General features: G+C 34.0%; 6 protein-coding genes, 2 long non-coding RNA genes and 3 pseudogenes across 14 annotated transcripts; 7 read left to right on the forward strand and 4 right to left on the reverse strand.

Moving 5' to 3' along the window:
• The first annotated feature begins 31207 nt into the window (after positions 1-31207).
• Positions 31208-37950, forward strand: LOC107624870 ((+)-neomenthol dehydrogenase-like). The gene is made up of 7 exons (XM_088504801.1): positions 31208-31659; positions 32183-32257; positions 32393-32589; positions 33115-33464; positions 33716-34458; positions 34610-36898; positions 37072-37950. Exons 1-4 carry the CDS (start codon positions 31282-31284, stop codon positions 33452-33454), a joined length of 990 nt encoding a protein of 329 aa, XP_088360927.1. The 5' UTR covers positions 31208-31281; the 3' UTR covers positions 33455-33464; positions 33716-34458; positions 34610-36898; positions 37072-37950.
• Positions 36041-38814, reverse strand: LOC107628171 (zinc finger CCCH domain-containing protein 48-like). The gene is made up of 7 exons (XM_016330963.3): positions 38132-38814; positions 37242-37427; positions 37057-37158; positions 36790-36936; positions 36520-36699; positions 36294-36391; positions 36041-36197 (listed from the first exon to the last, which is right to left on the reverse strand). Exons 1-7 carry the CDS (start codon positions 38717-38719, stop codon positions 36071-36073), a joined length of 1428 nt encoding a protein of 475 aa, XP_016186449.1. The 5' UTR covers positions 38720-38814; the 3' UTR covers positions 36041-36070.
• Positions 38815-55896: 17082 nt separating this feature from the next.
• Positions 55897-57131, forward strand: LOC148573022 (uncharacterized). The gene is made up of 3 exons (XR_015905059.1): positions 55897-56245; positions 56789-56898; positions 57011-57131. It is a non-coding gene; the product is annotated as an uncharacterized LOC148573022 (long non-coding RNA).
• A 3158-nt stretch (positions 57132-60289) lies between these two features.
• On the reverse strand, positions 60290-61874 carry LOC107624871 (protein EMBRYO DEFECTIVE 514). The gene is made up of 2 exons (XM_016327344.3): positions 61399-61874; positions 60290-60788 (listed from the first exon to the last, which is right to left on the reverse strand). The coding sequence occupies exons 1-2, from the start codon at positions 61741-61743 to the stop codon at positions 60468-60470; spliced, it is 666 nt and encodes a 221-aa protein (XP_016182830.1). The 5' UTR covers positions 61744-61874; the 3' UTR covers positions 60290-60467.
• A 1266-nt stretch (positions 61875-63140) lies between these two features.
• LOC107626809 (sugar carrier protein C pseudogene) lies at positions 63141-64734 on the forward strand (annotated as a pseudogene).
• Positions 64735-66026: 1292 nt separating this feature from the next.
• LOC148573023 (uncharacterized) lies at positions 66027-69512 on the reverse strand. Of its 5 annotated transcripts, none has more exons than XR_015904913.1 (5): positions 68939-69512; positions 68227-68344; positions 67126-67237; positions 66573-66616; positions 66027-66332 (listed from the first exon to the last, which is right to left on the reverse strand). It is a non-coding gene; the product is annotated as an uncharacterized LOC148573023 (long non-coding RNA). The 5 variants fall into 5 exon arrangements; XR_015904917.1 differs by having other exon boundaries at positions 66573-66668; positions 67126-67302; positions 68939-69508; XR_015904915.1 differs by having other exon boundaries at positions 66027-66335; positions 66573-66668; positions 67126-68344; positions 68939-69511.
• Positions 69513-70806: 1294 nt separating this feature from the next.
• Positions 70807-75858, forward strand: LOC107624874 (plant UBX domain-containing protein 9). The gene is made up of 11 exons (XM_016327345.3): positions 70807-71056; positions 71692-71768; positions 72291-72714; positions 72808-72891; positions 72997-73086; positions 73672-73794; positions 73897-74106; positions 74195-74314; positions 74758-74901; positions 75160-75216; positions 75592-75858. Exons 1-11 carry the CDS (start codon positions 70973-70975, stop codon positions 75697-75699), a joined length of 1521 nt encoding a protein of 506 aa, XP_016182831.1. The 5' UTR covers positions 70807-70972; the 3' UTR covers positions 75700-75858.
• Positions 75859-78025: 2167 nt separating this feature from the next.
• On the forward strand, positions 78026-79943 carry LOC107628172 (uncharacterized). 2 transcript variants are annotated; one of them, XM_021115404.2, is made up of 2 exons: positions 78027-78131; positions 78232-79943. In XM_021115404.2, the coding sequence occupies exon 2, from the start codon at positions 78271-78273 to the stop codon at positions 79771-79773; it is 1503 nt and encodes a 500-aa protein (XP_020971063.1). In that variant the 5' UTR covers positions 78027-78131; positions 78232-78270; the 3' UTR covers positions 79774-79943. The 2 variants fall into 2 exon arrangements, with proteins under 2 accessions (XP_016186450.2, XP_020971063.1); XM_016330964.3 differs by having other exon boundaries at positions 78026-79943.
• Positions 79944-81531: 1588 nt separating this feature from the next.
• Positions 81532-103038, reverse strand: LOC107624875 (uncharacterized). Of its 2 annotated transcripts, none has more exons than XM_016327348.2 (11): positions 102807-103038; positions 94554-97562; positions 93881-94120; positions 91171-91896; positions 89768-90595; positions 88871-89575; positions 87958-88776; positions 86667-87434; positions 84197-85056; positions 82565-82626; positions 81532-81908 (listed from the first exon to the last, which is right to left on the reverse strand). In XM_016327348.2, exons 2-10 carry the CDS (start codon positions 97521-97523, stop codon positions 82608-82610), a joined length of 7935 nt encoding a protein of 2644 aa, XP_016182834.1. In that variant the 5' UTR covers positions 97524-97562; positions 102807-103038; the 3' UTR covers positions 81532-81908; positions 82565-82607. The 2 variants fall into 2 exon arrangements, with proteins under 2 accessions (XP_016182834.1, XP_020971065.1); XM_021115406.2 differs by having other exon boundaries at positions 94554-97586; positions 102807-103036.
• Positions 103039-112516: 9478 nt separating this feature from the next.
• Positions 112517-148142, forward strand: LOC110268700 (putative pectinesterase 55; annotated as a pseudogene).
• A 25390-nt stretch (positions 148143-173532) lies between these two features.
• LOC107626810 (putative pectinesterase 29) lies at positions 173533-181343 on the forward strand (annotated as a pseudogene).
• The last annotated feature ends 28331 nt before the right edge of the window (positions 181344-209674 follow it).

The raw sequence follows: 209674 nt of genomic DNA on the forward strand, positions 1-209674 counted from the left end.
TTAATATGATATAAGAAATTAATAATTATGTTAAATCAATTTCATCAACTATAGTAATATATTATGAAAAATTATTAATTATATAGAGTATTAATTACAGTAAGATACTATAAAAGCTAGTATAGATAGAGAGTATACCGTGAGAACAAGGAGTACACACAAAAAAATTCAAGAAGATAACATGAAGAAGAAGAAGAAGTCTCATATTACACAAATAAAAATCTCATAAATCTTGAATCCTAAACTCTAAATTAATAATTTTTAGATTAATTTGATTAATATATATATATATATATATATATATATATATATAAAAAATTAGTAATTTTGTTATATTAATTTTACTAACTATAGTTAAATGATATGAAGAATAATTTTATTAATTATAGTAAGATGTCATGCGAAATTAGTACTTTTTTTAGATGATTTAGGAAATTAGTTATTTTTATAGTAATTTTATTAATTATAGTAATATAATCTTAGAAATTAAAATTTTTTTTAAAATAATCTTATTAATTATACTAGTATAATATGAAAAATTAATTATTATGTTAAATTAATTTTATTAATTACAGTAATATGTCATGAAAATTTATTAATTATATAGAATATGAATTAAAATAACGATATAAAATTTTAAAAAAATAACAATATAAAATTTTTAAATTAAAAAAATAATAATTTAAAATTTGAAATGCACGTGCAAAACCAATACAAATAACCATATTCATATTATTCCATGTATGAACTTTGTCTATTTTTAATAAGAGAATATTTGTATTTTATTTAGTTTATAAAAATAAAAAAGTAAAAAAAAAAGTGACCAATAAGTTATGACTCAAATGACATAATTTTTTCGTACTCAATTAAGAGACTGCAAAAAAAATTTTGATAAAAATTTTAACGCCAAACTCCAATTCCAAAACCCCAAAACCCCAAAACCCAAATCACAAGCTCCCAATTCGAAACTTCCAAATATATTTTGTTATAGTCAAACTAATATTTAAAAATTTTTATAAATATCCATATAATATTTTAATTTTATCAATTAAAATATTTTTAATATTTTCTAAAAATTGTTTGGTTTTTTTTAGAAAATCTAATAAAAGAAAGACAAAAAATAAAAATAAAATAAGAGTGATATTTGTATATATAAGATAAGAGTAATATTTAAATATATAAAATATATCTTTTTTTAAGGTAAGATATTATGAGAAATTAATAATATTTTGAGTAACTTAATTAATTATAGTAATATATATGTTGAAAATTAGTGATTTTGTTACGTTAATTTTATTAATTATAGTTAAATAATACCGAGAATAATTTTATTAGTTATAGTAAGATTTCATGTATAATTAGTAATTTTTTAGAATAACTTTATGTATTATAGTAATATAATTTAGGAAATTACTTATTTTTTAGTAATTTTATTAATTAAAGTAATATGATTCGAGAAACTAGTAAATTTTTAAAATAATTTTATTAATTATATTAATATGATATGAAAAATTAACAATTTTGTTAAATTAGTTTTATTAACTATAGTAATATGTTACGAAAAATTATTAATTATATAGAGTATTAATTATAGTAAGATACTGTAAAAGTTAGTATAGATAGAGAGTATATAAAGAGTACAGAGAGTACACATAAAAGAATTCAAGAAGATAATACGAAGAAGAAGAAGTCTTATATTACACAAATAAATATTTCATAAACCCTTAATCTTAAACTCTAAGTTAGTAATTTTTAGAGTAATTTGATTAATAATTTTGTTATATTAATTTTATTAACTATAGTTAAATGATATCGAGAATAATTTTATTAATCTTAATAAGATAGTTATATAAAATTAATAATTTTTTAGAATAATTTTATAGGTTTCAGTAATATGATTTAGGAAATTAGTTATTTTTTTAGTAATTTTATTAATTATAATAATATAATCTAAGAAATTAAAAAATTTTAAAAATAATCTTATTAATTCTGTTAATATGATATGAGAAATTAATTATTATGTTAAATTAATTTTATTAATTATAGTAATATGTCATGAAAAATTATTAATTATATAGAGTATGAAATTAGTATTTTTCAAATTAATTTTGTTAAATAATTGATAGGTGAAGGTTGTGGTAGGCTTAGAGAAGGGGGTTGAATCTATGCCTTCCTTTTAAGTTGCTGTTATGACCCTTTTAAACAAACTTTTAATTCTGATTCTGTTTATACTCAGTAGCGAAAATTTATGAGACAATTTATTTTTGTCTCATGAATATCAGAATACAGAACACAGCAGAGAAGAGAAAAGCTAACACCAGCATATATCCTGGTTCGGTTGCCTTGTGCTATGCAACTTACATCCAGTCTCCTCCACAACAGTGAAAGAATTTTTACTATAGTTAATAGTATTACATACACCAATTTCACAGGATTGACCCAATCCTTTCACACTCAAGTTCTAACCTAACTTGACATTGGCTATGCTAATACCTAACTATTCACTCTTAGTGCTAACCCAACTAAGAAAGGGATACCTCACAGGTACAAGATACAAGACATAGACATACCTAAAGAAATCTGAAAATAACTCTAGGCTTTTCTCTCAAGTGTTTCACTCAGCCTTTTTTCACTCATGGCTTTTACTTGAGCTTTCTCACAATGCATTTTCTCACAAGAAATTACAGAAAGATAAACATAGAAAAGTACATTACAACCTGTAAAACATGAAGGAGATTGACTTCATCAACAGCCTCTGTGCTATGCGAAAAACCATATTAGCAAGCATCTGATTTAGTTCTTCATACTGGAAGAATGCACCTTTGATTAGGTTACATTGTCCAGTTAGTTGAACTTCTTCAAATAGCTCTCTCAGAACAAAACCTCTATTCACTGGTTTTCTCTCCTTACTTCTGAATGAGCAGCAAACCTCTTTTATCTCCTTGCATGTTGCTGGGTTCTTTTTTCAAGGTGCACCTTGAGCCTTGAGCTTCACCAACCCACAGAGTTACTTTTTCTCCTTAAACCTTAGAGTAGTAACTTTGCTTCTGACTTCTTCAACTAGACCGAAAGCCATATAGCAGCAACCATAGAAATCTTCCAATGGTCAACTTGATTTGAGCCCTTGAAAACCAAGTTGGTCCCCAAGTCATGTTTAAGACCGTGGATACACAGCAGAGAAGAACAGAAATCATCTTTACTTTGTATCCTATTTTGGATAGAGCAGAGAGTTAGGAAGAAGAGACGAAGACCTGATGCATGCAAGAGGAAATGGGTTACCTTTAACCTAAGTTTGATTTGGTTTGGAGTTTCTGATTTGATTTCTGTGTTTCAAGCTTAATCCTTCTCTCTCTTGCTTCTTTGGTGATTTGCTTAGGAAAGAAGCTCTCTCTCTCTTTCTCTTTCTTACTTTTCTGAAGCTCTGATTTGACTAAGACAAAAGAGAGGAACGTTGCTTTGGTAACAGCAAGATGGAGGTAATTGAACTCAACTTGGGCTTGGATTGGATAGTGATATGATTGGCCCGTTTTTTATTTCTTTGGCTTCTTACTTTGCTTTTTCTTGGGCTCTTAATTTTGCTTTCAGCCCACCATCCTTGCTGATTGTTTTTCATTCCATTTAGGCTATGGAATTTTGGCCTGCAACAATAAACAATTAGTAATAAGTAACTAAAATTAATCAACACCAATTATTTATTTTACCTAAAAATAATGTTTGTCATCACTAATTAATTTTGTTAATTTCTTAACTCAACAATCTCTCCCTTGATGATAAACATATTTAAGCTAAAAAACCAAAAGTATTTAAAGCTTTAGTAAGGTTAGAGAGACTCCCTTTGAGTGATGTTACTTGCTATTGTGTTGCTCCCCCTTTCCTTTTCAAGAGTAGCTCCCCCTGAATTTATGCTCTTTTCTTTTTGTTCCTGTTTACATTAAGTTTACAAAAAGAGCTATACATAATGTAACTTGACTAAGGGATACTATATAACTAGCAACACAGATTCAGCCCAATATTTTCTTATCATGACAGCAGCAAAAGCATTTTGCAAAGCAAAAGCAATTTGCAAAACCGAGTTCAGTTCTATGCTAAACATTAATATCCTTAGCAGTCAAAAATACACAATCAGATCACAGAAAATTCAGCAGTAGTATAAGTCAATCAATCAATCAACTCAATAGCTATTACTCCCCCTTTTGTCATCAAGGACGAATAATATACAAGATCAACAAAAAATAAAGTCTTATATCCTGCAGAAAAGAGTTAGAGCACAGTCCAAAGTACTAACTAAACTATCAAAAGTGCAGCAGTATTTAGAGTTATTACAGTCATCCAAAATAAAACAGTTCAACAGTAGTAAAAGAAACAGAATTCATGAGACAAAAAGAGAGCAGCAACAGTTTTCATGAGACAATTTCTAGGCATCAGAACCATTCCCCTCCGAATTAGCTTCCTCTTCAACATCAGTGGCAGGGTCTTCATCCTCTTGAAGGTTATCGATGAAGGACATGAACACAGCCACTCTATCTCTTGATTTCTTTAGGAAGTTCTCATGCTTGCTAGCCAGCTTCCTTTGCTCTTTGCTCATAGCAATCAAGTGATTTGATTGAGAAACGAACTCCTGAACAACATCTTTGACTACATTCAGCAAGACAAATTTCTTCCCAATAGAGATGGATGTACCCTCAGTGGAAGGAGTAGGAGAATCCTCAGGGACAAAGTCATGATCTTCATCATCTAGGACAACCCTTTCAGATCTAGTGGGTCCTTTTTGCTGTTTCACTGAACCACCCCCTTTTAGGTATGAATGTCTATTTTGATATTCCTCATTGGTCAAGTCAACACCAAAATACTCAAATATGCAAGTTAGAAACATGCCATAAGGAAGTGCTTTGTCTTTTTCACTCCTAACAGAGTCAAACATATATCTAACCATCAAGTATGCAAATAAAATTTCAGTTTTGGTGAGAAGGGCATATAAAACAAGAGTATCAGTATAGGAAACTCTTTGATATGAGCCACTTTGAGGAAGAATAATGTGGTTGACCATTCAGTGCAACTGAGCACGCTCATACCCTAGGACTTTGTGAGTGGGTGTAATGCCATCAATTAAAGAAACATGTTCACAAATGTGAGCCAATGCATCATGATAAGAAATTTCAACACCTTCATCCCACTTAACAGAAGTGTAAGCACAAGGCCCAACATCAGTATACTTCAAAACATCACTGATAGTTTCATTATTCAAAACTATGTCTCGGCCCTTTACATATGAGTGAGCAGTGCCTTCATGATAAGTCATGTTTGCATAAAATTCTTTGACCAACAAGGGATAAACAGGCTTTTTGATGTCAAAAAGATGATTCCAGTCCAGAAAAATAAAGTTATCAACAAATGGAAAACCTTTTCGTTTCAAAGATGGCAGATCAGCAAGAAAAGAGGGACACAGGGTACGATACTTGATAACCCCATCATAAAAATCATTATTCATAGCAGATTTGAATCTATAGGGATTATAGTTTGAGTGAGAGGCCAAAAAATAGGCTTTGTGATCAAAATGTCCAATGTCTGGTTCTTTAACATTTTTGAGAGGGAATCGAGTGTTACCTCGTTGAGAGCGCACAGGAACCGACTTGGATTTGGGTTGAGTTGGTTCAGAAATAGGTTCCTCAGCCGCCAGACGTTTGCCTTTGGAAGAGCTTGGCTTTGCAGAACCAGGTTTGAGGAGCCTGGTTTGGAGGGCGTCGTCTTTGGTGGTGGCGTTGGCTTGGCAGAGACAGGGTATCTTGGAGTGTTTTTGGTCCGAGCCATGGGGTCACAACGAAGAGGAGAGGTAGGAGGAGAAGGAGATGGGGTAAAGGTCCGGTCTTGGGAGCGAGTGGAAGGCTTTGTGGGAAGCTTATACACTTTTTCACGAGGAGGCCTTTTAGCAATGGTTTTCTTCCTCATTTGGTTAGTTTCAGGCTTTTGAGGGAAGAGAAACAGTAAAGATAGTGGAGGAAACCGAGGAGAAGTTAATAGAGGGAAGAGAGGAAGTGTTGGTAACCGTACCCAAGGAAGTTTTTCACAAAACATGCAACTGCATCACCATTTGAAAAGACTTGAAAAGACATGACCTCATAAAAGAAATATTTGATTTGATTTAAAAAAATTAATTTTAATTTTTTGAAATCCTTAAAAAATTAAATCAAACTGAAAATCTTTTTAGACCAGAAAACATTAAAAAGAAAACTTTTTATAAAAAGGATTAAGCACACAAGCCAAAAAAAATTGTAATATTCATATTTGGGCCCAGAGAAGGTCGGGCTTAAGGAAACACATTTGGACCACTCATGATCTGAATTTTGATGTTGGCCCAGATTGAGTTTCACTTGAAGCGAGCCCAGAACACGCTGATTTGAAGGAAATGTTCATCACCTGCCCAGAATTGTCTCATACCTGTTTATGAGACAAAAAGCTCTAGCAAATACATAAGCATTTTTCAAATAAAGAATCATAACTCAAAATTCCTAGACAAGTCCTAAGCATGCAGAATCTGTCTTCAGCTAATGGTTTTGTAAAAATATCTGCTAATTATTCTTCTGATTTAACAAATTGAATACTAATATCCCCTTTTTGGACATGTTCTCTTATTGAGTGAAATTTCACTTCAATATGCTTAGTCCTAGAGTGCAAAACTGAATTTTTAGAAATATTAATGGCACTCATATTATCACACATCAAGGGAATATTTTCAGCATTTAGTTTGTAATCAGCAAGCTGTGTTTTTAACCATAAAAGTTGAGAACAACAAGAAGAAGCAGCTATATACTCAGCCTCTGCAGTGGATAAGGCCACTGTTGGTTGCTTCTTACTTGACCAAATATTTAGGGACTTTCCAAGGAAGCAATATAAACCTGAAGTGCTCCTTCTATCAACTCTATCACCAGCAAAATCTGCATCACAATAACCAACTGCAAAAAATCATCAATCTTAGGGTACCATAGATCAAAATTGGATGTGCCATAAACATATCTAATGATTCTCTTAACTGCAGAAAGATGTGACTCATTAGGTTTGGATTGGAACCTTGAACACAATCCAATACTTTGCACAATATCGGGTCTAGAGGAAGTTAAGTACATGAGAGAACCAATCATGCCTCTATACCTAGTCTCATCTACATCTTTCTCAGTTTCTCCCTTATCTAATTTGAATTAGGGTGCATGGGAGTTCCCATGGGTTTAGCATTTTCCATACCAAATTTCTTAACTAATTCCTTGGCATACTTCTCTTGATGAATGAAAATACCATTTTCAGTTTATTTAATTTGTAGCCCCAGAAAAAAATCAAGTTCACCCATCATACTCATGTCAAATTCACTTGTCATGAGCTTTCCAAATTCAGAACAAAGGGATTCATTAGCTGATCCAAAAATAATGTCATCAACATATATTTGGACTAGAATAAAAGAATCATTAGAATTTTTGATAAATAGAGTTGTGTCAGTGGTGCCTCTTTGAAAACCATTTTTCAAAAGAAAAGAGCTAAGTCTCTCATACCAAGCTCTCGGAGCTTGTCTTAAACTATAGAGAGCTTTAGATAATTTGAAAACATGATTAGGATGCTCTTTATTTTCAAAACCAGGAGGCTGCTCCACATACACTTCTCTATCTATCACACCATTCAAAAATGCACATTTCACATCCATTTGATATAATTTAAAACCACAAAATGCAGCATAAGCTAAGAGAAGTCTTATGGGTTCTATTCGGGCAACAGGGGCAAAGGATTCATCAAAGTCTATTCCTTCTTCTTGGTCATATCCTTGTGCCACTAGCCTTGCCTTGTTTCTTGCAATGATACCATCTTCTCCCAACTTGTTCTGAAATATCCACTTGGTGCCGATCACTTTCTTTCCACTTGACCTAGGAACTAAAGTCCATACTTGGTTCTTTTCAAACTCAAGAAGCTCATCCTCCATAGCTTTAACCCAAGAGGGGTCACTAAGCGCTTCCTTAACGTTTTGAGGCTCTATTTGTAAAATAAGGGCAATGTTAGATCCTTCATTTACCTTTCTAGTGGAAGACCGAGTTTGCACTCCATGAGAGACATCCCCAATGACAAATTCCTCAGGATAATTCTTCAAGAATCTCCATTCACAAGGTCTGTTGAATTTGGAGGCAGATTCAGATACCAAGAGATTCTGGATGCTACTAGCTTCAGAATTTCCTTCAGATTAATGAGACAAAATGGAATTGTCTCTTGAATTTTCAGCATTTGCAGTTTCTGGTTCAGTTTGACCAGAATTTCCTTTTTCATTATTTTGAGCAGTTTCATTTTCCTTTTGAGCTTGATTTTCTGCATCACAATCTTCCAAAATGCTTTGGACCAAATTAGTATCACAAAATGTAACATGTATGGATTCCTCAATAATCCTAGCATCTTGATGATAAACCCTATATGCTTTACTAGTTGTGGAATATCCTACAAACAGACACTCATATGCCTTTGGATCAAATTTTTCCAAATTATCCTTGTTATTTAAAACAAAATATTTGCATCAAAGATGTGTAAGTAATCTAAGTTTAGTGGGTAGCCTTTCCAAAGTTCATAAGGGATTTTCTTCAAAAATTTTCTTATGATTGTTCTATTCAAAATGTGGCAAGCCGTGTTAACTGCTTTAACCCAAGGGAATTTTGGAACATTACTCTCACATAGCATAGCTCTTGTCATCTCTTGTATGCTTCTATTTCTTCTTTCCACAACACCATTTTGTTGTGGTGTTCTTGGACAAGAGAAGTTGTGAGATATTCCAAATTCCTCACAAAAGGATTCAAATAAATTATTTTCAAATTCAGTTCCATGATCACTTCTTATAGAAGAGATTTTTAAATCCTTTTCATTTTGAATTTTCTTGCAAAAAGGTTCAAAGGCCGAAAAGGCTTCATTTTTGTGTGCAAGAAACAAAACCCAACCAAACCTAGTATAGTCATCCACAATTACTAACCTATAATATTTACCACCTAGGCTTTGAGTTCTTGTTGGACCAAATAAATCAATGTGTAGCAATTCAAGTGGTCTTTTAGTAGAGATGTCTTCTTTTGATTTAAAAGAACTTTTGGTTTGTTTTCCCATTTGGCAAGCATCATAAGTGATGTCTTTGTCAAACTTTATCAAAGGAAGACCTCTTACTAATTCTTTCTTTACAAGTTTGTTTATTTGAAACATACTTGCATGGCCCAATCTCTTGTGCCATAACCACTTTTCAGATTCTTTAGAGTGAAGACAAGCTACATTTTGATCCTTTAGTTTATCAAGAGTAAGTCCATACATATTATTAAAACGCTTGGCAACAAACATCACTTCATTTGTTCTTTCATTAACAACACATCATTCAAGTCTTTTGAAAATTACTGAATATCCTAAGTCACACAGCTGACTTATACTCAAAAGATTGTGCTTCAAACCACATACCAAAAGTACATCATCAATGAAAGTAGATTTTTCATTACCTACTTTTCCAACAACAATGATTTTACCTTTACCATCATCTCCAAAGGTCACAAAACCTCCATTATTTAGTTTGATGAAGTAAGTTGACCTTCCAGTCATGTGCCTTGAACATCCACTATCCATGTACCACATGTCCTTTTTGTTCTTGGATACTAGGCAAATCTGCATGAAGAGTTTCAAGTAGCATTAGGTATCCAAATTAATTTGGATCCTTTGAAGTTAATCCATCTTGGTTGCCCAAGTGCATTGAAATCACAAACAACATTATAAACTTTGTTTCCTACGACTCTCTTTTCAATGAAACATTGTGCATATGAGTGACCAAATTTCTTGCAATTAACACAATGATTTTCTGATGTGTGTCGCTGAAATTGAGGTGAGTTATCTTGCTTGAAATGATTAAAGTGTTGAAATTTTCTAGTTTTTGGAGGAGATGCATTTCTTTTGACAAACTGATTTTTATTAAAGTTATTCTTCTTTACAAAAGCATTTTCACCAGAATTTCTTTGAACATTTTTACCTTTCGAAAATGAGGTTTTGTTGTAAAATGGTGGTTTCTTGAAAGCAACCTCATTTTTTGAAATGTAACCCAAACCTAGCCGGTTTGAACTCGGATTAGTTCTTGGTGAAGGCTCAGTTTCACTTGTGTACACTTCATCAAATTTTTCTTCAAAAGTTGAAACATATCCAATACTCGATTTGTTTGGTATGGATTTGGTATTTGATGAAGAAGCCACAAATTTTATAGAGGAAGTGTTGAAAACTGCATCTTCCTTGGCTATGTAGCCTAAACCAGATTTTTCAAACAATGGTCTTTGACTTGCAAGTAATTTGTCCAAGTTACTAGAACCTTGAGCAAATTTTGCTAAGTCACCATTCAGTCTTTTAATCATATCATTTAATCTTTCATTTTCAGCAATTAACTCATGAGAAGGATCCACAATGTGCTTTCCTTTTAATTTTTCAAGTTCAGATTTTAGAAATCTGTTTTCTTCAATGATGTCCAAAGCACATTCAGTTTCCTTCACTTTTTCTTTTAAAAAATCATTTTCAGCTCTTAGCACATCTCTTTCAGATCTGCATTCATTGTACTTGTCAAGCAGTTTTGAGGTGTTTAAAGTGAGATCATCAATAATAGCATGTAAGTCCTCAATGGTCAAATCATAGTGATTTACCTCATCAAGATTGTTGTTTCCAGCCATGAAGCAGTCTTTGTCATCTCCTTCAGATTCTTCTTCTTCATTTGAGTCGTTCTCAAGATCCTCCCAAGCTGCCATGAGTACTCTCTTCCTTTCCTTCTTTCCTTTGTCCTCCTTTTTGAGCTTTGGACAGTTTAGCTTGAAGTGTCCAGCCTCCTTGCAGTGATGGCACGTCACTTTGCTCAAGTCGATCTTGTGCTCCTTTGAACTTGAACCCTTGTATTTGCCCTTGTTCTTCATCATCCTTCTAAATCTCCTAGCAAAAAATAAAAGCTCGTCATCTAAAATACCATCACTAGACTCACTCTCTTTCGGTTCTATTTGTGACTTGAGGACTATTCCCTTTTTCTTTGAGTCTGTGTTTGTGTGTGTGGCTTTATAGGCAAGGAGTTTTCCTCTCAGCTCATCATAGGTTATGGGACTTATGTTGTTACTCTCAGTTAGGACAGTGGCAGTGTTTTCCCATTCTTTTGTGAGGCTTCTAAGGAGTTTTCTCACCAAGGTTTGTTCTGCATAGTTTGTACCCATAGCATCAAGGTTGTTGATTATGATTGAGAATCTCTCAAACGCTTCATCAATGCTTTCTCCATCCTTCATACTAAACATCTCGTACTCTTTTCGCAGCATATCAATCCTCGTTTCTTTGACTTGTTTAGTTCCTTCGTGTGTAACCTGGAGTTTTTCCCAGATTTCTTTGGCTGTCTTGCATCTAAAAACCTTCCGGTACTCTTCAAAGCTGATAGCACAGTGAAGAAGGTTGATTGCTTTAGCATTCAGCTCTATCTTCTTCTTATCATCTTCATTCCATTCAGCTTCTTCTTTTGGAGTCACCACTCCATCAGCACTTGTTTTTATTGGGATCTTGGGACCGCTCACAACAATATTTCATATGTTGTAGTCAATAGATTGGATGAAAATACTTATCCTTTCTTTCCAGTAGGAGTAGTTCTTCCCGTTGAAGAAAGGTGGCCGGTTGTTTGATTGGCCTTCAGTGAGGGTGTAGGCAACTGTGGTTATGCCCAATTTGTTCGCCATTGGATCTTTGCTCCAAGCGGTTAAGCTTGATTCTTGAGACTTTAGCTCCTGATACCAATTGAAGGTTGTGGTAGGCTTAGAGAAGGGGTGTTGAATCTATGCCTTCCTTTTAAGTTGCTGTTATGACCCTTTTAAACAAACTTTTAATTCTGATTCTGTTTGTACTCAGCAGCAGAAATTTATGAGATAATTTATTTTTGTCTCATGAATATCAGAATACAGAACACAGCAGAGAAGAGAAAAGCTAGCACCAGCATATATCCTGGTTCGGTTGCTTTGTGCTATGCAACCTACATCCAGTCTCCTCCACAACAGTGGAAGAATTTTCACTATAGTTAATAGTATTACATACACCAATTTCATAGGATTGACCCAATCCTTTCACACTTAAGTTCTAACCTAGCTTGACATTGGCTATGCTAATACCTAACTATTCACTCTTAGTGCTAACCCAACTAAGAAAGGGATACTTCACAAGTACAAGATACAAGACATAGACATATATACCTAAAGAAATCTGAAAATAACTCTAGGCTTTTCTCTCAAGTGTTTCACTCAGCCTTTTTTCACTCATGGCTTTTACTTGAGCTTTCTCACAAGAAATTACAGAAAGATAAACATAGAAAAGTACATTAAAATCTGTAAAATATGAAGGAGATTGACTTCATCAACAGCCTCTGTGCTATGCAAAAAACCATATTAGCAAGCCTCTGATTTAGTTCTTCATACTGGCGGAATGCATCTTTGATTAGGTTACACTGTCCAGTTAGTTGAACTTCTTCAAAGAGCTCTCTCAGAACAAAACCTCTATTCACTGGTTTTCTCTCCTTGCTTTTGAATGAGAAGCAAACCTCTTTTATCTCCTTGCATGTTGCTGGGTTCTTCTTCCAAGGTCAACACCTTGAGCCTTGAGCTTCACCAACCCACAGAGTCACTTTTTCTCCTTAAACCTTAGAGTAGTAACTTTGTTTCTGACTTCTTCAACTAGACCGAAAGCCATATAGCAGCAACCATAGAAATCTTCCAATGGTTAACTTGATCTGAGCCCTTGAAAACCAACTTGGTCCCCAAGTCATGTTTAAGACCGTGGATACACAGCAGAGAAGAACAGAAACCATCTTTCCTTTGTATCCTATTTCGGATAGAGCAGAGAGTTGGGAAGAAGAGACGAAGATCTTATGCATGCAAGAGGAAATGGGTTACCTTTAACCTAAGCTTGATTTGGTTTGGAGTTTCTGATTTGATTTCTGTGTTTCAAGCTTAATCCTTCTCTCTCTTGCTTCTTTGGTGATTTGCTTAGGGAAGAAGCTCTCTCTCTTTCTCTTTCTTACTTTTCTGAAGCTCTGATTTGACTAAGACAAAAGAGAGGAACGTTGCTTTGGTAACAGTAAGATGGAGGGAATTGAACTCAACTTGGGCTTGGATTGGATAGTGATATGCTTGGCCCATTTTTAATTTCTTTGGCTTCTTAATTTGCTTTTCCTTGGGCTCTTAATTTTGCTTTCAGCCCACCATCCTTACTGATTGTTTTTCATTTCATTTGGGCTATGGAATTTTGGCCTGCAACAATAAACAATTAGTAATAAGTAACTAAAATTAATCAACACTAATTATTTATTTTGCCCAAAAATAATGTTTGTCATCACTAATTAATTTTGTTAATTTTTTAACTCAACAATAGTTATTATCATTGAGTTGTGAAATAAATCGAAAATAAAAAAAAATGTATATAGAAAGTTCTAAGGTTCAAATAATAAGATGGAATATATCGAGGATAAGAAGAAGAAAAGAAAACCCTAAACCCTAAATTTCAAACTCTAAACTCTAAATTAGTAATTTATAAAGTAACTTGATTTATTATAGTAATATATATATTGAACATTAGTGATTTGTTACATTAATTTTATTAAATATAGTTAAATGATATGGAGAATAATTTTATTCATTATATAATAAGATGTTATGTGAAATTAGTATTTTTTTAGAATAACTTTATAGGTTATAGTAATATGATTTAGGAAATTAGTTATTTTTTTAGTGGTTTTATTAACTATAGAAATATAATATGAGAAATTACTATAATTTTAAAGTAATTTTATTAATCATAATAATATGATATGAGAAATTAATAATTGTTAGATTAATTTTATTAATTATAGTAATATGTCATAAAAATTTATTAATTATTTATTAATTATTTAGAATATAGTAATATGCTATAAAAAAATAGTATTTTTTAGATTAATTTTATTAAATTAATTACTTATATTTCTGGTAATTTTATTAATTATAGTAATACAATCTGATAAATTAGTAAATTTTTAAAGTAATTTTATTAATTATAATAATATGTTATGAAAAATTAGTAATTGCTAAATTAATTTTATTAATTATAGTTGTCATAAAAATTAATTAATTGTTCAAAAACACCTAATCTTGTTTTAGGCTTTGACAGAATATTAGAAAACGCAGTTGAAAGAGAAACAGAAGCAGTGGCCATGGCGGATCAGCAGAATTTGTTAGAAGGAACCGTGCATAATATTCTAGAATAAAAAATTTTTAAATGGGTCTTCGTTGTTGGTAAAGGTGGCGTTGGCTAAACCACATGCAGCTCAATACTCTCGATTCTTTTCGCCACTGTTCATAATTTCCACCGACCCAGCTCACAATTTCCTTTTCAACGGCGATTCACAAAGACTCCAACTTTAGTCAATGGCTTCACCAATCTCTATACTATAGAAGTGGATCCAACTGTTGAGCATGAGGATGTGGGCACTTTTGAAGGGATGGACGGTATGAGTCACTATAATTTTCGACGGAGTGTGGGCAGTGGACTGCGTGCCAGAGAAGACAGTGCCGAAGCCACCATGACTAAGTGGGGAAGAGAAGGAGTTGGTAGCGTAAAAAATCGTAGGAGAGGCGGTGTAGAGGATTGAGTGGTTGTTGCGGTGGAGATAATGGAAGGAGGATGTGCTTGCGACGGCAAAGGAAGAAGAGGAAGAGAATTTGCAGGAAATTAGCGGCTTTTAACAACTGAGTGAAATACTAAAATGTATTCATTTAAAAAAATTAAAAAAGTTACCCCTCTATTTTATGTGTAATTGGAAAAAAGACCCCACAAAAATAAATATTTTAATTTTGATACTTTCTAGCTGACTGGTACGCCAAAAAGTATTTTGGCGTTTTGGTGTGCAAACTTCTCCCGCACACTGAATCCGTGCCCTACTTCTATATACTAACTAACTAGCAAGAGACCCCATGCGTGGGTGTGTGATTGAGTTTGTGAAATTAATAATAAAAATATAAAAGGAACACATAGAAATTGGATAATGATATGTTTCTTATATATATTTATTGAGTTTAGAAATATGATCACAATGATATAACTAATAATTCTAAATCGTGTATTGATTAAATATGCTTAACTCAACAATTATATGAATTGAGTCATCAAAATTTGTAATTGAGAGTTCAGGTAGTATAAGTACTACATTATATTCATTTTTTAAATGTGCAAGCTTTCTATCTCCCAAATCAAGAATCCATTATACACATTTTTTTGTTCTACGACGCTTTCATCTTCTATTGAAGACCTTAATCTCATATTATGAATTAACGTTAATAACTTATATTCATACCATAGATAAAAGGAATCAATTGATGCATTAATAATCTCTTGTCTAGATCCATTTGTTATCACGGGAAGAATTTGAATATATGATAATGTAACGTAATACTTATTTTAATAACTTTATTTTGTATTTGTGAAATTTTTGAAGATATAATTTTGAACGGACTTAGGCTTAGTTTGATAAAACTTTTCGAAGAGATGCTTCTGCTTTTCAAAAGTATATGCACCTCATTTTACTTTTGATAAATCGAAAATTCATGTAACTTTTAAAAGTTAGAAATACTTTTAAAAGATAACTTTTTAAAATTTGTAACATCTATAATTTTTTTAATATAGTAATTATTGAATATATAAGCATTAGTTTTGTATAAATTTTAGAGACAATACAATAATATAACTATCATCAATATAAAATTTTAGATCTTCAAATGTATCAACTAAATCTTTTAAATAATTAACATTCTCTTCAACTTAGCTTTAAGGGTAATATTATAGTTTACAAAGTAAGCAAACTATTAAAATAGATATTATTTGCAAAAAATTATCATAATTTATACTAAGAGTTTAAGATCACAAATAAATACTCCGAAGTTTAAATTGTACAAACATTGATAAATAAAATCCTAAAATTAAAATAATAAAATATATAGTATAATGGTCTAAAAATCTTATAAAATATCTTTATATTTGATTGTGCTTTTATATTATTTTTTATTTTTATAGAAAATAGTATATCTGATGTATTTATCCGAATCCGATCTGAAAATTGTAGATATAGATTTGATCCACAAGGCTATCAGACCGAATTCGCACACTAATAGGATTGGATTGCGGATTTTATGTAGGTATCTGCATATCCGCTTATCCGTAAAAATAAATAAATAAATAAGTAAATATTCTTTTATGTTTTATTTCAACTAATAGTTATTATATATGTCACATTATTTTATTTTAATATTTAAGAAAAATATGTTTAATATTATTTTAAAAGTAAATATGTTTAAAAGAGTAAAAAAAGATATTTTATTGATTTTTTAAAATAAAATAAGATTTTAAAAAGTATTTTTATGTTTTGCAAATATATCCAATATCCATTCCAAACTGCAAATGTGCAAATCGGATCGGATCCAAGCTAAAAAACTCGAATATTAAATCCGATCCGATAATTTTAGTGCGGATCGAATCAAGATTTTAGTCATATCCGATCCAATTCGATCCGCCTCCACCCCTAAAAAATAATAATAAACACCCTCTTGATTTTTAAGTTTACCACTGCAATCTACTACTACACCTATCTTTTAGTGCTAAACTAAATTATATGTTGGGAATAAGAAGTATGACCACAATCCAATCAATCATGTGTCAAATAATTTGTTGTTGTTATTATATTAAAATGTTAATATAATAAGGTCCTTGATTAAATTTAGAGATTTATCATTATGATAGTGATCATAATATTGAGAGATAAATTTTTTATAATTTAATCTAAATTGTTCTTGGTCATAGGATTATTAAAAAGGACATTAATAATCCGGAAAGATCAATATATATATAATGATCTTCATTGGATGAAGATTAATAGATCTCATTTATTAAATTATATATATAGATGGTGCATATAGAGATATGACCATTGAACTGACTCACTTTGAGATTTCCTAATGGTTATAATTACCGTATATTTGTCAATAGGATAGTCTCAAGATGAACATGGTAATTGAGTTTCCTTTGACCTGCGACTGTCATAGTAATTAACAATGTATTTATTATACTTTGATTCCGGACACCTAATACCCTAGGGTGCTAGTTGAATGGATATTGGGTATGATTTAAATACTTGTAGAATTAATGATTAGTCAATAAGGAATCCATCAACTCTCGGTAAAGAGTTTGAGCTCTATGATTATAATGATTGAGATGAATAAAACCTTGGCCAAGGGGATTGAACGAATGAAGAAATGAGTTTCTTAAGTCATTCACAGTTCATTATAATAATGGTAACAAGTTAGAGTTTGACAATTAAAACCATACTCTAAGGTTAACCAAGAGCTGGAAAGATGAAAGGAATTATACTTTGTTCTTCTGAGGTTCTTAGTAAAAATATATTACTTCATACTATCGGGTCATTGAGGAGTGTTGTTAGACGCCAACCTTGATTAGTAAATTTAGTATGACTAATTTACTACCCGCTTAGTATTGAACCTATGGGGTCACACACTAACGAGTGTTCTAATCTTTGCTATAGAATTATTTAATTATTATTTTGATTTGATCAAATAAATAATTATATTAATGGAATATTATTATATTCTTTGCTAGCACCAAGAATATAATAATAGTATGATAATTGAGAATATTAAATGAGATTTGAGAATAATTAGTTATTCTATTTCTGAATTTCTATTTCTAAATTTGGATGAGATCCTAACTGATTCTGTTTCAAATTGAGTTATGATATGATTCATAAATTTGAAGGATTCAGATTTGAAATTTCAAGATATGATTTAAATTTGAATTGAGATTCAAATTTAAAATCAGAAACAAATCTCATACTATATATATGTATGCCAAGAGTAGAGGAAAAGATGAGAAACAGAAGAGAATAACAAGAGTTTTATTCCTTTACCTCTACACACATAAACGTATGTGAGTCTAATTCTTAGAGAAGAATTTTATAGCATGCAAAGAGTTGCAAGAGGTTTCTCAATTTAGATCAGATATCCATTGGTCAAAGAGTTGACAGCAAAGGTTGGTCTCGGTGTGGATACACATAGCGCCTTCGTACCATCGAAGGAGAAAGTGATTTTTACTATAGCGCATTCAGGTATTTAGATCTGATTTATATATTATATTATTGGAATAAAGTTTAAGCACAAAATAGATCTTTAAGGATTACTTTCTTTTCTTCCGCTGCATGTTATGAACACATGGTAATCCGTCATTATATATATAATATTACAAAATAAAAAAAAATTAATTTCAATTTTTGAATATGATTCGTATCATAAATAAATACCAAATAAAAAATTTTATAATCACTAATATATCTACATAAAGAATAATATATTTGAAAATATAAAAGTAATTAAATTTCTTTTTTGTTATACTTTTATTTCTAATCAAAACAGGCAACAAAAGTTTATAAATCCAAATTGAAGGTTAGCAATAGAAGAATAATAAAATTTAAATTCGTATTTAAAACATTACATCATACTCAAAAAATGAATCATCTCCTACAATTCAATACTCTATACAACTTAAATAAATTAGTTTTTGGATGGTCTTTTCATGCTAAAAGCAAAATTTCTTGGGACTTAGCACCATACAATCATTTTTATATTATAATCCCTCTTTTAGTACTTAATTCCCACCCACATCATATGTTAAAAGATTAGTATATCACACATTATCTTAACATACTTCTTAAATGAGATCTATTTATTTATTTTTACAAAAATAAAAAATAAAATCTTCGTAAAAAGTAAAAGACAATAAATTATAAAAAATAAAACTATTTTAAGATATAAAATTTGAATTTGCTTGTGAAATAAAAGAACTACTCATCCGATATTATGCCCATCACCACCGCACAATATGAAAAAAATAAAAAAATTATTGTCTATCTAAACAATTATTAAAAACTAAGTACACTTATTGATTATAAAAAGTTGTAACTATTATAAGGATTTAAAGTGAAAGATATATGTGTAAAAATTAAAATTATTTTAAGTAGTTTTAGAAAGATATAAGTTGAAATTTGAATATATTTGACTATATAATGTAATTTTTATTTTGATGTTCTCTAATAGGATACCATTCTATTAAATCAATTATTTCGCATATTAACTTTCAATAAGAAATATAATGATTTTCTTAAATGAAAATCATACATAACTACTAAAGAAATGGCATACTAAATATTATCTACTTGCAATTGGTGATGATAATAATGGGCTATTCACTTTTGCTCTTTTTTTTTCTCAAAATTCCATCTATAGTAATAAGTGATATTGTATTAATTTTTTCAATCCACTAACCTTGTGCTTGTATTCGGCTTGAAGACAGAACAAATAAAATAATAAGAATAAAGTATTATTTTTATTTTTAACGTTTGGAATAAATTTTATTTTTTTTCTTGTTCTAATATTAATTAGTAACCTATTACTTAAATTATAGTTATGCAATAGTTATTTTTAAATAATAAAGCTAAATCTTTTTTCTACTTTTGTAATTGAAGAAATGAAAATAAAAATTATCAAATAAATTATTAGAATTAAGAATTCTATAATACTTATGTAAGCTATTTTTGTTAGGGTTTAAATAAAAGAACTATTCAGTTACAAACTCTTTTAATGTTTGCTTTCAAATTGTGAATTAATTAGGATAAAGAATGCCACTTTTATCAATTAAATAGGAATTGATTTTAGGAGAAAATAGTGAAATTAAATTTCATTTAAACTAATTTATTATTATTATTTATTTCAAATGATGGAATTCAATACTTGTGGGAATTGAATTCCAAGAATTTTCAAACAGCCTCTAAATATCTACTCTTTATGAAAGTTCTCCTCCCACCCGTGCCTATTACAATCTACTACTTCATAAAAAATTATATCTTATAAATGAGTAGAAAAAAAAGGCTTAGTTTTTGAGCTTCAAACTTAGTCCAATGCTCAAATATAGCTTTTTCTAACTTTAGTGTTCATCTAGTCGTCTATAGTAATTGGTTAAAAAACATTGCAATAGCGTAGCAACTCATGCTTTAGGAAATATTGCAGCAGCAACAACTTATGCTCTCTCTTATTCTCTTGAACTGAACAACTTTTCACAACACAGAAATTGGACGAGAAAGAGCTCGGTGGAGAAATAAAGAAGAAATGACATCATTTAATCAATTTTTCAATTTGGTTTGACTGATCAATTTTCGGGTTCTCTATCAGCTTTAAACCTCATTAATTTTACATGTAATTCTTGTAATCTGAATGAGATCAAGGTTGTGAGTATAAACTAATCTAATTAATAAATTGATAGAGTGACTGGTTTAATAGTTCAACCAGAATTCAACGGTACACTTAAATATAAAATAAAATTATTAAAAATTTAATATATAATTTAAAATATTTAAATTTAATATTTTTAAGCAAATAAAATTTAAAATTTTACAATTTTGCATAATAAATTATCTATAATCTATCATTAAAAGTTCACAGACAACTTCAACCATCAAAATTTATAACTAAATTATCCATCTTTAATCACTTTGTGGTTGTTCTATCTTCAATATACAGCCCAAAAAAATTATCCATAAAAAATTAACTCAGACAAATTAACTCAGAAAAAATTCAAGAATCATTCAAATTAAACACCAACTATTATTTTAGAAAATCAGCAACATTATTTCAAAAGGAGGTAAATTACCAAAAATGTACTCGAATAATTTTGTCACCGACAAAAATACACCCGAATTTTGCTATCGACAAAAATGCTTTCAAATAATTTAAAAACACGACAAAAATATCCAACATTAAATATGTATTCTCAAAAAAACACTTTACAGATTGAATTTTGATGCAATTTTTTGCAAGTATGATTAGAAAAATGAGATATTTTTATTTTTAAAATTTGGTAATTTTTTGTTAAGTATATATTTTTTGTGATTTTTTAAAAGTATTATTGGTTGTTGAAAAAAATCACAAAAAATTTTAAGGATAAAAATATCTCATTTTTCTAATCATGCTTGCAAAAAATTGCATCGAAATAATTCAATCTCTAAGATATTTTTTGAAAATACATATTTAATGTTGGATTTTTTTTATCACATTTTAAAGTTATTTGAGAGTATCTTTGTCCAGGGACGGATCCAGAAATATTATTCTGGAGGGCCAATAACATATATAATAGGGTTAAGTACTGAAATCGTCCCTAATGTCTTGGGTCAAAATCAAAATCGTCCCCGACCTTTTTTCGTTATTAAAATCATCCTCAACGTTCAAAAACGCTTTAAAATCATCATTTTTATCAATTTTATTTTTTTATTACCAAACTACCCCTCATTAAAAAATTATAAAATAAAATAAATATAATTATAAAATAAAATAAATATAAATTAAAAAAAGGGAAAGAGGGAAAGAAAGGGATACATAGAGAAACGGGGGGAGAGAAAGAAGGGGGTGGGGCGCGAGAAGGGGGGTGGGGGGGAGGGGGAGGGAAGGGAAGCCGGGGGATGGCGGCTGCCAGGCACGGCGCCTCCTCCGCCTCGACCTTGGCTCGCATCTTCTTCTCCCGCTCCTGCTCGCGACTCCAACGGTGACGGCAAGGACGGGTTCGACGGCCAGATCCGGCGAAGCTGGCGGCAAGGATGCGACGACGGTGGCAGTGCGGCTTCTCTGCAGCGATAGTGGCCACCCCTCCGCCTCGGCCTTGGCTCGCATCTTCTTCTCCCGCTCCTGCTCGCGACTCCAACGGCGGCGGCAAGGACGGGTTCGACGGCCAGATCCGGCGAAGCTGGCGGCGAGGATGCGACGGTGGCAGTGCGGCTTCTCTGCAGCGACGGTGGCCACTGCTGCGCCTGACGCGACGGCGTCTAGGGACGACGACCAAGCCGCCTGTGATCTGCCACTGTTCTTCTTCTTCTTCTTCTGCCACTGTTCTTTTTGTTGTAGAATTTCTGAATTTTTTGTGAATTGTTGCTGAGTTTTGATTATTGCTGAGTTTTGCTGAGTTTTGATTATTGTTGTTGCTGAATTTGTTGATTATTGTTGCTGAGTTTTGATTATTCTGATTTTTTGAGTTATGATTTTCTGAGGTGGGGGTGGTGGTGGGTTCTGGGGGAAGGGGTTACAGGAGTGGGGTGAGGGGGTTACGGGATAGTGAGGGGAGTGGGCTGAAGGGAGTGGGCTGAGGGGGTGAGGGAGTGAAGGGAGTCGGGAGTGGGGTGATGGGTGAGGGATGTTACGGGAGAGGGGAGGGGTGAGGGTTGAGGGGTGGGGGTCGGGAGGGTGAGTGAGAGGGAGTTACGGGAGGGGGGAGGGGTGAGAGTTGAGGGGTGGGGGGGGGGGTGAGGGAGTGGGCAGAAGGGGGGGCGGGAGTGAGTGAGGGAGGGGGGAGGGTTGAGGGGTGGGAAGGGAGGGGGTGTTTTGGGGGAGGGGGGTTGTTTTAATTTTTTAATATTATTTTTAATTATTTTTATTAATAATGAAGGGTAATATGGGAAAAAAAATAAAATTGAAGTAGAAAAGGACGATTTTATAACGTTTTGTAACGTTGAGGATGATTTTAATAACAAAAAAAGGTTGGGGACGATTTTGATTTTCACCCCAGACCTTAGGGACGATTTCAGTACTTAACCCTATATAATATTAAAAAATTATACAAAAAATTATATAATGTAAAATGTATTAAAAAAATATATCGATAGAGAATATATTTTAAAGTACAAAAAATATGTATGTACTTCTTATTAACGAAGTGGTCGATTTTTCGTATCATAAAATTTATCGATAATAGAATTTGAGTCAAATTTTTCAACAATTTTCTTTTCAATATAATTAAAAGACAATTAGCAAGAAATTAATCTTTCATTTTGTTTATGAGTTATTCTTCACAATATTTATCGCTGAAAAAGATCTCTCAGTTGTAATAGTTGAAACAAAGAAAATTAATACCAAATGAATCAAGAAGGATGCTCACAAGAAGAAAAAAAATCCACTTTATAGGATTTAAAAAAATTTTATTTAATTAAAAAATATTAGTAATAATATTTTTTCAGATTTTTTTAATATTGTTACTTATTTTTTTAGATATTAGAAATCATTAATATTTAGGTTAGACTGAACTTTTATTTATATTAGACTAAATACTAAATAAATTTTAGAAAAAATTAAATAATACTTAATAACTTATTATTATTAATCTTTTTTTTAAAAAGTTGGGGAGTCGAGGCCTCCACTTGCTCCCGTATGTCCATCCCTGTCTTTATCAATAACAAAATTCGAGTACATTTGATCTACTCGTAGCCAAAATTCTATTCTAAAAACAATAATTGAAAATAAAACAACTAAGACTTTTTCTTTCCTTTTCAATCTTGATAAGAATTTTTTGTTTTATATATTTTTTTTATTATAGTCCTATTTAATTATTTAAATTTCATGCAAAATTACAATTACTCAATATTCTATGATACAAATATAAAAAACAAGGTATTGTATGTTTTTTATTTTAGAATAAAAATTTTTAGTAACAACATAACATATTATTCTTAAATTAGCTACTTTTATTACTTTATTATTATTGATATCTTCTTTAAATATGTTGCTTTTTTCTATCCAATCTAACAATTTATTCGTACGTCTACATAGGTAAAATAAATAGAGTATAAGATGAATGTAGACTATATTTAAATGATTAATTGGTGTAAAAAATAAAGAAATACCATTAGTGTTTAAAAAAATAATGTAATGTATGTAATTTAATATAAAATAAAATATTATTATTTTAATTTTTAACAATCGAGTTAAATAACAAGAATTTAGTGCATTATTTATATTTATATTTTTACAACATCATTTATGAATAATAATATAATATAATATTTTTATAACATTTTTTTAATAGCAATTTTTTTTATTTACTTAAATTTTTTCATATATTTTTAAACAATATCAATATGACTTTATTTTTTATCCAAATAATATTTTAAATATGCTTTATATTTACGCTATTGTAGTCTTCATTTGCCTTGTCGGGCAATATTACGATGTAGACATCAAAAAGTTTCTACACACGAAAAATTTGCGTGGCTTGTATTTAGAGACAACAATAATGTTCTCTTTTACTGTTTTGGCCATTCAAACAAAATATATAGGACTTAATACTTTTTTAGAATTTTTGCAGTGTATTAAAAAAATGAATTAAAATTAAGTTGGTTTGTTATTTTTTTATTGGGCCAACTACTTTAGTAATTTTTTTTAACCTTGAATCCAAAATTTTGAGCAACAGGGATTGAAAGAACAACATAACTGAAATTGAAAGGAATTGAAAGGAGCAACCATTTCTGATTAAAACAAAAAAAATGGAGCAACGATCACAAAATCCGCTAAAATACTATTACCTACCATAAAAAGCTCATCTATTAATGAATGTAACATGATAATATATATAATTACTACTAATTAATCAAACCAAAATCAAACTAACCCCACCATATTTTTACAGTGTTTTATTAATGTTTTCATGAAAAAAAAATATACTATAGCAAATATTGGAATAATTTTGAGGAAACAAAAAATTGGTATTTTTTTTAATTGAAAGTAAATATAAATTTGAAAAAAAATCTTATTTTAGTGAATATATATTATTTTAAATGCTATTAAATATAAATTCTTTTATATACTTTATAGTTTACTATATTTATGATAATTTTCTTCTCAAATATTTTAGGATTATAATTTAAAATTTAGAATAAAAAATTTATTATTTAAAGTATGAAATTTGAGATAAATAAAATAAATTAAAAAAATAACTAATGTTGACTGTTTGGTTATCTAACATTACTATTGACAAATTTGTTTTTTATCAACTATAATAAAAGCATCTTTTCAAAAACAAATATAATGAAAGCATGTTAATCAATAACACTATGAAATAGGGGATAAGGTTTGTAAAAAAATTTTATACTCCTTACTTAAATTTAATAGGTATTTTCCAACTAATTTTCTCTTAATTAATACGTTGATTTATTTGTTTATTTTAAATATTTCACATTTTTTTCAATATATTAAAAACATTAAAAACTTAACTTTAATTTCCTAACTAACCATACTATACGAATAATAATTAGATCCTTCGTTCTTATTTAGTTTATATCTATTTATTTTGGGTTAATAAAATTCATAATATTAAAAAATATATTTGATTATAGTATAAAAATGACTGAAAGTTAATGATTTATTATTAATTCCTGTTATATTGTTCTTTCAATTCTTGTTGCTCAAAATTTTGGATCCAAGGTAAAAAAATTATTCAGAGCAGTTGACCCAATAAAAGAAAATTAACAAACTAACTTAATTTTAATTCATTCTTTTAAGTTTTAATACACTGCAAAAATCCTGAAAAATGTGAAATGTGTTAAGTCCAGTATACCTTTTTTGAATGGCTAAAAAAATAAAAGAGGCACTTATTATTGTTACCATGGTACAAAGAGTTTAGGAAAAAAAAATATTTTGTTATTCATATTTCTCATTTTTGATTACAAAGTTCTTACCAATATATAGATCAAGAGTACGCTAAGAGTATACTCGTTATGGAATAATATCCTAATAAATTACATTGATTTTTTCCTAATCCTCTTTGATATTTTTCTGATTTTGTTCTCTAATTATGATATTCTAATACTCCCCCTCAAGGTGAGTAGTGGGATCACCAATACTCAGCTTGGTTAGAACTTTAGCAAGGGCTTGTCTTGAAACTGCTTTAGTAAGAATATCAGCCAACTGGTCTTCTGATCTCACAAATGGAAGCTCAATAATTTCATTCTCAATTTTTTCTTTGATAAAGTGTCGATCCACCTCAACATGTTTTGTTCTATCATGTTGTACAGGATTCTCTGAAATGCTGATTGCAGCTTTGTTGTCACATTTCAACTGGCTTGGCGATTGTGGTGGAAACCCAACCTCAGTCATCAATTGTCTTATCCACAATACTTCAGTTATGCCTTTAACGATCCCTCAAAATTCTGCCTCAGCACTTGAAAGAGCTACAACTTTCTGCTTCTTGCTTTTCCAAGTTACCAAGTTGCCTCCAACAAGTGTAAAGTAACCAGCTGTTGATCTTCTATCATTTGGGTTGCCCGCCCAATCTGCGTCAGTGTATGCCTCAACCTTCAAATGGTCATTCCTTTTGAAAATGATTCCACTTCCTGGAGCTCCCTTCAAATATCGAACTATCCGCATAGCAGCTTCCATATGATCTTCTTGTGGCTTATGCATAAACTGACTGACTATTCCCACAGCATAAGCTATGTCAGGCCGAGTATATGATAAGTAAATTAGTTTTCCAACCAGTCGCTGGTATCTTTCCTTATCTGCTAGGGTGGCACCTTCTACCATCTTCAACTTGTGATTAACTTGCATGGGCGTATCTATTGGTTTGCAATCCACCATTCCTGTTTCTGCCAGAAGGTCCAAAATGTACTTTCTTTGGGAGATAAAGATTCCTTTACTGGATCGTAGAACCTCTATTCCTAAGAAATATTTTAGTCCTCCCAAATCCTTCATTTCGAAGTCTGTAAATAGGTTCCTTCTCAATTTTGCAATTTCTTCAACATCACTTCCCGTTATGATCATATCATCCACATAGATTATTAGGCAAGTGATTAAATCTCCCCGTTTTTTCAAAAAAAGGGTATGATCAGAGTTGCTTTGCTTGTACCCATACCTTTTCATGGCAACTGTAAATCTTCCAAACCAAGCACGTGGAGATTGTTTAAGCCCATAAAGAGCCTTCTTTAATCGGCAAACTTCATGTTTCCCAAATCCCGTTGAGAAACCTGGAGGAGCTTCCATGTACACTTCTTCTTTCAACTCTCCATGCAAGAAAGCATTCTTGACGTCAAATTGATGGAGTGGCCAGTCTTCATTTGCTGCTATTGAAAACAACACCCTGATAGTATTAATCTTTGCAACCGGTGAAAAAGTATCAGTGTAGTCGATACCATAGGTCTGTGTATAACCTTTGGCCACCAACCTTGCCTTGTACCGTTCAATAGTGCCATCTGCCTTGTGTTTAATGGTGAAAACCCATTTGCATCCGACTGGCTTTTTTCCTGTCGGTAGGATACACTTTTCCCAAGTTCCATTCTTCTCTAGAGCTTCCATTTCTGTATTCATGGCTTTTCGCCATTCAGCTTTCGCATTGGCTTCTCGGACAGTTCTTGGAATATCTTCTGTTAAGAGTCTGGCGGAAAAAGCCTTTGCAACATCTGTCATTCCTTCTCTAGCCGCTCTTATTGGGTATCTTGAGTTACGGGAAACATGTTCTGGTGAGTACCGATCAGGAGGAATCCCTCTGTTTCTTCTTGGAGGAAGACTAAAGGTATTGGGCTCTGGTTCTTCATGTTCCAGTGCTATACTGTTATTGTTAGTGGCCTCATTAAAAATAGGGAGTAAATTATCAGATTGACAATTACTTACCTCTTGTCTGACATTCTCAAAAGGACTCTCACTGGTTGTATGTACCGAGTTGTTTGCTACGTTGAGTGAAGTATGCTCGGTGGCTCCATCTACTTGCTCTGTTTGAACAGTTTCTGGACAACAAAGGTTATTTAGCCAACTTGGTGGTTCTTTATTGTTCTCCCCCTGAATGCCATGTTGGCGGCTAAAATAAAATTCGGATTCTAAAAAATCACAATCCATGGTCACATGAATACGACGAGTGATTGGATTGTAGCACCTATACCCCTTTTGGTGTGTAGCATACCCAACGAAAACACATTTTTCTGCACAAGGATCAAGTTTGGTTCTATTGGCTTTGGGAATATGGACAAAGACGGAACATCCAAATACTCGAGGTGGTAAGGTTAGAATAGGCGGGATTGCAGTTTGAGTAGCCAAGACTTGTAAGGGTGTTTTGTGGTGAAGAATTTGGGTAGGTAGGCGATTTAGTAAGTAGGCAGAGGTCGCTATAGCTTCAGGCCAAAAAATTTTTGGAACTTGTGCATCAAAAAGCATGGCTCGGGTCATCTCAAGTAACTTACGATTTCGCCGCTCAGCCACACCATTTTGTTGGGGTGTATTTGGGCAGGAAGTTTGATGAATAAGACCATTTTTCATAAAAAAATCGCGCATTGACTGGTTTATAAATTCCCCACCATTATCTGAGCGAAGTACTTGGATTTTCTTGTTGAATTGAGTTTGAATCATTTGGTAGAAAGCAAAGAACTTATCAGGTACTTCAGATTTGTGTTTTAAAAAATATACCCAAGTCATGCGAGAGAAATCATCCACAAATAACACAAAATATTGAAAATTATTATGGGAAATAGGAGCTGGACCCCACACATCTGAGTGTATTAGAGAAAAAATAGAATTGACTCTAGTGTTGGTTGGAGGAAAAGAAACTCTGTGATTTTTTGCACGAATACAAGTTTCACATTTAAAGGGTTCAGTACTACTTGTAAAAAGACTAGGAAATAGTAACTTGAGGTACCCAAATGAAGGATGTCCGAGACGCCTGTGCCATAACCAAAGTTGCCTAGTAACCGTTCCGTGAGCAAGCATGGCATGACCCTGGTGTGCTACTTCATCAACGTAGTAAAGGCCTTCTCGCTCAGTACCACGCCCAATGATCTCCTTCGTAAGAATGTCCTGTAAAAGACAAAAGGTAGAGTACATGAGTACCACACAATTTAGTTCCTTTGTTACTTGGCTAACAGACAATAATTTTGATGATAGTTCAGGGACATAGAGGCAATTTTTTAATTTCAATTTTTTTGAAAAAGTAATGGAGCCTCCTCCTTTAACATCAATTAATTCTCCACTAGCTGTTTCAATATGAGCTTTTGAGGGTATAGTCAAGCTATTAAAATCATGGAGGTCATGAGTCATAGTATCGGTAGCCCCACAATCGAAAATCCAATCATTTATCTTTTTAATTGGATTTTGATTTTGGGTATCCCCTTTATATTGAGTCGCGGTCTGGGCTGAGCAGCCAAGGAGTTCAGTAGTCCTTGCCCTTATTACCGCCGCAGCTGCCTTACCATCGTGACTTGTTTTCTCTCTTCTGGCCTTGCCACCGCTACTGGTGACTTCTGAGATGCTTACGGCTCCCTTATTCTGATTTCTTGATGACTTGGGATTATTTTTCCACCAATCTGAGTAACCCACAATATTAAAGCAGTTTTCTTTGGTGTGTTTCTTCTTTCTTCTTCCACCAATTGCTTTTTTCATCAGAGTTGTCCATAATGGATAATCATATCCTTTTAGTTTGAAACCAATTGACAAATTGTCAGAATTGGTTTGTAATGATCGCATTCCAAAACTATTGCGCAGCATATTTGCAATTTGTAAAGAAATGGTTGATTTTGAGTCCCTAGAACCTAACTCTGCTCTGATACCATGTTACCATGGTACAAAGAGTTTAGGAAAAAAAATATTTTGTTATTCATATTTCTCATTTTTGATTACAAAGTTCTTACCAATATATAGATCAAGAGTACGCTAAGAGTATACTCGTTATGGAATAATATCCTAATAAATTACATTGATTTTTTCCTAATCCTCTTTGATATTTTTCTGATTTTGTTCTCTAATTATGATATTCTAATAATTATTTCTAAACACAAGCCACGTAAATTCTTTATGTGTAGAAGCTTTTTAACTTCTACACCATAGCATTGCCTCTGTCTTTATCTTGCTAGTAGACAAGAATAGCTATGAAAAGAGAAATTTTTCCAAAAAAAAAGTGAGTAAAAGAAGTAGAGACGGAAGATAAAGTGTGTATATAGTTAGATCTTTATAGAACAAATTTTCACTTCATGACTAATAAGCACACAATTTTTTTCACAAGGTTTCAATTTAGTGGTAAATTTGACAAATGAATAAAACTTTGTCACTGTTATTTAATACATAGAAGGATGACAAGTGTGTCGAATGACATATGCTTAGCAGTATTTATTTAGTATGATTTTTTAAATGTGGATCGAGACTTTTGAGTCGGATGAAAATAATACTTATAAGAGATTTTAACGATCAAATTAGTCTAGATTTAAGAAATATAAAAATTATAATTAAATAATATATTTTAAAGTTATATTTATTTATAAATATGAGACACTAAAATAAAAATATAGAGATATAAAATTATATTTGATAGATAAAAAATAGATAAAAATATTATATAAAAAAATATTGAATTAGTATATTTTATGTTTATTTTGACAAAAAAATATATTTACAGTTTTACACTAATAACAAAAGACACAATTTATTTTTTATTTTTTATTATTTTTATTAATATTTTATAATTATATTTTTTCTCAAATTTTTAAATTAAAAAATAGAATAAATTAAATTTTTATAATTATTCTAGTTTATTACCAAATAAAATATAAGAATACTAATTTTTATATCTTTATTTTTTGTGTCTTGTTTTCAGTATCTTATTTTGTTCTTTTCTCAGAACTAAACGAAATCTAAAGATACGTTTGGTCTGTGTTTTCATTTTCTATTTTTATTTTTAATGTATTTTATTTTTTGAATTTTGTGAAGAAAAAATGAAAATAGTAAAAATAATAAAATTCTATTTTTAATTTTTATTTTTTATTTTCACATTTTTTTATAAATTTTAAAAAATAAAAAATATTAAAAACAAAAATAAAAAATGAAAATACAAACTAAACACTTTCTAAGTGTGTGATTAGCCTTTTATTGATAGTGTTTAACGAAAATAAATTATGAGGACCCAAGAGCGGCGTACATAGCCTTGGTACCCTCTGAAAAATGCGCAATAACAACATATTAAGGAACCATTTATATGTATCATTATCAAACAAAATTAGCATCCCAAGTAGCATTAACTATTCACAATAATCTCTAGTCAGCATCCTATTAGTAGTAATTCATGCTAAGAAATAATTTACGTAAAAGGCTAACTTCTTAATTAACGGTTATAAAACTGAAACAAATTAATCAATTTAAAAACTCAAAACAAACTATACTCAAATTGATTATTGTTATCTCAGCAAACTTGTAAGAGGGAAATCATGGCAAGTGGCATACATGCATGGAAATAGTGCTCATGATATCTTCTTCTCTGATTTCTCCGTTAGAAACGAACAAAGCCTCAAATTAAAGATGGAATAAGCACAACAAAAGTAAAGTACAACTCCATTTTCTTGTAGTATTCTTGCTGGAGACACTACCATTTTCAATGCTCTTTTTTTTATATACTTCATCCCACTTCAAACCCTATTTTGATGTTAAACAGGATCTGTTTGATTTTAGTTTTTATTTTCAGTATTTTTTTTCTAAGAAAAATAGAGTTACATTATTTTCCAAATTAATCAGATATGCAGTTGTGAGTGGAGCAAACAAAGGAATTGGAATAGAAATAGTAAGGCAATTAGCTTCAAATGGAGTGAAGGTTGTGTTGACTTCAAGAGATGTGAAGAGAGGCCTTCATGCTTTGGAAACTCTCAAACATCTCTCTCATCTTGTCCTCTTTCACCACCTTGATGTTGGTGATCCTGCTAGTGTGGATTCTCTTGCAAATTTCATCAAATCCGAATTTGGAAAACTCCACATTTTGGTAACTTGACAAATTAAATTCCATATATATATATATATCACTTTCTTTTTCTTTTTTTGTTTGCATGGAAGGGGATACAGGATGAATTATGTGAAAATAAAATTTCCATGTTTGCATTTTTCTACTCAGAAATAAGTTTCATTGATTTAGTCAACTATATATATATAAATTTTCTATTGTATGATTTGGGATTTTCTCATTTATTTTCATGTTTGTTAGTTGCATGTTAAGGATTTTTTTTTCTTACAATTCTACTAAAAAAATGAAATTGACTAATTTGTTCAGAATGTAATAAATTAAACTTCTCGTATGAAGCTCTGCATGCTAAGACTTAAGAGGTTTACTATCAAGTCATGTTTAGGGTTTATGTTATTCATTTTGGATACCAACCAGGAATGAGTTCATTGCCTTAATTAATAACCTTGACTTGGTAGCTTTCAATTGAAATGGATTCTATCTTTTTCCTTGTCATATATATTGATATTTGAATATTATTCTTGAAGAAAAGAATTGCATTTTGTAGATCAACAATGCAGGGATTGGTGGACTTGTGATTAAGGACAATGATTTGGTCCCTCAAGTGTTATTGAAAAGCAGGGTAAGAATTTTACACCCAGTTTGATTCATTATTTTTTTTTATTTTTCAACATTTTCTATTTTAGAATTTAAAAAATATATACCAAACACAAGCTAAGATGTTTTCTTAGTATATTGAATTGGGTGAAATTTTTAGGAATTATTAGATGATGTAATAGAGAAAGCCGGAATCGTTCAAACATTCGAAGTAGCTGAAGAATGCTTGCAAATAAATTATTATGGTGCTAAAAGAACATCTGAAGCTCTTCTTCCTTTTCTCCAATTATCTGAATCACCAAGAATTGTGAATGTATTATCCTCCCTTGGAAAGTTAAAGGTAGCTAGGATACTCTCTTTGTTTGTGTGTTTTTTTAAGTTTAATTATTCTAATAATCTCCATAGTTTTACTAATTATGTGATTAGATTTTTATAGTTTAAAAATTTGTAATTAGATCTTTATATTAGGTAAAAATTTGTAATTAAATCTTTATTATTGATTATTTTTCAGAATAAAACACGCTAATGCTAAAATATTTGCTTTTAGAATATTCCATATTCATTCTACATCAAACACAAAATCAAATATTTAAAATAAAATTGATTTTTCAACAAAAAATAGTTAAAAAAGACCCAATAGAATAGCAAGTTTTTATTTAATTTAGAGAATCAATAACAAACTTTTAGACGAAAAGAATCTAATTAAAATTTTGATGAAATTATGAAGACCAACAGAATAATTAATTTTTTTTAAAAACTAAGTAGATCTTAGATTTCTTCGCTAAATTTGGTTGTTGCTCTACTAATAGGCTTATTTTATTATTTTTTATTCCCCATTACTATTTTATGATTCTGTTTTGTCACTGTTATTATTATTGCTTTCCATGCTGAAAACCTTACAGAAGAGAGAGTTGATGAAGTGTTGAATGAATTTCTGAAAGATATCAAAGAAGGGTTTTTAGAAAGAAAAGGATGGCCTAAGGTTCTTGGTGCCTATATTCTCTCAAAAGCTGCAATGAATGCATATACAAGAATTGTTGCTAAAAAGTACCCTACTATATGCATCAATAGTGTGTGCCCTGGCTATGTTAAAACTGATATAACTGCCAATACTGGATTTTTAACGGCAGAAGAAGGTGCTGCTAGTGCTGTCAAAATAGCATTGCTTTCAAATGCCTCTTCTGGCCTTTTCTATTCTCAGAATGAAGTTTCTTCATTCTAATCCAATTGAGGTTGGTTATGTATATTCATTTCTTCTGTTTTTGGTTATGTATATTCAATTAGAAGAAACATTCCAATTTCAAATTTAACAAAAAATAATCTTTAGTGTGCTTTATGTTGGTCTTATTTAGTAATCTGCTATAATATTAGCCGAAATTGGTTGTCATAGTATTTTATATTGTCTGGTACCTTGATTCAATGATTATGTTAACTCGATTACTGTCTCTAACAACTCACAGTTTGATATGGACATCTTTTTCAGTTGAGCAAAACTGTTAGCAGTTGAGGATGTAAACAAATCACTAAGACATACAGTAGATGGTGCCAAGTTCATCAAACAATTACATGCCAAAATTTTCAAGTGTTCAAGATTTTCAAGAAATGGGGCCATCCAGGTTTGCTCAGAACCTATGGATTTAAGCTGTGAAAGAATTTTGGTATAATTTTGGGTGTCAAGCAAAGGCCTTTGTGAGTTGAATATCTGTTTGAAGCCACTATCGACCACTGGGAATGTCAATCATGTTTGGATCTTGTGTTGGTGAAGAATATTTTACATCAAATATTGGCTCAATAGAATCACATTTCGATTTTATCACCACCAACTCTTTCAAATCATTCAGGGAAGAAAGTAAATGAAATGGTAGTAATGCATTTGATGAAATTTCACACCCTTCTGGAATATGCATCATAGAACTAACAACACACACATATGTGGTTAAATTAAGTTGTTATTATCCATAAAGTAATCTGTTAATAAGAATCAGATCAATCAGCTTAAAAGATTAAATGATTTCTGTTCCATTCTGTTGCTTAAATTTGAAATCACTGAAAATAAATTGTTCATCACTTCAGTTGATATAACCAAGTGTAGAAATTATTTCAAACTTGGACATAATAAAATTTTATTTGAAGAATCTTTATTTATTTATTTATTACCTGACTTAGAAACTGTCATACTGCAGCAGCATTAAGATCATGGTGGAAGACCGAATCATCACTCGAGTTGTAAGAAACTTGAATCCTTCTAGAAACTTGATTTGCAATACTCAACTTGCAACTCCTCAGGGCGTATTAATATTTTCGCTGTTGAAGGTGTAAATAGACGTAGCAATGCCTCTGCCTCTGCCTCACATGATTCTATGTTCAATTCTTTCAGATTGGAGGAAGGCTATAGTACTAGTGTTATCAATTTTGGACATTCGACACAGCGGCTTTGACAAGTATACTATTCTAACCCATTGATGGATTGCAACACACATAATTTGAAGAGGTACAATTCTTTTTTAAGTTTCCAATAATCTCCTTATTACTAGCTTCATCTATTTTTGAGGGTTTCATCATAGTAATAGCTTACTTCCATTGTTTCCAAGTTGGGTGTCTTCTCAAATAATTCAATTGGCACATTAGACTTATTATGCTCATCATCATTAAAACGGTAAAGTTTATTCAAACTCTCAAGATTTTCATCCTTACATTTTTTCAACCATGAACTTAAAGCTCGAGTGCATTTCCAATTAAGAGTCAAATTTTCCATCTTGGAAAGGGTTTATACTTATAAATAACTTTTTGAAGCTTGTAATTAAAAAAAGTAAGGGTGTACTGCTTTCAGGTTCTGCGAAGAGACCTAAATGCTGCAGAAAAGTTCTAACAGTCCAAAATTATGTTGCCTATTATTATGTAGTTTTTCAATTGGTCACTTTTTTCTTTCTTTCTCCTTAAAAAAAATCAAAACCGATATTATAATTTCAGAAGTTAAATGAAGAATTTAAAACAACACGCATCCTTTTCAAAATTGATGGTCTTATTGAGGATTGTATAATACATAGAATGTTACATTATACATTGGAAGTTAGAGTTGTCAGATGAAGCTAGGTCTAATTACTGAATGGGGCTACTCACTCTCTATTTCTAAATAGCTTTGGCATCTCTCTTTCCTTTGAAGTTCAGCAATATTGGTATCCCTTAGAATTAGAATCCGGATCATATTATTGACTCTCTTCTTTTAAGTTTTTCTTGATTCTTGAACACAGCTTTTATTTCTTTTGGTGCTTTGCACCTTTGAGCCTAGCCGTGACTCTAAGTGTTTTGTTTTCAAGTATTACCACCTGATACATAAACACCACAAGCACTTAACTGGGGGAACCCTTTAGATTCGAATTTAGCTTTGCTTAAATTCCCAGACAGTGGTGCTCAGAGCCTTAAGCGTACTCTTTAATAGCTTTAGGTCACGACTTTAAATGTTCAGTCTCAAGGATTACTTAACACTTTCACACCACAAGCATATAGTTAGGGAGAACAACTCTTTTGAGCTTTTTAGGCCAATTTTCGACCCTCTTAACCATTGATGCTTTTAACCATTGATGCTCAAAGTCTCGGACCTTTTTCTTTTTTTATTTTCTTATTTTTTTGCTGTTTCTTTTGCTTCAAGAATCAATCTTTTTTATATTTCAGAGAATCAATAATACTTCTCTAAATTCTTGTACCTCAAGAACCAATATGCCCAACCCCAACATCAAGTATGCTCAGTTAATTCATACATTCAGAGAATAAAGATAAGGTCACCACATCAAAGTAATTAGAATAACTCATCATGTAACTCAAAATCTTATGTATTTTACTACTCTTCTAACCATTTCCACACATTCAGCAAACCAGTCCCATCTCCAGTAAAGAAGAGTCCGCCAGGGCCTATCTGAAAGGATCGAACTTCTTGTCTCGTAAATAGTCTACCTCTCTCTAGAAACCTGTAGAAGTAGGCACAGTAAGTAGCTACAACAGTAAAAAAAACAAGCCCAGTGAAAGTAGCAAGACAAGTAGATGAAAGATTTATCATCACTCACGTAGGCAATTCATACATACGAACTGAATTATCTTTGCACGAGCAGAACAATATTGGCTTGGCCTCTGCATCAGTCATCCCATACAGTCCAAGAACAGCCTATAATAACAAATAAAATAAAAATAAAAAAATGAATTGGACAAACCAATCATCTCCTTCTTAAACAAAATCAAAATATCAGCTTAAAGACGTATTTGTGAACAAAGGTTAGTGGTTGAACAACTTACAATTTGGTGAGTGTGAGTGTATGTCACTTCTAGAGTTCCCTCCTCGGTGCACACCCAAACATTGACTGTGCAATCAGATGAACCCGATAACAAGTAATTGTCCCAGCAAATAAGTGATGTGACAACGTTGGTATGCCCGTTAAGTGTCATTGTGCACTGGAATGTATCAAGGTCCCAAACCTGTAGATAGCAGGGTAAGAAATTGCTTAGCTAAAGGGGAATAGTGTGCAAATTACATGAAGCATATAAATAAATAAACAAAAACACTACCTTAATGCTATGGTCCATGGATCCAGAATAAAGCATCCTGTGACATCCAATAGCAAGACAAACCACTGGTTTACTATGACCACTTAGTGTTGCAACCAGTTTGAAAGGAGTCTCAAAGCTGCATCTCCAAGCATAAATAACACCATCCTGCAATTTAAATAGATTATTTAAAAACTATTGGACAGCAAAAGTAGCTGAAATGTCATAGTTATAATCAGTAACCAAGGTTGAATTACAACAATCTTAAATCACTGCAAGGTAATTTACCTCTGCTCCAGCAAGGAGGATATCATTGCCAACATTCAAGGAAAGGACTTGCCCTTTAGGTCCATCAAGAGTAACATCTGCACCCGTCTGAATATTCCATGCCTTAACAAAACAACCACAATCAAATTATAAGTTTACAGTTAAAGCTCCTGTACATAAGATATCATTATTACAATAAAACATACCTTCACAGCATTTTTCACACCGGCAAAAATCCATGGGCCCTCAGATATGAGTGAGGTAACTTGAGAATTAAGATGGATCATGTTAACACAACGGCCAGTGTTGCAGTCCCATGCCCGAACTGTGCCGTCAGTGCTACCAGAAATAAGTTTGTTTGAACCAGCCGGCAGTGCAATGCCAGTGATTGCCTATTAACAAAATTTGAATATTAGCATAAACGAATCCAACTCAATGGCACTTTTAAATATTAGTAGAATGTTGCTCTTATGTAAGAGCGTGTCCTAATTAGATTTGATACTCTTCGGCAAGGTGGGTAAGATTTCTAATATACATTTTCTAATATGCGTGTTGATGGCAATAAAATAAATGCTGTCTTGCTGTCTTGCTTAATACTTGAATGACAATAAAATAAATGCAGTGTATGTAAAATGTATTAGATTCCATTTCCATATCAATTTTAAACTAAGGATCTTCTATTCTAATTTATTCTGAGCTAGGCAAACACGGTTATTTTTATGTGAAGCAGGTGCTAAGCACTGGCCTAAAAAATTACGGCTCAATTTTCCATAGTTCTTAATGTCTCTTATCATGGTTGCTTCTATAGATGCTTCTATAGAATGGATTCTTTAGATTTTAGAAACAAATATTGGGATTATAAGTTTATAACTAATACAATATAGACACCTATGCTTCGTGTTGAATTTTTTTTAATTTATTGCAACTCAGTTATGGCATCTCTGCTGTTTTTTACTTTTTGCTTATATTCAAATTTCCTAGCCCTCAAACTTATTTCAATTGCAATATTCACTTAACTTTCAAATTAAACCAAGACAAAATACACTTTCGTGTGTTCATATCAAATAATAAAAGGTGGAATCGGACATGTATATACCTCCTTGTGTTCATGAAGCTTTGCAAGTGTAGAAAACCCATCACCATAAAACCATGAATGCAAATTCTGACACAAGTCACCGTCCACACAATTGTCAGTCATCCAATATTTGCAAATACTACGTGATTTATCCACACAAGCCTTAGCAACAGTGGCCACATCTTCCACGTCTGCAGTCTTTTCAATCAATACAGCCTTTTGTTCACACTTGCTTGGCTTCTCAACGGAAGATATAGCTTCTGCCTTTTGTTCACACTTGCTTGGCTTCTCAACAGATATAGCTTCTGCTTCTGGTCTGCACTCAACAGCCTTTAGTGCACAATTTTCTGGCTTCTTGAAGGCCTTGGGTGCGCAATTTATTGCCTTCTTAGCAGAGGAACTGGCCATCTTCTCAACGGACGAATCGGGCTTTTTCGAATGCTTATATGTCGTATTGGCATTATAGTATACATTGGATGGCGAGGTTGGTAAGCTATGTGAAAATTGACAAGGATTTCTGTTGCATCTCCCAGCTAGCCAATACTTGCATGTTGGTGGTGTTGTTCGACGGAACCGTTCAGTTCTCTTTGTTGTTGTTATAATAGCCATGATACTACTAAATAAAACACAGTATTCCCATCAATAACACCCTTCATTGCTCATTAATCTCTTCCAAAACTTAAACAACAACCCAATTAGAAGAAGCTGCAGAATCCATTCCCTCATCAAAACCCAAATTCTGTTACCCCAGTTCTCCATCAACCTAACTTAACACCACTCAAGTAAAATACAATATGAACACTAAGGAAGAAAATAAAGAAATTCCAAAGAAGGTAACGTGCTAAGAAGCAAACCTGAATTAAGAGTAGAATTGAGTTTGGAAAGTGCAATAAAACTAATAAGGATTAGAATCACTGAATCAGAGTAGGAGAGATTCAGCGAAGAAGAGTGTAAGAGAGTGTTTGTATAATAGTGTAAAGGAAAATTGAATCACGTCCTTTATTTATAGGTTTCGTTAACTATCAGAAAAAGATTTCATAACATCAGAAATTAAATTAAACCGACAAAAATCAATAATCAATAAATATTAAATAGGATCATTATGAAACTCATTTATAGTTCGAAAGTGATTCTGTTACATTTTTTTTCTAACTGGTTTTTCATAGGGCTGTCAAACGGGCTAGCCCGGCCCATTTAGGCCCGGTCCGTTAAGCCCGCGGGTTAAACGGGCTGGCCCGTTTAAGCCCACTTTATTCGTGGGCCAGAATTTTTTAGCCCGGACCGTTTATGGTCAGCCCGATGGGTTAAACGGGCCAGCCCGTTTATCATTTTATTTTATTTTTTGAAAAATATTTTGACAAAAAGTACCCCTTTTAGGTCAAAAACCATTAAAAAAAATATTTTTTTAGTTGATGGGTCGGATTTTCGGGTCGAATCGGGAAAATATTGGCTAAAAATGCAACTTTTTTTAAAAAAAAATGTAAAAAAAAATTAAACGGGCCACCCGTTTAGCCCGCGGGCTAGCCCATTTAACCCGTTATTTTTTTCGGGTTAATCGGGCTCAGCCCGTTTAGCCCGAAATTTAAATGGGCTTAATTTTAGAGAAAAAGCCCGCCCATTTAAACGGGTAAACGGGCTGGCCCGATGGGTTTAGCCCATTTTGACGGCCCTAGTTTTTCAATACATAGTTACTGCGACATATACAATTAATTATATAAATTTAATAAAAATATCTTGTTTCAAATCATTCACCGTATAATTTTTTTATAATACTTTAATTTTAGCATTTTTTTTTATGTTTTTGTCATTTTTACACCGATAAAATTTAGTTTATATTAAAAAAGATTTTAAATTTAAAATAAACATTCTCTTTTTCGAATCTACATTATCCAATCCTAACAAAATTCAAGTGCACTTAATTTATTGGTGATTAAAATCCTATTCTAAAAACAATAACGGCCAATTTGATTATGAAACAACAAAGTTTTTTTTTTTTTCAATCTAATAAAAAAAATTATTTTATATATTTTCTCTATTATAGTCCTATTTAATTATTTAAATTTCATACAAGTTAACAATTATTCAATATTCCATGATACAAATATAAAAGATAAAGTATACTTTTTATTTTAGAGTAAAAGTTTTTAATAACATACGTATTACTCTTAAATTAACCACTTTTATTATTTTCAGGATTTTTTACTTAAATAAATTTTATAGAATTCAAATTTATTGGATTCCCCTGAAATGAGATCTGCAACGTGATTACCCTCTTCCTATTATTATATAAATCGTCTTAGGCTGTGTAGGATTAAATAAAACGTAAACCATTTCAGCCTGGAACGATTAATGTATGATCTGGTAAGGAAAACAAAGGGTAAATCATGCCAGGGTCCCTAGAGTTAAAAGAAAAACGTAAATTGTCCTATACTGGTAGGTTTAACATGTTGTTGGACTAAACCTCATTGGACTGCCACGATTTACACACAAAAGAGACCCTAGTCACTCTGGCACGATTTATGTATAATAGGGTACTTTTATTTATAATATTTTAATTTAAATTATTTCTATTTAAATTTTAACTTAAAAAATAAAAATATAATTTTTATAATTTTAATTATTAATTTCATTAATAAGATTAAATTAAATTAAAAAAAGGAATACTAACAAATTATAATAAAAAGAGTACTAAATTTTAATATATAAATTTAAGCTTTTTTCTTTAAAAAAATATCAAAAGGTGTTAAAAATATAATTTTAAATGATATAAATTCATATTGTTTTGAATAACATAAATTTAAGTTTTTATGAAATTTCTAGTATTCATTGTTCATATGATTTTTTTAATCATTTTTATTGATACATATTTTTTATAAAATTTTATTTGTCATTTTATAAAAATTTAAATTTATGTTATTCAAAATCACATAAATTTATATTATGCAAAATTATATTTTTTAAAACCTTTTGACATTTTTTTAAAAAAACTTAAATTTATGTATTAAAATGTAGTACTCTTTTTATTATAATTTGTTAGTATTTTTTATTTAGTTTGGTTTTTTTTAATAGAATTAATAATTAAAATTTATATGAAGTCAAATAAAAAATGACAAAAAAAATTCTATAAAAAATATGCATTAATAAAAATGATTTAAAAAAATTATATAAACAACGAATACTAAAAATTTCATAAAAACTTAAATTTATGTTACTTAAAACAACATAAATTTATATTATGCAAATAATATTTTTTAACACCTTTTGACATTTTTTTAAAGAAAAAACTAAAATTTATATATTAAAATTTAGTACTCTTTTATTATAATTTGTTAGTATTTTTTTTAATTTAATTTAATCTTCTCAATGAAATCAATAATTGAAATTATAAAAAGTATATTTTTATTTTTTAAGTTAAAATTTAAATAGATATAATTTAAATTAAAATATTATAAATAAAAGTACCTTATTATGCAACCATCACTCTGAGTGTTAACTAAGCTATTAAGAAGCCTAATATCTAACGTCTTATGCTAAACTACATACACCCTAAATCATTAAACCCACCATCGCACAACGTCTTCATTCAAAATTATTCTAAATTGCACATTAATCATATACTATATGATCCAACACATATGATCCAACATATTAACGTAGTTAGTTTTGCCAAGCAATCAACTCAACAACATTGCAAGCATAAATCGTCCCAGTCCAGTTTGTGTTACTCGCGCTAGGGTGAGTAGAGTCTCCTTTGTATGTAAATCGTGGCAGCCTAATGAGGTTTAACCCAACAACATGTTAAACTTACCAGCCTGGAACGTTACGTTATCCTTTTAACTCGAGGGACCTTGACACGATTTCCCCTTTGTTTTCCTTACCAGATTATGCATTAATCGTTCCAGGTTGAAATGATTTACGTTTTATTTAATCCTACACAGCCTATGACGATTTATATAATAATAGGAAGAGGATAATCACGTTGCAAATCTCATTTCAGAGGAATCCAATAAATTTGGGTTCTATAAAATTTATTTAAGTAAAAACCCTTATTTTTATTATTATTGATATTTTGTTTAAACGTGATACTCTTTTTTTATTCACCCAATTAGAAGAAGCTGCAGAAACCATTCCCTCATCCCATCAACCCAACTTAACACCACTTAAGTAAAATACAATATGAACACTAAGGAAGAAAAAAAAGAAATTCCAAAGAAGGTAACGTGCTAAGAAGCAAACCTGAATTAAGAGTAGAATTGAATTCGGAAAGTGCAATAAAACTGATCAGAATTAGAATCACTGAATCAGCAAAGAAGAGAGTGTAAGTGAGTGTTTGTATAATAGTGTAAAAGAAAATTGGATCACGTCCTTTATTTATAGGTTTCGTTGACGGTGGGCATTAATCAGAAAAAGATTTCATAACATCCAAAATTAAATTAAACCGACAAAAATCAATCATCAATAAATATTAAATAGTATCATTATGAAATTCATTTATAGCTCAAAACTGATTCTGTTACATATTTTGTTTTCTAACTGATTTTTCGATACACAATTACTGTAAAATTTAATTATGTAAATATAATAAAAATATCTTGGTTCAATCATTCACCGTATAATTTTCTTATAATACTTTAATTTTAGCATTTTTTTTCTTTATTTGTGTCATTTTTACATTGATAAAAATGAGTTTGTATTAAAAAAAATTTAAATCTAAACTAAACATTCTCTTTTTTAAATCTAAACTATCCAATCCTAACCATATATATGAGATATATGAGGTATAAATAATATAGTTTGAATTTGTTAGATTTCATATCCAAAACTAAATCAAAACACAAAAATTGCAACTGATAGTAGTCTAATACGCTATCATTATTATGAATTTATGATCATTCATATGATGTTTTCAGTACGGTTTAAAAGACATTTGTTCCAATCAAAATTATGTTTTATTATATCAGTTCTGCCACACATCCAAGACTTTTTAGCAGTCAAATTTAATCAAGTTGGTCCAAATCTAACAAAAATTAGTTTCATTACCCAGCGCGTGTGAACACACTCTCACTCTTTTCAACACACACGTTTCAATGCGCACTTTTTGACACGAAAAATTGTTTCAAATCCTCAATTTAACATTGAACCTGATACAACTCTCTATGCAGAGAAGAACAAAGAACCTGAGAATGTAGGCCAACATATCAAGTCTTTATTATTAGTTAGTTATAAAACATAATTAAAATTAAATTCATAGCTCAAATAATGAATTTTTGGGAGGGAATGTAGGCCAACATAAAAATAAAAAAGATTAATCTAGCTCAGTTTCTAGGGAGTTTAGGTTTGAACATAACCAATTTGTCTAGCTTAAATATAATATACAAACTCCATATCAATATGACAATATGGGAATTACAGGTTGTTTGCAACAGAATATAATATACCCAGCGGGGCGTGCAACTTTTGGAATGGCTCATGTCTCAGTGTGAACACTGAAGTGAACAAAGAGGTCACTTGCTGAAGCTGAAAGTCTTCATTTGTTTGCAGCATGGCACTCTTTCATCCTATACAAGGTCCAACAGAGGGGCATCTGAAAACTATATGCAGACCAGTAAAACCAGTTGGTAGCTGCAACAACCCTGCATGAGAAAATAAACAAAGCAAAGTACTTGTAAGACTAAAAGTGAATGAATACTTGTAAGAAGAGAAGAGATGTTGGCCCTGTAAGTAGGTTGAATATACAAAATGCTTTTGTCTATAATTCTGAACTTCTGAGGATCATTTCTTGCAATACAAAGTTTCCTCAATCCTCCTAATTACTATACTCAGACTGGCACCAATTTCCAACACTTTAATGGCAGCTCGGTGCGCAGCTCTGTGCCACTGGAGCAAATTATAAGATTGTAAAACCGACCATCATGCTTGATTAGGCATCTTCTCAAGGCAAGAACGTTAAGGCTGAAATTTCAGTATCAAGTATGAATATATACCATCAGAACAGGGGAGTCGATTGTGCACTGTGGAGATACCTCAGCTAAAGATAATGGGGGCTCCAAAAGAAGCCAGATGTTTCTGAATAGATTTTCATCATTTTCTCCCCCCTCTGCCTCACCATAAACAAGAGCTTCAGCTGCAATGCCTGCAAAAAGCACCATGCAGTACCTAAAGCACGAGTAACATACTACATTAGTAACACATGAATGCTCAGTGAAAAAGAGAAACTCTAGAAAATAGAAAATGTGCATAACGGGAAAGAATTAGCTCAAAAGGTTCTAGACAATCAAACTTTTCTGCTTAGTATCTTGTCAAAGCAGAGCCAGTTCTAGTGAAGGGAAATTTGTACTTCGACACACAGAAATTGACCAGAACTGGAATCATAAGAGTGAACATTTTAGCAACTGTGTGTACGCCTATAACATATATAACAGGTTGATAACTAAATCCAGAGTTACCAACAAAATCAACTTAACTTTCTTAAAACAGTTTGAGGACCAAAAATTCTCTTTGAACTCCAAAAATCAGTCACTATATATTTGTGTATATTTTTACATGCGTTACTTCGCCGGTTTTGTCGATGGGTATTACATGTTCACTGGTTTTGTATTTCAATAGGATTCAATGCCATGTGTCACACAATGAACCTGTAATTAAAAGATTTTATTACATGTTTACTGGTTTTATATATTGATTAGCTTCATATTCTTGTTAATAATACAATATTATGTATTTATTACCTTAATTTGTATTCCCAAATTCATTAAGCAAGCAAGAAATTGCAAAATCAGCAACAGTACGAAGTTGATATAAGCAAACATGATTATATGAAACAAGAGGCGGTGGTAATTAATCCAATTTCTCACCTTGCGGAAGCACTAGTGGTTTGTTTGGATGTTGAAAAGAAAATGAGAGGAAAGAAAATAAGAGGAAAGAAAATGGAAAGAAAAGTTAAGTTATTTGTGTGTTGTTTGGATGAATAGAAAATAGATGGAAAGAAAATAGAGAGAAAATTTTCTTTTGTTTGGATGGAAAAAAAAGTGAGAAGAAAGAAAATCATAATAGTATAAAATTACATTAATACCCTTATCATAAAATAAAGTATAAATATTTTTATTTATTCATGTTTTATTATATTTTATAAATATTATAAAATATTATAATTTTATATATTTGATTTAAATTATTTATCTAATACATATAATATTTAAATATAAATTTTTATTATAATAATATATTAAAACTAAATTTATATTAATATTTGCTAATAGTAATATAACTAAGGGTAGTATTGGAAATACAAAAATATAGCACTTTTCTTTTTGTTTTCTTGCTTGTGATGGAAAGAAAATTTTTTTAGTGGGACCATATAAAAATTTTCTTTCCTTCCTATTTTCTTTCATAACCAAACAAAAGAAAATATCATTTTCCATCCATTTTCTTTCCATCCATTTTCTTTCCACCCATTTTCTATCAAACCAAATAATGTGTAGATGCAGAAAAGAGAACCAAAAATTAATAATGATATGTTTCTTATAAAAATTGAGTTTGTGAAATTAATAATAAAAATATAAAAGGAACACATAGAAATTGGATAATGATATGTTTCTTATATATATTTATTGAGCTTAGAAATATGATCACAATGATATAATCAGTGGCGAAACTTGAAACAAAATTTGGGGGGAGGGAGTCAGATAGAGGATAATTGTCAAGATGTTTTTGATATGAACTTCATTTAAGATAAGCTCGTCTAATCTCATCTCTTTAGTTTGGGTGATATTGCCAAATTTAAAGCCGTTTTCTACGGTCTCGTTCTAAAAAATTAAGGTCAAATTCATCAGATGTAACTTTTTGAGCTTTTAAAGGTTGTATCTCACTTTTTTCGTGATTCATTAAAGTAGAAGAACTATCTACAAGTGTTAATATTGTAAAAGTTATATATTCTCCTTTTTAAATATTAGCCTTCCTCTTAAAAAATACATCAATTCTTTGATTTTTCATTATTATTTTATATAAAATTTGAATATATATCCTATCAAATATGTAAAGAAAAAGTTAGAAGGACAAATATTAAAATTTATAATATTTATTGAATTTTTTTTATCAATTTATATAAATATAATATTATTAATACTTATTGAATATTCTATTATTTTTTATCATATAAAAAATTAAATTAAATAAACAATAATATATAAAATAATATTAAATTAAATAAATAAAAAATATCTAATTTTTTATATTTGAACTTAAAGATAGAGAGAGTGTTGTTTATTGAATTTATTGGGTACTTTAAGTCATAGTAAAATATTTAAGTCAATTAAACTACTTTTTATCTTTTGAAAAAGTACTACTAATTTTTTTATAAAAAATTTGGGGGGTCATGGCCTCCCTTGTCTGAACTAAGCTCCGCCCCTAGATATAACTAATAATTCTAAATCGTGTATTGATTAAACATGCTTAATTCAACAATTAAATGAATTGAGTCATCAAAATTTGTAATTGAGACTTTGAGAGTTCAGATAGTATAGGTACTACATTGTATTTATTTTTTAAATGTGCAAACTTTTTATCTCCCAAATCAAGGATCCATTATACACATTTTTTATTTTATGACGCTTTCATCTTCTATTGAAGACCTTAATCTCATATTTTGAATTAAAGTTAATAACTTATATTCATACCATAGATAAAAGGAATCAGCATTAACAATCTCTTGTCAAGATCCATTTGTTATCACGGGAAGAATTTGAACATATAATAATGTAACATAATACTTATTTTAATAACTTGATTTTGTATTTGTGAAATTTTTGAAGATATAATTTTGAATGGACTTAGGCTTAGTTTGGTAAAATTTTTCGAAGAGATACTCGTATTTTTCAAAAGTATAAATACCTCGTTTTGTGTTTGATAAATCAAAAGCTCATGTACTTATACTTGTGACTTTTAAAAGTTAGAGATACTTTTAAAAGATAATTTTTTAAAATTTGTAACATCTAAAAATTCTTTTAATATAGTAATTATTGAATATATAAACATTAGTTTTGTATAAATTTTAGAGACAATACAATAATATAACTATCATTAATATAAAATTTTAGATCTTCAAATGTATCAAATAAACCTTTTAAATAATTAACATTCTCTTCAATTTAGCTGTAAGGGTAATATTATAGTTTACAAAGTAAGCAAACTATTAAAATAGATATTATTTGCAAAAAGTGATCATAATTTATATCAAGAGTCTAAGATCACAAATAAATACTCCGGAGTTTAAATTGTAAAAACATTAATAAATAAAATTCTAAAATTAAAATAATAGAATATATAGTATAATGGTCTAAAAATCTTATGAAATATCTTTATATTTGATTGTGCTTTTATATTATTTTTTATTTTCATAGAAAATATTAGGGGTGTTCATGGATTAGATCCGATTCGTATATCTGCGGTATTTATCCAAATCCGATCTGAAAATTGCGGATATGGATCTGATCCGCAAGGCTATCGGATCGAATCCGCACACTAGTAGGATCGGATTGTAAATTTTATGTAGGTATCCGCATATCCGCTTATCCGCAAAAATAAATAAGTAAATATTTTTTTATGTTTTATTTCAACTAATAGTTATCATATATGTCACATTATTTTATTTTTATTATTTAAAAAAATATGTTTAATATTATTTTAAAATTAAATATGTTTAAAAGAGTAAAAAAAGATTTTATTGATTTTTTAAAATAAAATAAGATTATAAAAGATATTTTTATGTTTTGCGGATATATCCGATATCCGATCCGAACTGCAAATGTACAAATTGGATCGAATTCAAGCAAAAAACTGCGGATATTAGATCCGATCTGATCCAATAATATTAGTGCGGATCGAATCAATATTTTGGCCATATCCGATCCAATTTGATCCACGTTCACCCCTAGAAAATAATAATAAAGACCCTCTTAATTTTTTATTTTACCACTCCAATCTACTACTACACTTATCTTTCAGTAATCAGTACTAAACTAAATTGCCTTTAAAAATGAAAATATGATATATATATATATATATATATATATATATATATATATATATACAAAATTGAAAAAGAAAAATTTAATTTCAATTTTTGAATATGATTGGTATCATAAATAAATATCATATAAAAAATTTTATAATCACTAATATATCTATATAAAAAATAATATATTTAAAAATATAAAAGTAATTAAATTCTTTTTTTGCTATACTTTTATTTCTAATCAAAACAGGCAACAAAAGTTCATAAATCCAAATTGAAGGTTAGCAATAGAAGAATAATAAAATTTAAATTCGTATTTAAAACATTACATCATACTCAAAAAATAAATCATCTCCTACAATTCAATACTCTATACAACTTAAATAAATTATTTATTGGATGGTCCTTTCATACTAAAAGCAAAATTTCTTGGTACTTAGCATCATACAATCATTTTTATATTATAATTCCTCTTTTAGTACTTAATTCCCACCCACATCATATGTTAAAAGATTAGTATATCACATACACATTATCTTAACATACTTCCTAAATGAAATCTATTTGATTTATTGTTACAAAAATAAAAAATAAAATCTTCGTAAAAAGTAAAAGACAATAAATCATAAAAAATAAAATTATTTCAAGATATAAAATTTGGATTTGATTGTGAAATAAAAGAACTACTCATCCAATACTATGTTCATCACCACCGCACAATATGAAAAAAATAAAAAAATTATTGTCTATCTAAACAATTATTAAAAACTAAGTACACTTATTGATTGTAAAAAGTTGTAACTATTATAAGGATTTAAAGTGAAAGATATATGTGTAAAAATTGAAATTATTTTAAGTAGTTTTAGAAAGATATAAGTTGAAATTTGAATATATTTGACTATATAATGTAATTTTTATTTTGCTTTCTGTAATAGGATACCATTCTATTAAATCAATTATTTCGCATATTAATTTTCAATAAGAAATATAATGATTTTCTTAAATGAAAAACCTAGCAACACAATATATGTCTTTGTTTGAAAAAAGATCTTCTAATCCAAAATAATACATAACTATTAAAAAAATGGCATACTAAATATTATCTACTTACAATTGGTGATGATAATAATGGGCTATAGAAAAAGTTCACTTCCACTCTTCTTTTTTTTCTCAAAATTCCATCTAGTAATAAGCGATATTGTATTATTAATTTTTTCAATCCACTAACTTTGTGCTTGTATTCGGCTTGAATACAGAACAAATATAATAATAAGAAAAAAGTATTATTTTTATTTTTAACATTTGGAATAAATCTTTTTTTCTGTTCTAATATTAATTAGCAATCTATCACTTGAATTATAGTCATCCAATAATTATTTTCAAATGAAAAAGGTAAAATCTTTCTTCTGCTTTTGTAATTGAAGAAATGAAAATAAAAATTATCAAATGAATTATTAGAATTAAGAATTCTATAATACTTATGGAAGCTATTTCTGTTAGGGTTTAAATAAAGGAACCATTTAGTTACAAACTCTTTTAACGTTTGCCTTCAAATTGTGAATTAATTAGGATAAAGAACGTCACTTTTATTAATATAAGAATGTTGAACCTTTTACAAATAACAGTTTAGATTCTTCTCTTTTAAACTCAATTTCACCTCACTTATCTTATGTAGCATAGAGTAAGATATAAAATTTCTTTCATGCATCAAACAAACATTATATAACAACATAGCTTATCATGTTCATCCACTTTAATACTAAAAAAAAATAAAAATAAAACACTAAGCAAAAAGAAAGAAAAGAAAAATACTAAGCTATTGTGAGAAGAACTAATAAAAATTTTGGATGCAATTAATTTAATTACTCTCACAAAGTCTTGGGTTACTCTATTGAGGGCGAAGTATCTGAGGAATGAGAGAGTTTTAGATGGCCCTGTCCCTTGCAACCCTTCTCATGTTTGGAAGAGTATCTCAAAGGCTTTTGGTGCTCTTAAGGATGCCTTCTTTTGGTGCGTTAGGTCACTTGATCAATCTTTTTTGTTTGACAATTGGAGTATTGAGGGCCTAATTGCTCAAGATATCCCTTTTGTACATATATTTGACTCTGATTTAACTATTAGAGACATTTGAAAAGATGGTTAATGGAATCTCCATGATGTTTTCTCTAACATTCCAGAAGATGTCAAACAACGTTTGAATGCTTATAATCCAGATTTGAATGCTGGAGAGAGTTCGGGTTGGTCGTGGAGTGTGGCATCTTTTAGACTCTACTCAGCTAGGAGTGGGTACAGTTGGCTAGCCAAAAGAAAGTTTGACTGGAATGAGCATGATAATTGGTTGTGGGTATAGCGACTGCATATTCCTAAGAAGTACAAGTTCTTGATTTGGCTCAGCCTTCATAATGTTATTCCTACGGTAGAGTTTCGTTTGGATCGTGGCATAGCTTTATCTAACACCTGTCATCGGTGTCAGAATAGTTCTGAATCTATTCTTCATTGTCTTCGGGAGTGCCCTAGTGCCAAGGAGATCTGGAACCTTTTAGACCTGTATTCAGATAACTCAGATTTACGTGATTGGCTCAACAGAGGTGCAAGAAGTGGAGATGTTTTTTTTTTCTTTTCGACCATCTAGTGGATTTGGAGAAGCAAGAATCATGACTTATTTAATATAGATGACTCTTGAAGTGCTAGTAAAGTGGTGAGTTTGATTTGTAGTTCAGTAAGGGGTTCCACACTATTTTTGCTATACATCAATCTTTGTCTCCTCCTTCGCTTTGTTTACATTGGGTTCCACCTCCAGTTCATTCTGTTAAATTGAATTGTGATGCTAGTTGTTTTGCTCCTTTTGGCTATGCTGATTTTGGTTGTATCATTCGCAATTCTGATGGATGTTCGTTGAAAGGTTGCACTGGGAAAGTCGAAGTGTGCAGTGTTCTTTTTGCTGAATTGTATGCAATTTGGAGAGGTTTACTTCTTGCTTGGGATAGTGGATTTCGTGAGGTTATTTTTGAAACAGACTGTTTAAAAGCTCATTTCTTGGTAAATCAAAGAATGCTTGGTAAGGATATTCCGGAATGGGATTTGGCAAAATATATATAGGAGGTTATGAATTGGAATTGGAGAGTCTCTATTCTTTTAATTCAGAGGAATATAATGCAAATAGTGTTGCAGATTGTATGGCTAAAGCAGTTGTTTGTGGCACGGACATTCACTCGAATTGGAGTCAGCCATGTAGTGAGTTTCAACATCTAATAGATTTAGATATGAATCTAGTCAATTATTTTGGTTTTGTCTCTATTTTTTTCTTTTTTTTTTTCTGTTTAGTCACAAAAAAAAAAATACACAAAACTATCCCTTACTGTGATCCCGCGGACCGCTGGTGCACCGTGGAGGCATGCGGGTTACATTGACCCGGTCGGGACAATAGGACCGGTTCAATCCAAGTTTGAATGGTTCAATGCGGGTCAAACCAATTCTTCACGGGTCAATAGCAAAAATAGTCAGACACTTAACCCAGACCGATTAAGAATCCGGTTCACTAGTTTTTTGGTCGAACCGATCGATCCGGTCCAAGTTTGATAACTATACAATTAAGCCCAAAGCATCAACAAAGCACATCATAATATTCCAGCAGCACAACACAACTACGTGACGGTGACCAGACGACGGCGACCAGATGACAACCACACGAGGATCACAACGAGCAGAGGGGTTGGAAACTCGAAGCACGAGCACCAGACGAGGACGAAAGCTCCTGAGCGTGACGGACGCCGAGCTGACCTCGAGGAAGAAGCTGCGATCGGTGAGAGCAAACAAGAGTCGGAGGTGGCAGTGTCCCACTCCTTGCAGCGAACAAGAGTGAATTTTCAATTCTGAAGGAAAGAAAGAAGGAGAAATGGAATGACATAAAACGGTGTCGTTTGATGTAAACTGGCGGGTTCCAGTTCGGTCCAACCAATCAGTTTTCAGCCGCTTCAGTAGTTCTCACACGGTTTTTGAAATGGTGGTTTTTTTAATAGACCAAATTGCAAAAGCTTTCAGTTCTTGGTCGAACCAATTTGACTGACCGATATGATCCGATTTTCAGAACCATGGTAATGAACTGCTGTCAACAAAGGAGTCTACTCAAATATAAAGGGCGTTTGGCAAAGCTTGCTTCTCATTTAGGCTTCGATAAATAGTTCGTAAAATTACATTTATGTCCTCTCAAATTATGCCATATTACACACTTATAACCTAACCTTTTCATGAGACTTAAAATTATAATTGGCATTTAACTAGATCTTGGAGTATTTTATTTATCCCCATTTGATTTGATAAATTATTTTTCATCACATTCATGACACCTATATTATTAGGAAAGTGAGTTTATGGCTTAAAAAATTATATTGTGACCTAACATAACCCCTTCGTTGAGTCATGTATGTTTTTTAAATTATCCAAAACTCGAAAAATTTAGAATGAACACAAAGATCTAAGTTGCACCCATTTTTATAGCTTTTAAACACATCCCGGATACTGTGCCTGGTATTTGGTTATGAGCATATCTCAGGTACACAATACTCAATTTGCGCATTTTTTTACTTATCCGATTGCAACTGAGATGTACCTTAACGTAATTTTAGACACTGTACCGGAAAAATGACATATTGTGCACATGGGTCAATACTCTGTAGATTACACAATTTTATAAATATTATATTTAAATTATTTGAATAAAAAAAATCTCCAATGATGAACATACACTTTTTCCCTATCACTTGTCTGTGCAACTAACAAATTCATAAAAGTGGTAGGAATTTCATCATGATTGGTGAGAAATCCTGAGCCATGTTATGTTGTCTGGGAAGTGGGAGAAAAAAATAAATTAAAAATTGAAGAGAATCATATCCACAAGTTCCACCAGTGAAGTCAATGGTGTTTTATTCCTAGTCTTTAGTCGTCTTCTTCTCTAGTTCTCTTATCTATAACATTACTCTAGTCTCAAACATCCTAGTACAAATCAGAATCAATATTCATCATTACAATGATGTCTAAAGACATTACTAGTTTTGATCCAAAACAAGCATCAGTGCCCATATCATACCCACTCAAGACATTGAAGGAGCTTGAGTCTCGCTCCTACTTAGACTCCTTTCCCTATCCTTTCAACAAAGCCTCTGTTCCCCTTATTCAAACTCCAACTTCTTCTTCTAACGTGGCAAAATTCTAGTGTGCCATGACATGGCTGGTGGGTATTTGGATGATAAGTATGTCCAAGGAGGGACCAATTCTGATGCCTACTCCTTGTGGCATTGGTATCTAATTGATTCCTTTGTCTACTTTTCTCATAATCTTGTCACTCTTCCTCCTGTTACTTATACTAACACTGTTCATCGCCACGCTGTTAAGGTATGCATACAAATTTTTATTTTTATATGGTTATTTAGGTGCATCTATCTGACGGTTTAAATTTTAAGATAAATAATTTTATAATATAATATTAGAATTTTTTATAATTAAAAAATTTAGAGTTCGATTTTTATTATTTTTAAGTACTATTTACATGTCCGTAAGTAACCATTTAAAAAAAAGATTTTCTAAAATAAAATAATTATAAAGTCATAAAATAAGAGGATTTAATTTTTATTAAATTTATAATAATTTATTATTTTAATTTAAAGGTAATTAGACTTTTTTTTTTACTAACTTTCTATTTTAGAAGGACTTGATCCGATCATTTAAATTTTTGAGATGAGTGGTTTCAAGAAGCTAATTAATTTTTATTATATATTTGACTCATTTGCTTAAACAAATTTCATTGTTTAGTTAATTAGTACTACTCAATTTGTTTACTTATGAGTTATGACATAATATTAGTGGCCACATTGCCCACATAACAATTAGCTTATAAGGTAAATTGGTTTTAGAATTTAGCTTGATTGATCAGAGATTAAGGGCTTGTTTGGATGAGTTTTTAAAAAAAGATTTTTTTTGAGTTATCTTTTTTTAAAAGATCTTATAGAGAAGTAAAAGTAATTTTATGTTTGGATATCTCATGTAAAAAGGTCTTTTTATCTATCAATTATGTTTGGGTATAACAATATAAAAGTACTTTTTTGTTTATTTATTACATGAAAAACATCTTTTTTTTAAAGAAAAAAGATCTTTTAAAAAAAGATGTAAATTACAGCTTCTCAAAAAAAATCTTTTTTTGATTTTACTAGTGCTTTTACTTTTATTACTAGAAATTTGCCAAATACGTTAAAAAATAAAAAAAAAATCTTTTTTCATTAAAAAAAGATTTTTTTTTAACAAAATAATGACGTCCAAACATGCACTAAATAGTGTAGTGTACGTGTGAATTCTTCAGAGACTTATAAGTTGGGCTTTGATGATTTTGATTATAACTAAAAATGCGTTGTAGGTTTTGGGAACTTTCCTTACCGAAGAGGAAGGAGGAAGGGATGTTTGTAATGAAATGCTTTCAACGAGTTAAACTTCAAAATGGTTTCTGAAATTGGCGTCGTGCACTAAAATCGTTCCTGAAATTTCAATTACACTAATTACGTCCCTGAAATTGAAAAAAGTGCATCATATTAGTCCTTGACCTATTTTCCATTAACGACGTGATGACATGGCATGATGACGTGGATTGTAAGTGACACATATCACTTTATGATTTGGCCACGTATAATGGTATGATGATGTGGTGACCAATGACACGTGGCATGCTGACATGGATAATTGTGCCATGTCACAATGTTATTTAGCCACGTGTTCGTTTGTGCCACGTGTCGCAACAGTATTCGTCCACGTGTCATCCATTATGTCATCGTTGCACCAAATTAGTCCTTCAATTTTCATTAAGTGACTCATTTTAGTCTTTGAAATTGAATGTCGTGCACCAAACTAGTCTCTTCACCAGTTTTTTCTCATTTTTTTTCTATAAATTCAAAATTCTCAATATTTTTTAATGCATTAATTTCAATTCTATTTTTTCACATGTTCTTCAAATAAAAGTGTTTTTATAAAATATTTTTTCTCTTGCGAATACCCTAACCGCCGACTTAGAGTTGACGTGAAGACTTTTCGAGCACCCTCACTACCATCTCCGACCTTTTTCAGCACTTTTATAAAATATTTTTTTTCTTGCGAATACCCCTAATAACCTCCGTCTTGGAGTTGACGTGAAGGCATTTCAAGCTTCCCTCATTACCATCTCCGACCTCTTTCGTCTAGACTGCAGAGGTCAAAGATGGTAGTGAGGGTGCTTGAAGGGCCTTCAATCTAACTCATTTACACATAACGAAAACGTGTATTTTATAAGAAAAAAAATGTTTATTTTAATTATTAATTTATTGTTAAAAACGCATATTTTTTTATTAAAAAAAATGTGTCTAATCAATTATATAATTATTTTTTTATAATAACATACTTATATATTACAAAATTTAACAATGTTAAATTATTAAAAAAAATTATATAATTAAAACTAAAAAGTAAAATCTTAAAAATTTTTATGAAAGCACTTATATTTAAACGATATATGAAAAAATAGAATTGAAATTAGTGTATCCAAGATATTAAAATTTTAAATTTAAAAAAAAGGAGAAAAAATTGGTGAAGGGATTAGTTTGGTACACGACATTCAATTTTAGGGACTAAAACGAGTCACTTAATGCAAAGTGATAGACTAATTTGGTGCATATACAACGATGACATAATGGATGACACATAGACGAATACTGTTGCAACACGTGGCACAAACGGACACGTGGTCAAATAACATTGTGACACGTGGCACAACCATTCACGTCAGCATGTCACGTGTCACTGGTCGCCACATCATCATACCATTACACGTGGCCAAATCATGAAGTGACACGTGTCACTTACAGTCCACGTCATTATACCATGTCATCACGTCGTTAATAAAAAATAGGTCAGGGACTAATATAGTGCATTTTTTTAATCTCAGGATACAATTGGTGCAATTGAAATCTCAGGAACGATTTTAGTGCATGACGCCAATCTCAGAGATGATTTTGAGTTTAACTCTACTTTCAACAAAGGAGTCTGCTCAAATCTATGCAGAGCGTTTGACAGAGCTTGCTGCTCATTTAGGCTTCGATGGATGGCTGGTAAAATTACATTTTTGTCCTCTCAAATTATGCCATATTATATACCTATGACTTAACTTTTTCAAGATATACTTGGCATTTAACCTTTTCAGTTTGGAGTAATTTATCCCTATCTAATTTGATAAGTTATTTTTCTTCTCATTCATGATACCTATTTTATTAGGAAAATGAGTTTAGGGCTTAAAAAACACTATATTGTGATGTTGTGTCAACATTTTTTTTAGGCTAATTTGTCAATGTGATACATTTTTTTTGAAGTACATTGTGATATTATTATTTTTAAATTATTTATTCATGTATCATTCTATTAATTATTTTATTTATTTTATGAATTATATACTAATTTTTATATTAAATTATTCATTTATTTACAAATAATTTAAAAATGATAGTATTTTCGTAATAAATACACAGAGTCCTTCATCATGCATATTTTTGCTAGGAAACTGAAACATAATTGTTTTTTGAAAACCTTTGACTGGAGTATAACATTTTTTGGTAATCGATTCAATAATTTATATAGTAGTATTCAAATTATTGCAGCTAAATATGGAGGTAGACTTGGACAGTGTTCAGATTCCTAATCTGAAAGAGTTTGTCAACCATTTAACATTAACCATGCATTCTTCGGAGCCTGGATCACTAGTAATTTGGTGAGTATTAATTTTAAGGTGAAAAGATCACCATTTCTATTTATTTTCTTTACATTGATTAATGATGCTGCCTAAAATTGATGCTCATACTTTAGTTTTCATATTCATGTAGGTACGACAGCTGATGGTAGCTTAAATTATCAGAATCAACTAAAGGGTTTTTTACTTAAATAAATTGTATGGGAAGCAAAATTACTTGATTCTCCTGAAACGGATTTTGCAACGTGATTACTCTCTTGGTATTATTATATAAATCGTCCTAGGCTGCATAGGGTTATATAAAACGTGAATCATCTCAGCCTAGGACGATTAATGCATGATCCGGTATGGGAAACAAAGAGTAAATCGTGGCAGGTCTCTAGGGTTAGAAGGAAAGTGTAAATCGTCCCATGCTGGTAGGTTTAACATGTTGCTGGGTTAAACCTCATTGGGCTGCCACGATTTACACATAAAGGAGACCCCTCTCACCCTGGCGCGATTAATGCTTGTTTCAGCAACACTCACTAAGTTGAAACGATTTATGCTCAAGTTAGTAACCCAAAGGTGGTAAGGACGATTTACGTAGGCATAAACTTTATAAATAAACGAGTTTAAAACAGATGAACCACACTTGACATTTGTTGAGCGGTTTTACCGGTCAGTCAGATCGTCGGATCAGACCGGCTCAGGATCTGGTTGTCCGATTATCCGTCGAACCCGTCGGTCCGGTCCGGTTCTACTAACAATGGTAAGAACAATAAATTTTTGGGACTTCTGCCATCAGAACCATCGCTCTATCATGAGCGAATTCCCTAATTTATTAAGAACCCTGATTTCTAACGTCTTATACTAAACTAAAAACAAACTAAATCACTAAACATGGTATCGCACAACGTCTTAATCAAAAATTATTTTAAGATGCATATTCAGCCTATACAATCATCCGACATACTATATGATCCAACATATTAACGTACTTAATATTCCCATGGCATCAACTCAACAATATTACAAAATTCGAAAACTTACCTCTTGATTAATAAATCCGGCAACATGCGCAATGCCGTTCAGGCGGTACATATCTCCTTGGTTGGCGGCCATTATCACCGCCGGACGGATTACTTCCTCCACCAGCCGGCCACCGGCGGCTCGCTCCCACCACCACCGGAGCCACTCAGACGCCTCTGCCCACTACCAGTTGCACCTCCGCCGTGGGCTGGGATCCACCCCAACCACTTCTCCCCCAAAGCTTCCTCTCCGATCAAAATGGTGGCTCCCAAACCTCCTCTCACCTTTACGCCGCAGCAACTTCACCTTGCACTACTAACACAACTCGTGCCAACCTCCTTAGGGTTACTAACTTGGCATAAATCGTCCCAGCCCAGTTTGGGTTATGAACTAATACGTAAATCGCGCCAGGTTGGAGAGGGTCTCAATAAGTCGCAAATCGTGGCAGCCCAATGAGTTTTAGCCCATGAACACGTGAAATCTACTAGTCTGGGACGATTTACACTTTTTTTCTAACCCTAGAGACCCTGGCACAATTTACGCTTACTTTGCCTTACCAGATCATGCATCAATCGTTCTAAGCTGAGATGATTTACGTTTTATATAACCCTATGCAGCCTAGGACGATTTATATAATAATACTAAGAGGGTAATCACATTGCAGAATCTGTTTCAGGGGAATCAAATAATTTTGCTTCCCATACAATTTATTTAAGTGAAAAACCCTAAACTAAATAAATACAATAAGCCTTTCTTTGATATATGTGTGGAATATTTGCCAATTATTCCTGGGAGGTAATGCTTATGCTCATACAATACATTATGATGTTTAAGTTGTTTTTTGGTATTTGCTCCCGTATGACGATAAATTTATACATACCGATATAATAAAAATATGGACAAATTAGAACACGCCATGTGGATTATATTTTTCACGTCAATAATTAATTTTTTTTAAATACATATCATATCAATACTTTACTAAATCACCTTTATACTTTAATAAAAAAAATAAATAAATTTTATTTAATTTTAATAAAAAGACTCAAATATTCTTTTCTTTTATATGGGACAAAAACAACCCTAATCCTTTTAATTTAATCAAAATTCAATAACTTTAGTTTTATAATTTTATATCTGAATCAATTTAAAAGTCAAAACCAAAATACATTTCATTATTCATATACACTACAAAATTACTTTATTTCTAATGAACCTTAATCCAATTTCTCCTACCCCATTCATACCCAAAAAGAAAACATATCTAAAAAATTGTTATCCATGTAAACTTTTAAGTAATGTTTGTTTTTAGAGATTGGGAAATTGAAACTCAGTATTTTGTTAGTTGGCCAAAGATGATAACTAAATTTTCAATCCCAAGACATAAAATTTCAGGACACGAGACAAAAATTTTTGAAGACGGAGATTGAAACTTTGATAACATTTCTTCTCAAAAACACTTTTATTTAACTTTTCAAATTCCAAATCTACCCGTCAATTTTCATATTTATCTTACACAGAACATAATATTGAGACATAACACTGTTCAATACATTTTCCACCAACGTAATACAGAGACTTAATTTAGTCTTTGTCTCTCAGCCTTTGTCTTCCAGTCTTATTCTCTCAATTTTAGTCCCCCTGCCAAACACAGCCTTCTCTCAATTTTAGTCCCCCTGCCAAACACAGCCTTATCGCTCTTGTCTTCATTCATGTTGTATTCACCAAGTTGTTGGATGTCGTCTTCAGGAACCAGAGCTATTTAATTTATTTTGAGTTTATTCTTTTAATTTTTGTTTCGTTTAACCTTCTAATGTCTTATGTTGCTGTGTATACTCGATCTCGGGATATCTTCTAAATTAGTTCCTGCGTATGCAAATCACCTATGGAATTGTAGGTAACAAAGTGGATGTTAAGCAAAGGTCAAGGTAGGACTATGGGAAGCTATTTCACATTATTGAATGCATTAGCAGAAGATGATCGAATCGATGAAGCTGAAGAGCTTTGCCTCGTAAATTCTTTGATAAAATGATATCTATCTACTACAAGAGAGGCATGTATGACAAGATGTTTGAGGTATTATTCTTATTTGTGATTTTATGTCTATATAAATAATTTGCACCTTTATAATCTGCTTACTAGTAATGAAATTCCTAAATTCTAGGATATTACTTGTTCAACCGGTGAAAATCAGTGAAATGTATTGAGGAGAAAATTTATCACAGACAAAAGAGAAATGATAATTACAAGAATAGAAGATAAATAAAATTCAAGAGTTAGAGGAAGTTGATGAATAATTCAACCAGGACGCCAATGCAAGAACCATGGAATCTAAACAAATATCAGATGATTCATTTGAGACTAAGAAACCAGTTTTGGATGTATAATAGTTGGGGAAAGATGATTTTGTTTAGAACATTTCTTTTAAGAGTTTAATACGATATTAAAGCAAAAATAATACAATAATTAACTGAAAACGTTAAATAAATAAATATAGAATAGGCTGGTCAAGCATACATAAAATTATCTTAGATTTCAACAAAACAGAGATCCACACCCCTACCAGAGAACTATTTTATGCTCTACTGTCTCCACTTTCCTCCTCTTCCACTCCTCCCTCTGCCACCTTTTTTCCCATGAGGACGCCTTCCTCCACCCCTGCCGTCTAATGCCTTGTTCTGATCAGATTTTATTTGCATCTCTTCTGGCAATGGAAGAATATGATCAACACACTTCCGAAAGCTGAAATCTTCACTAGTGTTGTCCTCCCTGATGAGGAAGAAGCACCTGCTCTTGTAGATCGGATGATTGCGGACTTGGAAGGCAGAGATCCCTACACCAATCTTCTTGTGGGACTCAACATGCCCTTTCTTAAGCAACTCCAACAGCACAAGATGTTCATACTGATACATAAAAGAAAGTCATTAATGATTCAGTAACATGTACACCTTCAGAACTCAGAATCTGGATACATTTCAAACACCAATTTAAACATTCAATAATTCAATAACTTCATGCAAATATGCAGTGAAACTCTGTTGCCAAAACTACCGCACTGAATATCAAATCAAGAATGCATGCATTGAAACAACTGGTTCTTCTAATGCATAGGTAAGGCTGCTCGGCCCTCCTAAATCTTTAATGTCTTAATAGAAAGATTCGAAAATCCAAGTGAAAATGAAAGAGTTCAGGAATGTCCACAAAGTATAAACATAAATTGGATATAATATAGGTAATCAATCAGTGAATGAAGGTATATAAAACACTTTGAAAGAAAGTTAACAGGCCTAGACAGAACCAAATTTGGGCCAAGTTCTTTCAATGCTCAGAGTGACATGTATAATATTTTTTAACCTCTGGACCCTTCCTTGAGAAAACTATAATCTGCAACAACCTGCGAAACTTTACCTAAGTTTTGCTCCAAATATTAGCAGAACTCAATCGATATCATTCACAGATTCAACTAATCATAAATAAAATGAATCGCGATATTCCATTTTGTTTTGGGTATACCTTGTTGATGTTGAGATGGTGAGGCCAAAGATGAAGGAAGTTGTAGAAGTAATTGAACATGTCAGAGGAAGACTGGAAGCTCTTGGGCCCCAACTTCACGGCTTCTTCTGATCCTTTGGGTTCGTCAATCTTCTCCAAGCGTTGTTCCTCTACGGACTTCTCCTCAGTCTCCACCTTCTGCTTCTTCGGAGCGACAACGTCGTCCTCCTTCGCTGCTTCTTCTTGTTGGGCATCCTCTCTGAGTCGCTTCTGGTTCGGGTCGGCGACGTTGTCGTCCTTCTCGAGCTCCATGTCGACAGCTGCGGCGCTGGGATCGACGGGTTCCGGTGAGGTGCCTTCTGCCATTTGCGTTACGGTTTTGAGAGAAAATTAAAACCCTAAATCGATTCAAAATTGTGACAGTGAGGACTCAAATGTGGTAACTGCAAGAGAGAGTGGGAAGCACCACTCCCATTTTATATTAGGCTCCGTCATGACTTGGTACTCCCTAGTCAGAACTTCAGAAGAGATGTAAAAAATAATATTAGTTAATTAAAAATTAAAAATTATTTCTCTAATATTGGTCAATTTCTTCATGGTATATTTTGATCTAACTTCTAACCGCCTTGTTTGATAGTTTAAAGTTAGGCCTTATTGTTTAAAATTTAAGATAAAAAATAATTTAAAAATTAATTAATTTTAATTAAAAAATTACGATTCTTATACTAATTATTTTAAATATCTGTATAACAGACAATTAATAGTGGATTTTCTTTTTATTATTTTAGCAGTAAAGTGTTCGTGGGGCGGTTTGAATTAGATTTTTTTTTTTTAAATTCCATCTGATTTATCCAATTTCAAACGGTTTGGATTGGATTGGATTTGCGGTTTTGTAAATTAAAAAAATTAAATACATATAACAACTCTCATTATCAAATTTTAAATAATCAACAATGATATAATAAGTGTCAACAATATCTTAAAAAGCTAACGATAACATAACAATAAAAATAAAATTATAGATTAGTTAAAATAAATAAATAAATCATATTTTGAATATAAAAGATTTATTAAATAATAATAATACATGGATAATATAAAAATATATAACAAATTGAACATGTTATAAGTATAATTATAAATATAATAATAAAATAATAATATTATAGCATATTATGCAGTTTGGATTGGATTGGATTGATTATGAAAAGTAGATCCGAAATCCGATCCGATCCAGTGGTTTGCAAAAAATAAAATCCAATCAAATTCGAATTAGTGCAGTTTTAATCGGTTTTCGGATTGGATTGGATTGGATAAGCGATTTAATTTGGATTGAATTTGAATACCTCTAATATATAGTAATAGTAGTGTTAGAAAATTTTTAATAAGATAAAATACATTTAACAATATTTTATCTTATTTTTAAAATTAAATTTTAATTTATTAGATAACTTGAATTTTGTTTTCTTATGTTATTTAAAATTAATTTAATATTATCTATTTGTATTAGATATAGATAAATATCATTCAAATATTATTTTAAAATGCTAAAAGATAGATTTATTTTGAACTGCTTATTAATTTAATATTTGAATTCCTTTCAGAATCCCCTATATATACAAGTATCATAGTCTTTGCATTCTTTCTCCGTTGTGATCTCAACTCAACTACAAACTTAACACTAGTCCTTTCCTTTCACTTCTCTTAGTCATATTTCTCCCTCATCACCAGTGATTCCTTTTTTGTTCTCCCTTGTTAGCAATTCAAAGGGTTCTGTTCCATTCCATTCAGCGATCGAATATAACAATGGCCGGTGGACTCATTGGAAAGGGCTCTGCCAATGGGAAGCAATATCCGGGAAAACTGACTTTCCGGGTTTTTGTGACGTGCATGGTTGCTGCATTTGGAGGACTAATTTTTGGATATGATCTTGGCATCTCGGGTGGAGTTACATCGATGGATCCTTTTCTGAAGAAATTTTTCCCAGACGTGTATGCAAAGGAGATGAACATGAAGCCATCTGACAATCAGTATTGCAGGTTTGACAGCCAGGTTTTGACACTCTTTACATCCTCCCTGTATTTGGCTGCTCTCGTGGCATCACTCTGTGCGTCTTCCATCACTCGAATCTTTGGAAGGCGTCTTACCATGTTGTCCGGCGGTATTCTGTTTCTCGCTGGTGCTGGTTTCAATGCCTTTGCTCAGAAAGTGTGGATGCTCATTGTTGGTCGCATGTTGCTTGGCTTCGGAATTGGATGTGCCAATCAGTCTGTTCCAATCTATGTGTCGGAGGTTGCTCCTTACAAATACAGAGGAGCCCTTAACATGATGTTCCAATTGGCCATCACCATTGGAATCTTTGTCGCCAACGTCCTCAACTATTTCTTTGCCAAGATGAAGAACGGTGAAGGCTGGCGCTACAGCTTGGGTTTCGCGGCTGTCCCCGCCGTCATGATCATCATCGGCGCAATCTTTCTCCCCGACTCGCCGAGCTCCTTGATCGAGCGTGGCAAAGATGAGAAAGCCAAGCAAGAGCTGATCAAGATTAGAGGAACCAGTGACGTGGACGAAGAGTTCAAGGACCTTGTTGAGGCGAGTGAATCGTCGATGGCAGTGAAACACCCATGGGCCACTCTCTTGAAGAGGCATTATAGGCCTCAGCTCGTGATGGCCATAGCCATTCCTTTCTTCCAGCAGCTCACCGGCATGAATGTGATTACTTTTTATGCTCCGGTTTTGTTCAGAACCATTGGTTTTGGCAGCAATGCTTCTCTTATGTCTTCCATGATCACCGGTGGCTTTAATGCGCTTGCTACCTTTGTTTCAATCTTCACCGTTGATAAAGTTGGAAGGCGCAAGCTCTTTCTTGAAGGCGGTGCTCAGATGTTTATCTGTCAGATTGTGATAACCGCCGCGATAGCAAGTAAATTTGGAGTGGATGGAAACCCAGGAATGTTGCCAATATGGTATGCGTTCTTTGTGGTGGGATTTATATGCATCTATGTGATGGGATTTGCATGGTCATGGGGTCCTCTTGGATGGTTGGTTCCTAGCGAGATATTTCCCCTTGAAGTAAGATCTGCAGCTCAGAGTATCAATGTGTCCGTTAATATGATTTTCACTTTTGCAATTGCTCAAGTATTCACCTCCATGCTCTGCCACATGAAATTTGGCCTCTTTATCTTCTTTGCTTGCTTTGTTTTGGTTATGAGCGGTTTTATCTATAAGTTTCTTCCAGAGACCAAAGGAGTTCCTATTGAAGAGATGTCTGTTGTATGGCAAAATCATTCTTATTGGAAGAAATTTGTCAAATCTGCAAGTGAAGAAGCTAATACTAAGGTGGATAACTCATGTTAATTAGATCCTCTAAGACAGTTTCAATTTTAGCTTAAGTTTGTCTATAGTTAGTTATCTAAACTTTTTTTTTTAATTAAATAGTAAATATAGTGACTTAGACTTTACATTTTTTAAGATTTCTTTTCTATTTTAATAAATAATTCACTTGTTATTAAGTTTTGGACAAATTTACATAAATAAAATGAGTAGACTCAAATTTACTTTATTATAACAATTGAAAATGCTTTACATATCTATGTATAATTCACTACATCCTATCGGATTATAAATGCGAATAATCATACATAATTCGCTGTATTTCTTCGTCGGATTATGAACAAACTAAATACTGGAATTCGCTATTGGCTATTTACGAGCATATGAGGTCAATACATAGAATGACAAATTCAGTGTCAAGAAAAAATAGCAAAAAAAGAAAAATATAAAAATGACAAATTTTTATGATTATTTTGTTTTTATTTTTTGTTAAATTTTTGGTGATATTGTACAATTTTATTATTATTATTATTATTATTATTATTATTATTATTATTATTATTATTATTATTATTATTATTATTAGTGATTCAATTAGATAGAACAAATTAAACAAAAAAAACTAACCATAAATAATAAATAATAATAATAGTGAATGAACCAGTGCGATGCACGGAAATAAATAATTTAGGCTTAATGATACAATAATTTATGATTACTTTCCATTTAAAGAAAGAATGATTCATCATAATAATATATGAATGCTCCTTTCTTAAACCAAATTTGCATTCATGAAGATACTTAGTCAAAATCTTAACAGAACTTTTTAAACAATATGTCATGTGTCACCAAAAAATCTTACAGGTTTGGGTGCTGTAAAACGAAAACTCACCAATATGCCTTTTATTCCTTACTGAATGTACTATTTCTATACTTGGTAGGAAGAAAAAATAGAATTTACACTAAAAAAGTCGAAATTGATAAGTGCTACATAACACTGACTCATTGTGCCTTTCCACCCTGAAGATGCACACATCATTTTCATTACCATGTTGCCTCATGCATATGGAAGGAAAAAAAAGTGCATGACCCTTGATGACATTAACAATTCATAAATAAATACATATATGTGAAATCAGTACATTTAGTTAATAACTTTTATTCAAATATCAAAACATATACATATAATCTGGTCAGACAAATTCGCGAATCCTCTATATGGTAATTAATTAGGGAAATTAGACCTTGTTAGTGACAAATGATGAACAACTGAGAGTCGTGAGTAAAATAATACTATAGCTAAAAAAGATACACAATGGTTAAATATTGGAGTAAGATTAGAGAAAATGTGAAAAAGATCATAATTCTGCAAGTTACATAGGGAAGGATTATATAGATTATAATTTGATTTCACTTTTAGTAATTAAGCATGCTTGTTGTTGCTGCTAGTTGGGGTAGTAGCAATGTTATTGTTATCTCACTTTGAAGAATCAGAAGCTATTGTTGATTTGTGGTGTAGAAGCAAAGTTGGAGGTTCCATTGCTCTTTAGCAATTTGAAGGAAGAAACTGGTGGTCTCTTCTTGCTAACTTAAGGCAAAGCTTCTTGATTATAGCTTGAACCCTACTGACATAACTAATATTAAATCAATATTATGATCTTAATTCATAAATAATCAAAACAGAAAACAAAAGAAAAAGATTAAATTTACATGAAACTTCCTCCACGGACCACAGAGATGGGGGCAAACAAAACAGATATGGAGAATAGCTGAAAGCAATTTATGTGCTGAATATTTGGCAACTTACCATATAGTCAATGCAATTACCCCTCAATTATTGAAGATATATTCAATCATCATACCTTAGCATCACTTGCTGCTGCAAACAGTTCTTCCTCAAACTGATCTACATCCATAGTTCAAATGTCTTTGTAAATTCGGGTGCTAACCAATCTCAACTGTTTTAGTCAATGAATAAAAAACTTATAAGAAGAAAATCTGAATCGAAAAATAATAATAAGAAAAAGCTGAAAATAGCAAAACGAAAAAATAATAGTGATGGCTTAGATTCTGCAATAACTTCCTGAAAGGAGGAAAAGAAAAACCAGAACCAAGAATTAAGCAAATATTTACTATATGTGTATCACAAATACTTTTCTCAGTATTCAACAATAATTGTGCAACACAAATTAGAACCACGAATAAAAACGTGTATATGGTTAATCATAAACAATCATATATGAAATAAATTAAACTGTTAGCTGAACCAATATTGACTATTTATAATAACCATTAAAAGGTAATCGTCATGATCATCATCATCATAATAATAATGATGGAAAACTAAAAAAAAAGGAATTGGCATAACAGTAAAAGAACAAAACAATATCTTTGAAAAGCTCACAACTAAGTTACCTGAGAAGGATTAATTTTAAAAGCACGAGTTCCTTTCTCTTCAGTAGCTGCTGCCACCTCGACTTCATTTAGCGACTTATCATGAATGCCTTCAATTTTACCTGCTGCTTTACTAATTGCAAATCCATCCCCATTTGTACCATATAAGAGAAAAGTCGATATGGAATTTGAATTTCACTGGTTAAATCAGAGAATGCACATTGCATAGTATTTCAAATATAATAACATTTTCAAATTTTCACATCCAAAGTTACATGCATCCACAACATCTATACCACAATCACATATTAAATAATACTAAAATTAAGAAAAAAAGAAAGGTACTTTTTGCACCCCCAAAATCACAAACAAATGCATCCTTCATGATAATAATTTCTAATAAGATTTAAACATGAAAATTCTAGAAGTATGCATATAATTCAAAGGCACATGCACACATCAAAGTCATACAGATATATCCATGTCAAAATGCAACCGTAATCACTATCCCTATTTTCCCCCTAATTCTGATTAATAAGAGAGATATACCTATCACTAAAAAGATGTAAAAGTTAATAAATATTACTCAAATTCATATTTAATATCATCAACTCTCAACACTACCTAAGAAAATAAGTTAACTTGTATGCATAAAAGGATCATCCTATATTCAAGGGGTCAAATTTGAGATATATGGTAACTGTCCAAAGACAACCTATGCAAGAAACCCTATCCTTTCCTCAGCAGATTCAAGATAAGCAAGGTGCTATATATGTTAATAAAACCAATTTGGTATACACTTCGAGCACACTATTAAGCTTGGTAGAAGCAATGATACAGATGACAGAAATTAAGAAATAAAATACCTTCCTTTCACCAAAACCTTCACTATTAAAGGAAAGAATTAGTCTACTAAATTTAAGATAAGTAACATTGTGAAGGCTTTGGTGAAAGGAAGGTATTTCATTCTTAATTTCTGTCATCTTTATCATTGCTTCTACCAAGCTTAATAGTGTGCTCGAAGTGTAGACCAAGTTGGTTTTATTAACATATATCGCACCTTGCTTATCTTAATAGTGTCTATCTTTTATCATTTTTAAAACTAAAAATTATTAAAGTTACCTCCTTAGCATCACTTGCTACAAATAGTTTTCCTTCATACTCAGCTACATCCATAGTTCAAATCTCTCCATAATCTCGAGAAGAAGAGTGATGGCTCAAAAGATTCCACACTAACTTCCTGAAAGGAGGAAAAGAAAAAAATTAGAACCAGCAATGATATAAAGTAGAGACACTTGTTCCTCAGAAAGTATAATTTCTAAATCTGTTCAGAGAGAAACACCTTGACCACCTTCTTTTAGAGAGGAACCGATGATGAACCTTATTTATATAATGATATCAATGAACATAATATTATTTATTTTTATTTTTTATAGACATGGCCAAATAGATTTAGATACTATGATATTGGAAGAACATATACCAACAAACCACAACAACAACATAAGCATTTCAATATAATTAGCTAATGCTTATAGTAAATTCTCAATAGTAGTATATGTATAAACATAGCAGAACAGAACAACCATGAGCAATATTAGAACAGAAAGACCACAATATTAACAATAGAGACAGAACAGAAAATATTCAATCAAATATTTCCTTGTCAAACACAAAAACTCGGAAATTAAAATAAATAAAACCGTAATATAAAAACTCCAAAATTAAAATCCAGAAACTACCCCAAGAAAATGCAAACCATTGAAAATCCGTTTACCCGTTCTCTATGTCAAACACAACGTAATGATCAGAGAAATTAAAGCATTATATTTACATTTTTCAGCGAGAGCTTGTTGGGCAATCCCTTTCAAAAGCCCAGAATACCCACAGCTGTTGCAGCTTCCACCATTGCCTCCGCCGTCGTACCTACCACCGCATCCGCCTCTTCCGTGGTTGTAATCTGTGGCCATATGACCCATCCCACCGCAGCTGCAGCAAGCACCATCGCCACTGCCTCCTCCTCCTCCGTATCCACCACCACGCGCAACAACTGCGACCACCAATGCCATAGCTCTTGAATGGCTCTCGCCTAAGCCCTTGAGTACACGCACCGTTTGAGGGGAGATCGTCGTCGTTGTCGGAGTCGACGTCTTTGCATCGCGATTAAAATGCACAATGTGCACGAAGGGATTATATAAAGGTGAGGGAATAATATAGGAAAGAATGATCCTGGAAAATTTTAAGTTTTGAAAATTTTGAAATGTAAAAATATAGGATGAAAATGGGGTGAATGAGGAAAATGGATAGGCCAATGCTACTGTGCTTAATGAAATTTTTTTCGTCACCACCGAGTTATCTGATCATTAATTGGTAATCCCATGAATAATCTTTTGGGCTTTTTGTCTGGTGTTCTGAAGAATATTTTTGGTCTATGATATTTGGATTTTGTATTGTAGGATTGGTTTAAATATTGTGTGATATGGACCTAAAGAATAATAATAACAACAACAAAAAAACAATAACAAAAATTACATCAGAAGCAAGTGCGTGATAGAATATGAACTATGAAGCCGAATTGGATTGGGTGGGATGGGTAATAATTATTTTTATTTTTATTTTTTAATTAATCTAACTTTATTTAAATAATTTATATTTATAGAAAATCTAAATGAATGTAATTTAAATTAACAATTTTATTTAATTTTGATAAACTAAGTTTTTAAATTAAAAAATAAGCATATTATTATTATTTTTAAATTAAAGATGTCCGAAAAATAAAAATATTCAAAAAAATAAAAAATAAAGAAAAAAAAAACACCTTCTATCCAAAAACAAAATAATAACAAAATAAAGTACATTCTGAACTATACAATTATTTTGGTGGAGAAAATATTTTTCAGATTTTTAATTTTTTTTAATTTTTGATAAAAATTTTGACAACTAAAGACCGTCTAAGTGTCTAATAAAAAATACTTCATTAATTTATTTAAAAATTACAAATAAATATAGTATTATATATTCAGTGAAAAATATGCCAAATAAATAAATAAATATATATAATATATAATATATAAATGTAATACAATGATATTATATAATTGAATCATTTTACATGCATACTACCTTGTTTAATCTGTAATTTTAGATTAATCAAACTCAATTCGTATAATATTTAAAATTGGAAGAGTTGAAAAAGATCATAATTATCGTGTAAACCATTTAGTTTTGATACTATATAAAAGTTTTTAATATGAATGGAAGGAATGGATAGAAAATCATAATTGTATTATTATGATTTGAACTCTATATTACTTCATGTATAAGACATTACTATTTATAGAATATAATGACATATCGCGTAACTCAATTGATAAAAAAAACAGAATTAGCCAATGAATTATAACTCAAATGGTATAGTCTCCCCATATTCAATTAAGAGGTTACGAGTTCGAGTCTCCTATCTTTGATTAAAAAAAAAAAAAAGAACTAACTGTATATAGCTAACCAATTTTTTTAAATTCTTGATCTTGATCTTTGACATTTATATAAAAAGTAATTAAATTCATAAATAGTGAATATATTTTGAATGTATCGAATAACATCAGTAAAATTCATTTTTATTATTTTTTAATTAAAAAAGGTAAAATATAAAATTTCAAAAAGTAAATTAGTAAAAGTCCCCCAAATGATTCGGTGCCACGCGTCACACAAAGAAATGCTGCACAACGACAAAACATAAAATTAAATTAAAAAAAATAAAATGGCAAAGGTGGCGCGAATCTCCATACTTGACACTTCACAGTGACACTACAGTACTACACTCTCTACTCTCTCCACCTCCTCGATCTTGATCTCGATCTCAACTGAAATGGCATCCCCATCCCAAAACGCCGTCGTTTACTTCATGCGTGTGACCGGTGCACCGGAGTTCGTCGCCCGCCAGAGACTCGAGGTAATAATCTCTTTTCCTTTCTCAATTTTTCCTTTTTGGCTTTTTTTTCTTTGGATTTAGTTACTTTATGCGAAGAACATTTGCCTAATGAACAAACTAAGAATATAGTGGAGTAATGAGAACGAGAGATTGAAGAACCGAAAATGTAATTGATTTGAATTACTAACAATACAAAAACGTATCTGATGCAGTCATAGACTCATAGGACAGTATTTATAGGCCAAGACTCATTGGCAGCATTCAACAAATTTCTTGGCAAACTCAAGGTCACTTCAAGAGTGTCCTTGAATTTGAAGGGGGATGATAGAGATAAGCAAAATTAAGATTCTGTTACTTGGACAGATTCTGTTTCTCCAAAGTCTTAGACACTTTCTTGATTTGGCTAGTTTGGTATTTAGTGATTACAATATAGAAATTCAGTTTGGTTAGTCATTGGGTAAAAGAGTCTTAGCCTAATACTGTCCTATGACTCTGCAATAGATACGTTTTTGTATTGTTAGTAATTCAGATCAATTACATTTTCAGTTCTTCAATCTCACGTTCTCTTTACTCCACTATATTCTTAGCTTCTTCACCTAATTATTATCATATTTTGTGACATTTTTGTTTGTAACAACATTGATGGATTTTGTTAGGAATATGGAGGCAACGTGAATGAAGCTATTAATGCTCATTTCCTGCAATTGGATAGTAATGTTGATAATATGCCCACGTATGTATGAGTTTGACATAATTGCAATAGTTTTTCTTACTGTTTCCTTTCTTGGAACCCTAATTCTATCTTTGGATATTCATTGTGAATGTAATTGAGTTAGCATTTGGTTCTTGTTCTAAGATAGAAGACGGTGGGACAATAGAAATCGTACTTTAAGACATGTTTCTTGTGTCCTATTTGGAAAATATAGAAATTATCTTGAAAATTGTTTGGATATGGAGACAATTTTAAGTTTTTGTCTCGATCCCCTTCTTCGAGCAAGTTTTTGTTTCCTATATCTCTCTGTCTTATGTGTCTCAGGACAAACAGTAACCAAACACCAGTGTGTAAGAATGGTATGGGATATTTATAGATTTCATATTACTGTAACTTATGCAAACAACTGGAACCTAATATGATTTAGAATTTTAGATCCAGCTCATTTCATCACTTTTCATCAAGTAGAAATGTAGTCCAAGATCACATGCATTTGTTTATTGATTTATTTTATTTTCTTGTGAATGTGAATAAATTACTTAGTCAGAGGCAAAACCTTGGTGGTGGTGGTGGTGGTTCTCCGCAGTATATTCAGTCTAATGTGAATGACAATAATCAGAACCGTGGTTGGTCGCGTGGGGTAATGCCTTTCCTCAATGCTGCTAGAAGGTTTAGACCTTCACTACTACTTGATCCAAATTATAGGAGAGAACTCAGAGATTCATACAATGGGATTGGTGCAAGTAGTGATAATGTGCCGCGTACTGTTTCCACAAGTCAAAATGTAACCGGAAATTTGCATGGGACACATGATTATCACCATAATGACTATAATTTAGGACAGGCTAACACCTCTAAACATGTATCTGATAATGATGTCGAAGAAGCATTGATTCAGGCTGCAATTGAGGCCTCAAAGAATGATAGCAGAGAAAGGTCTACATGGGAACAACATGGCGATGTTAATGTATACCCATCTCATAAAGTTGACTCTTTCTAAATTATCTGTGGTTTTTTATGTTCTTTTGAAATTCTCCTTGACGAAGCATTAATATTTCAGGGTTCATTGGATGATGAAATTCCTCGTGATCATCTTCAACAAGAAGATGATGATTTAGCTCATGCACTTTCACTGTCCATAAAGGTTCTATTTATTGTTATTATTTATTATTATTTGGGACCATTATATTTGCTGCACTAGTTAGATCTTTATGATTCCTGGTTCTAATTCCAATCAATTTGAATATAGACTGCGGAGGAAGAAGAAGCAGTTCGGGAATTTATGGTTAAGGAAATAAGCAAGACACAGGAAAGCAACAGCAGCAGAAGCACAATGGAGGTGCATGTTTTCCAAGCTTGATACTCTTCTCATATCCACAAACAGACCACATGTGTCAATGCAGAGTTATATGCATACATTAGGTGGAATTGCATTTAAGATTCGAGGGCCATGGCCCTTCCAAGTTCCAAAGCTTACATAACTTCAAATTGCATATTTTTTTTTTTTTTTTTGTATAAAAATGGACCCCCCCCCCCCCCCCCAAAAAAAAAAAACCCTTTTGAGAAAGTTCCATGTTTCAATTAAATTCTGTTGAGTTCATATGTTTGGCTTCTCCAAGAGTCTCATCCTAGCTTTGCTGGTGTTTACCACTGCAAATTCTCTTAGACCATTTCAAGTTATGGTTGTGCCATAGATAGATGGAATAATACTTTCCTAAATCTGAAATGGAACTAGGAATACTCTAGTATATAATTAAAGTTGGTTGGGTTTGCATATCTTGTGTGCTTTTGATGCACTTGAATGAAAGCACTTTAGAAGTTTGTTTCTTGGAGGATTTATGCAATTAGGTAATCCAATCTCACTTGGAGATACTATATGTTTTTCTTTCCTCTTACAAATTTATATATATTTTTTCCAAGACAGGTTGGAACATCATCAAATCAAAATGTACCTAGAGATGTTGCACAGCCAATCATTGGTCATCCATCGAACCATTGTTCTGCTGCTCAACTTAAAGGAACTGAAGATGTCTTCATTTCAGACAAGGTACTGTTGGGGACCCTAGATTGTTTGATGCATGTGTGAATATTCAGACCTAAAATTTATTATTGTTATGCTACTACTTTTTTCCCTTATTTTGATATGCAGTGGGGTGATATTTCTTCTGATGAGCTTAATGAAGCATTGATGCTTGAGGCTGCACTTTTTGGTGAGGCACCCACTCGCAGTTCTCAGAGAGTTTCACCTTTGCCTGATCTGCATCATCATCCAGAGAAAAATATCAATCCCAGTACGCAGCGTTTATCCAGTCCAATGTCACAATTATCAAGTGACACTCAGTTGCTAAGAAAAGAACAGGTTTTTTACATTCCTTCTTGCAATGGTTGTGAGATCAACGTTCATGAGTCATGACAGGATGCCATGACATGTCAATGTTTTGATGCAGGATGCTGCTTATCTAGCATCACTACGAGCTGATAAGCAGAAGGAATTGAACTCTTTAAAAGAAGCTGAAACTCATTGCCTGAGGGAAGAAAAATCGTTGAAAAAGATTCTTGAAACAAAGGTAGCACATTTATCTGAGTTAGTGACTTGTTGACTTTGGCCCTTCTATCCTATGGAGCTTTTTCAGTCCAATTTACTTTTTTCTTAAAGGATTGGATTTTCTGCTTTCTTAAAACACAAGTAATTATAAAGAGTCTCTTTTTTCTTATGCTTATTGTTTTATAGTGTTTTAAGTTGCCACAATATTATATAATTGAGGTTTATGTCATTATCTTGGAGTTTGGATTTATTAGAAATTAGTTGAAGCAACTCAATTTTTAGCCATAGTTCTTGACTTAGTTGGGTGGATTGTGGTATGGGGTAGCAGTCTTAGGATTTGCAATTTTACTGAAAGATTTCTACTTGTGATTATATAAATGTTCTGTTTTCTTATTATTTAATGGGAGGATTTCTTGTCCTTCGATAATAAAACTTCACTGAGTCCTGTATTCCTTCTGGTTTCAGGAATTGGAAAAACAGCTTGATAATAAAGAAGTTAGGCTTTCGAAGGAACCACCAATAGATGATGAAAATGCAATTACTATAGTCGTTCGGATGCCAGATGGTAGTCGCAGTGAACGTCGCTTTCTCAAATCTGACAAGCTTCAGGTAACTGTTTAATTAGAGTATGAAGGCTGTAGCATTCTGAATTTGTGATGCTTGTTCTTTGCAATCGAATTCATTATGCCTTTTTTTTTAATAATGGGTGGAATCTATGTAGGGTGTAGTATATGTTTATATTTCTTCACAATCATATACATACTGCTCAACTCCAAAGATGAACATATACACTACAATCATATAATCTGTTTCCCACCAATCATTTTTCTTCTCGCATGGACTAAATGTCATATTTCTACCTTGTAGGCCCTTTTTGATTTCGTAGACATTCATGGAGCAGTGAAGCCTGGAACCTATAGAGTTGTAAGTGTTTCCTTCCTATATTTTGATTTACCTTATTTATGCCATGGCTTTTTACAATTTTGTCATTTGAATGAACCTCAATTTTTGTTTACTTGGCGAAAAAGAACCACGAGTTATGGTTCATCAAACTACTGTTTGTTTATGTGATTCGTTAATTTTGTGTTCTTTCTGCACAATATATCCTGAAATACAAAGGTTGAAATGATGATGTCACATTTTTTTCCCATTTGGTTTTGATAAAACGCATTTTGAACCAAATTTATTGTTATTGGGACAGTATGTGTAGATCATCCTTTTTCATTTATCTAGATCATATGGTCTATGTGACTAAGATAAATAAAATGATCTTCAATCATTGCTTGGATACTTATACAGGTAAAGTCATACCCGCGATGCGCTTATAGCACCAAGGATGGCAAGTTAACTTTTAGTGAAGTTGGCCTTAGCAGCAAGAGTGAGGCATTGTTTCTGGAGTTTATTTAGCTTTCATCTAAGTTCCTGTAAGTACCCTGATCTGTATTTGTACATATAAAGTAGGACAAAACAAAACAGGATTTCTCACTTGGCAATATAGTGTAAAGAGGTTAACATTTGAGACATATATTCATTGGACACTGAGGGCCAATGGTATCTTTCTGTCTATACAAATCTCCTTACTAGCCTTTCAAATATTTTATTCGGATGGATGGCAGTTAGCAAAATGTGGTTGATCCTTTCATGATGATGTTCCGGAATCTCCTCTTGCATCAATCATTACAAATTTAGAGCGATTAGGTAGAGAAGAGTATATTACCAAAATGGTACTCCAAAGATTTTGATACTGATAAAAATATTCATTTTGATAATGATAAAAATATTCTAAAAGATGCGAAAGACAAAAATAATTTCGAAAGATTTTAAAATTTGACAAAAACACCTAAACATAAAAGCATGACGTTATAGTGGGTGTCAAATTTTAAAATCTTATACAGGTTCTACAAGATTTATTATTATTATTTTATTTCTTTAATCTCTTATACAATTTGTTAAAAAAATTTCATGTTTAAATTTGGTACAATTTTTTTACTAAGTACATTTTAATATATCTGATTAATAAAGTTAATTTATAATTTTATACTATATTTTTGTTCTCATTCATTTTCCCTAACTCTTTTTTTTTTTAATTATTAACAAACTAAAGAACACCTCAAAATTATATCATGGAATGGAACACCAACATTCGAAAAAAATCAACAAATAAATAATTAATTGGTTTTTCAAAGTTTTTGTAGTTTGTCTATATAAAATATACACTTTACTACCAAATGAGGAGAAATATACCTAAAATTAATTATATTAGATGATAAAGTGTAAAACAAAGCTACTTATTATATTTTTAAAACATATTTAAAAAAAAAAAAACACTCTTATAACTGTTACTCTTTTTACCTTTTTCTATTATTTGATAATACTTTTAATATAATTATATTTTAAGGTCATATACTTAACTTTATAAATTTGTTTTTATTTTATCTACCAAATAATAAAATATAAATTACTAATAAAAAAGATAAAAAATATTACATAAGACCAACTTTGTTAATTAATTTTTAGCTATACTTTTTTAGTACAGCATGGATCACCTCTTTATATAATTGTGCAGAAAAACATGATTCACAAATTTTAGATAAAAAAAAAAACTGAAACTCAGCCTTATTACAACAAATAATATAGATAATACTAAAAATAAACTTCTTATTCAAAATATCATTTGTATTGTTCAATTAAAATAAAGTTCTTAATTTATGAACATCTCTTTTAAAAAAAATATAGTAGCCAACACAAATAATAATATCTTCAGATAAAGATCACATATCAATCAAGACAATATAAAAAAATTCAAGAGACATCTTTAGATAATAAACTTATATACAAAAGTGGAACTAAAAACATATTATAAAACTCATATAAAAACATATGAGAGGAAGAACAAATAATCAATTTCAAACAAAAGAAAAAAATAAAAGAAGAACAATCACCACATAAAAAGATTAATTCTGAGAACAAAAAAATTCCAAAAATAAAAACAATAAATAAAAAATATAATTTTATATAACTCTAATATCAAATATTTATATTTTTTAAAAAATAAACAATACTTCACTTTATATTACCTTTTACTTAAATAATTTTAAATTATATATAATTGTTAATTAATGCTTTGTAAAATTTATACATTAACTCAAACATAATATCACACTTTTAAATTTATACTAATATACTATAATTAATTTACTTCTGCCTCGAACAAGCTTAATACTACCCTCCCTCCATGAATTGATAATTGAATAATGAGAGTCATTTAAATAAAGACACATAAAACATCTTTTCCTAAAGATATTTTTTAGTAACTAAAGTTTATATATATAATGAATTAAATCGTGTTATTTTTGACAAAATTAGATCGAACAAACTAATTTGACCAAAAAATTAGTAAAGTAAATCTTAAATCAATCTAAGTTAATCTTTTTTTATAAAAAATGACTAAAATACTAAAGTTAGGGTTAAAAATTATGAAAATTAATATATATATATATATATATATATATATATATATAATAAAAATATTTTAGTCATTTTTATAATAGAAATACTATAATATTTTTTATAAAAATTATTAATTTACATCAGTTCAATATTTGATTTATATTAATTTTTAGATCAAATTAATTTATAATCTAATTTTAATAAAAATAATATAATTTTAATTATTAAAAAACATCTAAAAAAATGTTTCAGGCGTCTTTAACGATTCTTTGAATAACTGATGCTACCCTTACTCGGGTGGAACTGTGGAAGCACTCTTCATTCTTCAACTCAGCGCATTCCATTCTTACCATACTCCTCTTGATTGCTAGAATGGTGTCATTGTTAAGGTATGCTGTTCAAATCCCAAAGCTCTCTCCTTATTGTGTTCCACACTCCTCTCTCCGTCTTTGCTTCCCTTCAACTTCTTCCCTCCACTCTCACTCTCAGCCCCAATCGCTTGACGAAGCTGTTGATTCCTTCACTCGCATGCTTTCTAAGCGTCACCCTCCATCCATCATTCAATTCACCAAGATTTTGGGATCCCTTGCCAAGACCAACCATTTTTCCACCGCCATTTCCCTTTTTCAGCAATTGCAAGCCAGGGGAATCGCTCCCAACTTATTTACTTTGAATATCTTAATCAATTGTTGCTGCGGCATGGGTCGGATCACTCTCGCTTTCTCTGTATTCGCCAAGATTCTCAAGATGAGTTTTCAGCCTGATACCATAACATTGACTACCCTCATTAAAGGTCTCTTTCTCTGTGGTAAGGTTGAAAAAGCACTGCACCTTCACGACACAATGCTGGCTCAAGGATTTCAGTTTAATGAAGTCAGTTATGGGACGTTGATCAATGGGCTCTGTAAGACCGGACACACATCAGCTGCTATTCAAGTGCTGAGAAAGATCCCACGGCATGGGATTGTTCCTAATGTCGTCATGTACAACGCAATTATTGATAGCCTCTGTAAGGTTACACTTGTAAGTGATGCTTTTCATTTATACTCTGAAATGCTTGCTAAGGGAATTTCTCCCGATGTTATCACATACAATTCTCTCATTTTTGGATTGTGTCTTGAGGGTCAATTTAAGGAAGCCATTGATTTGCTAAGTGATATGGTGCTTAAAAACATTACTCCTAATGTTTATACCTATAATACTTTGATTGATGGGCTATGCAAGGAAGGAAAGATTAAAGATGCTAAGAGTGTATTGGCTGTAATGGCAAAACATGGTGTGAAACCAGATGTGGTTACTTATAACAGCTTAATGGATGGATATTGTTTGGTTAATCAGGTAAATAAGGCAAAATATGTATTCGACACAATGCCCCTAAGTAGAGAGTCACTTGATGTTCAAAGTTACAACATCATGATTAATGGCTTGTGCAAAAGTAAAATGGTCGATGAAGCCTTGAATCTCTTTGAAGAAATGCGTCGTAGGTATTTGGTTCCAAATACGGTAACTTACACCACTATTATTGATGGCTTGAGCAAATCAAAGAGGATCTGTTGTGCTGTGGAGCTTTTTGAAAAGATGCTTGATAGAGGTCAACCTGCTGACATAGTCACTTACACTTCCTTGTTGGATGGGATGTTCAATACCAAACAACTTGACAAGGCACTTATATTGTTCAATCGAATGAAAGAGAGTTGCATTGATCCAGATATATATGCATACACCGTACTTATAGATGGCCTGTGCAAAAGTGGAAGATTTAAAAATGCAAAAGAGATTTTTCAAGATCTTTCCATTAAAGGCTATCATCTGAACACAAGAACATACACTGTTATGATAAACGGGCTTTGCAATGAGGGCCTACTTGATGAAGCATTGGCTTTAATGTCTGAAATGGAAGACCATGGTTGCTCTCCGAATGCTGTAACTTATGAAACAATTATTCGTGCTCTGTTGGAAAAAGGTGAAAATGATCGAGCGTTGAAATATCTTCGTGAAATGATTGCTAGAGGCTTATTGAAAAGGCAATAGGAGAAATAAATCAACTCAAATTAATAAATTTTCTGTTGTTGTCGAAATTTGTATAGAACTTGGTAAACTTTATACCTATTGGGTTGGAGGATTTGGGAAATGCCATGAACTCACTATTACCTTGATTTTGGTTATCTCACTATTATTGAATTAATTTTACACTTGTGTTATTGGCTGATTTTTGAGTCTCTCTTACCATGGCTATCATGCATCCTGTTTCGGCGGATATTCCTAGTTTTTTTTAATAATGGGTGACATCAATATACAGATGAAGTAGGGTGTGCAGTGTGCGAGATAAGCAGTTTAGTGAGGATATGCTCATTCTGGATGTAACTTTGGAGATTATTCCTTCACTATCATACATTCTGCTTATCTCCAAATATGAACATATATACTCTACAATCATATAATCAATTTGGCACCAATCATTTTTCTTCTCGCATGGACTAAATTTCATATTTGTACCTTGTAGTCTCTTTCTGATTTCGTAGACATTCATGGAGCAGTGAAGCCTGGCACCTATAGAGTTGAGTGTTTCTTTTTCTATATTTTCATTCACTTATTTATGCCATGGGTTTTGACAATTTTGACACTAAAGTTGTTCTCTATGGTCAGCTGTGGTATTTCGTATAAAAGTTGATTATGTTGTGCTTTTATTACCTTGAGTTTTATGAAGGGTGTCTATATTAATTCTTGACTGCATATGTTCTAACTGACTTGAATGAACCTCAATTTTTTTGTTTACTTGGGAGAAAAAACCACTACTTATGGTTCATCAAACTACTGTCTTTTGTGATCCATTAGTTTTGTGTTCTTTCTGCAAAATATATCCTGAAATACAAAGGCTTAAATGATGACATCACATTTTTTCCCATTTTGTTTAATAAAATGCATTTAGTTGAAACAAATTTTGTGTTACTAGGACAGTATATCTAGATCATATGATCTATGTGACTAAGATAGTAAGATACATAAAATGATTTTGATAAACTGCATTTAGTTGAAACAAATTGTTTCAGGAGTTGATTTAGCATTTTAGTTTCTTCTAAGTACCCTGGTCTGTATCTGTATATATAGATTAGGACAAAACAAAACAAGATTTCTCAGTTGAAAGAGATTAATGTGGTTGGTCCTTTCTCGAGTAACATACATTCATTAGACACTATCTGTCTATAGAAATCACCCCCTTAGCTTTTCAAAAATTATATTCCGATGGCAGTTAGGTAAATGTGGTTGGTCCTTTCATGATCTTTCTGTAATTTCCTATTGCATCATTCATTGCAAATTTAGAGCGATTAGGTAGAGAATAAGTACCATTGATTTGAAATTAGTGGAATAAGGGGTGGAAAGGTTATAGGTGCATCTTAAACTATGTCGAGGTCAACTCAAACTATGGACAAGGGCTCCATTCCCTCCTCCATACTTAAGTTATAAGTTAATGAAAAATGTTACTTAATCCTAACATAACAAAGATGTATTTTACACTTATTTGATAGAAATAAAAGATGATATTGATGCTAAAGCACCATTTAAGTCATTAACTAACTTTAAGAATTTTAAGAATAGACTACTGTATCAAAGTCTATGTGGTGGTTCCTTTTGTTTTTATTTTACACTTTTATCTAATTTTGGTACATAAGAGGCTTAAACATCTCAGGAGCAGCTCCTCTTGTCCAGTTTCTTCATCAACACCATTTTTAATTTTGAAGAACTAACAGTTAAAAAAGCAGCAGCAAAAATATAAAGAATACGCATAGGTTGAGGAACTAACATATGAAATTTATTATTGACATTAAGACACTTCTCCAGTTTTGAAACAATACAAATTTCTGGTGTATGTACTACATATCATTTTATTCTGAAAACACTCCTGCAACTTGAAAGATAATAATAAATACTAAAACCATAAGCACCTGTAAAATTACAGGTGCAACTTTATTCATGAAAAATCCTTTCTGCAATTAAAGAAAACCACACATACTATAATACAGGTTTATTCATAAAACAACCTTCCACACTTACTGCAGAAATATAGGCAATTTATTCATGCACACTACTACACTCCAGCAAAAGAAGAAAATCTTTCCATTAGTAGTTGCTGCCATGGTGCTATCCACTTGTATTTTCATTGTATTCTGGGGACACACGAAAATTTTGGAAGCAATTAGAGATTGGAAGAAAATTAAAGACAATCAAAGAAAAAAAAAAGGACAATTATGTCAAACATTTCCTAGTTCTGTCTCATTACAAAAGAAATATAAAATTCTTAGAAACATGGTACTTCTATTTTCAAGCACTCGAAAGCTTTCCTTCCTTGCTTACTGTCCTCATCATGTTATAACATGGACCAATCCACAAGCTAAGTTGAACCCCTTATTGTCTATAATATATAAGATGGCTTTCTACCCCAACTCACACACAAGAACCTTAGGCAACGACACACCCAAGAACATTGAAAAACCAATATCTTCGGCACTGAGGTGGCGTGGAGTAGCATTTTCAAGTAGGTTTACGAACCTAAAATTATCTTGATTCTTGTATTAATGTTCAAATCTTCTTACAAGCACTCTCCTAAGGAAAGGACTGAAACTCAAGATAACAACCTTACCATATTGTGCCAAGGTTAGACCTCTTATTTTCCACCCAAAAATAAAATTTTACCTATTATATCAGGTTCCTAACTCACTTTCCTTTATCACAAAACTAACATATTATATATGCTATATATATTTATGCACTATTTCCATAAAATGGAAAAAAAAAAAAATAGCAGGAAAATTATAGTACTCACCGGCATTTCAACTTTGCTGGGCTGTTTCTTCTTGAGCATACCATTAGCATTCTAGCCTATCACTGGCAGTTCCCAAATTTTTCAAAAGGGCAATTGTTAAATAGTGAATTTAGGTGAAATGACTGTTGATTAATATAAGCATTAAGCAAATGATGTAAGCTCCTTTGGATTGCCTTCTCTTTTTTTCATTATAAAAACTTAAAAAGAGTACATTTTTATGATTTCTTTCTTGCTCTTTCTTATTTATCCAAACAGACTTGATTTAAAGAATATTAATAAAATGCATATTTTTTAATTTGTTATCAGCTTTTCAGGTGTTCTTATCTTCCAAATAGTAAGCCACTAGGATTGGGTTGGGCCAGTGACAAGAGGTTTTAGTAAGATGCGTGAAGACCAAGTTCAAATCCCAACATTGTTCCGATTCCAAGAAAAACAAAATCCCATCATTGTTATAAATATTTATATAGAATGAAAAGAAAAAAAAAAAAAAAAAAGAAAAAGAACTTCCAAACAGTTAAGTACATACAGAACATGAAAATGACCCAAGGTGTTAAAATGGATGAAATCATGAGTTAATCGGCATTATATGCTTGGGCATGAGAATTAACTAATTCAGCTCATCATATTATACATATGAATGTTACTATGACTATCGTTATTAAAATTTTGATAATTTGAAGAAAATAAAGCTAAAATTAAGATTTTTACACTATTTTGTAATATTTTTATATTTCAAAATAAAGTAGCAAAAAGTGATGAAACTAAAATATATTGTCAAATAATAAAAAATATAATCTTAATTTTAGTTACACTTCTTAAATGTTATTAAAATTTTTATAATCATATAAAAAATTTACTTTTTATAAGTGTGTGCGCCACAATAATCATATTCATTATAATGATAGCTACAGTAGAATATATTTGTATACAAAAGTACTATGTATGCACCAACATCAGGTATTATATATAAATATGTATTGTTTAAATTATTTTCATTGTGTATTTTGTATTCTAACATATATTTTACGAGGTAATATCCAGTTTCACCTCTAAAATTCCTTGGTCCTTAAATTTACAAATCTTGAATCTCCTTCGTCCCTAATTCAATTGTGATTAACATAATACGGGCGTTAAAGTGCCATTATGGCATCTCCTAACAATAAGGTGGCGTGACTAAAATTTCAATATGATCAAATTGGTGTTCTAAATTAGTTAATTAGACTCATTTTAATTAATTGATTTTATATTAGTGCAGAGACTAAAATGAGTCTAATTAACCAATTTGAAACATTTATTTGATCATATTGAAGTCTTAGTCACGTTGCTGTAGGAATGCCACACTGGCACTGTAATGTTTCATGTCAGCACTATGTTAGCGACAGTTGAATTAGAGACGATCAAAGATTTACAATTTGTAAATTCAAAGACCAATTTTGTCCTTTCCGAAAATCAAGGACTATTTTGATTAGGTTGGGAATTTCAAGGATCAAACTGGACATTACCTCTATTTTATACTAGTGACTAATTTTGGTGTTACAGCTAGTCCATTTTTATACCTGCGTGTGCAAATGTGTGTACGTGTGTGTGCATACGCTTGGTGTGCGCATGCGTGCATTAGTTAAACACACTTACGTGTAAGTCATGTTCGCAGAAGTTGCTTTCTCAAACTGTTTGTGGACAAGGCTATTCATTTCACCATAGCAACGCTCTTCATCTATTTTCCCTTGCAAGAACCTGGGCAGCACGTCACCATGAGAGAAAGTCTTCATCTTATTGGACTTAGTGATGGTGAATGAAACTCTAGAGCTGTCCATTTTTGAGAAATACAAAGTTGAATTCCCCGTGTAAAAGCTTTCAAGTTGTGGTAACTCGTCGAGAGACAAAGTACCAAGGCTACTTAATAGTATCATATCATCTGGTTTATCTCCCTCTTCATGAGCCACTACTGTCTCCAATGATTCACACTTGGTAATGGACAATTCTTGCAGTGCACCCAAACTTTTGGCAGTTGAAGATGTGAACAAATATTTCAATCCAGCACAATTACATACACTTAGCACAGTTAGACAGAAGAAAGACACTACAGATGAAGATGCTAAGTTTGTCAAACAGTTGCATTCCGAAATTGTTAATCTTTTTAGGTTTTCAAGAAGAGGGGCCATCCAGGGCTGCTCAAACCCCATGGAGTTGAGCTTGTGTAGATTTTTAAGTCTCAACGTTGTAAGCTGCGAGAGGATTTTGGAATAATCAATGTCAGAGCTTTTTGAGTGGAATATATCTTTGAAGGCGCAATCTACTAGCTCAATCGCCTCTAACTTCGGTACTAACATCTTGCGGAATAAACAATCTGGAAATACATCTGACTCATTATCGTTGAAATTATCCAGTCCCAAGTATTTTGCTTCTTGGAAGTCCACATGAAGTTGTTCTTCCTCAATCAATATAACAATTTCCTTAGTCAGCACTAATTTCTCCAAATCGGAGGTCATAACCTAGGATGTGAAATCAATAAGACATCAAATGAAGATAAGGTAAGTAATTGGGAATCTTTCTTTCTTACTTTAAGATATGAAATAAACTAGTGATCATACATATTACATTGACCGTGTTTGTGGGATTAGAAAGCAGAAAAGACTATAAATTAATATTTGTTAATTAGCTAGCATTTCTCTTTTTCTCTTTATACTAAAGTAGTGTATTAGATATTAACATGTCCATTAATTTATTTTTTTATGAAATGAATGTGAATAATAATATCAAATTTAAAATTAGTTATGATAAAAAGTATGTTACACTAAAATAAAAAATTAAAGTCATAGGTTCAACTCTCATAAATTATATATGATAAAGAGTATTTTTAACAAAATAGTTGTATACCAATTCTCTTCCATATTTCTATTTTTTATATTAGTAGAAGTAGATATTACTAGTGCATTAACAGGCTAACATGCCTATTCATCTACCTTTTTATTAACTAAATGTTAGGAATGACAATGTCAGCCGATTCGATTTGCTTTACCTCAAATAGGGTGAATTTTTCAAAAGGCTAAGCCAGCTTGTTTGATTGGAAGGAAAGAAATAGAAAAAAAAAATAAAAAAAAGAAATTGAGTGAATTTTTATTTTCTTTAAATATGTTTGGATAAAAAAAAAATATTACAAAAATATAATATTACCTTTATATTATAAAATGTATTGAAAAAAGAATAGAAGCAATATTGAAATAAAATAACATAGCAAATTTTCCATCCAATATTGGAGAAAAAAATGGTGGGTCCCATCGGCCTTTTATACTATTTAATTTTTCCCTTCTAATTTTTTTCTTCAATCAGATAAAGGAAAATAATCATTTTCCTTCCAACTTCTTTCCCTCCATTTTCTTTCATTTCATTTTCCACTCAAACAAACAAAGCTTTAGTAACTGAAATTTAGAACGGATACAAATAATACCTAATGAAAGTTGTTTACATTATATTTGGCTTAATTGCCAAAATGCTGGATTTAGGCAATGTTGATCCAAATATAAGAGAAAATAAAGAAAATTATTGGACACTTAAAAAAAATTCTCTTTTTATTATTCTCACTTACACTGTTTCAATTTTAAAGAATTTAAAATTGTTTTAATTTTATTTTAGGCAAATTAAGTTTCTTTTTAAAAGAATTAGTTTGTAACTATTTTACGTAAACTTTGAGTTTCACCAATTCTACTATTGATTTAAAAGTTTCCTTATAAAAATCAAATTGGTAAAAGTTAATTCGAATAATTAGAATACTTGATTATCTTACTTTATATTAACATATAACATGTTCTAAAATTATAAACAAATATCAAATATTATATTACACATATATTGTTGTCACTAAACACATCTTGGCCTCTTGGGTTTCTTCCTAAAGTGGGTTTGGATGTTGGTTACCTATACTCTTTCTATTTAGATTTTGGATGTTTTTTTCCATTTAGTTTTAAATTTTTTTTGGCTTATGTGCAGCCTAACTAATAGTTGGTTGTTGTTGGCTCATATCCTAGTTGATTAGCTAGCATAAATGATGCAAATAATACATAAGATGAACAAAATACGAGATAGCTCAATCCGAATTCCATACCTTTTGTGGTGAAGAAACAGAGCCATGGTTGTCATGATCACTTGCAAAACAATCTTGATCCCCAGGATATGATTTTGGAGAATTCTGAATGACTGCTAGAAAGAAGTTGAGCATTGGACAACGAAAAACTAACAAAGTTTTGAAGTCATTAGACCATTCTAACAAACTGTCAATTCCAGAACAAATGCACCTCAACTTTGGCAAACCCCATAGCACCAGACTGGTCAATATGGGGAACAGAACAATAGCCTCTTTGTTATTTGCATCTTGAGCAAGTGCTTCATCTTTTGCAACAATCTCCTCTAACTCCCCACAGTTTCTAACAATTAATTGCTTTAGGTTATCTTTGGGAACTGATGCTGGAAATAGACTTTTTATTCCTTTACATTCATCAACACTAACTGCCTCCAGAAATGGAAAGCTGAAGAGACTTGCTTTGGGATCATTGTTCCAAACATGCGTCAGGGTTGGAAGCTCCTTCAAAATGATTTTACTCAGGCGAAATGTAACAGGATCATCATGTTTTGCTGATGTATCTTTCACGTCAAATATTGCCTCAACATGTTTACATTTCTTCACTATCAGGGTTTCCAAATTACTTAAAAGGGGAAGTAAATGAGATGGGAGAACTGCATTTGTTAAAAAGTCACAACCTTCCACCTCCATAGTTTTTAATTTAAGAAAAGGGTAACCCCATTCAACTGGGACTTCTGGTGAGCCAACCCATTTTCCTTCCAATTCAGGATAATCATTCAGAGTTAAATATATCTGAAATAATTGAAGAAAATTATTATTAATATTATTATCAATCAGCTGATTCATAGAAAAGTAATTGATGAAATACTACCAAGGAGTTGTAGAGGCGAAATAATTGCATAACGGAAACTGAAACAATATTAGAATTTAAACTTAATTTATTCACCAAAAGGGAAATTTACGATTTCTAAAAAAATAAATCCTTAACTATATGTAACCAATAACTATAATTTATGAAATCTGATCCCTTTTCTTATCAACTACTTTTATGGTATAAACAGTTTTAATTTGCACTGTAATACTAAGCATGTATTATCTTTTTATTCACAATGTTATATTTATCACGGAAACATATTCAGAATTTTAACCATTAATTCAGCATCTTAAAATGAGATCATATTTGGCAAAAATTTAGTAAGCAAAGTACATCTTTGAAGTAACACATCTTGGTTTGGTTCTTTTAAGTTGGAAATAATCGTCCACATCTCAGTCATTCCATGATTAAATTCGTTAATTAATTTATAAAAATCCGCACCTGATATAAGAACTGCTTTCCTAGTACAACGTTGAGAACCTCTTGAGAAAATTCGAAGACCGAAACATCTGGGTTGGAGAAAGAAGCTTTCATTTTTCTTGAAGGATCTTCATCTCTCAATTGTTGAGAGAAGATGGTCATCTTGGAGCACATCCGTATATTTACCCAAGCCAGAGAGGGTAACTTCAAGGCAGCATTGCCTTGATAAAAGCATTCCAGGCTTCTCAAATGTTGAAGACTTATGCTTTTTAGCTGCTCAAAGATGATCTCTTCTGTGGCTGTTTCATCATCTTGCTCTTTTTGCACTATGTCTTTCAATGATTTACAATCATGAACGTACAACTCCTCAAGGTGCTTTAAGCTTCTTGCTGCAGAGGATGTGAGCAAACACTGTAAACCATGACATCCACTCACATTCAATTTTTTCAGATTGGGAGGATATTGCTCTATTGCCCTCAAAAGTGGACAATGCCAAACAATTAATTCCTGGAGCTTTGCCAAGTAGTCTAACCCGCCAATGGAGCTTAGCTCAAATAGGCAGCTTAGGGCCAAGTACTCTAAGTGTTCAAGGAACTCGGGATTTTGAGAGGGGAACAATATCTTCTTGAAGCTTGTGGAATTGATCATTGCCATTCTTTGTAACATGGGTGTCCTCTCAAGTATTTCAAAGGGCAAAGTAGAGTACTCATTATTCACATCATCATCAAATGCTAACATTAGTCCTGTTAAATATTCAAGATCCCTGGACTGCTGCAACCATAACTTTAGCACTGAAGTATCCTTCGACCTCATGTATAGAGTTGCCACCTTGGAAATGTCCTGGTAAAGGAAAAACAAGAAGAAAAATAAAGGACATGCTTATTTGCTTGTTTTAGTTTGTGTTGATTTGGATTTTTAGAGAATAATTAATTACCTTTATCTTCGAGAAAAGGGCTGATCTATTAGTTGAAGGACTAATTTCTTGCGGTGTATGAAATAGTTCAAATTTGTTGCAGTTGAATGGATACAAATTGTTTAACTCTGGACACTCCAATGTGAACTTTCCATCATAAAAGTGAGCTAGTCGTGGCAAGTTATACAATTGCAACTTCATTAGATAAGGAAACACAAAAATCTCCGTGTTGCCACCTCCACTCCTATCTTTCTCAACAATTTCTAGCAACTCATCACAAGAACGTACTTCAAGTTGCTCAAGCATCTTAAGATTTCTAGCTATGGCCACCGGAAACAAGGCTTTCAGTTTTCTACAAAACTTGACAGTCACCTGCTGCAGATTTCGAAAGCGGCTGTCTTTTTGTTTATCCTGTTGGGTCCACACATGAGTCACATTTGGTAGCTCTTCCAGAGTGAGCTTCTCCAACTGGAATGTTCCCTTGATGTCATTCATTTCAAAAATGAATGTGATGCTTTTGCAATCTCGCACTTCTAATTCCTTTAGGTTCTTCAAACATCGAAGAACAAATGATGGAATTGCACATGATTCGAATTTACACCTTTCCAACGTCAAAGTCTTCAAACTGTAAAACCAACCTCTGTCAAGAGCTTTTTCATTTTTCCAGCCTTCTTCAAGTACCAAATGCTCAGAAACACTTATTTTGTCCATACCTTCATAATATTTCTGCCAACATATTGCAAATAAAGCCATGATTCAAGCATATAAGGATATGTAAATAAATCTCAAAAACTTATAAGGATATATGTAAAGCACTAATAGAGTGCAATAAACAAAAATGAAGTGTGATGAAAGTAACTCGATTTTACATTATTCAAGTGGAAAAGAAAAAAGAAGCTGAATTGAAACACAATTTACCTTCTTATTGTATATATATTTTATTGTATCTTGCAAATTACAATCCCAGCACATTCTCTTCTCTTCATCACCTACAATGTACACTTTCTGCATAATTGTTGGCGTGGTTTTGATTTCTTTTTCAGAGAACGTTTCCATTTTGGGGCAAGCACTCACCACAAATTTCTCCAATGATGGAAACTCAAAGGAACAACTTTTGGAACTGCAGAAACTAACAAGATTATTCAAAGATACAAGTTCTAGAGCTTTCATTTGTTTGAAAACTATGATGGACTCTTTTTTGTGTTCTTCACCTCCGTGATGATTATCTGATACAATTTCCTCCAGAGATTCACAATTGGTTACCTTCATTGTGACGAGTTGACCCAAGCTTTCAGCTGTTGATAGTGGCATTACATATTTCATACATTTACAATCTACAACTTCCAAACTGGTCAAGAAATTGAAACATACTCTCTCCTTTGAAGGCACTATAGTCTCCAAACTAGGACAATTCTCTAAAGTCAAAGATTCTATTCTTTGTAGAATTGCGTCTTGTTCAAAGCCAATATCATTGAGAGATGGTAAGTTGGTTAACTTCAAGGTTTTCAGCTTTGGAACAACTCCTATGTTTTCAATTCCATCAGACTTTGGCTCCACCAACCTGGGAAAGCGACAGTTGTCCAGCCATAGGCTCTTCAAATAAGGATTGCTGTGAAGGAAACGGTATAGAATCTTGGTGTCCTCTAACCAGGACAAGCGAAGAACTTCTAACTTGTCTCGTCGATAGCGACTTGACGAACTTGTATGCTGTAACTCAATATGCATCGACCTCAACTTATTCATTACCTATATAGAAAACAATGAAGCAAATGTATAAATTTGACAGTTTTCTTTTACTATAAATTCTTCTGATTTCAAGTGTTTGGTGAGTAGTTAAAATGTTTCTCACATCGGTTCAAATGAATTGTTGTAAGGTTTGGATCAACACATGACATCTACCATACAAGTTAATATAATTTCTTATCAAGCCATGCTACTTGTACACCAAAAATCAGACACTGGTATAAAATACACGTTAAAATACAAAATACACATTGAAAATGAGTTAAACAACACATATTTATAAAAAATATATAGTGACTGATTTGGAAACTGGTGTTTTATGTACATGTAGTATTTTTGTTTCTCACCTAATCCATTGACTAGGATGGAAAAAGATCTTCTAAAGTGGAGATTTGTAAGTAACAAAGTAAGGGATTAATCATCATTGAATTTGTAGTCTCTATCATGTGAGTCACCATGCCTTAATTCAAAGGTGATTAGACTTTTACTTTCTCACTTTAGATAAACTTGATCCGACCGAGACATTTGTGTAAAATTAAATGAATTTTTCTATGAATTGAAAGGCTGCTTGATATTACCTTTTCATGAAAGAGAGGCTTTCCTTGTGCAGATGTTGTGGCTTGACTGCTTTCTTCTCTAAATAGTTCAAGGTTGCCACAAAATTCAATAGACACGTCATGTAACTTTCTACACTTCAATTCACAATGTCCTGGACAGAAACTCTGAAACTTTGGTAGCTTAGAAAATTTAATGGTGGTTAGCTCAGGAAACTCCAATGGAACAAGATTACTTGAGCTGCTGCTGCTGTTGTTGCTGGTACCTTTTTGGGCTGCTACAATTTCATTTAATTTGGAGCAATCCGATACCACTAAACATTGCAGTTTTTCAAGCTGATGTTCAGCAATGGAAAATGGAAATATATTTTCCAACTTGTCACAATCATGAACAGTTACATTCTGCAGAGATTTCAATTGAAGTGTCCCTTCTTGATCTTCCTTGCATCTCAATATAGTTTCCAGTTTTGGTAGTGATTCCAAATGAACATCTCGCAGTACGGTAGCATATCGGTTCTGATCGGCGGCTAAGTCAAATATAGTTTCCATTGACTTGCAATTAGTAACTGTCAAGCTGCTTAGTCCTTGAAATATTCCCTCCATGTCATGACCGAAAACACTCACCAATTGATTGCACTTTTCAATGACCAGTGTGTCCAGTTTCCCAACCGGGACATTAAGATTCCAAATCTTTCTCAAACTGCTCATCCTGCTCAGTTTGATATTCTTCAAATTTGGAAAAGAAACACCCTGCATTGATTTACCGTAACAATATAATAATCAAATTAAAAGAAGTGAATAACACTGCTAGGTGGTGCAAAAATGAATTGCACGAACTACAAAAGAGCGAATTCACTGCAAAAAGAGGCTAACTTGATTAATTATTATAAAATGAGTAATGTTGACTTTGGTCAATCAAAATTGAAGTGATGGGTGAAGATGGTCCTTAATTTTTCAAAGTGGTCCTCAATCAAAGAAGGGTCAACAATTTTTGGAGAGAGAAGGGAAACGGATTTTTAGGCTTTCTTTAAATAGAAACTCACGTGCATTTATGATGTTAACAGTTGAAAATCGTTACATGATAAAGAAAGATGGTAGATGAGGGGTTAAATGGAAAAACAAGTGTGAATGGTGGTGTCTTTTGACATCGGTCTCAACATGTCTTCTTAACTGTGGAGACTCACGTGCATTTGTCTGTTGAAAATCGTTAGATAATTTAACAATTCTTAATTATTAACATCACATGAGACAACTACATATAAGTTTTTATCCCTTTTCATACAACACTAAAGGATAATGCTTTTTATTAGAAAATTAGAGGCAAATTGACCTTTACCTATTTTAGCATGACACTTATCGATTAGATCATCGTAGTAACGTATCACATAAATGACTTTTGTTAATATTTAACTCTAAAAATCATTGTTATTTAAGTTTTTTAGGTGAATGCTAGTGTAAATATAGGGGTTTGGAAGTAGGGGTTTAGGGGCTAACAAAAGATTATACAAGTTGGATAGAATAAAAACAAGAATGAATATTATTAGTCTTAGAGTAAACCACTAATTCTGCACTCTAAATTATCAAAACGACAAAAATAACTTCACTTTTTTTTTTTTGTGACTTAAAAGAAAATAAACAAAAAAGTCCTCAAATTTTTAAAATTGCTACAAAAATACTCAACCATAAATAATCATGTTGTGTTGTAGCTTTTGGTTGTTGGGAAGATAAGAAAATGTAGCTTTGGCAGCCAACATGGAGTTGTCAGCTCAGTGGAGGTAGTGTGCTTGTGATGGTAGGGAAGAGGACGAAGAGAACGAGGAGGAGGAGGAGGAGGGAAGCAGTGTATGGTGGTGATGAGGAGGACGGATATGGTGGTGGTGGCTATAATGAGAGACTAAGGGAGCTGGCTGCTGTGGTGATGGTCTAAGGGAACTTTGGTGTTAGGGAAGGATATTTTGAAGGATAATTTAGTTATTTATTAGAAAATTAGGGTTTTTCATTTGGGGATACATAGAAACATATCACATCATCAATAATGGTGTCATTCTATCATTTTCGTTTGCTACTACAGTTAATTTCTTTAACAAAAAAGACTTTTCTTTACTGTTGAACATTTTTATAGTGTTTTTAAAATTTTAGAAGATATTTTTTGTTGCTAATAAAAGTGTAGATATTTTTGCCAGCGTGTTCCGATAATACAGGAGTGAAATTAGTTTTACTCTTATTTTTAGGGTTAGTTTAGTAAAATTTTTATTTTTTAAAAGTAACTTATAAAAATTAGCTTTTAAAAGTTAATTTTTTAAAAATATTAAATTAAAAATAGTTTTTAATAAGCACAAGCAACAGTGCGTTTGGTAAAATAGTTTTTAAAATTTAAAATACTATAATAGATATTAATGTAAGAGTTAATTTTGAATCTTAATTAATGTGTAAGGTTATATTAGATTTTTTATTTTTGATAAACACAAGTCAACTTTAAAAAGTTCTTCTTTAGATGTTTTCAAAAGCACTCCTAACTTTTAATAGCACATGAGCTTTTTGATTTACCAAATACAAAATGAGGCATCTTTTTTAAAAGTTTTACCAAACCAAATCTTATTTTAATAATATCACTTTTTTTAATTCATACATGTAATATTAAAAAAATCATATATAAAGTGACAATGTGACATTATAAAAAATAGAAATGATATTTTTTTAAGGAAAAAAAAAACCACAAATGTTACCTACAGACCTTAGCAACTTTTACGGGTCCATCAAGGAAGATGTTCTCCATCTTGTAGCATTCACCAACATAAAGGCTTTGAAGCTTCTTCAGATTCGTGGCCAACGAGAATGGCAACAAATATTTCAAATTGTGACAACCAATCACATCCAAATGGATCAAATTTCCAAAATTTGGACTCTGCCCAATCCATATTTGGTCAATTTGGATAAACTTCAGCTCTATTCTCTCTAATTCTGAAACTTCAACCTGCCAATTTTTTAAAAATACAAAAAAAAATCATATATATATATATATATATACTTTTAATTTTTAAATAAGGAAAATTTTGAATCTTATGTTTTCAAAAATTAACATATATATTTAAATTTTAACTTTTTTAAGTATTAAGAGGATGAATTAGGATTTTTAAATAAGGAAAATTTTGAATCTTATGTTTTCAAAAATTAACATATATATTTAAATTTTAACTTTTTTAAGTATTAAGAGGATGAATTAGGACTCTTAACTATTTGTTGGCACAATATAACTCTTTCACAAAGAAAAATAATTGGAGGTAAGTAATTTATCTTTCTAACTTTTAAAAAAAGAAAGTTTTGATTTTTTTATGTTTTAAAAATATTTTAAAATGTTTATTTATTTAAGTGTGAGGGAGATAACTAAAAAAGGAATTAGATAGTACCTTTTCATGAAATAGAATTTTGTTGCCTTCTGTTGTTGGTATGGGATCGAATCCACTGAACTCAGGTAAAGATTGTAGTGTCAAAGTGCGCAATTTAGGGAGCTTAAGCATCTTATTTTCATGAGTGCTCTCTACGGGGACAATCTCCTTTAAAGAGTCACAATCAGAGGCTTCTATTGTCTCAAGAGCATATAGAAGCTCAAGCATAGGAGTAGAGAAAAGATGCCTTAATTTTTCACAGAAATTGACTTTGATGGTTTTCAAGTTTGCAAAGGAGGGCTTGGAAAGTAAACATGAAGAGAAGCATATTTCCTCAATTTGCGTCACTTTATAGAGTTCAAGAGTTTCCAGTTTCTCAAAAGCCTTCTCATGATGCTGCTGCCTGTCCTTGGGGTGAATAAGAAATTGGATGTCATGATTATTTTGAATGGCCAGATATTTGAGATGGGGAAATCCTTTCAAATTCAAATCATAAAACAGATCTTCAACATCAGTGAGTTTTCCTAGCAACAGATACTCAACTCTTTCGAACAGCATTTTGATTCCCTTCTGAGAATGAATGTGAATTCCACCTTTTTGATGTATTGCCAAAAATCTCGACAATTCATGCTTTTCTGGTATTTTGAAATCTTTTTCTAAATATCTACTCAAAGAGCCAATGACAATTTTGTAACTAGATAACTTGTCAAAGAACAAGTTCTCCGGCAAATGATCCACACTTTGTATTTGTATGTCAAGATTTGTCAGTTGATTTAAACCCCCCAATTCTAATAGGCTAGCATTTCTCCTCTCATCATTTTCAGCTCCATTGATAACCTTTGGCCATTGAATTGGAGTCTTTCTCATGTACAATTCCTCCAAAGAAGTAAGACGTGAGATTACATTGGGTGGAATGACTCTAAGTTTAGGGCAATTACTTATGTCTAGAGTTTGCAGCTTAGACAATTTCCCTAATTCAACAGGCAAGCAATCAATATTAGACCCTGAAAAGCTAAGAATTCTTAGATTCTTCAGGTTTTCTATGACGCGTAATTCCTCACTTGAGGAATTTAACGTGCAATGCTCCAAACAAAGCATTCTTAATTTGGTTAGAGAACCAATGGATGAATCCAACAGTGACACATGAACACCAGTTAAAATCAACACTTTGAGCTCTTTCATTTGTTTAAAAAAATCATTTGGAAGTTGTAATTGTGGATCATCATTGTTAATTTCCAAGATTTTAAGTCTATCACATTGCATCCTCTTAGTAATCGCCTCATTGACATCACAATGCCGCAAAGAAATAGCAATGTACCTTCTAAGCTCATCATCATCTGGCCATTCATCTATTTTTCCTTTGGTCAACATGAGCATGTGCCTCTCCTTGAATGCTATCGACAATGCAGCATTGCGAACAAGATTCTGCATTGTGAAACGATCACTTGAATAGCTGTTAGACAACAAACCCGACTCTCTGAGCTTCATAAGCATGACTTGCACTCTGGTTCTGGCGTCCTTTACTGTGTAGATGCCTTGAAGAAAACCCAATCCAATGCATAGTCTCACCAAATCTGAAACTAATGCATCATGATCCATACAAGCACAAAGCAAGAAGGTTATCTTGAGCTCCTCGTTTTCCAATAGATCGTAAATCACCCGTGTAGAATGCTCGGGTGTTCCTGCCAATGCCTGCGTTTCAAGCTTGTGATGAGTTTCCTCCCAAACCAAGCGGCTCCGGTTTTTCAATGCCTTTGCAGTTGTAACTATCGACATTGGCAATCCATCACACTTTTTGACAATTTGAGCTGGTAATTCTCCAAGTTCAAGGCTCTTGTCACCTATACCAGCCATTTTATTGAACAAGGTCCTTGCATCCTTCTCATTTAAAAGGTTCACAGGGACAACTATGTCCGGCCTCACGTCCATTTGGTTCAACACTTGTCCCACCTCAGAGATCAGCAAAACCTTGCAACCTTTATAACGCTCTTCTGTTGTCAACATTAGCAAAGGTGAAGAACCATCAGGGTCCTTCTTCTCTTTCATCACACCATGCGCAATGTCTTGTTGCTCTGTCTTTTTCTCCTCAGGAACCCTTGAGCCAAGGGACTTCCCTCCTTTGAAATTCTTCTGGTTGTCATCGCCAGTGTGCCAAGGAATCCCCAATATATTCAAATCCACTTTAGCGCTAAGATCATCGAGGATTATAAGAGTGCTCTCCTTCTCTTTCTTCAATCTGTCTCTTATTCGACCTGCTCTTCCTTCCTCACTCTCCTCTTCTAATTTCATCCACAGCATGTCAGCAATCTGCCCTTGAATCTTTCTTATGTCTGGAGTTTTTGTCACGTTTGCCATGATCAGTACATCGAATAACTTGGGCTTTTCTTTATCATTTTGAATTCTGTTAACCGCTTCCATGACTAGAGTGGTCTTCCCCACACCAGATGGCCCATGAACACCGATCATTCTAGCACTCGAGTCTTTCAATGCATCCATAATGTCTTCCATGGCTGTGGCTCTGGAAGGAAGGCTTTGATAATCAACATTAGACAAAGCAAGACCCACTGAAGGTGGTCCTCCATGTGATATACAAGCAAACTTTGCCTTCTGTACCTGACTCTCAGCTTCTTTTTTAAGTTGTATTGATTTTTTGCTAAGCAAATATCTCGCTAGCAAATTAGGAGGAAGGCCGGTGAAACATACTGCATGGGCATGGTCTTCTTCTTTAAGGAACTTTTCATAATCAGAAATGATTGTATCAGCCCTGTCCAACCATTTTGACACATCATCGTATATTTCTCTCCCATGCCGGTCTTCGTCCTCTGCAACCTTATAACGCAAGTTCCGTTGTTCTAGCTTGAGCTTGTCAACTTGATTTTTTAGATCAATAATGTTACTTTCATAGTACACGAGGTAGCTCAGCTCTTGCTTTACGGCCTCTTTTACCCATTTGACTAGCCAATCTGGCAAAGGAGGTGTAGGAAGAGCCATGCTTCATTCTTGAACTTCTACGGTCGCTACATCTTCTTTCTGCATATATATATGCACATGAAACTGTAAATTCAACAATAGAAAAAAAGGTCATTTGCACACTTTTTGAAATTAGTGTCTAGTTAAATGCCTTCATGATATCTAACTACGTTTGTGTACTTTTGTACAACATCAGAGTATTTTTACTTTTGCGTGATGAAAAATTTGTATATTTTAAGCACATAATGAAAAAATACATATGTGTATTTGAGCATAAAAGTATTGTTGAGATTAATATCCATAAATTCTGCTTTGATTGTTCATTTTTGTTTGCTCTAATTCCAATTGTTATTGTTCACAACGACTAAAGTACTACAGTCGAGTAGTGTATATAATACATTGAGTAAGAAAAGAAGAACAAAGAATGAGCTTTTCAAGTCCTTGATTACGCCTTCATGGCCATTCGATGGAAGCACACAAGGTTTCAATCATATTACTTTAATAATCAATACTCTTCATGGCAATACTAATCTTATAAGCAGAGACGGAGACCAGTGTATGCTAAGGGAGGCATTACCCCTCCCTCAAAATTTAAATTTCGAAAAAACAACCATTTCTACCCATAAATGTTTAGAATGCTGCCAAAATTACTTACAAAAGAATGAAACTAACTTATATCCATAAAAATGAACTCCATATGACAAAAGTACTCAAACCATGAAATTTTTGTTGACTTTTTTAAAAATTAACCAAAATTCCTAAATTAACCCTACTCTTTATCCCCAACCTCCATCTCTCTTCTTCCGATTCCAAAATTAAATAAATAATTTTTAAATATATATAAATAATAAATATTAAAATACGATTAATATATTAATAATAATAATAATACTATAATATGTTATTAATATTATGATCTAGATAATTTTTACAATAAAATAAAAACTAATAAATACATTATTTGATATATAGTAAAAAAATTTTGAGTAATAACAAATTTATTTTTTTTATCTTTTTAAACTAAATTAATAACTCTATTTTATATTTTTGTTCTAAAATATACCATGAGTAGGCTACTAATACTAAATGAACTAAACATTATATATATATAGAGACCATTTATAAATTTAACAAACTCAAAGTATCAATAATATTATTAATTTATTAATAATATTTTGAGTAAAATATATAAAAATTTAATTGAATTTTAGTATACATAACATTTTAGTTAATCCACATTATTCTTATGTTGAGTTTATATATATATAAAAATTATTAATAGTGTATTTACAAAGATATCAAATAAAATTATTTATTTAGTTTAAAGAGAGAATAAAATTAAATTTGTTATTATTCAAAAAAAATTTATTATATATCAAATAATGTGTTCATTAATTTTTATTTTATTGTAAAAATTATCTAAATCATAATACTAATAATATATCATAGGGTTATTATTATTAATGTATTAATCGTATTTTAATATTTATTATTTATATATTTAAAAATTATATTTAAAAATTATTTATTTAGTTTCATAATAAATGATATTTTAAATTTAAATAATTTATTAATTAGTTTGTACTTATTTTACCATATATTTAATAATTTATTAAGAGTAATTCTCCACATACAAGTGCTTTTTCATACAAGTCATACAAGTCATTTATATTCACCATGTTTTCACGTTTTTTTTTTCCTCTTTTTCTTCTTCTTCTTTCTCCGTGCTTCCTCTTCCTCTTCTTCTTCTTCTTCTTCTTTCTCCGTATCTCTTTTTCTTCTTTTTCGTAATTTTTCTCTATCGTTATCATCGTCATCAACACCACCTCTTCCTCCCTTCTTTTTTTATTGAAATTTCTTCTCCTCTTTTCGTTTTCTTTTTCTCCTTCATCAAAATCACCAGAAAAAACGAAGAAACATTATTCAAGGTACTGTTTTACTGTTCTTCTAGATTTTTTTTTAGATTGTCTCTGTCATGTGCCTCATCCTTAACCAGCAAAACATTAAAAGATTTTAAGAAGAAATATACTGTCTCCCCCTATATTGGGTATATTTCTTAAATCCTTTTGGTGTATTTCTTAAATCCTTTGAGTGTATTTCTATAATCCTTTGGGTGTATTTCTGTAATCGTTTGGTTTATTTCTGTAACTGTTTGGGTGTATTTCTGTAATCCTTTGGATGTATTTCTGTAATCGTTTGGGTGTATTTTTGTAATCGTTCGGGTGTATTTCTGAAGTTCCATCATCTTCAAAACAATTTCAAAGCTTGATTTCAGAAACCATCAAAATCGAAAAAAACAGAAGGAGATCGAAGGCAAAGAGAGAACGCTTTTCCATACAAGTCATACAAGTCATTTATATTCACGCCGTTTTCACGTTTTTTTTGTGCCTCTTTTTCTTCTTCTTCTTCCTCTTCCTCTTCCTCTTCCTCTTCCTCTTCTTTCTTCGTGTCTCTTCTTCTTCTTTTTCGTAAAAAAGGAAATGAAGATGAAACACGCGAAGATGGTTCAGTGACGCGCGTGTTAGACCCAACTTGTAAGACTTGTAAACAAAAATGACTTGTATGTGTAGCACTCCTCATTTATTAAAAAAATATTAATATAATGAATAAAAAATAATTTAAAAAATATATTGTTTAAAAAATAAGGACAAATAAACTGCTAATTAATTTGAATTTAGAAATAATTAGGCTCTTGTCCATTTCTAAACTTGACACGTCAACTTTTTCCGTTCGGAGTTTGATAAATGGTGCAGTGTTTGTAACAAGAGCGTGTGGAATGTTGTAACAGAAAGAGGAGAGGGAAGATAAGAAACTTAGATGTATTGAATGGCAAAACTAAGTTATACTATTAGAGTTATCTTTCTTATATAGATATATAAATAGGTACCACATTAGCTTGCTTCTAACTAACTACCAATTACTAACAGAAATTGATTTTAACAGAAAAGATTCTACTCCTAACTACTAGTGACTCCCTTCCTTCTACAATGAGCAAGTGGTTAGTTTGGTTAATTAGTTTTCTTATAAGTCAGGTAATAGAGTTAACGGAGAAACATCCACAGAAAACTAATAGAGGACAGAAATCGAAGTGAATCATTTTTGTCTTGAGAGGTCGCGTTGTCATTCTAAAAAAATGGAGCAAGGGTCGAATTGGTAGTTCACTCCTAATTTAAGACTTCTCATTAATTTTTGGAGGAAGTAAACAAAATTTTGAGTTGGGTATTTTTGTTATTCGAAATTCATTTTATTTTTATGGATAAAAGATTAGTTTTATTCTTTTGTGAGTAGTTTTGTTGGCGTTTTAAATATTTATATATAAAAATAGTTTTTTTAATTTTAATGTGTAAATATCTTTAATTTTTATATTATATTTTTTTAGAGTTATATTTTTATATTGGTCTCTTTTTAAGAATTGCTCTAATTTCATTCTTATTTATTCAGAAGTAGTAAATTCGGTTTTGTAAGGCCCACATCGGTTGGAGAGGGGAACGAAACATGCCTTATAAGGGTGTGGATACCTCTCCCTAGCATGACGCGTTTTGACAAGTGAGTGTGGGGGGTTTCGGCTAGCATCCCTATCGTCAAAAGCAAAACCGTGAGGCCTTGTGTGCCAAAACGGACAATATCGTGCTTGCGGGTGGTCTGGGCTGTTACAGGTTTAATCTATTTAGGTAGAATTATCAATCCATCTCAATCCGTCTCGCATTCAGATACGAATTCAGAAATTTTAATATAGTGGGTTAATTTTAAACAAATTTTTTATTATTTTTTATTATATTTTTCACTCCATAAAAGCAATTTAGACATAACATTTAGTTATTGAGTTGATTTTTCAAAAAATTTATTGATATATAATTTATAAAATTATACATTAGCAGTCCTGCACTTGTTGCTTGTTTTTTCTTCAACAGTTCCAGACTTTTGAATTAATTATTTAAAAAGTGTAAATTAAAAGAAAATATACTTTCTTGGTGAGAATTGTATTATTTTGATTTCATTTGAATACCCTAACCATAAAAAATTTACTGAGTCACCCAATCATAAATTGTTATATTGGTCATTTTGTGAATTTTGCACTTCAATGTTTAATTGGTCTTTCAAATGTTTAAACTGACACTAAAAGTTAATTTACAGCACACTAGACTATGAATTGGTTTGGTATTTTTTTTTTTAATACGCTTGGTTTTATGTTTGACAAATAAAGAAAAAATCACATGTTTGTATTTATAATTTTGAGAAATTAGGAGTGTTTTATTTTAAAAGTATTAAAGAAAGAATTTTTTAAATTTAACTTGTGTTTATCAAAATTAAAAAGTTTAATATAATTTTTATATTAAAAATATTCAAATTTATTCTTATAATTATGTTTATTGTAGCTTTTTAAATTTTAAAATTATTTTACTATAAATACAATTATTGTTAATTGTATTTATCAAAAATTAATTTTATTTTTCATTTTAATTTTATTAAATATAATTGTTGCAATTTTTTAAAAAATTATATTTGAAAAGATAATTTTAATAAATTATTTTTAAAAAATAAAAGCTTTACAAAATTATACCTATATGTTTTAGTTAATTTATATTTTTAAATATTTTTATACATAATAAATCTTCTTTTTTTTTTTTGTCATACACGTATTCACTGACTCACATACAGTTAAACCCAGTTATTTATAGTGATTGAACCTTGTGTGACTCTTTAGGAGAATTAATTTTGCTACTAGTACACATACGTCAACAACCCTAATAAATCACATTATATTTAGGTTGTGTCTAGAATGAAAATTGAGATTAAATTAAGTTTTTATATTGTATTTAATGTAAAATATACTGAATTAAATTATGTTTAAATATCATATTTAATTTAAGATAAATATAAGAATTGAAGGTAAATTAAAGTTTGAAGAGTTAAATAAAAATATATTTAAAAATAAATATTATTAAAGTTTTAATTTTCAGTTCAAAAAATTTCAGTCCCTTCATAAAATTTTCTATTCCAATATTAAAATTTTACTTTTAATTTCTAATAACTGAATACAATATTAGTCTCTGTCTTTTTATCTCAATTTTATTATCTAAAAAGATACACTATTTTAAAATTTTGTTGATAGATATCTTTTTAAACATCCAAAATCAGAGACATCATTAACAAAAAAAAAGTGAGAAATTTAATTTTCCAATAATAATAAATGTATAAAGAGTTTTCGTTAAAAAGTGTATTAAGAAAAAAAATTATAAAATTGTTACATTGCAAGCATAGAAAGAAACTGCATAATAAGTACTTTATAGTGAGAAAACAAACCTCCGATTCGAGTAGTAGTTTGGATCAAGCTTTGATGAGTCGTTGTTTGACCTTTATAAGAATATAGAACAAACAAGAAGCTGTAATATGCTCTGATTGATGCAAACGGAGGCTTTTCTACTCTCTATCTTAATCTTTGTTTTTTTTTTTTTTTTTGGGGTGGCCAGGGGGGTGGGTGGTTTGAGTGGAAGACCAGAATATTGAGATTGCTCTGAAAATAATGAAGTTGCAGAGGGAGATTACCAAGTGGTACATAATATATAGCATCCAAAGCACTAAAATATGCTCTATTAATTATTAATCTTTATGGTTAAATTGTGGATATGTATAGTTACTTTGGGACAAGACACAGACATTGAGATATAAAATCGTGTTTAAATATAGATAGAGAAATTGTGTCTAAAAATATTAAAATATTTTGTGTTTATTCTAATAAAAAAAATACAAAAATATTAACAAGAGATATAATTTATTTTTTATTTTTTATTATTTTTATTAATTTTTTTATAATGATATTTTTTATTATTATATATATATTTTTTAATTTTTAAATAAAAAATAAAAATAAATTAAATTTTTATAATTTATTTTATTTTATTATCAAATAAAATATAAAAATATTAAATTTTATATTTCTGTTATTTATATATATATTTTTTAATATTTTATATTATTTTATTCTCAAAAACAATTGCAGTGTATGTCGCTGCGGGCTGTGCATTTTTTAAGTATCAATAATGTGTTATATCAATATTTAACAGTGGATATGGTAGAGATTAAAAACTGGTAGGGGTTTCTTTTAGGAATCAATATTAGTACCCTTCATTATCATTATTATTTTATAAGAAAAATTTTTATCATAAAGAATTAATTATATATATTTGTGTATAATATATAGTGTTCATATATTTTTTAATTAAATAATTATCCACCAAAATAATTAAATTTATTATAATAAAATAAATAATCAAACATGTCATAGGAGAATAATTAATTTTTTTACAGTGGGATAATAAAAATATTTTATAAAACACCAAATATATATTTTTATACCATAATAATTTCGTATACATACACGTATCATAAATATGCAACTATCACTAATCTAATAATTAACTCGGGGTTTTATTCCATAAGTTTTAACGAAACTTTGTTTCAGCCAGGCCAGATGCGGTGACTAATTTTTTTTTTTAAATGTTATTTATACATTAAAATTAGTTATTAAAATTAGTCACTAATATATTTGTATATAAATACATATATGATTTAATTTATTTTTAATATATATTTATATTTTAACATATATTTTATACTAATGATTATTTTTGGTGGCTAATTTTAGTGTATACGTAGCATAACTCAATTTTTTTAGCCATGAAGATTTAGTATGTGTTATGCACAGTTGTGAATTTTGGCGTATTTTTTTATAAATATAGAAATAACACTTTTTTTATTTAAAATTTGTAAAATTGGAAGTTTAGTATTATCTGCAATACAAAATTTAGAATTCCATTTGTGATGTGATAAAAGTGATGAATAAATAGAAGGTTTAATTTTGTTTAGATACAAAATTTAGTGTTTAATTTGTACATTTAAATATAAATTTAATTTTTAAATTTATATTTTTTTAAAAAAAATAAAAAATTACAAATCTAACTTAATTTATACTCTCCACATAAAAAATACATCGAATCTCCATATTATATTTTAAATTAATAGTCAAATTCGTCTCTAAAAGATCACTAATTCTTTAAATTAGTCCTCAAAGGATTTTTTTAATCATATTAGTCCTTGAAAGATAAAACGTAAATCAAATTGGTCATTCCGTTAGTTAGATGATGACGTGTCACGTTAAGTGCCACGTGTCATAATGACGTGTAATGTTAAGTGCCACGTGTCATCAGATGATTGGTTGACGTGTCAGGTCGGTGACACCTAACATATCACGTGCCACTTGACATGTAAAAAAGTTATTTATAATAAAAATAGTCTGAAAGTTCAAACTTAAATCACTTTCATCCTTAAAATTTTAAAAATTAATCAAATTAGTCTTTATATATATATATATATATATTTTTTTTTAATTTTTTTTTATAATATTAAATTTAAAATCTTTTTTGATAGTACTAATTTTAATATTATTTTTAGACATTAATAAACAAAATTCTCTTTACATAAAATAATAAAAATAATTAAATTATTATAAAATTATTTTGTCATTTGTATTTTAAAGTTTTACATTTTCAAATTGTAAGTTTTTTTTATAGTGAAATTTTTTTATTTAAATGAGTTTATCAAATTATTGTTGATTATATATTTAAAAAATTTAATATTTTAAATTTTACTAAATAATATACTAATTATTTTAAAATTTAAATATTTTAAATTTTTTTAAAATTATAATTTATATTATTGTTTAATTTATATGATAAAACTCAATAATTAAAAAATCAATTGATGGGATCACTTAACGTGACACGTCATTATCTAACTAATGGAAGGACCAATTTGACTTACGTTTGATCTTTTAAAGACTAACATAACTAAAAAAATTATTTGAGAACTAATTTAAAAAATTAATGATCTTTCAGGAACAAATTTAACTATTAACCTATTTTTAAAAATATCATCAGAAGATCAACACAAAATATAAAAAGCGATATGAGGTTGGTGGGACCGTGGGAGACCATCTTATATATTTTATATCTTTATAATTTAATAAATTTGATTAAATTATTATTTAATAAATTTTAATTATTAATTTTATATAAAAATAATTACACATAAATTAAATCTTCACTATTTCTTATACGTTGAGTTTATAACTTTTGCACAATTCCACGAGAAATAATATTCATAAGCCAACATTATTAATTTCAGTCTATTTATTTTAAAATTATTTCTTTAGCTAACTTTGCTCTTTTGTCACTCTAAACTCTTCCCTCTCATTTTATTGTAGAAAATATTGTACTTAAATTTTTTTTATTAGCAAATTATCGACTATTAGTTCCATTATTGATCTGGCATTTTTTTTCCAAAACGCGAGTTTTAAACTAAAGTTTTCGAATAAAATAAGTTGTTAATTAGTGTTGTTTACAGTGTGACGACGCTCCAATAAAAATTATACTATATATGTCAATTGCCCGTGTTATTATTATCAATAAAAACTATATTAGACTAATACTAGTTTTTGTTTGGACGTGGTGTTGCTCCTGCCTGGAAGCTTTGGACATATTTGGTGTCTTGTCATCTTGTGTGCGTTTGCAAAAAGTGACATATATCTTTGATTGATTATGGCAGATGTATATTAAAATTAATTATTAAAATTAATTATTAATATAAAATATATATTAAAATATAAATATATGTTAAAAATAAATTAAATTATATATATTTATATAAAAATATATTATAATTAATTTTAGTAATTAATTTTAGTCTATAAATATTTTTTTTAATTTATTCTCCATTTGGATTTTACCTGAAACGACTCTCAAGTCGTCTTATAAAATTAGTTTAGTCTATTTTTATGTAATGCAAGTTGTGGGTTTTGAAAATGAGGCTTAAACAAGGGCAAAGGGCTAGAAACACCAAGTCTTGATTTATATTAATATTCTATTCTATATCATATGTTATATATATATATATATATATATTTAATTCTTATTCACAATTCACCCGATTGATTAGTCAATAAAGATTCCTGTACCACATGGTTTGCCTAATTAATAAAATTTCACCCCTTTTCTTTAACACCAAACCATTAAAGAATGTACCACATGCTTCACGTTATATATCGGCTCAGTGACATTTATAAATGCATGAAAAAAAAAATTGCAGGGAAAACAAGGGATATAAACGAGTACGGATAATCCGAAGGAGGCCACGTCTACAACGTCTTTTTTTAAAGATGTTTTTATGTTGTGTTTTAATTGGTTTCTGTATAATTTATTCGGTGTTCCTTATCACATATTATTAAATTTCTCAAAAGATTTTCTTTCCAAAAACTATAAAAAATATTTAATTTGGACTAAAACAAAAAAGGTAATAGATTAACTATTAAATTTTTTTTAAAAGATTATTTACATAAAAAAATATATCACATTCATCAATATATATATATAACAAGCTTAAGCCTTTTAAAATTTTTATAAATAAAAAAATAATTAATTATATTCGTACAATATATAAAATAATTACTATATTATTATTATATTATAGATTAAGATTCACTAATTTAAATTTTTTTTTATTTTTAATATAAGCATTAGAAATAAATAAAATTTTTATAACTAAATGTAGTGTAACAAAATATATATAATATTAATTAGTTCTTAAAAAATTTTAAAAAAATAGTTTCTTTCATTTTAGTAAAATAACTATTTATTAAAATAGACAAATTAATTATTTTTTTATATACAGTTTTTTTAAGAAATAAAAGTAATTAATTAGGACATTGGTTAAGATAATTAAAGTCACTATTTCATTAAATTTTTAATTTAAAGACAAATTCTAGTTAATTTTTGTATAGAAATTTCGAATTTGAAAACATTGATAAAAATTATGTTGAATTTTGATTTATTTGATTCTCATTTAAATTAATCACTACATAAGTTAAAGTTCTGTTTTGAAATTATATTCGAGCTTTAATCTGATTTTTAAAGTTTCAATTTACTTAGTTTGATTTTTTAACTTAGGTACCTGTGACTCATATTAGGGTTTTAAGTGTTTAGTTGAAAAAAAATAAGGTAAAAAAAATTTCAATTGTCACATCAAATAGTCGCTAGAATGTATAGTGTAGTAGTCGTTAGTCCATCTCAGCATGTCGTTAACAATTTGTGAGACAGTGACAAAAATAAGATTAGGAACCAATGTGAGTCATAACTATTAAGTTGGGAGACTAAATTAAGTAAATCGAAATTTTTGAAATTAGATTGAAACATAGTTGTTAGAACCGAACCAGTGATCGAACCGGTCAAGCTACTGGTTCACTGGTTTATTGGTTCAACCGATAAATCACTAGTTGAACTGATAAAACCGATCTCACGTAAATATAAAATATAAAATAGTTAAAAACTTAAAATTAAAATTTGAAATACATATCTTCACTAACATTTTATGAAGAATCAAGTCTCAACTTCTAAAAATAACTAATATAAAAAAACCATAAAATTTTAATACTACAATAGTATCTTATTTTGACACAATAAAAAAATAATTAATTCACAAAGCCTATCATCTAACTATAATATCAGTAGATTTTAACACTAACACCAAAACAAATAACTTTAATCACAATACTAGCAATAAAATAGATCAAGTAAATTAATAAATTTTTAGTGAAATTTATATTTATATTAATAATGGTATATAATTAAAATATAATTAATTTTAAAAATAGAAAAAACAAAAATTAAATTAAATTAGATATTTATGTATACTATATAATTAGTATTTGTCAAATACAATACTTAGAAGTGCAATGGCTAAGTGGCAAGTAGAGGTCACTACAACAATATAGATTATTTTTGAGGGTTATAATGTGTAAAAAAAAAATTAAAATTTGTCAAAAAAATAAACTTTGACACTATTTTAACTATGAAAATATGTTAATAAAAGTTTTGTCAAAAATAGTATTTTTAACATATAAGTGATTGTGAAAAAAAATTAAATCTTATTTTAATAAATATTGACTGTCAAAAATAATTTGTTAGAAAATTTTGAGAACATATTTTCTGTGATACTTATTAATTGTCAAAAATACTATTTATTTTGACACTTATTGACTATAAAATATTCTCAACAAAAAATTTTAACAAAGAATGAGATGAGATCTTGAAACTAAAGAATAACTTGAGATTTTGAAGATAAAGAATGAGTAGTATAATCCTAAACTGAGAACAGTGTGATGTCAAAATTAACAGAGCCAAAGAAGAAGAAAAATAGTGGAGTAAATTGAAAACAAACGAGCGTCAAAATTGATGAATAATTTTCTACGGTCAAATTATTCATCAAGAAAACATAGAAAATTTGACATTTATGATATTTGTCAAAAATATATATTAATTTTGACATTTAATTATGGTGTTAAAAAATAAAGTGTTAAAATAACTCTATTTTCTTGTAGTGGGTTGCTTTTGCTCCAAGGTTCTTTGTTCGAGACCTTGTGGAGACATTTTAAAAAATTTTTTAAACAGACCAGTTTGGTTAGACCGGTTTGCACCAATTTTTATCGGTTCACACCGATTTTATTCCTTAAACGGTCCAAGGAGTAAACCTAGTCTGGTTCCGATTCTAGTACGGTTCACTAGTTTTTCGGTCGAACCAGCCGATCCAGTTCGGTTTTTACAACTATGGATTGAAATATAAACATAATTTCAGAAACCAATAAGTATTATAAGATGATCAAATTGGATCGAATCGGATCCACACTCTAATCAGATAGAAGTAAATATGTTTAAAAAAGTAAACAAAAAAAATTATTGACTTTTTTTATAAAAATAAATTTTTTTAATATTTTTTATTTTATGGATATATTTGATATCTGATCCAAACATAAAAAGTGCGAATATCGAATTTGATCTAATAAGTTTAGTGCGGATTGGATCGAAATTTCAGCCATATCCCACTATAAACACCCCTAGCAATAATAACTAAAAAATTATAATGATTGTATTTTTAACTAAGAGAAAGTGCAAAAAAAAAAAGGTACTAAATACAAGAACATTTAATTAAATATTAAAAATTTTCTTACTTTAAAACAGTTGGACTTTTTTTGCTTTTATATATATAATGTAATAATAATAATAATATGATAATTGTTTTATATATCACACAAATATAAACGTTTTTTTCTATAATCTTAAGAAAGGTTTTGTAAATCCCTAACCTTGTTATCGATTTTTGTAGTGTTAGCCCTCATATTATCAATTTGATTCATATATAATTCGGATGATAAATTATTTGGTGACGTACTTCCTTTTCTACTGTGATATACTTGTTTTTTTTTTAATTATTATTATTATTATTATTATTATTATTATTATTATTATGTACATTAAAAAATAACAGGTCAAATTATTGCCATAACATAATAGAAGTATGGAAGTTTATCATTCTTCTCTAATGGAGAAAACAAAATTCTTTTTAATAGTTTATTTAACGTTTAGTAGAATAAAAATAAATTTTATTAGAATAAATTTTAGTACGAGTTTAATATTTTTATTCATCATAAAATATTTATAGAATTACTCGTAGATAAATTTTAGAAAAAAAAATCATGATTTTTAATTTTATTTTAAATAAACTTTATTTTTAATTTTAAAATAAATTTTATTTTTATTTTTTAATAATATTAATTTTTTATCGAATATATTTATTTAATTATTTTTTAATCATATATAATTAAAAATAAACGGTGTTTTCATGGTTTAAAATAATTATATATGATTAAAATAATTTTCATGGTGTTTACCGTATATAATTATTTATAGAATTACCGTATATAATGAATGTGATATATTTTTTTTATGTAAATAATCTTTTAAAAAAAATCTAATAGTTAATCTATTACCTTTTTTGTTTTAGTCTAAATTAAATATTTTTTATTGTTTTTGGAAAGAAAATCTTTTGAGGAACTTAATAATATGTGATGAGGAACACCGAATAAATTATACAGAAACTAATTAAAACACGACATAAAAACATCTTTAAAAAAAGACATTTTACGCGTCTTTATCTGAGTGACCTCCTAATCCGAAACCTGATCAATATCGACCCGATCCGTGTTAATTGGTAATTGATCAACTTCTACATATTTGTCAACCGTATTGTTAGAAATAAGAGACTAAATTGGAGAAAAGAATTGTATATTATTGAGTGTATTCAAGTTATCTAAAACGATACAATATAAAATAATATTTATAACTAGGTGCTAAGAGAATCGAAATAATAAAAACGTAATATCCTATAATAAATATTTAGATATGCTAAATAATACTAATTCATCCTAATTATATTCTAACACATATAAACTCATGATAATTCTTTTTACTTCAACTCTGCACTTTAATTAGTAGCGCCAACTCTTCTGCAAATGTCGTCGTCGCAAAACAACGATATACTGAGGAGGTTTAGAGCTTGGATAAAAGTCTTAGGACAGAACTTAAAGAGAAGAGACTAGACAAGAGGTTTTAGAGATGGTTACGAGAGTTGGGAAAGGAAAGTAACATTTGAATATTCCTTCTAGACATGAAAAAGTGAGAGTTTAATTTGGAGGGAAATATAAATAATACTATGCATTAAAATATTTTTATGAATTAAATCTAACTAAATTAAATAATAAAACTTATAATAATTTTAGTTATAATTTTTTTTGTTATGTTAATTTAATTTGGTTAGACTTAGTTAACAAAAAAATTTAAATATGTAGCATTATTTATATAATAAATCTATATTGTTTGGGGTGTACTATGTTGTCAGTTAAAATTATACGTTAGCTAGCATTAATTACATCAGCAACTAATATGACGGAAAGACTAACTCGATCATTTTTTCAAGATAAAAATAGGAGTTAAGCCTTAAAGTGGTTTCTAAAATTACACTCAAGGCTCAAAGTGGTCTCTAAAATAATTACTCAATTTTATCCTCGAAATTATACTCCGAGATTTATAGTAGTCTTTTAGATAGTTTCTGTCCATCACCGGTCCCTTAGGTGATGACTTGGAATACAAATTACATAATAAAAGTTAGAGTTAAGTCTTAAAATAGCCTCTGAAATTGCACTCGAGCCTCAAAATAATTCCTGAAGTTAATAATTATTCAAATTTATCCTCGAAGTTGCACTCCGAGACTTAGTAGTCCTTCAAGCATTTTTCGTTCAGCAGTACCTTAAAACGACGTCGTTTTGAACATAAAAAAAAGAAACATAACATAGAACGCCCCAATTCGAAAAAAAAAAAGAAAAAAGAAAGAAGCGTAGCGTAGAACCCCCAGCCCACCCCCTCCCAATTCCCAATCTGTTCCCTTCCTCATCCCCATTCCCAACCACTTTTCCTCTTCCAACATTTCTCTTCCCCTTCTCCATCCTCGACCCGTCCCCTTTCTCTCCTCCAACCCTTCTTCCTCCCCTTCTGCTTCCCAACCTGACGTCCTTTTCATTTTTCTTCCTCTTCTGTTTCTCCAACCTGAGATTCTTCGCCCTCCTCTTCTCCTTTCTAATTTGATGCCCTCCCCCTCCCAAATCATACTCTCACACTCACAAGAGCTCTCCTCAACCTTTGCCGCTGTCGTCTCTCGCCGGCTTCCATTTCGCTACCGCTGCCGCTCGTTAGCCTCTATCTCCACTCGGTCCCCCTCTTCTCTCCTTTGACACGGTTCTCTCTCTCCTACACTCTGGTCTAAGTTGTGTTGTATCATTCTTTTTATTAAACCTCTTATAAAATCTCATACAATCGGAATAAAATTGTTTCTAATACGAAAAACTTACATGTTAAATTGAAAAATAAAAAGTTCTCCCCAAAATTCACACAGAGAAAGTTGTGTCCATAAATACACAATCATCACTTCATTATTCCTTAATTCCACTACCAAATATATTGTTGTCACCTCTTCCTCTTGTGTGTAGTGTTACTTTTTCTGCTTCTTATATCTATACACAAAAAATTTGAATTTGATCCCAACTATTAACACAGGTGTTGAATTAATTGACGATGTTGCTATTTCTTGTTCGTTGGTGGAATTGTGTGTTTGTGCTACTAAATTCAGGAGTTGTTAATGCTCAGTATTACCAAATTGTTGGAGACAAAATCCTTCCATTCAGCAAAATTGTTGTTGATTCTTTCGAACATGGCAACTTCTCTACAATTCAATCTGCCATTGATTCTGTTCCTTCCAACAATAAGTATTGGGTTTCAATCAATGTCAAGGCTGGTATTTACAGGTAATAAATTCAATATTCTTTTGCTCTGCAAAGAAATAGTAACTTTTTTTAGATAACTATTCACTTCAAATGTTTTATGTGAAAATAACAGTTATAAGTGAAAATTCAGGTGCAATTAAATGCCTCTGAGTTTCTACCTAATTAATTGTTATTTTCACATAATATTTTTATGTAAATAGTAATATTTTTAGATCGAGTCTTATTTATTATTATTTTGAGTTGTGGCATGTAACTCTTTTATTTAATTTGACTTAAGAAATTTGGTGTTATAGGGAGAAAGTGACGATTTCAAGTGATAAACCATACATAATATTGAAGGAAACTGGAAAGAAGAAAACGTGGGTTGAATGGGGTGACCATAATACAACGGTACAACCGCTCAGAGCCCCACGTTTCAATCCATGGCTGATAATATCGTCGTCAAATCCATCTCTTTCAGGGTAATAACTAACCATTTATAATTATATATCATTCTCTGCCTATTTTTATTTCATTTCTTAAATATTATTTAATATTTGAAAATCTTCCATTTCTAATATATATGACATAAGTGACCTTCTTATTATGTTACGATGATAGATCTTAGTGGATAACCAATCTCTTATTGAATTATAAAAAAAAATATTTTTTAATTCTTTTTATTTATTTAATTATATCTGGTTTCCAAACCCCAAAATTTCAGTGAACAAATAACTAATAAAATTTAATTAATGTTACATACCTTGAAATTAAAATAAGTCTAATTTGAATGATTTATTATCACCATATTTTATTATATCACATAATTAATGTAATTGACCCAACTTACCCAATACTTAAATATCTCATATTTTACGGCAGTTTTTTTTTGCTCAAAAGATAATGTGAAGCTTGTAAAATTCGGTTAAATCGTAATTAATTAAATAATAAATTAAATATAAGCGAATATGGTTAGAAAATTTAGTAATCGAAATTTGATAATTTAAATATGATATTTGGACTCGGTGAATTTTTCTGAGTCGGAAAATATAGTTTTCTGAATAAAAATGTGCACTAGAAATTTGACCGGTAGTACCGGCTGCGATCTGTCCGGTACTGTGACTGAAAAAATTAATTAGAACTGAATAATTTTAAGAAATAAGAATTTATAATTTGGGAAGATAGAAATATTTAAAATACGATTTAAAACTCTAATCTTAATGGTTTTGGCCCAAAATTGGGCCAACGGATTAAACCAAGTGCACCGGGCCCAAGTGGGCCCAAGACCCAACATATATAAATACTAGCTATGAGTATTTCAGCTCATTTACCCTAGAGAATGAGAGAGGGGCAGATAGAGAGAAGAGAGAAAGAAAACCTAGCTTCCCAAACTTTAAATCACCATAACTTTCTCTCCGGAATTCCGATTGACGAGCTGTTTGCGGCCACGTGTTGCTCTTCTCATTCTCTACAATTCTATCTAAGTTTTGTGGTGAGTATTCCACTGTCCTCTGCCCAATTTTTATTTTTCTCTTTAAATTCAAATTTGATTTGGGTTTTGAGAAAATCTTGTGATTTTGGTTATTTAGAGGTGCTCTAGTATGAGTCATTGGTGATATTCATCATAAAATATAGTGAGTTAAGGTAAGAAACCCTCTAACCCTTGTAATTTATCAATTTCATGAACCATAGGTTGATTATAAGTGTGAAAATTGATATGTTAGAGTATTGGGTGATTTTGGTACACAATTGGAAGATTGATATTGCTTGTGGGACTTTGGTAAGGCTTGGAGTTAAGGTTGGTGGAGACTTCCAAAGAAGAGGATCAATTAGTTTGGCTCTAAGAGGTACGGTTTAAGTTTCATTTAAGTACCGTGTGATGTGATGAGAATTCTTAGGCTAGATGCCCCTAGAATTATGTTTGGATTGTATAAATGGTTGGTACTAATATGTATAGTTGATATGTAATGTAAATTAATGATTGGATTGAAAATTTGATGAATTGGGTAATGAATATTAGTTTGTGGAATATGCATTTATATTGTGAATTTGGCCGGAGGCCGAAAAGAGTTAAGGAAGGTAAATGATGTGTGTATTGTGTGATGTCATATGAGATTGAATGGAATTGTGATTGTTGTTGTTTTGTTACAATAGATTGTATGGATTATGTGGTTATTGGTTTTGAGGGAGGTATTGATGTCTCTGTTGGTAATGCATGTGGGTTGTGTATGATGATATGGATTTATATGTATTGGGGGTTGATGGAATTTGTATTGTTGGAACTTGAGATGTTGAATAAATATATGATATGGTATTTTGTTTGAAATTGAGTTATTTGATTGAGATTGGTCAAAATGGTGGATTGGTGAATTGTGAATTTAATGAAGATGTTGAAAATATGAGTTGAGGAGGCTTGAGGTTGATTTTGGTAAGTTTTGGTTGGTTTTGAAAAGGTTTGAAATTGGTTTGTGTTGAAAATTTAGTTTTTGTTGGTTTTTACGAAAGTTGTGATTTTGATCTATTTTAACGGAGCATAACTTGGACTCCGGATCCCCGTTTTGTAACAAATCTGTTTAGAAATAAAATTGGATCTGAGATGTTTATGCCGTTCGAAGAACGGGTGGAAAATGATTTGAAACGAAAAAGTTATGCCTGTCGGAAGTTTGGGGTTTGAAAATGTAATCCTGCAGCTTTTTAAACTTAGTAAAATTTTGATAAAATGTACTCCGACGCGCACGCATGGCCGACACGCACTCGTCACTCACAATTTTTACTTTCTCACGCGTGCGTCAGGCCGACGCGTACGCGTCGCTGTATTGATGCAGGTGCGTGGTATAAATTCCAGAGAGTTGTGATGGTAGTGTGCCGGTTTTGTGCGAGGGGCACAAAACGCATGCACGCATACGCGTGGCTGACGCGCATGCGTCACCCAACCTCTCTACTTTCCACGCGTGCGCATGGACGACGCTTACGCATCACCCGCTTTTCTCCATTTTCCACGCGTGTGATGCGTGAGCATCTTGTCTATCTTTTCCTAGTGAATTTGCATCTAAATTGTTGAATTTAATTAAGAATTAATTATATTTTAGCCACTATGGATGCTATTTTGAGTTTTGTACAATACTGTTTATTTTAGGTAGCATTTGGCGGAATTTGATGGAGTTTCTACAGAGAAAGAGAAGAAGCCAAGGAGATGACCAGCGAATACCGACGCGGACGCATGGCTCACGCGACCGCGCGGAATAGAGGAAATCGCAATGACGCGATCGCGTGCCTGACGCAAACGCGTGGACTGGAATCTGCACAAATGACGCAAACGCATGGACGACGCGGACGCGTCACATGAGCGATATGCAGAATTGACAGAAAACGCTGGGGGCGATTTCTGGGCTATTTTGACCCAGTTTCCAGCCCAGAAAACACAGATTAGAAGCTGCTGCATGGACAATTCAAGTGGTCCCCATCCATCCATTGAAGATTTGATTATTTAAATTAATTCAAATTTAAATTCAAATTTTAATTCTAGGAAAAGATATTATTTTAATTTTTAGTTTTAGATATTAGATTTAAAATTAATTAGGATTAGTTATAAAAAGGGGAGACTTCTCTTCTAGTAAAGAGATACCATTAGAGGGATTTCATTAGGGAATTCTATACAAATTTACATTCTATATTCCATGAGCAACTAATCCTCCATTGTTAAGGTTAAGAGCTCTGTCTATGGATTAATTTTATTGCTTTTTCTATTTTAATTTATGTATGGATTTATAATTTAAGAATTGTTTTTGTTCTTTATTTTATGAATTTGGGTGGAACGGAAGTATGACCCTCTTTCTATTTGAGTTCTTGTAAAACTTGGAAAAGCTCTTTACTTGAACAATAGCTTGAAAACATATTCTCCTAAATTTTAATTATCTGGATTTAACTGGATACGTGACATATAATCCTTTTATTTTTGGGTAATTAGAGTTTTTGTGGCATATAAACTGGAATTTGATTATCATGCTCTAATTGGAATTAATTGACCAAGGAATTGGTTGTTGATGAATTTTAGAGGAGACTAGGAAGGTCTAAGAAATTAGGGTCTAGTCACATATAGTTTGCCATAAATTAAATCCTACATGATTAAAATAGTTAGTAAGAAAAATTAATCCGGAAAAATAGATAACTCTGAAACCTTAACTATCTTCTCCATATTTTATTCCCAACTTATTTATCTGCCTATCTTTAATATTTTTTATATTGTTTAATATCTTTTATATTGCATCTCAACACTATTTTCTGTTTGTCTAACTAATCCTATCAAATGCTATTGTTGTTTAATCCATCAATCCTCGTGGGATCGACCCTTATTCACATAAGGTATTACTTGGTACGACCCGGTGCACTTGCCGGTAAGTTAGTGGGTTAAAATACCGCACCAAGTTTTTGGCGTACGCATGACCCTATTTTTGGCAAAAATTGATTTTTGAGTTTTTAAAAACGAATTTCAGACTTCTATGCCTCCATTTTCATCCTTTAAGTCCTAAATTTGTATAGTATGCCTAGTAATGAGAAGAGGCTTGGAGTAATGAATTATGATTGATGAAGTGCAGAAATGATGGTTTGAAAATGAATGTGACGTGTGATTCCGGGTAGTAGGTAGTGGCATTGTCCACTTGCTCGGGGTATGAGATAGGGAAGGAGAATTATGATAAATGAGTTTAATTATGGAGTTTTGAATGAATATGTATTTGTGATACCTGGGTAGTAGCAAGGGTCGTGGTTCGTCCCGCTTGCTCCGGGTCATTGTTTGAGAATTAGCAATAATGAAGAGTGATTATGAATGAATATGTATTTGTGATACTAAGGTAGTAACAAGGGTCGTGGTTCGTCCTGCTTGCTCCGGGTCATTATTTGAGAATTGGTAATAATGAAGAGTGATTATGAATGAATGTGGTAAATGAATAATGATGGAAAATGTTTGAATGTGAGTATGCTTGTGTTTTCTCTCTGATTGTAAGGGTGACAGGACATCGATACCCTCTAATGGTGATAGGGCACATATACCCTCTAATGGTTACATGGCACGTATTCCCTCTAATGGTAATAAGGCGCAACAGAGAGACTGTGCTCGGTTAGCTACCGGACACGTCGGGTTGGCTTGATAACCGACAGATGATATCATCAGCCATAGGGCAGGTACACATAATTTGCATATGTTTGAATTGTTTGGGTTTGCCTATTTGCTTTGGATTGCTATATCATATATGCTATGTTACCTGATTATGTGCTACTTGCTCTACTTGTACCTTATTGTATATTACTTGCCTGTATTACTTGTATTTGTACAACTGAGAGGTCCCTCATGCTGGTGTTAGTTGACGCTGAGGGTTGTTCTTGATGAGATGAGTTGATGATGTAATTGATTAATGATGATGATTATTAAATGAGGTAATTGAGCTCCCTGTGTAAATGCAGTGAAGTGATTTCACTTGCTCCAGGTAAGGATATGAGGTAATGATATAGAATTGCTGAGACAAATGGTTTCGTTTATAATTCTGATTGCGAATTGTGGAAAGGTTAGAAAGTTGGGAAGCATAAGGAACATGAATCAAATTTAGCATTCCCTTATGACAGTTGCCTATTCATGGATTAGCGAGAACATATGATGAATATTTGATGAAAGAAAGTTTAGGATGCTTAGTGAGTTTTTATTACAATGTATTATATTTATTAGGCACTTTTACCGTACTGGGAACCCATGGATCGGGGGTTCTCATTCCGTATATATCTCTTGTTTTTCAGATGCAGGTCCAAGTGCTCAGCAGTAAGCTGTGGTTTGCCTGAAAGACGGTGATGACCTTTAAGATCTCTTATTTACTTTTGCTTAGATTCTTTCCACTTTTGTTTTTAAAGAACTGATGCTATGTATTTAATCATTTTAAAAACTTGCCTATAGAGGCTTTTATGTTTCTTTTGGGAGAGATTAGGAGATACTGTTGTCAACTAATTTCATACTGTACCCTAGCCGGCCTAAATTTCGCGAGTTGCAACTAGTAGCTATTTACTTATGTTATATATCTATATATTGTCATTCTCTTACTCTTCTTTATGACTTTATCTGTATATCGCTTTCGACTTCACGCTTTATCTTTTAGTTGTCAATACGTGAGTGCTACGAATTCGTGATTTTATTTTTACTCCTTTTCATGCTTCTCGATTAATACTCCTTTGAATTATACTTATAAACTATGTATTAAAAATCTACCTTGAGAGGCGTACCACCTTATTATCATTGACTTATGACTCGAGCATAAGGATTTGAATATTAGCGTGTTACATTATGGTATCAGAGCAGTTCGTCCTCATGAGCCTGAGGGATGGAACTACTTATGCTTCAATGCATACTCTGAGTCTGTGCCTGTGCCAGTTAGGGTATCCGACCGATACATCTAGCATGAAGTCCATGAGTTTACCTTTGGTAATTTGAATCACTTAACATGAGATATTGAGTTTGATCACCTCGATATCGCTTGTCTAGTGTGGACAAGACCCGAACGGTGTCTCATGGACATAAATGAAGTAATCGGGGAGGAATTTCCAAAAATGAACCGGTGAGAACACGCCAAAATAGGAATTTTGACAGTGGTATGAGTGATATGTGTTGGTTTTGGAATTTCTGAGTGACATACCTAGAGGCGAATGGTTGAAAATGATTGGTTTAATTAGGCTTGAATCTATTGGATCTTGGTGATTGAGAAGAGAGAAGACTTGTAAATAGCATTACTGTATTTTGGATTCGAGCAAATGTGTAGGAATGGGATAATGACTATTGTTAGAAAACTGATGTTATAGGTTTGAACGATTAGGTAATGTGTGTATGAGGATCAAGGATTATTAAGAGGTTGTGATTGAGTCTTAAGAGCAGAGTTGCTGAAGAGTGTGTGAAAAAGGTGGCTGCAGAGAAAGGAAGTCATAGGGAGCACTACCAAGGATTCACACCAAGGGGTCGAGAGTTTAAGGAGAGAGGATACACACAACACTTTCCCCAAGGACGGAATAACTTTGCAATGAATGAGGAGTCCCAAGGGAACGGTAAGAGAAAACAGACAACGGCTGCTTCAGATGTTTCGAGCTGTCAGAGACGTGGAAGTTATCACCCAAATAGGCCGTACCGATTGAGGTTAGGTGTATGTTACAAGTGCGGATTACCAGGGCATGTATCAAGAAATTGACAACAAGGAGGGAGTTACGATGCAGGCCGATTGTGATAGTAAGATTGAGGTAATTGCAATAATCAGGCTTAAAGGACAGTGCATGATTTTATAAAACTACCTTTACAATAAAACTGGGAATGTAGAGCTTAGTATTAGACTTAGAACCAAACCGGATGGTCCGAGTAGGGGTTTGCTTTAAACAAAAATGCTTTGGGCTTTGAATATCTGATAAGTTTAGCAGATTAATACAAATGGATAAATGCCAGTGATGTAAACGATTTTTTGTTGAGATTGATATGTTGTGTTTGTTATTTAATTGGGTGATTTCTGGATTTTTGGTGAAATAGATTGAATCCGTGACTTTTAGTTTCCTTTGATTTAAGTATATAAGGAATGGTTCTAAATGATGGATTTAGAAACGTTGATTTGAAATGTTGGTTTTGATTGAGTTGAGGTTGAAAGGAGGGGACCTGTTCCGAGGGTTACCTGAAATTGTAGGTCGATTTAGGACGAGATCTTCTGTACTGGTCGGAGATGACGTGTCCGGCTGGTGGGTGGCGGCCGGAGCTGTCGCGTCCGACTTGTTGGACTGGCTATGCTGCTGATCCTTTGTCACCGGAGGGTGGTGGTACCTGCAAGGGACTCCGATGCTTAAGTTAGCAAGGGTATTAAGCAGGTTTTTTAGTAGAATCAGAGTATGAGTTATACCTGGGTGCTCCAGTGTATTTATAATGGTGAGAAGTGACCTTTTTAAATAAGATAAGTTAGTTATCTTATCTTATCTTATCTTATCTTTGAGTGAGGTCATCTTATCTTCAAGGGAACCGCCCTTATTCCTGTAGGCTTGGGCTGCCTTAGAATTTGGGTCGTGTTCCTTGATTTTGGGCCCTTCTTTGGGCTTTCCTGTTGGTTTGGCCAAGCTCTTTGAGAAGAGGTCGGATAATCTGACCTGAAGAGGTCGGTCGCCTTGTCGCTAAACATCCCGGGTCGGATAGCTCGACCCAGGGTATGAACAGTGCCCCTGCTCGAGCTCGGTCTTAGTTTTTAGGACTTCGATCCTTCTCTGGTGAAGCCGAACTCGAGCATTTGCCGACTTCTTTCTTTGTAGAGTTTTCGTTTTTTGAATGTGGAACATTTTCTTCTAAAAGCGTGCGCTTTTGTATTAGCGCTCTGTTCTTGGGAATGTGCGAGGGTTTAATACCCTTATTAATTGATTTTTAATGCCCCGTTTCCTTTGGCTCCTTTATTTTGAACTTTACACACAAAAACGGTTTCTCTTCTTCGTTTTACTTTGTAACTTCCCCCTTTACTCTCTCACTTTCTGTTGTCGCCTGAATTTTGCGTTTTTGCGTTACGGCGTCATTTGGCGATTTCTGGGTGTTTTTCTTTGAAAGGAGATTCCGTCTCTCCATCTTCAATCTCCTTTGAAGTTTCTTCCTTTGTTCAGGTGGTTCTTCTTTTCATTATTCTTGACATTTTTTCGGTAAAGCTTTGATTCTGACTGAATGTATGTTGGAAAGCTTGAACCTTTTTGTGGTCTTGTGTTTGTTCGTTATTGTGATGTATTTTTTCTGGCTTTTTGTCTTTGCATGTTTTGTTGCTGCTTCTGGTTAGTTCTTTAATGCTTGAGTTTTGTGAACTGCACTTGTTGTCTTCTGAAAAGATTGCCCCTTGATTTTTGCCTTGTTGATAGCTTTCCTTGCTGCTGAACTTTGTAGGAGATAACGATAAAATTTTTGATTTTCTTTGTTTGTTTGGGGTGCGTCTTCGATGATTTCTTCTTTGATACATTTTGTCGCTTGGTGGCTTCGTTTGTTACTTGAACTGGGACGGTGAGCCTGGGAGATAATTTATTTTGATGGCTTTGTGGTTCGTAGCCTTCTTCTCAAAGTGTCGCTTTAGTTGCAGAATAAAGAGGGGTTTGTTGTTTTCCTGTTAGGATGTATCAAGATGTGAGCTTGTAGGTTTTCCTTGTTCTGTGCCTGCCTCCAAAGGATGCCCCTGGATCTTTGGTGTGGGGCCTGGGGTTTTCTTTTATTGTTTGTACTGCGCTGATTTATGTTGGTCGAGCTGTTTAGTCGTACGTTCGAGATGTTTTTTAGTAATCCCATTTTCTTTTCTTGTTTGTAGGACTAGTTCACCTCATGTCTTCTCGCAAAAATATTGTCGAGACGTCTTCCCAAGTCCCTGAGGGCATGGCTGATTGGGTGGATTCCATGGTTCTTCTGTGTGTTTCGTTGGTTGATTCTGAGTTTTGTCAGCAACTTAGGCAATTTCATAGGATTTGTGATAACGGTAGTGATGAGAAGAACTATGAGCTTGTGTCTCCAAATTCTAAGGAGAGGGTCTATTTTTCTACCCGAATTGCTGGAGAGCGCCCCTTTTTCTATGCCTACGACTTCTTTTTTAGTCAAATGAATATTACTCTTCCTTTTACCCCTTTTGAGACCAATCTGTTATGGTCCTGCAACGTAGCTCCATCCTAACTTCACCCCAATTCCTGGGGTTTTATAAAAATCTTTCAGTTGTTGTGTCGTGAGTTCAGTATCCCTGCTTCACAATCTCTCTTCTTTTATCTCTTTGTTTTGACAAAGCCTGGGGTGGTTAAGAAGAAAGCCGCTTGGGTTTATTTCCGAGCTTCCCAGGGAAAAAAGGTTTTCTCCATGTTTGATGAATCTTTCCGTGACTTCAAAAATTACTTTTTTAGGGATCGAGCTGTTGAAGGAGCTCGACCCTTTTTTCTGGATGAGAATGATGAGCCCGCCTTTCCCTTGGAATGGCAAAAGGATGTAAGAGTATCTAGATATACGTGGAAAATGTTAGATGAGGCTGAGCAAGCTTTCGTGACTGTACTGGAAGAAAACTGGGGGTAGCTTCCCCATCTCGACACAAAAAAATTTTTAACCAACCCCTCTCTCCTCCGAGCTGAGCTGGGTAGTGGTCAATTTTTTGGTTTTCCTTGTTTGTCGAGATTATTTCTTGCAAGCTCTTTTCTGATTCGTAACTTGGTTTCCTGCTGTTATGTTTTGTTTGCAGAGATGATTAAAAATAATGAATCTATGAAGGCCTTCAAAGGGCAAGGAAGGCTACTGCAGCCCAAAATGTCTCGGCCAAGGCGGCCGGTGAGGGGTCGTCCCAGGTTCAGTCGAAGCCGGCCGTACCGAGCTCACCAAGGGCGAGGAAGGTAATCCCTACTCCCCGGGTTCATTTGGTCGATCCTCCGCAAGCTTCTGTGGCTACTTCTGGTGCTCCTCCCAATAAAAAACAGAAGACAACTGAGCCTTTTAACCTTGACGCCCCTGACTTTGACGCGGTTGAGTTTGTTGATCAGCAGATTGGTCTTTATGGTACCATCCCCACTGACGATGTCTCTCTCCTTCGCCATTTAGACTTCATTACTCGGAGCAGCATTAAGATGGCACATATGGGAGCTGCTATGTACTGTACTGCTCAAGATCTTCCCCTTCATGCTACCAAGGCCTTTATGGAGGAGGCTAAGCGGGAGTTTGACAGAATGAAGGGTTTGAAGGAGGAGCTTCAAGTGAAGGTGGCCAGGATGGAGAAGGAGTTGGAGGGCGAAAAGGCTAGTTCTGTTGCTTTGGCGGCTTCTGTGAGGTTGGCTGAAGACACGGCATTGAGGCACAAGGAAAGTTATGTCACATCCTACCGCGAGGTAATGCGTCTTAGGGAGGAGTTGGAGTCTGCCCGAGTTTATTATGCCGAGCTCCAAGGTCACCTTGTAGGTAGCGTAAATGCTGCTTATGAGAACCTGAATGAGCAAGTTCGAGTTCTTGCTCCCGAGGTCGACCTTACTCTCTTCAGCCTGGACAATGTTGTAAAGGATGGCAAGATTGTCCCTGACGACCCTGATGACGACGATGTTGAACCTCTTCCAGTGCCGGTCGCCAAAGCCACTGTTGTGCCGACTTCTTCAGCTCCTCCAGCTGGGGTTAGTCATCCCGAACCAGAACCTGATTGTCAGATATTAAATCGGGATGACGGGACGGTGGATGCAGTGCCCCTTCAGACTCGCCCTCCTTCACCCCGTGTCAATGCTGCCGAGAAGCCTTCAAACCTTGAATGACATTTCTAAGTGTTTATGTGGATAGCCCGGCTTGTGGGCTTTTAAACTCTTTTTAATAGATGATGTTGACTGTTGACACTCTGTTAGTTGCTTGTTTAGCAACTTCATTTTGAAAAACAAAATAGCTTCCAAGTTCTTGGGGCTGATTTGGGTAGCCTCTTGAGCTTGTTTTTGTTTATAACTTCATGCTTTTAATATCATGTCGGTTTTTATTTATCTTGGTACCTTTTTTAGGTTTTTGGCAGTGTTGGAGCCTTGTTGCTCGACCTCTTTGGATTGCCTTTGCGTTTCCTGTTTGTGGCTTTGATTCCTTTGAGGCTTCTGAAGTTATTTCTAGTAATCCTGTTTTGTTTGGACCTTTTATGAGGTCTCTGCCAGGTATTACTTTTTATAACTTTAGCATTTTATGGAGGCCGACTTCGTCATGTCGGGTCTTTCTAAGTTATTTTGTAATCCTCTTTTTTGGACCTTGTTCAGGTCTCTTTCAGGGATGACTTTTATAACTTTATATTTTGGGCCGACTTCGTCATGTCGGGTCCTTCTAAGTTATTTTTGTAATACTCTTTCTTGGACCTTGTTCAGGTCTCTTTCAGGGATTACTTTTTATAACTTTTATGTTTCGGGCCGACTTCGTCATGTCGGGCCCTTCTAAGTTATTTTTGTAATCCTCTTTCTTGGACCCTGTTCAGGTCTCTTTCAGAGTATACTTCTATAACTTTTATGTTTTCGGCCGACTTCGTCTTGTCGGGCCCTTCTAAGTTATTTTTGTAATCCTCTTTCTTGGACCCTGTTCAGGTCTCTTTCAGGGATTACTTCTATAACTTTTATGTTTTGGGCCGACTTCGTCATGTCGGGCCCTTCTAAGTTACTTTTGTAATCCTCTTTCTTGAACCTTGTTCAGGTCTCTTTCAGGGATTACTTTTTATAACTTTTATGTTTTGGGCCGACTTCGTCATGTCGGGCCCTTCTAATTTATAGTAATCCTCTTTTATAGGGTTGGCCAGACCACTTTCCAGGGATTAACTTATAACTTTGGTTATTGCAACTGGGCCGACTTCTTTACGTTGGCCAGTCTTTAAGTTATTTTTTAGCAATCCATTTTATTAAGACCTCGTCAGGTCCTTTCTATGGATCACTTTCGATAACTTCTTGCATTATTCTGTTTTCATCTTTGCCGATTTGTAGAAATTGGGTTTAATCCTCGTTTGGTCGACCTTTTGATGAATTTGGTTTTCATCTCTGTTGGTCTTTATCGTGATTGTGCAGTGAATTTGATTTTCACTTTCTGCTGATAATTTGGGATAATTTTTATACATGCGGGAATTTTTATCCCTTTAAATTGGATAATTTGTAGGTCTTGGCTTGGTGCCTCATTAAAAAACCTTTTCAGAAAAAAGAGTGCGCCTTATGCCAAGATCCTTTATCATCCCTAACTATAGTACCTTCTTAGGTTGCAGGCGTGCCAGGACCTAGGAAGCTCTCGTCCATCGAGTTCGGACAGTCTGTAGTAGCCCTTTCCAAGTACTTCTATGACTCGGTAAGGTCCTTTCCAATTTGCTGCCAGCTTTCCTTTTCCAGGTCGAGTTGTTTCGATATCATTTCGGATTAGGATGAGGTTGTTCTCAGCGAAACCTCGTGGCACTACCTTTTGATTATATCTCGAAGCCATTCAACGTTTTAATGCCTCTTCTCTGATCCGAGATCTTTCTTGGACTTCTGGAAGTAGGTCGAGTTCTTCCCTTTGAAGTTGGGAGTTGGCTTCTTCATTATAGTGGATTACTCTAGGCGACCTTTCTTCAATCTCCACTGGGATCATTGCCTTCATTCTGTACGCCAATCGGAAGGGTGATTCCTTTGTGGTGGAGTGTGGCGTTGTTCGATATGCCCATAGGACTTGTGGGAGCTCTTCCACCCAGGCTCCTTTTGCGTCCTATAATCTTCGTTTTAGCCCAGCCAATATGACTTTATTAGCGGCTTCGGCTTGTCCATTGACTTGGGGGTGTTCTACGGAAGTGAACTGGTGTTTTATATTCAAGTCGGCCACTAACTTTCTGAAGCCTGTATCTGTGAATTGGGTGGCATTGTCTGTGGTGATGGAGTACGGAACCCCGAACCTTGTGACGATGTTCCTATATAGGAATTTTCGACTTCTTTGAGCAGTGGCGTTGGCTAGGGGTTCTGCCTCAATCCACTTTGTGAAATAGTCTACCCCTACTATGAGTAATTTAACTTGTCCCGATCCCTGAGGAAAGGGTCCGAGAAGGTCGAGTCCCCATTTTGCGAATGGCCAAGGTGAGGTCACGCTGATGAGTTCCTCTGGCGGGGCGATGTGAAAGTTGGCATGTTTTTGACATGATGGACATGTCTTTACAAACTCCGTGGCTTCTTTTTGTAGAGTTGGCCAATAAAATCCTGCCCGGAGTATTTTTTTGGTAATTGCTTGTGCTCCGAGATGATTGCCACAGATGCCACTGTGTATTTCTTCTAGAACTTCCTTTGTGTTGGAAGTCGGCACACATTTTAACAATGGTATTGAAATCCCTTTTTTGTATAGGGTATTGTTTATGATAGTGTAGTATTGTGCCTCTTGTTTTAACCTCTTTGCCTCCTTTTCATCTGTAGGAAGTGTTTCTGTTTTGAGGTAGTTAATTATGGGAGTCATCCATCCTTGATCCCGACCTGTTATGGCTAGGACTTTTTCCTCTTCCGAGATTGACGGGTTCTGTAGCATTTCCTGGATGAGACTTCTATTGTTGCCCCCTGGTTTGGTGCTGGCTAGCTTTGAGAGTGCGTCAGCTCGGGCATTCTGTTCTCGGGGTATGTGACGGACCTCATATTCTCTGAGTTGTCCGAGCTGTTCCCTGGTTTTGTCCAAGTACTTTTTCATGGTGGGGTCTTTGGCTTGGTAGCTCCCTGCAATTTGTGAAGTGACTACTTGTGAGTCGCTGAAGATGGTAAGCTTTTGAGCTCCAACCTCCCTAGCCAGCTTCAAACCAGCTAGTAGTGCCTCATATTCCGCTTGATTGTTTGAGGCAGGGAATCCGAATTTGAGGGAGAGTTCAATTTGAGTCCCTTGGTTGCTTTCAATTATCACACCCGTGCCACTTCTATTTTTATTTGAGGAACCGTTCATGTAGAGATTCCATTCTGTGGGGATTTTCGGGGTGTCTGTAAATTCTGCAATGAAGTCGGCCAAGTATTGTGATTTAATGGCTGTCCGAGCTTCGTATTGAAGGTCAAATTCGGACAACTCGATGGCCCATTGCAAGATTCTGCCTGCTAAGTCCGTTTTCTGCAAAATCCCTTTTATGGGCTGGTTGGTCCGAATCTTAATGGTATGAGCTTGGAATTATGGACGAAGTTGTCGAGATGTTAGTATGAGAGCGTAGGCAAATTTTTCTATTTTTTGGTAGTTCAGCTCGGATCCTTATAATGCTTTACTGATGAAGTATACGGGTTGTTGCCCACCGTCGTCTTCTCGAACTAGTGCTGAGGCTACTGCCCGACTTCCTACCGCGAGGTACAATATGAGTGGTTCTCCTTCCCGTGGCCGAGTTAGGATAGGTGGTTGTCCCAAGAATCTCTTGAAATCTTGGAAGGCTTGCTCGCAATCCGTTGTCCATTCAAACTTTTTTCCCTTCCTTAGAGTGGCGTAGAAGGGGAGAGATCTTATTGCCGATCCGGCTAGAAATCTGGACAAGGCTGCCAACCTCCCGTTTAGTTGTTGTACCTCTTTGACACAAGTCGGACTCTTCATGTCAAGTATGGCTCGGCATTTATCCGGATTTGCCTCGATTCCTCTTTGTGTGAGCATAAAGCCCAAGAATTTGCCAGCTTCTACTACGAAGGTGCATTTTGCAGGATTGAGTCGCATGCCATGCCTTCTTATAGTGTCGAACACTTGGGTTAAATCGGACAATAGCGTCTCTTCACTTTGTGTCTTTATTAACATGTCGTCTACATAGTCTTCCATGATTTTACCGATATGATCCGAAAAGACCTTATTCATTAATCTCTGGTAAGTAGCCCCCACATTTTTAAGACCAAAAGGCATGACTGTGTAGCAGTAGTTTACTTTTGGAGTTAAGAATGAAGTTTTTTCTTGATCGGGTGGATACATTGGGATTTGATTGTATCCCAAATATGCGTCCATAAACGAGAGGTATTTATATCCGGAGGAGGCATCTACCAGGGTGTCGATACTTGGGAGTGGATAAGGATCTTTTGGGCAGGCTTTGTTGAGATCAGTGTAGTCGGTGCACATTCACCACTTCCCATTTGATTTTTTCACCAAGACGACGTTAGCTAGCCATAGTGGGTACTTGACTTCTCTTATGAATCCTGCCTCCAATAGAGCTTGTACCTGCTCTTCCACAGCTTGGGATCGTTCTGGTTCGAGCTTTCTTCGTCTCTGTTGTACTGGCCGAGATCCTGGGTAAACTGCCAACTTGTGGCACATTAATTTGGGGTCTATGCCTAGCATGTCTGCAGCCTTCCATGCGAAGAGGTCGACGTTATCTCGTAAGAACCGTACGAGTGATTCTTTTATGTCTCCTTTTAGGATTGTACCAATATTGGTTGTTTTGTCCGGGATGTCTCCGATCTAGACTTTCTCTACTTCACCTTCGGGTTGTGGGCGGAGTTCCTCCCGCCTCTGAATTCCACCGAGTTCGATTGTGTGGAATTCTTCTCCTCTGCCTCTGAGGTTCAGACTTTCGTTGTAACAGTGGCGTGCCATCTTTTGGTCTGCTTTTGTTGTAGCTATCCCTTCTACAATTGGGAATTTCATGCACAGATGTGGAGTCGAGACTATTGCGCCGAGCTGATTCAATGTTGTCCGACTATTAGGGCGTTGTAAGCTGAGCTCACGTCGACCACGATGTAGTCTATCTTGAGTGTTTTTGATTGGTTCCCTTTCCCGAAGGTTGTGTGTAGTGAAATGTATCCAAGTGGTTAAACTGGGGTATCTCCCAGTCCGAACAGACTGTTCGGATATGCTCTAAGTTCTTTTTCTTCCAGGCTGAGCTTGTCGAAGGCAGTTTTGAACAAGATGTCGGCGGAGCTCCCTTGGTCTATTAGTGTGCGGTGGAGATTTGTGTTCGCTAGTATAATAGTGATGACCATGGGATCGTTGTGTCCTAAGATGATACCGGATACGTCTTCTTTGGTGAAAATAATTGCAGGGATGTCGGGTGTTTCCTCTTTCCCCTCAACATGATACACTTCTTTAAGGTATCTTTTGCGAGATGATTTGGAGATTCATCCTCCCGAAAATCTACCATGTATCATATGGAGGTGTCTTTCTGGTGTACGAGGTGATCGCTCTGTTTGTCCGACATCTTCGTCCCTTCTTCTTTTTCTTTGCTCATCGTCCCGGGTGGCCAGATACCGATCTAGTTTTCCTTCTCTTACTAGTTTTTCTATGACATTCTTTAAGTCAAAATATTCGTTGGTGGAATGCCAGCGGATTCGATGGTATTCACAATATTCGGTCCGATTTCCTCCCCCTTTCTTTCCTTTGAGTGGTTGAGCTGGGGGTATTTTTTCAGTGTGGCAAACTCCTCTGTAGACGTCCACAAGGGACACCCGAAGAGGGGGCGTAATTGTGGTATTTTTTGATTTTTTTCCCATGTCGATCTTCCTTTTTTTGGACTCTTTATCCTTATCCCGGGAGGGATAGGTGAATCCAGATTCTGAGGTCTCTCCTAGTCGAGAGTTTTCCTCCATGTTGATGTACTTCTCTACTCGTTCTTGCACTTCGTTCAGAGATGTGAGGTGTTTTTCGATATAGATTGACTAAAAGGTCCCTCTCGCAAGCCATTGATGAGGACCATAATGGCAGCCTCTGTTGGTAGGCTTTGTATGTCCAGGCATGTATTGTTGAATCTTTCCATATAGTTGCGAAGACTTTCCCAATCTCTTTGCTTGATCCCCAATAGGCTCGGGGCGTGTTTAGCCTTATCTTTCTGGATGGAGAATCTGGCTAGAAACTTCTTGGCTAAGTGATGAGCGGATATTTTATACGCTTTTTGGGGATAATTTCATATAGTTTTGAGTATGTTTTAGTTAGTTTTTAGTCTATTTTTATTAGTTTTTAGGAAAAATTCATATTTCTGGACTTTACTATGAGTTGTGTGTTTTTCTGTAATTTCAGGTATTTTTCTGGCTGAAATTGAAGGAGCTGAGCAAAAATCTGATTCAGGCTGAAAAAGGACTGCTGATGCTGTTGGATTCTGACCTCCCTGCACTCAAAGTGGATTTTCTGGAGCTACAGAACTCGAAATGGCATGCTTCCAATTGCGTTCGAAAGTAGACATCCAGGGCTTTCCAGAAATATATAATAGTCCATACTTTGCACAAGGATAGACGACGTAAACTGGCGTTCAACGCCAGTTCTCTGCCCAATTCTGGCGTCCAGCGCCAGAAAAGGATAAAAAACTGGAGTTGAACGCCCAAACTGGCATAAAAACTGGCGTTCAACTCCACAAATGGCCTCCGCACGTGAATTGCTTAAAGTCTCAGCCCCAGCACACACCAAGTGGGCCCCAGCACACCAAGTGGGCTCCAGAAGTGGATCTCTGCATCATCCATCATAGTCCACTCATATTTTGTAACCCTAGGCTACTAGTTTAGTATTTAAACAACTTTTAGAGACTTATTCTGTATCTCATGACATTTCAGATCTAAACTTTGTATTCTCTGACGGCATGAGTCTCTAAACCCCATTGTTGGGGGTGAGGAGCTCTGCTGTGTCTCGATGAATTAATGCAAGTATTTCTGTTTTCCATTCAAACACGCTTGTTCCTATCTAAGATGTTCATTCGCGCTTAACTGTGATGAAGGTGATGATCTGTGACATTCATCACCTTCCTCAAACCATGAACGTGTGCCTGACAACCACCTCCGTTCTATATCCGATTGAATGAGTATCTCTGAGATCTCTTAATCAGAATCTCAGTGGTATAAGCTAGAACTGATGGCGGCATTCATGAGAATCCGGAAAGTCTAAACCTTGTCTGTGGTATTCCGAGTAGGATTCAAGGATTGAATGACTGTGACGAGCTTCAAACTCCTGAAGGCTGGGCGTTAGTGACAAACGCAAAAGGATAGTAAATCCTATTCCAACCGGATCGAGAACCAACCGGTGATTAGCCGTGCTGTGACAGAGTGCGTGAGCGTAGTTTTCACTGGAAGGATGGAAGGTAGCCATTGACAACGGTGATCCACCAACACACAGCTTGCCATAGGAGGACGTGTGTGCGTGAATCAGAAGACAGAGGAAAGCAGAGATTCAGAAGACAAAGCATCTCCAAAACTCCAACATATTCTCCATTACTGCACATCAAGTAACCTTTAATTTATGCTCTCTTGGTTATTCACAATTCAGCTGATAAACATAATTGACTTCCTGACTAAGATTTACAAGATAACCATAGATTGCTTCAAACCAACAATCTCCGTGGGATTCGACCCTTACTCACGTAAGGTATTACTTGGACGACCCAGTGCACTTGCTGGTTAGTGGTACGCGTTGTGAAAAGTGTGATTCACAATTCGTGCACCAAGTTTTTGGCGCCGTTGCCGGGGATTGTTCGTGTTTGAACAACTGACGGATTATTTTGTTGCTTAGATTAGGAAAAAAATCTTTCTTTTTTGGTTTAGAGTCTTTTATTATTTATCCCTTGTTAAAATACTTTAAACTTATAGCTCAGTTAATTAGAACGTGGTGTTCATGTTCATGGTAATTGGCTATCATATTTTTAAAAAAAAAAAAAAAACTTTTTCAAAAATAATTTTTCTGTTAAATCCTGGGCCAAACTTTAAGTTTGGTGTTTTCAAAAATAATCTTTCTTAAAATTTTCGAAAGTTCCATAACTCATTTGGCTAGAGCGTTAATCTGTGTTCTTGGTAATTGGGTTAGAATCTTTTATACTCTTTTCAAAACCTTCTTTTTCATAAATAATATTTTCTCTATTAAATTTTGTGCCAAACTTTAAGTTTGGTGTTTTCTTGTTGATTTCCCTTTGGTTTTCGAAAATTTTGGTTTGGTTTTCTAAAAATTTTAAGTTTGGTGTTCTTTCTTCATGTTCTTGTGTTCTTGTGAGTCTTCAAAGTGTTCTTGAGTTTTCCTTGTGTCTTGATCTTAAAATTTTTAAGTTTGGTGTTCCTTGGTGTTTTCCCTCCAAAATTCTCAAAAACAAGGAGCATTAGATCTAAAAATTTTAAATCTTGTACTATCTTATTATTTTTCTCTCTCCTCACTAAATTCAAAAATATCTTTTCAAAATATCTCTTCTAACTTCCTAACTTCTTATCTTTTCAAAATTTGTTTTAACTAACCAACTAACTTTTTGTTTGTTTCTTAACTTTCTCAAAACTACCTAACTAACTCTCTCTCTCTCTCTAATTTTCGAAAATATCTTCCCTCTTTTTCAAAAATTTCTTTTTTATTAACTAATTAATTTTTATTTTTTATTTTATTTTTTTTTTATACGAAAAAAAAAATTTAACTTCAAAATTCAAATCCTTTTTAGTTATTTTATTTTATTTAAGTATTCACTTCTTATAAAATAAAATAAATAAAAAGGTAAATTAGTCCAAGTTATATCCATATATCCATCATGGACATAAGTGGAGATGGACAGTTCAGGAGGACTTTGGGGTCATATTCTAACCCCTCTACTGCTTCATATGGGAGTAGCATCTGCATACCCTCCATTGGAGTTAGTAGCTTTGAGTTGAATCCTCAGCTCATTATCATGGTGCAGCAAAGTTGTCAGTATTTCGGTCTTCCACAGGAAGAACCTACAGAGTTTCTGGCACAATTTTTACAAATTGCTGACACAGTACATGATAAGGAAATAGATCAGGATGTCTACAGACTATTACTGTTTCCATTTGCTGTAAAAGATCAAGCTAAGAGGTGGTTGAATAACCAGCCTAAGGCCAGCATAAGGACATGGAAACAGCTGACAGAAAAATTCCTGAATCAATACTTCCCTCCAAAAAGGATGACACAGCTAAGGCTGGACATCCAAGGCTTTAAACAGGGAGATAATGAATCCCTTTATGATGCCTGGGAGAGATACAGAGAGATGCTACGAAAATGCCCCTCTGAAATGTTTTCAGAGTGGGTCCAGTTAGACATCTTCTACTATGGGCTTGCAGAAGGAGCTCAGATGTCTCTAGATTACTCAGCTGGTGGATCTATCCACATGAGAAAGACAATTGAAGAGGCTCAAGAGCTCATTGATACAGTTGCCAGGAATCAGCATCTGTACCTAAGCAGCAACCCTTCCATGAATGAAGAGGTTAAAACAGTAACTGCTGAATTCAGTACTGTAAAACAAGCTGCTGAATTCAATCAGCAATTGGATTTTCTAACAAAGCAGCTAGCTGAATTCAAAGATAGGCTACAGGAGACAAGGATAGCTAACATACATATGGACGAACAGTTTAAGCAGACAAAGCAGCAGCTATCAAGGCAAATAGCAGAAGAATGCCAAGCAGTTCAATTAAGAAGTGGGAAAACATTAAATACCCCACCTCAAGGCATCAAAAATTCAAGAAATGAGCGACCCACCAAAGATTCACCTGAGGACAGTAAGAGCCCAGGGAAAAATAATTCTGGCACTAAAACGCCAGAAAATGGGTGGAAGGCTGGCGCTGAACGCCCAGACCATGCCCAAAACTGGCGTTCAGCGCCAGAAACAAGGCAGGATTGGTGTTCAACGCCAGAAATGGGCAAGAATCTGGCGCAGAATCCAGCGTTGAACGCCCAAAATGGGCACATTTCTGGCGTTCAGGCGCCAGGAACAGACAGTGAGTTGGCGTCTAACGTCACTCCAGCTTCTGACTCTGGTACTCAATTGCCAGTAAGGGATCAGACACACACAAGTGCTGATAACAACCCCTCTAAAAAGGCTTCTTTAACCACTAAGGTTGAGGAATATAAAGCCAAGATACCTTATCCTCAAAAACTCCGGAAAGAGGAGCAGGATAAGCAATTTGCTCGCTTTGCAGATTATCTGAGGACTCTTGAAATAAAGATTCCATTTGCAGAGGCACTTGAGCAAATACCTTCTTATGCCAAGTTCATGAAAGAGATCTTGAGTCATAAAAAGGAGTGGAGAGAAACAGAAAGAGTTCTCCTCACTGAAGAATGCAGTGCAGTCATTCTGAAAAGCTTTCCTGAAAAGCTTAAAGACCCTGGGAGTTTTCTGATACCATGCATATTAGAAGGTGATTGCACCAAGACAGCTTTATGCGATCTTGGGGCAAGCATCAACCTAATACCTGCATCCACTATCAGGAAACTTGGCTTAACTGAAGAGGTTAAACCAACCCGGATATGTCTCCAACTTGCTGATGGTTCCACTAAATACCCATCAGGCGTGATTGAAGACATGATTGTCAGAGTTGGGCCATTCGCCTTTCCCACTGACTTTGTTGTGCTGGAAATGGAGGAGCACAAGAGTGCTACTCTCATTCTAGGAAGACCCTTCCTAGCAACTGGACGATCCCTCATTGATGTCCAACAGGGGGAAATAACCCTGAGAGTCAATGATGATGAGTTTAAGTTGAACGCTGTCAAAGCCATGCAGCATCCAGACACATCAACAGACTGCATGAAAGTTGATCTCATTGACTCTTTGGTAGAAGAGATCAACATGGCTGAGAGTCTCGAATCATAGTTGGAAAACATCTTTAAAGATGTTCAGCCTGATTTGGAGGATTCAGAGGACATGAAAGAGCCTCTAAACTTTCTTCTGAAAGAGGAAAAACCTCCTAAACCAGAGCTCAAGCCACTACCACCATCCTTGAAATATGCATTTCTGGGAGAAGGTGACACTTTTCCAGTAATCATAAGCTCTGCTTTAAATTCACAGGAAGAGGAAGCACTTATTCAAGTGCTAAGGACACACAAGACAGCTCTTGGGTGGTCCATAGGTGACCTTAAGGGCATAAGCCCAGCTAGATGCATGCACAAAATCCTATTGGAGGATAACACCAAACCAGTTGTTCAACCACAGAGGCGGCTAAATCCAGCCATGAAGGAAGTGGTGCAGAAAGAAGTCACCAAATTACTAGAGGCTGAGATTATTTATCCCATTTCTGATAGCCCCTGGGTGAGCCCTGTTCAAGTCGTCCCAAAAAAAGGAGGCATGACAGTGATTCATAATGAAAAAAATGAACTGGTTCCTACAAGAACAGTTACAGGGTGGCGCATGTGTATTGACTACAGAAGGCTCAATACAGCCACCAGAAAGGATCATTTTCCTTTACCATTCATAGACCAGATGCTAGAGAGACTAGCAGGTCATGATTATTACTGCTTTTTGGATGGCTATTCAGGCTACAACCAAATTGCAGTGGATCCCCAGGATCAAGAGAAAACATCATTCACATGTCCATCTGGAGTGTTTGCTTATAGAAGGATGCCCTTTGGGCTATGTAATGCGCCCGCAACCTTCCAGAGATGCATGCTCTCTATTTTCTCTGATATGGTGGAAAAATTTCTGGAAGTCTTCATGGATGACTTCTCAGTATATGGAGACTCATTCAGCTCCTGTCTTGATCACCTGAAACTTGTTCTGAAAAGATGCCAAGAAACCAACCTAGTTTTAAACTGGGAAAAGTGTCACTTCATGGTGACTGAAGGAATTGTTCTTGGGCATAAAATCTCAAACAAGGGAATAGAGGTGGATTAAGCAAAAATAGAGGTAATTGAAAAATTACCACCACCTGCCAATGTTAAGGCAATCAGAAGCTTTCTGGGGCATGCAGGATTCTATAGGAGGTTTATAAAGGATTTTTCAAAAATCGCAAAACCTCTAAGCAATCTGCTAGCTGCTGACACGCCATTTGTGTTTGACACAGAGTGCCTACAGGCGTTTGAAACGCTGAAAGCTAAGCTGGTCACAGCACCAGTCATTTCTGCACCAGACTGGACATTGCCATTTGAGTTAATGTGTGATGCCAGTGATCATGCCATTGGTGCAGTATTGGGACAGAGGCATGACAAGCTTCTGCATGTCATTTATTATGCCAGTCGCGTTCTAAATGATGCCCAGAAAAATTACACAACCACAGAAAAGGAATTACTTGCAGTGGTTTACGCCATTGACAAGTTCAGATCCTACTTAGTAGGATCAAAGGTGATTGTGTACACTGACCATGCTGCTCTTAAGTATCTACTCACAAAGCAGGATTCAAAACCCAGGCTCATTAGATGGGTATTGCTTCTGCAAGAGTTTGATATAGAAATAAGAGACAGAAAAGGGACAGAGAACCAAGTAGCTGATCATCTGTCCCGGATAGAGCCAAGGGAAGGGACGTTCCCCCCCCCTTTCTTGAGATCTCTGAGACGTTCCCTGATGAGCATCTATTTGCCATTCAGGAAGCACCATGGTTTGCCGATATTGCAAACTATAAAGCTGCAAGGTTCATACCCAAGGAGTACAATCGAATACAAAAGAAAAAATTAGTTACTGATGCAAAGTACTACTTGTGGGATGAGCCCTATCTCTTTAAGAGATGTGCAGACGGAATCATCCGTAGGTGTGTCCCCAGAGAGGAAGCACAGAGAATCCTATGGCATTGCCATGGATCTCAGTATGGAGGCCATTTCGGAGGTGAGCGAACATCCACCAAGGTCCTCCAATGTGGCTTCTATTGGCCCACACTCTATAAAGATTCCCGAGAGTTTGTACGTAATTGTGACAGTTGCCAAAGAGCTGGTAATCTGCCTCATGGTTACGCCATGCCTCAACAAGGAATCTTGGAAATAGAGTCGTTTGATGTATGGGGAATTGACTTCATGGGACCTTTCCCACCATCCTACTCAAACACTTATATTCTGGTGGCAGTTGACTATGTATCAAAATGGGTTGAGGCTATTGCCACACCCACCAATGATACTAAAACAGTGCTGAAGTTCCTCCAGAAACATATCTTTAGCAGGTTTGGTGTCCCTAGAGTGTTAATCAGTGATGGGGGCACTCACTTCTGCAATAAACATCTTTACTCTGCCATGGTTCGGTATGGAATTCGCCACAAGGTGGCCACTCCATATCATCCACAAACCAATGGGCAAGCTGAAGTCTCTAATAGAGAATTAAAGAGAATCCTGGAACGGATAGTAAATACCCGTAGAAAGGATTGGGCACGGAGCTTGGATGATGCTCTGTGGGCTTACAGAACAGCATTCAAGACCCCTATAGGGACCTCTCCATACCAACTGGTGTATGGTAAGGCATGTCACCTGCCCGTGGAACTGGAACATAAGGCCTACTGGGCAACCAGATTCCTAAACTTTGATGCCAAATTAGCAGGAGAAAAAAGATTGCTCCAGCTAAATGAGCTAGAGGAGTTCAGATTCACAGCTTTCGAAAATGCCAAACTATATAAAGAAAAATAAAAAAAGTGGCATGACAGAAAGCTGTCATCTAGAATCTTTGAACCAGGACAGAAGGTTCTGTTGTTTAACTCTAGACTCAGGCTATTCCCCGGGAAACTGAAATCCCGGTGGAGGGGACTATACGTGATTACAAGTGTATCACCATATGGTTATGTGGAGCTTCAAGATATTGATTCTGATAAGAAGTTCATTGTCAATGGACAGAGAATCAAGCATTATCTTGAAGGCAACACTGAGCAAGAATGCTCAAGGCTGAAGCTAGATTAAAAGCTCAGCAAAGTCCAGCTAAAGACATTAAAGAAGCGCTTGTTGGGAGGCAACCCAATTTTTATTTATTCTCATGATTTTTCATGTTTTATTAGGTTCATGATCATGTGGAGTCACAAAATAAATATTAAAAATTGAAAACGGAATCAAAAACGGCAGAAGAAAAATCACACCCTGGAGGAAGCACCTGTCTGGCGTTCAACGCCAGAACAGAGCATGGTTCTGGCGCTGAACGCCCAAAATGGGCAACATCCTGGCACTGAACGCCCAGAACAAGCATGGTTCTGGCGTTCAACGCCAGAAATGGCTAGTAAATGGGCGTTGAACGCCCAAAGTTGTGTGCAAGGGCATTTTGCATGTCCACATTGGTGCAGGGATGTAAATGCCTTGACACCTCAAGATCTGTGGACCTCACAGGATCATTTCAAGATCTGTGGACCCCATAGGATCCCCACCTTCCCTCCTCATAATCCTAGTTTTTTTTCTTTCCACATCTTCTTCTTCTTCTTTTGCTCGAGGGCGAGCAACATTCTAAGTTTGGTGTGGTAAAACAATTATGTAAAGGATCTATAGCTCAGTGGTAGAACATGTGGCTGCAAATCAAGAGATACCTCAGGGGATGCACTTCCCTCCACATAATTATTGGAAGCAACTGAGGATAGAAATACCAAAAATCACTAGGAATCAAGCCACAAAGGCAAGGAAGAGACATAAAAGAGCTCAAGAACATCATTGGTGCCTCAAGAAGGAAATGCCATCATCACTAAGGTGGACTCATTCCTTGTTCTTACTTTCTCTGTTTTTCGTTTTCTCTATGATAAGTGCTTATCTATGTCTGTGTCTTCATTACATGATCATTAGTAGTAATTAGTGTCTAGTTTGATTTTATCCCCAATTAAGTTATAGTCTATTTTTCTCATCATCAGTAAACATGAATAAAATAGTAGATCTTTTGAATAAGAGGCAATAAAATTTCGAGTTTAATAAGAGAAATTCTAATTAGTTAAATGTGGTGGCAATGCTTTCTGTCTTCTGAATGAATGCTTGAACAGTGCATATGTCTTTTGAATTTGTTGTTTAAGACTGTTAAATATGTTGGCTCTTGAAATAATGATGAACATGAGACATGTTATTGATAATCTGAAAAATCAAAAAAATGATTCTTGAAGCAAGAAAAAGCAGCAAAGAACAAAGCTTGCAGAAAAAAAAAAAAAAGAAGCAAGCAGAAAAAGCCAGTAACCTTTAAAACCAAAAGGCAAGGGCAAATAAAAGGGATCCCAAGGCTTTGAGCATCAGTGGATAGGAGGGCCTAAAGGAATAAAATCCTGGTCTAAGCGGCTAAACCAAGCTGTCCCTAACCATGTGCTTGTGGCGTGAAGGTGTCAAGTGAAAACTTGAGACTGAGCGGTTAAAGTCAAGGTCCAAAGCAAAAAGAAGAGTGTGCTTAAGAACTCTGGACACCTCTAATTGGGGACTTTAGCAAAGCTGAGTCACAATCTGAAAAGGTTCACCCAATTATGTGTCTGTGGCATTTATGTATCCGGTGGTAATACTGGAAAACAAAGTGCTTAGGGCCACGGCCAAGACTCATAAAGAAGCTGTGTTCAAGAATCATCACACTGAACTAAGAGAATCAATAACACTATCTGAATTCTGAGTTCCTATAGATGCCAATCACTCTGAGCTTCAATGGATAAAGTGAGGTGCCAAAACTGTTCAGAAGCAAAAAGCTACTAGTCCCGCTCATCTAATTAGGATCTGAGCTTCAATCAAAAACTCTGAGATATTATTGCTTCTCAACCTATTAGTCTTCTATTTTATTTGTCTAGTTGCTTGAGGACAAGCAATAGTTTAAGTTTGGTGTTGTGATGAGCGGATATTTTATACGCTTTTTGGGGATAATTTCATATAGTTTTGAGTATGTTTTAGTTAGTTTTTAGTCTATTTTTATTAGTTTTTAGGAAAAATTCATATTTCTGGACTTTACTATGAGTTGTGTGTTTTTCTGTAATTTCAGGTATTTTTCTGGCTGAAATTGAAGGAGCTGAGCAAAAATCTGATTCAGGCTGAAAAAGGACTGCTGATGCTGTTGGATTCTGACCTCCCTGCACTCAAAGTGGATTTTCTGGAGCTACAGAACTTGAAATGGCATGCCTCCAATTGCGTTGGAAAGTAGACATCCAGGGCTTTCCAGCAATATATAATAGTCCATACTTTGCACAAGGATAGACGACGTAAACAGGCGTTCAACACCAGTTCTCTGCCCAATTCTGGCGTCCAGCGCCAGAAAAGGATAAAAAACTGGAGTTGAACGCCCAAACTGGCATAAAAACTGGCGTTCAACTCCACAAATGGCCTCCGCACGTGAATTGCTTAAAGTCTCAGCCCCAGCACACACCAAGTGGGCCCCAGCACACCAAGTGGGCCCCAGAAGTGGATCTCTGCATCATCCATCATAGTCCACTCATATTTTGTAACCCTAGGCTACTAGTTTAGTATTTAAACAACTTTTAGAGACTTATTCTGTATCTCATGACATTTTAGATCTAAACTTTGTATTCTCTGACGGCATGAGTCTCTAAACCCCATTGTTGGGGGTGAGGAGCTCTGCTGTGTCTCGATGAATTAATGCAAGTATTTCTGTTTTCCATTCAAACACGCTTGTTCCTATCTAAGATGTTCATTCGCGCTTAACTGTGATGAAGGTGATGATCTGTGACATTCATCACCTTCCTCAAACCATGAACGTGTGCCTGACAACCACCTCCGTTCTATATCCGATTGAATGAGTATCTCTGAGATCTCTTAATCAGAATCTCAGTGGTATAAGCTAGAACTGATGGCGGCATTCATGAGAATCCGGAAAGTCTAAACCTTGTCTGTGGTATTCCGAGTAGGATTCAAGGATTGAATGACTGTGACGAGCTTCAAACTCCTGAAGGCTGGGCGTTAGTGACAAACGCAAAAGGATAGTAAATCCTATTCCAACCGGATCGAGAACCAACCGGTGATTAGCCGTGCTGTGACAGAGCGCGTGAGCGTAGTTTTCACTGGAAGGATGGAAGGTAGCCATTGACAACGGTGATCCACCAACACACAGCTTGCCATAGGAGGACGTGCGTGCGTGAATCAGAAGACAGAGGAAAGCAGAGATTCAGAAGACAAAGCATCTCCAAAACTCCAACATATTCTCCATTACTGCACATCAAGTAACCTTTAATTTATGCTCTCTTGGTTATTCACAATTCAGCTGATAAACATAATTGACTTCCTGACTAAGATTTACAAGATAACCATAGATTGCTTCAAACCAACAATCTCCGTGGGATTCGACCCTTACTCACGTAAGGTATTACTTGGACGACCCAGTGCACTTGCTGGTTAGTGGTACGCGTTGTGAAAAGTGTGATTCACAATTCGTGCACCACTAAGTCATCGAAGCTTGTGATGGACCGAGGAGGTAGATTGTCGAACCATCTAATTGCTGTTTTTGTTAAAGTGGTTGGGAAAGCTTTACAGCGAACAACGTCTGAGGCGTCGGTGAGGTACATTCTACTTCTGAAATTGCTGAGATGATGGCCGGGATCTATAGTGCCATCGTACAAAGTCATATCCGGGAGTTTAAAGTCCTTTGGGATTTTAGTCTTCATGATCTCCTTGATAAATGGATCTTGGTCCTTACGAGAGCTATCCTCATGAGAGGGTTGATTAGCTTTGGCCTTGAGATCGGCTTCGAGTTTTAGGAGTTTGTCCTCTAATTCACGGCGTCGCATTATTTTCCTTTGTAGGTTTTTCTCGGCCTCTCGCTGATGTAGGGCTTCTTTTTCAAGTTTTTTTAATCGATCTTGAAGTGCCTCCATGGCTCCCGTGCTTGGAGAATTCTTTTCGTTGTTAAGTTGAGGAGTATCCTTTGGTGTGGTGTCCGCATTTTTGTGCGGCATTCTATCCTCTAGATCTGAATCGTGGTCGTTGTCATGGTCATCCGCCATGGTGATGGGATGACTTCCAGGTCCCCGGTAACGGCGCCAATGTTCCGAAGGTTACCTGAAACTGTAGGTTAATCTCGGACAAGATCTTCTGTACTGGTCAGAGATGACATGTCCGGTTGGTGTGTGACGGCCAGAGTTGTCGCGTCCGACTTGTTGGACTGGCTATGCTGCTAATCCTTTGTCACCGGAGGGTGGTGGTACCTGCAAGGGACTCCGATGCCTAAGTTAGCAAGGGTATTAAGTAGGATTTTTAGTAGAATCAGAGTATGAGTTATACCTAGGTGCTCCAGTGTATTTATAATGGTGAGAAGTGACCTTTTTAGATAAGATAAGTTAGTTATCTTATCTTATCTTATCTTATCTTATCTTTGAGTGAGGTCATCTTATCTTCAAGGGAACTGCCCTTATTCCTGTAGGCTTGGGCTGCCTTAGGATTTGGGTCGTGTTCCTTGATTTTGGGCCCTTCTTTGGGCTTTCCTATCGGTTTGGCCGAGCTCTTTGAGAAGAGGTCGGATAATCTGACCTGAAGAGGTCGGTCGCCTTGTTGCTAAACATCCCGGGTCAGATAGCTCGACCCAGGGTATGAACAGGACCTGTGACGGGTGGCAAACTCCAATTTTTAGGGGAGGTGCTGTCGAAATTTTTCCAAGAATTTGAAAGAGTGTTGTTGGTTATGGTTTTGAAAATGAATTTTTATTTGAGTAACTTTAAGAAAAGAGATGTGTTTCAAATGCTTTTATAGATTATTAAAGAAAATCGGATTCTTATGATTTTGTTAACTTGTTATTTCAAACTCATTTGATTTCTAAAAACTGAAGAGAGTTTTGATTAATTAGTCAAAGACTTTAAAACAACAATTTATATATAAATTCGAGGGTTTGGGAATAAGAAAGTAAGTCTGGAGGTTATGCTTGGAGTTGAGCTGTGATTAGTGGTAATTGGCTTGACAGAGAGAGAGGATAGTGATGGAATATGATTAAGGTATGGTGATGATTTTTGATTGATTATAATGATGTGGGATGATGACTATGATTAATGATGATGGTGATATCATTGATGACATGATTTGAGATTTAATAAGATGTGAGTTGATGAGATGATGAAAGTAATGAACGAGGCTGTTGTTCGGCGTTGGACGAATGATCGAGATCCTCGGAGATAAAGGAATCAGAGTGCGACAATGGAAGCGCGCTGAGTAAAAAGACCTTGGGACTACTATGCGTTGGATATAAAGGCAGACTACGCTCACGTACTCGTGGTGGCGGATGGAATTTTCGAGGGCGAAAATTTTTGTCAGAGGGGTAGAATGTAAGATCTGGTTAAACCATAATTAATTAAATAATAAATTAAATAGGAGCGAATATAGTTAGAAAATTTAGCAATCGGAATTTAATAATTTAAATATGATATTTGGATTCAGTGAATTTTTTTGAGTCAGAAAACATAATTTTCTGAATAAAAATGCGCACTAAAAATTTGACCGACAGTACTGGCTGCGATCTGTCTGATACTGTGGCTGAGAAAATTAATTAGAAGTGAATAATTTTAAGAAATAAGAATTTATAATTTGGGAAGATAGAAATATTTAAAATACGATTTAAAACTCTAATCTTAATGGTTTTGGCCCAAAATTGGACTAACGAACTAAACCAAGTGAACCGGGCCTAAGTGGGCCCAAGACCCAACATATATAAACACTAGCTATGAGCATTTCAGCTCATTTACCCTAGAGAATGAGAGAGGAGGCGGATAGAGAGAAGAGAGAAAGAAAACCTAACTTCCCAAACTTTAAATCACCATAACTTTCTCTCCGGAACTCCGATTGACGAGCTGTTTGCGATCACGCATCACTCTTCTCATCCTCTACAATTTTATCTAAGTTTTGTGGTGAGTATTTTATTGTCTTCTGCCCAGTTTTCATTTTTCTCTTTAAATTCAAATTTGATTTGGGTTTTGAGGAAATCTTGTGATTTTGGTTATTTAGGGGTGCTCTAATATGAGTCATTGGTGATGTTCATCATAAAATACAGTGGGTTAAGGTAAGAAACCCTCTAACCCTTGTGATTTATCAATTTCATGAACCCTAGATTGATTATAAGTGCGAAAATTGATATGTTAGAGTATTGGGTGATTTTGGTGCACAATTGGAAGATTGATATTACTTGTGGGGCTTTGGTAAGGCTTGGAGCTAAGGTTGGTGGAGACTTTCAAAGAAGAGGATCAATTGGTTTGGCTCTAAGAGGTACGGTTTAAGTTTTATTTAAGTACCGTGTGGTGTGATGAGAATTCCTAGGCTAGATGCCCCTAGGATTAAGTTTTGATTATGTAAATGGTTGGTACTAATATGTATAGTTGATATATAATGTAAATTAATGATTGGATTGGGAATTTGATAAATTGGGTAATGAATATTAGTTTGTGGAATATGCATTTAAATTGTGAATTTGGGCCGGAGGCCGTGAATCTTGGGCCGGAGACCAGAAAGAGATAAGAAAGGTAAGTGATGTGTGTATTGTGTGATGTCATATGAGATTGAATGGAATTGTGATTGTTGTTGTTTGGTTACAATAGATTGTATGGATTATGTGGTTATTAGTTTTGAGGGAGGAATTGATGTCTTTATTGGTAATGCATGTGGGTTGTGTATGATGATATGGATTTATATGTATTGGGGGTTGATGGAATTGGTATTGTTGGAACTTGAGATGTGGAATAAAATATATGATATGGTATTTTGTTTGAAATTGAGTTATTTGATTGAGATTGGTTAAAATGGTGGAGTGGTGGATTGTGAATTTAATGAGGATGTTGAAAATATGAGTTGAGGAGGGTTGAGGTTGATTTTGGTAAGTTTTGGTTGGTTTTGAAAAGGTTTGAAATTGGTTTGTGTTGAAAATTTAGTTTTTGTTGGTTTTTACGAAAGTTGTGATTTTGGTCTATTTTAACGGAGCATAACTTGGACTCCGGATCCCTGTTTTGTAACAAATCTATTTAGAAATAAAATTGGATCCGAGATGTTTATGCCGTTCGAAGAACGGGTGGAAAATGATTTGAAACGAAAAAGTTATGCCCGTCAGAAGGTTCGAGTTTGAAAATGTAATCCTGCAGCTTTTTAAACTTAGTAAAATTTTTTATAAAATGTACTCCGACACGCACGAATGGCCGACACGCACGTGTCACTCACGATTTTTACTCTCTCAAGCATGCGCCTGGTCGACGCATACGCATCGTTGTATTGATGCAGTGCGTGGTATAAATTCCAAAGAGTTGTGATGGTAGCGTGCCGGTTTTGTGCGAGGGGCATAAAACGTATCTACGCGGACGCGTGGCTGACGCGCACGCATCACCCTCCCTCTACTTTCCACATGTGCGCATGGGCGACGCTTACGCGTCACCCGCTTTTCTCCGTTTCCCACGTGTGCGTGTGGGCGACGCGCACGCTTGACTCCGTTTTCAGCAAAATTTGATTTTTGAGTTTTTAAAGCCGAATTTCAGACTTCTAAACCTCCATTTTCATCCTTTAAGTCCTAAATTTATATAGTATGCCTAGTAATGAGAAGAGGCTAGGAAATGTGATAACTTGTTGATGAAGAAAGACTTGGAGTAATGAATTGTGATTGATGAAGTGTAGAAATGTTGATTTGAAAATGAATGTGACGTGTGACCTCGGGTAGTAGGAAGTGGCGTTGTCCACTTGCTCCGGGTATGAGATAGGAAAGGAGAATTATGATAAATGAGTTTAATTATGGAGTTTTGAATGGATATGTATTTGTGATACCAGGGTAGTAGCAAGGGTCGTGGTTCGTCCCGCTTGCTCCGGGTCATTGTTTGAGAATTGGTAATAATGAAGAGTGATTATGAATGAATATGTATTTGTGATACCTGGGTAGTAGCAAGGGTCGTGGTTCGTCCCGCTTGCTCCGGATCATTGTTTGAGAATTGGTAATAATGAAGAGTGATTATGAATGAATGTGGTAAATGAATAATGATGGAAAATGTTTGAATGTGAGTATGCTTGTGTTTTCTCTCTGGTTGTAAGGGTGACAGGGCACCAATACCCTCTAATGGTGACAGGGAACATATACCCTCTAATGGTGACAGGGCTCATATACTTTCTAATGGTGACAGGGCACGTATTCCCTATAATGGTAATAAGGCGCAACAGAGAGACTGTGCCTGGGTTAGCTACCGGACACGTCAGGTTGGCTTGATAACCGACAGATGATATCATCAGCCATAGGGTAGACATACATCATTTGCATATGTTTGGATTGTTTGGGTTTGCCTATTTACTTTGGATTGCTATATCATATATGTTATGTTACCTAATTATGTGTTACTTGTTCTACTTGTACCTTATTTTATATTACTTGCCTGTATTATTTGTGTTTGTACAACTGAGAGGTCCCTCATACTGGTGTCGGTTGATGCTGAGGGCTGTTCTTGATGAGATGAGTTGATGATGTAATTGAATAATGATGATGGTTATTAAATGAGGTAATTGAGCTCCCTGGGCAGATGCAGTGAAGTGATTTCACTTGCTCTAGGTAAGGATATGAGGTAATGATATAGAATTGCTGAGACAGATGGTTTCGTTTATAATTCTGATTGTGAATTGTTGGAGGGTTAGAAAGTTGGGAAGCATAAGGAACATGAATCAGATTTAGCATTCCCTTATGACAGTTGCCTATTCATGGATTAGCGAGAAGATAGGATGAATATTTGGTGAAAGGAAGTTTAGGATGCTTAGTGAGTTTTTATTACAATACATTGTATTTATTTGGCACCTTTACCGTATTGGGAACCCATGGGTCGGGGGTTCTCATTCCGTATATATCTCTTGTTTTTCAGATGCAGGTCCAGGTGCTCAATGGTGAGCTGTGGTTTGTCTGAAAGACGGCGAGGACCTCTAAGATTTCTTATTTACTTTTGCTTAGATTCTCTTTGCTTTTGTTTTTAAAGAACTCATGCTATGTATTTAATCCTTTTGAAAACTTGCTTATAGAGGCTCTTATGTTTCTTTTGGGAGAGATTAGGAGATATTGTTGTCAACTAATTTTATATTATACCCTAGCCGGCCTAAACTTCGCGAGTTGCGACTAGTGGCTATTTACTTATGTTATATATCTATATACTGTCCTTCTCTTACTCTCCTTTATGCCTTTATCTGTATATCGCTTTCGACTTCACGCTTTATCTTTTAGTTGTCAATACGTGAGTGCTACGAATTCACGATTTTATTTTTATTCCTTTTCAGGCTTCTTGATTAATACTCCTTTCAATTATACTTATAAACTATGTATTAAAAATTCACCTTTAGAGTCGTACCACCTTATTATCATTGACTTATGACTCGAGTATAAGGATTTGAATATTAGGGTGTTACAAAGCTAAAAATAAATATCTTAAAAATTAATAAGATATTGTCTAAATTATAAAATAATTTCTCAGAAAATAAATTCAAATATTTTGAGAAATTTCATATTTACTTTTTTTTGGAATAGAATACATACAACAATCCAATAAATACAAGGTGATTGCTATGGTGCCTAAAAGGTGGTGCCTATTTACTAAAAAAGGTTAAAAAATAATATTTAATTTAAAAGATATAACAATAAATAATTTTTAAAAAAATTAAAACTTACTACAAAAAGTAAGTTAGACAAAATTTAGACACTAACTCATAGACAACATAGAATTGGCCTAAATACAAACCCCACGGCTCCTGCCTGTAGCTGCATTTATAAGTGGAAACAAGTCTTATTTTTATAGAGTTGAATTCTTTGGATTGCAAGACACTTTATGGGACAATCAAAGAAGACATTACTACAAACTTTATACCATTTAAAGTGCTGTTGATTTTATTTTTGGTGCTGGCTAGTCATTATTTGAGGTAATTGAATTTTATTGAAATATAAAAGGTGCATACTATTGTGTCTATGATTTCAGTTAAAATAACATTTTTTTAGTCGCAAGAACATCTTTAATACTTAGTTTTAGTTTAATTTTATTTTAAATCTTATAAAATGTCACATAAATATTTATAGAATTATATATCATAAAAATTAATTTAAAATTTAATGTAAAATTCATATAAAAAATATATGAATTTAATCTTAATAATATTTTTTAAATAATGTTAAGATTGTTTAGTCATAGTAACTATTATAACTACAATTATCATAAACTCCACCAAAATAAAAATGGATTGAATGAGAATTGTTGATTATTTAAATGTATTATGGTTGTATTGGCAATGACAGAGGTGTAGTATAAATGTGATTGGAGAGGCGTTAGAAAAAGGGTTTTGTAGGATATATAACCGTACAAGGGAGAACAAATTCATAGAATTTAAATAAGTTTGTGTTCAAGAATTGCAATGTCTTTGAAATGATTCTACTTTCTTGGAAAGGCCTTGGAGACCTTATGCTAGAGTTCTTTTCTACAACACAAACATAGCCAACATTATTCAACCCTAGTTGGGAATAATGGGATTACTCTCAACATGAATAAAACTCTATTACTATACTAATCATCTTATTAACAACATTATTAACTCATGTTAAATTCAAAGCAACAATGTCAATGTGACTTAGTTCATAATATTTTAAAAATTATAGTTATGTATTAAATTGTTATGTAAATACATGATTCTGATTAGACAATCGTATAAAATTATGAATAACATTATGTTTGTAAAGTATGGCAATTTTGGACCAAATTCTGATACCTAAGTAAATTGGATAACAAAATTGGATTTAGAGATGGTTAACATGATGACAAGTATGAATTTCATAGATTTTGAAGGATGGTTTCATCACAACCAACGATTTTAAAAAGAACAACAACATTATCAATAGTTTTAACACTATTTTAGATAGAATATAACTCTTTATTATTTTATTATTTAGTTAGATTATTAGAAAATTAAAGTTAGAAATACTTTGCTATTGAGAATTGAGATTACTCATTTTTAAAAAATTATTAACTTTAAGAATTAATTTTATAAATATTTATTCATATGTGCTCAGCCTTAAAATGGATCAAATATATCGAGTCAGTCCATTTATTTATTTAAATAGACGAAATTTGTCTCTAAAATTAAATTTGTTTAAATTTCAGACTAAATGGGTTGAGTTTGATTAATTCGAAGAAAAAAAATTTTGCTAGCCTGAGGGTTAAACAGGTAACCCGTTTATTTTCTTAATATTTTTTTTAAAAAGTTGCACTTTTAGTCGATATATTTTTCGATCCGACCCAAAAATCTAACTCACTAACTAAAAAAAACTTTTTATTTAAAGTTTTTATCTAAAAGTGATATTTTTTGTCAAAATATTTTTTAAAAAATAAAATAAAAGAGTAAACGAGTTAGTCCATTTAACCCATCAACCTGACCATAAACATTCCAAGCTGAAAAATTATGATCTGCGAATGAAGTGGATTTAAATGGGTTGGGCCTAAATAGGTCTGCCCATTTGACGATTCTAGCTTTGTGCTTGTTTGAGTGTTGATAAAAAAAAGATTTTGTTATTAAAAGATTTTGTTTTTAGATTTATTTGATAAATTTCTAATAGTAAAAATAAAAGTATTAGACAAACAAAAAAAATACCTTTTTAAAAAAATTACAATTTACATCTTTTAAAAAAAATTCACGTGATAAATAAACAAAAAATACATTTATATCGTTATACTTAAATATAATTGATAAATAAAAATATCTTTTTATATGAAATATCCAAACATAAAATAACTTTTACTTTTTTAAATAATTTTTTAAAAAATAACTCAAAAAATATATTTTCTTAAAAACTTATCCAAACAAATTCTTTATATTTTCACTTTTAAAATTCTAACACACATTTTTCTTCCTCAAATATGATTTGTTACTCAATTTCTACTAAATATGACATTACAATAAAACATAAAGATACCCACATCTTCGTTTCAATCTTGCTCATTTTTTATGTTGAGGATATTACCCTATTATTTAGTTCATAATATTAGTTACTTTTTAAATACTTTTAGTTCTGGAATAAATTTTAAAATATCTCAAACTTTTAATTTATTTCAATTTCTTTTCATATTTTAAATATGTTTTATGACGTATAGACACATAAAATATGAGTACACTAATTTAAAATATTTGTTAGACATACACGAAGATATGATATATAAAAAAAAATACAAAGAGTGTTGTACATAAATTATACTGATATCTTGATAATTTTTTATTAATATTTAAGTAAATATCTTAATGTATTTTTTTTATTTATATAAAACACTTTAGATATTTTTGTATTAATAATTAATAATAGATATTATTTTAAAATTCATTTAAAAACAGGGGTCAATAATAAAATTAAATGCGTAGACACATAATCATTAAAAAAAATCATTAACTAAAAATTTAAATGAAGCTGGAATATTTTAATTATTACTAGATTAATACTAGACCAAAAAATAAATCTACCTCCATGTAAAATAAATGAGAAAAGGATAAATAGGTCCCTAACCTTTTGTCCCGCGGACATTTTTGTCTCTGACTATTGAAAAATACTTTTAAGTCCCTGACCTTCACAAAACTCGGACGAATCAGCCCCTCGGTCAACGGAAAATGCTTGTCACGCGTATGCGTGTGTCAGGCGTACGCATCGCCTGGAAAACTTCCATCTCACGCGAACGCGTGTGTCACGCGTACGCGTCGTGTGAAAAACTTCCCTCTCACGCGTACGCGTGGGTCACGCGTACGTGTCGCCATGAATTTAACAATACCTCATTTCTTCATGAATTCTCCACTTTGTATGTTTTTTTTTTTTTCCATTTCTTTCAAGCCATTATTGCCTTCAAAACTTTAAATCACTCAAACAAACATATCAAGGCATCGAATGATAGAAAAGTAAATTAAATTTAGCAATTTAGGGTGTGTTTAGCTTAGCGTTTGAAGCATCAAACATAGGTTTAGTGTTTTTTTTGTTTATATACATTTCTTACTTATTATTTTTTTGTATAGAATAATAATAATAAAATTATAGCATACTAAAAAAGAATATTAAGAGTATTAAACATATCTATATAAAAATATCATAAAAAACTTTTGGATTTATTTCCATCATTGTCAAGATAAATATTTTTAGTATTCTCTTTTATAATTGTAATTCTCGTGTACTATATTTTAGTGTAATTTTTTTATAATATAAATTATGATCTTATTAAAAAAGATAAATTAAATAAAAAATTAATCATAGGTAATAATATAATCATAAACGTTGAATTCCAAAATAATATTAAGAATAAACTTATTGAGAGTGCAGGAATAACAGTACGATATAAAAGAATACTAAATTAACATTTTGATGTATAATGCAAGACTATGATGATGCAAAAAATAAAAAAGAAAATAAAAGAAAACTGACGAAAAATGTTACTAACAGTTTCATCATTGTAACTTTCTTTAATCATGTAGAGGTTGTATCATTCTCACTTTTCTCCCATTCGATGCCTTGATATGTTTGTTTGAGTGATTTAAAGTTTTGAAGGCAAGAATGGCTTGAAAGAAATGAAAAAAAAAATGCAAAGTGGAGAATTCACGAAGAAACGAGGTATTGTTAAATTCATGGCGACGCGTAGGGAAGTTTTCCATACGACGCGTGAGAGGAGAGTTTTTCAGGTGACATGTACGCGTGACAAGCATTTTCTGTTGACCGAGGGATCTGTCCGAATTTTGTGAAAGTTAGAACCTTAAAAACATTTTTCAATGGTTATGAATGAAAATATCAACGGGACAAAAAGTGAAAAACCTATTTGTCCTTTTTTCAAAATAAATTTTTCATTAGTTATTGGTCTATGCTGCAAGCAGACCCACAATAACGTCATAATCCAACAAATGGAAACGTATTTATTTATTTTTAAAAAAAAAAACCATGCTAGATATACGATAAAATTAATCACTATTATATAATATATATTTAAATATAAAATACACATTGATAAAAATAAATTAAATAATATATATATGACTAATTTTACATACAAATAACATTTTTGATATAAAAAAATGAGAAAACATATTATTTCAAGCCTTAGTTTCAAGCCTTTTTTTAGATGATTTGTATTAGCCTCAACTCAAATAGAAAAGTCAAGTTTCTTTTTATTCATAATTAATCTTTTTGACATTTTCATCAAAAATTACCTACAAATTACAAATTTTATAAAATACAACTAACACATCACAAAATCTCAACCACCAAAATATACCATAGAAAACTATATATAAATTAAATCAATCATCACACACACATTATTCTTAGGATAATGCTCAAAGTGTTTTAACAATAATTTCCACATAAAAATAAAAGATTAAGTAATTAATTTCCATGGTTAATAATGCTCTAAAATTGAGTAACTCAACAACAAGGTATTTTTAACTTTAATTTTTTGATAATCCAATCAAATAAAAAAAATTACGAGTTATATTCTATTTAAAATGGTGTTAGAAGTTCTCATAATGTTTTTTTTTTTTAAATTATTAGTTTTGATCAAATCATTTTTAAAAGTTTATGAAATTCATACTTTTTATATTGTTAACTGTCGCTAAATATAATTTTTTAGTTTAATTTATTCATTTGGAGGTATCAAATCCTCATTCAAAATTGTTATACTTTTTATATCAGCCATTAAATAGTTATCCTGTAATTTGTGTATAAACATATGTATTATTTAATTGTTGATACCAACATCTTTTATAATAAATTTAAACCATCTTTTTTATTCTAATAATATCACATCAACAATTTTAATAATTTGAAAAAAAAAATAAAAATTAATCAATCATTTTTTAGTATAAATTTTTTAAAAATTTAAAAAATCTTATATTTATATATTACTATTATTCAATTAACATATAAAGTACTAATTAAATGCAATAAACATACATTACAAGTATCATAATGATAATTATTATAAAAAATTTCAGTTACAAATATTTAAATTCTACAACTTCTACATATTAAGACTCTTATTACTATGCCAATGAGTAATAACTCAAATGGCATAGTCTCTCCATACTCAATTAAGAGGTTGCGGGTTTGAGTCTCCAATCCTATCTTTGATAAAAAAAAAAAAAAAAAGACTCTTATTACTATATCTATACTATTTGGTCTATTTATACATGCTTCATAAGATTATTACTACTCTTTGTTTCTTAGTCTTTCTTACTAATTGTTAAAAATTCTTCTAAATAAGTTTAAATTTAATACATCTTTTTATTATACATATTTAAATATGTCAGGATTATGAAGTTAATTCATAATTTTTTTATTCTCATTCATTTATTTTTTTTAATTATTTATAAACCAAAAAATATTATATGAAAAGACTAAATATGACAATTAAAATAAATATAAAAATAAAAACAATAAATAAAGATATATTTTTGTATAATTTTAATATAAAAAATTTATATCTTTTAAAAAAATAAACGAATTTAAATTCTTAAACCAATAAACTAAATTTCAACTTGCATTACATTTAGTTGAATAATTATATGAAATGATATATGAGTTGTCAAATAAATGTTCTGAAAAATATTGTTAATACAAAACATACTTTTTAAATTTAACATTAATTTAATTACATATTATATAATTAGTTTTTAAATAACATATCACTTATTAAAATATATTATATAGTATAAATAATTTATCTATCATCTCACTCTAGTTATATATAGGATTAAGATCTTTTAAAGTGAAAAAATTAATAAAATAATAAAATCAAAAATCAATTATTTTTAAATTAAAATAATGAAATTTATGTATGATAAAATTACAAATTCAATTTATTGTACAATGAAAGTATTGTGAAATGAATTGCACTTCTTTCATTCTCTCGTGGAAAAGTAAGTCGTAAATAAAACAATTATAATGTAAGAACGGGAAATTAACTAAACTTATTCTATAATAGATCACAAATATTCTTTCAGAAAAGAAAACGAAAAAATAAAAAATAAAAACCTTGAAAGTAAAGTCGTTTCAGTTCCCACATATATGCCAACCCTTCAGGTATTATAATGGTCATTCTCACACAATTGATACAAGTTTCTGATAAAGTTTTAATTAGCCATGTCAAAAAGCACTCCAAATTCTTATTTTTATTTTATTTTATTTCTACGTCAATGTTCTTACTTGATTCAAACGAATTATCCCGTTTTTCAAGTATGGGAGTCAATTACGCAAAAATAACTTAACATAACCAAAATTCTCTCTTATTGTTTTTTGGTTGTTCACAGTATCTTTCAATCTAATGAATTAAAAATAATTTAGAATAAATTAGCATTTGTACTCATAAAAAATATAAACGCTGATAAATATATCCATATAAAAATAAAATGACAATTGTAATCACGAAAAATGACTTTCGTGTGCCAAGAGTATCCTAACGGACTAATTGCGTAACCAATATCCGGATACTCTTAGCACACGGAAGCAATCTTTCGTAGTTACAATTAAGATTCTGAAAACTGAACCAGTCATTGAAGTGTTCTAGTCATTGATTCATTGGTTTAGTAGTTCAACCGTGATCTAACCGAAAAAACCGTTTTATATAAAATAATAAATAAATTATAAATAAATACTCTAAAACATAATTATAATCTAATATAAATTTTAAAATGTCTTCCAAATATAAAGTATTACATCAACCAAAATCTAATGGAACCTTTGATTTCATAATTATTAACAATTTATCATTCATTAGTCATTATATTACTATTGAACTCATTAAGATAGTCACAAAAAACAAAACAAAAATAAAGAATTAACCAAACCAATAACAAATATTTGATCATATACTTAACTAGTTAATTGAGTTAATTCAATTCATCTATTACTTCATTGAATTAAAAACAATGAGCACAAAAAGCACAACAATACAGTAAAATTCAGAGTAGAGAAGAACGAATACAACAACAGTAAACAGAGATAATCAATAATCATTCAAAGTGATTTCTGAACAAAATGTTCATCATGCTCTATAGAAGAGGGAACAAAAACCATTTCATCAGGCTCCTAAGAAGGGTAGCTTGCAAAATCATATAGTTTCTCTGCCAATGTAGTGCATAAACACAAAAGTTAAAGCACTTACAAGACAGAGGTTATATGCACAAACAATTAATCAATAATCAATAATCAGTAAATCAAAATAATAAAATCACAACACAAAATAGTAGCACAGCAAAATCAGAGCTAATCAATAATCAACTAATCGTTCAACAAAAATTAAAAACACAAAAAATATCTAAAAATAAAAAGCCAACATGAAAGTTTGTTATCAATCATCAAAATTTGCAAAAACTCAATCTAAGCATAATTAAATCATAAACCAATGAATCATTAAGAGTTTAAGAGAGTAAAAAACTCACAATATAAGCATAATTAAATCACAAAACAACACCTCAACAGCAGCAACACATCACTACCCCAAAAAACCAAAGAAAACCATAAAACAGTAAACACAAAGCAGCACATCAACAGTAGCAGCAGCACATCACTATCAAAAAAATTCACAAAATTGTAAACAAAAACAAATTCATCACTAGCAGGCAGCAACATATCACAATCCCAAAAAGTCACAAAACAAAAAATACAAAACAACAGCAGAGAGCTAATCAATAATTATTAATAGATAATCATTCAATAAAAACACAAAATATTCAATAATCATTTAATGATTTCTGAAGAAAGCATAAAAAATTAAAAAAGATGAAGAACGAGTTAGCTCTGAGTCAATGACCTTCGATCGCAGAGGAGGACGGATGGCGACAAGATTGCGGAAGTTCAAGGTTGTCTTCCTCGGCACACCGACGGCAGAGTTCCGCAACTAGTGCTCTGTGATGCGGTTAGCAGAACGCATTAGGGGTGGAAAGTGAAAAATAAAAAATTATTCAACAAAGTTCATAGTTCAGTTCAGTAACTTCAGTTCACAGTTCAAAGAAAAATAAAAAATCACAAATCACAGTTCATATCTCACAGAACTTCATAGAATCGAAAAATTATTCAATTATAGTTAAAGAAAAAATTACCTAGAAGCTAGAAGAAGCCTTTAACATAGCACGCAAGAGGGAGACACGGAGACAAGGCACACCTTCAAACGGGCTTTGATCGGGACAGTGGCTGTGGTGGAACAGAGCTAGCGTCGACGGCGGCGTGGCTGCGCGACGGAGGCTTCCACGTTCGCACGGTGGCTGCGCGATAGAAGGGAAGGAAGGTTGCGACGGCAACTGGCGCTGGCGGTGGCTTCAATTTCGACGGCTGAAAGGAAAGCTAGCTGTGCGAACGGAAAATGGCTGAAAGGAACTTGCGATGGTGAGTGACTTCCACGGACCTTGCGACGACGGCAGTGGATGGACAGAGGTTGCGCCGAAAGCTCGAGGTGGAGACTGGGAAGTGGGAACTGAGAGCGAAAGGTGAGAGTGGAGGGCTAGAGGGGAGGCTCTGTGAGTCTATGGGTGTCTGGGCAAAAGACTAGGGTTCCTCTTTTGATTCCAAGTCAAAACGCAGCGTTTTTTGGCTTAATTTCAAAAATCGGCCGGGTCACGGTTCGGTTCGATCGACCGGTTTCTTGCCGGTTCGACGGTTCAACTCTGGTTTTTGGATTTGACAGTTTTGTCTTCTACTCGAACCGTATTTGCTAACGGTTCCCGGTTCGATCAGACGGTTCGAACCGATTTTCATAACATTGGTTACAATTGTCGTTTTATTCTTATATGAGTACATTTGTCAGCGTCTGTATCTTTCATGAGTACAAATGATAATTTATTCAATTAATTTATTATAAATTTAAATTTTATTTAAAAATTTGTTGCTGACACGGCTAGAGCCTAGAGACACACCACTTCTTAAGTTGAATATTGCCGGCCCAAATTTTGCTTTATAAAATCCATCACTATAATTTAATGGTGAGTTATAGCCTGCACCGGTCCAATTGAGGAGAAGGATGCACCTGTCACCTCTGACACAAGTTTCTGCTTTGATGTCAGGTCTTTAGGTATTTTACAACATTGCCTATAAAGTTCTGCATATAGTATTATGATACCTAAATTTATATATATATTTTCATTCCAACCCCCTGTATGAATGGGCTATTGACTGAGTTTTAGCCCATTTGGGAGAGGGACGACGTGAAGAGCAACGACCATGAACCAGTGTCTCAAGTGACGGCGAAGCCCTAAATTTAAGGGATCTAGGCTAATTGGAATCTGCGGCTGTTGGCGATGATATTATTTCAAAATCTAATTTCTGGGTGGCAAAGAAGTTAGGACAGAGCATGGTCGGGTTTTGGCAATTTTTTGTTACAGAGTATTATGTCTTATGTAAAAACATGTTAATCTGTGAACGCCATTTCTGTCTGCACAGGCCTGCATGGAGGGAGAATCTGCGGCGGACGAATGTTATCGGCCATTGTCCGCTGAAGAAGATGGAGGCGATGGAAGCGATGCCTTTGGTCCTGGTGCCGGCGAATTCGGTGACGAAGTTGAGGATGGGGAATAGGGCTGCACACGGATCAGATCGGATCGGATACGATATCTGCATTTTTTCAGGTTGGATCCGATCCGATCCGCAATCGGATCGGATCGGATCGGATATCGGGTATATCCACATAATTCAAAAAAACTATTTTAAGATTTTGTTTAGCAGTTTTTACAAAAAATATCCAGAAAATTCATTTTTCACCTGTTTAAGCCTATTTACTTCTAAATATTATCAATAAAAGTTCTCTTGAAAAATAAAAACAAAATAATAACACAAGATTTAAGTTTAATTACTCTAAGTTGAAGTACAACATAAAAAATTAAAAATAAGATATCATAAAATTCATAAAATAACACACTAAAATTCATATCACATTAGGGTTTACTTTCTTAAACTATGCTATTTATATGAGATGTGCGGATATGCAGATTTGGGGATCGGATCCGTAGATATCACTGCCAAATCCGCAATCCGATCCTACCATAGTGCGGATCGGATTATATCCGCAAAATTCGGATTGGATGCGGATAATTACTGCGGATATGCGGATATTATCCGATCCATGTCCAGCCCTAATGGGGAATTAGGGGTGGAGTCGGATGCATAGGAGAATTTCGGGGATAACTTCTTTGACAACTGGGAAGAGAGAGCAGTTGACGGTATTGCAGAGTTGGGGTGTATCAATTTCAAGGAAATAACTGCCATTTTCCGGATCGATCGGTGGCATTCTTGTTTTACAGTTTGTATGCGAAGATGAATGGTTTCATTGTGAAGAAGAATAAGATTCGGCAAAATGTGAAGAATGAGGTTACGCAACAAGAATTTGTATGTTTCTGGCAGGGGTTCAGAGAAATGGGGTCCGTTAACGACGGCATGCGATGGAAACGTGAGCCAAAGGCAGAGACCAGATGTGGCTATGAGGCAGAAATGCGCGTCCACGTGCACTTGGAAAGTGGTAGATAGATAACATCGTACTTTCAGGACGTTCACAACCACGAGTTGCTGGACAATAGACTGACTTTCATACTACCGGGGCATAGCAAAAATAGATGCAGCCGCCTTGGAACAAATGAACATGATGCTTAGAGTTGGGATCAAAACGCCACAGATTTATTCATCTTTTGTGCACACTGCCGGGGGATTCCAAAACCTTCCGTTTCTAAAGAGGGATATGTATAACCAGATAGGGAAGCAACGGAGGCTCATTGGCGGGGATGCCACGACTTGCCTTAAGTTCCTGGAATCAATGGCGCAGGCTAATCCAGGAATGTTTGTGCGTTAGTTGGCGGACAAGGACGGTCGTTTGGTGCACCTGTTTTGGTCGGATAATTGCAGTCAGCTGGATTATGGTTTGTTTGGAGATGTCGTGGCATTTGATGCGACATATTGGAAGAATAAGTATATGTGTCAACTGGTTGTGTTTTCCGGAGTCAATCACCATAACTAAACAATTGTGTTTGCCGTTGTGCTAGTTGCAAATGAGAATGAGCAGACTTGCACCTGGTTGCTGCAACAGTTTCTGGACGCCATGAAGGGTAAAGCACCTGGGTGTGTGATAACAGATGGGCATGGAGTGATGAAAAAGGCAAGCGAAGCGGTGTTTCCTGGGGCCTATCACTATTTGTGTGCGTGGCATCTGCTGAGGAATGCCACTTCTAACCTAAGCAACCCCACATTTACTTCTGAATTTAAGAAATGCATGCTTTTTGATTATGAGGTTTCGGAGTTTGTAGATCATTGGCATTATATGGTCGATGCGCTGGGGATAAAACAGAAGAGGAAGGTTTAACCTTCCATCGGTCGCGACGGCTCTCCTGCCGCTTTGATTACCCTAACGACATCGGCATTCGCATCGTTGTGCCCTTGTGCACGCGGGGATGTTGCGTTTTTTTGCGGCCATTTCTTCGTCGAGGCACCAACAGAGAAGAAGGGAAAATTCTGAGAGTCACAACTTACAAGAACACGAACACAATGGATAGCGTGTGAATCGGGCTGATATGAAAGGTGAATCCTATCCAATTACTGCAGTCAGACTTCCCCTCCTTAGGATTATGTGTCATTACCCTTGGATGTAGTCTTCTTCTAGAAGCCAAAAGGTTTCGTGCCTGATGGGTCACATAATCACATTGAATTTTTTTTTTTGGTTTTTTTTAGCGAGAGTTTCGATTATAAAACAATTTTTTTGTTGGATCGGTCTCTATTAAAAGGCTTTAACCCTTCCGTTCGCAAAAGAAATGGATCGACCCATATATTGTTCGCAGAAAGGAGTATCTGAGTAAGTAGTTGTTATTGGGCTTACATTATTACGTTCATTCGGCCCAGCACAGCGTGACTTACGCCATAACGTTAATTAGGCCCAAAAATGCTAATTAATTTCACAAAAATAGCTGTTATAAAACGAATCGGAATTAATAAGAGTGGGTTCACATGTGGCTGAGTTCTGAGCACAAGTACGCCTAATGGAGATGACATAGTTCAACAACCAAACAAGAAAAACAACGAAACAAGAGTTTTCTCGCTAACATACACATGTAAAGAAATTTAACAAAACATATGAAAGAGTGAAGAGTAACGCCGCCAATAGGTTGCTACCGTCAATTCTGGGAGACTGACCCAAACTTCCCAATCCAGCCTCTTTGTTCGTTAAATGGCAACAGCAGTAGGCCAAGGGCGGTCTGCATCCTTATGGATTTGTCGTCCACCTACGAATTAAGGATTTCGTTCATTAATTCAAGAGACCAGCAACGGAGGTCACATATTTAGAAAAATCAAGTAAACAGATTTAACCTGTTGTAGGAACTTTCTCTGGAATCCCCCTATGACCATCTAGTTCAAAACACATGCAGCAGAAACATGACTGCACAACAAGAATTTGTATTAGGTATGAGCATGAAGGATGTTTGGTTAACGTGAACTGCATATATGTTTCGGAACTCACCAGGGTTGGCATGATGTGAGGCCATCTGGCTCTGCTATGCCGAAACACATTACTCCCCTGGCCCTCTTACGGAAATAGGTGGGGTATGCAGGGGTGGATATAATCCTGGATAGTTCATCTCCCCGTGGTGCAAAGTGAAGGTGATTTTCAAATATTTATACACAACGATGATTATAAGTAATGTGCATGGACGAAAATTACCAAGTTCCATATGATGATCTTCTGTGTGGTGCTTTCCTCATCCCCCATGCATGCATCGAAGTGATACAGCTTCATCTCATCAAATGCAACTACCATCAGATATCACTGGCTTGATATGTCTTTGACTGGAATATAAGCCTGTAAAGGAGATCTAATATGCATCAAAGCATGTTAGGGGTTAGGTTTGTTTTCCACGCAAGGAACAGAAACAGAGCAACTCACGTAAGCCAGATTGTGCGAGGGTTTCATCCAGGTGTCCTTGTAAGTCCTAACCATTTCTGCCAGCAGCTTTGCCTCCAAAACGTTATTCTTAAAAAAAAACAACACAAAGTGGGGAAAATGTAAGTTCCATTTGCATAACAAGTTCTAAGTGGCCACAATGTGAGTTACGTGAGATGTACCGCGAACGAGGGGGGCAGGCACCAAAAAGTTGGCCCATCCGGAGTCTGACTCCCCAGAGTGAGTCTCATGGCCAGACCATTGAAAATGATATCGTCAGGCATTTTTCCTGGATGGAGTGTGAGGAGTTCTTTTCTCCTGATGATGACGTCTCCCAACTTGACTAGCTCCTCCCTGCACAAAATCCGCAATTAACAGGGCCACACAACCAATTCCATAGTGAAGACAATACAACACTTAAAAGGCTTACATTGGGTCTGCCTGAAGGTCAAATGTGTATATGGCAACCTTAATTTAGAACTCGCTTAGTGTTGTATCCGGTGCTTTCGTAGTGTTAAGCTGACTTCTGAACAGCTTCAGCGAGTTGGCAGGTGGGGGCTTTTGCGTTGGAGCAGCCATTCCAATAGCACGATTTGGGGCTAGTCCCTTCCCATGATGGATGCCCCCTGCAATGATGGACTTCGAGCCGTTGCCAATGGTCCCCTTTTGCGGGAACAACGGATGGGAGATCCCGACGCTTTTCTTCTGTATCTTGGCCGGTTGACCAATCAAGGGGGAATGTGGCGGATCCGGCATGACAGAGTTGCCGGATAAATGCCCCCCGAAAGGAAGGAGGATGATCGCTGTTGAGATGGAAAATGGAGCCCATTACCTGAGATAAGATTGGGAACTGCAATACGGCGTGAATGTGACGCTTGTCCTGTATGAGACGAGGAACCGTCCCCTACAACCTGCGTCAGTTACGGGTTATTGTTTGGGCCAGGACACCAACCAAGTGGGCCACAAATGTTAGCACAATAAAAGGCCTTGTATCTTCTCTTAAAACGGCGACAGATCCACTAATACCATCGATGATGAAGTGAAATTTGGGATATTGGCCAAGATTTATAAATAAATCCTTAAAATTGATTTAACCTCTATGTAAACGGTGTTGGAAATACCAACGAGAAACCACACAAAAATTGAAATAATTGCAATAAAATTATAAAAGGAAAAGAAACAACATATGTAAAAAAAGTTATACCTCCTGAACCAAAGTAAGGAAAAAACAAGTTATACCTAATATGATGAAGACAATAACTTTACTGGCCATCCGATATTTTATGTGTAGAAGATGTCGACTTTATTGAGGGAATGAAAGATGACAACTAGTGGCTATACTCATACTGCATAACTGAACATATAACTGAATAACATACAAATAGGTTACCTTCGAACCCCAGTTTCTACTAACGCTTGTCTGGCTTTGGTAGTCTGCCACACCCTTCGGGGGAATGTTGCCATCGAGAACTGGTGTGTCGTGGTCATTCGCAATAGTTATAGGGAAGATGGTCTCGTAGTCGTCAGGGTCGCCATAGATGGAGGTGTATGTTTTTACGAAGGGGAGAGCGCTGTCACCAAATAGACCATTTGCATCAGAGGCCTCTTTCTCGGCTCACATTCTCTTGCAAATGGCACATACTCATGGCTCAGGTCCAATCTTATCGGATGTCAACTTCACCAGGTTCTGCTGAATCATGTTGACGACAGAACACAGTAGGCTCACGGCCTCGTCGCGTTGTTGCTGACGACCCTCGCATTCATCAACCTTGGATAACATGCCTTGCACGGTCTTGACAAGATCCTTTACGCAGGTGGCTAGGTCACCGTTGTACGAAAGATCCTGAAAAAAAGAAGTCGTTACCACATATGGACCATCTACATGTACCCATCCTTAGTACGTATCCAACAGGCGGGGCCTTACCATTGTACTTACAGTTTGTGGTGGCTGGGTCAACGTCCTTACTCCGGGGATATCAGGCAAATCGTCATTCATCTCGAAGTGGCCATCGACAGGTGGTGACTCGACAACGGTCATGTTGTTGAAGGTTGTTTTACAGTGAAAGCCTAAGTTATTGGGAGTAATATGGGCAGTCTACGCTTGTTGTGTTACATGCCTTTTAAACCGGAGGAAATCAATATTTTCCTATCTCACACCATCTTTCTTTCCAATATAGTTCCATTCCCGTATACGCTGCGTCTGAGTATCATATAAAGTTTCCACCAAGGAGTTACTACTAAGGTGAAAGACTCCCAGAGCAGCTCACTGGTCATTGTCAATGCATTGGACGAGGATCGGCGCAGAAGATGGGCTCAGAGCAGGAGGGAAAGTCAATCATACTTTCATTAACTGTCCAAATTGTCGTCATGCATGGCAAGACAAAGGCAAGCTTGGTTGGGTTCATGGAAAGCACCTAATGCGCCGATATTAAGGAATGTATTACAGTGTGCATGTATGCATTAAACCCTTAAACCCTTTATAAGGGTTAACAATTGCATCTTATACACATTTATGCATGTTACGGCACACTAATACGCTTAATACGCTTGCACATATTATTAGCATGTAACACAAATGTTTGTTTTTTCATACTACATAGCACTTATGCATGTTATAGCACACTAACGTATGCATATATCATAGTGGCACATATTATCATGTTCCACATATTACCATGTATGCTTAATACGCTTAATAGATCTGTTTTTTTATCTTTGGAAAAATGGGGTTATTATATTTTCTGGTAGGAGTGGCCACCCTGATATGGTTACACCATCATTCGAAATTCCATGCATGTATCCCAATTTTTTTTAACTTGTTTTTCAGGTGTGGGTCTAAAGCGACAAAAAGATAGTTTCAACCACCCAAAATAAGAATAAACTGAATGCTGCTGCGTTAGAAACCTCGGCGGGAGCGAAGAAAGACTCTCTACAGGCTTCATTTTGTCCCATCCTTAACTTTTTTCCAGTTATCACTGCACATACTGTCATAAAGACAGTCTCAACATAGGACAAATAAGGTAGAGTCAACTATCACAGCAGAACATTAATTGCAACCATCCACACCTGATTACACTTTTTGTTAAATTATAACTATCTTAGACATTGTTATAATAAACTAAGCTAATCCAGTTTCAAAGTTAAGGCAGTACATAATGCTTAACTAATACCAAAAGCGATAAACTAAATGATTCTGGGGGGGTATGTTGCAGTTCCGCAAAACCTTATTTTGTCCACAAGCAACTGATTGCCTTGACCCACCATGTGCTCCCCCGTTCCGTCGACAGGAACCTCCTGCGAGGAAGCTGATTTCACGACATCCGTCGTCGCTGCCACTGATCTGCCCACATCCTAACCAAGCTGCCGATTGCGTTAAAGGGTCCACCCGCAAGGGAGACAGCCATTCTACCGCGGAGTGTAGAATCCTCAAGCTACGAAAGACAAACATTATGAGGATGTAAATCACTGCACATGGACATGTTTTACTTACATTCATATGCATGTACTTACAACGCCACTAATTTCATACGGGTTGAAGGAACCTTTAGGGTGGAGCCATTGTATCACTCAGGCAGCAGAGCTATCACTGCAGAATGCAAATCGCAAACGGGTTACACCTGATAGTAACACAATGTTACCATATACAGACCCAATACGTACAAAGCAAGATGCACCTGGTATTGCAATTTGGTATCCCATTTCCTCTCCTTATTGGCCACTGACCCAAGTCTTCAGGAGTGAACTGCCGTAAGGGTCCAAATGCCGGAGAAGTCATCATTGCGTAAAGCATTTCGAGCTGAGGCATAGACCCCAAATTAGCAACCGAAAATGCATAATTTTGGTTGAAACATGGGACAGTAAACAAGAACAGGTCACTTTACCACGCATTCCATAAGCTACTCTCGGTCGCTGACCATATTCACGTCCGGGAAGGAGTCTAGGTGGTACACGGTCTTCTCTCCAAAATCGACCACCATGCAGTACCAATGCATGAAGACATCCTCGACGGGGATGAAGATCTGACAGCAGATGAAGAAAATAAAAAAGTCGAAATTAGTACGAATGGGGTCAACAGCCGTGAAAGTAATGCCGAATGCAAAAAAGTTCGTATGGATCGAGATAGAAACCCTATTCAGGAATCTGGTTGGTTTCAACCAGAAAGGCATGTATATCTCGTTCAGCTCCACAATAGACAATCCCTTACTAACGTCATCCTATAATAACAAATAAATTTAGTTAAGATTCCAATATAATATGCACACGTGGTATGCATCGGTGCATTAACCACTCACAGCGAAGCTTGGTGGGAGACACAACAAATAGAGATGCTTAAGGTGCTGTATAGACCAAGCGTTGCGCATGGCCACCATCTCCATGATGGCACCATCAATGGGACGCCCAGGTATGAGGGATTGGATTTGCCACCTTGTTAGTCTGTACTGAAGCATTCTCACAAGAGTGTCCCTGCAACAAATGGGATGGTTATTGTTGTTGTTTAAGGATGCAGAATTGTACAAACATCGCGTCAACATAATCAGGGATTATAACATACTCCATCGAATGACCATCCGAGAAAAGGAAGTTGAACAAGAGTGTCTCCACTCGGTTAAAGTCCATGGCGTATGTTGCCTTAAACTTCTACGTTAAACAGACGGGGTTAAATGCAACTCAAACAATTATGCAAACATGGAGGAATTAATTATGGAGATGATTTCATCATACCCGTGTGTTAGCCGTTGATGAGGTGGATTTGCCACGCTTAGCAGGTGCTGATTTGTTCACTTTGGCAGAAGGAGATCGAAATAGCCTCTATCCCTTCATAGTTGGCACGGTAGACTGTTTTTTGGGACGGTCGTCATCCGTGTCAGGAGCTATTATTGGCCGCGTCGCATGACCACCGACGGGGATACCCATTGGTGTGACGTCTAACAGTACATCGCACGCAACACCACTTTCCTGGGACATAATCTCAGCCGACTCAAGCGTGGCTTACACGACGAATTCTGCTCCGCTCGTACCTTCCGCCCTGCAAGTGATAACATCAGGGATTAGGTTTCTACACATGTAACATATAAGTCGAACGACGTATGCAACACAATCTTTCTGCCGCATAGATTTCCTTACCAAAGTGTCGGAGGTTGCTGTGTCCCGCCGGAAACATTGAATAGCTTCGTTGGCTTCATCTCTGTTTAGTGACGGTGCTTGAGATTTGGTAAGTAGTCCTGAAGCGTTGCTTCTTGTTTCTCAGTTTTCACGCTTTAAAGCGAGCCAGACCGAAGGCTGTTGGTGCTAAAATTTTCGTCCAACGTTGAAAAATGGCGCTTGCAACCTATAGCTCCCTTTAATCAACCAAATAATCCTGTTTGTCATTTTTCGTAGCACTACATCATTAACGACTTCTAATTCAAATGCAACTACTGTTAGACCTGTAGTCTCACTCAAAACTTGCTTTTTGTCGCATTGCGCGGTTCTATTGACATTGGTTCTACTCAACATCACATATATTCAATTCAACGACTCTATAAACCAGCACGGTGAAATTATTCAACGACTCTATTGAAAAGAATGTTATTCATTTAAGATGAAAAAAAAAGCATTTTTAAATAAACTTGATAAAGTAAAGAACAAATAAATGTAAAATGAATAATTTAAAGAATACAGAAAGACAAAATTATAGAATTTAGAGAAGAACGGTAAATTACAGAACTAAAAATACAATGAATTAAAATGTAAGAAAATCAAATCAAAGATTTAAATACTCACATGTAATCGCTCCACTTTCTTTCCATTCTGATATTGTGACTAAAAATAATTAGTGTGTGTGTGAATTAATGAATATCCCTTTTTCAGTAGCATTTATTTGTTTCCTATTTATAATTAGGATTTAAAAAAATTTAAGGAGCCAACTATAATATAAGCCAACTAAAGTTAACTGTTTTTATTTTTAGTTTTGAAATTCGAAAAATTAGGGTAGTAGAAGGTTTTTTTTTTATACACTACAAGAAAAACTGTCTAATTTACCATCGAAAAGACATATAAAATCCAACGGTGATTAAGTTATCATCAGAAGAAATCAGACGGTATAAATCTCGCCAATAAAGGGTTTTTGTAGGATTTTTTTCGTCCTACAATAATCACTGTTGAATTCTGCGACAGATTACCTGCCTAAAAAATCATTTGGTTATTGGCAGATTTTTCCTCCAAACCCTCAACCGTAAACCCGGAATCCTTAACCATCAACCCTTAACCGTGATCCCTAACCAACACACCCCAAACCGTACCCCACAAACCATAGACCGTAAACCCTAATCAAGCAACCATAAACCCCAAACCATGAACCAAAACCGGCTTACCTAAAACACTCAATCCCAAACGATAAAACCATGAACCCGTTGACATGAAACCCTAAAACCCCGAACCATGAACCACTAGCGGCTTATAACAACATACCCTAAGCCATGAACCATCGACAACGAACCCTGAACCCTATACCATGAACCGTAACCGCCAAACCTTCAACCCTACACCCGGAATCCTTAACCATCAACCCTTAACCGTGATCTCTAACCAACATACCCCAAACCGTACACCACAAATCGTAGACTGTAAACCGTAAATCCTTATCAAGCAACCATAAACCCCAAACCATGAACCGGAACCGGCTTACCTAAAACACTCAATCCCAAACGATAAAACCTTGAACCCGTTTACAAGAAACCCTAAACCCCGAACCATGAACCCTTAGCGGCTTATAACAACATACCCTAAGTCATGAACCCTTGACAAAGAACCCTGAACCCTATACCATGAACCGTAACCGCCAAACCCTCAACCCTAAACCCAGAAACCTTAACCATCAACCCTTAACCGTGATCCCTAACCAACATACCCCAAACCGTACACTACAAACCGTCGACCATAAACCGTAAATCCTAATTAAGCAACCATAAACCCCAAACCATGAACCGGAACCGGCTTACCTAAAACACTCAATCCCAAACGATAAAACCATGAACCCGTTGACAAGAAACCCTAAAACCCCAAACCATGAATCCCTAGCGGCTTATAACAACATACCCTAAGCCATGAACCCTCGACAACGAACCCTGAACCCTATACCATGAACCGTAAAACCGCCAAACCCTCAACCCTAAACCCAGAATCCTTAACCATCAACCTTTAACTGTGATCCCTAACCAACATACCCCAAACCGTACACCACAAATCGTAGATCGTAAACCGTAAACCCTAATCAAGCAACCATAAATCCCAAACCATGAACCGGAACTGGTTTACCTAAAACACTCATTCCCAAATGATAAAACCATGAACCCGTTGACAAGAAACCCTAAAACCTCAAACCATGAACCCCTAGTGGCTTATAACAACATACCCTAAGCCATGAACCCTCGACAACAAACCATGAACCCTATACCCTGAACCGTAAAACCGCCAAACCCTCAACCCTAAACCCGGAATCTTTAACCATCAACCCTTAACCGTGATCCCTAATCAACATACCCCAAACCGTACACCACAAATCGTAGACCATAAATTGTAAACCCTAATCAAGCAACCATAAACCCCAAACCATGAACCAAAACCAGCTTACTTAAAACACTCAATCCCAAATGATAAAACCATGAACCCGTTGACAAGAAACCCTAAAACCCCGAACCATGAACCCCTAGCGGCTTATAACAACATACCCTAAGCCATGAACCCTTGACAACGAACCCTGAACACTTTACCATGAACCATAACCGCCAAACCCTCAACCCTAAACCCGGAATCTTTAACCATCAACCCTTAACCGTGATCCCTAACTAACATACCCCAAACCGTACACCACAAACCGTCGACCGTAAATCGTAAACCCTAATCAAGCAACCATAAACCCCAAACCATGAACTGGAACTGGCTTACCTAAGACACTCAATCCCAAACGATAAAACCATGAACCCGTTGACAAGAAACCCCAAAACCCCGAACCATGAAACTCTAGCGGCATAAATTATTGAAAACCTATTTGCTACACTCCAGTTCAAGATTCAAACGTGATCCGTGGACGTATAAATATGTAGGGGTGGCAAACGGGCCTAAACCTGCCGGGCCGGCCCGCGTAACCTGCCAAAAAAGGCAGGCTAGGATGGAAAATTGGGACCGCCAAATAGTAAAAGCCTTCCTAACCCTCACCGCTTAAACCGCGGGCTTTGGCGGGAAGGGGCGGGCTTCCCCGCCGGGCTTAGCATTTTTTTAGCAAGGGATATTTTTACAATTTTTTTACCAAAATCCAACTTTTCCCAACCCAACTTACAAGAGAATGAAGATGAAAATTAAGTATTTTGGATTATATTTATTTTGTTTTAGAGACAATATTTATAATTATGCTTTGAATTATGTTTATTTTGCTTTGGGAACAATATTTATAATTACAAAGACTTTAATGTTTGTGAATATAAAAATTATAATTTGTTTATACTTTTAAAAATTATAATAGTTAAAAGTAAAAAATAGGAGATATTTTTTTATGCCTTTATATATATTATTTAATAGTTAAAAGTAAAAAAAAAAGAGGTTATTTGGCGGGCTTAACCCGCCGACCCGCCAGCCCACCGTTAGGCGGGGCGAGCTAGGATTCTGGGACTGCCTCACTAGGCGGGGTGGGGCGGGCCAGCCCGCCAAAAGGCGGGCTTCTGGCGGGGCGGGGCGGGCTTCCTCGCTTGCCACCCCTATAAATATGAAGGCACACTCATTTGCTACACTCCATATCCGGAACTCTATATACAAATCCCCATCCCCATTGAAATACGAAAATGACAATCAACCGTTTCTCAAATACTATCGCCTACCTTCCGAACAACATTTGAGTTGCCTTAACCATTAAAATTGCGTCAAACTCCATTCAGGACTTGTGCAGTCTCAGAATGACCTGTACGGCTGCGCGCGCTGCGGGAGACGCCGATATTGTTCACCACAGTGTTTTTAAACCACCACCGCATGCCATGCCGTGGTGGTGGAGCCGCGATCCAGAGGCAAGAAGATTCTTTGAACGCTGCATGGCCACTGGCCATCCAGAGCTTCTGTTTCGGGAGGGGCTTCGGGAACTCTTCATCAAACGTAACAAAGACGTTGGCTTCTAAATGCTGAATAGTGCAGCAAGTAGAGGCCATGAAGCAGCCAAATACGCACTCTCAATGACGTTGCTGTTTCGCAGGGACGACAACGATGGAAAAGGGAAAGAGATCGAATTGTATCGCGAGCTTGATGCCGCTGGTTTACTCGCCGATTGTAACGCAAGGTGCTTTTCGATTCTGACAATGTCGTGGCCAGGTAAGGTCCAAATGCCCCATATAGAAGAACAACATACAGTGTGATGCCTCGCCGAGGTGCTCCACCAGGGGCCACATAGGTCTTCTATATGACTATCGCAGACGGGCAGCAATGTGAAACTCCCTCCATGCTTTCGGAGGGGCTGCGCATATACCCTGCATCCACTGTCGCACGGACTACGAGTTGATAGTCTTCGTCAACCTCCCATGAGTTGGGTTCCCATGTCGATTTAATGTTCTATTGTTTACACGTTGCCTGTAAAATTTCCGTACCAGATTATTCCATAGTGAAATTAAATTTCGTTTACTAAACATCATGCTTTAGTTACTAAATTGCGTTCATTTTTTCATCAATAACAGTACAAAACTAAAAAACAAGTTATAATTAATTTGTATATGTCAACATAAATACATTATAAAAAGATACCATATTAAAAAATTATAATTACTTACATAGTTATTTTAAATCTCAAAAATTAAACCATTACATCTCTAGTACTAGTTCTAAGTCCTATTTTATTTTAATAGCGTATTTCTAACTTTAATTTAGAATGGAATATCATTTGAATTAATTAAAAAAACTCCAATTTATTTTCTGTTTTCTTTTATAACAACTCGGTTTTTTTATATACTGGTTCAACCAGGTCTCTGTCATTTATCGAACCAGGAATAGGCTAGACCAACCTTAGTTTCTGGTCCTTGCAAACCGACACATGTCAACCCTACATTCGATCACTTTCCAGCCGTTGGAAGTTTTACACAAATTAAATTTCGTGTTCGAATCACAAGACCAATCGTCTTTAGGTTTAAAAACCTCCCATCTTACCAAAACTCAACACACATTTCCCTTGGAATCTCAACATGGTCCGGGCCAACAAGAGATACTATGTTCTTTTCCGTGGGAGGGTCCCTGGTATCTATAGTTCCTGGCCCACCTGTCATACCCAAGTTCACGAATTTAGCGGCAACCTCCATAAGTCTTACGAAACCTTCGATGAAGCTCGTATGGTGTTCGAACAATTCCTCTGTGCCGGACGATTACAGAATCAGCTCACCCACAATAGTCCTCTACTGCATCAAATTCAACCACCAACCATTCAGCAGAACCCATCACCGATTCTTCACTAAATACTCCCCTTCGAGGAAGGAATACAGGGTGATCGTCCGATAGAACATGGAGACAACCACCCAAATGTTGACCAAATACTCCCTTTCGAGGAAGGCATACAGGTTCATCGTCCGAAAGAACATGGAGACAACCACCCAATTGTCCATTTAAACAATCGATCCAACCAAATGCAGCGGCAACAAATTCCCTACTCGTGTATTCTATTTATCCTCGTTACGATTTTGATCCTTTACTTAGCTCTGGTTAGGAAGTAGGCTCCTCTTAACCTTAAAACACCACCTACCACCATGTGTTACCTGCATTGAAGTAGGCTTACTTTTCACTGTCTGCGTTTGTTTACTTTTTAACATATATTCTATTGTATTAATTAATCTAATCTTCAGTTCACGCATAATATCACGTTGTTATTCCAGCCTAACTGTCATTAAGTCAGCAAACTATATTTATTCAAACATGATTTTAGTACTTTAACCCATTAATCCATATATCCTCATCCTCTGTTTATGACACCTGACCACATACAGAACATGCATTCCAAAAGCAACCCCACAAATTTTCCTCCGTACACTGTGTAACTGCAGGTACAGCTGTACAGTCCAAGCCAGTCCACAGAACAAGACAAAACCAAATTTTCTTCTTCTCATCGACGAATATCTCTGCCAACATTTAAAACAACCACTGCACAATAACGACAATAAAAATTCAGGGTAACACAAACGGGATTCCACCCGAATCGTACTTCGTTGTATTTTAAAGTAACGCCGTTAATCATACCATCATCACTAATTATCACAAAATTTTGGACTTTATCTATTAAACCTTGCCATTGAACAACAAACTGAAACAAATTACATACTACTTTGAGCTTTAATCTCCAAAGTAAAGGACACACAACAATAACAGAATAATTACAACATAACCAAACACCAACGACACATTCAAAACAGAGACATCAAACTCTTTCTCCTTCCACATGGCATCTTACAAGGGAATCGTAACTGGCCTTCAGTTTCTCGTAAGATTCTTCCAGTTGACCTACCCTGGCCCAAAGCGCGTTATTTGAGTCGCCAAGAAGCTTCGCCTTTCTGTAGTTATAATCCCGAATCTCTTTTCCGGTTACATCAAGCAACACGCATAGCATCTCATAAGCAGCATCTTCTCTTGCAGCTTTTTCAACCATTGAGAAATGACCAGTAACAAATAGCTCTATCTCAAATGGATGCCCAGGAATAACAACCGTGAAGCCAAAGAACGGGCCTTGCTCTCCGACAAATCATTCTACCTTGAAGAAACAGGGGCAAGGGATCTCTGCCTCCAGGCAAACTTTCAGCAACCACTCCTCCATGCTGCTCACAACTGCGAAATCCGCGTTAAGCTCTTCGGCCTGAATTACAGGAAGCCCTTTTGTACAGTCATAGAACAACAAAAATCGCATAACTAACTAAACTTCTAAACCTAACAAGATTAATAACCCGACATAAAATGACCAGAATAAACAGATCTCCAAAGCATAGCTTCATAAATACACTAATTATTGAAAACTGAATGCCATTTCACAAGTCTTACATGAAACAACTGGCCGGCAAGGATTGCCTCCGCTGGAGATAGCCAATTTCTTTCCGCCACCTTCATCCGGCCTGACTCCAACAGTTTCACCATTACCACCTCTCTCAGCACAAATGGACGACATCCTCGCTTTGAAGCACGAGCATGCGTGTTCAAAGCTATTGAATCAGTAAAACTCAGGAAACGTAAAATCCACAACTTGCTGGTTCGCCTCCTCCCAACTCGTGTATACACCGGGCTTGTGCCCCTTCGTAACGGCAATGAACAAGTAGCGTTGCATATTCTCCTCCATCTCTCCTATCCTTCAGAGTTCAGGCTGTAGTGTTCGAATATGAACTCCATGCGCCTATATATAAACATTTATTGTCCATTTGAAATTACCTTATTCCTTTACATTTTTTTCGAGACATGATTATTAACGTTGCAACAAATTAATGAAGTTGAATTCCTCCTTGAAAATTTTTTTCCCATTCCCTTGTAACTTATTTTGTTTCTGAATAAAAAAAAATTAGGCCCAACATTTTTATCACACTATAGGCCCCAAACTGGACCAAAAAAGTACCCATCCCACCAAAAATTCAATTTCAGCTCCACCCCATCAATTTTTGACATTTACAAACTAGCCACTTATGGGCCAAATTCAATTTCCACCCGTTAACCACTCTCCCCCTTCATCGGTGAACATTGTACCTGACACATGCCACCTCACCGTACCTCTCCTATGTGTGGCACTCCCTCAAGCTGGACAGCAATGCAGAAAGGATAAGGTGCATCATTCTCCTCAATTGGACCGGTGCAGGTTATAATTCACCTAATTTAATGAGAATGTGAACACATTACACATTTGGGTAAGCTAAAAACCAATTATACCTAATGTGACAATTTCGGTAAAGTACCATAACACCATATGTATGTTTCAATTTTTAGTAAATTAAATACGGAATATCATCATATGTCATGGTCTACAATATTAAAATTGGTAAAATACCATAATATCATTTGATTGTGCCACCCTCTCTCCCATCTCTTAATTATTCCAACCAACTAAAATACAAATCTCTTTTGACTTTTCCTAAATCTTAACACTCGCTACTAAAAACAAAAGAAAATTTTGATTAAAGTGACAAATACCTTTTTTAAGTTAAAAAATTATGGTTAAAACACAAATTTATTATTAATTTTTGAAATTATTAAGTCTATATCTTATTAGTTTGCTTTGTTGTCAAGATTTATTAAAAGATTTAATTTAATTCTGATTTGTTTAGTAGTATTTTTAAGAATTTTAAATTTAAATCAAATATAATCTAATCTAATAAGATCAAATTTGATTTTAAATTAGTTATCATAGGTTAGGATTTTAATATTTAAATAAAATTTGATTTAATCCAATAAGATCAAATATGATTTAAATTAGTTATCTTATTTTTAGAAGAATTAAATTAAGTTATCTTATCTTATCTTTAGAAGAGTTAAATTAAGTTATTTTATCTTATCTTTTAGTTAGTTTCTTATGAGCCTATTTAAACAGCTTTGGTGAGACAACTTAGACAACTTTGATGAATAAAATTTTCATTGCTTTATGCACGTTTTTTTAGTGTGAAAAAGTGAGGTGAGTGATTTGCTTCGCTTGTTATATAAAGAAATCTGAAGGATCAAACACTAAGGTAATTCTGTGTGCTAGTCTCTTTTAATCTTCATACCTCTGGTCTAGGTTGTGTTGTATCATTCTTTTTATTAAACCTCCTATAAAATTTCATACACTCGGAATAAAATTGTTTCTAATACAAAAAAACTTACATGTTAAATTGAAAAATAAAACGTTCCCTCCAAAATCCACACTGTAAGGTCCCACATCGGTTGGGGAGAGAAACGAAGCATGCCTTATAAGGGTGTGGATACCTCTCCCTAGCATGACGCGTTTTGACGAGTGAGTGTGGGGGGTATCGACTATCATCCCTATCGTCAAAGACAAAACCGTGAGGCCTAGTGTGCCAAAGCGGACAATATCGTGCTAGTGGGTGGTCGGGGCTGTTACAGATGGTATCAGAGCCGGAGTCCGGATCGATGTGCCAGTGAGGGCGCTAGGCTCCCTTAGGGGGGTGGATTGTAAAGTCCCACACACGATATTGTTCGCTTTGGCACACAAGGCCTCACGGTTTTGTCTTTGACGATAGGGTAACCGAAGCCCCCCACACTCACTCATCAAAACGCGTCATGATAGGGAGAGGTATCCACACCCTTATAAGGCATGCTTCGTTTCCCTCCCGAACCGATGTGGGACCTTGCATGCTTCGTCCCCCCCCCCCGAACCGATGTGGGACCTTACAATCCACCCCCCTAAGGGAGCCCAGCGCCCTCGCTGGCACATCGATCTGGGCTCTGGCTCTGATACCATTTGTAATAGCCCAAACCACCCGCTAGCACGATATTGTCCGCTTTTGCACACAAGGCCTCACGGTTTTGCCTTTGACGATAGGGATGATAGCTGAAACCCCCCACACTCACTCGTCAAAATGCGTCATGTTAGGGAGAGGTATCCACACCCTTATAAGGCATGCTTCGTTCTCCTCCCCAACCGACGTGGGACCTTACACACACAGAGAAACTTGTGTCCATAAATACACAATCATCACTTCATTATTCCTTAATTCCACTGCCAAATATATTGTTGTCACCTCTTCCTCTTGCATGTAGTGTTACTTTTTCTGCTTCTTATATCTATATAAAAAAAAAAAACTTGAATTTGATCCCAACTATTAACACAGGTGTTGAATTAATTGACGATGTTGCTATTTCTTGTTCGTTGGTGGAGTTGTGTTTGTGCTACTAAATTCAGGAGTTGTTAATGCATAGTATTACCGAACTGTTGGAGACAAAATCCTTCCATTCAGCAAAATTATTGTCGATTCTTTCGAACATGGCAACTTCTCTACAATTCAATCTGCCATTGATTTTGTCCCTTCCAACAATAAGTATTGGGTTTCAATCAATGTCAAGGCTGGTATTTACAGGTAATAAATTCAATATTCTTTTGCTCTGTAAAGAAATAGTAACTTTTTCTAGATAACTATTCACTTCAAATGTTTTATGTGAAAATAACAACTATAAGTGAAAATTCAGGTGCAATTAACTGCCATTGAGTTTCTACCTAATTCACTGTTATTTTCACATAATATTTTTATGTAAATAATAATATTTTTAGACCGAGTCTTATTTACTATTATTTTGAGTTGTGGCATGTAACTCTTTTATTTAATTTGACTTAAGAAATTTGGTGTTATAGGGAGAAAGTGACGATTCCAAGTGATAAACCATACATAATATTGAAGGGAACTGGAAAGAAGAAAACGTGGGTTGAATGGGGTGACCATAATACAACCGCTCAGAGCCCTACGTTCCAATCCATGGCTGATAATATCGTCGTCAAATCCATCTCTTTTAGGGTAACTAACCATTTATAATTATTATATCATTCTCTGCCTTTTTTTTTATTTCATCTCTTAAATATTATTTAATGTTTGAAAATTTTCTATCTCTAATATATATGACATAAGTGACCTTCTTATTACGTTACGATGATAGATCTTAGTGGATAACCAATCTTTTATTGAATTATAAAAAATATATTTTTTAATTCTTTTTATTTATTTAATTATATTTAATGTGATTTCCAAACTCCAAAATTTCAGTGGACAAATAACTAATAAAATTTATTTAAGGTGAATTCTATGGTATAGAATGTAATTTTTTTCTATTCATACAGAACTTAGGTAGAAGTTTTTAAAAATGGACATCTGTTGTAATGTTCTCTATGTCTAATCAAGTCTTGTAATCTCTTAGTTTATCAATAGGATAGTTTGCGGTGATTTATCTCTTTATATTAAATATTAACTGAGATTAATTTTTGAATGAAAGTGTTAATTAAGTGGGTTTGATTTTTTTGTAACAGACCAATTAAAAATTAGACCATACTTTAATTTGAGCCAACATAATAATTTTAGATCTTTTAATATATGATATAACTGTTCACCAACAAAAAAAATATGGTATAACCTTTTTAGGTTTTTTAACATAAATAAATTAATAAAGACAAAAATAAAAAAATTAATAGAGCATTATTTCCAAAAAAACAATGAAAATCAAATTAAATACCAACATACAATCTCCTTTTTTTTTTTATGGATTTATGAAAAACAAAAGTTTGGCCACACCGATTTTGGTACAAATTTGAGAAAATTATTTCAATTTAAATGAATAATATCACCATACTTTTACTTCATTATATTTTAACCCTTACAATCATTATGCTTATACACTAAATTTGTATGTATATACGTTTATAGGAAAATCAAATGTTGAAATATTTTATTTTAGTTTCTAAATGAATATTTTCTATCATACGATTTTTTTTTAAATCTAAAATAATATTTAAAAAATTTAAATAATTATAACATATATAACATTTATAATATAAGAAAAAAATGCAACAAGAAAAGTTTTATCTAGAAATAAAATCACATCATGATTCATTTTCTAAAATCAGATTTTTATTTTTTTTAATATTTTATTTTATTTTATCTTTGATTAAAATAATCAAAGGTGACTATTTGTATTTTTTTTCTTCTTTCTTTGGTCACGGATGATTGATAAAGCTAAGTTATAAATAACAAACTATAATAATTAATCAACTATAGCAATAAAAAGCAGGGACTTATTTAAGTCCAAATTTAAGTATGGTCCAAATTTTTAACTGGCTTGCTACAAAAAAAATTTAATCCGCCAAATTAACAATAGGACTAAATCCCTAAAATGGTCCCTCAGATTGGGTCCCTGCACCAATTTCATCCATGAGTTTCCAATTGCACCATTTTAGTCTTCGAGATTGAACTCCGGGCACCATAAAAGTTCTGAAACCTATTTCCGGCCTGAGTCAGCAAATCGGAATGCTGATCTGGCAAGTGACTGCCACGGTGGATGTTAACCCTAACGAAAGTAAAACGTCACCGTTTTACATGAATGAAGAAAACAAAACGTTAGAGCCATATGGATTTTGATCACTCACAATCTTTTCCTTCCTTTCTCCAACACTGAAACACTTAGACTCCCTCTTCTTCTGACAATGGTGAAGGCTTAGTGTGGTGGTTTAAGGTTTTCGAGTTCAACAGTTTTGCGGGACTGCTAGTGTCGCCGTGGAGTTCACAGTGCCGTTATTGAGGAAACACCATTGTTGTTGTTATTGAGGTGAGTACACAGTGCCCTTATTTTTTTTTCGACAATCATAACTTGATTTTCAAGGGTTTAGTTGGCTTTCTATTTGTTTGTGGTGGGGTATTTTCATCATTGATAAAGGTTTAGTGTTTCATATATTGTTCTGTTAGGATATGGATTTTAAACATGCTCTGTTTTTACCTAATGAAACAGGGAAAAGTTTTTTTTACCATCCATGAAATGCAATCTGTTGATTTTTGGGTTGTGACCATGATCATTGAATTAATGTATACAATTTTTATTTCTGATGCAGATAAAAAATCTAATTGACATTATACTCCATCATGGGGGTAGCTTTGAAAAAAATAAAGAAGGAAGGATGGTTTATTCTCCTAATAAGAAAAATTGTTTGGCTGATATTGATGAAGATACATTAGATGTTTTCTATATTAGGAATTACCATAAAAAGCTTGGGTATGACAAGATGAAAGAATGTTGGTAGCTTGTTCACCAAAAAGCTTAATGATTATTGAAATAATGATTATTTATTTAATTTTGTATGTGTGTGACTAACATTGGTTAATGATGATGAAATATTGATTCTTGAAATTAGGAAGTCTGCATAATAGCATAAGCAACCGTTTATGAGTTGTTCTTGAAATCAGTTTGGTGAATTTTATTTGAGTTGAATATGAACTGATTTTGCAAAATTGGAATGGGACCATGTTGTTTGCACGATATAAATGTTAAGGTCTATTATGGTGAATCAATGTGAAAGTTAGGGACTGTCGGACTGTTACGGTACATTTTTTAAAAGTCAGGATTTATTATGGTGTACGGGGTAAAAGTTAGAGACTATTATGGTGGATCATTATGTGTTCTCACTCAACATGGCTATGTTATCTCAATTTTTGTTGTAGGGTCTGATTCCAGCCATGAGGGAGGTGATGCCTAATGTGCATCACCATTTCTGTGTGTGACATTTGTAGCGTAATTTCAACAAATAATGGAAAGACTTGGAGCTAAGAAAATTGTTGTGGGATTGTGAACGGGCCACTATGTACCAGGAGTTCAAGGAGTTAATGGATAAGATTAAGAAGTTTAACGAGGATGCCTAGACATATCTAAAAAAATGGCCAGGAAATTCATGGACAATGTTAAAGTTCAGTCACAAGTTAAAGTTGGACTCTATTTGCAACAACGCATGTGAAGTATTTAACTCAAAGATAAAGGAAGCACGAGGAAAGCCAATCATCACACTGCTTGAAAAAATCAGAATGTTTGTAATGCATACAATGGCTAAGAATAAGGTGAAGCTGGAAAATCACGTGGGAATACTACCACCAGTTATCAAAAGTAGGCTTGAAAAGGTTAGGAAGGAGTCTAAAAACTGACATTCAATTTGGGCTGGTGATAATGGTTATGAGAAATTCGAAGTGCATGGTTATCCTACAATCATGTTGTTAATTTGAAAAAAAGACTCTGCACTTGATGTTCTTGTCCAGTTCCTGGTTGAAGAGGAGCAGCTCGAACTCCCTACTGCGTGACTAGCACCACCCATCATTTGTCACAAGAAGAAGAAGAAGAAAGAAGACAGAAATGGAAGAAGAAGATGAAGAAGATAGGGTTCACATTGAGTTTAGGGTTTATAAATGGGAGTAGGGACTATATTGGAGCAAATTCACCAAATGTCCACGTCATATAGCCGTTTTCACATCCACCGTGGCAGTTACTTGCCAGATTAGCACTCCGATTTGCTTACTCAGGCCAGAAATAGGCTTGGGGACTTTTATGGTGCCCGGAGTTCAATCTCGAGAATCAAAATGGTGCAATTGGAAACTCAGGAGTGAAATTGGTGCAGAAACCCAATCTAAAGGACCATTTTGGGGATTTAGTCTAACAATTGTCTTCAAAAATTTCAGTTAATACTTAATATAAAGAGACTACAAGACCTTATTAGACATAGAGTACAGGACAATAGGTGTCCATTTTTAAAAGCTTCTACCTAAGTTCTAGGTGTGTAGAAAAAAAATTACATTCTACACAATAGAATTCACCTTTATTTAATGTTACATACCTTGAAATTAAAACAAGTCTAATTTGAATGATTCATTATCACCATATTTTATTATATCACATAAGTAATGTAATTGACCCAACTTACCCAATACTTAAATATCTCATATTTTACGGCAGTTTTTGTTGGGCTCAAAAGATAATGTGAAGCTAAAAATAAATATCTTAAAAATTAATAAGATATTCTTTAATTTATAAAATAATTTCTCAGAAAATAAATTCAAATATTTTGAGAAAATTCATATTTATTTTTTTTGAAACAGAATACATACAACAATCCAATAAATACGAACCTCAGGGCTCTCTGCCGTAGATGTTGCATTGATAAATGGAAACAAGTCTTATTTTTATAGAGTTGGATTCTTTGGATTGCAAGACACTTTATGAGATAACCAAGAAAGATATTACTACAAACTTTATACTATTCAAGGTGCTGTTGATTTTATTTTTGGAGCTGGCCAGTCATTGTTTGAGGTAATTGAATTTTATTAAAATATAAAAGGTGCATGCTATTGTGTTTATGATTTCAGTTAAAATAATATTTTTTTAGTCGTAAGAAAATCTTTAATACTTAATTTTAGTTTAATTTTATTTTAAGACTTATAAAATGTCACATAAATATTTATAGAATTATATATCATAAAAATTAATTTAAAATTTAATGTAAAATTCATATTAAAAATTAATTTAAAATTTAATATAAAATTCATATAAAAATATATGAATTTAATTTTAATAATATTTTTTAAATAATGTTAAAATTGTTTAGCCATAGTAACTATTATAACTACAATAATCATAAACTTCACCAAAATAAAAATGGATTGGATGAGAAATGCTGATTATTTAAATGTATTATTATTGTATTGATAATGGCAGAGATGTAGCATAAATGTGATTGGAGGGCCATTAAAAAAAGGGTTTGTAGGATATATAACAGCACAAGGGAGAACGAATTCAAATGGGTTTGTGTTCAAAAATTACAATGTCTTTGGAAATGATTCTACTTTCTTGGGAAGGCCTTGGAGATCTTATACTAGAGTTCTTTTCTACAACACAAATATGGCCAACATTATTCAACTCTTTGGTTGGGACCCATGAGTTTACTCTCAACATGAGTAAGACTTTGTTACTATGCTAATCATCTCATTAACAACATTATTAACTCATGTTAAATTCAAAACTCATGTTAAATTCAAAACAACAGTGTCAATGTGACTTAGTTCATAATATTTTAAGAATTATAGTTATGTATTAAATTGTTATGTAAACATATGATTCTAATTGGATGATCGTCTAAAATATTAATTTTTTTTGCAGGAATAACATTATGTTTTTTCGAGTATGGCAATTTTGGATCAGGTTCTGATACCTCTAAACGAGTAAATTGGATTATAAAATTGGATTTAGAGACGATTAATATGATGACAAGTATGAATTTTATAGACTCTGAAGGATGGCTTCATCACAACCAACGGTTTTAAAAAAGAACAACATTATCAATAGTTTCAACACCATTTTAGATAGAATATAACTCTTTATTATTTTATTATTTGATTAGATTATTACGGAATGGAAAAGTATATAGAACCAAAAGGTTACCAGCCAAAAATTAAACAAAATCACGTTAATTTATATTAATATATAATTTTAAATTTTTTAAATTCAAAATTTAAAAAATTTAAAATTAATTAAGTAAACCTAATTAAACCTATAAAAGCCTTCTTCTTCTCTCTCCCATTAACCTACCACCTCCAACAATTCCACACAGAGACCTCTCTCTCTCCTGGCCGGCGACTTTCATGCTCTCCGCGACGTCCTCGACAAGCGCATTCAAGACAATTGCTTCAACACGAAATTCACCTTCGACTTTGTCACTGACGAAACCTTCTCCTCTTCCCTCTTCAACCACCTCCTTCAAACTCTATCCACCCTCAACCGTGGCGTCACTCGCAAAAACACGTTTGATTTCCTCATCACCCTCAACTTTCGGTGTTGCTGAGTGTTTCTGTTTTTTGCCATGGATCCAAACTGCACTGGGAACACCGATTACATAAATGCCTACGGATTCGGCGACGATGGTGGTGCTTTGCTTTCAGATTTCAACGATTGGGATCTACACAAACAATACAATCACCCTTTCGATTTAACTCCAAGTAATGATTTTGATCGGTTTGACGCCGACACATTTGGCTTGCATGCACATGCGGTTTCGAATTCCGGAAGATCGGAGCGTTTGTTCCACCCTCTTCCGCGAGCCATGTGGAAAACTTCATGCCGGGTTCAGCTTTTGGGGCTGTGGCTTCTATGCCGGAACATTTACATTTGTAATACAAAAAAATTCGAAAAATATATAAAAGAACATCCATTTAGTATGAAAAAAAAAATATTCAGAAGAAACATCTATATATATTAACTCTATAAAATTTTAAAAAAAAATATAAAATTCTTAAAAAAATAGAGACATTTACATTTGTAATACAAAAAAATTCGAAAAATATATAAAAGAACATCCATTTAGTATGAAAAAGAAACATTCTGATACTTAGCACAAGAAACATCCATATATATTAATTCGTAGAGATTTTGAATTCACCCAAATGTATTTGGCTGATTTTTGGTTAATACCCTTTTGGTTCCCTAGCATTGCTCTTACGGAATTAAAGTTGGAAATACTTTCTTGTTGAGAATTGAGATTACTCATTTTTAGAAAATTATTAATTTTAAGAATTAATTCTATAAATATTTTTTTATATGTGATCAGTCTTAATATTATTATGGCTTTATTTAAACTTTTAGTTACTTTATTTCTTAAACGACTGTGTCTGTGTATCTAATTATATTTTTTATCTTTATATTTTAAATGAATTTTAAAAAATGTGTTATTAATTTATTAATATAATATATCTAATATATTTTATATAAATAAAAAAACATTAAAATATTTAAAAAATTAGTTTATTTTAAATATTAATAAAATATTAGGATATGATTATAATTTATCCTAATACTAATTTTGTTTTAAAATTATCCTTGAGACAAAGTTAATTCTTTTCTCACTTTTCGCACCCTTAATCCCAATCCTCTCAATCAAAGAGATATAAATGATATGGCACTTAACATGATATGCCATTATGCCATGTGACACTTAACGTGACATATCATCATGTAATTAGCAGAAGAATCAATTTGACTTACGTTTTATCTTTTAAGGACTAATATAACTAAAAAAATGATTTGAGAACTAATTTAAAGAATTGATGAGAGACGAATTTAACTATTAACCCATTTTTAAAAGTATCGCCTGAAGATCAACACAAAACATAAAAGGCGATATGAGGTTGGTGGGAGGCCATCTTATATATTTTATATCTCTATGTGAAATTGATATTTAAAAATCATAAAATAATTTAATAAATTTAATTAAATTATTATCTAATAATTTTTAACTATTAATTTTACATAAAAACAATTACACATGTAAATCTTTACTATTTCTTATACGTGGGGTTTATATCTTTTGCACAATTCCACGAGAAATAATATTCATAAGCCAACATTATTAATTTCAGTCTATTTATTTTAAAATTATTTCTTTAGCCAACTTTACTCTTTTGTCACTCTAAACTCTTCCCTCTCATTTTATTGTAAAAAATATTGTACTTAAATTTTTTTTATTAGCAAATTATCAACTATTAGTTCCATTATTGATCTGGCATTTTTTTTTCCAAAACGCGAGTTTTAAACTAAAGTTTTCGAATAAAATAAGTTGTTAATTAGTGTTGTTTACAGTGTGACGACGCTCCAATAAAAATTATACTATATATGTCAATTGCCAGTGTTATTATTATCTAATAGACTAATACTAGTTTTTGTTTGGACGTGGTGTTGCTCCTGCCTGGAAGCTTTGGACATATTTGGTGTCCTGTGTGCGTTTGCAAAAAGTGACATATATCTTTGAATGATCATGGGATGTGTATACTAAAATTAATTATTAATATAAAATATATATTAAAATATAAATATACGTTAAAAATAAATTAAATTATATATATTTATATATAAATATATTATAATTAATTTTAGTATTAATTTTAGTCTACGAATAATTTTTTTATTTCAATTTTTTTTCCATTTGGATTTTACCTGAAATGACTCTCAAGTCGTCTTATAAAATTAGTTTAGTCTATTTTTATGTAATGCAAGTTGTGGGTTTTGAAAATGAGGCTTAAACAAGGGCAAAGGGCTAGAAACACCAAGTCTTGATTTATATTAATATTCTATTCTATATCATATGTTTTATATATATATTTTTTTAATTGTTATTCACAATTCACCCGATTGATTAGTCAATAAAGATTCCTGTACATCCACCTACTCCTCAACTCCCCTACCATGGTTTGCCTAATCAATAAAATTTCACCCCTTTTCTTTAACACCAAACCATTAAAGAATGTACCACATGCTTCACGTTATATATCGGCTCAGTGACATTTATAAATGCATGAAAAAAAAAAAATTGCAGGGAAAACAAGGGATATAAACGAGTACGGATAATCCGAAACCTGATCAATATCGACCCGATCCGAGTTAATTGGTAATTGATCAACTTCTACATGTTTGTCAACCATATAAACTCGTGATAATTCTTTTCATTTCAATGCACTTTAATTAGTAGCTTTAACTCTTCTGCAAATGTCGTCGTCACAAAACAATGATATACTGAAGGGGTTTAGAGTTTAGATAAAAGTCTTAGGACAGAACTTAGAGAGAAGAGAGTAGACATCAAGAGGTTTTAGAGATGGTTATGAGAGTTGGTAAAGGAAAGTAACATTTGAATATTCCTTCTAGACATGAAAAAGTGAGGATTTAATTTGGAGGCAAATATAAATAATACTATGCATTAAAGTATTTTTATGAATTAAATTTAATTAAATTAAATAATAAAACTTATAATAATTTTAGCTATAATTTTTTTTGTTATGTTAAATTAATTTGGTTAGACTTAGTTAACAAAAAAAATTTAAATATGTAGTATTATTTATCTAACAAATTTATATTATTTAGAGTGTACTATGTTGTCAGTTAAAATTACACAGCATTTAATATTAAACACATTAATAATATGATCATTTTTTTAAGATAAAAATAGGAGTTAAGCCTTAAAATGGTTTCTAAAATTACACTCGAGATTCAAAGCGGTCTCTAAAATAATTACTCAATTTTATCCTCGAAATTATATTCCGAGATTTATAGTAGTCTCTTAAGTAGTTTCTGTCCATCACTAGTCCCTTAGGTGATGACTTGGAATACAAATTACATAATAAAAGTTAGAGTTAAGTCTCAAAATAGTCTCTGAAGTTGCACTCGAGCCTCAAAATAATTCTTGAAGTTAATAATTATTCAAATTTATTCTCAAAGTTGCACTCCGAGACTTAGTAATCCCTCAAGCATTTTTCGTTCATCAGAACCTTGAAACGACGTCGTTTTGAACATAAAAAAAATAAAAAAAAAATAAAAAAGAAAAAAGAAACATAGCATAGAACGCCCCAATTCGAAAAAAAAAAAGAAAGAAAAAAAAGAAAGAAGCGTAGCGTAGAACCCCCAGCCCACCCCTCCCAATTCCTAATCTATTCCCTTCCCATCCCTATTCCCAACCCCTTTTCCTCCTCCAACCTTTCCCTTCCCCTTTTCCATCCCCAACCCGTCCCCTTTCTCTCCTCCAACCCTTCCTCCTCCCCTTCTGCTTCCCCAACTTGACGCCCTTTTTCTTCTCCTTCCTCTTCTGCTTCTCCAACCTGAGATCCTTCTTCTTCCTCTTCTCCTTTCTAATTTGATGCCCTCCCCCTCCCCAATCATGCTCTCACACTCATAAGAGCTCTCCTCAACCTTTGAGGTCATTGCCTCTCGTCGGCCTCCGTTTCGCTACCGCCGTCGCTCGTCAGCCTCTATCTCCGCTCGGTCTCCCTCTTCTTTCCTTTGACACGGTTCTTTCTCTCATACACTCTGGTCTAAGTTGTGTTGTATCATTATTTTTATTAAACCTCCTATAAAATCTCATATAATCGGAATAAAATTGTTTCTAATACGAAAAACTTACATGTTAAATTGAAAAATAAAAAGTTTTCTCCAAAATCCACACAGAGAAAGTTGTGTCCATAAATACACAATCATCACTTCATTATTCCTTAATTCCACTGCCAAATATATTGTTGTCACCTCTTCCTCTTGCGTGTAGTGTTACTTTTTCTGCTTCTTATATCTATATACAAAAAACTTGAATTTGATCCCAACTATTAACACATGTGTTGAATTAATTGACGATGTTGCTATTTCTTGTTCGTTGGTGGAGTTGTGTGTTTCTACTGCTAAATTCAGGAGTTGTTAATACTCAGTATTACCGAACTGTTGGAGACAAAATTCTTCCATTCAGTAAAATTGTTGTCAATTTTTTCGGACATGACAACTTCTCTACAATTCAGTCTGCCATTGATTCTGTCCCTTCCGATTGGGTTTCAATCAATGTCAAGGCTGGTATTTACAGGTAATAAATTCAATATTCTTTTGCTCTGCAAAGAAATAGTAACTTTTTCTAGATAACTATTCACTTCAAATGTTTTATGTGAAAATAACAGTTATAAGTGAAAATTCAGGTGCAATTAACTGCCTCTAAGTTTTTATCTAATTTACTGTTATTTTCACATAATATTTTTATGTAAATAGTAATATTTTTATACCGAGTCTTATTTACTATTATTTTGAGTTGTGGCATGTAACTCTTTTATTTAATTTGACTTAAGAAATTTGGTGTGACAGGGAGAAAGTGTCGATTCCAAGTGATAAACCATACATAATATTAAAGGAAACCGAAAAGAAGAAAACATGGATTGAATGGGGTGACCATAATACAACCGCTTAGAGTCCCACATTCCAATCTATGGCTGATAATATCGTCGTCAAATCCATCTCTTTTAGGATAACTAGTCATTTATAATTATTATATCATTCTCTGCCTATTTTTATTTCATCTCTTAAATATTATTTAATGTTTGAAAATCTTCCATCTCTAATATATATGACATAAGTGGCCTTTTTATTACGTTATGATGATAGATCTTAGTGGATAATCAATTTCTTATTGAATTATAAAAAAAAAATATTTTTTAATTTTTTTTATTTATTTAATTATATTTAATGTGGTTTCCAAACCCCAAAATTACAGTGGACAAATAACTAATAAGATTTATTTAACGTTACATAACTTGAAATCAAAATAAGTCTAATTTGAATGATTCATTATCACCATATTTTATCATATCACATAATTAATGTAATTGATCCAACTTACCGAATACTTAAATATCTCATACTTTATGGCAGTTTTTTTTTTGTTCAAAAGATAATGTGAAAAGCTGTAATTAATTAAATAATAAATTAAATAGAAACGAATATGGTTAGAAAATTTAGCAATCAAAATTTGAAAATTTAAATATAATATTTGGACTCAGTGAATTTTTCTGAGTCGGAAAACATAGTTTTCTGAATAAAAATGCGCACTGAAAAATTGACCGACAGTACCGGCTGCGATCTGTCCGGTACTGTGACTGAGAAAGTTAATTAGAAGTGAATAATTTTAAGAAATAAGAATTTATAATTTGGGAAGATAGAAATATTTAAAATACGATTTAAAATTTTAATCTTAATGATTTTGGCCCAAAATTTGGGTCAACGGACTAAATCAAGTGAACCGGGTCCAAGTGGGTCCAAAACCCAACATATATAAACACTAGTTATGAGCATTTCAGCGCATTTACCCTAGAGAATGAGGGAGGGGGCAGATAGAGAGAAGAGAGAAAGAAAACCTAGCTTCCCAAACTTCAAATCACCATAACTTTCTCTCCGGAACTCCGATTGACGAGCCGTTTGCGGTCACGCGTCGCTCTTTTCATCCTCTAAAATTTTATTTAAGTTTTGTAGTGAGTATTCTACTTTTCTCTGCCCAGTTATCTTTTTCTCTTTAAATTTGAATTTGGTTTGAGTTTTGAGAAAATCTTATGATTTTGGTTATTTAGGGGTGCTCTAGTATGAGCCATTGGTGATATTCATCATAAAATACAGTAGGTTAAGAAAAGAAACCCTCTAACCCTTGTGATTTATCAATTTCATGAACCATAGGTTGATTATAAGTGTGAAAATTGATATGTTAGAGTATTGGGTGATTTTGGTGCACAATTAGAAGATTGATATTGCTTGTGGGGCTTTGGTAATGCTTGGAGCTAAGGTTGGTGGAGACTTCCAAAGAAGAGGATCAATTGGTTTGGCTCCAAGAGGTACGGTTTAAGTTTCATTTAAGTACCGTATGGTGTGATGAGAATTCCTAGGCTAGATGCCTCTAGGATTAAGTTTGGATTGTGTAAATGGTTGGTATTAATATGTATAGTTGATATATAATGTAAATTAATGATTGAGTTGAGAATTTGATGAATTGGGTAATGAATATTAGTTTGTGGAATATGCATTTAAATTGTGAATTTGGGCTGGAGGCCATGAATCTTGGGTCGGAGGCCGGAAAGAGGTAAGGAAGGTAAGTGATGTGTATATTGTGTGATGTCATATGAGATTGAATGGAATTGTAATTGTTGTTGTTTGGTTACACTGGATTGTATGGATTATGTGGTTATTGGTTTTGAGGGAGGAATTGATGTCCTTGTTGGTAATGCATGTGGATTGTGTATGATGATATGGATTTATATGTATTGGGGGTTGATGGAATTGGTATTGTTGGAACTTGAGATGTGGAATAAAATATATGATATGTATTTTGTTTGAAATTGAGTTATTTGATTGAGATTGGTCAAAATGGTGGATTGGTGGATTGTGAATTTAATGAGGATGTTGAAAATATGAGTTGAGAAGGCTTGAGGTTGATTTTGGTAAGTTTTGGTTGGTTTTGAAAATGTTTGAAATTGGTTTGTATTGAAAATTTAGCTTTTGTTGGTTTTTATGAAAGTTGTGATTTTGGTATACTTTGATGGAGCATAACTTGGTCTCCGGATTCCCGTTTTGTATCAAACCTATTTATAAATAAAATTGATTCCGAGAAGTTTATGCCGTTCGAAGAAAAGTTGGAAAATGATTTGAAACGAAAAATTTATCCCCGTCAAAAGTTTGGGGTTTGAAAATGTAATCCTGTAGCTTTTTAAACTTAGTAAAATTTTTTATAAAATTACTCCGACGCGCATGCATGGTCGATGCGCACGCGTCACTCATGATTTTTACTCTCTCACGCGTGCGCCTAGCCGACGCGTACGCGTCGTTGTTTGGATGCAGGTGCGTGGTATAAATTCCAGAGAGTTGTGATGGTAGGGTGCCGGTTTTGTGCGAGGGGCACAAAATGCATCTACGCAAATGCGTAGCTGACGTGCACGCGTCACCCTACCTCTCTACTTTCCACGTGTGCGCATGGGCGACGCTTACGCGTCACCCGCTTTTCTCCATTTTTCATGCGTGCGGGTGGGTGACGCGCACTCGTGACCTCGTTTTCAGCAAAAATTAATTTTTGAGCTTTTAAAGCCGAATTTCAGACTTCTAAACCTTCATTTTCATTCTTTAAGTCCTAAATTTGTATAGTATGCCTAGTAATGAGAAGAGGTTAGGAAATGTGATCACTTATTGATGAAGAAAGGCTTGGAATAATGAATTGTGATTGATGAAGTGGTGTTGTCCACTTGTTCCTGGTATGAGAAGGGGAAGGAGAATTATGATAAATGAGTTTAATTATGGAGTTTTGAATGAATATGTATTTGTGGTAGCTGAGTAGTAGCAAGGGTCGTGGTTCGTTCCGCTTACTCCGGGTCATTGTTTGAGAATTGGTAATAATGAAGAGTGATAATGAATGAATATGTATTTGTGATACCTGGGTAGTAGTAGCAAGGGTCGTGGTTCGTCCCGCTTGCTCTGGGTCATTGTTTGAGAATTGGTAATAATAAAGAGTGATTATGAATGAGTGTGGTAAATGAATAATGACGAAAAATGTTTGAATGTGAGTATGCTTGTGTTTTCTCTCTGGTTGTAAAGGTGACAGGGCACCGATACCCTCTAATGGTGACAGTGCACATATACCCTCTAATGGTGACAGGGCACGTATTCCCTCTAATAGTAATAAGGCGCAACAGAGAGACTGTGCCCGGGTTAGCTATCGGACACGTCAGGTTGGCTTCATAACCAACAGATGATATCATCAGCCATAGGGCAGGCATACATCATTTGCATATATTTAAATTGTTTGGGTTTGCCTATTTGCTTTGGATTGCTATATCATATATGCTATGTTACCTGATTATGTGCTACTTGTTCTACTTGTACCTTATTGTGTATTACTTGCCTGTATTGCTTGTGTTTGTACAACTGAGAGGTCCCTCATGCTGGTGTCGGTTGACGCTGAGGGCTGTTCTTGATGAGATGAGTTGATGATGTAATTGGATGATGATTATTAAATGAGGTAATTGAGCTCCCTGGGTAGACGCAGTGAAGTGATTTCACTTGCTCCAGGTAAGGATATGAGGTAATGATATAGAATTGCTGAGACAGATGGTTTCGTTTATAATTCTAATTGTGAATTGTCGAAGGGTTAGAAAGTTGGGAAGCATAAGGAACATGAATCAGATTTAGCATTCCCTTATTACAGTTGCCTATTCATGGATTAGCGGAACATAGGATGAATATTTGGTGAAAGGAAGTTTAGGATGCTTAGTGAGTTTTTATTACAATGCATTGTATTTATTTGGTACTTTTACCGTATTGGGAACCCATGGGTCGGGGGTTCTCATTCCGTATATATCTCTTATTTTTCATATGCAGGTCCAGGTGCTCAACAGTGAGCTGTGGTTTGCCTGAAAGACGGCGAAGACCTCTAAGATCTCTTATTTACTTTTGCTTAGATTCTCTCCGCTTTTGTTTTTAAAGAACTCATGCTATGTATTTAATCCTTTTGAAAACTTGCCTAAAGAGGATTTTATGTTTCTTTTGGGAGAGATTAGGAGATACTGTTATCAACTAATTTCATACTGTACCCTAGCCGGCCTAAACTTTGCAAGTTGCGACTAGTGGCTATTTACTTATGTTATATATCTATATATTGTCCTTCTCTTACTCTCATTTATGCCTTTATCTGTATATTGCTTTCGACTTCACGCTCTATCTTTTAGTTGTTAATACATGAGTGCTACGAATTCGCGATTTTATTTTTACTCCTTTTCAGGTTTCTCGATTAATACTCCTTTCAATTATACTTACAAACTATGTATTAAAAATCCACCTTGAGAGTCGTACCACCTTATTATCATTGACTTATGACTCGAGCATAAGGATTTGAATATTAGGGTGTTACATTATGGTATCAGAGTAGTTCGTCCTCAAGCCTGAGGGATGGAACTGCTTATGCTTCAATACATACTCTGAGTATGTGCCTGTGCCAGTTAGGGTATCCGACCGATACATCTAGCATGAAGTCCATGAGTGTACCTTTAGTAGTTTGAAGCACTTAACTTGAGATATTGAGTCTGATCACCTCAATATCGCTCGGCTAGTATGGACAAGACCCGAATGGTGTCTCATGGACATAAATGAAGTAATCGGGGAGGAATTTCCAAAAATGGACCGGTTAGAGCACGCCGAAATAGGAATTTTGACAGTGGTATGAGTGATATGTGTTGGTTTTGGAATTGTTAAGTGATATACCTAGAGGCAAATGGTTGAAAATGATTGGTTTAATTAGGCTTGAATCGATTGGATCTTGGTGATTGAGAAGAGAGAAGACTTGTAAATAGCATTCATGTATTTTGGATTCGAGCAAATGTGTAGGAATGGGATAATGACTATTGTTAGAAAAATGATGTTATAGATTTGAACGATTAGGTAATGTGTGTATGGGGATCAAGGATTATTAAGAGGTAATGATTGAGTCTTAAGAGCAGAGTTGCTGAAGAGTGTGTGGAAAAGGTGGCTGCAGAGAAAGGAAGTCATAGGGAGCACAACCAAGGATTCGCACCAAGGGGTCGAGAGTTTAAAGAGAGAGGATACACACAACACTTTCCCCAAGGACAGAATAACTTTGCAACGAGTGAGGAGTCCCAAGGGAACAGTAAGAGAAAACAGACAGTGGCTGCTTCAGATATTTTGAGCTGTCAGAGATGTGGAAGTCATCACCCAAATAGGTCGTGCCGATTGGGGTTAGGTGCATGTTATAAGTGCGGATTACCAGGGCATGTATCAAGAAATTGCCAACAAGGAGGGAGTCAGGATGCGGGCTGATTGCGATAATAAGATTGAGGTAATTGCAATAATCAGGCTTAAAGGACAGTGCATGATTTTATAATACCACCTTTACAATAAAACTGGGAATGTCGAGCTTAGTATTAGACTTAAAACCAAACTGGATGGTTTGAGTAGGGGTTTGCTTTAAATAAAAATGCTTTGGGCTTTGAATACCTGATAAGTTTAGCAGATTAATACAAATGGATAAATGCCTGTGATGTAAACGATTTTCTATTGAGATTTTTATGTTGTGTTTGTTATTTAATTGGGTGATTTCTTGATTTTTGGTGAAATAGATTGAATCCATGACTTTTAGTTTTCTTTGATTTAAATAGATAAGGAATGGTCCTAAATGATGAATTTGGAAATGTTGATTTGAAATGTTGGTTTTGATTGAGTTGAGGTTGAAAGGAGGGGACCCGTGACGGGTGACAAACTCCAGTTTTTAGGGGAGGTGCTGTCGAAATTTTTTCAAGAATTTGAAAGAGTGTTGGTTATGGTTTTTGAAAATGATTTTTGATTTGAGTAACTTTAACAAAAGAGATGTGTTTCGAATGCTTTTATAGATTATTAAAGAAAATCGGATTCTTATGATTTTGTTAACTTGTTATTTCAAACTCATTTGATTTCTAAAAACGAAGTGAGTTTTGATTAATTAGTCAAAAACTTTAAAACAGCAATTTATATATAAATTCGAGGGTTTGAGAATAAGAAAGTAAGTCTAGAGGTTATGCTTGGAGTTGAGCTGTGATTAGTGGTAATTGGCTTGACAGAGAGAGAGGATAGTGATGGAGTATGATTCAGGTATGGTGATGATTTTTGGTTGATTATAGTGATGTGGGATGATGACTATGATTAATGATGTTGGTGATATTATTGATGACATGATTTGAGATTTAATAAGATGTGAGTTGATGAGATGATGAAAGTAATGAACGAGGTTGTTGGTCGGCGTTGGACGAATGATCGAGATCATCAGAGATAAAGGAATCAGAGTGCGACAATGGAAGCGCGCTGAGTAAAAAGACCTTGGGACTACAATGCGTTGGATATAAAGGCAGATTACGCTCATGTACTCGTGGTGGCCGATGAAATTTTTGAGGGCAAAAATTTCTGTCAGAGGGGTAAAATATAAAACTCGGTCAAACCATAATTAATTAAATAATAAATTAAATAGGAGCGAATATGGTTAGGAAATTTAGCAATCGGAATTTGATAATTTAAATATGATATTTGGATTCAATGAATTTTTCTGAGTCAGAAAATATAGTTTTCTGAATAAAAATGCGAACTGAAAATTTGACCGGCAATACCGGCTGCGATCTGTCCGGTATTGTGGCTGAGAAAATTAATTAGAAGTGAATAATTTTAAAAAATAATAATTTATAATTTGGGAAGATAGAAATATTTAAAATACGATTTAAAACTCTAATCTTAATGGTTTTGGCCCAAAATTGGGCCATCGGACTAAACCAAGTGAACCGGACTCAAGTGGGCCCAAGACCCAACATATATAAACACTATTCATGAGCATTTCAGCCCATTTACCCTAGAGAATGAGAGAGGGGGCGGATAGAGAGAAGAGAGAAAGAAAACCTAGCTTCCCAAACTTCAAATCACCATAACTTTCTCTCTGGAACTCCGAATGACGAGTTGTTTGCGGCCACGCGTCGCTCTTCTCATCCTTTACAATTTTATCTAAGTTTTGTGGTGAGTATTTTACTGTCTTCTATCCAGTTTTCTTTTTTCTCTTTAAATGCGAATTCGGTTTGGGTTTTGAGAAAATCTTGTGATTTTGGTTATTTAGAGGTGCTCTAGTATGAGCCATTGGTGATATTCATCATAAAATACAGTGGGTTAAGGTAAAAAACTCTCTAACCTTTGTGATTTATTAATTTCATGAACCCTAAGTTGATTATAAGTGTGAAAATTGATTATGTTAGAGTATTAGGTGATTTTGGTGCACAATTGGAAGATTGATATTGCTTGTGGGGCTTTGGTAAGACTTGGAGTTAAGGTTGGTGGAGACTTCCAAAGAAAAGGATCAATTGGTTTGGCTCCAAGATGTACGGTTTAAGTTTCATTTAAGTACTGTGTGGTGTGATGAGAATTTCTAGGCTAGATGCCCCTAGGATTAAGTTTGGATTATATAAATAGTTGGTACTAATATGTATAGTTGATATGTAATGTAAATTAATGATTGGGTTGAGAATTTGATGAATTGGGTAATGAATATTAGTTTATGGAATATGCATTTTAATTGTGAATTTGGGCCTGAGGCCGTGAATCTTGGGCCGGAGGCCGAAAAGAGGTAAGGAAGGTAAGTGATGTGTGTATTGTGTGATGTCATATGAGATTGAATGGAATTGTGATTGTTGTTGTTTGGTTACAATGGATTGTATGGATTATGTGGTTATTGGTTTTGAAGGAGGAATTGATGTCTTTGTTGGTAATGCATGTGGGTTGTATATGATGATATGGATTTATATGTATTGGGGGTTGATGGAATTGGTATTGTTGGAACTTGAGACGTGGAATGAAATATATGATATGGTATTTTGTTTGAAATTGAGTTATTTGACACTTTTACTGTACTGGAACCCATGGGTCGGGGGTTCTCATTCCGTTTATATCTGTTTTTTTCATATGCAGGTCCAGGTGCTCAGCAGTGAGCTGTGGTTTGCCTGAAAGACGGCGAGGACCTCTAAGATCTCTTATTTATTTTTGCTTAGATTCTCTCCACTTTTGTTTTTAAAGAACTCATGCTATGTATTTAATCCTTTTGAAAACTTGTCTATAGAGGCTCTTTGATGAGATAACTTTTGCGTGGTCTAGAAATATGCGGATAAATCCTCGTTGCAAGTATAGTTTCTAAACCTTCAAAAGTCCTTTCATACAAACGTTTTGGTTGTCACAAGTAACAAACCCCTTTAAAATTGATAACCGAGTATTTAAACCTCGGGTCGTCTTCTCAAGGAACTGCAGGGAAGTATGTTCTTATTATTGGTTATGGAGATTGTAAATTGGGGTTTCAAGAATGAGGTACAAGTAATTTAATGGCAAGTAAATTAAATGGCAATTAAAATAAATAAATAACTGTAAAGCAAACTTTTGGCAAGGTATGAGAAATTGGAAGTCCAAATTAGTTATCCTTATCAATAGTAATGAAAGTTGAATCTTAATTCCACTTAGTTAACCTTTACTAAAGCAAAGGAAAGTCAAGGGACTAATTAGTTTGATCTTCGAATCCTATTTATTTCCTAAGAAAAGGTTGGGATTATTGAAGTTCAGTTCAATTAGCAAAGATAATAGTTATCAATTATGTTGAGCTAAGATAACTCCTGAGTTACTGCTTTCTTAACCAAGACCAAAAGGGGAAAAAGTAAATTTGCTGAAATAAAAATGTCTTCAGATTGAAAGCAATGGTGACTTAAATAAAAGAGAGCAATAATAAACTGAAATACCTCAAATAGCATTAATTCAAATAATCTAGAACATAGAAGAATTCATAAATCAAATTGAAAAAGGAAATAAAAGGAATATTGAACCTGATCAAAAGAGATAATCCTGAAAGCGAATAAAAATCCTAAATCTAAATCATAATCCTAAAGAGAGAGGAGAGAACCTCCCTCAAAACTAAATCTAATTCATGGAAAGTAACTAAATTGGCGAGCTCCCTTTGAATGGATGCATTCCCCCACTTTATAGCCTCTAGTCTATGCCTTCTGGACTTGGACTTGGGCCAAAAAGGCTTCAGAATTCGCTATGAGCATTTTCTACAATTTCTGGTGTGTGGTCTCTATCACGCGTCCGCGTGGGTCACGCGGTCGCGTCATTCGGAGCTTTTCTTGTCATGCGGTCGCGTCAGTCATGCGGCCGCATCATATGTGTTTTGCTTAAGGCGCGCGGTCGCGTCAGTCATGCGGTCGCGTCGCTATTGATTCGCGCTTGGCATGCGTCCGCGTCGCCCATGCGATCGCGTGGATGCCAGTTTCTTTAGAAACTCCGTTTTGTGCTTTCCTTCCATTTTTGTATGTTTCCTTTTCCATCCTTTAAGTCATTCCTGCCTTAGAAGATCTGAAACTACTCAACACACTAATCACGGCATCGAATGGAAATAAAGGTAATTAAAATAATTAATTTTAAAGCATAGGAAACATGTTTTTCACATATATCACATAATAAGGAAGGGAAAGTAAAACCATGCAATTAATATGAATAAGTGGGTGAAGGATTGAATAAATCACTCAAATTAAGCACAAAATATATCATAAAATATGGGTTTATCAACCTCCCCACACTTAAACAATAGCATGTCCTCATGCTAAATCCAAGGTAAAAAGTAAGGTTAAAGTGGTGGAATGTCATGCAATGCAATTTAATCTAAATGCAACTACCTAGATGAATGATGCATCATGCAATTCTAATTTTTATTCACTTGAATATAAAGCTTGCATGTAGTTAAATTAATTCACATTCTCAAGGAGTCATGTATATATATATAGCCAAGCCTTGGATAGTGATAAAGTGCCTTTACAATTGAGATGGGAGAGAAAAACATTTTAAAAACTTGCAAGACAATTAATAATTTAAGCAGAGATATATGTTAATGAGCTATTGAACCCTCACTGGATTTTGTGTTTACTCTCTAATCACTCAGTGTTTATTGGGTTAATCACTCTATTCTTCTTTTTATTCTTTCTTTCTATAACTTTGTTCTTCATCTAACCAATCAACAATTATAGAATATAGACATACCAAAAATCATGAGGTCTTTAATTAAGGTTGTAATGGGGTCAAGGTAAAGGTAAGGGTATATGTATAAGGCTAAGTGAGCTAATAAGTGAATCCTTAATTAGTCTAAGATCTCACCTAACATACATACTTTCTAAATCAAAGCTGCTTTACCTATTTTCCATATTTTCTCACTTTTGATGTTACATGCTCATATCTCAATATTTATTTTTATCCAATGTGCATTGCTTTATTTCACAATTGGGGAATTCTTTTTGTGTCCCCTTTATTCATAACACTTTTTTTTTAATGCACATGGTAATTCAATTATTTTGATTTTACATGAGCATGCTTCCCAAAACTTTTATTTTGAGTTATTTTATTCTTTTCAACTTTTCTACCTTTTGTTTTTATCATCCATGTTCCCAATAGGTTTTTCCACATTTAGACCATACATACTTCCTATCTTAAGCTAACCAAGGATTCAACTTGGGATTATTATTTTGTCTTTCTGCTTAAGGCTAGTAATGTGGCAGATAGAATAAAAGGGGATTTAAAGGCTCAAGGGGGCTAACAAGGGTGATGTAAAGGGTAGGCTATTTTGGGATAAGTGAGCTAAAATCAAACAATGGCTTCAATCACTCTTTTGGTATGCATCTATATTCTATAATCGGACATATAGATTAAAACAAAGTAAAGAACACCAAAATAAACAAGAAGGGCGGAACACACAGGAATAAAATATTATGGTTTGAATGTAACCATACAATTAAGCTCAAAACTCACAGGCTGTGTGTTCTCTAGCTCAAAAATCATTTATCAATTATGTATGTCATGCAGGTTTAGTTAAAAATTCTCATTATTCTCAATGTAAAACTTAAGGTGGCTTTAAAGTTCTAGTGTTTCTCCTTGATGAAATGTTGTTAACTTAACTACATGATGTAATACTTTATATACAAAGTGTGTGGATTGTTTTGATCTTGTTTAAATTTTCTAGTCTACTCCTTTTATTTTGATCAAATTAAACTATTATATGCCAAAAGGGTAAACTATACTAATTAATCCACATACTCTATAGCTAATAAGTTAAAACTGCAACTAAACTAAATGGCTAAAATATGAACTAAAAATGCAAAATGCAGAAATAGAGTATAAATACATGAAAATAGCAATGTATAAGTACTGCAAAATAGAAATAAAAAGAAAAATACAGAAAAATAGCAAAATAAATAAAAAGAGTATGTAGTGGTTCACCAAAAAGAACGCCAGAGATGGCAACCTCCCCACACTTAAAATGAAGCATCGTCCCTGATGCTCAGTCAAGCAGGGTGTGAAGGGGTGTCATCACTGGAAGGAATGGCAGCTGGAGTCTCTGTGGTGGTGGGTCGAAGATCAGCTTGCTGCAGAGGAGGTGCTGGCTGGATAGGGATCTCGGGATCTACAGCCTGAATCTGGGGTGGAGCCTTCTGATGTGATGCTGCCTGCTGGGGGCCTGCCTGCTCTGCTTCACTCTGTGGATGAGTCTCAGCCTCGGGATCATCCGCCTCCTCCTCAGATGCCTCGGATGGTGTGTCAGGCTTGGAGGGGATGTCGCCAGAGCGTATCATCAGCTTCAGGTGCTCATAGCGTTGCTTGTTGCGACGCTCCATCTGGTCAAGCTGTCGAAACAGGTGGTGCACTAGATGATAGATGGGCTCTGGGGCAGGTGGAGGTGCAGTGGTGGTGGCAGGTGTGGCTGTAGAGGAAGAGGGGCCGGCAGATGGTGTGGTAGTGTCACCAGGAGCAGTGATGACTGGAGGTCTGTAGCCTAAGGCCAGAAAGTTCCTACTGTGCGGGATAATCTTCTTGCATTCTGCAGCAGGTGGCCTCTCATCGGCATCCTCCCAAGGCACGTCAGCTTGGCGGCCTAGCTGTGTAACCAAATAGGGAAAGGGAAGAGTGCCTCGGACGTGGACCCTGGCCATGTAGAACCGGATAAATCGTGGCAGGTACAGCTTCTTACCCTCCATCACACACCATTGGAGGGTGATCATAGCGGCTGGTATCTCAGTCTCGTGAGTACTCGGCATAATGTAGTTGCTAAGTATCTGATGCCATAGCCGAGCCTCGTCATTCAGGTAAATCCGCTTGATTCCCTTTGGCATGGTGGTGTTCTGACCCATAATCCAAGGAAATGTCGGGTCAAGGGCTATCCGGGCCTTGACTGTATCCCAATCAAACTTCATAAAGTGCATGTCTTCCTCAGCTCTCTGATAACCTTCTGGCTGATCAAATTTAGGCAGAAGCTTCAAAACATCTTCAATTGCCTCCTCAGTAACCAGAATCTGCTTTCCCCTAAGGTTCACTGCATCTAGGGTGGTCTTGAAGTAATTGCAGTAGAATTTTCTAACCCAAGATGCATTGACCTCAGTCAGGTTTCTCTCCAAAAAGAATCAGCCTCTTTGTTTGATCTGGTCAGAGGTGTATTGCTGGAGTTCTTCTGGGATCTTCAAGGTCCTTTCCAGGTATAGGTTCCTGGAGGTTGCAAACACTGGATACTTTAGCTTACAGTATCGGTTTGCAAATTTTATTGGATCAGTGGCAGGAAGCAGTTGGTCAGCCTTCTCCTGCTGGGTAAAGTGTTTCTCCCGCCAGGAGGCATCATGCATTAGATCTATGATAGACATAGATGATTCTCCTCTTTTACGTTTGCCAGTGGTAGCCTTTCTTTTTCCTTTTCTCTGGGAATCTGACATCCTGAAAAACAGAAAACCAGGATATAATAAAAATAGGAAAACAAATAGGCAAATAGTCAAAAGAAACACAAAGTGGCAAAGGAGAATTAGAATAAGGTAAATGAGTTAAGTAAATGTGCATTAAGGATTGTATAGGAGTGAAAAGTCCGAAAAGAAGAATTCACAATCCAAAATGTAATTGAATTCATGTTAAATAGAAAAATTATCATTATGCCATGGTTAAAAGGTTAAAAGAAAGTGAAAAACCAGAAGAAAGATTTTAAAAGGTTAGTTTGGTTAGAAGTGAAAAAGAGTTTAGGAAGTTAACATTAGTAAGTTAGTAGAAAGTGGGTTAAAGTAAGTGGCATAATGAAAATATTCCAAGTAACAAGTATTCACAGTTAGAAGCTATAAGTAACTCATAACCAAATAAGGAAAATAGGTTGATGCTGATTCAAATAGATATAGAGAAAGCAAAAATTGGAATCAAAACATCACAAATGCAGTTTATGAACCAGGAAATAAAAAAGGATAAGAAAGCATGCCCCGGCATTCATGAAATGGTTTGGTTAAAGTAGATGAAAACAGAGTTCAAAATGCCAAAACCAAAACATGAATGAAAATATTTTACAGAAATTTGGGCAGCATTCCGGCTAAAATTGGATTGTCCCGGAAAATAAACAGCAATCAAATAGTTCATATGAATAAAAAATAAAGCTGCAATTACACATAAGTAACATAAACATGAAAATTCAGTGTAAAGAGCAGCAAGAAACAAGAAAGTACAGCATATGAACATTACAAACATCACAGCAACAGTAGAATTGCGAAAATAATGAAACAAGAATCATGAACAGCGCAATTAAACAGACCTAAATCTACTAACCACATCCTAGGCTACCTAACATCCTAAAATCCACTACAACATGCACATCTAACTAGCCTAAAGAGGAACAATAACAGAAAAAAAAATAGGAACTAACGACGAAAGGATAAAAAGGTAGCATGCTGCGGAACCTGGTAGGTGAACTAGGGAGAGTGGGCAGAAAGGTATCTGGGGGGTGGTGGCAGTGGCAGCTTGCGCGGCGGAGGTGGTTGGCGCGGCGGTGATAGCGGCTGTTCGGAGGCAGGGGAGTTTGGGAAGGGGAATGGGGGTAGGAGGGGAAGGATTGGGGGTTGTGGGTGGTGGTGGGGGCGCGGCGGTTGACGGCGGTGCGGTGAGTGGTGGGCGCGGAGGTGGGGCAGTAGGGGTGGAGAGAGAAGAGGAAAGAAGAAGAAGAAAGAGGGGGAAGAAGGAAGGGGATGGGTGGCGGCGGGTTCTCGGTGGTCGGCGGTGGCGTGGTGGTGGCTGGGTGGTGATGGTTGGGTTGGAGGAGAAGAGAGGGAGAAGAAAGGTTTGGGGGGGCGCGACTGGTAGGGTTCGCGTGACTGGGGGGTTATAAATTTGAATGCATGCAGTCGCGTGGGGGACGCGGTCACGTGGCTGGGACGAAAAAAGGGTGTGATGCGATCGCGTGGATGACGCGATCGCGTGGAGGGTAAAAAGAGTGAATGACGCGATCGCCTGGGGCATGCGATCGCGTCGCTGGGATTTGTGAGAAACGCACGAATCCAGCATCGTTTCCGCGCAACTCTCTGTCTCCTTTTGGGGGTGTTGTGCAATCCATGCGACGCGGTCGCGTGGGATTGGTTGTGTGAAAGTGACGCGATCGCATGGGGCATGCGATCGCGTGGGCATCTTGTGCAAAACGCACAATGGCCGCACGATTCCAGCCCAACTTTCTGGACGTTGGATCCTTACGCCGATTTCCATATCACGCGGCCGCATGAATGACGCGGTTGCGTGGGTAGTATTTTTCGCAATATGACACGATCGCATGAGTGATGCGGTCGCGTCGCGCACCCCTTTTTTTTATGCAGTATGCAGAATGCAATGATTAATATGAATGCGATGCAAAATTCCAAGTTCAATATTATAAAATAAAATAAAACTTGAAAACAAACAAAACGAAATAAAAATTGAAAAATGAACGATCATACCATGGTGGGTTGTCTCCCACTTAGCACTTTTAGTTAAAGTCCTTAAGTTGGACATTGGAAGAGCTTCCTGTTATGGCGGCTTATGTTTAAATTCATCCAAAAATTTTTAGGCATATAAAGCTTGGAATGCCAATAGCCTCCGGGGTCCCAAACTAGGCATGTAAAGCTCCTGAGCAGCTTCAAACAAATTTTTAGGCTCCCGGAATGATGAATGTCAGAATAGATTCCAGGATCCCAAACTTTGCTTTTAAATCTGCCTCCGTCTTGATCTATATTTTTCCATCTGGGCGGTTTAGAAAGTAGATTCTCACCATGGTGACCAAACGTTTTCCGAGATCCATTCGATTGAACTTGATACCAATCCGTGCACCTCAAGTTGAAGCGTGGAACCTTATTGAACCTTGTGCACCAGCTCTGAGCACGAGCCATTTCCCTCTTACTCTTAAAGCCACAGAGAGCTCTAAGCTGGCCATCTGTTTCAAGCAAACCGTATTCAAGTGAAAAAGTAAAGTTAAAGGTTAAGGATTGTACCCACTTGAAGCTTGTATTGGGTGGTAATGGCCTTGGGGTAGGTGTTTCCGGTGGTTCTGTAAGTTCTACTCCCTTGTGCTCTTATGTGAATTCCTCCACTTCTTTGCAAGATTCTTCAAATGCATCTGTGCCCTGGTCAAAGTCTTCTATGTCTTCCTCATCACTTGAGTCATAGACTGGAGGTTGAGAGAAATCTACCTCTGCATCATCTTCGTATTCATTTGGGGAAGATTCTTCGATCTCAGAGAATTCACTTGCGGTTGCAAGTTCATTACTAAGAGAACTTGACTTGTGACTATCATCATCAAGGGAAATTGTGTCCTGGGTTATTCCGTCTAGTTCTTCATAAATGACTTGCCTTGGGGATTGTGCATTGTCCTCCTTAGCATCAACTGTAACGTCCTTGACGGAGTTCTCCTCAGCTCTATATTCCCATGGAGGTTCAGCATCTTCTAGATCTTCAACCAACTCTTCTTCTTGCATAATGACAGCTTCTTCTACTTGTTCTAGTACGAATTCATTCTCTGTCTTGTCCACTGGAGTTTCTAGTATTTCCTTCATGCTACGCTCTTCATTAGATTGTCCACATGGGGCTGTGGTTGGTCCTTGAATGTTCGAACGTCTAGAAGCTAATTGAATTACTGCTTGCTCTAGTTTTCGAATGGTTGTTTGAAGTTTGTTTACTGTTTCCTTGAGGCGAACCTCTGATTCTCGGGGTGATGGGTTTGGACATGAAACATGGGGAAGTGGTGGTGCTTGGGAGTGAGTGGATTGGAACTGGGGTAGGAAAGGATCATACGGTGGCGAATGGTGAAGAGAAGCTTGTGAGTGTGGTGGTTTGAGGTTATGTTGAGAGGGTGGTCTATAGGCACGGGGTGGGGCTTGTTAGTAGTTACAAGGTTGTCCACCATATCTATCAGCTGGGTATGCATTGTAGAATGGTCGTTGTCCATGATATCTTGGAGGGTGTTGTTGCCTAAAGGGTTGATTAGATCCTCTTGGCTCCATCAATCCTTGATTGGTCTGACCTTGATGCATATTCCTGCTGTGGCTTCTATTTCCTTCAACAAAGTTAGAACCAAACTCAAAGCGAGAGGGGTGAGAGTTCATAGTAGCAAATAAAATTAAAAAGGAAAAACAGAAATAAATAAAAAGTAAAAGAAAAATATTTACAATAACCAATAATAAGGCACACGTTAGCAGTTCTCCGGCAACGGCGCCATTTTGATGAGATAACTTTTGCGTGGTCTAGAAATTTGCGGATATATCCTCGTTGCAAGTATAGTTTCTAAACCTTCAAAAGTCTTTTCATACAAACGTTTTGGTTGTCACAAGTAACAAACCCCTTTAAAATTGATAACCGAGAATTTAAACCTCGGGTCGTCTTCTCAAGGAACTGCAGGGAAGTATGTTCTTATTATTGGTTATGGAGATTGTAAATTGGGGTTTCAAGAATGAGGAACAAGTAATTTAATGGCAAGTAAATTAAATGGCAATTAAAATAAATAAATAACTGTAAAGCAAACTTTTGGCAAGGTATGAGAAATTGGAAGTCCAAATTAGTTATCCTTATCAATAGTAATGAAAGTTGAATCTTAATTCCACTTAGTTAACCTTTACTAAAGCAAAGGAAAGTCAAGGGACTAATTAGTTTGATCTTCGAATCTTATTTATTTCCTAAGAAAAGGTTGGGATTATTGAAGTTCAGTTCAATTAGCAAAGATAACAGTTATCAATTATGTTGAGCTAAGATAACTCCTGAGTTACTGCTTTCTTAACCAAGACCAAAAGGGGAAAAAGTAAATTTGCTGGAATAAAAATGTCTTCAGATTGAAAGCAATGGTGACTTAAATAAAAGAGAGCAATAATAAACTGAAATACCTCAAATAGCATTAATTCAAATAATCTGGAACATAGAAGAATTCATAAATCAAATTGAAAAAGGAAATAAAAGGAATATTGAACCTGATCAAAAGAGATAATCCTGAAAGCGAATAAAAATCCTAAATCTAAATCCTAATCCTAAAGAGAGAGGAGAGAACCTCCCTCAAAACTAAATCTAATTCATGGAAAGTAACTAAATTGGCGAGCTCCCTTTGAATGGATGCATTCCCCCACTTTATAGCCTCTAGTCTATGCCTTCTGGACTTGGACTTGGGCCAAAAAGGCTTCAGAATTCGCTATGAGCGTTTTCTGCAATTTCTGGTGCGTGGCCTCTGTCACGCGTCCGCGTGGGTCACGCGGTCGCGTCATTCGGAGCTTTTCTTGTCACGCAGTCGCGTCAGTCATGCGGCCGCGTGGTGCACGAAATTGTGATGTCCAGGCTCAAACTATTCCTGGCACGTGAGCAACTTGGAACACGTAATCGTGATTACACATTCATAATTTGTCACAACTTCGATACAACTAACCAGCAAGTGCACTGGGTCATCCAAGTAATACCTTACGTGAGTAAGGGTCGAATCCCACGGAGATTGTTGGTATGAAGCAAGCTATGGTCACCTTGTAAATCTCAGTTAGGCGGATATAAAACAGTTATGTGGTTTTCGAATATTAATTAATAAAATAGAGATAGAGATACTTATGTAAATCATTGGTAGGAAATTCAGATAAGCGAATGGAGATGCTTTTCGTTCCTCTGAACCTCTGCTTTCCTGCTATCTTCATCCAATCAGTCTCACTCCTTTCCATGGCTGGCTTTATGTGATACATCACCACTGTCAATGGATACTTTCGGTCATCTCTCGGGAAAATGATCCAATGCCCTGTCACGGCACAGCTAATCGTCTGGAGGCATCACCCTTGCCAATGGCTTCATCTTATCCTCTCAGTGAATAATATGCTCACGCACCCTGTCACGGCACGGCTATTCATCTGTCGGTTCTCGATCATGCTGGAATAGGATTTACTATCCTTTTGCGTCTGTCACTAACGCCCTGTAATCGCGAGTTAGGAGCTCGTCACAGTCATTCAATCATTGAATCCTACTCGGAATACCACAGACAAGGTTTAGAATTTCCGGATTCTCTTGAATGCCGCCATCATTCTAGCTTACGCCACGAAGATTCCGGTTAGGAGATCTAAGAGATATTCATTCTAGCTTATTTCATGTAGAACGGAAGTGTTTGTCAGGCACGCGTTCATAAAGGAGAAGGATGATGAGCGTCACACATAATCATCACCTTCATCACGTTATTGGGTGCGAATGGATATCTTAGAAGCAAAATAAGATGAGTTGAATAGAAAACAGTAGTACTTTGCATTAATCTTTGAGGAACAGCAGAGCTCCACACCTTAATCTATGGAGTGTAGAAACTCTACCGTATGAAAATACATAAGTGAAGGTTCAGGCATGGCAGAGATGGCCAGCCCCCTAAAACGTGATCAATAGTCTCCTAAGATGAACAATGGATTAAAACTGAGACCAAAGATGTCTAATACAATAGTAAGAGGTCCTATTTATAATAAACTAGTCACTAGGGTTTACATAAGTAAGTAATTGATGCATAAATCCACTTCCGGGGCCCACTTGGTGTGTGCTTGGGCTGAGATTGAGTGTTGCACGTGTAGAGGTCCTTCTTGGAGTTGAATGCCAGTTTTTGTGCCAGTTTGGGCGTTCAACTCTGGTTTTGGCTCCTTTTCTGGCGCTGGACGCCAGATTTGGGTAGAAATCTGGCGTTGAACGCCATTTTACGTCGTCTATTCTTGGCCAAAGTATGGACTATTATATATTGCTGGAAAGCCCTAGATGTCTACTTTCCAACGCAATTGGAAGCGCGCCATTTCGAGTTCTGTAGCTCCAGAAAATCCACTTTGAGTGCAGGGAGGTCAGAATCCAACAGCATCAGCAGTCCTTCTTCAACCTCTGAATCTGATTTCTGCCCAAGTCCCTCAATTTCAGCCAGAAAATACCTGAAATCACAGAAAAACACACAAACTCATAGTAAAGTCCAGAAATGTGAATTTAACATAAAAACTAATGAAAACATCCCTAAAAGTAACTAGATCATACTAAAAACATACTAAAAACAATGTCAAAAAGCGTATAAATTATCCGCTCATCACAACACCAAACTTAAATTGTTGCTTGTCCCCAAGCAACTGAAAATCAAATAGGATAAAAAGAAGAGAATATACTATAAATTTCAAACTATCAATGAAACATAGCTCCAATCAAATGAGCGGGACTTATAGCTTTTTGCCTCTTGAATAGTTTTGGCATTTCACTTCATCCATTGAGGTTCAGAATGATTGGCATCTATAGGAACTCAGATTTCAGATAGTGTTATTGATTCTCCTAGTTCAGTATGATGATTATTGAACACAGCTATTTTATGAGTCTTGGCCGTGGCCCTAAGCACTTTGTTTTCCAGTATTACCACCGGATACATAAATGCCACAGACACATAATTGGGTGAACCTTTTCAGATTGTGACTCAGCTTTGCTAAAGTCCCCAATTAGAGGTGTCCAGGGTTCTTAAGCACACTCTTTTTTGCTTTGGACCTTGACTTTAACCGCTCAGTCTCAAGTTTTCACTTGACACCTACACGCCACAAGCACATGGTTAGGGACAGCTTGGTTTAGCCGCTTAGACCAGGATTTTATTCCTTTAGGCCCTCCTATCCACTGATGCTCAAAGCCTTGGGATCCTTTTTATTTGCCCTTGCCTTTTGGTTTTAAGGGTTATTGGCTTTTTGCTCTTGCCTCTTGGTTTTAAGAGCTTTTGGCTTTTTCTGCTTGCTTTTTCTTTTTCTTTCTATTATTTTTTTTCGCCTATATTTATTTATTTATTTTTTTTCTGCAAGCTTTGTTCTTTGCTGCTTTTTCTTGCTTCAAGAATCATTTTTATGATTTTTCAGATTATCAATTAACATGTCTCCTAGTCATCATTCTTTCAAGAGCCAACATATTTAACATTCTTAAACAACAATTTCAAAAGACATATGCACTGTTCAAGCATACATTTAGAAAACAAGAAGCATTGTCACCACATCAATATAATTAAGCTAAGTTCAAGGATAAATTCGAAACTCATGTACTTCTTGTTCTTTTGAATTAAAACATTTTTCATTTAAGAGAGGTGATGGATTCATAGGACATTCATAACTTTAAGACAAAGTTACTAACTACTAATGATCATGTAATGAAGACACAAACACAGATAAGCACATAACATAGAAAACGAAAAACAGAAGAAATAAGAACAAGGAATGAATCCACCTTAGTGATGGTGGCGTTTCCTTCTTGAGGAACCAATGATGTCCTTGAGCTCTTCTATGTCTCTTCCTTGCCTTTGTTGCTCATCCTTCATTGCTTTTAGATTTTCTCTGATTTTATGAAGGATGATGGAGTGCTCTTGATGTTCCACCCTTAGTTGCTTCCAATAATTGTGTGGAAGAAAATGTATCCCCTGAGGTATCTCAGGGATCTCTTGATTTGCAGTCAAATGTTCTACCACTGAGCTATAGACCCTTGATGGAAGCTTTTGTCTTCCCTTTCCTCTTTCTAGAGGTTTCTCTGGCCTTAGGTGCCATCAATGGTTATGAAAAAAAAAACAAAAAAGCTATGCTTTTACCACACCAAACTTAGAATGTTGCTCGCCCTCGAGCAAAAGAAGAAAGAATAGAAGAATAAGAAGAAGATATGGAGGAGATGGATGGGAGTGTGTATTCGGCCATATGGGTGGGATTGGGTGGGAGAGAGATGTTGAATTTTGAAGGTAGTGGGTGTATGGATGTGAGTGGTAAATGAAAAACAGAAGGGATGATCATGAATGGAAATAGAGATGATGAGGTAGGTGGGGATCCTGTGGGGTCCACAGATCCTGAGATGATCCTGTGGGGTCCACAGATCCTGAGTGGATCCTGTGGGGTCCACAGATCCTGAGGTGTTCAAGGATTTACATCCCTGCACCAATTTAGGCATGTAAAATGCCCTTGCACACAACTCTGGGCGTTCAGCGCCAGGTTGGTGCCCATTTTGGGCGTTCAACGCCCATTTGCTGCCATTTCTGGCGTTGAACACCAGAACCATGCTTGTTCTGGGCGTTCAGCACCAGGATGCTGCCCATTCTGGGCGTTCAGCGCCAGAACCATGCTCTGTTCTGGCGTTTGAACGCCAGACAGATGCTCCTCCAGGGTGTGATTTTTCTTCTGCTATTTTTGATTCCGTTTTCAATTTTTATATTTATTTTGTGACTCCATATGATCATGAACCTACAAAGACATATAACTAAGAAAAATATAGTTAGATAAATAAAAATTGGGTTGCCTCCCAACAAGCGCTTCTTTAATGTCAATAGCTTGACAGTGGGCTCTCATGGAGCCTCACAGATGTGCAGAGCTTTGTTGAGACTCTCCAACACCAAACTTAGAGTTTGGATATGGAAGTTCAACACCAAACTTAGAGTTTGGTTGTGGCCTCCCAACACCAAACTTAGAGTTTGACTGTGGGGGCTCTGGTTGACTCTGCTTTGAGAGAAGCTTTTTTTGCTTCCTCTCCATGGTTGCAGAGGGAGGTCCTTGAGTTTTAAACACAAGGGAGTCCTCATTCCATTGAAGGACTATTTCACCTCTGTCAACATCAATCACAGCTCTTGCTGTGGCCAGGAAAGGTCTTCCTAGGATGATGGATTCATCCTCTTCCTTTCCAGTATCCAGGACTATGAAACAGCAGGGATGTAAAGGCCTTCAACCTTTACTAATACGTCCTCTACTTGTCCATATGCCTGTTTTCTTGAATTGTCTGCCATCTCTAATGAGATTTTAGCAGCTTGCACCCCATAGATTCCCAATTTCTCTATTACAGAGAGGGGCATGAGGTTTATCCCTGAACCAAGGTCACATAGAGCCTTAAAGATCATGGTGCCTATGGTACAGGGTATTATGAACTTTCCAGAATCTTGTCTCTTCTGAGGCAATGTCAGTTGATCCAGATCACTTAGTTCATTGATGAACAAGGGAGGTTCAACTTCCCAAGTATCAATGCCAAATAATTTGGCATTCAGCTTCATGATTGCACCAAGAAACTTGACAGTTTGCTCTTCAGTAACATCCTCATTCTCCTCAGAAGAGGAATACTCATCAGAGCTCATGAAGGGCATAAGGAGGTTCAATGGGATCTCTAAGGTCTCTAGATGAGCCTCAGAGTCCTTTGGTTCCTCAGAGGGAAGCTCCTTATTGATCACTGGATGTCCCAGGAGGTCTTCCTCCTTGGGATTTGCGTCTTCCTCTCCCTCTTTGGGTTCGGCCATGGTGCTTATGTCAATGGCCTTGCACTCTCCTTTTGGATTCTCTTCTGTATTGCTTGGGAGAGTACTGGGAGGGATTTCAGTGATCCTTTTACTCAGCTGGCCCACTTGTGCTTCCAAATTTCTAATGGAAGACCTTGTTTCATTCATGAAACTCACAGTGGCCTTGGATAGATCAGAGACTAGATTTGCTAAATTAGAAGCATTTTGTTCAGAGTTCTCTGTCTGTTG

Source organism: Arachis ipaensis, chromosome B2 (genome assembly GCF_059453495.1).
Source record: "Arachis ipaensis isolate K30076 ecotype BB chromosome B2, ASM5945349v1, whole genome shotgun sequence".
NCBI classification, from domain to species: Eukaryota; Viridiplantae; Streptophyta; class Magnoliopsida; order Fabales; family Fabaceae; genus Arachis; species Arachis ipaensis.

What these genes read in the sequence shown, in the direction of transcription:
- LOC107624870 (XM_088504801.1), top strand. Translation starts at nt 31,282, where the DNA reads ATGCTCTTTTTTTTATATACTTCATCCCACTTCAAACCCTATTTTGAT. An exon ending in TTGGAAAACTCCACATTTTG is followed by an intron (nt 31,660 to 32,182) that starts GTAACTTGACAA and finishes TGCATTTTGTAG; the next exon opens with ATCAACAATGCAGGGATTGG. An exon ending in AAGTGTTATTGAAAAGCAGG is followed by an intron (nt 32,258 to 32,392) that starts GTAAGAATTTTA and finishes TGAAATTTTTAG; the next exon opens with GAATTATTAGATGATGTAAT.
- LOC107628171 (XM_016330963.3), bottom strand. Translation starts at nt 38,719, where the DNA reads ATGGCTATTATAACAACAACAAAGAGAACTGAACGGTTCCGTCGAACA. An exon ending in TCCTCCTTGCTGGAGCAGAG is followed by an intron (nt 36,937 to 37,056) that starts GTAAATTACCTT and finishes TTTAAATTGCAG; the next exon opens with GATGGTGTTATTTATGCTTG. An exon ending in CGTATGTATGAATTGCCTAC is followed by an intron (nt 36,198 to 36,293) that starts GTGAGTGATGAT and finishes CTACTTCTACAG; the next exon opens with GTTTCTAGAGAGAGGTAGAC.
- LOC107624871 (XM_016327344.3), bottom strand. Translation starts at nt 61,743, where the DNA reads ATGGCAGAAGGCACCTCACCGGAACCCGTCGATCCCAGCGCCGCAGCT. An exon ending in ACCATCTCAACATCAACAAG is followed by an intron (nt 60,789 to 61,398) that starts GTATACCCAAAA and finishes TTTATGTATCAG; the next exon opens with TATGAACATCTTGTGCTGTT.
- LOC107624874 (XM_016327345.3), top strand. Translation starts at nt 70,973, where the DNA reads ATGGCATCCCCATCCCAAAACGCCGTCGTTTACTTCATGCGTGTGACC. An exon ending in AACAACATGGCGATGTTAAT is followed by an intron (nt 72,715 to 72,807) that starts GTATACCCATCT and finishes TTAATATTTCAG; the next exon opens with GGTTCATTGGATGATGAAAT. An exon ending in ATGTCTTCATTTCAGACAAG is followed by an intron (nt 73,795 to 73,896) that starts GTACTGTTGGGG and finishes TTTGATATGCAG; the next exon opens with TGGGGTGATATTTCTTCTGA.
- LOC107628172 (XM_016330964.3), top strand. Translation starts at nt 78,115, where the DNA reads ATGGTGTCATTGTTAAGGTATGCTGTTCAAATCCCAAAGCTCTCTCCT.
- LOC107624875 (XM_016327348.2), bottom strand. Translation starts at nt 97,523, where the DNA reads ATGGCTCTTCCTACACCTCCTTTGCCAGATTGGCTAGTCAAATGGGTA. An exon ending in AGCCTCTCTTTCATGAAAAG is followed by an intron (nt 90,596 to 91,170) that starts GTAATATCAAGC and finishes TTTTCTATATAG; the next exon opens with GTAATGAATAAGTTGAGGTC. An exon ending in AATATATATACAATAAGAAG is followed by an intron (nt 89,576 to 89,767) that starts GTAAATTGTGTT and finishes ATATGTTGGCAG; the next exon opens with AAATATTATGAAGGTATGGA.